Raw genomic sequence first — 227,773 nt, 5'->3', positions numbered from 1 at the left:
ATACATGTATTCCAGAAAGACAAATGTCATGAATTTTACATGGCATTATCTATTTCCATTTAAATTATAAAATATTTGTGATAACATATCCAGATCTTTGTATGAACATGCTTCAGGAACAATAGTGACTGCTTTTTAATTCTTTTTCTAGGAGAAGGAAGAATGAATCACATGGCCAGTTCTCACAAGTTCTCCTATCACTACCACCACAGTTAGGTTTAAGCAGGTTTGTCCAGTACTTGTCCAGACACTAGAGCATTGAGTTCCTTGGGCACAGAAGAGAAGTGTCTGAGGCTAGAGAAACAGGAAGTGGTGAGGCCTTGAAAAACAGTGGCTCTAATTTGATAACATTAAAAATAAATAAATAAATAAGGCAGGATACTCAACGTGCAATGTATTTCACTGGAGACAAACAAAGCAAACCAATTTGGGTTTTGACATTTAAGTTCAGAACACTCTTGCTTATGGGAAAGCCACTTAGCCAAGTATGACTTCCCTCATCTAAAGTAGGATAATGTGTTTCTCAGTGGGTTACTATGACATCAAATTAAGCCATTATTCAGGTACTGTCTCCAAAGCCTTTTAAAAAAACTCTTTCAGCCATCCCTCTCTCACTATAAGTTTATGACTGAGGCAGGACAGTTAGGTTACAAGTCTCAGAAATTAAAGTCTAACTGGCTCAAAAAGAGGAATTAACTTGTACAACCAAAGGGCTAACATGACCTTGGCCTCAAAACTAACTGGAACCAGGGGCTCACACAGCATCAGAATTCTCTCTACCTCTTATCTCTGCTTCTCTCTGCATATCTACTTCATTCTCTCACGTCAGTTTATACCTGTGGATGAAGTGAGCAGGCAGTGGTGGAGGCTGTAGGGATCTCACCAAGCAAGATGCCTCAGGGCCAATGAGGTTGAGCTAATATGAGGAGGGACTGAAACTAGGTTTCCACCCTGGTCCACTGGTGTATGAGTTTCCTATTGCTGCCTCAACAAATGACCACAAACTGAGTGGCTTAAAACAACAAAAATGTATTATCTTATAGCCCTGTAGGTCAGAAGTCCAACACCAGGTCTCACTGGGCTAAAACCAAGGTATCATCAAGGCTGTAGCTCCTTTCTGGAGCGTCTATGAAAGAGTCCATCTCCTTGCCTTTTCTAGATTTGAGACTGCTCACATTCCTAGCACTTGACTCCCTTCCAACATCTTCAAAGCTAGCAATGTTACATCTTTTTGACCCTTCATGTGTCATCACATCTTTCTCTGATTGCAGCCAGGGAAGGTTCTCTGCTTTTAAGAACCCATGATTAGAGTAGCTCACCTAGATAAACAAGGACAATCTCCCCATCACATTCTGTGCCTTTCATTATATCTGCAAAGTCCCTTTGCCATGTCAAGTTCACAGGTTCCAGGAATTAGGCCTTGGACATATTGGAGGGGCCATTATGCTGCCTACCACACCAGGTTAAGGTGATTGGTCTGGGGATGGACTTGACCCAAGCAAGGCCATTTAGAGGCCTTCCCGGAGAATTCTTTAACTTGAATTAACCAGAGAATTTTCTTTCTCGTTATAAGGATGTGACCTATAAGGATGTGAGTCACTGTCACCAGAGAGCATGTTTCCTACCACATATAATAAACTGGTTTTGGAAAATAAAGTAGATTCCTTATTCACCATAAAAAAATTTTCCAAATCCAACAATTGTCCCATACTTCTAAATGTACAAATATAAGACATAATCTAGGAATTCTAATCCCCACAGTTAATCACTCCCTTTTTCCTTGTTGCCCTTTTCACACATTATTAAACTATTATTTTTGTGAGTACTTACTGTATGTGAGCCACTGTGCTCAGCATTTTACAGTTTTTCTTGTGGCATAGGTTTACAGATATGGAAACCAAGGGTCCAGGGGTTTAAGTAAAGTGACACATTTACATAGCTGGTATGTGGCAAAGCTGGGGTCAAAACAGGCTATTTGGCAAACTCTTAATCTCTATACATATTGCCGCATTTCTTCATTCATTTCCTCATTTATTCAATACATATTTATCAAGTACCCGTTAGGCATATGGATCTTAGGCACTGTATTTGCTAAAGAAAGGAGGGACTATGAACATGATAGTAACATGTCCTTCCCCCTTAGCCAACAGAGCTAGTCACTGAGAGGAGAATTAGTGTCAGGTTTAGCCAGTTATCTCCACTATCCAGTATAATGCTTGTTGCATAATACTACTCTAGTAAACTTGGGGTTCCCTTTTCTTTTACATGGAAAGTCTGGAATAGCAAGGATTTAACCTTCTCTAAATTGGTACAATTGCAACTAGGATTTGCAATCAAACCCAGCCAAAACATATAAGACTGGCCTGGCATAGGACTCCTCATTACAATAGCTGTCAAATTACTTTTCTTGCTAGGGGGTAGACTGGCTTTGTTCTTAAAACTTCTAAAGAGAGAAAGTTTATCTTAAATTAAATTTATAACAGGAAAAAACTTAATAGTTTTTGCAAAAGATCACTGAGACTATTTTTATAGCATAAGTATTCAAATCATTTTATGCCAACATATTGATCTTTAATCATAGTCAAGCTGCCGTTATCCATGCCTTCAAGTCACAGGGGAAAGTTGTCAAGCGGGGTGTCATGCGGGGACTCTGGTCCTGCTCCCCGCATAAGAACGCAGGATATGGTGAGGCCAGAAAGGAACACCCACGGAGCCATAGATAGGGGAGTCATACCACTATATTCTCGCTGGCAGCTGGGTTGGAGACACGGGGCAAGAGTCACACAATCCGCAATCTGCCGTCCGCTTCTCTGCCGACTCCACTTGGTAACTGCAGTCCGCGCTTGCTAGCTTAGCCACGGCAGTTATATCAGTGGCTAATAGCTAACCGTAACAGCTGATGGCCAACTAGCCACAGCTGATGGCCATCTACTACCCGAGGCAGCACCTTTCCATATGAGGCTGAGAGCCTGGAAACTGCTCTCCTGGCTCTGTCCCCACAAAAGTGCAGATCTAATATTATTATAAAATATACAACTCTGAGGGGGAAGCCTCTTTGTCATATTTTGGAAACTGCCCTATTTTGCAAAAATGATAAAATAAACCGCTTTAATCAATTTGCACTACTCCATAGGTGTCAAGCTTCACACAGACATTGTCAGCAAGTGCAGGAAATGGTCTGCAGATGGTGGTCAGATGGTGGAAATGGTCGGTCAGATGGTTCAGAAGCTAGCAATTGAACCTGGCGAGATACTGACAGCCCATTAGAGGGCAGTGTGACAACACAATTAAGACTATTAGAGTCCTCTCATCTCCCAAGACTGTTTTCTTCCCTTGGCTCCACACCCATACACCAATGGAATTTAGCCCTTCTTTTAATCCTCCCACCCTCAAAACAAGTGGCGTATTTTACTGTTTGAGATGATAGAGTGATTTTACATCACAGTAATGCCAACAACTGAAAGTTCCATGTTAGACATCCTTGTTCTTAAATTACTCTATTTACCCTGTCTCTGGGAATTTCTCAGTAGCCTCTTTTCTTTACAACTGCACTCAAGGATCCCAAAATGTTGTGTGGCGTTCTTAGAAACTCTTCAAATTTCCTTTCTCCTCTGTTTTTTAGGCTTCCTGTTTCTCTTCCCTACACTAACTCAATTAACCTACACTTTCCATCTTTCCATTGGAGGGACACTTATGTTTTCAGCCCTTGGATTGCTACCTTTGTGTATGAAAGGCTCACTAGTGTGACATCCACCCTGTATTTCTTCCTTCAGCAGCCAGGTCTAGTAGAGACTTTGAGTATCTTTCCTTTCTGATTCCCCAACCAGTTCATCTAAACAGTAGTGGGCAGTGTAAGTCAATTTGAGTTTTAAGAACCAATTGTGTAGAAATTCCATGTAATCGTGATGGATAAAACTTACACATTAGTGACACAATTAGTAAAATCAGTGAATAAGACAGTATATCATAAAGTACTAAGCACAGCGTATGTAATATGTCTAAAAGTTTATCCAACAGTGAGTTTTTGTTTCTTACTGATGGCTTTTACTTATTCAAATTCCTTTTCAGTTACTGAATGTTTGACTAAATGGAGGAATGGAAGGATGGGTGAATGAATGAATAATGCTTTGCATATTAAATATACTTTATCCGGGCTAGTCAGGGACTAATATGTTGTTATTTTAGAACCAGTACAGTATAAGGGGAAAAGTTCTGAATTAGTTATCCTCTTTGAGAAGCCATGATCTTTACTCACAACCCCTGATCTATGAAATAGGACTACTAATATAACTACTAAGGTTGAAACCTACAACCAAATAGAAGTAAATTTTTAAAAAGCATTTGCAGGGGCTGGGCCGGTGGCTCAGGCAGTTAGAGCTCCATGCTCCTAACTCCGGAGGCTGCCAGTTCGATTCCCACATGGGCCAGTGGGCTCTCAACCACAAGGTTGCTGGTTCAACTCCTCGAGTCCCACAAGGGATGGTGGGCTCCGCCCCCTGCAACTAAGATTGAACAGGGCACCATGAGCTGAGCTGCCTCCCAGATGGCTCAGTTGGTTGGAGCACAGGCTTTCAACCACAAGGTTGCCAGTTCGATTCCTCGACTCCCGCAAGGGATGGTGGGCAGCGCCCCGTGCAACTAAAACTGAACACGGCACCTTGAGCTGAGCTGCCGCTGAGCTCCCGGATGGCTCAGTTGATTGGAATGTGTCCTCTCAACCACAAGATTGCCGGTTCGACTTACACAAGGGGTGGTGGGCTGTGCCCCCTGCAACTAGAAAACGGCAACTGGACCTGGAGCTGAGCTGCGCCCTCCACAACTAAGATTGAAAGGACAACAGCTTGACTTGGAAAAAAGGCCTGGAAGTACACACTGTTCCCCAATAAAGTCCTGTTCCCCTTCCCCAATAAAATCTTAAAAAAAAAAAAAAGCATTTGCAGAACTAATAAGTAATGAAAATACAGAAAATGATGTAAATATAGAAAATGATGTAGCCCAAATCCAGACAGCAGTCTTATATGTGTGCCACTATTCACACCAGTAGCAAAAACAAAAGCAAACAAAATAAAAATGAAAACAGTAACAGGCATTAAATACTATATTAAGTACTAAAAATACAAAGGCAAATAAAACATTCATTGGCATTCCTCCAAAAAAAAAAAAAATATCCTTTCTTCTCATTCCTTCCTCTCAAGAAGAAAACGAACAAGTAACCAGAATTAATATACCAGAAGTCAGCACATAGGAAAGAGACCTAGACTGGGCTTCCTGGATTAAAGGATGAATAGGAGTTGACCAGAGAAAGAGGATGAGAAAGAACCAGGCAGAGAACAGCTTGTGCAAAAGTGAAGAGGAAGGAAAGAACATGATACACTGTGGATACTTTAAATAGTTTATTTAGTGCAGCTCAGTGTAGAGCAGGAGGATCTGTGAGGGAATGGTGAGTGGCAAGGCTATTATCTGGTCAGTCAGAGGTGAACTCATGACAGTGAGGAGTTAGAGATGTAACCTCTAGGTAATGGAGAAGGAAATGGAGAAAAATCAGAAGCAGCAGCAAAGAGACACATGATCTTATGAATTTTATAAAGATCACCCCCATCCCACAGGATTGAGATGAGGTAAGAGAGAATGGGAAACCAGATAGGGAATGGTGCAGTAATTCAAAGCAGAAATGATGGTAATGTATACTAAGGTAGTAATATCGGAGATGGAGACACCCGGACGAATTTAGAATAGATGTACTTGTCCAGACGCCGGGGTGGGGAATAGCCAAGAGCAGAATGGGCAATAGGAATATTTAAGAGATGGAAGAAAGATGTTAAAGAAACCATAAAATAGTGACCAAAAACAATAAAAGGAAAAATAAAAGAGAATGGCTTGTTCAAAATGTATTTCAACCTCCTTGTGGGCTTTTCTTTGCTTCAGAGGCTAGCAAGGTTGGTTTCTGGTTAAGATATTTCTTTCTAGCTTGCAGTTGTCTGCCTTCTCCTTCCATAGCCTTTCCTCTATGCACCTGTGGAGAGAGAGCGCGCCCTCTGGTATCCCTTCCTCTTCTTAAAAGGACCCAGTCCTATCGGATTAGGGCCCCACCCTTATGACCATTTAACCTTAATTACCCCTTTACACGCCCTATCTCCAAATACAGTTATATTGGGGATTAGGGTTTCAACATGCATATTTAGGGGGACACAATTTGGTCCAAAACAACATCATTAAATAAACAATATAAAATATGAAAATCTCACTTCTGATCATACTTTCTAGATGGGAACCGCTGTTAGTAACTTCTTTCTGTTTATAATTTTCACTGTTCTGGCATAACATATAAATTAGATCACACTACACATATAGCTCTATTTTTTCACTCATAGTGAAAAAATCTTTTATATATAGATTTTCTTCACTCATTACTATAGTGTAGATATGTTCCATATCAATACATAAAAATCCAAAAATGTTTTTTCCAACAGCCACATAGTATTTTCTTGTAAGGATTATAATTTATTTAACAGTTTACTTATAATTTATTTAGCAGTTTTTTTCTTGGTAGATAATAGATCACTTTGAATTTACTATAGACGATGTTGCAAAAAATATCCTTATACATGTATATATTCATACTTTTATTAGTATTTCAGTAGGATAGATTCCTAGAAGTGGAATTGCTAAGTCGAAGGGTGTGCATCTTTAAAATCTAAATAAATATTGCTGTGGCAATTTATACTTCTAGTAGAAGTATGAAGGAGTACCCATTTCCCATTCCCACCATAGGGTAGTATCAATATTTTTAGTATTGCTAATGTAATAGGTTAAAAAAGCAATCATTTTTTAAAATTTGCTTTCCATTATTCGTGAATTTTTTGCATGTGTTAGTCCTTTATATTTCTTTTTCTGTGAATTACTTATTCATATTATTTGCCCATTTTCCCCATTGCATTGGTATTTTAAAATACTCATTTGTATGAGTTTTCTATATTTATTATGGAAAATAAGCTCTTAAATATGTTGAAAATATTTTCTCTCAATGTGTATTTTGTCTTTTAATTTCATTAACGGTATTCTTAAGTGTATGGAAGTGAAATTACAGGGTCAAATCTGGCCCTTTTACAGGTAGATGGTACCAGGTAAGTGTGTTGGGGGTTAGGAATCAGATTCCAGGCGTGGGAGCGGGGTCAGGGCAGAAATTGCCCCTTCAAGTGCCTTCTCAGTGTCTAAATGCTGCACTTGAATGCCTTACCTGGCAATCAGCCCAGCCTATTTGCCTGAGTAAAAACTTTGACTCTGGAAGAGGAGATTTTTCTATGTTTATTAGCACTAATGCTGAGCCCACCAGCTACTTATTTGCACTCACAGGATCCACTGATACCCAGGGGGCTTTGGCTGAGAGATTGGAACCTTGGCTGCACAGCAATGGAGGAAAGGTTCTCCATACTGCACTATATTAAGGAAGCACTTGAAGAAAATTTGGAAAAATAGAAGTGACAACATATGCTTATACATACAGCTAAATTATACTTGCATATGATACCAAATATAGGTTTTTTAAAAGGCATGAAGAATCAGGGGAACAATGAATAACAAAAATATAAATAAGAATCTTATCATACAAGAGCTTAAAGGAACATTAGCAATTTTCATCATTTTAAATCTTAGTCCAACCATAGTTTTTTACAAATAAGGAAACCAGGGCTCAGAGACGTAAAATGATGTGCCCATGTTCACAGTTCCAGTTACTAGAAGAGAAAGGATTAGAAATTCAGTTCTCTTGACCTTCCATTTGACAAAACCTCCTTGATTTAGGAGTTCCTTGTATCTCCAAATTAAAAACAAACAAACAAAACAAACAAACAAAAAAAACACGTATATTTTAAAAAGTGTCCTTTAGAAGAATTAAGATTTGATAAGTTACTAATCAGGCTTTTACAGTTATTTTATGTTCCTGCCTGAGACACAGCTGCACTCTTTGATAGAAGGCGAACCCAAGCCTTTAAGCCAACTCAAATCCCCAAGAAGTAGCATCCTAGAGTTTTGCCCACAGACTGGGACTTCACCTAGACAATCAGCTCCCGGTATCAGTGACTCAGGACTCTGTTCAGTGTATTTGGTAACGCTGTATTTAAGGGATCAACTAAAAATATTGTTTCTTGTGAAAATACCATAATGAACTGTGAGGTGCCATCTTACGGTATAAAAGAGCATTTGCTTTACTGAGACAAAACATGGCTTTGTTTTCACTTAAATGCAGGACCCACACAATGAATGAATCATTTCCTCTATAAGAGAGTGACTGCAGACTAAGTGCTCAGCATTCAGACTCTGGGCCAGGTCCACTCTGCCGGCCCCACTTCCTCAGGACATAAGTCTTTCAGCACCTCTGGCTCTTCCAGCCACAGTGACTAGCTGCTTCTAATTTCCTCACAGTCCAAGTGCTGTAGTGATGGTGGTGATAATGGGTTGCAACTGGTTTTTTTTTTAAAAGCAATAATCCATCATGCAAAGGTTGGCTAAGATTTTCACCATTATATTTTGAAGTCCTTGACTATGTTTTAAACCCTTAATCAGAAACCTGGCTTTGGTATGAAAACAATTTAGCTGCCGTGTGTCCCCGAAAATAAGACCTAGCCGGACAATCAGCTCTAATGCGTCTTTTGGAGCAAAAACCAATGTTAGACCTGGTCTTATACAATATAACCTAAGACCAGGTCTTATATTAATTTTTGCTCCAAAAGACACATTAGAGCTGATTGTCCAGCTAGGTCTTATTTTCTGGGAAACAGGGTATGTAAAATGTTGATTTCTTTTCCTGTCAGCCGCTATTCCAAATGTGTGTCTGTACCCATAACAATTTGATGCTTTAGAAGATCCTGTTCATTTTTTTTTCTTTTATATAACAAGCTTTTATATTCAGTATTTACTGAGTGCCTATGATGTACCAGGCACTCTACTGGGGATTGGGGACATCAGTAATCAAAACAGATAAAAATCTTTACCTTTATAGAGCTTAGGTATATTATAGAAGGTGTACACAGACAATAAAAACAAACATAAAAATCACTAATTATTTAGTTTGTTACAAAATTATAAGTGCTATGGGAAAACAGATCAGATTAAGGAGGAATGGGAGTGTCGGGTACATAGCGGAGGCAGTTGTAATCTGAGCTATCATGGTCAAGTGAGATTGTGATGGTGAGATTTGAGCAAAGACTTTAAATTGGCAAAGGTGTTAATCATGCAGACATGTAGGGGAAGGAGCATTGCAGGAAGAGGGAACAGCTAGTTGTGCGTGTTATAGGTCTGGCCTGTATTTGGCTTGTTTAAAGAAAAGCAAGGAAACATATGGTACTGAGTGGTAGTGGGTGGAGACATATAGGACCTTGTGAAGCCACTCAAAGAGTCACCAAACAGGGTCTACCACCAACCACCTATAGCCCTGGCCTATCTATGTTTTGACAATTCTCAGTTTGAAGGACAATGCACCTTAAGGGTTTTTAGGTCCCTGAAGCATATCAGTAACTATTCATAACATCATTCACCGCCAACCCAAACAAGCCATAGGACTTATTCTAGCCAGTGTTGGGGCTCCCATAGGTCTAGCAGCCCCTTCGGGACGATTTGCCTATTATAAGCCTACCTTACCCAACCTAACAAGGTCCATAGCTGCCATAGTTCAAGACACCGGCGGCGCCCTCCAGCATCTCCAGCAGTCCTTTGATTTGCTTACACATGTCCCTGACAACCAACTAGCTCTTAATTATTTATTAGCTGAACAAGGGAGAGTATGTGCAGTAATTAATAAGACTGGCTGCACTTATATAAATGCCACCAGTCAAGAAAAGGAAGCTATTACAAAAATATAGAATCAGGCTGAATAATTTTGCAAAGGAAAAAGTCCAACAACTGAATCCATCTGGCAGGCAACAAGAGATACTCTACCTTCCATAACTTGGTTTCTAACCTTATTAGGGCCTTTAGTTTGTATATTACTTCTACTACTGCTTGGCCCATGTCTTTTTAATCTACTTGTCAAGTTTGTCTCCTCCAGGTTATAGCAGTTGCACTTAAAAATGATGGTTCTCCAGGGATTCCAACCTGTTCCTCTGGAAATAGAAGCTCCAAATTTATAACTGTCTCCTCTGGACACTATCACTCACAACTTTCGCCTTCCACCTGCCAAAAATACGGGGACAACACCTTCTTCATCCTGACAGAGAACAAGAGAACGAGACCCTGACGATGACATGGCCCCTCAGCAGGAAGTAGATACAGAAGAGACACACCATCTGTCTCCTACAAGATTTCAGGGTCTCAAACTCTTGAGTGGGGGATGATAGGGTAGGTAGGTAGATAGAAATGTGCAGGAGGGAACCAGCTCCACTTAGGAGGCCCCTTGCAGCAGTTCCTATACAGGTCGCAGATATCCTGCTCTGCAGGATATCGTAAACAAAGTTGGGCACAAAACAACTAGCTCAGCAAGATAGCAGGCTCACACATGCCCCTAAAGCAAGAAGAAGGGAAAATGCCGGAGAGGGATGGGAATACATCCTGCTTATTAGAATGTACATCCTGCTTCTCAGAGCCATTGTAATGAGCTCAGACAACCTTAGGAGCAAGAAGGGAGTAGTATGGAGGCATGCCAGGTGAGAGAATGAGAGATACTAGAGAGAGAGAGAGAGAGAGAGAGAGAGAGAGAGAGAGAGAGAGAGAGAGAGAGAGAGAATTCTACCCACAGAAATAAAAATTCTCACGTAATGTAAGGAGAGGCTGCTTTCCTCTCCTGGGTCAGTCCGCTCCATATCTCGGAGTGTACTTGCTTTTACTAATAAATTTCTTGGTGTCCCATGCTGCACAAACTCTGTCTCTTGACTGAATTCTTTCCTTCAAGAAGACAAAGAGCTGAGGTACAACGTCATTGATGGTAAGAAAGGGACTTTGGCTTTTGTTTCGAGCAAAGTGGGGAGCCCCTGGAGGAACTGGAGTGGAGAAGCAACATGATCTGACTTGTATTTTAACAGACTCCCCTGTCTCCATAATTGACATTGGGGAGAAGGGGACGAACCATCCAAAATTTTTGACAATCAAAATCATAACATCTAAGTCATTAGTGTTCATTTAATGATGTATTTATTTACAAGATACAAATATTTAATATTTAATAGGAATTAAAGTGCTTAATTTTACAATGTTTCCAATTCTCTGCTTTTATGACCAAATATACATATATTACACAATATATACACTATCTGCAAGTAGTTTACATTTATATAGCTAGGAAAGAAAAATTACATTTGTGTACACTTTTCACATTTGAGTAAACTCTAAAATTCTGATAACATACTTTTTCAAACTGCTCAGTCAACAATTCAAAACGCAGGTAACACTTATTCAAACATATCAGTCAATTGTCACTCACAAAATGAAATGCTAGTGTGGTAATACAAAAACAAAAAACAGTTTTATATACAGACATGATTGCTAATGAAGGGAGAACCCCACCAAGTGATATATTTCACTATCCATATAATGTGTAATATCTAATGCAATTCTGTTATCATAATGGTCCCCACAGACTATTATGTTTCTTCCTAAACCTACATATATATCACTCTATGTATTTGGTATTCACTTATTAAAATATGCTACAATGAGATTTCTTGATTTAATTTCTCACTAAATCTACATCTCACTAATTCAACCTATAATGAATTTTAGGAATGGATGACCATCATGTAACTGGCCCCAAACAAGTTAAAAACAATCTTGTAGAAGCCATGTGCTATCATCTCAAAACACGGAAAAAACACTGCATTCTGCCAAACGTTCAATCCAGGAAGTAGAAGACCATGATGGACTTCAGATGGATTATTTACCTCAGTAAACAGTGCAGAAAATGACCCCATAGAACGAAATTATTTAAAAAAAAAAAAAACCCAAAGGGAAAAGAAAGTAATGACAAGATACTAACTGTATAATTTAGAGGCAAAATGAATGGCCTGGGTGCAACAAATCCCATCAGTATGCAGTTACACAGATTTACTTCTTATAGTTTATATTCTTTCTGCAGTTTAAGTATTTTTCTCTTATTTTAACACACATTGCTCTGATCTGAAGACCAGCAGTCTCTTTCTGTGCACCTCTCTGTTCTTTCTTGCTCATTTCAGTTCCTAATTTTATTCCCCTCTAGCATATCAGTAAAGAAAGCAAAGTTATCATCCTCTCATGACATGATTACAGGGCACACATAAGAATGAATGATACTAAAAATCCATGTAAATAATTTATGTTGAAATGTTTACATTAAAAAGAACAGTTTCTATAAAAACTTCATTCCTATGAAAACAAAAGAATTGGAAATCAACAGTATTTTTACATATCTACATATACTCATAAATTCACAGAAAGGGTTTTTAAAGTAGATGTAGCCATCTTTATATATCTTACTCATATTTACTAAGTCTGGAGAATCTACAGTAGATAGTAAGATGGAAATAAAAATCAATTTGATTCAATTAAAATTGGATGAGAATAAAGAAATAACATGATCCACTACAAATGTCAATACAGTCCTAAGACTAAGAACTGGTTAGCCACAGTTTTTATATTAATACATTCTTGAAGAATACAAACTTTAAGAACAAAAACATTAAGACATTCTTATCTTTTGAACTAATTTTAGCTTATAAATAACATGTGCTTAATCTCAGACCCGCTAACACGAACATCATGTGATGTAGGAAATTTTTATCACTCTTCTATTCTGCATTATAGCAAGGATACCTGCAAACAAATAAGACCTTTGTTCCCTAGAAGTTTATTTGTTCCTGTTGGTGCCTTTTCCTCAGGATAGATCCAGCCCCAAAAGATCATAATTAGAGTTATCACAGACAATAGGCTCAGAATAAGAACTTAAGGCTTTGAATGTAACCAGAAATGAGATCTAAAATGTGAAGGGGGAAAAAAATACCCTGTTTCCACAAAGTAGACAAGAAAAAGTAAAACATAATTGCAACCTTGCACAAGTATTTTTGATATAAAGTTTCCAGAAGGCAGCAATGAATCATTAATGACCCTGCAGTACTATAAAGTTTGTAGTTTCCTTTATATACTTATGACTACAAGTATTCTTTAAAAAAATCCAAATGTATATCTATATATGGGGACAGGGCACATTTAAAAGGCTAGTTCTTAAAAAGCATTTGGCAATTTTAAAAAATTGGGGTGTTTAAAAAATTGGGGTAGGTCACCCAGTGAAGGTAAGTACACCAAACTGTATGTAGCATTGAACTTCGTGAAAGATGAAATGAAGCTTCATAAAGTAGTGCAGATGTGCTTTGTTTCACCATCCATACGCTTTGCAAAATGCTTTTGATAGTTATTTAAATCCAAGAAACAATGCCCACTTCCCCCACACACATACTTTCTCTTCCGTATACTGAGCAATGAGTTACATTATCACTTCTAGAAGTTAATTCCTATGTCCTTGTGGCTAGGGGAATTCATATTAAAATTTCAGTATAAAAACATACCCTGAAGAGTTTTATTGCTTGCATACACGACAGCATTGCAGATACCCTTATTACAAAAGTGGCTGGTGGCATTTTACCTTATTGAGTCCCACTTAAAACCTGGAGATAAGTCTGCACTACATTTCATACTTAATATACCAAATGGTAGACTTCCAATAAAGCAAAATTTAAGTTTAAAAAACTGGAATGCTTTATAGTGAACAGCAGTTTTTATCAAAGAAGTATTTTTTTAAGTGTGGAGGAAGGGCACTTTAAAGAAAAGATAACCTGGGAAGCACCAAATTAAAGAAAATAAAGCATAACACCCATATGGAATGTGGGTTTTAATAGGAAAGCAAGCAATTATTTCTTTTAGGTTCAATTTGTCATGACTGTTTAGGTGTCTCAGAAAGCAAAAGGCATAGATTGTTCTTGTAACCAATCACACTTTGAGGTCTTTTGGTTTAGTTGAGTGTTTACTAAACGGCTGACTAAGAGTATTCCTTTGCTTTACTCTGAGTAAAAGCATTAGTGATTCTTTAATAATAAACAGGTAAGGCTGCTTCATTGCTTTTTTTTGTGCTTAACTAACGAACATGGGGTGACTATGAAGATGGTGACTGGATAAACAAATTCTCTTCTTACAATACCATTTCTAATTTTTAAAACAAATTAAAGATAACATTAAGAGCATGATAATAAATATTCTGTTCACATGAGTATCCTTTCAATATTCTAAATTAAATGACATTGACATTTATTGAGCCAAAACTTGAGTGTGTCCATGTTACTTCCATTCCAGGAGAAGCACTTACTGGGAGGGAAAGTATAGTTGACTTGCTGTTCAGAACAGTTTCAAAAAAAATTTGGCCCATAAATCTTCTACTTGGCCCTTACATTTCAATTGTTCTATACAGATTTACAAGTCAACTTCCCCTGATAATCATTCTCCATTTTTATTGCTTCTCTTTTCTTGAGATTAAGAAAAGCAAAGCATCATCTATAACTATAGTTCAACTTTCTCAAAACCACCCATGAACACACACACACACACACACACACACACACACACACACACACACAGTTGGCGACGAGAAAAGAGAAGCAATATAAAATATTTCTTAGTCTGTCCCTGATTTAATAGGAAAAGGTTACCTTTATCTCTTTTTGGCTCCAAGTATTTGGTTTAAGGTAAATGATCATGGCTGGTATTCCTTTCATGGAGGAAGGCAACCTAATCATGTCAGCCATAATTAAGTTTTTCTGTTTTTCTGCTCCTTTGGGGTGAAGAAAAATAGGAGATATTTCAAATATTTCTTAAAAGGGCCAGAATAAATGAGTGGAAATTTGAAATTCTGAATGAATCCATTCTATACTTAAGGTGTAATCCCCAAAGGCAGAAGATAGTGGGGTCATTCTTGTGGATTTCTGGATTGATGTATTAAATGTGATAATTGGGGCATAACAGGATAAATGAAAAAACAAACAACAAAAACCTAGCTCTAATTTGAGAAAAGGATTAAGCTAAATAGCCATGTGAGATTTTAATGTAAGATTTTAATTATAACTATAATATAATGAAGAGCAGCCTTCGTCACAGGAATTATATTTTGTCTATCAAGATTCCCCAGAAGGATAAAAGGGAAAAAAATGCTCAGACTCTCTTCAGTCATCTTGTACCTCCCAAAAACCTATCATTAAAATATTGGTTTTCAGTATTGCGTCTCCCACCCCCCTCTTCTTTAGTGAACGGGTTTAAAGAGTTGAGCATAAACTTCCTTTAATATCTATCCACCCCCCTCAAACAGAGGTTATCACATGTGAATTTTGTTTCATATCTGACCAAGGAATAGGCCCACACAGTTATCTTAAGTGTTAATTACATATAGTCCTCTTTTAGCCACGTTAACTGTCTTATGGAAAAGAAAAACTTTACAGTAAATGTAGTTTCCTTATGTCCCGTTTTCTGTGTGAGGTCAGGTATCTTGTATACAGTTCAGGTTTTGGTGAAATTTTTTGTGCATGCTGATATTAACTGCTGCAACAATTAGAGGATTATAAAAGACAAAATAACCTGTATGACTTGGACCATCCCAGTGGCCAAAATGCATTTTATCTCAGAATAATCAAGACTGAAGCATTAATTAAATCCTCATCTTATACTTAAATACTAGGAATTATTAGCACCTTCAAAGAGAGGCACTCTTTTAATAGGCACAGAACAAAAAAATAGTATTTTAAAAATACTGTTGGAATTCACTAATATATCCCATGCCACATAAATTACTGCTTTTTCTTATTATAAAAATATTAATACTTTTAGATGTCAATCCATTAAACATAAATCACCAAAAACATTTCTTAAGTTTAGAACATTGTTCAATTCCAAGATAAAACATGCTTTATATTTAAAAAATAAATTAGAGACAAATATGAACCTAAAGCTGAAGAGAAAAGCATATATATATATGTGTGTATATATATATATATATATATATATACACATACATACGTATATATAATATTTAATGCTATATATACACAATTGCTATTTACTTAAGATATTTTATTCTTAGGACTATTTCTACAAAAACAATTATCTTTTCTTAGTACGTCGAAAGTTTGAACACCAACAATTTGTCCTTCTTCTTTTGTTATTAAAGGACATATATTATTTATGCTGCTTGAGCTTTATAAACTAAATTAAATAAGTTAATATAACAGCCTAAACTGTCCCTGTATTCTTTTAAACCATGGATCTATTTTGGCAACATGGAGGTATATCTTTCAAACTGTTACAAGTCCTACATGTGATAGAGAAGACATTAAAAGGTTTCTTAAATGAAAGTGGCCTATTCTAACCTGATAGTGAGACAATCAATTGATACCATTTTCTTCAAGACAAAAGTACATTTTCAAGGAATAGCTCATTCAAAACTGCTCCATTTTTCACATTATTTCCAACTTTTATCGGTAGAATGGCTCTGCACATTAATTTCACTGGAGTACATAAACGTAGGAAAATAGTGCCCTAACAGATGCAGTCATGAGCCTATATTTTTCAACATAAAGTGCTAAGAGATGAATAAGGAGAACTGGGAATGTCTTGAAGCTGTAAGTCTTCGGACCCCCACACTATGGTTGGTCCTGGAATTCAGCAATCTGACTTTTTAGGGTCAGGATGATCGTGCAAGGTGACTGAATGCTCGTTAGGTCCTTCTGGTGTCTCACCTGTGACAGCTAAAAGGATGATTTTCAGCCACTTCTGCTTCAGTTCTTCACTGTCTGCAGCAAAGCTGTGCACAGACTTGGACTGGGTAAGTTTGAAACTGTGTGGCAGGTCTGCACTCCTTGGCATATCGTCCACAATGTAGCCCAGGAGTGGAATGGTGGCCTGGGCTCTAACATCCTAAAGAAAGAACATGGTACAGAAGAATGTGAGATGTGATAGCTTGCTATGCATGTCCTCTTGTGAGCTGGCTCCCTTAAAGCTCTTTTCCTACCACCAGGCCACACAGACTCACACGGTGAGGTCTCTATGCACAGGAATCGTGATCCAGCGCTTAGCATAGCCCCTGCACCTGAGGCCACTAACAATGTTGGCTGGATGAATTAATGGATGAGAGCTGACACTCGAACCAGCTAGGATTCATTGGCCCTACACCTCCTCCCTGTGAGGGAGCCTACTCAGCTCTTCATTCAGTGAAAAAGGAAAGAAAGGGATAGTCATCTTACTGCATAACAGCAGCAAATGTTAATGATTCTTTCATTACCAGTTTTATTTGGTGTCTCATTCATTCCTCCATCAATTTATTTATGGACAGGAAAAGGTTATGGGAAAAACAATGAAACACAATAAAATATATACCTTGGCTTTTTAAGTTTATTTCTAACATAAAATAGTTTTACTAGCCCTTAATATCGATACAGGCTAAAAGACAACAGGTACATTTAAAATTTTATATATTTCCAGGTGAATGTATAATTGATTTAAATGCTGTTTGTTATTTAAGCACCACACAATCCGCAGCGCCAGGCACCGCTCTGGTTAGATGCTAAACCTGCATGTCTGTTGTTCCCACAGATTTATCTCAGATCCATGCACACATGGGTCTCAAAAATTTATTACTAGATAATGTTATTCTAAGGTTGCTTTAAATTCCTCTGCCTCTCAGTTTCTCTTTCAGGTATTCCTCTATCTGGGCGGTAGCAGAAGGGAGGTGGGGGTGAAAGGCTTACTATTTATTTCCTGTCATTAAAAAGGCTTCTCCTCCTTCTTGCTTCTCCCTCTGCTTCACCCCCTTCTCCCTAAGTCCTTTTCTAATTCAACTCACCTTTTTCTCCACCCCACAATGAATGGGAATGAGAAGGGGAGAATGATCCAGAGGGTGAAGAAATTATTGGCTATGAAAGGAATCAAGCAGCTTAAATAAACTTGAATTTTAGTTACTTCTTATTTTTTCAATTGCAATGAAAACAGTGAAACCATCTGAGCTCTCTTGTTCCACTGAGGCGCGATGGAAGCATTTTGAGTTCAGTGTCTGCTCGCGTCCCCCCTGTCCCTGACAACCTCTGTCCCTTTAGACAGGTGCAGTTTAGATACCTGGGGGGCACCGTACATGTACAGCACAAGAGGGTCTTGTTTGGGGATCACACACCAAGCTTTCTGCCAAGGTTTTGACTTCTCCATATACTGAAGAAAGCTGCATACCACGCTGTTTCCAGATACTTCTGCTGATTCAATCTAGAAAAATACAATGGAAAGAAAGAGTGAGAGTGAGAAAGAGAAAACAAACACAAAATGAACCAGAGAAGTGATTCAATGTAAAAAAAAAAAATTCATAAAGTACAATGTGTTTATATAAAATGTCTACTGGGATAGTCCAAAAAAAGTTCATCTACAATTATTACTTAAATACTCATCTAGATTTATTACTAGCATGAGAAAATATTTAAGCCAATTTTAAGTCTCTGTATTACCAGACCTTGAATTTAAATAAAGTTAAAATACAGTCATTTACTGACTGCTTACTATGCAGTCATTTTTCTTAGCTCTCTACATACAGTATTTAATTTCATCCTCACACCAACACCAAGAAGTTACAAATTTCATTATGTATGAGATTCAGATATGAAATAGCTTCCCCAACATCCATAATGAAATTTAGGAACTGGCGTGCTAGGATTTGAGTCTGGATCCAGAGCCTAAACTTTTAACCACAATGCATACCAACTTCGACTATGTAAAAATGCAATAACAAAAAGGCAAATACTGACCAGCAAACTTTGTCCTGGAACCTGAGATAATTTAAACGTTTTAAAAATTACATTAACTCTTTGTAGAGCCATTTACAGTTTTCTGCTTTGCCCCCTAATAGATTATATTTATATATCTCACTGGCTAAAATGAGAACAAAACAATTTGATGAAATGATGGTTTTTATTACACACATTATGGAAAGCAACTGGTTTGCTTCTATTTTCTATTGTTCAAATTCTCAGGGTAGTGTTATTCAGCGTCGTCCACTGAATAGTGCTGGTTTGCAAACTGTTTAGTTACTGGTTTAAGATAAAAGCACGGAGAGTAAGAGGAAGCACTGAGAAACTGTCATAGCAATGACTTTGTGATGACACCCAAGCACATGATTGTGTATTTTACAAAAATTCTGAGCTGTGATGGTTTGTAAATTAAATGGCTGGTCATCACAGAGAGTTTAAGAAGCACTGGCTGGCAAACTGCAGTCACCAGCCCACCATCTATCTTTACTTGTACTGCCTGTGAGCTAAGAACAGCTTTTACAGATGAACATTTAAAATCGATTTGATAATTGGAAACACTAACTCTGGACTCTAATTAATGAAATGCTATCTGCCCTCCCCTCCAAAGAATTCCATTCTTCCTCTTACCATAATAAAAAATTATACTAAATTGTATTTTACATTTGGTCAATAAAAATTTGTGAAAATTTGTTTTTTCTCTTGTTATAGAAGTAATATTCTCAGTTTTGCCTCTTGGCTTGCAAAAACTAAAATGGGTCTGTCTGGCCCCTTACAGAAAAAGTTTGTTGACCCTTGGTCTAGCGCAAATAACAAAATAATTGACACAAAGCAAGTTTCAAATATGCATGTATGAGTGTGTGCTTATGCACATATACATACTTATCTTCTATTTATGGATTTCACATTGTACATTTATTTGATTAAATGTGTTAACCTAGTAAGTAATTGATTTTTCCCCAAGTATAGGTTTTCCTGGAAATCTACCTAGAGATTTTCATTTCATAGATACAGCCTGAAACTCAGCCCTTATAACAAGTTAAATTATGTCTGTAACATCTGTTGCTGCTGTTAAGTAGTGAGGCTGTGGTCGTGGGAGCCAATGAAGCGTTTCTTTCCACCCCCTCTGCCTGAGAAAGTCCCATTTTGGTCTGCCATTCAAGTAACATCTACATACCCTAGAATTCAGAGTTATGTTTTTAGTTTGTGGGCCTATACTTTAACCTTAAATGGATCTTGAAGTTTATGATCCTTTCTCAGTTACCCGAAATGAGCTTTGTATGGCTGTAGAATGCACATGCTCAATATACGCTCATTGATTCTTAATAAACCAGTATGCCTAGGACTTTAGATACATAGAATTTTGACCATGATCTTATTCTTCACAGACTTGCCAGGCTATCTTGAACTTAGGCCTTATCATTTATTCCTTATGTTGTTAATATCTCTGGGTGTAAAATTCATTTTAGATATAAGTTGCTTTCTAGTTCTGAAGCTTATAGGTCTGAATTTATTCCAAAACATGTGTCAAATTCACTTGTGAGACATTTCAATATTTCAATGCAGTTATAAGATCACTGTCATTGGCTATTAAATGATTTTCAGGACAATAAGTTGGAAGTTTTCCATGTAATAAAATAATACTTTAATCTAAATTTTAATAATTTCATGCAGTGGTTTACAAAGCCAGTATGATGAAATTGAGAAGAAAGCTTTCCTATGGAAAAAAAATATACTATAATAATTTGGGCATTAGAAGAGACGACAACTAATACTCTAATATTTGACTATAGCTACTGTCAAAAACACAATATATTTCACTCTCAAATGCATGTTGGTTTAACATAGTACTGCCCCTCTTTCTAGACAACCACGTATGGCCCCCAGATTCAGCAATATAGAACAAAAGTATGAACCCTGCTTGCCATTCTCCAAATTGTTAAATACTAAGAAATAACCAGATATGTTATTTGTATTCTTCAGGGTCAAAAAACAATTCTATGTTCCTTGTATAAAAACCCAAATGATATCCAACATTTAATGTTTCATACCTCTAAAATTCCTTTCCTTTTCTTTTCTTCACTGTCTGTGAATCCACTTATTATTTGGTAACAGTCTTTACAAACTTTGTTCAATTTACCACCATCATACTCAAGTTGAGCTTTGTAATCAGAACACTTCCAACAAACCACCTTCAATTAGAAAAGATAATGAAGAGTGAATAATCCTATTTAAAGAATAAGATTTAAACAATAATCAGTTACAATGATAATAAATGAGAAAGAATTAAATATAAAAGGCAAATTTTTATTAGACTAAGAATATCTTCATGAACACTAGGAGTATTTATCATGGTAGTATACTGCTGTTTGTGATGGGCTCTGCTTGCTCACCTTTCTCTCTTTGGCCTGTAAAGGTGGGAGATTGTCAAAGGTTTGGTCCAGACCTTTACTCTTCATACCTCCGGATATTTCATCAATATTCTCCCCAAATGAACTCACGATCTTCCTTGCCCTCAGTTCTCCCCTTACACCGCACCCCACCTGTTCCCCTCTCCTAGGGCTTCCTATCACAGGAGATGGGACGCCCATCTAACCAGCCATGCCCAGTCAGAAACCTAGGATCATTCCCGACGCCTCTCTACAGCTCACCCCCCGAGACTCATATTACAAAGTCCTGCTGATTTCACCTCTTAAACAGTCTTTCAATCTGTCCATTTTTCTACATCTTCCTTGTAATTACCTGAGTCCAAGCTATCAGTATCCTATCTTGGATGATTATAGCCTTGTGACTGTTCCCTGTAGTAGCATTCTTACTGGCCTCCAGGCTTCTATTCTTACATCCCTCCAAGCTATTTTCCAAGCAGCATCAGATGTTCTCTTAAAAATACTAATCTGATATGTTTCTCCTCTATTTAAAATCCTTCAGTCTTCCCTTTGCTCTTGGATAATTAACTTTTTTTTTTAAATTGGGGAATATTAGGAAACTGTGTCAAGTCATTGCTTTTCAATCTAGTTGTGGGGAGCACAGCTCAGCTCCAAGTCAAGCACTGTTTTCAATCTAGTTGTGGAGGGCGCAGCTCACTGGCCCATGTGGGAATCGAACCAGCAATCTTGTTGTTAAGAGCTCACCCTCTAACCAACTGAGCCATCGGGCTGCCCCACAAATTTTTAACTATAGTCCACAAAGTCCTGCATAATCTGTCCCTGTTACTTCCTGTATCTTTAGTGGCACTGGCTTCTACAGTCCCGAAAGTACTGTGCTCCCGCCCTCTCTCATCTCTGCTTCAGTGAGTTAACTCTTGTTCATCCTTCAGATGTTGACTCAAAATTTTACTTCTTCAAGGAAGACGACTCTAACTTCCAGAATAGAGCACATCTCTTGTCACCATGCTACTCTAAAGTTCCCTGTACTCTTTTTCATGCACTGATTACAGGTTATAATCATACACTTTTGTGATTATTTGAATAATGTTTGTTACCTGAACTAGGCTGTAAGCTCTATGAGATTGTCCTTGTATATTTTGCTCATCAGTACACAATAAACATTTACAGAATGCCAAGGAGTGAATGACTATAATGAATAGATGCTATTTCTTAATGAATGGTATTTTCCCTAATTATTATAGGATAATTTTTTTAAATCTTCTAGTTTAAAAAAGGTATCCTCTTGCTTCTAGAAGCATATTTCCCCCCAATTTATAGTGGATAAACTCTATTTAAGAAATAAAAATATTAGTAAAACTGCTGGTTTAGGTTCACAGCGTGTAAAATTCATGATAAAAAACTATTTACTGTTTTCTCATAATTACAATGAAATTACTCTAGGATTTTGAATTAGATATGTCTGTATCTGTAAATTCCTATCAACAAATATCTTATATTCAAATCATACCATAGTATTTTGATGATCTACATTCAAATATATTTTTGTTTGTTTACAGAAGGCAAGTATGTCAGTACCTGAAATCATTTCAAGCAAACTCAATGATAGATTTTTTAAAAGTCTTATCCTGAGGGAATAAAAGATGTTTGCTATCAATTTAATTTTGAATATAAAACTGTCTCACTGAGTTGAAACTTAGGAAAAAAGAATAAATCTGTAGTGTAAGACAAATCTAAAAGAACTATTAATAAAAAATTACTGCACTTAATCATACTAATACTATATTAGACCATAACACTGCAATACTCTCCACTATGGTTACTCGTTGCTTTTTAGAGAAAATGTAATCTTCAACTTGGTTTACAAGGCTCTCCAAAGCCTGCTGCTACCTCTCTCCAGCTTCATTTTGTGCTTTTTTCCTTATCATTCTTTCCATATGAAACAACTTAAGTGCTGAAAACCTGTTACGTGCCTTCTCTAGCTTGAGTTGTGAGAGAAACATTATTGCCATTAAATGAACGAATGTGCCCTTTTAAATTTGTAATGGACACCCGCAGTCCACCTGTTTCCCTGATAGGCTTGCTTTCCCTGCTCAGAGACAACTATTTCATACTTAGCCCTCCTTCTGCAAGCCGCACCCCCCAACCTCCTGCCCCTTTCACTGTCAGCTGATGACTCTTCCTCATACTTCAGTGAAAATATACATGTCATCAGACCTAAATTCCCTCATTTTCCCCCACTAAATTAAAAACACACCGACATTTGTGCCCATCTTTACCTTTTTCCTTTCTGTTACAATGGAGGGAAGTTTCCATCAAAATCCTGAACTTCCATTCACGCTAATAGGCTCCATTATGATGAAATTGAGAAAAAAGGTTCCATCTCTTCTTTTCTCAAAGCCATCAGCTCCTTTGGTTATTATTTCTCTAACTATTTACTATGTCACACTTCAACTTATTCCTTATGCTCTTGCCACGTAACCTTCTGGCAGTCTCAGGACTAGCCCACCCTCTTTCTTACTTCAGGGCTTTTGACATACAGAGTCTCATCACCTGAACTTCTTCCCACTTCCCTTGTTGTGGTTTTTAGCTCTTTCTCACCTTTTAGGCAACAGCTGAAATACCAACCCCTCAGATAAGTCTTCATGTTTCTAGCTAAAATTGGTTCCAAAAACTCCTTCCTTACCATTACTCTCCATTTTTAACTTCTTGATTGCTTCCTTATTGCATTTACAGTAATTTGAAATGCATACTAATCCATTTACTGGACATTGGTCTACTTTCGCTATTAGACTGTAAGCTGTGTGAAGCTGGGTATCATTTTGCTTACCAGTTTTCAGGACCCAGCACAGTGCTTTGTACACAGTTGTCACTAAAATACGTTTATCAATGAAGTGATTTACTGAATGATTTTTTGGGGTCTTTTCCAAGTACATGATTTTATAACACTTAACCTGAATGAGCAAGAAATCTCACTCACATGCCCACATGCTCGACAGTGATGCCTTCTCCTTGTCAGTGCATTGAAAGACTCTTTACATTTCATACACATTGTCACTTCATTATCTCGGATCCATCTTGGGGCTCTTTTTCCTAGCTCAGCAGTCTAAAAAGGAAAGAGAGATTCAATTTTAATAGAAAAAAAAAACTGTCACATTCATTCATTCATTCATTCATTCATTCAAAGCACTTTAGTAACATTGCTCATACCATGTTCTGAAATTCTAGACCCAGGAAGAAAAGTAAAAGATTCAAAGAAGATTAAGCAGTATGCAAAGGCCCTCGGTTCTAGCATTGCAAAGAGAAAAGGCTGGAGAACAAAACGACCAGATAGATCTTTTGTAACTGCAAAGAGAAAACAGATAAAAGTTGAAAACTTAATTCAACTTACAGAAACCTCTGAATGAATGTCATTATCCTTTGCAATTGCATTTCTGAAGGTTTCGTGCCTCTGCTGGAAAGCATCGATGGTCTCCTGAAGGGCCTAAAATATAAGTAAAATTCAAAGCTCACATTAGAACATCACATACAAATTAATGAAACTACTTTATTAAATAAATATTTATGGTGGAAATCACCTTAACACTTAAATGACCTTGATCCGATGACTACAACTTGTGCACAATGCAACAATACCCTGTTTCCCTGAAAATAAGACCTAGCCTGACAATCAGCTCTAATGCGTCATTTGGAGCAAAAATTAATGTAAGATCTGGTATTATATTATATTATATTATATTATATTAATTATATTATATTATATTATATTATTATATTATATTATACCGGGTCTTATAGTAAAATAAGACTGGGTCTTACGTTCATTTTTTTCTCCAAAAGATGCATTAGAGCTGATTATCCAGCTAAGTCTTATTTTCGGGGAAACACGGTATGTGCATGTTTGTGTACACATACAGAGGTTACCAAAAAATGAAAATAGAAATCAGGATTACCTTGATCCATTCTTCTTTGTCTTGTTCAGAACTAAAACAAAACAAAATTAAACTGAATGCAGAGACCATTAATGAGTTACACCTGGTGAATAAAAGTATGCTTTAATGTTGTTTCAACTTTCTGGAAAGTTCAGGGATGTCCAAGAAGGAGTTACAATCAAAATTAAACAGAATCTCTGGCAATTGAAAACTAAATTCTTAAACAGAATTTTAGACTATCCATTGACTTTGGTACACATAATTTTCGATGACGAGAGATACATTTAACTTCTGTTAATAAACTGCCCTGACATAAAGTTAAACAACCACCATCAAGTTGTATATAACAGGTAACTGTAGAGCTAGCATTATACTGTATATACCACTAGTCTTCCAATACACCTTTATAAAAACAGACAAAAATGTTAAAGGCTACTAGTCACAGCCCATCTTTAAAAAGATTATAATCATCCTCGAGAATCTAAAATACATTTGTATGACCTTAGGGAGCTATTGAACATTTCCTTTGATAAACAATTTAATTTTATTTTGTTAGGAGGCTTCAGGCAATACCATACCTAACCGATTATATAATAGATAAAAGCAAAACAAAAAAAATTTAATACCTGTAGGAAGGAAGTTTCACAGATTAATAATCCCCATTTAGGGAACCCAAGAAACCTTGATAATCTCTCTTCTGTTGTTCAGACACAACTCTTGGGTTTGCATATTTGGAAGTATGCTGATTTGGAAGTATTTAACAATTTTCTGTTGGGAAAAAATTTCTCTGACTATAGTCAAATCCCCTGTTTTCCTGTTAAGACAAGTTTTATTTCACCTCCCTTGCAGGTAGCTTATGTAGCTGACTGTTGTTATATACTATGCTAAAAAAATACCTCTTAGTATACTCTGGACTAAAATGTCCAATTGAGGGATTATTAAGAGAGTCAAAGAGTGGGTGGGCTCTGTTTGCATGTGTTTGGTAGGTTAGGGCTAAGTTTGAGTTCCAGCCTGAATGTCACATGACTTGATCCCACAGGTATCACATATGCATGAGTCTGGCAGGAGGTGTGCTCCTGTGACACCATCTTTCCAGCAAATTTATTATTAAGTGCCATGGTGTGCTGGAATCTGTGCCTGTCAAATGGAAGAGTCTGCTTATTGTTCATCTGGGGAATCTTGGACCAAGAACTCTGGTGGTGGTGGTGGTGGTGGTGGTGGTGGTGGTGGTGGTGGTGGTGGTGGTGGTGGTGGTGGTGGTGGTAGGCCTTCAATATTGTCCCTCAAAAAAAGATTTCTCCATACTGCTGTGCTCTGTCCCCACAAAATCAGTTCTGTTGCCCTGATAGCAGTTATTTGCTAGTTGATTTCAGCCTGTTAAATGCAAAGAAACTTGACAAATCTTTAGTGTTTTTTGTTTTACTTTCTCAGTCATGGAAGATTTTTTTAAAACTTTTTTGTTTAATTTACTTATCACTATATTTTTATATTCATTTAACAATGGAAAACCACTGAATAAAAACTTTATATAAAACAGGAATACTTTATAAGCCTTTGAATATGGAAGAGTGCACAGAGTATAAGAAGTAGTCAGTCCTGAGGCTAGCTCATGTAGCAAGAAAAGCAGAACACTTTTTTTCCCAGGTGGTCAGAAGTGAATTCTCTTTATATGTATCTAATTTGGGGTTCCATGTAATCCCTATAACATTCTACCTTTCTGGAACCACTGTTGTTTGTCCATTCTTGAGAGAGTCATTATAGACTAGATGAAAAGTAATCGCTTAATTTAGATCTTTAATTCACCATATAATCATAAATATAACTAGAGCAATGATATTATTTAGGGGCATAAGAAATTTAAGGCAAAAGGACCACGTTTTCAATACTAATTGGAATATATCCAATATTGCATATTGGAACTCTACAAAGTGGTAACTACCTATATTTAAGAAAATTCCTCATGAATTAGCCCTTTCCTAAAAAGAAAACAGCCCAACCTGTTAATGGAGGACCAGAGTCCCCATTTAGGCAACCCAAGAAACCTTGATAATCTTTCTTCTGCTATTTAGACACACCTCTTGGATTTGCAGATTTGGAAGTATGCTGATATTTTAGAGCCAGCAGCACCTTTGTTCTTCTGCCATGAAGACTTCTATGGTGATCAGAACTATTGGTGAGGCCTTGTGGCCAGGTCCAATCACTCAGTCAACATCATACATTCTTCTCTGGGGTTTGATGACTGGGGCCCAAACCCCATCATGATAAGGTAGAAAAACCATGGTATTCAAAGCCAAGCCCTCCACCATTTTAACTCATGCTTGAAATGCCACTTTTTAACTTTTAGAGTAATCCCCTGGTTGCTCCCTCAGTAATGCCAGGCTCAGTACATATTTTCAGTGGGAAATCAAATAACTGGGTGGCTATTTCTTCAAACCTTCCCAGCCTACCCCATCTTCCACAACTGTAATTTCACCAATTCCCTGACTCCAGGGCATAGATTCCTGCTAAACTGATTTATTCTTTTGAAAGTCTGAAGTTTAAGCTTTTAGGTAGTTACTAAGCGTAAATATCCAGGATGAATTCACCTGAGCAGCCAGAACCACATGCTATTGGTGCAAAGGAAGACACGAGCTCTCTGACTTTCCATGGATTCTAGGGTATTGGAACTGTCGAGCTGGGATTGGTACTTTACCCTCTGATCTGTGACTTTTTGGAGTATCCCCATTTTCGCCATGCTAGGTCTTTATGAGGATAAATGAGTGATAGTCTTCAAAAGCAATTATTTTAAAACCTGACAGCACTCTGTCTCCCAGTGGTTCATGCATGAGGTAGCTGTACTCTACCACAATGGTTCTCATGTTTTTTTCCCAAACATGGTTATGCTAGCAGACAGGATGTTAGGATTCCAATTCTTTCTCTCCCACTCAATAAAGCATATAAGAGGGGACACCCTTTCCAGAAGTCCTGGTTGCTAAAGGCCACTAGAGCCCCAAATGGCCTCCTCCATGTATCCTCCAACTGTGGCAGAAGAATCATTACCTTTTCCACCCTGCTTCCTCCAAATATTCTCTCCATCAAAGTGCCATTAAGTCCCATGAATGCAGAGCCTCTGAAGAACTGATAGTTAAAGCTTCAACTTTTAGCATGGAATAATAAGCATCAATAAACATTTGTGGAAAAAAGGAATGATGGAGGGAAAAAGGTGTAGGGGAGAACCTTTTCCTACAAGATTCAAAACTCTGGCTTGAATCTAACAACTTCATTCTCTGAGCACCTTGTAAATCTGAAGAGCAAATATAATTTACTGAATGCTTACTTGAAAACCACTATCCTAGGCACTATGGAGGAATCACAAGGGAAAACACAATTCCTGCTTTTCAAGAGCTTACATCTTTCCACTTATGTCCAACCAGATTCCCAGAGGTCTGTAGCATTCACTTGGGAAAGATCCTCAGAATTATTCTATCCTATGATTCATTCTGATGCTTTTGGAAAACTGTGTGATAGAAATGGTTCTCTTACCTGGCTTGAAGTTCTAGTGTTCTCTCTTTCCCAGATACCTGGAAAGTGTGTGGATATTCCTCATTGTGAGTCTCTATAATTTGCATTCCATCAATGCCAACCCTGGTTCGAACTGTGAATTTAGAGCCCACCAAGCTGAATCTTGGCACACAGTATAGCAACATGTTGTTGAACTGCAGGGAAGCAAAACACATATGAATAAACAAGAAAACAAAGGAGAGAGAGAAAAGTGAAGAACATTGAAAGTAGCCTTAGACAATATTCCAAGGAATTTCCAAGGACTACATTACTGTCTATGTGAGCAAAATTATTTAAATACTATATTGAGATTTTACACTTATATCAAAATTATCATATTTTAGAATTTATCGCGTATACTTCCCTTCGTTGATCCATAAATGTTTTATTGAATTTAAGTAAACCAATCATTTTGTACTATTAAAAAAATTAGGCCGGCCCGGCGGCTCAGGCAATTGCAGTGCCGTGCTCCCTAATGCCGAAGGCCGTCGGTTCGATTCCCACATGGGCCAGTGAGCTGTGCTCTCTACAGCTAAGATTGTGAACAATGGCTCCCCCTGGAGCTGAGCTGCTGTGAGCAGCTGGAGGTCGGTGTGAGCTGCTATGTGCGCTGCTGGGTACTGCCATGGGCTGCTGTGTGCTGACGTGTGCTACTGTGAGCAGCCAGTGGCCACGCTGGCTGGCAATAGTGAGTGGCCAGCAGCCATGAGTGGCTGGCAGCAAGAGCTGCCCTGAGCTGCTGACCAATGACCAGCGACCAGTGACCGACTGCCTGGCGGGGGGAAAGGGGGTGAAACGCAAGGCTCATAATACCAGCCAAGGAGCTCTGTCCTACAACTAGACTGAGAAACAATGGCTTAAAAAAAACCGGGGGGGAGGAGGGACGGGGTCAAAAAAAAAAAGTTAGTTCACTTGAATTCAGCAAGTTTATTAAGAATCAACTGAAGTTCTCAAGCTATTCTCAACCATATAAGTTGAAGTCCTCAGACAGCAAAATTTCTAATTGTTGTGTCTTCGAGAATAATTCTATAATAGCTGCTAGAGCAATATTTAGCTATTATTTTTATCAGTGTGTTTAATGTTACGTTAAAAACAGCTAAAATTATTAATTTCAATTTCATTAGAACATGTCGGGTTAGGACATTAACTTTATGTAAATAACTAAGTCACTGTTTTATATTGGCCCATATCTTGCTTAATAATTCATCATGTATGAATTAACAGAAAAGTCACCTATTTTAGCAAAGAGTCTTTAAAGATCTTTATACGATCTACTTTTAAAAATGAAAAGCTTTATTTTCCAACTGAATCCAATTATGTATTGTGCCTCATTTCTAGTCAACAATGAACAGGACCTGCTAGTCAGGCTCAAGCAATGATTTCGGGAGGGCATGGAATTCACACTGAATCTATCAAAACATGGAAAGGGATGAAAGTCTAAATACCGGGGGTGCCAAAAAAATGTATACACATGACTTGTATTCATCTTTTGTTATCGGTATATATTATTACAATTTTATTACAGCTTTTCCCTTTCTTAAAATGTGTATACATTTTTTTGGCACCCTCTGTATCTAGGTTAATTTGTAGGCAGACTCCTAAAGAAGGGCCATACCTATCTTCCTACTTCATATTTGTTTCTTGCGCTATTTCTAGAGTTACATATATTTTTCTAAGACAAGAGCAACCAGGGCCTTAAACCCTTGTGTGCGATGTGACCTCTAATGTCTCAGGATTATTATCTGTAAAAGTCACAGGTTGTTGACAGGATTAAATAAGGAAAGATGTTCTGTTCTGCCAGGCCCTCTGTCTGGCTCCACACAGCCATAAAGATAAGAAATGTTGATGGATATTTAACACATGTCAACATGTCTATGTGACACCATCTCTCGTACTCATTCAGAAAGCCAATTTCTCACCAGTTGTTCCTCATATATTTTGCAACTTCCTGTAACCAGTGTCATTAAATTTCATTTCCACAACTGGATAATTAAGGGACACAAAATACATTTTTATCAGATATATCTCAGTACCACATTTTGCATCTACACTTCTGGAAGAGAACACTAATGACCTATGCCTTATTCCTAACTGTCCTCTGTAGTCTAACTATGGCGATCAGAGCCTCATTGAAAATAATCTGAGAGGTTCTCATCACCGTCCCAGCCTGATTAAGGCAACAGCTAATCTGTTACTTGCTCATGTTACCATTTCTTTCTTCTATCAAGGCCTTCTCAGGAGGCCATTTGGTGAAGGCCGTGACGGGTACAGCAGGACCTGCAGAGCCACCATCAAAATGGACAGGACTCACACTTTCAAGATAGCAACAACCACCACATTTTCTGCAAACTGAGTGACAAATGTAATGTTATGGCATAAAATTTCCAAGTTGTCCGATACTTGTACTCAAGTTCACTTTATAAAGTTCAGCAAAGTTTTGTTATTTTATAGAAACACAAGTCCACGAAAGTGGAAGTTCTTATGCATTTGCTTTGTGGAGTTATGGAGGTCAGATAAGATGCCAGACCATCTTATAAGGAATGGTATGTTTCTCTTTCCCTTTCATGCTTTCAGTATTACATTCCCCCTACTATTGTCGTCCTAAGTGGGACTTCACATTCCAAATTGTCACTAACTATATGTTAGCCTTTTATAACTCAGATCACAATTCAATGCTAATCAGTAAGTACCCTTTTTCTTCTTCCAAGAGGTGCAGGTGAGACCTCTTAAAGAATATAAAATATTGCTTACAAAGTAGAAGAGACCATATGTGTAAAGGAATTAGGTAGCTAGCTAGGCCTGTTCCCTCTGTGACCTTGCTCGAAGGTGAGACCTCTTAAAGAATATAAAATATTGCTTACAAAGTAGAAGAGACCATATGTGTAAAGGAATTAGGTAGCTAGCTAGGCCTGTTCCCTCTGTGACCTTGCTCCTGAGGTAAAGCCACCGCCACCTTCTCTCTGGATTTCCACTGGCACTGAAAAAGGAAGTTACAGCAACTATAGCACCAAGTAGATCAACTTTTCCTTTCAGTGCAGGACGTTCCTTTTTATCACATGCCCACTGTGCAGAAGTAGTTATTGACAGGCAATCTCTGGCTGGAAAGGCAAGTCTAGAAATGCTAAGCTGTGTCAAAAGCTAGAAGCCAGTCTCAACTGTATTAAAAAGTACTGGAAGGGTCCCCCTCCTTGATCTCCAGTGTTATTTAACTATTTCTTTCAAGTCTCTTAAAATATATTTATTTGATGGCAATAATTCAATTTCATGTCTCACCAGTGACTGTTTCATTCAAGTTTGTTTTAGAAAAAGCCAAAATCAGATTCTAAATATAATTAGATTTTCCAGACAAATGTAACATCCCAGAGTAGGAAATAGAAAAGTAGCCCTCTTTTTCTTTCTAGAGAGAAAAGAGAATAAAAATGGGACCTCTGAAGTTTCTATATATAAAAAAAACACCCCAAGAGGCTCTATGGGAATAATGTGCTGGTGAGAGAAGAGACTCTGTGACAAGTATAGTACTAGAGGGGGAGGATTAAAGCATGAACACTGCAGGGAATGCTTCTAAGATGGTCTTCAAATGATGAATGTGGCTTTCCTACAATTCTTGCTGTATGACTCCATTCTCCCAGGAGGCAATGGCACGATATGTTTGATAGCTTATAATAACGGGAACAAGATGGGTCCTTGCCTCAAAGTTACTATTACTGTATTTCCCCCAAGGCTCTTTGCCATCTGTCCTCCAAAAAGCTGCTTAATTTGGCTCTACGTCAAGGTATTCAACCTAAAACTATTTCCAGAATTCTCAAATGTGAAAATTAAACTAAGGCAACTGGTTAGAGAGAGTTAAAACTATAGAAACTGTAACACTAATGTGGAAGAGGGGAAAAGACTAAGCACCTAAAGGCAGGGTAAAGACAAAGGGAAGACACTGATTCCCAGGCATTTTGCCCAGAATAGTGTATTAAGCACGTCTGTTTAATCTGCATTTTTGATGCTTCATGGCCTTGCTGACACTGGAGGAACTGTCCCTCTCGATTCCTAGAGACAGCAAATGAAACCTGCAAACACACCTTTCATATGGAAACCAACCAATCCAGAGCCCACACCCCCCAGGCTCCTCTTTCATCAGGCTCTCACTCTGAGTCAGCATTCCTCTGCCCTAATCACCCTAGGGCCAGGTCCCAGACAATAGACCCTAATTCCCAGAGTCTGATAGTTATTTACATGAGGTAATCCTAAACCTATTTCTCCTGCCCTGCCTTTTCCTTTTTCAGAAACTACAATACTACAATAAGGCTCTACTCAAGCTTTCCCTCTGCCTCGTGACTCTGGTGCTTTATCATGTAGTGCTCCCCCCCCCCACCCCCACCCCATGGTTTGGCATGTCCCCTCTTTTGGGAATCTGTGAGTATAACTATCTTTGCAATGGCAATTGTCTCCTATATGGTAGCTTCACCACACCTGAAAAACAAAACCTACATTTCAAAATAAGTAGACCTCTGAACTATGACAGGACATTGAGTGTCCCTGATTTATATTTCGTTCACTTCATAACCTCGGAAAGGTGAAGTACTTCTGTTGAGCTCAAATGCAGATTTTTATAGTTAATTTGGATAATATCTATACATTTTTAAATGTTACTGAGATATAATTGATATACCATAAAATTTACCCTTTAAAAATGTTTGATTCATGGTTTTTCATATAGTTGTAAATTGTGCAATGATCACTACCATCTAGTTCTAGAACATTCCATCACTCCAAATGGAAACCCTGCGCCCATTTCCTCCTCTCCACCAGCCCTAGGCAATCACTCCTTACATCCATCTTTATACATTTGCCTATTCTGGCCATTTCATATAAATGGAATCATATGTGTGTGGCCTTTTGCGAACAGCTTGACACAGTGTTTTCAGTTCATCCATGTATCATGTATCAGTATTTTAGTCCTTTTTATTGCCATATAATAGTACATTGCACGAATATACCACATTTTCCTTACCCATTGATCAGTTGATGAACATTTAAGTTGTTTCCACTTTCTGGTTATTATGAATAATTTTCTTATGAACATTCATGTACAAGTTTTGTGTAGCCACATGTTTTCACTTTTCTCGAGTTATACAAACTTGGAGTAGAACTGCTGGGTCAAATGGTGACCATATGTTCTTTTTTTAAAAATGAGAATAACCCTCTGCGTGACAATTTGATCTTATAAATTTTCCTTCCAGACAACAGACACCTCGAATTCCCCCAATGACAACTCATATTACGGTGGTGAGATGATTGCTTTGCAGCAGAAATGTCAGATGTGAGTAACATCCTGAGACTGAAATGTGTGCCAGTCACTGGGCAACCTCCTTACCAATGTCTCTGTTTCTTTGCCTATAACAATCATAATAATAGCTTACATTTACTGAGCTATTACTCAATGTTAGCTTATTGTTACTCAATGTTAGCTATTACTATAATCATCATCATATCATTAGATATAAAAAGGAGATGGAATTACCAGTGACTAAAAATAAATAGCCTGGCTACCCGAAGAAGAGCTCTTACATTTGAGATAAGCCCCAGACTAATTGTCATTTCCAGGAAGTGAAGGAAGGGACAGGGCAGGCACTGACTGCAGTGAAAAGGACTATGTAGCAAACTCATGCATTTTGTTTTGTTTTTTTAACTTTTAAGTTTATTTTTGAGTGTGTTTTTCCAGGACCCATCAGCTTCAAGTCAAGTAGTTGTTTCAATCTAGTTGTGGAGGGTGCAGCTCACACTGGCCCATGCGGGGATCAAACCGGCAACCTTGGTGTTACGAGCATCATGCTCTAACCAAATGAGCTAACCGGCCACCCTAAATTCATGTACTTTTCATAAGATATTTCAGGCACAAGTTTTCCAAACTTGCTTATATATTTCTTTACACTAGAAAGATTAAAAGCAGTGCTTAGAGAGGATTAGGAAGAGAACTGTTGTCAGGAAATAGTATGCCAACAAAATATCCAGGAAATGGTACGCTTTAGCCTACAACAATGAAAGGAAAGAGAAAATCTGAAACAAGAAAAAGAGAATTCCAGAAAGCATATCATACCCCACAAACACACTGATAGCTATGATCATTATGGAAAGGTTAAACTGTCTTCAGTATGTGTTACTGAAGTAAATTACATAGGATAATTACCGAGGAAAATTAAAGAAAATACTTCCAAACAAGATTTGTGTCCTTGAAAGAACAAGTTTCAGGTACTGAGGACATTTCCTTATGTGGAATCCTGACAGTGGTGACTGTGCCAGCTTAGCTATAATTGCTTTGGTGAGCAAGCAAGCACCCTACTTGCCCAAGATGTATGTAACAATGTTTAAGAATTATTCTTACGTGATTTACCCACACTACAATACTCACTAAGAAAAGGTAGCGTTCTTGTGCTGATGTGTTCCGAGCAGCTAGTTTGAGGATCTGTCCTTCTTTTATTAGTTCATTTGAAGGATTTACAATGTCTTCTTCTTCTCCTAACATTTCATAAATCTCTAAGAGTTTCTTTAGGTTATCCTAAGAAAAGAAAAACAAAAAACAGCAAGGTCAAATATAAGGAGGTTTCACCTTAGTAGCTTTAATAATATAACAACCTCAGGGAGAACACAAATAGTTCAGAAGTAACTGGAACTAAACATAAATTTAGGTATAAAATGTATCAGTTATGAGGAAATTAAAACCTGGAAGAAAATATTATTATAGGTAACACTAACTATTTTGTAAACAATCTTTTTTGTTCATCTGTACCAATTCATTTTGATTGAAATCTGTAAATAATATTAGTCTACATTGTTGACAATTATCTAACTATAGAAGACTCCTGTCTCCTCTGAAAAACCACTTACCATTTTTCTTATTGCACTATTAGAATGGCTTGCTGCTGTAGATATAATTTCAAGTGATTCTAAATGGGGACAAAAGAAAAGAAAATAAATATATGTTGTCCATACTATGCTACTAGATAACTGACACACACTATACCTGATAATAAGAAGAAATCTGGAAAAAAGAAGAAGGAAAAGAAGAAACCTGAGACCAAAGATACAAAATAAAAGCAGGGGCAATTTCCATTTACAAACTGGGTCCTTTCAAAAGTTCATTTATAAGCAGATCACTTGGAACTTAAAGGATATTTTCTCATAAATCATATACAATGATTAGGCTCATAGGTACATGTAATCCATACATGTAATCCCAAATCAACAGACACCATGTACACCAGCTTCATACCAGGCACTTTGCCAGGTGCTTTCATATATATTATGTCAATGAACTCTTATACAACATTGAATGGAAATTCTATTAGTCCCATTTGGCAGATGAAAGAAATGGAGTGATGTGACTTGGCTAAGGTCACACAACTATGATATTAAAGAGCCACATTTGAACCTAAGTCCTCCAACTCAAATTTCTATAACATTTCAACAGTATTATTTTATTCATTTTATGAGCAAATTAACTACCAAGCATAACCCACTTTCTTTGGGAAAACACACTCGCAGTCCTAGCCTAGGTCAGGTGAAAGAGAATCTTCTGACACCAATGTGGATAGAGGGTTTTGTGGTGGGGACAGGTGGTAGCAAGAGATGGGAAATGGGAACTCTTTGGAACATGCAAGGTAGGAACTCTGGGACTGCTGGTGAAAAGCTGGGGAAGCTGAGGCCTCCTGCGCGTTCAACCCCAGGGATTGCTCTCAATCCTAAATCACGTGCTGCTCTCTTCCTTTCTTTACTATCTTGTAATTACTTGTCTGGTTAATTCTGTTATCACAACCACCTTATCGCCTCTGGACAAAATTTTCTGTCTTCTTTGTTCCACTGCTGAACGAAATGAACTTTTGTGGTTTTCTCCTTTACTTTCAGGTCTCTTAAAGAGCTTCTTTTATTTCTTTAGAAGTTTAGTGTAAGTAGCAATGGGAAACTGAAAAGAGCAATAAAATACGCTACCATATTGTTACCATTTCATTTTTGACATTGGCAACTTAGAGGAAGGCAAAGATGAGTGTGGGACAAACTGAATTTGTATTGATATTTTGGAGAACTATCCTGATATGGGCAATTCTGTGCATTCCATATAGGATCCACGGTAAAGGGAGACAAAACAAGAGGCTGGGGCCACTGCTCAGGAGACCTGTTTGAGTAGCAGTGGTGATTTCCACCTCCAATCCCACCACGAGCTCTGCCACTAAGACCAAGCACTCAGGACAAAAGAGTAGAAAGTGGAAGAAGGTGAGCAAGGAAAGTTTTCAACTGGAGAAGGAGAAAGGGGAGAAGTTCCTGTGGTCACTGATTCACTTGAATGGTGGGAGACTCAAATCAGAGCCTGTGTTCAGAAAAAGACCCAAGCTCCAAGATCCAAGATTGTGTTTTGTGCTCCTTGTCTCTTATCAAGGTTCACTTACAATAGAAGACAAGACATTATCAGGGAAAGCAGCAATGCCTTAAGATTGTACACCAGTATTGTTGGTACTTGTTGAAATCTATCCCATTTCTACTTCTTAACTTTCATTCTTCCCTTAACGGCTAATTGATTTTTTTAAAAGTACCCAAGAAAATGAAATTATTATTGAAACTCTTGAGCCTTAGAAAAGCCTTTCATTCTAATCTAATGAAAAAATAAAATAAAAGACAACCAGCAGAATAGGAGTCAAGTTTTCTAAGGAAAGATGTTAACCGACACTAAATAGCACCATTTTCTCTTCTGAGCAGGTAGAGCTAACCTTTGCTTAGGTTATTTTTACACAGTAACTGCCATCTTAACTTTCTTGGTATGCATCCACCTATCTAATTACCCAGCAGCACTGGTAATTCTGAATGGTTGTATTCTTTCTGTGACAAGGTAATTGTGTATTACTATTCCAGATGTCTCTAAGACCATAGTTTTATATTTTAGAGTTAATGATTAACATGAAACCAGCATGAGAAATGTGATTTGCATTGCTCTAAACCTGTGATTTGGGCTCAAAAATGGTTGCCTGGTTGAGGGCCTGATAACAATTTCCAGTGAGGTTATTTTCTGACACCAATATTTTACTAAAGTGGCTATGAGACCTATCTTGCGTTGGAACCACAAGACTGCGTGGCCGCTGAATTATCCCACAATGGAAAAGAGGCAGGGGAAAGCATTTACTTTTAGCATCGTTCCAGTCTGGAGAATCAGGGGGCAGTTTCCTTAGGTAGTCCTTAAGAAGCAACTCATATCGGGGAATCCGCTGGACAGGTTCTAGCATGTGATGCTGCAAAGTCAAGCTCCCACAGACCTTTTGTTTCTGTAATGAGAAAGGTTTGTAAAGAAAGATTTAAAAATTAGGTTAGCCAGTCTAAAAACACACTGAAATACGGAACTTTCATCAAGGGCAATATTTCCCTACAAAGTGTGTTCTGTGCATCACCTACATTAGGTATATGTGGGATGCTATTAAAAGTGGAAATTTTGAGCCCCATCCCAATCTATGAAACCACAATCTCTGAGCCTAGGGCCCAGGAATATGCATTTAACAATATCCCAGATTCTTTCACTAAAGGTTGACGACCACCAATCTAGTGTAAGAACAGAAAGGAAAATCAAGCAGAATATTAAGCAAGAAAATTCCAGATTGCTGTCAGCCACTTAAATTAGACACTGCAAGGGTTTGTGAGGCACATTATTAAATCACACTCCAGAGATTAAAAAAATAAAAACACATTTTTTCAATGAGCTTCACTAAGCACAACTGTATTAAATTACTTTGGATTCAGCAGAAACTATTTCACAATAAGGCTATCATAAACGTCATTTCCTTTTAACTTAAAAAAGACTACAAAGAAGAATGACAAGATCTGAGCATTTTATTATCTGACAGAAAATTTTAATTGTTCCTTAGGTCATGGAATTCTTTTCCGTTAGAAACCAAACTCTGTAAATAGAGCTACTTTTCTTAAGGCAAAATTGAGACAACAGCACTCACTTTCAATACTGTTAACATAAGAGAGGGAAACAATTACTTAAAAATAAGATGTGTTCTTTTCATATGAAACAAAGCGTGAATCTCATTAAAATATTTATTGAACTCATACCATGATCAAGGCACTGCAGGATATAAATGTTGTATTAAGACATGATACTTCCATTTAAAGCAAACAAGAAACGAAAGGCGTCACAGAGAAGGGAGCATTTAACGTGAATTTGGACGAGGGCAGGCTGTGGGGGGAAGAGAAGTGAGGAAGACCAGGGGGCAAGTGCAGAAAGAGGGACCTTGGAGAACAGGTCCAAGACAGTGGGGGCATGAAACATGTTCAGCAAAAGGGAACAACTGAGTTTTGTTTGCAAATAATGAATATATAGGGAAAAAGGAGATGACAAAGAAATGGTCATGTGGGGTAATAATGTCAAACTGGGTTTACACTTGCTTCATCTAATGGAGGTTTTCCTGCAGGGGATTGATATTAGAGCTGAGATCTAGTAAACTCAACCTGCCACAATATGGCTTTAGGAAGATGTGGGGAAACTAAGTTTGGAAATTATTATTGTGGATCAGGAAAAGTAAAAAGGACCCAAAATTAGCATGGAAGCCAAGGGCTAATGGCTTTCCTTAATAAACTGTAAAATACTATAAATGTTGTAAGTTTAGCTATCTCGTTTGACTTCTCTAACAAACCTATTATGTGTGTAGGCATGTATGTATGTATATACCGATATGATATACTGTATGTGTGTATCACTGATCTCAAAATTTGTACATGAAGAAACTGTGGCTTGGAGAAGTTAGGAGAGTTTTCCAAGGTCAAGTAACTATAAGCAGAAGACTAGGATTCTAACCTAGGTTAGTTGATTCTCAATCCACCACTCCTTTCACAACCCACTCATTTCCTCATAATGTGAAGAAGACAGACATTGCAGAGACAGAATTTTAAGATTTGATAAAACAGTAATGACCACTGTCACCAGAATCATGTAGTGAAATATCCAAAAACTCCATGCTAAGCACCCTGTATATATTATCCGCAGGCAAATATAGAGAATGAGGAAACACAAAAGGCAGCAGCAGTCAAGGAGCAATAGTATCCCACCCCAAGAATCTTATGTGATCTAAAGAATTCCTTTTCAATCTCTAAACTTTAACAAGGGGTAGTTATTAACAATTCTGACTAGAGAATGAAACAGCAATTCCTATGATATTATTAAAATGTATTACCCAGGTGTGGCGAAGTTAAAAAAAATTAGGACATACATAAAGTGACAAAAAGCCCCTGAATAATTACATTTTCAAAATGTCAGGGTTTATAGACAATCATTCTTTATATTCATTTATATTCATTCCAACATCTCAACCTCTGAAAGAAAGCAAGAGGCATAGAACTGAATGGGAATTCAGTTTGTAAATTTATGTCGACCCTGATAAAGATCTGATAAAACCAGATTCTCCTGGTCTCAAAAGCAAATGGAGAATTTACTGCTCAGTACATGGCATGTGCTCAATAGTATTTTAACTTTGAAGACATGATTTTTGCATAATTCAGAGTAGAATGGAATTTGGTTAGGTGTCTCAGATTTCTCAATCTAAATTTTAGATCTCCTAGACTATATGGTTTGTACAGAAAATTTAATTTATAGCCCCAAACAAAAGAGTCCTATTACCTGAATTTCTTCAACTACTGATTTGAACTGGGGAATACGTTCTGTCATGTTTTTAACCAATTCCATTGCGTTATCAAATCCCTTCACATATTCTCCGTACATCTTAAGAAATGGCGCCAACTTCTGAAGGATGTCACCAATTCTAGGGGTAGTTTCCCTGTATAAAATACAGAAACAAGTCATTAAGATCTCTTATAGCATGAGTGGATTCACAGGACTTCAAATGAAGTAATCATTTCTCTACACACAGCCTGTGCTTTACCACATCCATTTTGCTGTGGGATTTGTAGAGAATGAAGGAAGGTAGAGAATGAAAGGAAGTTCAGGAATGACATAGGAAAGAGAAATGCTATGGAATTCTCAAAGCTCCACGTTACCCCTAGTATCTTATCTCCACTAGTCAAAGGATAGTTTGGAGAGCAGAGATGAAATCCTTTACAGCTAAAGCTGAAAATGTATCACAACTTTAATTAGTGGTCTTTAACATAAAAATTTAGCACAAATGATTGGCTATAGCTCTGTGCAGCATTAGTATTTCAATTTAAAAGTTGAATATCAGCATTGAGTATGACTGCCGTAAGACATTATCATTTGCTATCTGCTCCTCTTACCATTCTTGCATCCGTTTCTCCAGTTCTGGCAATAGGAATTTACTATGGAAGACATTTATTGATGAAATATTAGAAAAGATTTTATTCACCATCTCTGCTGGAAATGAGCCTCGATTTGCTTCTTCCAATAGTTTGCAATAAAATACCTGAGTAAGACAATAAAACAAACATTACTTCGAATTTATTGGTTAACCACTCAGAACTGTGTTAGGCACATATTGGGTTCTTAATAACTGTTGAATGAATAGAAAAGGTCCTGGTTCAAGAAATCAGTCATTTTTGAAATGTGGGAATGAGTATATGCTTTGATTGAGAAAAACCATGAATTAGAATTAGGAAACTGAATTGAACCTAGGCTATGCCTCTTTCTGTGGATGTTAACCTTTTCTATACCATAGAATTTCCAGTTGAGGTTAACAGGATTTACCCTTTCTATCCATTGGTAAAGAGATATAAAAAACTTTACACATAATAATTGTGGTATTGTCTGCTACTGCTTTTGTTTTGAATGACTTCTTTGGCACTTGTTACATACTGCCTTCATTATCATTTTTTTGGCATAAATCTCATTTTCCCTATTAAAACTGTACACTCCTTAGGGAGGAAGGACATCATGATTTAGTCCCCACAGCAGAATGGGTAGGTGCCTAATATATATCTGGTCAGTGGATAAAAAAAAATAATATTTTGTTCTCAAGATGTTTTCTTGCCTTTTAGTAAAAAATTATAATGCATAACTTAAAACACTGATAGGAGGATAAAAAGCTATTCTCCTGCACATAATAACAGGTGTCTTAAAGATAATTTTTAAAATGTGCAGTCTTAGCTATGCTCCACTCGGGCTACTATACCTCTTGCCATTCTGTTAAATGTAGGCAGAAGGAGGTCTGTTCCTTCATAACGTCCAGATGGTTGTTAATTTTCTAAATTCACCTCTACTGCATTTTCTTGGGAGGCAAGAAGAACACAAAATTATGTCCTTAGAGACTCCAATAGATAAGATATTGTAGTAATTAAGACTCTAAAATTCTAAAAGGTGGCTGAAAAAAGAAAACAATTCGATAAAAGGAAAAGATACATCTCCACTATGGGAATACCTAAAAGTCTGAGTTTTGTGATCACCATGAGGAGAAAAGTTGTTTCAAATGTGCAAACTCAAAATAAGTTGATGGGCAGCTTCCTCTTCTAAGAAGAGTAGTCTGTATTAGCAGACAACTTACCAACGAGTTTGGTTTTTTGTCACTAAGACAGGATTAAGAGGCCTTTGTTTTCAACACTGATTCTTACGACAGATTTCAAAACTTGCTTTGCAAATGTACATTTGAAATGATACGCAAGGCTCCACTATGATGAAAGTACAAAATAATAAAGTAGATTCACATATTCGACAAACACTTTTTGTGCAAGTTTACACCAGGCACTGTATTAAATGTTTCATATAAGGCTGAAAAAGTTAACTCTCAAAATCCCTTCTGGCCCTTTGACTGGAGCAACTCGGATCACTCACATAGGACTGACCAGCAAAGGAGCTGAACAGAATCAGTGATATTCATGTCAGCATTAGAATCACCAATCTCTTATTCAGATTTAATAGGAACATGGTACCCAGAATCACAATAAGTGGTTAAGGAACAGACTAGTGGTTAGGGTTGAAAGACACAGATAAAGGCACTTGTGACTTGTACAGAGAATACTTCAGTCTTTCTTTACAATGTATAAAAACCTTTATACCCTAGTAAATTCACTGACAAAGCTGAAAATGTTAAAAATTTCCTTTCACTGGCCAAAGTCAGGACCTTCTTGTAGTTTCTAAAACACTTTAATTACTAAGTTAATATACAGGGCCAAAAAAATAAAATAATTATAAAAAACAAAATATTACCTGATCTAAGAGGTCAAGTCGATTGACATAAGCTCTTTCTGTAAGCAAAAGTTCATTGGCTATTTTGTGAAGTTTTTGCTCATCTGTCTCCTAAAAAATGGAATAGATATTCACATATTAGGAAATAAAGCTTGGGCAGTATTTCTTAAGTAATAAACACCTTATCAAATGGTTTAATAAAAACAGTTTTCTCAAGCTTCTCAGTTACACAATTCTTTTCAGCCATTAAGGAACATCCAAATAGAAATGATCATTAGAAATGATTTGCTAGATATGACCTGTGACAACTTCTTTAAATTATCACTTCTTCTTTGATCTCTGTGGCAGTTATCACTATTATCCATCTTTCCTTGAAACATTTTTTTATCTTTTTCAGTTCTCAGACACTATACTTTCTTCATTTTTCCCTACCTCGCTCGGGCTATTCTTCAGATACGATTCCTTCACTTTCTCAGACATCTTCTCTAATTATTAGCTCTACGCACAGAACTTTATGCTGTTGCAAAAAAATTTTCATCGTGGAAAATTTCAATCATACAGAGTGTGTCAAAAAAATGTATACACATTTTAAGAAAGGAGAAAAATACTAAAATTGTAATACTCAGTATATACCAACAAAAAAAGATGAATACAAGTCACGTTTGACGTCTACAATTATGAGAGGCTCAAAGTGGTTACCATCAGCATTGAGACACTTCTGATTTGGACGAGCTACTGCTTGAGCAATGTTGACCAAAGTGTCCACTTGTATACATTTTTTGGCACCCCCGGTATATAAAACTAGGGAAAAGAGTAAAATGAACCCCCATGTGTCCATCACTGAGATCCAACAATTATCAATTCATTGTTAATCTTGCTTCACCTATGCTTCCACCTACCTCCTACTACCCATATTATTTTTAATTAAATCCACACTTTATTATTCAGTTTATATTTACTTAACCCTTAAATATATTTGCAGAACCTTGCTAGTTCCATGAGGATGGGAACATTTTTCCTTGTGACTGCTCCATCTTCTGTGTCTACTACAATGCTTCAATAAAACATTGGCACTCAATAAAATATTGCTGAATGAATGAATAACAATCTCGCATATGTAACAATTGTTGGACATTTATTACCACTTTGACATGGTGTCCGTGTAAGACCAAACTCATATTTTGTGGGAAACCTCTATCCTACCACCATCCCCGAACTTTACCAACCTGGAAATGGTTTTATCTCTTTCTAGCTGTCTTTGGCATCTTGAATTACTTTCAATTTAGTTCTCTACCACAAAATCCAGTCAGCTACCAACTCCTACTCATGATATTATATCTTTAGCGTCGGTCCTTTAAGTTCTCATAACAGCCACCCTGTTTTGCTTCTACCATCAACAGTTCCTTAATGCTCTCATTCTATACGTGGGATATTTCTAAAGCTCTGCTTTCCCAGATAATCCTATTTTTCATAGAAAGGAAAGCCATCAATCATCCTCCTCTCACTGACAGGATAAAATCTAGATTGCATACACCATTCATTTCAGGGCTGTTCAAACCTCATCACTTCCTCTGACTTTCTCAGTCTATCTTTACAGGCACCCTTCACTCCAAACACACTAAACTATCCACCTTTATCCAAACACGTCCCTGGCCATCCTCAAACCTTTCTTCTATTCTCTGCCTGGCATATGCTTTTGCTGTATCTCTCTACGTGTTTAAGACTTATTTTCCTTTTGATGACCCGCTGGATTTCCATTCCTTATCCATGAAGCCTTCTTTATGCAACACTGTTGGGCTTGGTCCTATTAGAATGCATTTTATATTTTATACCTAAACATCTTTTTTATTTAGAAATTCTTACCTAGGTACTTTGCTGAAATACCATTTTCACTCTAGGAGAGTATGAAGTGTAACAAGAGTTTAGTAAAAACTCCAGTACCAAAGCAGACCAAACCTACTTTAAACCAGTATTTAATTTGTGTAAATGCTACATTTTAAACTGTGTATAAAATGCTAGAAGCTGTACGACTGCTTCACTGTGTTCAGCATATACGTATGAGTATGATATCTACTTTATGCTTTATATGTAATATCCATTCTAATGTGGAAAATTACCAAGTTGCTTCTTACATCCTCACTTATATGAAGTCTTTAGGTAGAGTTACATAGTACTGTTTCAGTAGTATTCAAATACTGAGCTATGCAGTCAGCAAATTCCTATAATCAGAGATAAAGCCAATAAAACCCCTTATTGTGTACGCCAGGTTGAGTATTACCGATGCCACGTATTCGTAGCCTCCTGATTAATATAGAAAACAAATACTATGAAACAGATGCAGTGTATTCCATGAAATTGAAACACTTTCAAGCAATTTTTAAACAATTACTACTTACAGAGGAGAAAGTAAATTATTTAATGAACTTAAAGTAACTTTCAACCTGTAATAAGTGAACACAAATACACAGTAAATACATGAGAAATCTTTCAACATTTCAGAGGAAGATAAAATACTATTTTATTCTACATCCTCACAGGAAATACTGACCTGCATCAACTACAAGCCATTGGTGGTTGTTTTGGTTTTCAATGCCAGATTTATTACCAACAATAGTAAAATTCACCTTTTTGGTGTATGGTTTTAGGAATTTTGATAAATGCTCATAATCATGTCCCCACCATGACCACTTCCACCACAATCAAGATATAGACCATTTCCATCAAAACTTTTCTTAGGTCTCTTTGGAGTCCACCACACTCCTTTCCCAGCACCCGGTCCTGTTCTGTCCTGTTCCCGAATGTCGTGTAAATAGAATCCGACTGTTTGTGCTTTTTTGAGTCTTGCTTCTTTCACTTATCAAAATGCATCTGAGATACTTGCCTGTTGTTATTACTACCAAGCAGTGTGTTCTATTCAAGCTCCCAGTTTTATTCTAATAGTAGTGATGTATCTTTTTGGCTTTATTCTTTTACATACGATGTTCTGATTCTAGTTCTGACAAAAGGCTTTAAAGAAAACAATCCAGCAGCATGTGTGCCATGATAATACATCTTGTATGAGTCAGAGAATTCTTTAACTACCAGGTCACACGGTCTATTATTGCTACACAATGAAGTCACCCCTGAGGCCTTCCACAACCTACAGGATCTTAGACAGGGAGCTTATGAGAAACGATATTTTGCTGACTGCAGATAATACTTTAGCTGAACGAGGCAAATTGTGGGTATCCTGGTCATATTTGTAAAATCCAAGGGGATGCCAGCCGTTATGAGCAAAAGCAATGTTCCTTTCACACAGATGGTCTTCTACTGTTAGGTCTCTGACCTTGCCAAAGCCAACATAAAGATAAGCAAAAGTAAGCTTGCTGACACAGTTTAATCACTCACATACAGGTTTGTGAAAAGTTACTAGGGATTTTGTGGTTGAGGTCAGGAAATCACTGACACATGGAGCCCTGATTTAGGTTAATCACAACATCATCATAAGAACAACTAACACTTTACTTACTGACTGCTTGTTATGTGCCAAACACTGGTGTAAGTATTTTACATAAATGACTTATCCTAACAACACCTCTATAAAATAAGTACCATTATTCTTATTCTACAGGCAGCACATATACACAACAAAACAAAAATCCCAAGGCTCAAAGAGACAAGGAAACTTGTCTGAGGTCACACAGTTAGAAGGTAACTGAATCAGATTCTAACCGGTGGTATGTGATTTTAAGTAACTATTTAGTAAATAGTTGGCTCTCACTGGAATCCTTCTTAGCAACAAAAAACCAAGACTATTAAATGCCTGCGAGTGAACAGATTAACAAAATACCAACTAGCCATTGAAAAAACAGAATGTGTTTCTTACTATGCATTTTAATTTATATATTATTTTTTCAACAAAAATTTTACTTAAAGCAGACTTTTCTGCCTTTTTAGCAATAATTCTCAGATATAGAAAAATTCAGTTATATTTGATGCAATAATATGATGGTTTCCAACTTTAAAAAAAATTAGTTTAGTTACTAAAGACTTACTTTACTGAAACTCATCTATGAGTACATTAAGGGAGAAATACATGATCCTTCTGCATGCACAGGGCTCTTATTACTCTATCAGACATTTTAAAATAACAAAGTAGTTTTAAAATTGTGGATGCATTGGGGCTTCAGCCTGATATTTTTTAAATAGAAAGCTAAATAGGTAAAGTTATATGATTTCTTACTATTTGCCACTTCGAAAACACATAACCCCTACTTTGTGCTTAGCACTTTACTAAGAAATCATTTATTCTTGTGATTCTTTGGAAAACTGTAACGGTTACACAATATTGATTTAATAAGAAAAACCTATTGGCTTCTCTTGGAAGTTAATACACAGGCTTGACTTTTCAAAATAATGATAAATATACTATTAAAAAAGCATCTTTTGATATCCCTCTATAAGATAAAGGTATTTTTTTTTACTTGCAAATACATACTGTATATGGAAAGCTGATTCTCAGAGTATTATTGCCTTAAACAATAATACATTAGAGTACACCTAAAGTACCAGAACTGAAAAAGTTAAGAAACACTCTTCTTATGATAATAGATGATATTCTCTGCTTCTGTAACTTCTCTTTGCTTAATGAATGCACTTCCTAGGCTATCACCGTGTACCTTCATACCTCCAACAACTTTTTGCAGAGATCTGTTCTGTTCTCACCGGGGTTAGTTAGGTTCAGCCTAGTTAATCGTCACTGTACCTGCTGGCTCACGAATGTGCTCAGTGTCAGTTCTGCCTCCTTATTTGCAGATGTCACCATCTTGTACAGCTCTTTTCAGACCTTTTGACATGACTCTTCCATATGGCCCGAACTGGGACAAAGAACCTCCACTGCAGTTCGCAGAGTTCATTAATAACATTGGCAGAAAGGGCTTCTGTGGAGCCAGTGAGTCATTCTTTAAAATCTTAGTGCCATACGCCCTGCCACATGCCTCAAAACCACCAAGTGGGGGAGCAGATATTTTGGAAAGAATTTCACAAATCCTAATGAACATTTACTGTTTCCTGAAGGATGCTTTAAGGGCAAAATCTTCAATTATTTTAAAAGGAATCAGACATCGGTATTACGCTCTATAGCTTCAATTACGCTTTATAACTCTTCAAAACATGTTCTCATGTGATTTTGTTTTAAGCAGGAATAGTTTTGTTCTTTTTTTTATAAAAGCACTGAATCAAAATTACTAAAACTTCTTATAGCCTTTTCCATGTATTTGAGAAATTACATTAAAAACAATATGTATATAAATTATCGGGGGTTTATAGGACCAGAAAGAATGTTCCTTGTTCCTGGGGAGTTTCTACCCTTTAAATCTGCTGTCAGTTAATTATATTCTCCCATGGAGAAAGACGATGTGGCTTTGTGTGGGCACACACGTCTCTATGCTCCCTGAAATCCATTCTTTCTTAACACGGTAAGTCAACTTAGGGAATAAACACTCGATTTTGTATCACAAGTCACGAGATGCATCAAAATTTTGATATGTCATTTTAAATGTATTTCTAGACATCAAAGTCTCCAATATGGCTCCAAGTGATAATTTAAAATTAGATTACGGTGATATGTGAATGTCACATACATAATTGGCCTACCATCTCAAAAGCTCCTTAAAATTTCTAACCTGTGTCAGACACCTGCATTTTGGTACTATTCCTCACTATACTAAGGAGCAGAGAACTCAAGTGAAACTATCACAGGTAAAAGACAGTGACAAACCCCACTATTTACTGAGTCCTTACTGTGTGCTAGGCACTATTTTACATGCTTCACATGAATTATCTAACATAATCCTTATATTACCCCCACAAAGCAGGTAGCATTATCTTTTCATTTCATAGGTGAGGAAGCTGTGTCCTAGTGAGGCTGGGTAACCTGCCCAAAGTCATACAACTAGTAAGTGACCAAGCCAGAATCAAAATCCAGGTCTGGAAAACAAAGTTCTTGCTCTGTTATAGCCTTGTAACTAAGTGAACTTCCTCTGGATTTGGGGAACAAGAAAATGAGAAAGTAAAGGAATAAAACACAGATTCTGTGTTTGATCAAGATCATGTAAAAATGCCATAAATAAGGTCATGTGGTCTCAGGGTAGATTTGCAATCAGCAAGAAATTTAATACCAGGTTCACATTACAAGAAAACGAAAATATACAACCCAGAGACATTATTCCTTTTGCAGTACTTCATAACGGAGTTTACGCCTCAGAAGCATAGACAGTTTATTGTAGCATGATCTTTCAAGAAGCTTTGGGTGCAAAGTCTAAGCCTATTTTTTAACCCAGCACCAATATTTTTACTATCTTATGTCCTCTACACTATTTTCTCAGTTCAAAACAGGAAAATAGGTGAGTGAGAGCTCTTAACCTGAAGGTTTTAATTACATCCTTTTGAGACAAGTTGGGGAGGAAGAAACAGAGCTTGCACTGAGAAGGACAATTTGGTTACTTGCACAAGATCAGACAGGAAGTAAGTGGTAGAAAAGAGAGAACTTTGCTCTTATACTCAATTTACTATCCATTGGACTAAACGGTCCTTTGGGTTTTGCAGAAATTAAAGAGCAGACACCAAGAAGAACTTAATAAATGCAATAATAACTGAATTAACCTGTCCCAAGTCTAGGTAGAACATCAAAGAAATTAGGTCATTTATAAATATTTCCAACGATAATTGCCTGGAGTTAAAACCTTGTACATATATATGAGTGCCTTATGTGGTAATAGCCTATTTTTTTCACGCAAGAGAAATAAACAAAAATATAGGAAACCTAAGTTAAAAAAGAAGAGGCATGCAAACTTACCTCTGTGTGTCCCACAAAGGAGTACACCTCAGTTTAAAACAGAAATGATAGAAGGTACTGACTGAGATATTCAAGAGGTAGGATGTGTTAAATTTTGGATCCAATAAGGGACATATCTCAGGTCATAGGTCTATTCATCTTGACTTACAAATGAAACATCATTTTATTTTATGTTTATTTAACAAACATACAGCTAATACTATGTTTCAAGATACCGTTCTAAGATCTTTACAACTATTAAATGATCTGTGCCTTGTAACAATGCTATGAGGTGGGTATTATCTCTATTTTGCAGATGCGGAAACTGGGTACAGAGAGATTTAAGTGGCCTGCTCACAGTCACACAGCTGATAAGTGCCTGAGCGGGGATTCAAACCTAGAGAATCTGGCTCTTGAGCCTGTCTTCCTGACTGCTAGGTTACGATGTATTGTTTTCTTTTTGTTTTGTTTTTGTTTTTGTAAGCCACATACAACAACTGCTATGTTTTCACGATCTGACCTTTCCATTTCTCTCACACCCACACTAAACCAATGTGAACTCCATGCACCTGACTTTCCCAAATCTTCTGGTTCATAGCAACATTCTGTTAAACCCCATCCCTGATTCCGTTATCCTCCTGTCCTCTTGGCACTGCTGACTTATTGGTCCTAGTAGCTCACTTCCATTCCAGGTTTGGTTCTTTTCTTTTGTGAGTTCCAGGCCACTCAGCAATGCTGGAGAGACTTCTGATTGGTCTCATTACCTTTGATCTGGGCCCTCAAAGTCACAGTCACAAGTTATCAAAAGAGCTAACCTTCTCCACTGTCCTCAAGCTCCCTGCCCTCTACAGACACTTCCCAAATCAACACATCCAGCAACAAGCCTCCTACTCACATCTGTGTTACACTGTGGTCTCTTTGTACCTCACTCACTGAGTTCCCGACTCTCCACCTGACTTCTCCATTTGTGCTCACAATATGTTCCTTTCAGTCATGTTCCAGAATCTTAGCTTTATCTTTGAGTTCTCCTTTCCCCCCTACCCTGTGAAGCAATAATCATTTATTTATCTTACTCCTCCTTCTCAACTGTCTCCAGTTTGTACTCACTGCAGTGCCTTGAAATAGTATATGTGCAATATAAATTCACATCATTTAATTCAATTACCCAGGTTCGCTGAGCTAGTTAGCCATAACGTCCCAGTAAAGGCCTAGGTCTCCAGGTTTACTTCTAGTTCCTTATTCTAAATGATGACCATCTTCATAAGGTCACTTATACTCCCATGTCCTCCACCCTCTCAAGCCTACTGCTTCTCACAACACTGCTCTCTCTTCTTCTTTTTTCTCGCAGACAATTCATTATGTTCCCCTTTTGATTATGTTTGTGTTTTAGGGCTCAGTCCTTAACCTTCTTTCGGTTCCTACACATTTTATTTCGGCATTATTACTCATGCCCTTATGTACATCCTCTTACATTCTTATCTCCTTTCCTGAGCTCCAGATCCATATTTCCACTTGCTTAATTAATATCTCCAAATGGGTAACTTGCGGGTGCCTCAAACATAGTACAAAACTAACCTAATCCACAACTCGACTCCCTCCCCTCATTCCAAGCACAATTACTTTTCTTCCCATCTTCCACCTCAACTATTTCATTAACATGTTAGGAAAACAAGGCCTGGAGAATGACTTTAAGATACCATATCCAAAGTCACCTACCAGGTAAGTGACGGAGCTGGACTTTGAACTCCTCTCTTCAATCTAAAAGCTTCATCCTTAACCAATAAACCATAATGTCTCCAGAATATTCCGTTTTTGGTTTAGACACCTTCACCTGGATTTCCTAGAAGTCCCACAAATTCAGTATGTCTAAATCCAATTCAATTTTTTTGCCCCTCAAATATGTTGCTCCTTCTATTTCCTTGTAGTTCAATAAACGGTACACCATCTGCCACTTCATCCAAACTAGGAATTGAACAGGATTCATCCCGTACATCTAGTCACAAGTCCTCAGCAATCTCTCTTTCTCATCCTAAAATCCTCTGCGGCAGCCAGGACCGCATCCTCTCACACCTGGACTCTGTAGTTGCTGATTATATACCTTGCTCCATCTGTTTTTCCTATTATCTGATTCATTTTTCTAAAACCCACAGATGTATAATCTAAAGTACTTCTACACTTTAATTAAGTGCCCCTGAGACCAACTAGTATTAGGCTTCTGGAAAGTTTGAAATAACATGGAAAAATACGTATGTTTAATCCAACAAAACAGGATGCAGAATGACCATACATTGTGGAATCGAGTATGTTTTTTTTTTAAAAAAAAAAAAGAAAGAAAGAAAAATCAGCACGGAAAAACAAGCTGGACTGTTAAACACCAAAGCAGTTCTCTCTGGGTGGTTGAACTATGGGTGATTTTTGTATTTTCTATGCTTTGCTGCATTTTCCTGATTTTCTGTGAGAATTATTAATTTTAATTCAAACTTTCAAAAATATTTTTTAAAAGTCTCCATTGCTTTTAGGGGGTAAAAATGCAATGTCGGCAATACAAACCCATGGCAATTTGTCCTGAGTCTACATTTTCTTTTTAAGCCTAGCCCTCTCCTCACATTCATTTCTCTAGTCCTCTGACCTCTTATTATGAGGCCAAAAAAGACCCCCAAATATGGCATCTATCTTCTTGCCTCTGCTCATTTCTCACACTTTCTCCCTTCCTAGACTCACTCTTCTTCCCTACCTCACCCCATTTCCAACTGCTCAGACCACCCAGCAATCTCCCATTTTTTCTTCATGCCCAATTTAACCGCTTCTCAGCAGCCTGCCCCTCAGCCAGCCCTCCTCCAGGCACAGTGGTTTCCTCATCTGTGTTTTCAAAGCACTTACTGTACCATGTTATGGTGATTTATTTATGTTTGTCTCCCCTCAGTAGACTGAGGCTGTGTAGGAGGGCCTTGTCTTATTCATGCATTTCTAGCACCTCGGAGAGTGAATCTGGCACATTGAATTTTCAAACTGAATAGTTGGTTTTTTCAGGTATAGGTTTTCGGAAGTACGTTTTTTCTCACTTTTCCTTCTTATACCTTCCCAATATACTACGTAGAGTCAACACAAAATAAAGAAGTTTCTGAGTTTACCATTCAGTTTTAAGTGAATAATAAACAAAGCTATCCTCAAGACTTTTATGAATTATCCGTATGGTTAGTGGGGCAACTTTTCCATGATCCTACACATGGTTTTAAAACGCCTACAACTTTAGTTGGAGCTTTCATTATAATAATCGCAACGACAAAAGGCTGATCAGTCAAGCTGTGATGGCTTAGGGACTGGCCCTGATGCCTGATGGCCAGGAGTCAACGCGGGATGAGCTGACCCCCACCCCATCAGCCTCTACACAAAAGTGCAGAAGTGGCTGATTATTATCTCACTTCTAACCGGTTACGTCTACACAAGGAACCAGTATTCCGCATATCCATTTATCAAGATTTGACCTCTATGAGACCGTCCTGGGGTGGCGATAATGAGCGGTCCTCCATTTGCTCAGGTAGCGCAGGTGCGAACGCAGTTACCAGGCTCCACGGCGGTAAAGGAAGCAGCCACTTTCAAAAAGCCCGTCTTTTCTTTCGTCCCCAGCTTATAAAAGCAGCTCAGCAGAGCCGGCCCCCGTCAGCTCCTTCCTTTCCTCTCTGCTGCCTCCCTTGTGCTTGAGCATAAGCTTGATAAAATTTGTCTGGAAAATCTTTCTGCGGTTTCCTCTCGATTTCTATCTTGGGGGAGCCAAGAACCCTAACATTGGTAACAAAGCTGGATAATTTCTTTGCTGTTCTGACTTTTCACTTTCTTGGAATTAAAGCTGGGTTGGCAAGAGAAGACACGCTAAGCAGTAACTTACTATTTGTTGTCAAACCTGAGAAGACCTCAACAGTTGTCCTTAGTTTTCAAAAAGTGAACAGCAAGAAATTTAAAGCTTTACAAAAAATAAAGAAGAACTTGTTGCCCATCATAAGACACGGATAACCAAGGTAAGCATTGTTTTAACTCCCAGAAAAAATTGATACCTCCCATTATAGCCTTTCAAATGAATCAATCATTTTAAGAATTATAATTAAACTTAGTGAGGGGAATGTGACAGAAAAAGAGGAAAAGTAAGTGAACTTGGATTATAGCACTGGTTTTCTAGTCACGATTTGTATCTGAATTTGATTCTCTGTCATATTTTTCCCTAGGAGATGATTATCTTTTTAATTTTTATTTGACTATGTTCAAAAGTTATAAACCCTCAAGCCTTATATAATAAATAAAATGGTAATTTAAAAACCAGAAATAACCAGCAAATAAACATTTTAGTTAAAAAGAAAATGCTTCTATAAATCTCTACTTTGTAGACACCTCCTTCTTCATCTATCCCCCACTTTATTATATAATTTCATTTTAGGTAAAATGAGAAACTTTTAAAAAAATCTGTTTCGAGGGAGTGATGTAATCAGTATGGTGACATAGGTCGTTCCTGACCTCACTCCCCACCTACAAGGAAGAACAGCGAACAACGATTCAAAAACAAGACACCCCCAAGAGAACCCTAGAATGCCGGGCTGAGGCAGAAAGCAACCCCTGGACCAGAGAGACCAAGACAGGCTGCATTAGAGCGGTGGCATGGCAGTACTGAAAACAGCTCGCCACATGCCTTTGATTTCACTGAGAGACAGTCCATCTGCCACTGCATTCAATAATGATTCCCCCAAAAAATGTGGAAGAAAAAGGAGAAAGAAGACAAATAGCAGAAGATTGGGATGAAATGCAAGAGTGTTGCCCAGCACGTGTCGTCCAGAATCTGGCCTGGTACTAGGTTACTTCTAGTCATGAAGTCAAAGCCTGACAATACAACTAAATCCCTTTTCCTGTAGGCAATGAACTGAGTACAATGTAGTTCACTCAGCATAATTACGGATATAGGTTTAGGAAAAAGTCTCTGACATGAAAGTAAAAGCCAAAGATCCTAGGGCAATTTATATTTTAAAAAAGTTTTGGACGGGGGACTTGAATTAAAAAAAAGGGGGGTGGGGAAATCTTGCTTATACACAGTTAATTTATTTGTAAAAATTCAATACCTTCCTGGGGGGTGTGAAGAAAGAAAAAATGGCAAGAAATCAGAGACTTTGGGGAGATTTCTTACACTGAGGAAAATATCTAAATCTATTTTGGTATTATATTTTATCAGGTATGAAATCATCCCAGTGGGTATTTTAACTCTACATAATAAAATTACTCTGATACAAAAATCTGTTTCTGTTATTGCCTTAATAAAACTGCTATTATTAGAGTTTTAATACATTGCTACTCTGAGCTTATATTGCCAATAACAGATATTTGTTATTTACATAAACTTTAGTCTTAAAAAGCTCACATCTACACACATTTATATTTGGATTGTTGTATGAAATATAGAGGAAAATACGAAATCTCAGAAAAACCTACCAATACAACCCACTAAAATATATACTAGACATTAAAAGGCTCATGAAAACTGGCACAATCTATGAATGCAGCATTCCATATTAGTGCATTTCTACTAAAGTTTACCACCTATAAAGCCTACAAATCTGAGAAAGGGAGACCACGGTTAATGAAATTCATTCTAAAATGTACTGACCCATTTACCCAAGTCTCCTAATATAGTTTAAACTATTTATGATAATCCAATTTATCATGCCAAGCAGGAGTTCTATGCTATTACAACACCCTTCCCCACATCCCCAAGTATGGATGCGGGCCAGGCACATGTGTGCACCCTCAGAAGACAGTCCTTTGCCTCCACCCTCCCTGGAACTTACAGGTTTTAACATGTTTCCTTACAGCAACATGTCTCCTTTAGTAGATTTCAATCCTTTAATCTGCTCTAATACGTGATTAACTTTAATTTAAAGATGCTGTTCACACCTTGGGTGGTGAGGGATAAAGGCATCACAAAGTGTTCATTTTCCTTTGGTTCTGAGGTGTTGTTTTTTTTTGTTGTTGTTTTTTTAATTTGCTTATTTTGAGGTTTCTGGGTAGATTCTAGGTGCTGTAAAATGTTTAAACATTAGAAAAGTGTAGCATCACTAAAGTATAGTAGAGACAATAATAGTTTCAACGAGCTAGGTATTCTTTACCTTTTACGTGGTAAAAATAACAGTACTCATCGTTGAAAGAGATTCTTGATCAAACTACATCGGATAATCAGTGAAACAGTTACACAAGCTGAGACTATTCTTAAGTTTGTTCTCAATTACTAAAAATAATTGTTCAAGATATATTTTAATATGTATCTACTTCCTGAACCATCTTTGCCACTCTGTTCTACTCCTACCTTACATCCCCCAACCCATCATTCTCCCACTCCTGGTGGGCATTTAGGAAACATCCATTTAAATTTAATTCTGGTTAAAATGAAACTTATTTAAAACTATTCTGATGTAAATTTCTTTATTGAGTTATATAATGATTGAAGTAATTTTTTTTCAATTGTCTGCATAGTGAAACTCAAATATTCCATTATGTCTTAGAAGTTGAATACATTAGTTTAAAAAGCATCCGACAATCTGAAGGGCTAAGCTAGCAAAGGAATCTACCTACATATAACAGCATAGAATCATTATATTATCACTGAAAAGGGCCTTAAGATTATACTCAGTTTATATCCTTTAACTAAAGGCACAAAGAATTTAATTGACCTGTTCAAGGTCATACTGCTATTTAGTGGACAAGTCAAAAGCAGCATTGAGATTTCCTGGTTCCAATTGTTTACTTCAGTATATTACGTAGCATTAATTTTTTTTAATGTTTTTATTCTTAAATTATGGTAAAATGTACATAACATAAAATTTACCCCCTTAACTCTAACATCTTTGTTTGCATTTTGGAACAAGGAAAGGCAAAGAACAAACATCAAAGCAACAAAGGGGAACAACATATTGTCACCACGTAGAAATTAAATCCTGACACTCCTTTTTAGATGGGACATGTAGTACGTGGATTAACAGCTCTGCAGAGAAAAACATTTTTTCTTCCCACATATAACATGTACTTCAATTCTCATTTAGGAGAAAGGCCAGCTATACTAGAATATGTTTCAGTAGTTTAATGAGAAAGCCCTATTAAGTGTCTCCCAAACCAAATAAGATTCAGCTCTAAAAATGTATACATAATACTATATGACTGAGGGGAAAAAATAGCACCCAGCAACCACAGGCATCTTCCCCAACTAAAATATTTCCCTTGATAAAAACAGCTCTTACTGTTTTATAAATACTTGCTGGTGGCATCCTCCCAAAGGTAAAAGGACAGATATTAAGTAAGCGTCTTGAGTTTCTTGGTTCTAATCTTCTCTTCAGTTCTCCATGGTTCAAGCAGAGGGACACTAAAACTTAACACTCTATCAAGCTGTTTTGAGATTCACTTTGCAATGTCCTGTTTTTTGTTTTTTTTTGTTATTTCAGATGTTAACAAGTTTGACATACTTTCTCTCACCCACTTCCTTACAACTATCTATTCCAGGGAACTCCCTGCTTGAACGTCAGCATTTAAAATTAATTTACTAACCTCAAGAAAATGAACCATTGGCTCTTTGTCTATGTGGAATTTTTTTTTTTCAGTGTCAGTAAAAAATGTATCATAAAGTGGATATTACTTTCAAGTTCAATCACTTTTTACTCTAATATTTTAGTAACAGTTCTTTTGATTTTCTGCCATGTCAGTTAAAACAGAGCACCATAAAAAAAAAAAAAACCACACACAAATTTAGGACTTGGATTTGTCACTTGCAAAATTTTCTATAATAATCAAATTTTCAATTCTAAACTCTCCTACATAGATTATTATTTATAATTGATAAGAGAGATTAAGTAATGGAAACTTTTTTCTTGTCTTCAGAGACAAACAACTATCTATTCCAGGGAACTCTACAATGATGCTTACACCACACCTTTGATCCAAGAAATTCCAAGTACTTTGTAAAAGTCATATTTATTAATATTTCCAAAGCACTACACTGACATGAATAAAGAACACAGATGCAATGGTCTTGTCACTGGAATGGTATCAAAGTTTCTGCAGTAACACAGATAAAGTATAACCACATTTCACTGGGAAATCAGAACTTTGTTAGCATGTGAGCAGAAATGCCACTCAGGTGGTTCATGGAATTACCGCCCTTTTCAGAAAGGATTTGAACTTTTAGTTTGCCCCAGTCTCACCTCTCTCTACTGTAGTACTCATGGCTGCTGTATTCATTGACATTTCCCACATTTAGGCATTCATGTTTGTGACTTCCTGCATTAGGGACACAATACTGGCATGGGAGTCAGGCTCTGATTGTGATCACACCAGTTTTTCTGGGACTGTTTTTGCTTCTATAGATTAATTGATAAACTAAGGTGATTTTCAAAGAGTCTTTTAATTATAAAATTGTGTATTCATTGGAATTTTTTTTTTAATTTAGAAGCCAAGAAGTGTAATAGATATCTGCTGAATAATTTCTAAGTACTTCCATATTCATGTCCTTTCAAGAAACATTCGCTAGCACAAATTAATCTTCCAGGTCTATTTCTTTTACTAGATTAGAAATCTCAGAAAAACAAAGATTATACAATTTCCTCTTGCTTAGCCCATAAATATTAGGGATGCAGCCCTAATACCTAGAGCAACAACGAACATTTTCTTCCTATGTAAATAAAATGTTTGTGGTTTTCCTATATCAAAGTCTTCACACTGTTCCGACACTTGAAATCATAATAGGTCAACAGAAATGACTATGCAGAGAAAAAGTGAAATATCTCCTCACGGAGTAGGGGAAACACCCATTAGCAGCTGAAGCTTAAAAATTGTTCAACTGGTGGTAGGGGTGATCTGACTCATTCATTTCACCGTGCTATGAAATAGAGTTTTAAAACTGTAGTGGGATTCCGGAGGAAACAAGACAAGTGGTGTGAACACCAGGAAGCAAAAGAAAACAAGTATATGACCATGAAGCGAATGCTTAGTCTCAGAGATCAGAGGCTTAAAGAAAAGGACAGGTTAAAACCTAAAAAGAAAAGAAAAGAAAGATCCCAGTGTACTCCAGGGAGGAGAAGTCCCCCAACATCTTTCCTGCTTATTCTTCCAGTATAACACACAGCGCGACCCACCTTGGCACATCCTGGTTGATACCAGCTTTATCAAGGTTTCCATTAAATTCAAACTAGACTTGGTGCAGTCAATGATGGACTGTCTGTATGCCACGTGTATCCCTTTATAACTGACTGTGTAATGGCTGAAATTGAGAAATTGGGACAAACGTATTGAGTGGCTCTAAGGATTGCCAAGAATCCAAGATTTAATGATTACCATGGAGGCGACTGCTTAGGACAGACAGTAACTCAGCGCAAGTGTTACATTGTGGCCACAGTTGACCAGGACCTTAAACGAAGCATCAGGACGATCCCTGCAGTTCCCACCATGTACGTTTCTAACCATAGGTACAACATGGAGCCGATGCCAGATGACTATGGAGACCCGCGATTCTAATTCTTAAAAGACAAAATTTCTCTGCTTTCCTTCACCCAACTTTCTCTGTTGCCAGTTTATGAAACATGCTATAGGGTGAATTATTATTCCACTCACCCATTTGCTCTGTGATGAGCTGAGTATGGTTAAAGACACTCACTTTTGGATGTTGTTTTGGAACTAGTATTTTTGTATCACTTTAAAATTTGTTGCATCTTTTTATAAATCTGATGACTGCTCACAAAAACAAATACAAAAATAAACAAAAACAAACAAACAAAAAACTGTAGTGGAATGGTCAGTGCTTCCTCCTACTTATGAGCTAGTCTCATGCTTTACCTTCATCTCTTGGTGCTGGTCCAGCTGTTCCAATTCCAGAGGGCTCTCTCCATTTTCCCTTTCTTGTACCTTGGCTTCTGTGTCTGCGCTTTCTTCTTCCAGGAGGAGGACTGGGCCTACACTTGGAGTCCTGCAGCGACTGTCAGAAGCATTCCCAACACAGTCATTTTTTGTGGGTGACACAGGGCCCATGGTATTTTCATCTCTTTCTCCATTCACTAAGTTCAAATCGAGCAAGGGTTCTGAAGTTTGAATAGGAGTATCTGGGCTAAGAGGGGCTGCTTTATCCTCCTCACATTCCATCTGGTTTTGTGCTGCCACTACACCGTTAGCCACACAAGTCTGTACACCCTGAGTTGGCTCTGGATCATTTTCCTGCTTCTGTGGTGGGTTCTGGGAGAGGAGTCTTTGCTGAGGTGTGGTTGTCAGTCCATGCCTTCCTGGGGTTCTAGGAGCATTTAGGTTCATAGCAGAATCTTTCTTCAAATCACCATAATTTGATAATGTACTAAAAGATAAAACACAAAGGAGGTGTGAAAACATTGGCATGGACAAATTCTAGAATAAAAACAAGTTTATTTCAGCACAAAAGGGATATTTACTGAAGCCCTTTTTTCACCTCTGATGCTTTTAGCAACATAGATAAGAATATTCCAGCGCAGTTCTGTCTCACAGGATGCTAACCACACTTAAACAAACATTTCAATAAAGATGATAAGCCTGAGCTTTACCTGTATGATGAAACATTTCCTTGGGCTATTTATTAATTGTTAGTATCGACTTAGATATGAGAAATCTTTGTATTTAATAAAACCATCTTTACCCAGGATTTTCATTTTCTTAACATTTTAAAACTAAATATAGTCAGCCCTCAATTCATAAACAGGTTAGAAACCAAAAGTCATTTTTGTTTGGAAAGAGGAACACATATTCTCAAAAACTTTCTTACACATGCTGCCACAGCCTCCTCACCAACCTCTCTGCTTCCACTCCGGATCCCCTCCAATCTAGTCTACGCCAGCCACAGGGATCAAGCCCTGTGAGGGCTTTCCCGCACACATCCAGGTAAACCTGGCATCCTGACCATGGCCTCCGAGCTTCTATATACTCTACCAGCCCGGCCTCATTAAATTCCATTCCTCCTCAGTCACGTGCTCTTGCCGTCACTGTCTCCTCGCTGACCCCCACTCCCAATAAGCAAATGCATGCACCTCTGAGCAGCTGTTCCCTCTGCCTACGACACCCTTTTCCAAGACATTAGTGTGGCTTGCTCCTTTCCTAGCATTCAGCTTTCTGCTCAGAGGTCACCTCAAAGAAGCTTTCCTGGATTAGTCTGTTACAGCACACTCCCCCACTGACTACACATTTTATTTTTGTTTTCTTAAAAGCCCTTATTATTACTTGACATTAGATAGAACCAGAGTAGTACGATGGAACCTAACTGCCAATATATTATAATGTTCCTGTGGAAATATTTGTACAGCATTTTAATCTAGGATTCCAGGGAGGAAAAACATCAAACTCTGGGCTGCAGTCTTGGAGAGATTCCTATGACCTAATGAGGAGAAAAGATAAATATAGACTAATACTCTGTGCGGGAGCAGAATGTGCCTGTCTTGTTCTCTGCGTTGTCCCCACTTCTTGGCATAGCACTCGCCATATGGAAAGTGCTCAATAAATATTCAATGAGTAATAAATAACTGTGATTTGGATGATGATCATGGCACTAATTCAATATTAGCAGCTAACATATATTAAGTGCCAGAACCTATACTAAGTCCTTCATACTAATTATCTTGTTTCATCCTCATAATAATTCCAAAATTGGGATCCCATAAATCGAGGCTTAGAAACTTACATAACGTGGCCAATGTCACATGGCTCACAAATGACAAAGCCCAAGTTCTGAAACCATGAAATCTGATGCTAAATCCCCTGGTCTTAACTGCACATTATAATATACTGGACCATGAAGGATGGAGTGAGGAGCAGGTGAGTCGGCTGCATACAAACATGAGAAGAAAGTGCAGGGCTCACATCGTCCCCATTGCAAGTGGAGGTCACAGGGCAGAGGGAGGTGGGGGCAGGGCGCAGCAGCAAAGGCCATGGATAACGCTGGGATGTGGGTTACATTCTTCCTTCACCCACCCTCCCAGACACTGCTGAGCTGGACTGGAGAATGGAACAGAGAATAGCAACAGATGGCAAGAAAGAAGGGACATGGTGTAGTTTAGTGCCATAGGAAGGGAAGGAAAAAACCAGTAGGGGAAAATGTCATCTACATAAAAGTTTAAGGTTGTCAAAAGAAATGAATGTGACACACTCCACCATTGACATGTGCCGTCTAGGAGAGTACACCCTTGGCCTAATAATATCCCGAGCAGTCCTTTGAGGTCTGAGTCACACCGTCCTCCTTTTCCTGGCCATCAATGTCCAGCCACCCAGTGCAATGACCCCCAGGAAACTCTCTGTACCAAACTTTGGGCTTGCTTAGGATTTTTGGAAAGGACTGTTTTGGATGAGAGGTGGGAATTTTCTGTAATAAGTGAAATCCAGGGCATATGTGTGGGGGATGAGGTAGGGAAGGAAGGTTAGTAAAAGTAATGGTTGAACCAGTAGGTATGAGATTCCTGCTGCAATGGAGCAAAACAGTTGGCCTGGCAGTGTCTTTGGGAAAATCCAACGTTCAGTTTTGTGGGAAAATGTTATTTCTTCCTAAATTCTTGAAGTCTTTCATAGGTTAAAAAGACTAGTTTCTCTTACTCTCAAAAAAAAGAAAGAAAGAAAGAAGGAAAGAAAGAAAGAAAGAAAGAAAGAAAGAAAGAAAGAAAGAAAGAAAGAAAGACCATGATAAAAAAATATATATTAAATTAATTTGCTCCAAATCCATCCTCTAAGTCAATCATCTTAATAAAGCAGAGTTATTTAGATTATTGCAAAGAGCAATAGCATAATATGTGGATAAGGTTGTAGTACTGAGGCGTGGTCTTCTGTGACCCCACTGTAACAGACATTAGTTCTTCTTGTCAGTTTACTGTAGTAACTCAGAACCTGCCAAATCTCCCTCTGTTCTACAAAGTGCTGGTTTAAGCTGCAATAACTGGGATAAAACTCAAGAGCTACACTGCATGGACATCACGGCACAGGAAATACAAACTTCCCATTCAAGTCCTATAGACCTCATGCAACACTAACCCCTTCAGACACTTTTAGTGCAGTTCCTCCTGATAACACCTCACTAAGAACATGTAACTATCTTTTGTATTGGCAGTGGAGTCTGCCACAAGTAACGGCCTTTCTCTAGATTTGCCGAAATGCTCACTTGATATACCCTAGCTTCACTTAAAGCAAGTTTGCTTTAAAGGTCCTAAGTTATAGCACACTGATCCTTAGAACCCAGCCTTCAAGCTTTGCATCAAAATATGACTTTGAATCTGTGAAGTCTGAAAGAGTACAAGAAAACTGGTATTAATAAGTGGGAAAACTGTGTGCCTTTCATGTAGGGAGGGGAATGCAAAGAGTGGGTTACCAAATTTGTGAGGTTCAGAGGACTGAGCCTTTGGAATACTGCCCCATCCAGGGGATTCAGGCTCTGGCATGCACTATAAATAGGGGTCAGGGATCCAGTGACTCCTCAAATTAATGCAGTCACTGGACATGGCCCTGGAACCCTGCAAATGTGAGTGGTCACTCTGTGCAATTAAATCAACTTGCCCGGAGAAACAAAACATTTTTAAGTGGAGTTAAATATGCTAGAAAAGATGACTATACTTTATAGAGCAAAGGTATTAAAAATCCTTCTCAGAGGGGGAGATGCTGAAGTTTAAATAGTCACGATTCAAGTTCCCGCAGTTGACTGGGAATGAAGACAGGCTTCTGAACTAATTTTCTCCAGAACTTGCTCCTAAATGTAGTCTCATTTTAAATGAGGGACACGAGTTTTCTCATTGGGCACAATTTCCAGAAGATTTTGAAAGCATCTTGAAGCTATGATTCATTACATAAATAACAATAAATCCTGCAAATAAATAATAAAATCACCCAACGGAGACCACTCCCAAATATTACCAGAATGGAAACATGTGTCTTCAAGGATGAAAGCAAAGTTATATATACAGTTCTGTTTAATTATATACAGACTTTTGGTGACATATAAAAATTAAATGCTTCTGATAAATTTTTTTTTCAAATTCTGTTTGTCAGTGATGGGAATTCTAAGAAAAAACAATTGAGGGTCACGTAAGTAGGAAAGCAACTTATGCGAGTTTATTTTTATCTTTAAGTGAGAAATATACAGTATTTCACTCATCTAGAATATATAACTGTATCTAATAAATGTAAGACTGAATTTTAGCATGATTTTTACTATTGTCAACATCTCTTCACAACACCTAGTACAGGGGTGTGGGGAGAGGGGAAATAGGGATTGAATGGATATAGAAGACCTACATTAAATAAAGTGGGTCAGAATTCTGGGATGGGACAGGCTCACTGGACAGGCTCCATTGTAAGTGAGAAACAGACAACCCAGATACCCAGCAACCAACAGTGACCCACAAAGAGTAACACAGAGTGACATACACAGATACAGGGGAAGTAAGAGAGAGCATATCTACAGCTCTATATAGCATACAATGAAGAAGCTACACATAGGTAATGTACAGTAAGTGACAGTTCATATTAGGGTAAGATTAAATATTTTTTAAAAATCACTTTTCTAAAGGCCTACCAAACCTAATAGCAGAAGATCTATTTTTGATTTAGAAAACGTATTAACTCCATCATCTTTTTCAAAAACCAGCTTTCATCTCCCCCTTGCCTTCTCCCATTGTAAATTAGCTCTTACCTGCCTCCTTCAAAGCGACTGATGAGATCTGATACTTTACTGGATTTTTCTTTTGAGACAGGTTTAACTTCCTCCATCCTTGGTGCTGCACTAGATAAAGCTTTATGCCTGGGGGTTTGGTGTATACTGGACAAAGGTGAATTTTGCAGATGTAATGGCTTTGGAGGCACTGTAGAAAAAGAATTAACAGAGTTCAGTATTTCCTTCACACACACACACACACACACACACACACACACACACACACACGAAATTTGGTACCCTGGGTATAAAAATCTTCAGCATTATCAAATTTTTATAAAGAGGTCTGTCAAATTTGTAGTGAACCTTAACCAAAGGACTTTTCTCTATCTGGACATTTACTCTGTGTCCTATAGAAATTCCATCTCCAAGATTCAGGCAGATCCTTTAATTTTAGGTCATTATAAATATGGTATTGTTAAACACCTAGGGATCTACATAGAGCTACAGAATTACAGTCTATTAGAGATAACATAGCAGTTGTTTAAAGAGAGAAAAGAAAGTGCTAACATTGAAATTAATTCCTAGGGAGACACTGTTTGCTACAAAGCACATTTTCGAATAACAGAGTGAATAACAGACATACCACAATCCAGAGCTAGTAAGTTAAACAAAAAAGCCAACAAAGCAATAACAACACTCATGTTGCATCACTATAGGATCTTCCCATTTAACCAAAGCACCTTATCTCATTTGATTTTAGATAAAATTTTTTACTTTACAGTCCTCTGAGGTAGGTCCTATCATTCACCTCTTATGTCTAAGAAGGCTTAGCGAGGTTAAGTGATTGGCCTGGGGTAAAAAGACTAATCTGATTTTACGACTAGTATCCAGACTCTGGCTCCTTTAATCATCAGCATTGCTCCTCATCATAAATCCAGCAAAAGGCAGACATAGAAGTTCCATTATTATTATCTGCTACATTAATAGCTAGCTTGCATCCATGTGCCACAAATCGTTTGCTTATTGATAAGCCCTTCATTCAATTAACAGAATAGGAACAGATTGTTTCCCAAAACACTAAAATCTACAGAACTTCCCATAATAAATGAGAAACTTTGTAGATAAGAAAATATGCCGTTAAGAGCTTAATTTACATTCTGGACAAAAGATTATAACATGTATGTGTTTTTTCTATAACCGGTTTTAACAAATCAAATAAATCATCTTTTTTTTTTTTTTAAAACCTTTCAACTCAGTTGACGGCTGCCTGATCCTCAATGGCCTAGAGCTCGTCATTTCTGTGCCAGTTATCAATTCTTACAGAGAAGAAAAAATACATATATATCACAATGAGCTACAGGTGTAACAATTAATTCGCCTCATTACTTTCAACACAAATGAGAAGAAAATCCCAATGAAAAAACAACATGCTTCTTTTTAAGAAAATATTATTTTCCAAGATATGCTTGGGGGGGGGGGGAGCGGCTAATATAGTATCTATTGGGAAGGATGGGGCTTATATAAGTGTGATATTTCTTCATTTTAAGGAACTATTTCCTGTGTAGAATAAATACATACAAAGATAGTAAACCAGGACAATATTCCACCAAAAAAAAAAAATAGTTTTAAAATTAGGAGTAATTTCAACCTTCCTAACTAGAATATTCAAAGAAGGAAGTGAGTGTGTTCTTTATAATTCTGTGTGTAAAGATTGTTATAAAATAACTCACCCTAATCTACAGTTCACACAGTAAACATTTATTTATCATGTGCCAGATACTGTTAGATGTTTGAAAGACACAAAATGATACAAATCAGCCAGTCAGTTTTTCAGAGATGACTCCACCAACCTTTCCCATCTCAGTAATGCCTACCTTTTAAAATCTTTCATAACACTGTGTACTTTTTTCGAAAGTGCTATAATAATTATATGCTTATTAATTAGTAGTAAGTAGTATTAAATAATACATCAGCAATAAAATATTAAATACATAATAGATGTAAAACTTTCTCTTCTACAACGCTGGAATTCTGTGAGGGTAAAGAATATGTGTGTTTTGATCATAACTATGTTCCCAGTAACTACCTGCACAGTGCTTGGCAAATTTGTGAAATACATGAAGGAACTAATTAATTCCATCATCAAGGAGCTGATAGTCTAGAGCGCAGTTTAATGATGTTGATAAAGGTGGGCAAAGAGGAGCAAAGAGGAGGCATCTATTTTGGCAAGACAGACAATCCAAATGTATAGTAAAATCAGTAATACACACATTTTAAATAAGAGAGCACAAATGTTACACGAGTATGACAAAAGTCTCAAGATGGTACCTGAATGGCTCATCACAGTCTTAGAGGAAAAAAATGCATACTTTGCTCAAATATAACTGACAAGTGAAAATGATTTCTCTCTCTCTCTCTCTCTCTCTCTCTCTCTCTCTCTCTCTCTCTCTCACCATTTCTGATCTTTCTTTTAGGCTATGGAGGTTCAACATTTGGAAATGCTCTCAGAACATCTCCTAGGTGTCTTATCAGCACCTCCAGTTCATTATGACTAGAACAGAACTAACTACTTCTTCCCACAGCCAAAAGGATGTAAACAGGAAAATCAGTGTTCTACCTCATTAATAATTAGGGAAATGCAAATTAAATCCACAATATGATACTACTTCATCTCCATCAGATTAACCAAAAATTTTAAATCTGATAATAATGTCAGTGAGGATATAAAGCAATGTGAAATCTCATACATTTTGAGAGGAAATATAAATTAATACAACCATTAAGAACTTGACATTGCCAAAATATATATCCTACAGAAATCTTACATATCTATATTGTACAGGGTTTTTAAAAATATGTTTACTTTTTCATTAATTCAACAAATATTTATTAACTATCAAGTGCATAGGTCAATTAAGTTCTATGCACTTGATCATATCAATGAACAAAAGGAAAGACAAGAAACCAAAAACATAGTAAATCATATATCAAAAGCTGTAAGTGCTAAGAAAAAATGGGGAGGGGTTAAAAGAACAAGATGGAGGGCATCTAGAGTGTACGCAGTAGGGAGAAAGGGCAGATTGCAGTATTAAGTAGGGTGCTCAAAATGGGCCTCTTTGAGAAATTCTGATTTGACCAAGACTTGATGGAGCTGAGGGAGTTATTTGGGGAAGAGCATTCCATCACGTAGACTAAGGAAGGCCAGTGAGACTGGAGCCAAAGGAGCAAAGGTACACAAGAGTACGTATTGAGGTCAGAGGGAGCGCCTCGTAATGTACAACCTTGTGGAGAACTGGAAAGATTTTGACTGAAAGAAGTCACGGCAGAGTTCTGAGCAGAGGAGGGACATGACATGACTTAAAGTCCAACAGCCTCATTCGGGCTACTGTGTTAAGAACGTGGGGGAGCAGGGTAGTAGAAGAGTTAGGAGGTTATTGTAAAAATTCAGGCAAGAGACAATGGTGTTTAGAAGGAGACGGTGAGAAACCTTTGGATTCCAGGTATATTTTACAAGTAGATTTCCTGATAGATTAAATGTGAGGTCTGAGAGAAAAAGAGAGGAGTCAAAGATGACTCTGAGACCTCTGGCCTGAACAGGAAGGATGGGATTTGTCATCCACTGACACAGTAGGTAGAGCAATTTTTGGAGGGAAGATCAGTAGTGCCATTTTGGACATGCTAAGTTTGAGATATCTAGATAGCTATAAATAAAATAGGCTCTATTACAGCCAATTATACAGACAGTACATAGAACTACACAATCTAATTATTTAAAAATTTCCAACTACTCACACTAATTAAGAATGAAAAGAGACACTAATTGCAGTTTAAGTTTGGACTAATTGCAGTTTAAGTTTCGGGATGACCACTGCATTTCGATCACTCTTATTTTACTATGAAAAACCATAGCTAGCTATATATTAATGCATTATCAGTTTATAACAAATAATACCTTAGGAATGGAACAGTACACATAGAATGCTTTACTTTAGAAGCAAATGAAAAAGGTTTGAGTACATTTACTTAAATTATACAAACAACAATGTGGCTTTCCAAGTTCATGAAACTTTTTCAAACGTTTAGGTTTAATGATTGAGAATTGACAATACATGGGTACACGGGTTTTATCAAAATAATTAACTATGGGGAATGTTGTGGATCAAAGCCTTTAGGAGAAAAAAAGAAACATTAGTTTTAATTGCTAAGAAAGTTATTTTGAGTTATGTCTAGCATGGAAGGAAATAGGACAATTAAAAGTGGCCAACGAGAAGAAAGACTTACATTTGAAGTTGCTCAGTAATTTATTTGTTTTTTTGACTGGGAGGATTGGTATGAAGTGAATAAACCATTGTTTTCTCAGGCTCTAGGGTGTTTTCCAAGGCTGAGCGGAAAATAAGCCCTAACTATTAAAGGAACCCATTTCTAAATGTACTGGACTCCAATTTAGATGGAAATGCAAGCTTACCTAATCTCTAATCTAAAATTTAGCACTTTTACCCTTTTATATACTATAATTATTTGAAAAAATTTACTTATTCGTAATTAAAAACACAAACATACACCTGATATTGTTCCAGACACATTACTACCTAATCAACACTAATAAAGTTATTCGGTATTGTCTCTCCTTTTTTAAAACTCACCAAAATAAATTGAAGCTGTGCTCTTATTAGCACTCCACATGAGAAACAATCCAACTAGATTTCATTATTAACTATTTTTAGGATCTAGACCAGAGTTTCACAAATCGCTGACATTTCAGATTGGATAATTCTTTGTTTGGGACGGGGGTGTGGGGAGGCTGACGTGTGATCTGTAGGATGTCAAGCAGATCCCCAGCCTCCAGTAGATGCCAGTAGCAACTCCCACAAGTTGTATCAAGCAAAAAGGTCTCCAGACAATACCAAAGGGCAGATTGTCTCTAGTTGAGAACCACTGGTCTAGAATACGAGTCTTCAATTAAATTAAAATTGTATAATGGCTGTTGAAGCCTCAGCAGCGTCACCATTCATAACTCGAAAGGGATTTGCACAGCAGTGGGAATAGAGATGTCATGTGAGAATCCCTCCACGGGCACAGGAGTCCCTATTGACATCCTCTTCCCTTCTCGGCCTTGGTCAGCCAGATATTCTTAAGGGTTTGGAGAAATGAAAAGTAGCTTCTCTCCACCAGAGGGTGGGGAACATTTATTACTGGTCAATAAGTCAATAAGTAGTACCCAACCTATTTGGCAGTAGACCTCACAATACCAAGATGTAGCCCCACTTCAGGGACACTGGTGTTTTTATGACACTCATTCTAAGTTGTAAACAAAGAACAGCAGAAACAAAGCAAGTGGTGCAAACGTGGTGATGGAGAAGGGATTCATTCCACAAGCATCACTGAAAGTGTGCTGCACTGTGTGCTAGGAATGGGGGGAAGCCTTAGTGCAACAGGCAGAAAAAACCCAACAGAGATGCGTCAAATATATAGTAGGTCAGATTGTAATGAATGAGAAAAAATAAAGTAGGGATGGGGAAATATGAAATGTCCGAGTTGGGGGTGGGGTTAAAATTTTAACTACGGGGGCCAGAGAAGGGCCAAAAATAAGTGAGAATATTTTGAAAAAGGAGTATAAAACACTCTATGTAATTTATTTAACACAGTCACGCCCCATAAAGCAACATTTTGGTCAATGAAGGACCGAATGTATGACTGCAGTCCCTTAAGATTAAAGTGGAGCTGAACATTTCCTATTGGCTATTGATGTTTTAGCCGCCAGGGCATCAGAGCTTATCGCATTATTCAAGTGTCTGTGGGGATGTTAGTGTACACCAAGCCACTGCACTGACAGTCCTACAGAGTATAGCACATACAATTACATACAGTACATCATACTTGATAATGGTAATAAGCAATTGTTACTGGTTTATGTATTTACTATACTATACTTTGTATCATTATTTTAGAGGGTACTCCTTCTACTTATAAAAAAAGTTTGCTGTAAAGCAGTATGCCTTGTTATGCTGCAGGCATCACCCTCATACTTCTTGTGTTTACTGCGTTTCTTGATTGTATCATTCTCTCTTGTGCTTGATTTAATCTCATGTTGCTTTGTACAGCAAATGCCAAACAGTCTTGGAGTGTAGGAGTAATAGACTGTACCACAGAGCCTAGAGGTGTAATAGGCTAGACCATCTTGGTTTGCAAATTCACTCTATGATGTTTGCACAACAACGAAATCACCTAATAATGCATTTCTCAGAACGTATCCCCATCGTTAAGTGGCACATGGCTATAACGAGAAATAGTCCCTGTAGTTATGTAAAATTGTAGTTATGTATATATGAACCCATATTCAAATCAAGACAGGAAATAAATATGTAATTTAAGGAACAATATATTGACTTTAATATAACTACAAACAGCAAAAGCAAGGTCAAATGCTGTCTCCCCAGAGAATATGCTATTTCAGCACATAGTAGCTCAGGGAAGACACTACTATACTTTATCTCTATGAACTCTGAAAAATAATAGAGTAATGCCATGATGCTCCCCAAAAAAGGCTTTATAAATAATAAAATTCTTCCTTTTGATCTGGGCAATTACATAAAATTAAATGGCATTCATTTTTTACATTCTTACACCATTTGATTTTTGTCAGCTTGGATCTAAGGAGCAAAATGGAATTTTGTGGTTTGCAAATAAGCAGCTTAATTAAATCAAGAGCAAAACATTTCTATGTTCATATTCACACCAATGTTATAAAGAGGTGTATGGTCGAAAGAAAAGTTATAATGGACTATTCATTTGAATCACCAATTATTTCACCTTGCTTGATACCGTAGCCGTACTTCATACCACCAATATAGCTAGTAGTGAGAAAAAAAGAAAAATATCCCAAGATGTGGAAGATTCCATCTTAAATCCTTTTTAAGGGTCTCTTTCAGAAATCTTTAAAACATAAGAACTTTAACACCAGCTCTTTTATAATGCATTTTCTATAATACTTTCTTCCTTGCAAGAACAGAAAAAAAGACCAAAGCAAATACAAAATAAACCAAATAGAAATTGATTTTTCCAAAGTACAGTCATTCTACAAATTCTCAGTATTGTTTCTTGGTTGACTGTTCAGCATTACCAATGTAAATAAAACTCTATTAGGAAGAAACTACATGTTAAACAACACTGGAGCTTAGCTCTATACTGCATTTCAGAAGGCCTTGTTGTCATCAAAATTATAATTTTGTGCTCCTCAAAGTTAATACCCACTTTACTAGAAATTTATTTGTAAAAGGAAATGGTCACTGAACAAAACAATTATTCAAAGAGTTCTACCATTGTAATTGTTTTACCATTTGTTGGCTACTCCATTCCTGAATGGAGGGACACATTAATTTGTGTGATTACTTTACTAAGAAGGCTTTTCAAGTCTGGGTTCCTTAATAGTGTTGTCACCTTTTTGCTAAATCTGTTAAGCAATGTTTTGGAATGATCTGTTTCACAGATCCTCTGACAGCTAGCAAGTTATAATGCCTTCTGACAGTACTTGCAAACACATTTATTTGTTATGCATTTATCACACAAAAAGTTAAGTTAGGCCTGCTACTAAGTCAAAGATAATGCATGAAGAGACCACAGTGCTCTTCAGGGGACATGGAGCCAATTTCTGCAATATTAAAAGAACCATGAGAGAGTAATGATAAGATGTTTTGGGAGCAGAGCAAATAACTCTGTCTGAGCAGGTTCACAGACTGACTTTTCTTCTGAAAAAATAAACGCACCCAATTCCTCCCAGTTATAGCTTAAACCTTTTTCTTAGTGGCCATTATTCTTTCTGGGTAGACCTCATTGATGAACAAAGTACCCAACCTGTTAAAAGAAAATTCCTGAACAGCTGTACCTTGTGGCTTTGGACTTGCAGCCGTGTGTTTCGCTGGCGTTTTTCCATTTATTCCCTGAGCCTCTTCATCAGATACATTCTTATCATCCAATCTGGTTGTGCTCCTTTTCAAAAAAGGTGAAACTATCGTCTTTGGACAGATACTGCTGCCTGGGAGAGAGTTCAAAAAAAAAAAAAGGGCAGGTAAATGCAGAGGCGGGGCAATACGATGTCTCGTGACTTAAATTTCTTCTGACTCCATAAAACAAAACCAATCACAGTTATAAGACCAAGCCTAGAAATACTTTCTCCATGTGTGCTGGCCTTGAGAAAGTTTTCCTGGAGAAGATCTCATTCCTTGTGCTTGAGAAACCTTACAATGCATACTGACAGAGAATGCTACACGCGCATGCGCACGCACACACCCACCTCCTTTCCTTGCAGAGCCGTGGAAAGGGCAGAGTGCAGCTGCCACGCTGCAGACAAGCAGGCTAAGGAGAGGATGGGAGGGCCCTAGCGCTAATCTGTTAAAAGCTTTCCTTTCCAGCATCCAGTCAGTGAGCTACTCAAAAGAACAAAGCAGGAAAGCACCAACATGACAGCTGATATGAAGGCTCTGAGAATGGCTCAATAAGAAATGAACAAAATGAAAGAGAAATGAACAAATACACACACATACTCCTCTCACTCAGTAGCTTACTCCGACTCCAAATCAACATATATAAGCTAATACCCATGTAAAAAAAAATAAAAAAGAAGAAAAAAGAGTGGTGAGATTATATGGATAACACTCATATATTTACAACTCAGAACCCCCAAATATGCTTTAAAACACTAAAATACTCGTGCATCATGAGATAGACGGAGACGAGATTGATTTTTTTGTTTGATTTCTGACATAAGAAGTTAAATGTTGAATTTCAGAGACTTTTAAAGAAACCATATGCCAATGTGTTCTTTTTATACTCATATTAAATTTCCCTTTCATCTAGTTGACATGGTGATATTAATAACAGATTGGACCTTACTTAGGAGAAAATAAAATTTCTACCAGAGAATTCACTGTCACTAAATAAAAGTATGTCATTTAAGAAACTACAATTTGGTTAAGAAACAAAGTTTCATTTTTACAGAATCCAAATAGCTATAAAAGAGAACTATTAGAGATAAAATACGTTTATTATTCAAAACAAGAAAAGCTAATGAAACCCAATTTCTATTGAGTAAAAAATTTCCCTTTTATTTCAATTGATTATTAAATAATATTGATTTAAAAACCACACTATTACTTTATTATTTTCTGTGCTCCCCTTACAATTTATCTTGGTAAAACAAATTTTAGAAGCTATTAATTACAAGTATTGTAATTCCAAGCATTGTCTGAGAAGTTGTTAGAAACCCAGTGGTAAAGCAAAATAAAGCATACCATTCTGCTAAAATGAGCTGCCAGCTGGAATAAGCATTATTTAGCCAAATATGACAAAGGCCTTGAACGCAAGATTAATGGAAGATTATTTGACAGCATATTACTCAAATTGTAAACAGAAGAAGTAAAAGCTCAAATCTTTAAATGTGCTGTTTTATCTATCCTCTTAGAAAAACCATGTGAAGTAGGAAAAATATATCCCTAAAATCTAAGGCATATCATCTAACCACTTAGGCTTTTAGGGGCAGGAGAATGTTTGTTCCACAGTGACTCCCAAGAATGGTTTGGTAATCCTACAGGCCACCTGCTGGCCTAGTGAAGGATGGGCAAACAGTGAAAAACCACAGCTCAGCTGCAATGTGACTGACTGTAAAAAATGAGACACTGTAAAAGCAAGAATGCAGCTTTAGTGACAATTTATAGAAACAAAACTATAAAAAGTGGGCAGCTAATGGGATAAAAGAGAAAGCAAATGAAATAGAATCTTTAAAAAAAACCAGATCTCTGCTACTATTAAGAGAAGAAACTGCTTTAATAATTAGCCTATTTAGAAACAAAGCATGTCTTAAATAATCATTTGAAATTGGAAACTCCATACTTAATTTCTGGATAGCAAACTTACAGGTAACAATAGGTTTTACAAGTGTCATTTATTACAGACTATCTCACATGAATGTGCTGAAAAGCCTTCAGTAAGAGATCAACTTCAAATTCACTTTCTTATAAACCCATTAAAGTCATGATTACAAATCTTTTGCTCATGACAGTAAATCCATGGCCAAAAATTTCATTTCAGATCATTGTTTAAAATCAGTCTCCAAACTTCTGCCATTATTGCATAGCATGAAAATATGGTAAAAGACAGAAAACACATTCTTAAAAAGGTTTTTTTTTAAAAAAAGTAATTACAGATATATGCAACAGAGACCATATGTGGCTGCAAAACTAAAAATATTTACTATCTTTACAGGAAAAGTTAGCTGACCACTGATCTAGATCAAACACATCTAGGTAAAGAATGTTTGCCTAAAGGAAGCATCATTTCATTAAATACTTCATCTTCTAACTTCTTGGATGCTAGCAACAAAAAGTTAAACTTCTTGCTTGTTTATGACTGACTCCGTCTACTCACTTTTGGAGATAGTTCTTATTTGGGTGCCAGTTGCATAACGGAATTGAAAGCGAAATTGTAACCAGATGGCCCACCCATTCAAAAAAATTTGTATCAGTTATAGAGGCTTTTAGATTCTAATTTATGGAGGAGAAGAACCCCAAGGAGTAATTAAACAGTTACCTTGGACATAAATACAACTAGTCACATTATATTTGCACAGGGGGAGGAATCCTGTTTTTTTCTTCAGTATTGGTAATCTTTTTAGCCTCTGGTCCTAACTAACTATTTTGAATTCCTCTGTTTGGGGTTTCTCACTTTCACTTGCTCAGTCTTATCTCCTAAAAAGAATGTCCCAGACATAGGCAAACTGCAAGGGCTCCTCAGATATTCTCAATTAATCCAGCCCCATCTTTGACTGCATTAGGCTCCCTGTTCCAACTGGAGAGGTTGCCCCTATGGCTTAACTTTCATTTATTTATCTTCTTTTGCAGGACACTTGTGAGTGGCAGATAATACCTCTGACTTTGTCTGCTATTTGCAAAACGTTTTGTTGTTCATTTTGCCAAATCATTCTTTTTTTTAGTTTCGGGTATACAAAACAATGTAATACTTAGACATTTATACCCCTCACAAAGGGATGACGCCCCTCCCCCAATCTACTGCCCCTCTGACATAGTATATAGCTATTACAATTCCATTGATTCTATCCCCTATGCTGTTCTCTACAGCCTGTGACTATATATTAAATTACAGTGGACATTCAGTATTATTCAGCTTCAGCTTCAGGTGTACGGTGCAGTGGTTAGGCGCCTACCTACACTGTCCATGAAATGGTCTCCCTAATAAGACAAGTGTCCATCAAATACCCTACAAAATCTTTACAACATTATTGATTGTATTCCCCAAACTGACTTTCATATCACCGTTTGCCAAATCATTCTTGAATGGCTCATTCACATTTTAAGGTTGGACTTATTCATTGGCTGTCTATTCGAAAGCAAGGTTCAATCAGTTCTCTGATTCTTCAGGTCTGATCTCATTCCATGGTATCCAGGACCTCAAATCGCATCTTTATGGCCTTGCTCTGGCTGTGTCTACACTGCCTCACCCATCCATAACACCTCTCCCAACTGCACCAAGTGTCTAGCCCAGAATATCTCAATGGACTCCACTCCTCAGAACAAAAGGATCTCTTAAATTTAAGAGGACAGAAGTAGTTTTCTAGGGCAGACAATCTTTTCAGTAGTACATTGTCCAGAAGTGAAGAGCTACCTTAAAAACACAAAATAACTTCATTTTGAAATAATTTTAGATTTACAGAAGAGTTGCACTCAGGTTCCTAAATTTAGCATCTTACAAAACCATGGCATAATTATCAAAACTAAGAACTTAATATTGATGCAATACTAAATCACAGATTTCATTCAGATTTTACCAATTTTTCCACAAACATCCTTTTTCTGTCACAGGATCCAATCCAAGATACCATGTTGCATTTAGTTTTCATTGTCTCCCTTAGTGTACTCCAATCTGTGAGTTAATCAGTCGTTGCTTGTCATGTGTGACCCTGGTGTTTTTAAAGATCAGGCATTTTGTAGAATGTCCCTCAAATTGGGCATACACATGCAATGGAATATTAGTCAACCTTACAAAGGAATGGAATTCTAAAGCATGCTTCAACATGAGTGACCTCCAGGCGATCGTGCTCAACAACACAAGCCAATTGAAACAAAAATACTGTACAATTCCATTTACATGAGGTACACAGAGTAGTCAAAATCAGAGACAGAACATAGAATGGTGGTTGCCAGGAACTGGAGGTGTTTGAGAATGCAAAGTTATTGTGTAATGGATACAGAGTTTCAGCTTTGCAAGATGAAAAATGTTCTGTGGATGGATGGTGGTCATGGCAGCACAACAGTGTGAATGTACTTAATGCCAATGAATTGTGCACTTAAAATGGTTAAGATGGTTAATTTTGCTGTGCACTTTTAACATAATTTTTAAATTTTTATATTAAAACTAGCATATCTCTTGCTTAATGAAATCAAGAAATATTAATACATACATTCAATCGCCTACTTAGCATCTCCACTAGTATGTCAGAGCTCTCTCACACTCTACATACCTAAATATGACTCCCTCATCTCCCAACTCTCACCCAAAACCAACTGCCTTTACCGTCTTCTCCATCTCAGTGAATGGAAACTTCATGTACGAGGAAGCATCCTCAAGTGCTCTCATTTTCTCTCACACTCCACATCCTCTTCATCAAGAAATTCTGGTGCCTGCCATCTACCACCACCACCTCCACTGCTACTATTCTGGCCTCAAGTACCATAATCTTTAACTGGATTGCAGCAAGACCCTCTACCCAGTCTCCCTGCTCTAACCCTTGTCCTTAGTACAGTTCATATTTTCAACCAGGACCAGACCGATCCCTTTTATAGCCCAAGTCTGATCATGTCACCCCTGGGCTTAAAATTCTCTAATGGCGCCATATTTCACTCAGAGTAAAAATTCAGCCCTTTACAATGGCTGACAGGCTGTGTGTGATCTGGCCTTCATCCCCTTTCCACTGACCTCAGTGCTAGGATCGCCCCCTTGCTCACTCCACTCAATCATTCTGGTTTCCTTGCCGTTCCTGCAATAGGCAAAGCACACCTCAGGGCCTCTGGGATAGCTGTTGTCAATAGGAGCTACCCTGACAACTTTACCTACCATAAGTGCTCCTCTTATATTTTACAGGTTATTTTTTCCAAAGCACTTATCACCTTCTAAGAAACTACATTATTTATTTTGTTTGTTGTTTATTGTGTGTCTTGTCTGGGAACATAGGCTCTGGGAAGGCAATGATCTTTGTTTTCTGGTGTACCCCAGGGGTATCACCTGTCACATAGTACATGCTTAATAAATATTTGTTGAACACATGAATTCTACAGACCTTAGGCAAGTTCCTCTTCCATGTGTTTACATCTTTAGTTGTTATTTCATGAGATACATTTTCTCGATTCCAACAGTAACTAAATATGTAGCTGTTTTAAAGCCCATTCCAACCAAAATTTCCAACCTTTCCATCCTTATCTAAATTTCAAAACATTCAAGGTTATTTCTACACAAATTCTAAACATCCAGAAAAACACTTGTACCCAAGTGATCTCCCTTACAACTCAGATTTCTAAACATCTGGAATTGTGGACTCCAGATGTTTGTCTTAATAAAAACAGCAGCAGCCAAAAGTCCCAGCAACTGACTGAAATGTTTCCACTTAGTATGATCTGTGATTTTGTTTACATTTACTAGAGTCACTCACTAAAATGCACTATGGGCTGCCAATGTTTCTGACTCATCCTCTGCTGCTACCCTAAAATTACAAAATGTTATACTGTCAGGAAACGCATATTGCTGGAGGCCTTTAAAGTTCAAAAGCAATGTGAATTCAAAATAAGCCTTGAAGGTAGGTAACTATAGATTATTCAATATTTCTAAAGGTCCCACAGCTGAATGGCAACGATAAAATGTGTAAAAAGGCAACTGTTATCATAGCATTTTAAGCAAATGCAACAATGTATGCATGCAATTAGATAAATGTGCAGCCTCTAAAAACACAAAAATAATTTGCTTTCAAACTAGAAATATTTATTTTATTTTGCTAAAATATTCTCCATAATTATTTACTGAATGATTATTTTTTTTTTGCTACCCAGAAGAGATGAAGAAGATAACAATAAAGTTTCCAAAGAATGCTATTGTTTGTGGTCCGGTAACAGAATCCTGTTAGATGAACTGAAACACCTTTCACTAAGCTTGTCAAAATTCCAGCTTTGAGTAGTCACTCACAGATGAGGCCCACGGTAGGAGACTACATATATTAGAATCATTATAATTTAAACGTGGACTCTAGGGGTCCGAATCCCTGCTCCTTATTTTCAGGGTGACCATTTGTTAGGCACCATGAATCCCTGCACAGAAAGTACTGGAAGTGCACACGCCATGATGACGTCTGGATTGGTGCCAAGACAGGCTTGTCAGTGTCTTCTGCTGTGCCTTGGCTCAGCATTTGTTAGAGACCGACCTCCCTCCTGAATCCCCATGTTAGGAAGGGAGATGGAGGTAGCTCTCCCACCCTAAACCATACTGGCTGAAAGTTCCCCTTTTGGCTACATTCAACTAAGAATGTCAGTTCAAGATTACAGAAAGCTCTTACTATTTAAAGCACAAAAATTACTCTGTATCTGCAGCCGACTAGAACAGGAAGGTGGGAGTAGAGAAAAACCACAATTGATTACATGTGTTTTTCTTTGCTTACTTGCAAAAGGTGGTTCTAGTTGCCAACATCTTGAGTTGGAGGAGGTTCATAGGCAGCCTGCTGTGCTTTATCTGATACATTGTTTCTAATTTATAACAACACCCATTTCTTGGTTCCTTCTACTGCTAAGCATAACTAAGAGGAAGAAACTGTACCCTAGATTTATTTTTTTATTTTTTCTTTCCCCTTCTTCCGCCTCTTCCTCCCATTCCCATTCCGGTTCCAGCCTCTGTTCTCAGTCTAGTTGTGTAGGACACAGCTCCCTGGACCGTGTTGGTATTATGAGCCTTGCGCTTCCCCCAGCTGACACAGTCGGTCATCGGTGGGCAGCTCACAGCAGCTCACAGCAGTTCTCGCCAGCTGCCGGCCGCTCACAATGGCTGCCGGCTGCTCACGCTGGCTGCCGGCCGCTCTTGGCAGCACACAGCAGCCCGCAGCATCCCAGCTCCAGGGAGAGCTGTTGTTCACAATCTTAGCCGTAGAAGGCACAGCTTACCGGCCCCTGTGGGAATCGAACCTGCCACCTTGGCGTTAGGAGCACAGCACTCCTACCACATAAGCCACCTGGCCAGGCCCTGTACCTTAGATTTATTGAAACACCCTGTACTACTGCCATGCTGGTGATGAGAAATATCCCTTAGAAGCTGCCCATCGATGCAATAAAATAACTGCTGGGTTTTGAAGCCATCATACTTTTTGTCAGAGCCTAAGATTCATTAGTGTTAAGCTTTGATATTAATGAATATACCACAATGATCTCTAAGTATATTATTGTCCAGATGGATCTGATAACTAATGTTAGATTTCCCTGATATGATCATCTGTGTCGAAGGGCAGCTCAGATGCTATGCAATGCACACCTGTGCAGCTTTCCTGGGTCCCCAGAAGCGTGCCATCTGTCTTTTTCTATGCCAGTTGTACTAGTTATTGTATATTATTAAACACTAAATATATCCTTATGGCAATTCAAATATTCTTCAGTGTACTTCAGTCATATAACTACTATTAATATCATTTGCCTAGGTTCAAATCCTGGCTTCTCCATTTACTAGCTGGGTGATTGACTTACTTTCTCTGTACTTCCATTTCCCCATCTGTAAATAAGAATCATAAGATTCATCGTAGCACCCCCTTATAAGGCCGTGAGGATTATCATTTGATTAATGCCAGTGAGGGTACTTGAACAGTAGCTGGCACATGGCAAGTGCTGTATAACTATTTGCTATTATTATTACTTATAGGACACTCAATATTTCACAATAGCAGGGCAGTGTCTCTCCTTCCAGCCTCCAGGCCTTTACTTCCTTCCTTCCTGTCTGCTTATATTTACTCTGACCACGGCCTACATTTTGGTTCACCTCCACCTCATACTTGTTTCTGCTGGTTTATTTCTCAGCACCTGCCATGTGCTTCAGTGCTCCATTCCTCCACTTTCAGGGATTCCCAACAGACTATTCTGGATAAATTTTGGCCAAATAATGACTCCTTTGCAAATTAATTCAATAATGAATTATTTACAAGTTTATGGTCTGGTATATCAACCATGATTCTTTTATTCACTAACAATGATAACAGTATTAGTAATGATAGAATGGCTGACATTTGGAGAATTTACTGATGATAATTTTAATCCCAAATGATTTATTCATATTATTCACTCTTTACCATGATTGTAAATGTGTGTCCTGGATTCCACAAACTTATTTCATTTTTTTCCTCCATTTGACATTTCTTCATTTGACATTCATCAAAATTGCTGGTTTTGACAATGAATCACTTTCAGAAAAGCACATTTAAATATGCTTATGACCACTTAAGGAAACTCAAGTATTTAATTTTAACAGCTCTCACAGTTATGCCCCCAAAGTACAAACTGTTCTGTAAGCACCGAGGATATCTAATGATGAACTACAAAGACAGTAATAAAACCTATCAGGCGTCTACTTTTTTCCACTCTTTATTTTTCCTTTTTGGTCCTACTTCAACGTATTCAGTGATAACTCCCTAATGAAAAGTGCCAGGTACTCTGTTAATTACTGGGCACAAGAGGACAAAATAAGACATCATCCTTATCTTTGTGTAATCCATGGTTTAAAGGGGGAAAGAGATGTACAGTTCCATAGTTATCTGGAAGAGCTGCCTCCCCACCCCCCCCCACCCCCTTGCTAACTGCGGTTAGGAAGCCATGGCACCTGTCCATGCACAGGCTAAGACCCTGCACTGTGGCAATGGCTGAGGGTGAAGAGGGGGCATGGCTGTGGGACACACTGAAGAGACAATCGATGGGGGGGCTGGCTGAAGAAGGAGGGACAGAGAGGAGTAAAGGACTCTTATTTAGCCTCCTGGCTGACGTGACATGGAAACTGCATTTCGATTAAATAAGAATGCGAGAAGAACAGTTTTGTGTGTGATAAGTTTTAGAAGCCTGTGAAACTGTTCAGAAGGAACAGTCTGCCCTGATGGTCATTAGATAGTCATTAGGTTCAGTCATCCTTAACTCTTTTGCTGCATTAATTGGTTTCAAGCTTTTCCCCCAAAAAAATGTGTCAGAAATCCCCAAAAAACAAAAAGTTGATATTTTGACCATTTTATGCACTTAATAACAATTTGAGCTGCTTTGTGTATAAATGACATTATTTTTATGTATAAAAATTTTGGATATATTCATTTGGACATATCAGACCATCGAGGCAAAAGGGTTAACACTACCTCATTTTTCAATGTTATTGTTGAAGTTTTCAGATATATTCCCTTTGATACTTTCTTTAAAATATCATTTCATTGCCTTTTAATGGAGGGTGGGGGAAAGCCTATTTGCCCAAGGCAAGGCCATTTGTACAGAGGATCTGGTCCATTTTGTTTGTTTGTTTCTGGTCTCAGTAATTATGGGTTAAAACATTTTTCCTTCTTCCTATAAAGACTGACATCCTTAATTTTATTAATAGCAGTAACAAATATCAGTTAAGTGATTAGGCTGGAGAGAGAAAAAAAGCACTTACTAAGAGAACAATTTCTGGGTGTTTGCCAGTTCCTTTAGGAGGACACAAGAGCCTAGGTGAAAAGTCACATACTGTCACCATCTTCACGGCACACCCCACATGACCTGGGGCAACTCTTGCCAACGTGTGTTCTGTGAAACACTACGCTAGCAATAGGATTCCTTCTCTCTGCCATCCACTCCTCCCACTCCCAACACACCCCCCACAGACGACCATGATTCTATATGAAATATTTGTGACCTACCAAATTTACAGTTTTATCTTATACGAGTACACTCAAGATGCCCGTGGGTGTATTCGAGGCTGTGAATAGCCCTATCGTAGGAAAACATTAATTTTGAACCCAGTGTGTGCCTAGGAAACCTTTCCATTATATATTATGTCAACATCCCATGGAGCTAGTGTGTCTTGGAACACATTTTGGGAACAGCCACCCCCCAGGGACTCCTTCCCCACGTCCTGTCAGCTCTTGCCTTGGCTCTTTCCCACACTGTCCCATCTCTATTACTGGTACCTGCTCCTGACTTCCCGATAATAATCTTGGCTGCCCTCATGACCCCAGCTCTCAAGTTATGAACCGAAACTCTAACCTGCCCTTGGATTTTTGGATGTGACCCTGCTGTCCCCCGCTTCGAGGCGTCACAATCCCACAATGTTCTGACCACAAAAGCAGCACCAGGACCCGGCCCGGGATGCCTGAGTTCTGCTCTGGGAAGTCTAAACATGGAGTAGCCCCTTGGCTTAAAAAATCAGGTGAAATCACTTTCTGTAATTCTCCCAGTCCACTGTCTCTCCATTCTTTGTACGGTACCTCCTGCTTCCTCTCAGCTGCAAATCTGCAGCCTAGTAGACTTGGAGGCATACAATCTAGTAACACAGAAAAATCTCCTAAGGGATTTTCGCTTAAAGTGGTTATAAAACAGGACATACGGTGTTACAGATAATTGGCAATGCAGCGAGCAGTCATATGTAGAACAATGAGGGCAGTTTTATTTCATTGAGACAAGTGCTATAAGAATGTGTGTATTTGCTCCATTTTGCCAAAGACTCCACTCACCACATATAAGCATAGTGATCTTAAATCTAAATGAATTGAAATATCGTTTTATGAAACTAAACATACTCTGAATGTGAAAGTACAACACTGGACTTTCATTCTGTGGAGTCACAAACAGACACAACTGTTCCTTTGCTCTGTGCCCTCCCTGTGGGTTCAAACCCCAAGAAAAGGTAAAATACTTCAATTGCAAGCTAGACTTCTTTCTGAAGACTTATAAACCATATACCAACAGGGCATTATATAGGCTATGATCCCTGGGAAAAAGCAGTTTGCAAAATGGCCTTTTCTCAACTGATTTGTTCTCTATAGACACCAAGAAGAGTCTGTAGAAATGCATAGCAATGCATAGCTTCAGGCAGGCATACACTGATGGTAAGGGACATGTCCTTTGGTTACATACACCCCAAAATATTCATCCTGAATGTCACAAAAATATTAACAATCATGATTTGGGATTTCACAGTGTTGTAAAACTTACACCATTTACAACAAATTTGCTTGCAAATACGACTACTGTTTTTACTACTTTAGTACTAATGGTAGTAATGAAAGCTAACAATATTGTTTAATCTGTGGCAAGTGTGTAAGTATTCGCTCCTCTCAAAATTCCTATGAGATAGAGGCCGGCCGGCATTTTTATGTTTATAAGAAATATGAGTAAACGAGATGAGTTAACTGACGTGGCTGATATGTGATGTCACATCTACGTATAGTTTGTAAGTACGTCTGGACAGGGACTCAGCTCATAACCCTTTGGCTTTCGCTCAGCAGGTAACCCAAGTGATTTTATCTCTGTTATAGTACAGCTCTTTGGCTCTGACCTCCTATGCTTCTATTTCAGCCAATACTGCGTAGCCAGGAGCTTCAAAATACCCCCCCCCACACACACACACACGCAGTCCAATTTATGAAACATGAGATAAGAACGTGAATCTGGATTTTACAGATCAAGGCACGGTTCCAGGCTTCTTTGCCTCTTCACAGCTATGACCCTCCTTTTCATTTGCTCCTCAGCTCCTCAGATTTCTCATCTCTTTGCTCTACTGAGGCTGATGAAGTCTCTCCATTACCCACTCTGAGATGTTCTCTCTGGAAACCAATGGGCATACTCCCTTCGGTTCACTCCATGTTATTTAGTCGAGTCCTAGTCTAGTCTAGTCCACGTAGTCCTCTGGGCTACATGGCTGTCGATTCTGCTCAGCTGGACCCACACCTCTTCAAGGAGAGGTCAGAAAAGACCTCATGAGGCACTTTCACATAGCTCATACCACATTTCATCTTCAGCATCCATGAAAGATATATAGGACAGATATCCGCATATTATAGTTGAAGAAAATAAGGTTGGTAAATGGGGTAAATCCAAGAGTCACACCAGGGCTTTGATTCTAAGGTCGATGCTCTTTCTCCTAAACTGCTGTTGGCCCCGTTGTCAGGCCGACTGGCGATTTGCACTGGAAATGGGTTCATGATCTGGAGCTGTATTTTCAGTATTTGTAGGGCTGTGAGGACTCATCAGTATTTGCTCCATTTTTGTCAAAGAACCACTCACCCCATACAAGTGTGATAGCAATCTTAAATCCAAATTAATTGAAATATTGTTTTGAGAAACTACACATGCTCTCTATATCATTAATAACACCCTAGTCACAAAAACAAGTTTAAAAAATACTTTGAGTTTTTAAGTAAAGTCTTAGAATCTGCTCTAGGAAATTAGGACAATAATAAGTACCCTCAGAGCAAATTAAATCTCTATTCACTTCAAGAATTCTACCAAACCCAGCAATTATAACCTGCCACAGACCTTTAAAAATTGAAGGGCATTTCTTCTCCATAGCCAGAATACATGCCAACTTTTTTCCCTAATCAAAGACTAGTTATAAGGGCATTCCCAGTTTATACGAAAAGGTACCAACTGGTAACCTTGAAAATTCAAAAGAGGGAGATTCTTTCTGATTGATGGAGAGTATGGAAAGCACTGCTATGAAAGGAGAGGTTTCTGAAACAATAAAATTAAAAAATTTTATCGACTTCATAAACTCTGAAAGAAATAAAAACAGATGTAAGAAAAGAACTTGAAGGGCAAAAGATCGCTTTTTGGTGTGTTTTTTTTCCTAAGAGCTATAGCCAACTCATTTGCTCAAGATGTCTGGTTTATAAATGAACAGAATCTTGGCTTTTTCTCTTCCTTCTACCCACTGCCAAACTATTTTCCATTTTATTCACAATAAAATTTATCTGCAGATCCAGAGAGAAGAAAATCAAACTGGCCAGTGTTTCATAAGGTTGGACAAGGATGTTGCTAAAACCAACCATAATTGTTTTTAATTATCTTAGTCGCAAGCTACCAAGAACAGGCTACTGTTTCCCTTCACAAAAAGGAACACATGCTTTCCCTAAGTAAGTCCCCTGCCCTTGCTGATTTTCATTAATTTTGTAACTGCTTTTCTGTTTTATTTTTCTGAACTTGATTTATCTAAACCTGATTCCCAGCAGCTAAAACATTCCAGCCTCACACTCTCTGTAAACTGATTTCTGTGTGTCTAGTAGGTACCTACTTCATAGTGCCTACTTAAAATTACTGGCCGACGTCCACTTCTCAGCCCACTGTCCTCTAACACTTTGTTTTGCAGTTATTGACACTGTTCATGCAGGTTTCAAACTTAAATTTAGCTTCATGGCAAAGATGGAGAAAATTAACTCTACCAAGTAGGAAAAGCTCCTTAGGGCCAGCCACTCCGGCATCCTGAAAGCTAATTATTTTAGCTTTTAGTGACATGGATGCCACTGTCATCCATGGCTAGGATCAGCCAGACCTGCTGGGAGAAGCAAGGCTATGCTTATCTGGGAAGTGCATTTTTCCCCCTAGGAGAAAACAGGGTGGATTAGTAAAACTAAAGGTTGAAAGGTCAAAATTATGACATGACTTGCTTTGTGACCATGAGAAAGTTATTGAACTTCCTTATAGAGAAATTTTGACTGCTATTGTGTCATTGCTTAGGGACAGGTCACAGGTAGGTAGATATAGACCTCCGAATGCGTCTATTTGACTGGGGGCAATTTCTAAAGACACATCTGACAAAATAAAGGACTTGGTGACAGCCTCTACTCTGTCCCAACACTCTTTTTTATTTTGATAAAAATAAACTTTGTCCTTTAAGATAAACATTAATATAAACCCCATTTTCCTAAAAAATTTGATATTTAACAGCTTACAAAGTTAGACATTTGCTTTCCTTACTCCCTGCTGTGTAATCAGACCAGCAGGCCTCATATTTTTTCCCTGGCTAGATTCTAAACCAGAGGCACAATAGCATTGTGTGTTCAGCTTCTAACAGTGTAGGGGATTGTTTCAGTCATACAAAACTTAAAAAACAAATACTGCATCTAACTTATCTATTATTTCCTATATTTTTTTCTGGCTGACAGGGGAAGGAAGTTAGGAAGAAAAATAAGCCAATTCATCAACATAACCATGTTTCGAATTCTGAATTTTAAAACTAGATTACATAAGACATGTCTGGTTAGGTCTAATATGATTGCTCCTACAAAGAAAAAGTTTAACTATTTTATTCATTCAATGATGATGCCAACCTTGTTACTCCCTTGTTTAAAATCCTTTAAAGGGACTGCAAGATCATAGGGGAAACCTCTAATTTGAATAAAGGATACTTCACCCTCAGACATCAACCTATCTTCATATATATCTATTCCCAGCCATGCACCCCTCATGCTCCAGCCAAATTCCAGTTTTCTCCAGTTTTCTGTATGTTTTTGCCTGTGTTGGTTCCCTTAGCTTGATAGTCTTTAGACACATTAATAGAGTTCCAATATCACCTTTTTTTGAGGTCATTTCCTTGAATCAAATAAACAGTCAGTTGCTGCTCCTCCCTTTCCACTCTCCAAACACATACTTTATACTTCTACTATGACATTTGTCACGCGCAATCACTGCTTTTATATGTCTATGCTGGAAACAGACAAACTTTCTTGAAGTGAGGAGTATTGAAGGTTTTAGGATTGTGTCTAGTAAATACAGTTATATTTCCTGTCATTCAGCAAGTCTTGTTACCATTGCCCTGCGTCTAATAAATTAATCTATTTTGGACTAGAGAGGTATACGAAATATCTTCTTTGCTCAGTAGTCTTATTCACTATTTTGCTAATATACTCTCTAAATTAGCAACACTGATGGAAGTCAATCAAGGAAAAACTTTTATTGGGCAATGTTAAAAGAAAGGAACTGATGATATCCCATATAAATTGGCAATTCTAACAGTTCAGGTCATTAAGGGGCATATATTTACAAAAATTACAAAAATAATCATTTTCAAGCTTTGTATATTTCTTTTTACTATATACTCAAAGTAGATTTCATATTTCTAAGAAGTTGTGTGACCTAATAATGTGTCATCATCAATATTCAGATTGAGTACATTATCAGATAGCAAAAAATAGTTGACAAAATTTGACTCTTAGTTATAGAATTGTAAATGCAGGTCAATTTCCAATTATCCAGATGAATTTAGAAAGAAATTGCATGAAGTATAAATTCCATGTTTCCCCGAAAATAAGACCTAGCGCGACAAACAGCTCTAATACGTCTTTTGGAGCAAAAATTAATATAAGACCGGGTCTTATTTTACTATAATATAAGACCGGGTCTTATATTACATAATATAATATAATATCCGGTCTTATATAAGATAATATAAGATCGGGTGTAATATAATATAATATAATATAATACCTGGTCTTATATTAATTTTTGCTCCAAAAGATGCATTAGAGCTGATTGCCCAGCTAGGTCTTATTTTTGGGGAAACACGGTATATAAATAATTCTCACACATTAATTCATATACTGGTTTTCTACCCCTTCAAATTAAGAACTACTAAAAGGAAACATTTATTTTCTTTCTTTTTCTGTCTCTATGGAAGAGTTTCAGAGTCAAATGCCTTAACTGCAGGAGGAAAAAAAACAAAAAAGAAAAACTGGTGGCGGGAGTACACTCTTAGTACAGCAAAACATCTTAAATAATTTTTCTTCATCTTGCCACAATTTTCTTCATGCAAACAAACTGTATTCCAAATTGCTTGGGCTTACACTCCACAACTTCTCCAATCTGTTTTCTTCTCTCCCAATAGAGCCCGTAATTTGTAATCCAAAACCATTTATTGAGACCATCCATACACTTAGGTCTAATTACCCATCCTCCTTAGTCTCAGTACTTTATAATTGTGATCAACTTGGCTTCTTAGACCAACGAGAAGAAACTCATTACTGAGACTCTGCTCAGCAAGGGAGGTCAGAAACTAGTAAGCATATTTATTTTTTAAAAGATAATTGAGGGGAAGAAATGGAGAACACTACAAATATTTATAATTTATTAACAGCTCTTATAGTCCTGCTCATTTAGCCTTAAATTTGCAAACAGAAAATGAGAAGTATATTCATTCATTCAATAAATATTAATGAGGTATCCAATATATGTATCAGTTACTTTTCTAGACCCTAGAGATACAGCAATGAAGCATGCAACAACATAAGAAAAGCATTTACATAACATGCTAGATGTTATAAAGTGTTATGAGGAAAATAAAGCTGAGTAAAGGAGATGGAGCGAGTGCTATTGGGTGAGGGGCTGCTATTATTTATAAGGAGTTCAAGGGAGGTGTCCCTAAACAGGTAACAGTTGAGTAGAGACATGAAGGGAGTGAGGCACAGACATATTTGGAGGATTAGCATCCGAACAAAGGATAAAACTACAAAATCCTAACAGGAGCCCAGTTGATGTGTTCAAAGGGAAATAAGATAACAACACGGATAGATGAGAATGAGCCTGGAGCATACTTGGCATTGAGGTCAGAGAGTTAAGGCAGGCAGAACAGGTAGGGCCTTGCACCTCATTGAGAGAGAGGCAGAGGCTTTGCCTCTGAGAGAGATGGAATCCACTGAAGGATTGTGAGCAGGGGAGTGACAGTGATCTGTTTTCCATTTTTAAAGGAGCATTCACGCTGCTGGGTAGAGAACAGACTTTAGGAGATCAAGGGTAGATAGGAAGCTACTAAAATAATCTAAGGAAAAGTTCAGCGCAACTTGAACCAGAATAGTCGTAGTGGAGACATTAAGGTATGGTGAGGTTGATGTCTCTTACAGCAGGCATTGTTGACAGATTGGCTATGTGTAAGGAAAAAGCTCTGTGGCGGACAGATGGCTCAGTTGGTTAGAGGGTGAGCTCTGAACAACAGGGTTGCCAGTTGGATTGCCACAGGGGCCAGTGAGCAGCGCCCTCCACAACTAGATTGAAGACAATAAGCTGCCGCTGAGATGTTGGAGGGGCGGCCGGATGGCTCAGTTGGTTAGAGTGCAAGCTCTCAGCAACAAGGTTGCTGGTTCAATTCCTGCATGGGATGGTGGGCTGCACCCCCTGCAACTAAAGATTGAAAACGGCGACTGGATTTGGAGCTGAGCTGCACCCTCTACAACTAGATTGAAGGACAATGACTTGGAGCTGATGGGTCCTGGAGAAACACACTGTTCCCCAATATTCCCCAATAAAATTAAAAAAAGAAAAAGAAAAAAAAGATTCAAGGAAGACTAAGGGGTTTGGCCTGAGCATAAGAAATAACAATTGTTATATAATGACATGGAGAACACTGAGCCCACAATAACTTACTGTTATTTTTTTGTTGAAAATTAAAAAACAACTCTTGTCTGTATTCATTCTCTAAGAGGGGTAAAGAGTGGTTTTCCCCAGGCCATGTTTTAATAATCACCCTGTAAGATGACCAACTTCCACGACTAACACTATTTTTCTTCTCAAAGGTGTTTTGCTTCTGCCTTCTTCAATGTATGGCCAACCGACTACAGATCCTGGGTCAATTAGCAAAGGAAAAATACCTTAGAAGAATCTGATCCAAGCAGGGCTTCACAAGTACTGTGGTAGGGGATCAGTCAGAGAACAATGATATCGGGTGAAGACCTCTAAAAATATTATTTCAGACCTATACAAATAGCTCCCCATTTTATAAAGAGAGAGCACAGAGAGTTAAGGTGCTCTTAACTCATCAGAGGGTAGATCAGACAGGGGGCAGGGATGGAAAGGTCCTCAAGCCCCTAAGAAAAGGCCATTTTATTTTTGGAATGAATGTTTTTCATTGTCTAGGGAGAGGTGGTCAAATTTAAATCTTAATCTTGGATTGCAATTTAAGTTACATGTGGTTTGGATGAATATCATAAACCATCTTATCATCCTTGCAAAGACTGAACAATACTGTCATTCGTCACACTCTTTTTCACTGTTGAGTTTTCCTGTGCGTTTCCCTACAAGCACAGGTTTTTAAAAAAGGAAAGTTTCTTCAAGTTTTTAAAAAAGGTAAAAACTTTGCAAATAACATGTACACTAAATGTGCACATTTAAAAATTTTTCTGAAGCAACTTGGGCAATAAAATAACCCAGTTGTGTGGACAGGAAGTGCTATCATTATTAAGGTCTTTTTAGTTTGAAAACCTTAAAAGGAACTTTGAAATTCCACATCGTCGTGGACACTCACTGCAGGGCGTTTGTCCATTATCACAGAAAATTCGAGGAGCAGTTCTCCCTCCACTTGAGAGCTGCCTTCTTGGAGGGAATACTAATTCTCTTCAATCACTCCAACCTGTTTGAAGATGGAATGAGAAGGGGCAGAAGCTGTTTCTGGGAGAACTTTACTAGTGGAGGAAGAAAATACTTCTTTTTTGCCACTTTAAAAATTGTCATTATTTAGAATGCAATGGCAAACCATGCAGAGATCATACAACCCTTGAACTTTATGCAACAATAGCGGAACCCCTGCAAAGAAATTGAGGCTTCTGCCTGGATGATGGAGGAAGCCGGGGCCAGCTACTCAATCTCTAGCTACTGCTAGAGCCTGGGAATAGAGCCAGCCGAGGCTATGCAGCTGCAAAGGGAGCCTCAGCTTCGTGCTGCAGTACTGGAACCGATGCCCCCTTGAGATTCCACAAAGTGCAAGCCCCTCTAAGACCAAAAGAAGGAAGGAGTGACACCACAAGGAAGAGATGGGTAACTCGGAAGACTGACTGTTCTAAGGTACAGTTCATCTTGTTTAGCAGTGCAGACATTCTTCAGGAAGGTTTATTATTCGTGCAGTAACAAAGGGAAAATTGCTGCTCCACAAAATGAACCCATTTCAGCTTTTAAAAATATTTTTAGCAGAAATTTCCTGTCACATGATTATATTTATACCACAGTGTAACATCTCATTCCTCCTTCACACAATCAATTTCTCCTTGATAGACTGTAGAATATTGGAGGAAAAAGCAGTGGCTTAATACCACTAACAACTTTAAATAACAAATCCATGCTTGTCTCTCCCATGTTATCTTATAAGGAAAAAGGAGTCACAAGCCCCTGAACTTTGCTAAAACAAGAAAATTGGGATGGTGGAGACTTTTTTTTGTCTGTTTGAACAGAACAGCTTTCCATGCAGTAGCACTAGAAAACGATTACTCGTAAACATTTCTTAGCTTTGTTCAACACCAGTAACAGAAGAGGGGGGGAAAGGAAACTTCTGCTTTTTTCTCTACATTCCTCCCTTTGGTGACTGAATTTTCAAACTTGTCTAAATGTTACCAAGAATGAGTCAGAGAAAACAGAACTATTAAACAAATTTGTATTTCGCAAGCCCAGAAGAAGCCTCCTGGAAGAGCCAACCCCCATGAATACAGTACATAGTTTTAATGTTCAAGTTGAAAAAATAATGTGAACCTTATTAACTTTAAAACAAAACCATACTCTTCTACTTCAGTTTCCCTCAGCATGCTGTTATAAACTGACCCACACACATTGGAAATAAAAACACCAAAACCACGAGAAAGATACACTAGAAAATGAAACCACTTACCTTGATCAGTGGACATGATTTCACATATACTGATGATGAGCCTACTCGGGTTTGGTAAGAAAATATTTGGCTTTGCTCTTTTAAAGTTCATGTGATAAAAATCTCACTCCTGGCCTTCAAGCCTCTGATAGATTGGAGATCACACTCATCAGCCAGCAGCCCAGATCGGAGCACTTTCTACTTCGGGGCATTCTTAGACCTCCTTGCTCATAGACAACCTCATGCATAATATGCCACACCTCCCCAGAGGAAGGGCCGGGGCAATGTTTTTCAGGAGACCAAGTATGTGAGGATGGAGAGACTTCTATTACAGTAAAATAAACAACAATGGAGGCACATGGAAGCTTCAAATGCACTAGAAACACATTTGGGAATAGGATGGTTTATAAATTGACTAATTCCTTAACCATTAGTAATGCTCTAAAAAAGCCAACATGAAAACAGTTTGTTTCTACTTTAACTGAATCCATGCGCTGGACCAAAGAGGTTACAGATTCAGGATTCACAGGCTTAAGATGTTAAAATGTCACTTTGAATGATCTCAAGATGCTATTTTGCCAACTATGACTTTCCATTTTAATACAGTTCATTGATCTTGGTGAATTAATAGTGCGAAGTGAATAAATATCATTCATACGTTTCCTAAGGAAAGCAAGTTCTACATGTTATTTCAGAACACTGTTTCACTGGTAAAGTATTTATTCCTCATTGTTATATCTTTATAAGTTTGTATCAGTTAATCAGTACTTTAAATTTTTCTCATGGCCCTGAAAAAATGAGAAAAGGTCAATTGCAATATTTATACCATCACAATGAAGTAACTCAGATCACCCTCATGGCGGAAAATAACCTCTCCAACGCCCCCAGCCCCCTTGGTGTGTGCAGGTGCAGTGGTTCTCACATTGTAGGGTGCACCAGGTCACACATTTTAACACACATTGCCTGGTCCCATCTCCAGAGCTGAATTCAACCAGTCTGTGGTAGAGTCCCGGAATTTGCTTTTCTCACAAACTCCCACGGGATGCTAACACTGCTGCTCTGGGACTCCACCTCCAGGACCACACTAGGGGAACCACTGGGGCAGAGACTTGCTTGTTTGGAGTCTTGACTCACTGATGGCCTAAAGCTCTGGCTCAATTGCACCTGCTTAGGAATGGCTTCAAGTCCAGGCAGGAGAACAACACTCAGGATGAGGTATGAGGGGGTCTTACGTACACATTCAAATGGGACTCGGAGGAACTGCTCATCAGGATGTGGACTTATCAACTTCGGAATTTTAATAAATTTATTGGCATATTAGGCATGAACAGGTTTTACAACTAATCTAAAAAGAATAGACATTAGAGAAAAGGAGTCAAAGAAAGAGAAGAAACCTGAATTGTCTTTTATTTCCTCCACAAACCCTACCCATGTGTTTAAATTTCAGTGTGGCAGGAAAACTGTTTATATTTGATTCCAAGACCACTTAGCCTTGGCAAGTTTCAGTAATGTAGAAAGCAGAATGTTTTCCTGTCATAAAAATGCCCCAACTTCTGTGCTTCCTGAGCTTTGATAGCACTGTTTAAATTATAATCTCGGGTTTGGTTTTCAAACAAAAACGTTTTCTTTTTTTATAGTGAACGTTTACTTTATGCACCTACATTAAGCACCTTCCATTTCATTAAATCCTCACTGTAAGGTAATAATAATTTATCACTATTTTACAGAAGAGAACCACTCTTCTGTGAAAGGAATAATACAGATAAGTTAAGGAATAACAATTATTTACCATTTTGCAGAAAACTAGTGTTAAGACGTTAAAAATCTTGGTCAGTAACACTAGTGAAATAACAATCTTGAAGAAATTTAATTCACCTTTAAACAATAAATTAAGATATAATGGAATCCACTTTTGAATCTTTATAAATGAAAATCAGAAAGCCAAGACATGATTTGCAGCTAGAAAGTGATAATTAAAATAAAATGTAACTATTTTCATTGACTCTCACTGTCTACAAATGGATAATCTGCAATTATATTCAGCATCTACCACAAAATTCTAACTAAATTCCAAGCTTCCCAATAGTAGCCATGGCTCTTTCTTATAAAGTTAAACACGCACTTTCATGTGACCCAGCCATCACATTCCTAGGTACTTACTCAAGTGAAATGAATACTAACATTCACATAAAAACTGTACATGAATGTTTACAGAGGCTTTATTCATAATCACCAAAAGCTGGAAACACCCAATTGTCCCTCAATTAGCAAATGGATCAGCAAACTAAGGACATTTGCATGTGCATTAGAAAGAAGCCAACCTAAAAGGCTACATAGATATTATTCCATATGACATTCTGGAAAAGGCAAGCCTGGAGGAATGGAAAATAGATCTGAGACTGCAGGGGATACAGGGAGAGACGGACTGATTACAAAAGCGCATGACAGAATTTTCAAAGGTGATTGGACTGTTCTTTATCTTCATTGTGGTAGTGGTTACATGACTGTATGCATTTGTCAAAACACAGAATAGTACTCTAAAGAGGATGAATTTCATTGTATATAAATTATCCCTTAAATTAAAAAAAATGAGCAGCAAATAAAAACAATTTATTCTTTAAAAAGCAAGAGACAATGAAATAAATGTTGGCTTAGATAGTATAAACTCAAAAATAAATGATTTCTGGTATATCTACTGCCTTTCTCATCATAAAAAGTAGAGATAATCACTGGTTCATTGTGTCTGTTTCCTGTGACAGATTTCTAGTCAAGATGATGGAGTTGATACACTATTCTAGCCTCCTCCCGTGACCGCATCAAAATTACAACTAAATTATAGAACAGTCGCCCTGGGGAATCACCTGAAGACTAGCTAAACAGTACTCCTATAACTAAGGATATAAAGAAGTCACGTCAAGACTGAATGTCAACTGTAACTGAAAAATAAAAAACAATTTTAAAATCTTGAAGAATCCAAAAGTGACCTAATTAGCTCCCCACACAAATTCCATTTATGAACATTGAAGTTTATAACAGAATAATTAAAAGGAACTTTCAAGTACATGTTTAGGTAATGAGTAAAAGATTATTTGTCATAGATATCAGTCCTGGAAACTATTTAAAATTCATGCTGACCAACTTAAAGCTTTTCACAAAATACCCTGCGCATGCAGACTCAACGGGCTGACACACTGCTCTTACGCTTCTCCTAGTAGCATAGGTTATTTCTTCCAAACATTCACATGGTACTGCATAAACACTTGTTTTCTCATTATATTGAACTTAGTTTACTTTTTATTAAAGCCTACCTGTATTATTCTCAAGAGACTATCATTTCTAATAGAAATAATTTAAAACAAAAATTTTACCATGCAACCGGTGCTTCCTGAATTAAAATTAATCTACAATGTTTAAAAAAAAAGGTAGGGGGGCGGGGAACAAAGTTGTCTGCAATACCATTTCTAAGTAAAGCTGCCTGGCACATCATCTGTCATGTACTTTAAAACTTCATGTACCAATAGCAAAGTTGCTTTAACAATTATTTACTACTATACATATTTTGGCAATAAAATAACAAGACAATTATACCAAGTGCATATTAGTATTTCACTTTGTCCAGATAGAACAAGGAATAGGAAAAAAATAATTTAAGTACTTCTGACGTTCAGTTACTCACTAGGGAGTAAAATTCTCAGACTGATTCTCCAATTTTGTTTAACTCGAAGGCAGTCTTCATTTTCATACTATGGAATTAATCTGAATCTGAATCCATTTTGCACTCTTTAGTCTTCTAATAACAATCTAATACAATCAAATAACAATTTGCTATTAAAATGATTCCCTCACTGGCTTAAAAAAACACATTTTAATTTCAAAAACCAACCAATTGATGCATAATTTCCATTTTGCATGTCTGCGAGCCTTTATGAAGTGAGGCCTGGAAATTCTTGAATACATGCCAGGTAAATCCTGTTGCTTGAATATTTTTGTACCAAACTATTTTTATACAGATCTTCAAAGCAAGCCTATTATCCCCGAATCTCTATTCTTTTTTTTTTTAATTTTTAATGTTTTATATTAATTCTTTAACTAGATGGTCAGTAGAAGTCCCAATCACGCAGTACTGTTAAAGTAGACAGTACCCCTCAAACCAGGGTTTCTGGATGGATGATAACATAACCTTAGATTAAACTGCTGCCCATTGTGGGTTCTAATTCAATTCCATTAGTCTCTACTTTGGAAGGCCATGGAAAGCTACACAGCTTTCTAATGTCATGTGACTAGGGACTGTTTGTATATTTTAGGTATTTGATTTAGGAGAAGAAACCTTGTATCTGAAATGTCATCTAACTTTAATAATTCTCTTCCAATTAAAAATATATAATCCTAGAAAATAAAATCACTCTTTCCTTACATAAATTATGGAATTGATCCCTATGCCCCAATTTATAGCCTGTCTGATCATATCTGTATGGATTTCCTGGATCATACCACTCATTTCATATGTTCAAATAAACAGCTCGGTGGTAAACACACTTTAAGTTGATATTTCTTCTCTTTCGGCATTTCCCCCCCATCATGGTCCACTCTTTTCTCTAAGTCTGGCATGACTTTTATCTAACTATTTTTTCACTAATCTCTGGTACTTGATAATATCTAAATTCAAAGCAGAACCAAAGTTCATGGGTAAATATACTTCTTGCTTCTTCTTTAATTAAGACTGTTACTATTTTCATAGAACTTCTTTGGATTCCACTTGATCAATGTCAAGTAACCACCCTACAATGGAAGAACTATGTACATCCTATAAATAAATCACATTTGGTAGGAAATAACACCAAGGATAAATATGAGATTTCAAATTCTATAATTCTAGTCTTGCCACCACCTAGATTTCTACCTTTCCTACTCAAAACCCTTGATGAACCCATTCTTAGCTCTCATGATAGCTCCAGTAAAGGACATATACAAAGCACTTAATATCATGCTGGGGAAACAGTAGATTTTGATTTCTCTTCTCTGCTCAGTCCTTCCCGATCACAGTCCTTCTGCCTCACCCACCTCACAACAGAGTCACTCTTTAAAAATGCTTTTTCTAGCCATTTAGTGTCCTTCACCTGCATCTCTTTCATCTATACCTATCAGGACAATGTCTACCTATAAGGTTCTAGTGCTGAGGTTGCCATGTATTGTGAGCAAAATATTACTGCAATTATTGAATGGATATAGAATTTCAGTGGGGGAAAATGGAAGAATTCCAAGATGGATGGATGGTGGTGATGGTGGTAAAACAATGTCACAACCATGCACTTAAAAATGCCTAAAATGGTAAATTTTATGTTATGTGTATTTTGCCACAATAAGAAAATTCTTGCAACTAGACCATTTTCCACCCTCAGTGTATGCCACCCAACCTATCCCTGCTGTGCCCCCAATCTATTTGTTCATGCTTATGAGTTCACTACATAGACTCTCTACTGCCTGTACCGTTCCTTTGCATTCTTCTCTTTCTTTGTCATGTACTCTAGATAACTGACTCCCTTGATGGCTGCAACTCCTCCACTATGCAGGAGAGTTTTAACCATCTATTTCCAGTACCAACCTGTCTTTTCAGCCTCATGCTCTCACTTCCACATGTCTAGAAACTACATCCTTCACTGGAGAGGGGAAGTTTGAACTTGAAGGATAAGTGTGATTTCATTATGCAGCAAAAGGAGGGTAAGGATTGCATTTCAGGTCTGCAGTGAGGAAATCTGGGGCAGATCTGTAAACTTCATTATAGCTTGCAGAACTGTTCGTCACTTAGCAGCTGATATATCCTCAATGGCTGCTTGCTGCACTTAGAATGAAATCTAAACGCCATGGAAGGCCTGAAGTCTCTGTGTCCTGCTTCCCTTTCTAGCCTCATGCCTTGCCACTATTCTTTCAAATACGTTCCCAAATTATATTCCTCCTATCAATCACCAGTTTTGAGAAGGAAGTCAAGAAAAATGTTTTCTTTTCATAAATTTCCACAGGAACCTAAGTATTACTTTTTCCAACTTTGAAATAACCATGCAGCTTCCAGAAAAGGCTCCTCTGAGACCTTAAGAAAACAAAACTTAGGCTTTGCTCTTGCCAGGTCAGATAAAGGGTAAAGCACATCTAGTTACTTGCTACTAACTTGGGAGAAAAAGAGGGAGGACTTTCATTTCTATCTATTTTTGATTCACTGTCTCGTCCAGATTTCTTTTAATGACTGTCTTCCTTTCCCCAAGACCCTAATGTACAACTTGTTGGCATAACAGCAGACACTTAGGCCTTTTGTGTTGGCCCAAATATTCTTAAAGGAGAAACTCAGAATGTGGAAAGAAAAGATACCCTAACTATAACCAGTACCATCCTATCTTTGCAAATCACCCGTTTTACTTATTTCCTTCCTTTTGTCTCACAGATATTGACATACTTAAACATGCACTTTCTCTTTTTTTGAGGTAATCTCAGAAGTATATTACAGGAATAAAAAGAAAATTCTAAAGAAAGAAAGAAAATTAGTAGATCCAGATTTCAGTAAACTTTCAGAGAAAGCTTTACCTAAGTTGCTGTCTTCGTGGTAGGAAATAACATCAAGGATAAAAAGGGAATTAATTTTTTTTTAAAAAGCCCATTTCCATCATATGGGCCTTAATTGATAAATGGGTACTTGATAAATTATAAATTTACTTGCTTGAAATTTTCAAATTATTAGCCTAGCAATCTATATATTGTGAACTTTACCAATGATGAAACAGAAACAGGTTTCCAACATTACACCAAAGATTATAAAATGTCCATATAGTCTTTAACATTCACCACTAGAACTCAAGATAAATAATTGTATATTAGCAAACATCTCACTGTCTAAGGAGTATGGAGTATCTTTATCCTTATCCTCTACACACGGTAGCAAAGGCAAATGTATTTAGCATCTAGGCAGATAACACCAATGGGTAAGGATACAGGTTCAAAACAATATGAATTAAGACCTATAGCAAACTGGAGAATGATTTTTTTTATTTAAATTTTAAAACCCAAAAACATTGGGTGTGTCAAAGAAAATGATGAGCCATCAATTTAAGATCCCTTCTAAAATTGTTTTTTCTGTTTATTGAAAAAGAATTACTGAGCCCTTTTATGGGACGCAATACAGTGCACATGGCACACTGCTAGGCATTTAGAACGTTTTCATAGAAAGTCCTGCCCATCACTTTCCTGGAGTCCCATTTTCCTTCAGCCACACTATCCTGTCCAGTTCCCATGTCCTTAAGGTCTTCACATATAACTAATCTCACTATCCCCTATGAATTTTCTTTGAATACTTATTTACAACTGTAATTAAATGAATGCTCATGAGACGTCCTTGTTTAGCATTTGTTTTCCTTACTAATGGCAAAGCTTCTGGAAAGCAAGGACCATGACTGGCCCGGTCATTATTACAGTCTCCATGCACACTGTGTCAGACACTTACTACAATCTCATTAAATGGACCCTTTCCAAGGGGTCAAAGGGAGAGCAGACAAGTAAAGTGGTGACTGACATGTGTGGCTGGGCCCTGTTACTATTACAGGTACAAGGAGGAGAGTCAGGAAAGGCTTTCTAGAACAATTATCTCTGAGCTTTTGAGGACACATCCATCTCAGTATGGAATTTGGGCATCGCAGTCCCAAGTATGTATGTATGTACGCATGTATACATACGTTAAATACAACTATTATTGCACTAAATTGTATAATCTAAAACACAAAAATAGAACTTAAAATAGGATAAGGTAAAGATAAAATATGTTTGAGACAACAATGTGTTTCAATCTTCTTTGCTTTTTAAAATCTTGGTTGAATATTTCATGATACAGCCATTTCAAAGAACAGATCTCAGTTAGTTTACTTCCATATGTGATTTTCATGATTGCCCTTGCTGAGGAAGAGTCATATTGAGAAGTACATCATTGCCTCCACTTACTAAAATAATGATATACATTTCAATATCCCATCCACCAACTATGCAAAGGTTGTCCATGAAATTCTTCTAGTACATTTCCATCTGCCTTGACGTCTTGGAAGGCGTTACTTTTTTTTTTGGAAAATGTGGTCTGAAACCTATTAAAACTATTTCAAAGTTTTTTAAGCAAGGCTGAAAAGATCTCTATTTAAGTTTGAATGTATGCACAGAAATGAGGCTTTTAAAAATAAGTTTTTTTAAAAAGATATACATATCAATTTTGGTGATAAAATTACACAATAACTGAAACATTTCCAAACAACCATTTCAAAACTGCTCTGTCCAGACTGCACTTTTCCTCCACTGGTTGCAGTTACTTTCTCACTCATTCAAATTTCAGCTTTGCCTCAGAAGGGCAGATTGTGTTTATTTTTTCAACTATATCTGCTAGGTAAGAACCTGCCAAACATGTACTGATAAGATGCTGGTCTTCAAATGAAAGGTTAGTGAATGGGGAACTTTCGTGTGTTTTTTTCTAAAAGAAAAAGACAAATTCTTTGGTGTGACAACTCATTTAAGTACTTTACCATCATATAACCTACACACGTCTGGGTGGTACAAAAGATGTTTATGCACTATGTCCAAGTAGTCCCAGCATCGCATTACCTAAGATCAGGTAATCTCCCTCAGTATAGCCAGCCAAGCCTAAACTGCCCTGGGCAGAAGGACACAGGTGAGCTTGCCATGGCCAGCTCCCATCCTACCCTCAGAATTCCTCACATGTAACTGGATATGCCAAGTGAATAAGTCCATACATAATAGGAATGCTAAGGTGCTTTTTTAAAAGCTCCTTAAGGAAAAGGTTCCAAGTTCTAGGACCTGCTTCCTGTACTCCAATGGTTCATTGTTTGCACTTCCTCGGGCACATAACCCTTCATGGACTATTGCTCTGAAGAAGACATCTTCCACAAGCAAGGTAAGTAGTGTTTATGATCCTACGTAGTTTTTCACAGGGATCTTGTCCATTTCATCTGATAACCCTTTGATCTTCAAGTTATTCCTAAAATTAGGTAAGTCAAAAAATTGACATAAATGCTATTGTACCAACGTTAAAATTGTGATGACTGGAAAAAGTAGGCAGCATAAACAGTACATGCCACATGAAAAAAACTATAATCATCTGAAAAAAATTCTCCAGAATGATTTTAAGTTGAATTCTTCCAAAACTGTAATCATAGTATCAAGGTAAGTCCAGGCAATATGAAGACTACCTAATCCTATGGTTTGATTCTAAGATATAAATTATGATAAAGAATAATTAAGAAAATTTCATGAAATTAAGGATGCCATTACATTTTTAGCTAAAAGTAACTGTGAATAATATTGGTAAAGAAGTATTTGAAAAAGAATGTCATCCCCATAATAAAGGATAACAGTTAAAATATCACTTTTTAGCCTTGGATTAGAAAAAATGCTTTTAAATTATAAAATCAAATCCTGAAGAAACTGTCATCTCAAGCACTCCCCGTGGCAAGTACGTTGAAAAAGCCATTGAGGAAGCAAAACGGCAATGAGTATCAAGTACCAGAAAACTTCAGATCACCTAGCTCTATCTCTTTGGGCAAGCTACCTTCAAAAAAAGCTATCCACATAGAGATAAATGTAAAGTCATTTAGAACAAGGAAAAATTAGAATCAACTTAACAGCTTAACAAAACTATTTTTATAACTATATTCCCTTCCCTAAAACAAGGTCAGTCTGAAATACACAGAAACCATGAAATATGTGGTAATTTGGGAGGCCGATTGGCTCAGTTGTTTAGAGCATATGCTCTTAACAACAGGTTGCCGGTTTGATTCCCACATTGGCCACTGTGAGCTGCACCCTCCACAACTAGATTGGAGACAACGACTTGAGCTGAGCTGCCACTGACCTGTCAGAGGGGCAGCTGGATGGCTCAGTTGGTTGGAGCATGTGCTCTTAGTAACAAGGTTGCCGGTTCGATTCCTGCATGGGAAGGTGGGCTGCACCCTCCACAACTAGATTGAGGGACAAAGACTTGACTTTTGAGCTGATGGGTCCTGGAAAAGACACACTATTACTCAATCAAATTAAAAAAAGAGAGAGAAATATGTGGTAATTTGAATGAGTTAAAGTGTTTACTACTAAATATTTAGGCAGTTTTTTGAAGTACTCAACCAAAAACACACTAGACGTAAAATTGCCCAATTTAAATTATGGTCATTTCCAGACCTATTACAGTATTGTACACTAATATTTCCAACATGTCATAGATAATGTATTCCTTAGATAAAATTATCATCTCAAACCAATGCACTAAGTTTTCCATTCCTCTCTTCATTTAAGTAATGAATTAAAGTTCTGGTATATCCATAGGTCAGAGACATTTTACTAGAGAAGAAGTTTTACTCTTAGTTATTTATAAACCATCTAATAACCACCCTGGAATTTGACATGAGAGATTTTTATTCTACTAAAATAAACTTCATTCTATTTTAAATATTAAAAGTTTGTGCTAAAAGACCACTTTATAGTTTATACATTTTGTAGTCTATAGTATGCATCAATGTAAGCATAAATGTTTAGAATAGATAACTTTTGTCAGTTTCACTATAATTACTATTGACCATTGTAGTGTTTAAAAGCCTATGCATACTCAGTGCAAATAGAAAATGCTGATGAGACTAACTTTAAAAAGGAAAATTAGTTCCACTTCCTATAACTTCTCAAAGGGCTTTTCCCACTTAACACTGCTATTTTCCTCCTTGTTTCTGAGAATAATTTAAGTTTTACTTTTGACAATTTAGTTATTACATCATATACTAATTTTGGATTAATAGCCTGTTGATTATTAAAATCAAGCTACTGGTTATAGACTGGGTTTGACTTTTTCAGTTGATTACCCTTACATTTTTTTAAATATTTTTATTTTTATTATTATTTTTTTTATTGGGGAACAGTGTGCTTCTCCAGGGCCTATCAGCTCCAAGTTGTTGTCCTTCCATCTAATTGTGGAGGGCACAGCTCACTGGCCCATGTGGGAATCAAACTGGCAACCCTATTGTTCAGAACTCGCACTCCAACCAACTGAGCCATCCGGCTGCCTCGATTACCCTTACTTTTGAAAATTTATTTGACTGCCCCTTTAAGAGTGGTACAGTAGTCCACCCTCCCCCTTATCCATGGTTTTGCTTCCCATGGTTTTGGTTATCTGGAGTCAACCATGGTCCAAAAATACTACATGGAAATTCCAGAAATAAATAATCCTTAAGTTAAATTATGTGCTATTTTGAGTATTGTGATGAAATCTCACACTGTCCTGCTTCATCCTGCCCAGGAAGTGAATCATATACTGCTAACTAAATATGAATACAAGTCATGTTTGATTTCTGCAATTACAAGAGGTGCTCAAAGTGGCTACCATCCTTTTGTGCAGCATTTCCACATTGTAGACACTACCCATTCCTTAGTCACTTAGTAACCTTCTTCTCTATCAGGTCCACTGTTGCAGTATCACAGTGCTTATGTTCAAGTAACCCGTATTTTACTTTATACTGGCTCCAAAGCCATTCACATAACTTACATTACATTATATTGTTAAAACTGTTTTATTTCATTATACTTATTGTTAATCTCTTACCGTGTCTAATTTATATATTAAATTTTATCATACATATATACAAGGTCTGACAATTAGATTTGCGAACTTGTTGCAACGATATTGCTAATCTTTTTTGATATCAGAGGAATTATTCATTATGAATTTGCATCAACTGGACAAACAATTCACCAAGTTTACCATTTGGAAGTGCTGGAAAAGCTACATGAAAAAGTTAGACGACCTGAACTTTTTGCCAATAATTCATGGCTCTTGCATCACAATACACCAGCTCATATGGCCCTGTCTGTGAGGGAGTTTTTATCTGGTAAACGAATAACTATATTGGAACACCATCACTTCTCACCTGATCTGGCCCCAATGACTTCTTTCATTACCCGAAGATAAAGGAAATGTTGAAAGGAAGACATTTTGATGACATTCAGGACATCAAGGGGAATACGACGACAGCTCTGATGGCCATCCCAGAAAAAGATTTCCAAAATTGCTTTGAAGGATGGACTAGGCACCGGTGTCAGTACATAGCTTCCCAAGGGGAGTACTTCGAAGGTGACCATAGTGATAGTCAGCAATGAGGCATGTAGCACTTTTTCTAGGATGAGTTTGCGAACTTAATTGTCTGACCTCGTATGTATAGGAAAAACATACAAGTAGTATATAAAGAGGGTGCCAAAAATATATATACACATTTTAAGAAAGGAAAAAGCTATTAAAATTTTAATATTCAACATATACTGCTAACTAAATATGAATACAAGTCATGTTTGACTTCTGCAATTACAAGAGGTGCTCAAAGTGGTTACCATCAGCATCCAGACACTTCTGATTAGGGCAAACTACTGTTTGAGCAACGCTGACCAAAGTACCCACTTATATACATTTTTTTGGCAGCCCTGGTATAGGGTTCGATACTATCTGTGGTTTCAGGCATCACCTTCCCCATGATAAGGGAGGGGCTACTATATTATACATGCTATGGTCCTCTATGGGATTTTGGTCTTCACCCATCCATGGTCATTTTCATATTTGAAAGACACAAGCACGCATATATACCTACAAAAATAATTTCTGTCTACCTTTCCTTTATCCCTTCTGTTAAAATGGAGGTAGGAAGTTAATAATTATTTAATTCAGGAATAAATGCAGCTGTTGATGTTGTACCATGTATGGAAAGCAGAATATCAGTATAGTCTGGCAAAAACAGTAGGGAAAGGCAGGAAAGCAGACTTTTTACACCAGAACAAATATGTATAAAAATGGGACTTTGGTTTCTTTCAAAAATATTACCGTTGCCTTTAATTTGGTATCTCTATTGTTGGTGACACCCTTCATATTCCTCGGTGATTCTTAAACACTTTGAAGACGTCAAGAGGTGCCAGAGACATTCAGGGAATGTCTGAGTTGTGTGGATTCACAGTGAGGGCTAGAGGGACAGCCACCATTATCTGTGTGTTGAGCCTGCCTCATGTGTAACCTGTAGGAGGGGGCCTTCTTTTCTGTGTTAAACCCGCCCCAAAGGGCCAAATCTGAGACCCCATTGGTCTGGTAAAATCTGTGTGTGGGCACACCACCTTGGAGACTCCCTGGGGCCCTGCAGCTCCCAGCTAGCTGGGCATTGATGGGGGCACTCTTGGCACCTGGGAGTCTGGCCCCCCCAACAAGCTGCTGGAAGCTGTACAGCAGTGGACGGCCCACAGAGGCCTGGGAAACTTGGTGGTGGATGGTCAGACCCAGCTCGTGCTTCAGCCTTTCTTGGGCAGCTCTTGGAAATCTGCAGACCCAAGCAGAGTGGTGGCTGGCCGTGGTTTTCTCAGGGTGTTTTGTGGAATGGACACAGGTTTAGCACTGGTACAAGGATTAAATCTACATTAACTTTGTGAAAACCACTGGCCACATCCTGTGACTCCCTGGGAACCCACCACACCCAACTCTGGTGGCATTGCTGGGGGCACTGTCAAAACCGGGTCAAATAGCCTGGTCAGAGAACCTAAGAAGGCTCTTTCAGCAGCTGAGTCTCATGGGCAGCTGACAGGTGGCAATAGGCCTAGGGCAACACTGGGCATTTTGCTAAGCTGCCCCAGGCCCACTGCTAGTGGTAGTTGGCCTTGGTTCACAGTGAGGCCACCTCCACAAGTCTCCAGGTCCAATACAGGCAACAACCAATTGCACATAGCTTTGTAGCTACTACCAGGTAGCCCCAGGCCAGTCACAGGCAAGCCTGAAACTGGCCAGCCTGGGAGCTTCTATGAGGAGGCGGCACCAGAAAAAACATACCGAGAGCCTAGCCTTAGACCACACCAGAGCACTACTCGATTAGCCCCACAAGAGGCACACCCAAAGGGGGGGGTCTCAAGAGGCACAAGAACCCACTTGGGCAAATCCCCCTCTGAAGGAGCAGCCCCCACACAGCAGTGCATACAGTGTGGGCATAGGCAGTACTTATAGTCAATCAGCCTGGGAGTCAGTCACACCTACTGATCAACCAAAAGCAATTAAGACTCAACTACAACAGGAGAATACACACAACACTCACAAGGGACATTCCAGGAACACATGCACAGGTGACCAGGGAGACTGCACCATTGGACCAAACATGGGACACCTACTACATAAGGCCATCCATCAAAAACTGAGAGACATAAAAAATCTACTTAATACATAGAAAAAATCTACTTAATACATAGAAAAAAAAAATCTACTTAATACATAGAAAAGAGAGGTAACCAGAAGGAGGAAACAAATAAATATGTCTCAAATTGAAAAAACAGGAGAAAACTCCAGAAAAAGAACTAAATGAAACAGAGGTAACCAACCTACCACAGACGGTTTAAAACACTGGTTATAAGAATGCTTAAGGAACTTAGTGAGAACTTCAATCAAGAGACAGTAAACATAAAGAAGGACATAGAAACCATTAAAAACAACCAGTCAGGAATAAAAAATACAATAGTGAAAAAATACACACTAGAAGGAATCAACAGCAGATTAGATGAAACAGAAGATCAAATCAGTGATTTAGAAGACAAGGTAGCATAAAACACCCAATCAGAATAAAAAAAGAAAAAAGAATCCAAAAAACGAGGATAGTTTAAGACATTTCTGGGACAACATGACGTGTACCAGCATTTGCATCATAGTGGTACCAGAAGGAGGAGAGAGAGAGCAAGGAACCGAAAACCTATTTCAAAAAATAATGACTGAAAATTTCCCTAACCTGAGGAAGGAAATAGATATAGAATCCAAGAAGCACACTGATTTATAAACAAGATGAACCCAAACAGGCCCACACCAAGATACATCATAATTAAAATGCCAAAGGTTAAAGATAAAGAGAGAATCTTAAACGCAGCAAGAAAAAAACCAGTCAGTTACCTACAAGGGAGCTCCTGAAGATTGTCAGCTGATTTCTCAAAAGAAACTTTGCAGGCCAGAAGGGACTGACATGAAATATTCAAAGAGATGAAAAGCAAAGACCTACAACCAAGACAACTATACCCAGCATGGCTATCATTTAAAATTGAAGGAGAGATAAAGCACTTCCCAAAACAAAACCAAAAAAAGCTAAAGAAATTCATTACCACCAAGAGAGTATTACAAAAAATGTTAAAGTGACTTCTTTAAGAAGAAGAAAGGGGAAAACAAAAAAATAGATAAAAAATATGAATAAAATGGCAATAACTATGTACCTATCAATAATCACTTTAGGGGCAGATGGGTGGCTCAGATGGTTAGAGCGTGAGCTCTGGGCAACAGGGCTGCAGGTTCAATTCCCATATGGGTCAGCAAGCTGCGCCCTACACAACTAGAATGAAGTCAACGAGCTGCCACTGAGCTCCTGGGTGGCCAGATGGCTCAGTTGGTTGGAATGCGTGCTCTCAACCACAAGGTTGCCGAATCTACTCCCACAAGGGAAGGTGAGCTGCACCCCCTGCAACTAACAATGGTGACTGGACCTGGAGCTGAGCTGTGCCCACCACAACTAAGATTGAAAGGACAACAACTTGACTTGGGTGGAGCTGATGAGTCCTGGGAAAAACACACTACTGTTCCCCAATAAAAATAAGCCCTGGAAATACATACTGTTCCCCAATAAAGTCCTGTTCCCCTTTCCCAATAAAACAAAATCTTTAAAAAAAAATTCATGAAAGAAAAAAATCACTTTAAACATAAATGGATTAAGTGCTCCAATCAAAAGATATAGGGGGTAGTGGAATAAGAAAACAAGACCCATACATATGTTGTCTACAAGAAACCTACTTCAGATTGAAAGACACACATAGACTGAAAGTACAGGGATGGAAAAAGATATTTCATGCAAATGGAAATGAGAAAAAAGCTGCAATAGCAATACTTATATCAGGCAAAATAGACTTTAAAACAAAAACTATAATGAGACAAAAAAGGACATTACATAATTATAAAAAGATCAATCCGACAGAGGACATAACCCTAGTAAACATCTATGCACCCAACATAGGAGCACCTAAATAAATATATAAAACATATTGACTGACATAAAAGCAGAGATCACCAGTAACACAATCATAGTAGGGGACTTTAACACCTCACTGACACCAATGGACAGATCTTCCAGACAGAAAATCAACAAGAAAACAGTGCCTTAAATGACTCACTAGACCAAATGGATTTAATTGATATTTTTAGAGCATTTCACCCCAAAGCAGCAGAATGAACATTCTTTTCAAGTGCACATGGAACATTTTCCAAGGTAGACCACATGTTAGACCACAAAACAAGTCTCAATAAATTTAAGAAGATTGAAATCATATGAAGCATCCTCTCTGATCACAATGGAATGAAACTAGGAATCAATTACAAGAAGAAAACTGAAAAACATATAAACATATGTAGGCTAAATAACATACTACTAAACAATGAATGAGTTAATGATAAGATCAAGGAAGAGGTCAAAATATACCTTGAGACAAATGAAAATGAAAATGCTATGGCCCCAAATATATGGAACACAATGAAAACATTCCTAAGAGAGAAATTCAGAGCAATGCAGGCCTACATCAAGAAACAAGAAACATCTCAAATAAACAATCTAACTTGACACCTAAGGGAGCTAGAAAAAGAACAGCAAACAAAGCCTACAGTGCAAAGGAAAAAGGAAATAATAAAGATCAGAGTGGAAATAAATGAAACAGAAGCTAAAAAAAAAAAAAGAAAAGAAAAAAATACAACATCAAGGGCACATAGAACTGGTTTTTGAAAAGATAAATAAAATTGATAAACCTTTAACCTGACTCATAAAGAAACAAAGAGAGGACCCAAATAAATAAAATTAGAAATAAAAGAGGAGTCACAACTGACACACAGAAATATAAAAAAATTTAAGAAAATACTATGATCAATTATACGCTAACAATTTGGGCACTCTGAAAGAAATGGATAAATTCCTAGAAGCATATAATCTTCCAGGGCTGAATCAAGAAGTAACAGAAAATCTGAGCTGACCAATTACAACTAATGAAATCGAATCAATAATCAATAAGCCCCCAACAACAAAAGTCCTGGACTAGATAGCTTCACAGGTGAATTTTACCAAACATTCAAAAAAGAATTAACACTTATTCTTCTCAAACTATTCCAAAAAATTCAAGAGGAAGGAAGGCTCCCAAGCTCATTCTATGAGGCCACCATTACCCTAATTCCAAAACCAGATACTGACATTATAGAAAGAAAGAAAGAAAAAAGCAAGAAAGAAAGGAAGGGAGGGAGGGAGGGAGGGAGGGAGGGAGGGAGGGAGGGAGGGATAGAGAGAGAGAGAGAAAGAAGAAAGAAAAAGAAAGAAAGAAAGAAAGAAAGAAAGAAAGAAAGAAAGAAAGAAAGAAAGAAAGAAAGAAAGAAAGAAAGAAAGAAAGAAAAAATTATAGACCGGTATTCCTGATGAACATACTCATAGATGCAAAAAAACCTCAACAAAATATTATCAAACAGAATTCAGCAATACATTAAAAAGATCATACACCACGATCAAGTGGGATTTGTTCCTGGTACGCAAGGTTAGCTCAATATCTGCAAATTAATCAATGTGATACACCACATAAACAAATTGAAAAAATAAAAATCATATGATTATATCAATAGATATAAAAAAGCACTTGACAAAATCTAGCATACATTTAGGATAAAAGTACTCAGCAAAGTAGAGATAGAGGGAACATATCTCAACATAATAAAGGCCATATATGGTAGACCCACAGCTAATATCATGGTCAAGGGGAAAAGCTAAAAGCATTCCCCTTAAGATCAAGAACAAGACAAGGATGTCCACTTTCACCACTTTTATTCAACAGAGTAATGGGAGCCCAAGCCACAGCAATCACACAAGAAAAAGAAATGAAAGGCATCCAAATTGGAAAGGAAGAAGTAAAAGTGTCATTATTTGCAGATGACACGATACTATATAATACAGAGAATCCCAGAGAGTCCACCAAAAATCTATTAGAATTGATAAATTTAGTGATCAGGAATCAAAATTAATATTCAGAAATCGGTTACATTTTTAAATATACACCAATAATGAACTCAGAGAAATTAAGAAATCAATCCCATATACAATTTCATCAAAAAAACAAAACAAAACAAAACAAAACAAAATAAAAAAACACCTAGGAATAAATTTAACGAAGGAAGTAAAAGACCCGCACTCAGAAAATTATAAGACATTGAAGAGATAATTTAATGGCAGCATATACCATGCTCGTGGATAGGAAGAATTAATATAACTAAAATGTCCATACTACCCAAAGCAATCCATAGATTCAATGCAATCCTTATCAAAATACCAATGGCATTTTTCACAGAACTAGAATAATCCTAAAATTTATCTGGAACCATAAAAGATGCCGAATAGCCAACACAATTCTGAGAAAGAACAAAGCTGGAGGTATCCTGCTACCTGATATCAAACTATACTACAAAGCTATAGTAATCAAAACAGCATGGCATGTGCATAAAAACAAGACACATAGATCAATGGAACAGAACAGAGAGCCCAGAAATAAATCCATGCTTATATGATCATTTAATCTATGACAAAGAAAGCAACTAGTATATGCACTGGAGTAAAGACAGTCTAGTCAATAAATTGTTCAGGGAAAACTGGACAGACACATGCAAAAAATGAAACTGGACCCCCTTCTTACTCCATATACAAGAATAAATTCAAAATGGATGAAAGATTTAAGTGTAAAACCTGAAACCATAAAACTCCTAGAAGAAAACAGGCAGTAAACTCTCACACATTACCCTTAGTAATATATTTACTGATATATATCTCTTTGGGCAAGGGAAACAAAAGAAAAAATAAACAAATGGGACTGCAGTGAACTAAAAAGTTTTTGCACAGCAATGGAAACCATCAACAAAACCAATCCTACTGAATATTGAAGATATTTGCCAATGATACATCTGATAAAGGGTTAATATACAAAATCTATTAAAAAATTCATACAATGCAACACCATAAAAATAATAATAATAAACAATCCAAGTAAAAAATGGGCAGAAGACCTAGGTAGGCATTTCTCCAAAGAGGACATACAAATGGCCAATAGACGTATGAAAAAATGTTCAAAATCACTAATCATCAGAGAAATGCAGATAAAAACTACACTGAGATATCATCTCACAATTGTCAGAATGGCCATCATCAAAAAAAATCAACAAACAAGTGTTGGCAAGAATGTGGAGAAAAAGGAACTGGAACTCTTGAGCACTGTTCGTGGGATTGCAAATTGGTGCAACCACTATAGAAAATAGTATGGAGTTTCCTCAAAAAATTAAAAATAGACCTACCCTTATGACCCAGCAATTTTACTCCTGGGTATTTATCCAGAGAAATCCAAAACACTAATTTGATTTCTATGTTTAGTGTGGCCCTATTTACAATAGCCAAGATACAGAAACAACCAAAATCTCCATCAATAGATGACTGGATAAAGATGTGATATATATATATATATATATATATATATATATATATATATATATATATATGTATATATATGTATATATACACACAAATGGAATATTACTCCACCATAAAACAGAATGAAATCTTACCATTTGCGACAACATAGATGGACCTATAGTGTATTATGTTAAGTGAAATAAGTCAGACTGAGAAAGACAAATACCGTAAGATCTCACTTATATGTGGAATTAAATAACAAAATAAATGAACAAACAAAACAGACTCACACATACAGAGAACAAACTGATGGTTACAAGAGGAGATGGGAATTTGGTAGATGGGTGAAAAGGTGAAGGGATTAAGAAATACAAATTGGTAGTTACAAAATAATCACAGGGATGTGAAATACAGTATGGGGAATGTAGTCAATAATATTGTAAAACCTACGTATAGTGAGTGTTGGGTACCAGACTTATTGGGGGGATCACTTCATATATTATATAAATGTCTAACCACTACACTGTAAACCGGAAACTAACATAAAATAATACTGAATGTCAACTATCATTTAAAAAAAATAGTCACAGAGATATATAGTACAGCACAGGGAATATAGTCAATAATATTCTAATAACTGAGTATAGTGTCAGATGGATAATAGACTTACTGTGGTTATTACTTTGCGAGGTATATAATTCTCTAATTACTATGTTGTTTTGTACACCTGAAACTAATAAAACAAATGGGTAAAATAGTTCCTAGCCCCAATAACTCAATCTAGTTGGGGAGAGAGACAAGATAACAGCCTATTGCAAAATATGTTGATGACAGATAAAATCACAGCATGCTAAAGTAATGCTGTTGGGATAAAAGCTTTACTGGAAAGATTGGTAGCTGAGCAGTATCTTGAAGGAGTCCAATTAACACTGAAATTTTTCTCTGTCATAAAAATAAACAACCCAACATCATATAGGCACTTCTTGCCTCAACATTCACAAATGCTTCTCATGAATAGATCATAATTCACCCAGCTATTTCCCTATTGTTGAACATGTTAGTGGTTTTCATTTCTTCCCATTCCCTCTGGAGCACCTAATGTGATATGATGTGAGAAATCATTCACTGGATCACTCAGTAACTTACTACTGGTAGATTTCTAAAATTGGGACTGTGGGATCAAGGATATGGACATTTTTAGTGCCATTGATACATATCTCAGGTATGTTCTTCTGTTTGCTTGTGTTGAGCTGTTTTCCTTTCAAAGAGTTCTTGCTTCACAGGGCATTCTGAGTAGGTAGTTAAGTCAAGTGACTTCTGTATTCTGTGGCAACATCTGATGGGACTAAGGGTAAATGCTGACCAAATCTTAGCTCACCAGAGTCTCTCTCCAGGGCATCAGTAGTTGGAACGTGTGTGTTTTTCTACTCAGCATTGGGACTAGGAAGTGGTGTAATTGAGATTTGGGGTGGCAATGTGCCATCCACACAGAGATGCAGAACACGCCAGTCTGAGGGAAAGGGAACATAACTGTCTTGGTTCCAAGCTCCTGTGAGGTTAGATGAACTTACTGTCCGTGGCTCTAGGAGATAAGTTTTTATTGTTTCTATACATCCCTCTTTTCTCTATGTTATAGTGGGATTCTTTGATTCCCTGCAACAAAATGTTCTCTAAGATAACACATATCATCAAATTGTTTCCTCAAAAGTTGTATTAATTTACACTGTCATCAAGTTACATTGTCATTTGAAGTATATAAGGGTGCCAATCCAAAATATAACAAGTCAGGAAATTTTTGCCAACGTAATAATATTTACTTCAATATTTCTCTGATTGCCAGTTATATGAAACTTTTTTCTCATGTATTAGTCATTTGTGTTTCTCCCTTTTTAAAATATCTGTTCATATTTTTTGATAATTACTAACTACCTAAATAAAGGCTTCTTAAAGACAGTAAGTCAGTTTTCTCTCGTCTCTTTGGAATTTTATCATTTCTATATGCCCCTGCTACAGCAATATTTAAGTTATATATATACAAATATATATATATATATATGTACATATATGTATGTATATGTGTATATATATATATATATATATATATTTTTTTTTTTTTTTTTCTTTTTTGCAATGGTTTCTAATTAAAGAAAACTGAGCATACTCATAAAAACTAAGAATATAAGATTCAAGCCAGAATGGATCAGAGTTTTAATTCCAGTTCATCATTTAATTATGAGTAAACTTGAAAATAGTATGTATCCCATAGCAAGAGCTTCATTTACTCAGTGAGGATAAATTCCACTTACCTGAAATATTTGTTAAAAATTAAATGAGATGATGAATGTACTTTGCATTGTCTAACATAAAAAAATACTAAAAGTTCATATTGCAATTACAGTAGTTGTAGTATAAGTGCATTTAAACTTGCTCGAGTTGAACTATGTTTTGCAGATATAGAAAACAGCTGTCCAAGAGCGCTCACAAACACAGGTGCAATAGTTTAAGTTGTTCAGGCAACATGACCCCAACGCTCATGTGCCCTGTAGGAGTTAAGACAGAGCTCATGAACCTTCTGTTCCCTCATATTTCGTACAGCATGGCCCCTAAACGCAAGCAAAGGGATTACTGCATCTCATGCCCAAGCAAAGAATCAGCAATCTCTTCTAACCCTGGAAAAAAAACGCACACTGGGTTGGACTTAACGAGAGAGTTGATCTCCAAAGCTATGCCTTCCTAAGGATTTCTCAAGGACTTTTTTGACTCTATGCAAGTTTTATTTTAAGTGCTGAGTTTAGAATCTAAATAACAAGAAGAAGCTATGACTTAACTATATTGTGGTGGTGATGATAGACGATGAAGATGAAAAAGAATTCACCCTGCCTTGAACATTGTTCCCTCCAAAGTTTCTACCAGTTAAACTGTCAGTTATCGTTTAGACTACGAAACAGAAGATCTACTCCTTCAATGTTTACAGTTGTTCGAAGATTTCTTATTCATTACAGGACACAGTAAAAGTATCTTTGCAAGCCAAGCTCTCCATTCTCAAATCCCGCCCCACCTTAGTTAGCTCAAGTTCTGTACCCAGCTACTGGCACTTCCCAGGCCCACCATGCCTTCCTGCTTTAGCTGCAGAAAGCAAAAATTAGACCGGAATTCCCAGCCCACCTCACCTGGACAGTCCATTCCCTGCTCCTCTGGCCCCTGCACCTCTCCTCCACAGTGACACCAATCACACGGACGCAACTGACTGGTTAACAGGTCGTTACCTGAGCACCATGAGCACAGACCACGTTCTTCATTTAGAATCTAGCAAGGGCGGGCAGACATGTGTAAACATTTGTTCTTTTGGAGATGATGAATATGTTTAAGGCGCAGATTGTGGTGATGGTTTTGTGAGTGTATATTTATCTCCAAAATTCATCAAGTTGTATGCAATACATTAAATATGTGCAGCTTTCTGTATGTCACTCATACCTCAATAAATTTTTTAAAAGTTTGTTGAATAAATGAGTGTGAGGGGTGAATGAACGAGTGTAAGGGATGAGAGAGTGAATGGGAGAGATCTAAGCAACATTTATCCTATAGAGAAAAGGCTAACAGTACTCCAGACTTTCACTGCTACAGAAGCAAACACTTTAACATTCATAGGATTATTACTGATGCACCATAGAGAACATCACGATTATCACGTTTAGCACTAAATGGGTTTTTGAATATATTACTTCCTTTAATACCAATGATAAGTTCTCATAAGCAGGGAAATGGGGTTAGAGAGGTAAAGTAACTGTCCTAGACACCTCCAGGGAGCCAGTGAGATGGGGCGCCATCTAGGTCTGCTTGTGCTCCGACTCACTGTACAGAAATGCCTCCCCATGCTACCCACCAAACTCTGATTTTGACAAAGAATATGTATTCAGTATTAAGTCCTGAAAGAAAAGCAAAGGCAACGTGTAATGTGGTTTTGCAGCACTAATTGAACGAGGAATGATCCTGATGACAGGCTTTCCTCAACTTCCACTAAATAAAGTAGGGACAACACACTCCAACTGGATCACCTGGATTCTTATCATTTGTGTCTCAGCTTATATGAGGCCTCCATAGAAAAGCATTTCCTGATGACCCAATCTAAAGTTGGCTGCCCTAAAATCCCTCTTTAACACATCATATTTTGTCTTCACATACTTGTCACCGTTTGAAATGACACTGTTCACGTATTTGTGCACTGTGTCTCCGCCCTTCAGTATGTAAGTTTCACGAAGGTCCTTGCCTACTGTGTTCTGGGCCCCAGCCTCCTCACCAACAACACTGCCCAGCAGAGTAAATGTTCAATAAATATTCGATGAATGAATGCAGGATTAACACTGATAATAGTAACAAAGTCGCAGGTGCTCCCAAGTTGGAACAGGTGGGTGGGGTGAGGGGAGCAGAGGAAAGCAGGGCCGGGTAAGCAAACACAGATTGTATGTCTCCAGTAATGTCCACAGAAGAGGGTGCATTATTAACCCACAACAGGAATGTACTGTCCAGGTGACAAGTGTGCCCTAGAGTAGAATTACATTTGCCCTTCAGGCTGTCCTTCCTACTGCTCTGCCCCACCTGCTCTGGGCTCCATAGTCACCAATCAACATTATGATCACCATTTTACTTCCATAGACATGGATATAAAGGAGGGAACATGCAAACTAAAAGGCACAAATATCTAGTTGGTTTGGCCCTTATACTTTTTTAAAACTGTAGGCATTTATAATGAGAAATAGGTCTGTTTCTTAGAACCTTGGTTATTGAGGAAATATCCTTCAAACCTGTTCTTGCTCTGGGCATACTGCAAAGCACATCTGTGAGATTTTAGGGTGACACCCAATGTTCTATTCCTCAGAAGGGTAACAGCGCAGGAAGTCCGAAAACCTTAACCCCATATCTGTGCATTTAACATGCAATACTCAGCATTAGCTGTTTCTGCAACTCAAGTTTTGTGACCCTGAACAAGTTGCTTAATTCTTATGGGCTTCAGATTCTTCTCTGTAAAATCAGAAAATTAAAATGAGAGGATCCTGACAGAGCTTTAATATATGTGAAAATAAACATCTAGCAATGTACATATAATAGGGATCTAAAAAGTCTAATAGATGCCATCTGTTTTCCTTATGGAGATACATCTTGTCTGGTGATTTCATTAATCTGAATTATGGGCCAGGAAACTGGTAAAAAAATTTTAAAAACACAGGATTTAAGCAGACAAGGAAGAAAAGAAGGAAACAACTGACTACAGGGGAAGTCAGTAACTCCACACATTTGTTACCAAAGAACAATCAGCCCCACCGAGTGGGAGCTATTGGTAAAACAGGGAACTTTTCCAAGAATGAGATATTGCTGGACACCCTTCTGCAACTCCATCAAGCCATGCCTGGGCTTTAGGTGGTGGCAACTGAGAAAGGAATGAGGGCACTGCACGAAACGGTGCCAAGGATGTGCTGCTGCCTACACAGATCCATTCATTGGCACTTTATAGAACGTTTGCCTTTTTATTTTACAGGGAAACATAGGAGCAGTTGTAAAAACAGAAAAAGAGAAAGTATCTCAGAAGAAACAGCTGCTGATAGTCAAATATATGGAACACTCATATAGAGAGAAATCCTGCCAAATGCAGTGACCACCTCTGAGCCACAGCTTTTGGGTGAGTGCATCGTTCACATGCATGCTTTATAGCCGTCACATCCTGTAGTTCTGTATTTTAACTAATACACAAAATGAACTCATTCTAAGCATTTCTTGAAACCATGGCAATATGGAATTGTGGGAGAGGGCAAAAGGGGGCAATTTTCAGGACATCTATTTTTAAAAGTCATGTACACTGTAAACAGCTTGAACACCGGAGACATGTGAACACAGCATCAGCAATGACGGCAGCCGCAGGTTCTCCTTCACTTCAGATCCCCGAAAATCCCATCTGTGAGACTTCAAGGTGACACTTAATGTTCTGCTCCTCAGAAGAGTAACAATGCAGGACGTCAGCAGAACTTACCCCATGTCTTTGCATTTAACACACAACACTCAACATTAGCTGTTTCTGCAACTCAAGTTTTGTGACCCTGGGCAAGTTGCTTAATCTTTATGGGCTACAGATTCTTCTCTGTAAAATGAGTTAAAACAAGATGATCCTGACAGCTCAGACAGGTCATGGGCCAAATGGATCACAATGACCAAAAGTAGCTAACTTCAAAAAATGGATTATAAATCTGTACCCCAAAAGCAAATAGACAGAAAGACTCAATTTAGAGGTTAGACAGAATGCAATAAAATATAGGAAGAAAAATGTTAAGAATTTAATAGCTATTTATTAGCCCTGTAGCCTACTTGTCCAATTATCAGTCAAGTCAGGCAGCATTCCAGCATGTGTCAAAGGGAAGAAGCAGAAAAGACTTGACTACTTGTGCTGAACTAGTGGTGGGTGGATTTGCTATCTACTCAGACTGTTAGGGATTTGAATCACTCCCAGCACTTTCTTCAGAGCTTCTGTTTTGTTCATCCATATAACACTTCGTAAGAAATAACTCTCAATAAGGGGAGCTTTACATATTTACAAACATAAATATAAACTTGCCATTTAGTAAAATCTTCAAGTTGTATTGAAGGATTGAAAAGCATCATGCCATCCAAAAGTCTGAAAAGTGACAAGAACTCACTGACATAGAGTCTCTTTGCCCCGCCTCACAGACAAGACCACTGAGAACCAGAAGGCAATGCTTCATAGCAGCCTGAGAATTCAGGATGTTCTAAACTCGTTACCACAAGACGCTGGACATGGTGGTGGGTCTGACCACGGACAGTGTTTGTGAATAGAAGCGAACACCTCACCATGGGCAGTAAGAAACCCCAGGCCCCCAAACCACAGCTCTTCAAGTGAACGACACATCCCCTGACCATGCACCCCTCACCCTCAGGTACACTGCTTGGCACTGCAGGTGCTCCAGGGACCGTCTCTGCTGCCCACTCCTCTTCAGCAATTTCAGAAAGGGTAACCCTAAGCTTCTTGTCAGTGGCTGGTGGAATAAAGTGTTTTCAACGTACTTTGAAAATCTTCTGGCTTTATTATGTAATTACTTGGAAAACTTAGTCCAGGAACAAACTAAGAAATATGCTTAAAAGTGAAAATGAATGACTATGTGCTGCCAATACCCATAAAACGCTGGGATAAATTCCGACATCAACACCCACTTAAAAGCACACAGTCATAACTTTGACTCAGTAACAATAAAAAAAAAAAAGGTAAAGAAATTCACAAACACTAGAGAAATGTATAGATGTATCCTGCCCAGTGCAACTGCTAAGGTGACAGAATGCCAGGCACACAGATGCTCATACACTTCACACCCATTCACTCTCAGGCTTTTTCAGGTTTGCTTTCACACACTCTCATTTGCTTCCAAAACTTACATTGCTTATGAACGATTGACTTTTATGGATAAAAATGTTATCCCGATACTACAAGATTAGCCTACAAATGTTTGCAAATGCTGCTAAGGAAAATTTCAGGCAGACACACACCTATTATTATTGAAAAATATGCTTTCTAAAGATAGTATATACCTAATGTCATGTTGCATATAAAAAATTTTTAAATACTAATATTAAGGTATAAAGACCAGTAAGTGCAAAAGGTAAGAATTTTAAAGTCAACTACAATTAATATCAAGAACCCACAACTGGTAAGTCCGTCCTAAAAACCTGTTCTCGATGTAAGAACATGAGTCCTTGACCAACACAAGGTTAATCTAATTTTATATTATCATGAAAAAAAGAAAATTAAACAGTCTATTAGCAATGACCTTTTCTGGCTCTCCGAGCAGACACTGGCAGGAATGTCCAAGATGACAGCTGAACAGCATAATTAGAAAGACTAAAGCTGCATAAGCAAAGCCTGTCCTTGCAATCCTTCCTATAGCAAATAAAAATGGCAGACCCAGCTAGACTCACAGAGCCCTGGCGGTTTAAATTGTAGAAAAACTTACACAAAAGAAGTATCCAGAGTATAGACAGCACTCTTTTTGTTTTTCACTTTTATATTTTAGGGCACAGTTTTGGGGAAGGGGATACAATGCTGCTTTACAAAGGACATAGAAGTCCCTTGTTTGAGCTACCAACCTCTTAACCACACAGAAAAATGTCAGTCATCCATTTGTTAGCACCAAAATCTCCTTCTACTGCTTACAATATGTACCACACATTTTAAGGGGCTGTTGAAACAGGAAAACAAAGGAAGCCCTTGAAATAGAAGCAGATCTTCCTAGCTTTGCCCCTTCCTTTATCAGCGTGCCTGCATGTCCGCCCTTAAAGCACTGTCACATTGTTTCCACATGCTCAGGCCCTTGAAACTTGTGTAAAAGCATTGCAAAATAAAACTGCATAAACGTATTTCAAAACCTGAGCTAGTGAAGGCAAGTCAGTCATGTGGGCCAGAAAAATCATTAATTAAATCATAACCTACAAATGTCCCTGACCTGAGACATTTTCTTATTTGAAGAACAGACACTGAACACGTGGCCAAAGGCGTATTTCAAAAAGAATATCGGTATAATACACTCTGAGAAACCATTACAAATGATTGTCTTTTTGCCACTTTCAGGGGTCATAAAACAATTTCACAGGCACAAAATCTTTCTTTAAAGAGTAAAGAATAATTCTTTCATTTTTGCAACATTAACATGTAATTGAACGGGCATCACAGAGCAGCTTAAAATCAATACGACAGGAGTGTGTAATGCTGGAGATTTCTTCTAGAAGAGCTTATAGTTCCCTTTCCTTCAACCACATGGAGATAATGCCCCACAGCAAACATAGTACAAACTGGATACATAGTACCAGGGTTACTTACCTTATAAAAACTGAATTTATTTCTCTTGGTTAGAAGTCACAAAAGGTAGCAGTCAAACTCCCTTCATTTGTTCTTCCAGTGAGCCAAATCTAGCCTCCCATTAACCCAGTCCATTGCAGATCTTTTCACACAGCACATGCTCCCCGGCTTCCCCCAGTTCCCAGCCCAGCAAGGATAATCACATTCCGGCGGGGAGTGAACAGATGGTGGATTCCATGGTAACCAGCCCTCCTAAGGCGATTGGTAGAAGTGTGTGACTACTGCTTATTGGGTAACAATCGCTGTCTTTGTGCTCCAGCCTTGCAAATCCTAAAGGAAGGAACATATAGCCACTCACATGTGCAGGGCTTGCCTAGCAGGTGTTTGGCTATTTAAACAAGGCAGTGCAGGCCAATTAAAAGCTTTCCAGCCAATCCGTCCTTCATGGTACCAAGTCCTAACATTTCAGATAGTGTCCACTGCTCACTCAAAAAGAAAGGTCACAGGAGGCTTAAACTTGACCAACAGGAAACAAAACTGGAAAGTTAACTTGAAAATTTATGATAAAGCATTCTACAAATATATCTAAGGGGCATCAGCCAAGTTGTTCTCTGATTTGCAGTTTACATCAAAAGTGATACAGGTTTTGTATTTAGATTTTTTAAACAAAAATAATTTTCAACCTTGCAAAACTACAGTATTTTAGTGTGAAAACAACAGCTTTCAAAACAATTGTTTTTTAAGTGATGTTGATGGGATGGGGGAAAGCTATTGAATTTAAATTTTTCATTAGCACTTTATCCAATTATAGGCTTGAAGGCGTTTGGTTATGTACTCTCTGCTGGGTTCCTCCCCCCCCCCCCCCCATCCATGAAAGTTAAATGCTGACTCAGTAGGAAAAGAGCTTTTTCCCCCAATCCGTGGTGATCAACCAAAATAAGTCCTCGGAAGAGTGAAATGGCTGAAAACCAAATACACCGCACCAAAATCAACCATTCAAGATAAGGCACAAATGCAAAACAGAGAAGCTGTAGGCACACAAAAAGGCCATCAAAATTGAATTTATAAAAGGACTAGGAAATGAAATAATTAGGACAAGCCTAAAGTGAAAACAAAACAAAACAAACATAGTAAGCTGTGACTAGATTTTTTTAGGTATTAATTGCCTCCTTATTTTGTAGTTTCCCCCTATATCTTAAATTTAGGATTTCTTTTTCTTGGCAAGAACAGAAGGGAGACACAAATATTGAAAAGAAAAAGACAAAATTATTACTTGCAGGTGATATGATTCTACTCCTAGGTGAAAAGAAAAATCAAAGAAACCAGGTGGAATATTTATTGGAATATTGGAATATTGGAATAATTCCAATAAATATTGGAATTATTTACAGTGCCAGAAGTTTCATAAAGTAGCCAAATATATCAATATACAGTAATTCCTTTATACGAGCAAAACCTACCAGAATACCAATGAAAAAAGATTTACTAACAATGGCAACAAAAAGTGTATGACACTTGGGAATAATATTATCAAGAAATGTATGTGATATATGTGGGGGGGGAAATGAACTCTTATTGGGAGAAATAAAAGGAAAACTAAGTGGAAAGACAATGTGATACTGGATACAAAGATCCATTTTAAATATGCCAAGCCTACCCAAAAGACTTCTAGTCTTCTAGTAAATTTATACATCTAATCTTCTAGTAAAATTTCCAATATACTTTAAAACATAAATTTAACAAAGTGACTCTGATGTTTACTTGGATTTTTAAAAAAGATGAAAATACCAAAGGAAATTCTATACGAGAGGAGTGATGGCTAAAAGCACTAACGGTACCAAATTTTAAAACGTGTTATGCCATAAATATACTGATTCATCCTGCATTTGTAACTCCAAACTCCTACATCTACCTATCGAACATCTCTCCCTAGCTGTTTAATAAACAGCTCAAACATAATATCCTCAAACAACTCCTGATTTTCTCTCCAAACCCGCTCCTCCCGAATCCTTCCTTGTTTTTGGAAATGGCAACTCCACCCTTCCAATCAACTCAGGCTAAACGCCTAGAAGTCCATCGTTGACTCTTCTCTTTCTTGGACACCTCACATCGAACCTTCATGTTGTGGACTATTCCAATCTGGCCACTTCATACCCCCTCTACCACTCCCACCTAGGCCACACCATCTCTCACCTGGATTCTCTAATAATGTCCTAATTGAACTCTCTGCTTCCCTTTTGTCCCCTAACAGGCTGTAAAACCTAAGTGGATAAAGCCAATTCTCTTCTCAACACCGACTTTCCGATTCCACTGAGAATAAAAACCCAAATCTGTATGATGGCTTAAAAAGCCCTCGCTTAACTCATCTCTTACAACCCTCTCCTGCCTTCCCTGAGCTCTCCAGGCAGAGTCTGACATTTTCTCCCCTCCTCTTCATTTTCTCAGTAACCTGGGAGGTGATGGTGTTTACCACAGGCCAGAGTCATCTGTACACATCTCCCCCTGCAGACTGTGATCCCTTCAAGGCCAGGACTGTGCCACTCTGCAGTCTGTGTTCCCAATGCCAAGCAAAGGTCCTGGCTCTCAGGAGGCACTTATCAAATCTGCTGAATGAATAACAGTGTGCTGCAGAATTTTTTATTCTAGTGCAAAGTTAGAGGCAACCTAAGAATCTAATAATAGATGAATAGTTACACATATAAGAATGCATACAACTTGATAGAATATCATGCAGTTATTAAAAACATGGTCATAAAGACTATGTGGCAAAAGGGAAATATTGATGGTATATGAATGACAATGTACTATCACTGAGTCCCTAGTATGTGCTAGGCACTCTAATAAGCACTTTACAAATATTTTATTTAAATCTCACAGGAACTAGGAAGAACACATTAATATCCTTATTTTTTAGATGTGGAAACTGAGACTCAGAAATTAAGCTCTTTGCCTTATAGCTCATCGCTGAGACTAGACCCTCATGAGACCAAAGCTTAGGTCTAAGTCATTATGCTACTTAGAAAACACATCTGAACATTTACTATGAGTAAATGTTCATAAAAAGGGAAGGATTCTTGGGGGGAAAAAGCCTAGGTTACCTACCTCAAAAGTGTAAAAGCAGTTGTGAGAAATAAATATTGGTGATACGTTGCTCTCCTGTTTTCCACAATTTTTAATGTCAAATGATAATTTTCTAAAAATATTATTCATTCCTCCTACAGATATTTTTCAAGGTTCCCTCCACTGTGTTCTTGGGTAGATTTACTAACTAGCAAGACCCCATATAAAAACTAAAAAGAAGCTGGCTCACAGTTTCTAGCAGATTGATCCTATGAAAATTACTCAAAAAGGAAAACAACGGCAGAGCTAAGACAGGCAAGAAAGCAGTGGTGACCTCTTCAGCTCCACACCTCTGAGTGCTCTGACATTGTTTCCACATGTCACACTGTAAGCCACACTGCCCACAACCTAATACCAGGGCCCCCAAAAGTAAGCAGCAGGGCATGTGACAAAGAGCCAGTAATCCCTATAAAAAGGTGTTGGAAGCAGAGTAGCCTGATAGTTTATCTTCTTCAAATATTGAGCAGGAGGCAACCTTGCCTAGAATCTGCTGTACCAACAACCAATGTGCGGCTAAGCAGTGATCCAACAACCCTGGAGTTTTGTTCTGCCTCCCCTCACCACTGAATACACCCCATTTCATTCACCCTTACTCAGCCTGTCTCTTTTCCTTGGTAAGAAGCTTCATACAAGAAGATACTTTAAGTGAGAGGTTCCCAAACGTTTTTGAATCACGGAGTCCTTAGCATCCCAGTAACTTTTTCATGATGCCCCAAGCCAATAGCAATCCCTCAAGAGCTCCACTTATTAAGTAAACAACTTAATAACTATTCTTGACCGAGCGCCTTGGCACCATTGGAAAACATAGTATAAAACAATTTCAAGAAAAATGGAAAAATTTATTCCATTCTTAACTCCCTACCACTACTTACTAATGGGATATGGGGGCCTGTTGGGCCCTGCACAGCCTCTCATGCCTTAGGTTCATATTAGATGCCTCCATCCTCATTTCCTGTTACACACTGATTTTACTAGGTACTTGCCTGTTATCACAGTAACTCACCAAAACCCCAGCTCTGCAAAACTCCGATGTTTTTGAAAGAAATACAGTATAATCTAACACTAAAACTGTGAGCCCCCTGGAGCTAATAGTTTCCATAGTGTTCAATAGATGTCTGTGTTTCCCTTGGAATTTCAAAATACCCTGCAGGTACACCCCTGTGAGTTGGCAGTGGTACCCCAGAGCAGCTAGGCACATATTTTGGGAACGATGTCTTTAAGCACTTTAGCTTTTGTGAAGCTAACGATAGAAAGACTCCCTAATTAGAAATTCAGAATCCTGGACTTTTGTCCCTGCTTAGCCAGTGGTATGACCTGGACAAACCATTTACTCTCTCTGGTCCTGTGCCGGTCAGTCCCAAAAGGAGGGAGCTCGGTTCGATCATCTCCAAAGACCTTTTCTGTTCTACAATAATAAGAATGAATGTTAGAAGACAGAGCGTTCTTTCTCATTCTTACTGGTTTCAGAGGAAAAGGAGAAAGGGCAAGAGCAACAAGGACAAGAACAAATATGTATTTCCCAGAAGGACACGGCATACTACAATTTTCTGGGTACAACCCTTAGATGTGGTGTGACAATGGTCTGAGCAGGTGTTACTGAAGCACCAGGTGAGACGGCAACTGTACCTGCACAAAGGCACCCCGTGTAGGGTGCACTTTCAGTAACAGGGCCGCCCGTTCTGCGCTTTCCACGTTCTCTTCCTACTCTTGCTGAAACTCCTTTTCAACGAATGGTTTATATGATGAAGTGACTGGAAATTGTTAGGGTTGGAGTCTGTGACAATGAAAAAGACTCAAGTTACCTATCCTAATTGGAGAGCAGATTTACCACGTAAGCCTACACAGCACCAGATTAAACAACAGAGCGAACCAGCCACAGACACTGAAACACAAAATACATCTGTAAAGAGGTGGCATTTCCTTAGATATTTTCAGTCTGTGACCATGAACTTTGTATTTTTACTTAATATGCAAGTTTTGTTTGTTTGTTGCTGTCTTTTTTTTACTGTGACTGTTTTTTTCTTTTGCAATTCGTTTTCCTTTTGCGATGATTTACAACAAAAATGTATTTGCAGGGTACAGAGTACCTTACATGTAAAAGAAAACACATTGAGATAAATGGAACTTTGCCCAGTTTGCAGGGGGTTAAAATGATGGAGTAGAGTCTAGCCTGATTTTATGGAAGCATTTTTTTAAAAATTGCCTGTCATTCCTCTATTGTGGTTAGCATTTCAGAGAAGTGCGTTCCCTTCTGGGACCTGCCCAGGTACCACACTGCAAAGAAAACAAGTGTTTGAGGAGGATAAGTCTGTGTTAGGGGCTCTCATATTAGCAGCACTTTTTCAATAAAGTCCAACTTTCAGGACTCTAAACCAGGTCTACCAATGCCCCAGGGATACTTTTTAATTAAAACTGGAAGTCAAATGAAAAAAATGGGATCCAATTCTTCACATCATTAGACTATTTGTTACTGCCTTCATTAGGGTAATATTCCCTCTCCTTCCAAATCCTTAATATTGACTCTAAAACAGAGGTGGAAGGAAATTATACAAGCATCTGGGTCCTGGTGTGCTGCCTTCCACACTCCTCATTCTTCTCCATTCTTTCAAGAAATGACTCATCCAAATTGGAATCTAGATGTTTAAATTCTTCTGTTTTGTTAAGAAAATTTATAAAATATATGAAAGTGAAGACTCTCTACAGGGAGTACACATGTACAATACAGTATATATTTATGCTAATATATTAATTACATTAATAAATATACGTATGTTACATATTTTGAGAGGATGTGACAAGGCAAAGAAGGATTAAGAACAAAGAATGTTCTATAAACAAGACTTAGGAGATTCCACAATTTGCAAACTTCCGATCTAAAATCTATAAACAAAAAAAGGAAACATTGGCTCCTTTCTCTTGATAGTTTGTAATACGTTTGAGAAACAAAGACTTTTACTTCTTGTGGGTGCGGGGAAATGGCATTAACAAGCTAAAACAGTGATACAGGTATATAGCACTAGGTAAGCAGCAAAGATACACCAATATGCCATCTTGTAAAAATTATCAAAATATCAACGTTATGAACCTCCTTTTTCATATTTTAGGGGCTGAGATCTGAATGAAAATTGTAACAGGTTTTGTACTCATAAAATCCAATGCTAAACAGCTAATCCTTGTAAATCAAAAAGTATCCAAAAGGACCAAAGCATGTAAACAACTGTTGCTTTAGACCAAATGTACACAAAGCTGTTTAGCTTAAGTTCTACAGGGTTTCCTCTGTGAGGAGAAAAAGCAATATAATGATCAACTGAACCCTTATTGTTGAAACCTAGGGATTTATTTATGGCTTCTAGTCTAGTTTTATAAAATCAATTCTCTCTAACCTAACTTTTACCTTTCTACCCCAAGTCCAAATCCCAGAAAGAGGAAAGTATTGAAAAGACAGGAGCCACGCTTTGTGGGCAAGGGTCCTTTGAGACTAGGACTGTGGCGTATCCATCGTAAACATTTGAAGGTGCCCGACTTTAAGATGTGTGTTTGACGGGATATGTATGTAGGCTGGATGGTGTGTGTATATATGAGAGTGCACAGGTGGGTGAGATGGGTGTGTGTGCGGGGGGAACATACAGAGGTGTTCTGAAAACCTTGTTATTCAGCCTGTAAATTCTATCTAAATGCTCTGGATTCTTTTTTGGGGTAACCAGAGGAAAACTGGTTGAACATGGGGCAAATCATGGTTAATTAATGCTATAAATACAGAGTCCCAAGCTCTGGGCTGGAATATTGATAAAAATTCTTGCCCCACAACTTATTAGTGGGATGAGTTCTCTGCAACAACCACTAAGCTTTGGGGCTTTCATCTAAGAAACAGGTATAGCATATTTGGCACCTTTCTCTCAAGAAAAGGTGAGATCCCATTAAGTGAATTCTCTTTGCATACCCGGCAAACTATACAGCTGTACGAAATTTTAAACATGTTTAAAAGGGGGCAGGGGTAAGCAACTGTTTACTCTTGAGCCAAGAATAACAAGGAAATGATTTCCTATCACGGAAAAAAGCTCCATTCATATTCTTGTCAAGTTGTCTAACCTTGTTCCTTTCTGTCTCGTTCACACTTCTCAAAAGATGGGAACTCTACAGGCACTGCCGCTACTTCCTCACCTCATAGCTCCTCAGCCCACCTCAGTCACACCAACACACAGCTGACCAGTGGGGACATTCTAACTGTCGAATCCTCAGCTCCCCATTTAGTCCCTGTATCCCCGGGCTTCTCGGAGCACATCTCACTTTCTTTCTTGACATACTTTCCTCCAGGGTGCCTCATGACCAACTCTCCTGGTTCTTTCTATAGGACTCTCTTCAGCGACCCCTTTCTTCATCTCTTTCTCCACCTTCTACCGCCTCCATCACATCCAATCTATCAGGTGAGATCAATTAACATTCACTGAAGAAACGTTCATGAAACGAACCACAAGTATATGTGTTTAGATGGTACATAGTAATTCACTGGCAAAATATGAAGTCATCAATTCAAACACAGGACCCCGCTGATTGAATGGAAGCTTTTAATCTTTATAAGAAAACAAGCTAAAGAATATCTTACTGAGTATATGGTTGGAAGGGGGTGAAAGTAAAGACCTTATTATCTGCTATGAGCTAGTCCCGGTAACAGTGTTGTAGGAATTTAAATACAGTGGTACCTCGAGATTTTCTAACATAATCCGTTTCGGAAGACTGTTCGAGTTCTGAAACGTTGGAAAACCGAGGTGCAGTTTCCCCATGGAAAGTCATGCAAAATGGATTAATCCATTCCAGAGCTTTAAAATCAACCCCTAAAACTGAAAATTTAGTATGAATTTTACTACCTATTGATACAATAGGTCCATAAAATTTACGGAGTTTGTAAACCGAAATGTTCGTCAACGGAGACATCCGAAAACTGAGGTACCACTGTACTTCCCTGCCAAGGCTCATTCCTGCTTCAGGTCCCTTACACTTGCAGTTCCCTCTGCCTGAACATTTTCACCCAGATTTTCCTCTTGCTTCCATAACACACTTCATGTAAGTCTGCACTTAGATGCCACCTCCTCAGGTAGGTCTTTCCTTCCTCACAACCCTGTCTCTGTTTCTTTCTACTCATCCCAGTACCTTGCTCTGTTTATTGTTGTTTAATAGCACTTATCACCGCCCAACATTATATTAAACGTTTCTTTTGGACTCATTTTACATTTCTGGCTCCCACCCTTGAAGGTAAACTCCAGGAGGACGGGAGCTTTGTTTTGTTTACCGAGGAATCCCCAGTGTCCGGTAGGTGCTTGTCACAGAGGTTGAAAGAACAAAAGAATAAAAAGTGGCTATACCACTCCAACTCACCCAGGCAGTGACCGTGGAACCAGGTCATAGGCACATCTGAGCTACTGGGAGTAGGAGTGGGTGACAAGTTCTGAAATAAGTCAAGCAGCAAGTGTGCTCTCTAGTCTCAAGGAACCTATAGGCAGGAAGCTTATGTCCCAGGACTAATGAACTTTACTTATCAAGATACCACAGTTTCTCCAGGACAACAGAGTAGAGTTCAAAGAGGAGATGCTTGGCAGCCCAAGAGATAACGAAGAACCCTATAGAGCTCACTGATACACTACACTCGTATGTTTTCTGAGGGAAAACTGAAAAAGAAAGGTCCACACAGCGAGCCTGCAAATCAAGTGAAAACCATTTTTTAAATATTTTTGCAGTTCCCTATTTCCTTGCTCTCCAGGGTGGCTGGACAATGACCACCTGTCAGCTTTGATGCTAGAGCTCCATTTACCCTAGCTATGACCGAGACTTTACCCTCATGACCTAAACCTGGCAGTCATCTAAATCTCAACACTATTCCAATGAGCTCACACCATGGAGTTTTCCTCTTAAAAGCACAACGTACAGTCAGCTGACCCAGAAGTCTATTACAGCCGGTCAGTCCATAAGCATTCAACTACATTCTCTTCATGCGTCTCCACTTTCATTGTCTGTCACTGGAGAGCAGGGCTGCTGTGCTTAGGGCAGCACCAGCTTTACATCTTTGTCAAAGCTGGAAGCAATGCTCACTCCCATACGTGCTTTAAAAAAAAAAAAAAAAACTTTATAAACTAGTAATGCATATTCATTGCAAAACAATTTTTAAGAGAATAAGCAAAAAGATAATTAATGTACCTTACTCTCATCACTCAGAGATAACCCCTATTAATATCTTGGGGTACTTGTTCCAGATTATTTTCTGAACATTCATTTACCTATATATATGGGTATGTTACAAATAGTTTATTTTTTCGAAAGCAATTATACATCCTGTTTTATCCTTTTATTAAAAACTATAGCAATTTCAGATATACACTCTGTTGAATATATTTCTAAGTATATTTAAAATGTGAGCTATAACTAATTTTAACTGCTAAGCTTACTCTGAGAAAAATCTCTGCTTTATTCTCGTTAACTCTTCCAAATATTTCCATTAAACAATAAAAATAACTAAATGACAAAAAAGTAACATGTTTTTGCAAATTACTGAAATAGTAGAAAATTAAAATCACCTATAAAACCACCATGTAGACATAATCGTGATTAGCATTTTCATTCATTTCCTTAAAAGCTTTTGTATAACACATATCAGGATTGGGGATTTTTCTGAATATTATACACTGTAAGAAATTTTATTAAATCATTTCAAAAGAAGAGTTTGCTTCATTTTTTTCTCAATCATGCCAGGGTAATTGGGGTTTGAGAGAAGACTTTGATATGCAGTTAAGCTACTTAACTGATTTAATAGCGGTTGGCTATGCTCAGGAACGTAACTTCTATAATGGCCCAATAAATATCTGTATATTTATTTCAAGTGTCTTCAAATAAACAAAACTCTCTGCCCCAAAAGACTTGTAATCTGACTCAAAAGAGACTTTATTTTCAGCTGATGTACAGTTTTCTCCTGCAGATTGAGCTCTTCACTGTTCAGAGTCACTGTCTGACTTTCTAATAAGGCTTGCCAATAGCCTCCTAAATGCTGTTCACTTTAGAGGATTTTCAACTTAAAATCCTGAATGCTGGATCAAATCCTTGAATTTAAGAAATATTTGGGATGCTGCAATTTAGGTCTTTCTTTAAAATCAGACAACAGAATGTTCAATAAACTATAATGCCAGGAAACAAACACACACATTGCCCTGCGTTCAAAAAAACACACCACAAAAACCAAATTGCCGTTGCTAGAAAGAAGGTCGATGTTATTTTTGGTTGAACTCATATAAGAAACTAGGATCAATGATTTTAAATTACAGTAGCATGCCTTGAAACATTACAGCCCACACTTCAACGCAATGTGCTTTAGATGTTCACCAAGGAAATCCTGAGGCAGTCCTAATCACATGTAGTTTCATAAACACAAGGAATTACAGCACTCTCATTTCAGTAGAGTATACACATTTTCTGAAAGGAAGCAGAGAGAAAACCAAAGGTTCCTTAGCAAAGAAAGAAGGCAAAAAAATCGTTAGATTTCTGAAGGGGAGTGAAACTCTCTACTTAGTTCTACGTCCTTCAATTCGATTCTATTTAACATTTACCAAGAATGTCCCCCGCAGATCATAAAAAGAGCTTTGAAAGTTATTCCTTGTCCTCATGGACCTCACAGCCTAACACAGCGGTTCTTAGAAAGTGTGGTTCCTGGGCCAGCCGCATCTTGGCATTCTGTGTTAGAAGACTTTAAATTGAAAATTCAATTCCTTTACGTAGTAGGGCTATTCAAATTTCTGTTGTTTCAGGGTTTGTTTTATTTAGTTTGTCTTTGAAAGGAATTTGTCTACGTTATCTAAGTTGTAGAATTTATCAGCATAAAGTTGTTCATAATAATCACTTATGATCTTTTTAATATCTGTAAGAATCCTGATGTTGGAACTGCCTTCTCACATTCCAGATCAGTCTTGATAGGGATATATCAATTTCTTAAACTTTTCAAGGAAACAAACTTTTGTTTCTTTTATTCTGCCTGTTCTCCATTGTGTATTTTTAACTTTTATGTTTATTACTTTTTTCCTACTTACCTTTGGTTTAATTTGCTTTTTTTCTAAATTCTTCAGGCAGAAGCTCACATCATTGATTCTAAACCTTATTGTCTTTCTAATGTAAGTATGTAAGGCTTACATGCCTGCAAAAAAGGTGCTGAGTATATTTTTACTGTTTTACAGGGCTTTTTTCAATGGCAGGAGGATATTCCAATATACATTACTTCATTATGGCCAAAACCAAAATTTTTTCATGGAATCCTTTACTTAAAAATCAAATTGGCTATCAAGAAGAACCAATGAAACAAAACAAATGAGGGGGAAAAACGGTCTCCACTCTGGTAAACTATATGTAGATTACCCATACAGAACACATCAGTTAGTGCAGCTAGAGAACTCTGATTTGAATGAATGATTCCTCTGATAGTTGTTTACAATCAAATGAGAGGGACTATCATCCAAATCTTCATAATTTTCAGTGGAAAGGAATTTATGGGAAAAGTGCAGCTAGGAAGACCTGGAAACAACACATAAACTGTTTCCATCCAGCAATGTTTCGCCATTTCCCCTTCCTTCCACTTCAGTGATACTATGTATGTCTGACAATTAAGTTTGCGAACTTGTTGCACTGCTGTTGCTAACCATTTTTTAATATTAGAGGGATTATACCTTATGAATGTGTACCAACTGGACAAACAGTTAACCAAGTTTACTATCTGGAAGCGCTGAAAAGGCTGGGTGAAAAGTTAGACGATCTGAACTTTTCACCAACAATTCGCGGCTCTTGCATCACGACAATGCACCAGGTCACACTGTCTGGGAGGGAATTTTTAGCCACTAAACAAAGAACTGTATTGGAACACCCTCCCTACTCACCTGATCTGGCCCCCAATGATTTCTTTCTTTACCTGAAAATAAAGGAACTATTGAAAGGAAGACATTTGATGACATTCAGGACATCAAGGTAATACGATGACAGCTCTGATGGCCATTCCAGAAAAAGAGTTCCAAAATTGCTTTGAAGGGTGGACTACACACTGGTGTCAGTGCATATCTTCCCAAGAAGAGTACTTCGAAGGTGACCGTAGTGATATTCAGCAGTGAGGTATGTAGCACTTTTTCTAGGATGAGTTTGTGAACTTAATTGTCTGACTTTGTATACCCCAACTGCAGTCTCCCCATTAATAAGAACATTTCCACGACTGGTAAATTCTCTATTCTTTCCTACAGTGTACACAAAGCACTATACGAGGTGATATGAGATGAAATAGGAAACATGGTCCATGCTTGAGACAATTTAAGTAAAACTACAAAAAGAATTTGAGATGATTCAGATCAAGGGTGTCCAAACTTTTTTCAACGTTTTTCACCAAGGGCCATATGCGGTAAAATACACAAATAGCCAGGCCACTCCCTTGAGGTGAAGTACGTATTGCCTCACCTGGTTTATTTAAGTAAACTAAATATATTTTTGGAATTTGCTGCAGGCCAATTAACAATGGATCATGGGCCGCAGTTGGCCTGTGGGCCGCACTTTGGACACCCCTGGTTTAGATTTTGGAAATGTCAAATGTCAGAATTCACAGCCAAAACCATAAAACAAAGTTGTCACTGGGAAAAGTGGGCCAAGGACAGTCTTTTCAATAAATGACGCTAAGTAAACTAGATATTCAGATGAGACAAAAAAAGTGAATCTTGACCCCTACCATACATCTTTCTTGAAAACCAATTTCAGATGGATCATAGACCTAAATGTGAAAGGTAAAACAATAAAGCTTCTAGAAATACTATAGGAAAGCAACTTTATGACCTTTGGATAGGCAAAGGTTTTTTTAAGAAGAGCACAGAGAGCTAACTATAAAGGAAAGACTGAAATTGGACATCAGTATTCAAAAGACATCACTAAGTATAAGAAAGGAAGACGTACAGGAGATAAAAAAATAAAAGTTGTAATTCAAAATTTGGACAAAGGACTAGACCTGGAATATATAAAGAACTCAAACAAAAATACAACCCATTTTTTTTTTTTTTTATGATGGGCAAATGTTTTGATTGGGCACTTCACAAAAGAAGATTTCCAATAAGCATATAAAAGCCATTAATCATCAGAGATGTGCAAATTAAAATCACAAAACGATACCACTAGACATCTAATACATGGCTAAAAGTGTTTAAAACCAACAGAAAGTACTAGCAAGGAAATAGAACAACTAGAATATGGAAAACTTAAGCAACATCTCCTAAATCTGAACATATGCATACCCCATACCCAATAATTCTACAAAGACATGTATAATAATGTTTATTGTACCTTTCATCATGAAAGTCAATGTCCACCAACAGCAAAATGGAAATAAAATACTATTCACAACAAAAAATATTATTGTTACAGTGTGTAATGGATAGGCCACAAACTTTGGGAACAGATGATCTTGGACTTGAATTCCAATTCTGCTATTTACCATGTAAGACTAAATATGTAGATATGAGTATATAACCTCATGGAGTCTGCTTTCTCCATCCGAAAAATAGGGTCATATCACCTCTCTTACAAAATTATTCTAAGGATTAGATACTATGTACATGTAACACAAAGCACTGTGTCTAATAGATGCTCAATAAACAGTAAGACTAAGATGTAGGAAATGTAACTTACATCACTTAGGATCAGTTACCAATCCCTTTTATATATAAACTCTTTTCCTGTAAAATAAAGGTAATGTTCAACCTGACCTGCCAAATAAATATATAGCATTTCTGAGTTGCCAACTCAGTCATCAGTGAAACTATCCAAGAACTAGTTCATGGCATTTTATTATTCAACTACTTCATGAACCCCCATATGCAATTGCAGCTGTCAGTTCTAAAGCTAGGAGATCAAGTGAATTGGAAAGATTAAACAAATGTGCAGGAGAAATGCCAAGAAGTGTGCAAGTGCTGGACGAAATGTCAGTTTCGTCAGGTTCAGTTACAAAGCTGATCCTCAGAGCGCTATGTGCACTGTATCGCGCTCTGAAGAGCAGCATATGAAAGTGGGGAGGCCTGAAATACAAAAGAAAGAAAACGGGGGCAAAAAACACCCTCCTAGTATTACTGCAGTTTTCAGCCTAATTCTGAGTCTCCTTCAGTCTGATAAATAAATCTATTCATACTTGTCATTAGAGAATAAAATATATAGGTCCTGTAATATATTCCTTTGACTTATTTTTAATGTAAAATATATAGGTATATGTGTTTGTGTGTGTATCTGACATGTAGTAGGAACCAAGTCCTCAATTTTAAGGTTACAATAAAAATGAGAAATGATTATTTAAGTAGAACACATAACCAATAAAATTTTACTCATTTACAAAGAAAAGTCAAGATGTTAACTTGTATGACCAATCTAAACTAGCAAGGGGAAGGCAGAGGCAGGGCAAAGAAAAACATAAATCTCCTGACATCTTGCAATCAAATTTTCTGATCCAAAATAATTACTTGAAGAATAATATTCCAAACTTCCATATTTAGATTGTATATTACCCTAGCTATTTCTCCCCCATTAAAATTTATCTTCATGCCTTTATAGTTTTAAATAGAAGACTCGAAGAACTCTAAACTCAGTTCCTTTCATTCCACAAGAAAGGTCAGTATTAGATCTTGGTGCAAGTCTGTGACAAAGGGGCTCTAAACAATGGGAATTTCGAACAATAAACTTTTTCTTTTTTCTCTGACTGAATTATTGGGAGAATCTCAGGCCATATCTAATCTAGTGAAACAAACAAAAACTCTGGCCAAAGCCTTGTGAATTTGTGTTATTCAGGCACCGGTATCTTCATAGCCCACTCTGCATTTATCTTGTATGAATGGATCTAGTTTTCCATTCACACAAGGCTTTTGACATAGAAGAACCTGCCTTAGTTGGGGAAGTCCTCTTGCAGTTTCCCTCAATGTTCCACCTATTTGGAAAAGTTCTATAGATCCCACTCCAGTTTGTCTCGATGAAGAAAGCAATCCACATTTGAAAAACCTAGTACATAGGTTGTCTGCCATATAGAAGTGAAAGTTTTTTTTAAAAATGTGAGATCCACAAATGTAAACAAACATGGCACCCAACAGGTTTGTTTAAAATCCTAATTCCATATTTGTCCTTAAAATTCTTAGGTCAGGCTATTATTAGTATCTTGAATAAAGAATAAGGTAGGATTTTTTTCCCAAGGCACCTTGCAAAACAGTCTTTAAAAATGGTGGTGTTCTCAGTTATTTATAATCCAAAATCTTGAAAAATTTTAAATATCTAACAATAGAGGACATGTTAACCAAAATAAAGTACTACTTTGTGACAGAATATTACACAGCTATTAAATTTTTAGTAACATGAAATAATTTAATGTTACGTGGGAGAAAGGAAAAGCATGATTTTTAAAACTACATCTATAATATCCATGTACAATATGCAAAACAAGAGATACAAAGAGAAAAAAAACACATCAAAATGTTACCGGTAGTTATACCTGGCTGTTTAATTTCTTTCTCTACTACCCAACAAAAATTTATACTTAAAAATGTTTTTCTGATCAAAGACATTCACCTAAAACGGTTTTTTAGTTAAATATGAAAGACCACAAGAACATAAAGGCACAATGCTAGTCAGGTCAATGAGACTTCAAATTCTAATAAATCATATGTAATTTCAAGAAATCCTAAACTTGTGCATTACCAATGTACCTTGCTACTGTTTTAGAAGTAGAGAAAATTTTATCCCTGAAGAATCGGTGATCAAGAAAATATTAAGTGCAAAAATAAGTGCTAAGAAACTGGCTAAAGTATAGATCTTACATATTAGTAACAGAAAAAAAGGAAGAAAAATGAGATTAGAAACAAAGAGGAGAGAGATTGTAATAAAAAGTCTCCCACAAGAAAGGTAAACAGAGATTTCACTTAAAGCACAGCTCACTTTCTCTACTGCTGTGCTATGAATCCACAGGGAGAAACACCATTACGTCAAGTAAATCGTACGTGAGCCACGAAAATTAAAAAAAAGTACACCTTTGTGCTAAAATCATAAAACCATTCTAAACAAGAGCCATGGTAATTTTTCAATAATGATACAAATTACTTATCATTTAGTGGTAAACAAAAAGAAATTTACCAGTTACTTTATCTGTTCATATGCTTCGTATACTCAAAATTTTCAAATGTTTTTACCCTGAGATATTTCACAAATGGAAACTGTAAAAATAACAATACTTACAGCCCCCCATAAAGGATTCCTTTCAAACATCCAGCGGTGCCTTTTACTCTTCTGATTAATCATCATTTCCTGCTCATGGAGGAATTATGTGGATCTATGATTTGTGGGTAAAATCTATAGGCATTCTGTACTTAGATATCACACACACGACTTTTGTTCGACGTGGTAAGAAGTAACTAATGGGGAAGTGCAGAGCGAGGTTTCATAACTATTTCTAGCAGTGATGGAGCCTCAAAGAACTACGCAAGTAATGCATTTCAAAATTCCATGTAGATATTTCAAAATGTAGTGAGCGCTAGAATACTATGGTGGAATGGGACGGATGGGGCCAACTACATGTGCTTTTATTGTAGTTACAGCCTTTAGGTTTATAACAAACTATCCTTCAAATTTAGGTGTTAAAGGATCTTGGAAGTTTGTTTTTTTCATGGTCATTAGAAAGTCATAAGAAATACTACATAATAAAACCATGTTTAAGCTCTCCATCTCCCCCAAAGCAAATGGGCCTCTATTTCCTTCCTAGGTCATCTAGCAATCCCAAATAACTTCTTCATAAAAACACATCAAGATTTTAAAGGGCGAAAGGCACCAATGGGCAAATTTCTCATCCTTGCTATGATTATAAGAGAAAATTACTGATTAAAGTCCATGTTTTAGTTAATGTATCATATAACGTAGACTTCTCAAAACACCTAAAGGTTTATCATCACATGGATTGAATGATTATAAAATTCAAATTCTTATTTCCCTTTTACGTGCTGTACAGATACTCTAGTCAAAATAAAACTATAATGCCTGGACTCAGTTCAACTTTGCAATATCACTTCTTCTAATTACTAAGTTTCTGAAAGAAAAACAAACTGAAAATAGTATACCACCTTAAAGTACTTGAGGAAATTTTGATGTGTAAAACTAAATAAACATTTATTGTAGCTTATGATTATGAACCAACAAGTGGCATCATGGAGGAAACTACTTAGCGAAACATACTCTAAAATCACTAAGTCTTATAAACCCTCCCATTGTATGGATAAGAAAACTGAGGCCAAGAGTGTTAAGGTAGGATAGAGATAGCCATATTGACATTAGGAAGACAAGTTATATATGTTTCAAATCTTCTGAAAGATTTTTTTCAGTGCAATTTCCATGGCATTATGTTTCTAATTCAGCTCTGTCTTAAACATGCTGTCATCCAGCTTAATACTTTCACAGGGTAGTGATTTTGAGAGCTAGTAACTTGCCTGCAACAATCACTTGCTGTCAACAAATGTTACTATTACAAGCTTTAAAGCTGGTCTCTACAGAATAAGAGTATGGTAAAAAAAAAAAAAAAAAAAAAAAAACCACACACGGCATGTTCATATAATGTGGTGGCATCTAACTGGGGGCTAATACTTTCCATACTTCACCAATCCAAGCCACCATCCTCCCCAGGTCAGCCAAAGGCTGGGGGTGTCCTCAGCAGAGTCAGGGTAGGTTTTGCACAGGAAGTGTTGGCGTATGTGCTCAGGCATGAGTGATGGAGTCAAATGAGGATTGTCAGCACTTTTGGTTCCTCTCTAGTTCAGAGGAGTAGCAGGAAACTTCAAACTGACCACTGCCAGCGAACTCTTAACTAAAACTGAAAACTACTCCACCACGCTGCCACAGTGTACAGGCAGGTCTGGAAACATACTAATGAGTATGTTGGCTCTTGTTCTAGTTTGAGCAATTTGGTAGGCAAAGATAAAGAAAAGTCATATGGAATATTTTCTGATAATTTGACATTGTACATTGTAGATTTTTATATATCTTTATAAGTAACTAACCTTTTCACAGTTTATTTAGGTATTGTGTGATGCTGCAGGGATTACACTAAAATAAAACTTCTCTCATATGTGTGCTTTTACTTTTTTAGTTTGCGATATATTTTGGTCTGCTAGATTTTATAAAAACAGATTTATTCTTCTTGGCTCTAAATGAAGTGATTTTGATCAATTTAGTCATACACATGATTAGTTAAATTTGAGAATCGCTTTAGGAACGATTATATTAATGAATTTGTTACAATGCTAAAATTAGTACCTCCTGAAAAATATCATAATGTGGTTAAACATAAATCTTCCTAAAAGGAGAGCAAACAAAACTATTTAGCTGCTCTTAATACCACCATCATTTTATTCCAAGTCTCAATAAAATTAATATTATTATCAGTTAATTATAGCTTTATGCTTAACTTATTATGTTCCCTTCTCATAACAACCCGAACAAAAAGGTGTTATTAGCTCCATTTCATATATGGTGAAACTGAAAACTAAAGTTAAATTACTTCTCCAGAGAGTAAATGGTAGAGTCGCAATTCAAACCCTGGACCGTTTAACTTCAAAACCAGATCTCTAAAATGTAAAATGTCTGCTCATTCTCCGAAAGTTGTCTCAAAATTATTAACCTGGATGGAGTCAGAAACACTTTTACCCTATGTCTGAGTTTTCTTGTTTTTAACCCCCAAACTCAAAACCTAAAACTGTTCATGCCTGTTAAAGTAAACTTCCTCTTTCACCATCATATGACTGTTTTCATAACTAAATTCCTCAAAACTTTGAATTGAATCTACTTGTAAGCAAACAGTTTTATACATAAACTAAAATCATAGGATCATTTTGGAATATCTTATAGTCCACCCAGCAACACCTTGTTTTAACTTACTTATTGGTTATGAGAATGAGAAGAGTAAATTTGTCACTTCCTCAAGGTCACTTTGAGCCAGAAATAGATTCTGGTTTAAGGTCTGGTTACTAAACCACACTTCCTCTGCAATGGTAAGCTACCATTGGTAAGCCGGTCACTAATAAACAGAAAATAACAAGAAAAAGTATGCAATATTTAAAATACTTTTCCTGCTGATATCTCTTTCCCTTCCCTGTCCATCCCATCTATTTTGCCCATTTCCTGTACCATATATCCTATATTGCCATCATGGAAAGAAACTGCAATGGCCTTGGCAGATGAGGAAAAAAACTTTTATTCCTATATCAAATATCAACCAAATATTTCACTTCCCCTTCTTCTTAAAATATGGGATATAGCCTCAAAAATTATGATACTTTAAAAAATTGTCTTGTTTAATCCATTCCCTCTAAATTTTACTGGCACAGACTATTATCTTTTGATTTATAAATTTAAAGCAGTTCACTAAGAAATGTGTGGGTACCCGCACGTATAGCATTTGGCATCATAGAGGGTTCTGTCTAAGCAGTACTGCCAACTGACCTTTCTGTGGTGATGGAAATGTGCTGTATTTCTTCCATCTAATAAGGCAGCCACATGAGCACTGCACATGGCTTGTGTGACCAAGGAACTAAAATGGTACTTTAATTAAAATTCTAAAAGCAACCTGTGGGTAGTAGATAACACAGGACTACAGGCTGGGTATATCTTTTTAAAAAAACAAAAAACAAAAACTTCTAATTTTGAAACAGACTCACAGGAAGTTGCAAAAATAATACAGAGAGGTCCAGTTTCCCCTAATTATGTCATATTATATAACTATAGTACAATATAAAAACCAGGAAATTGACAGATACAATGTGTGTTCAGGTTTATGCCATCTTATCATTTGTATAAATTGGTGTAACCACTACCACAATCAGATAACTCAACGATTCCATCACCACAAAGAACTCTCTCATGCTACCCTTATCTAGTCAGCTCCAGCACCTTTCTTCCCACCAGGTTACCCCTGGCAACCACTAATGTGCTCTCTATTTCTATCATGTTGTCATCTGCAGAATGCTATATAAGTGGAATCACATAGTATGTGACATTTGAGATTGGCTTTTTTTCTCTCAGCAGAATGCCCCAGAGATTCAAGTTCTTGCGTGTATCAATAGTGTGGTGCTTTTTTATGGCTGCGTAGAATTCCATACTGTGGATGGACTTCAGTTAGGTTAGTCATTCACGTTAATGAATATTGGGTTGTTTATAGCTTTCGGTTTTTACAAATAAAACTGCCACGACCATCTTACCCAGGTTTTTTTTATTTTATTTATTTTTTAAATTTATTGGGGTGACAATTGTTAGTAAAATTACATAGATTTCAGGTGTACAATTCTGTATTACATCATCTATAAATCCCATTGTGTGTTCACCACCCAGAGTCAGTTCTTCCATCACCATATATTTGATCCCCTTTACCCTCATCTCCCACCTCCCTCCCCTCTTACCCTCTGGTAACCACTAAACTATTGTCTGTGTCTATGAGTTTTTGTTTCTCATTTGTTTGTCTTGTTCTTTTGTTGTTTTTGGTTTATATACCACATATCAGTGAAATCACATGGTTCTCTGCTTTTTCTGTCTGACTTATTTCGCTCAGCATTACACTCTCAAGATCCATCCATGTTGTCACAAATGTTCCTATATCAACTTTTCTTACCACCGAATAGTATTCCATTGTGTATATATACCACAACTTCTTTATCCATTCATCTATCGAAGGACATTTTGGTTGTTTCCATGTCTTGGCCACCGTAAACAAAGCTGCAATGAACATTGGAGCACACATGTCTTTATGTATAAATGTTTTCAGATTTTTTTGGTAGATACCCAGGAGAGGGATTGCTGGGTCATATGGCAATTTGTAATTTTTTGAGGAACCTCCACACTGCCTTCCATAATGGCTGCACCAGTCTGCATTCCCACCAACAGAGTATGAGGGTTCCTTTTTCTCCATAGCTTCTCCAACAGTTGTTACTACTTGTCTTGTTGATGATAGCCATTCTGACTGTTGCCCAGGTTTTAGTGTGGATTTCATTTCTCTGGGATACATGCTCAGAAGTGCAACTGACTGAGCATATGATGAGTGTCCACATGTGCTTACTCTCATTTGTCATCTCTATATCCTTTTTGGTGAAATGTGTCTTCATGTTGTTTGCCCATTTTCTAATTAAACTGAGGGTTTTTATTTTTTACTGTTGAGTTTTGAGAGTTCTTTATATATGCTCGATAGATAGAGTTCTTTGTCACATATAGGGTTTCCAAATATTTGTTCCAGTTTATAACCTGTCTTTTCACCTTTTTAACAGAATCTTTGATAGAACAAAAGTTTTAAATTTTGCTGAAATCTTATTTCTCAATTTTTTGTTTTCTGGTTCATGTTTTTAGTGACATGGCAAAGAACTTTTTGCCAAGCCCCAATTCCTCAAGATTTTTGCCTATGGTTTTTTTTAAAGTTTTACACTTAAATTGATGACCTACTTTGAGTTAACTTTTATATATATATATATATATATATATATATATATATATATATATACACACACACACACACACACATATGTATATATATATAGTCTAAGGTTTAGGTTGATGTTCATTTTTTTTTCTTTGTCCATATATATCCAATTGCTTAGCACTATTTGTTGAAAAGACAAACTGTATTACTTTTGCATCTTCATCAAAAATCCGTTGGCTATGTTTGTGTGGGGTTATCTCTGGATTCTCTATTCTGCTGCATTTATCTATTTGTCTATCCTTCTGACAATATCATAGCCTTGATTACTGTAGCTACATAATGTCTTAAAATTGGGTGGAGTGATTCTCCCCACAGTATTCTTCTTCTTCAAAACTGTTTTAGCTGTTCCAGTTACTTTGCCTTTCCACGTAAATTTTAAAATAATCTTTCCTATAACTAGTAAAATCTTGCTAGAATTTTGATAGGAATTGTGTTAAACCTATATATCAACTTGGGATAACTGTATCTTTACTACACTGAGAGTTTTCCAATCCATGAACACAGTATGTCTCTCCATTTATTCAGATCTTTGATTTCTTTCATCAGTAATTCATAGTTTTCATGCGTCTATCTTTTAAGAGTAATCCAAATGATAAGCTAGAAATAGCTTGTGAATGCTACCAAAATAAAAAGTCATAGTCTGAACAAGCTTTTGAAGTCAAAATTATCTTGGACAACTAAAGTTAAAAATCAAGAATAATAAAAACGAATACATCCATTTGGGGCAAATAAGCAGATTTTACTGAAAGAGAGGCTTTACATGGTTTACAAAGAAACAAAAGAGCACCACAGGGAATTTTGCAATTAAAAGAGTAAATAGAAGAGATCGGAGGTATAAAGAAGGATAGAGTAAGTACCCTCTGATTACATACAGCACTGTTTTCCTCCCTTTTTTGGATTATTATATTTATTCTATGTATCAAACCTTGCATTACATGTGCAATAATAGTGCAAGAAGAGGCCTTTAAATTATACAACTTTAAAGGTTTCTTCCATGTCCTACATTATATAATTTTATGAATTATATTTTTGAAGAGTAAGTGTAGAAATTTTGAATTTTGCTACTTTATGCATTTTACTGCTTAAATATCTATACTGGAAAAAAACAATTCTGTTGAATAGTAACTGTATATGATTATTTGGACAATTTACTAAAGCTATGGGGAAAAGTGGGCTATGAGAAAAATCAAGAGGATTGAAATTATTTAACCTAGAAATGAGAATTTTAAGTGAAAATGCCTAGAAGGTAATCAGAGAGTCATACTTACCAAAGCGAAGTGCAAGAAAATTTAAAAATATATACAAGAATACATTCTTAACAGTTGGAGTTCAAAATACTGAGGCTATAGTAGGTTGTACAAACCATGAAATAAGGGAGGTCCTACTAATGATGAGTGAAATATAGCTGTGAAGGCCTGGAAGTACCAAAATAAGTCACAGACCACACCCTGCCCCCAAATATTCTACGAATGTATAATCCAAGCTTCCAGAAAAGCATGCCCAGATTTCAAATCTGACTGAGAATGAAGAATTTGAAGACTGGAGACTGGGAAGCAAATAACATTGATCATTTTCTGTTTGCCTCTATGTCTCCCAGAATGCGTTATTTGTTCACACACAATAATTGCTTGTGGATTGATGAGTGCATACTAGGGTATCCCAATGCAAATGGAATTATAATTTGCGGAGAAACACAAGGTAATTTCTGAAAACCAAGAGTGTGGGCATCATTTTCTAAACTGTTGGCAAAGATATGACAGGGAAGTTGAACAGTGGGTAGAGAGAATCAAGAAAAAGCTAGAAGGATTCCTCATATAGACTCAAACAACCTGTATCATAATCAACTCATATATACTAGCCTAAATACGTCACTCCACCAGAGTTGGCAGGGTATGAGGAGAATAAAAAAGAAAAACATTAATAGAAGAGCCAAGGAGAGAGAGACAAGGAGGCAGTGTATTATGAGTCACACTTGACAACTACTCAGACGTGGAAGAGTAAAACTGAAAGCAAGTAAGGGAAATAGCAGTGGCCCAAACATTTTTACAATCAAATGAAAGAAAAAATATTCACATTATTTCAATATTGAACAAAGTATTGGTACAATCAAGATAATATACAAACAAATCCGAAAGCATGAAACCAAGGCTAAAAATAGGAACTAAAATTAAAGGTCAAAGATTTAATGTCAGTCAGATTCTATGAGTCTTAAAACTACAAGATGTATTTAAACTCCATTGAATCACTATTGTAATAGAGCAGTAACTTGATTTTTTTTTCAATAGAACTCCAAATTGGATAGGGAAAATTTACTAATATAAGTGCTTAACAAATTCAGGAAGTCATTTACTAGCCTGTGTGAGCTAACCTAAAAGATGATTCGGGTGAATAAGCAAAAGCAGAGGCAACTTCTGCGGCCATCTGTTTCATCCTCTCTTGCTAATCTGGAAACAGCTGCACACAAAAGCTCCAAATGACAGAAAACCTTGGGATTCTTTCATCCCATTATCACCCTCTGCCTTCACCACAATCATTTCTACATATATCCACAATCTGCCTTTCATTGTTCACAACTCTTGAACAGCATTTAGTCCCTATTTTAAGAATGACAGTCTACGGAAGGGGACTATTTGTCTGCATTTGATAATATACAGTAAAAAGCAATATTTACTAAACACAAACAGTTCAGTGTTAAGACCAAATAAGATATATAAATGTATTCAGATGTCCCCGTCACATACAAATCTTGGCACAAGCAAAGGTACTGAAAAGTATTATTCTGTTGATGAGAATTTTTTTTTTAATTAAATTTATTGGGGTGACAATTGTTAGTAAAATTACATAGATTTCAGGTGTACAATTCTGTATTACATCATCTATAAATCCCATTGTGTGTTCATCACCCAGAGTCAGTTCTCCTTCCATCACCATATATTTGATCCCCCGAGAAATTTTTAAGTTTAATTCTACCAAAAAAAACAAAAACAAAAGACTTCTGTCCACCAGTGAAATGAAACATTTAAAATGTCCACAAACAGATATCGATAGGCTGTTTATATGTAAATGTTTTCTTTTAAATCTCCTTTCAGAGCTTGAACCTTTCTTCAAGTGATGAACAAATTACTTTGACCAACTCATAATTTAAGCCAAGAATGCCTTTTCAGTACTACTAAAAACAAACAAACAAAAAAACAAAAAAACGAACAAACCTACCTGATTAGAGAGGGTTAATAATAGCCACAAATTCTTTGTGACTATTTCCACAAAGAGGTGGGGTCTATAACTCTACCTCCTTGAATCTGGACTGGGCCTACGACTATCCAACAGCAAAGGGCAGAAATGACATTGCACCAGTTCTAGGTTAAATCTTGAAGAAGCCTGGCAACTTCTGCTTCTTTCATTTTGGAATCCAGGTGCCATACTGTGAGAAGGTATCAGAAGTGAAGCCCTACTGTCATAAAAACCTAAAATATGTACTGGTGTTGGATCCAGGTGATGGTCAGAAGCTGGAAGAAGCTTGAGGAGAATGTTAATAAAGATTTGAAAAAGTGAGGAAACGTTATTGGTGGCTGAAGAAAGGGGGACGTAAGTTAAGTACTGGCAGAATAATTAACAACAACCCACTGCCTGCAGTAATGTGGAAGATAGAAAGATTACTTAATGAACTCATGGATCTGACTAAGGAGAATTTCAGGAAGAATGTTGAAAGTACCAACTGGCTTGCTCAGAGGAAACATAAAGGAGTTGGACTTGATGGGTTCCAAAACAAAACTTCCTTATTTCAGCATCTTAGCAAAAGACACACAAAAGTAAAAAATAGTTCAGGGCAAAGATCAAATCCCGGGCTGCCAGTAAAATGTGGCCTCAAGGATGTGACTGTACAACCCTTAGTTGAGCCCACAAAGATTTTAGGTGGTTCCTCATAACTCTTTCCATTAGACCAGTGGTTCTAAAACTGTATGTGTCAGATGCAGCTAGGGGTTTGTACAACACAGATCGCCAGGCTGGATCCTCACAGTTTGATTCAGATCTAGAACAAGGTCTGACCTCTGTAGTCAGTTCCCAGGTGCTGCTTATGCTGCTGGTATGGACATCACACTTTGCAAATCATAGAGCTAGACCAAAAGGCTTTGAAGAATTTTAAGGGTACATCTTAAGGACCATCTCTACTAGACACTACAGCTTCTAAGAATCTTCAAGGTATTTTCACACAATATTCTGACATAAAGGCAGTCCAAGCTAGAGTGAGCCCTGTCTCAAAGAGATTTGGAAATGGTTTTTATCTAATCCTGTGACCCCAAAAAGATCTCATACAAGACTTTGAGAAATGTATCACTGGAAACATTATCAGCCTGGACTGAAAAGACAGAAACAGCTCAAAATGAAAACTATCAGGGCTCTTAGTCAGACAGGAAGGGGCTGTAAACATGAACCATTCATTTCTTGTGGAAAAGTAAGATTCAGAAAGCACAGCCAAGAGAGCCTAGAGGGTGGAGACAAGAGCCACAGAGAACCACCCAGGTTATAAGCTGGTCCCTAAACAAGGGACCACCAACATATAACCAGCTGGATTCTAGAACTGCCATAGATGGGGGACTGCTACATGCCTCCTGTTACCCCCTTCTTCCCCTCCCTTTAAAAAAAATAACATCTTTACTGAAATATAATTCATATACCATACAATTTAACCAAAGTTTATAATGCAATGGTTCTTACTATAGTCACAGATACATACAACCAGTTAATTTTAGAACATTTTTTATCACCTCAAAAAGAAACCTGTACCTTTTAGTTATCATCCCCCAATACATCCATCCCCACTAGCCCTAGGAAATCACTAATCTACTTTCTGTCTGTATAAATTTGCTTATTCTGGACATTTCCTGAATATGGAATCATACAACATGCAGACTTTTGTGACTGGTTCTTTCACTTTGCACATTTTGAAGATTCGTCCATGTTGTAGTATGTATCAGTACTTCATTCCATGGTATGGATATCCTACATTTTATTTATCCACTCCTCAGTTGATGGATATTTGGGTTGTTTCCAACTTTTGGCTATTATCATGCCGCTATGCACATTCATGTACAAGTTCTGTGTGGACGTATGTTTTCCTTTTTCTCAGGTATATGCTTAGGTATGGAATTTCTGGGTCATATGGCAACTCTGTATCAGACTGTGAGACTGCTTCTAAAGTGGCTGCTGCCTCTTTCTCCCTTCCCATGAGCAGTGCATATGATTTCTCCACAGCCTCTAACATCTTTTTGAAGGGGGGTGTCTGTTGCCAGTCTCCTGTCCCTCCTTATTATTCTATGTTGCATTGGGGAGGAGAGTAAGTCATTTGTTTCTTTAGTTCACAGGTATTAGTTTGAGATTAGTTGTATCGAAAGAGCTTCATCTGCACCTTGACCCGAATGAGATAAGATCCTGGACTCAAGCTAATGTAGTAATGGAGTGAGACTCAAAGGTCTTTTGTGTGGGTTAAAATGTTTTGCATGTGTGAGGCACGAGAGAGAGCACACTGTGGTAAACTGTTATTTTGGTGATGACCACCAAAGAACTACATTTCCGGGTATTCATGTCCTTGTACAGTCCCTTCCCACATTGATTCTGAGATGGGCCTGTTACTGCTTAGCCCATTAAAATAAGGCAGAAATGATGGAGGGCCAATTCTAGGCCTATCCCTTAATGGGGTGGGCAGCATTCACTTCTTCCCTTTTGGAATGCAGATACCACAAGATGACCCAAGCAGCCCCTGGATCCCAGCTGAGCTCCTCTCCAAGCCTCAGAGGACCACAGCCATTCCAGCATCCAGCCAACACCCCATGAAACAGAACTGCCTGGTCAACTCACAGACTCATGAGGTTATAAGTTGCTGTTTAAAGCTATTACATTTCGGGATGGTTTATTACACTGCAATAAATAACAAAAACACAGGTCTCTTTTGGTGTATTTTAAACTTCGGTTCTCTCTAGTCATGACAGGCTAGTTAGTTATGAAAAAATATAACATGCAGTAACCTTTTACCCCTGAAAATTTAATGTATCTTAGCTAGGATGAACTAAACTAACACTGAAGCAAATGAAATATGACTTTTTTTTTTATTGGGGAAGGGGAACAGGACTTTATTGGGGAACAGTGTGTACTTCCAGGCCTTTTTTTCCAAGTCCAGTTGTTGTCCTTTCAGTCTTAGTTGTGGAGGGCGCAGCTCAGCTCCAGGTCCACTTGCCGTTACTAGTTGCAGGGGGCGCAGCCCACCATCCCTTGTGGGAGTCAAACCGGCAACCTTGTGGTTGAGAGGACACGCTCCAACCAACTGAGCCATCCGGGAGGCAGCTCAGCTCGAGGTGCTGTTGAAGTTCAATCTTAGTTGCAGGGGGCGGAGCCCACCATCCCTTGTGGGACTCGAGGAATTGAACTGGCAACCTTGTGGTTGAGAGCCCACTGGCCCATGTGGGAATTGAATGGGCAGCCTTCGGAGTTAGGAGCACAGCGCTCTAACTGCCTGAGCCACCGGGCCGGCCCCTGAAATATGACTTTTCTTAGACTTTACCTTAGAGACAGATCTTAGAGCCTAAGTCACTGCTAATGACTAAACGAGAATTTTCATGTACAGCAGAAAGCAATTAGCAGCTACCCAGGCCATCATGGAGGGCTGGTCAAGGATGGAGAGCTCAGCATTAACTGAGATCTCTTGATGCTCAGCAAGGCACACCAGGGGTACAGATAAATCTGAGGAAATGCCCAGTGCATCAAGTAAATTCACAACAGGAATTGGGAAGTCAGCTAGGGCTACACAGACATCAAGTAACCGGGGTAATAGCTAGTGAATCCTCAAGGCACAGTCATAAGGGTTAAGATAGCAGGTCTTCCAAAGCCTCTTGTTATAGCAACCAGGGAAGATTTTTAACATCAGTAACTCCAATAAGAATTTGTAAGCTCTGCTTTCTTATGCTGACATCATTGCCATCTTTCTGCTTAGCTCCTTTAGCTTTAAAAGGCCCTCACATGTCTGATTAGTCACTGTGTCTTTCAGTCCATCCTATTGGTGGCCACTGTGGCATAAAGAGAGCCTGGACCAGGCTTCCTGCATCTGAAGAACAGGGCAATAATAGTAAATCACTGATAAGATGGTCAAACGATTCTTCTAATTTTCACAGGATAGTGCTTAGAATAGTTCTAGACACACAGTAAACTCTTACTATATTATACTATCAACATATTACATTTGATAAATTTGTTCAATTAGCAGTGTATGTGCCCTAAGAACAATGACTTTCAAGAAAAGTATTTAAATAAAAGAGTATCAAATCACAAGTATATTAATACGGAACTGGTTTAAACAAATAATAGTACAGTTATACAGTGAAATATTATGCCACCTTAAAAGAGATAATAAATAAAATAAAGGATGAGCATTTGCAAGATTTGACGTGGAAAATTCCTAATATATATAAATGAATAAACATACTCCCATTTAGAAAATAAGTATATACTGTTTGTATATGTGCAGATATAAATCTTGTAGAAACCACCAGACTAAATAGACATCTCAATTTGGGTGGGAATTTCACTTTCTACATAATATATTGCTATAGTATTTGTTGTTTTTTTAAATAGTAAGTACATATGACTTTTATAATCAGAAAAACATTACTGTAAATGCATGTTTAGAGCCTTCTTAAAACATAGCATGTTTTTACTTGAATTTGTTCATAGTCTTCAGTGCTCATTCTTCTTTAGCACATGAGCAGCTCAAGTCTGTTTTTAGAACAATGTCAGAAGCTGCTATATGAGCTGTTTCCTGTAACGGGCAGCTATTTTTAATTAATGAACATTTTGTTGTAAGAGTTCACTGGAAAATAAAACACCACCATTTCTGCAAGTTAAACTCAAGAAAGGCTTACTCTCTGAAACACAATGAAAGAGTTAAATTATTTAAAAAGTACTTTAAAAGGTATTAAATGGTAGGTAGTATTAAATGGTAATATAGTATTTAGTATTCAGCACTTTATTTCCACTGTGATTTTGAGATAAATGAATCTCATTTACAATTCCTCAAGGAGCAGTCTAAATTCTATGTACTTAATTTCACCTGAAAAATAATACAACATTCTTTATATAATAGTAGGCGCTCAGACGTGAGCTGCGGGAAAATCAGAGGTAAGCGAGACAAACGCGAAGAATACAGAAATAAAGTAAGATTTCTTTTAAACCAGATATCTATGAAGGAACCATGTGCAAAATACTGTCCTTACACTGACTAGAAGAATTAAAATTGTGGTTGCTCTATCTGAAAGTATAAATAGCAACATAATAGCCCCCTCTACTTTATTAGATTCTCCCAAAATCTGTATGAGATAATATGACTCAAAAGATAGCTGCTATATAAACAAATTATATTTTTCATCCGTCCATTTCTTCAACCCATGGATTGCACAGCCCCACAAGGAGTCCTCTGAAGAGCTGGCAGCTTAGTCAGAAAGGTGAGAATTCAACAGCTCCATGGCAGAACCAAAGCTCCAAAAGTCTCACACCAAGCCACTCTCCCATGGATGGAGAAGGGATTTTCCTGTAGATCTAAGAGAAGTTTCTGAGAAGGCGCCCACTGAACTGCGCATGGTAAAAGAAGGGTTTATTGTTCTCTCGCCAAACTATAATCCTCATGACAGGTGCCCATCCATCCAATTATACTAAACTGTACACACATCCTCTTCACTTACCACTTCCCTAAATGCCTTGCATTTGTAAACTGTTTCACAATTTTAAAAGTGCTTTCTTATTCATTAATTTGAGTCAAACAGGTTATAGGATTTCTACCTAATGCATTTAGCTAAAAAATGCTGGCATTTGAGAGAAATTCTGAGGTTGGGGTGTGTTCAACATATGGTCCCCATGGAGTGGTGAGGGCTGGTGTTCTCTTAAGTGGGCCTTACCTGTAGTGCACCCCATAGGGGGCTGTGATGGCTAATTCTATGTGTTAACTGCACAGTGTTTCTGGATGAGATTAATATTTAAATCAGTGAATTGTGAGCAAGCAGATTGCTCTCCATAATGTGGGTGGGCTTCATCCAGTCAGTTGACAGCCTGAATAAAACAAAAAGACCAGCCTCCCTGAGCACAGGAAAATTCTCTAGCAGACTGCCTTTGGACTTCAATCTGCGTCACCTTGTTCTCCTAGGTTTGAACCTACTGGCCCACGCTGCAGATTTGGACTTGTCAGCTTCCATAAATACATGAACCAATTCCTTATAACATACTTCGGTGCACGTGCACACACACTCACACTCACACACACACACACACACACACACACACACACCCTATTCGTTCTGCTTCTCTGGAGAATCCTGACGAATACAGGGAGTCCCCTTGGGAAGTCACAGCCTGGCTAGCAGCAGTTTAATACCCACACAGGAAGAGTCACTCAGTGAGGGACAAATGGCCTCTCCTGACTGGGCACTCGCCTAATCTTTCTTCCTACCAGGGTGCTCAGAAACCATGCTGTGTGGAGAAACATGAATATGCCTGAGTGAATAGACCATGTTTCCCTGAAAATAAGACCTAGCCGGACAATCACTTCTAATGCATCTTTTGGAGCAAAAATTAATATAAGACCCGGTCTTATTTTACTGTAATATAAGACCCGGTACAATATAATATGATATGATATAATAAATATAATAAAATATAATTAATACAATATAACCGGGTCTTACACTAATTTTTGCTCCAAAAGATGCATTAGAGCTGATTGTCCATCTAGGTCTTATTTTCGAGGAAACACAGTAGCCAGGCACACCTGATTATCCCTTACTTATTAGATTCCTAAGAAGAGAAATGATTCTTGAAAACAATTCATACTCTGCTCCAAGCTTTAAAACAAATTTAAAAATCAGATAATTAGATAAGTCTCAGCAATGTCTTGTTGAGGTCATTGTGGAAATGAGAGGGACAAAGGGGAGGGGAAAAAAAAACCAGACAGTGGTAAAAAGTACACTGAACACTGATTCGACACATCACACACATTATTCCCCATTACAAATGACTGAATTAGTCATGCCTGCCTCAAAATAACTCATTATTATCCAACATCAATCTAAACAGTTATGGAATTTCTCCATCCAGCTCTCACCCCCTTCACTAACATTTGCCTGGTGAAGCAAATGACCTGCTGTAAATGTGCTGCCTTGTGGTTAGGTTTCATCCTAACTTCCCGCATCATGTCAGCCTGTCTCATCTTGCTGCTGTCCGATCCAGCCCGGTCCCCAGTAGGCAGCACACACAGGGTATCCCTTTACCTCCTTCTCCAGGACCTACTTTTGGCCCCTCCCACTCATCTTCCCATGAAGATGGTGCCCGTAGCCTACCCTGACCAGTTACATACACAGGGTGCCAAAACAATGTATACACATTTTAAGAAAGGAAAACTGCATAAAATTGTAATACAGAATATATACCGATAACAAAGATGAATACAAGTCACGCTTGACTTCTGCAATTACAAGAGGTGCTCAGAGTGGTTACCATCAGCGTCCAGACACTTGTGATTACATAAAACTACTGGTCAGGAACGTTGACCAAAGTGTCCACTTGTATACATTTTTTTGGCACCCTCCGGTATTGCAGTTACTTTTCTCTCACTGCCAAATCAACATTTTGCATGTAAATATTTTTAAAAAATAAGCATTTCAATCATCTTTACTTCCTCCCCTTTGCTCCTCATTTCCACAATGCATCCTGCCCTACAGCCACTATACATGTCTAGCTTTAATCCCTATCACAAACTGAAGTTGTAGGTAGAATAGCTATTATACATAATTTAGAGATGAAGAACAGAGGCAAAAAGAATAAAGTGACTTGTACAAGTTAAGACTGTAATTAAGGATAAAACTACAATTCGGACCAATTTTCTAGTAACTCTTAGTTTAATGTCTATTACACAAGGAGGCAATATAACAGTTACACTTGCTCCACCACTTATCGACCTATGACCCTCAATATTCAGCTAAACTATTGGTGGCTTGGTTTTCTCAGCTGTAAAAAATGGAATAATAATAGTATCTACCTTCACTGAGATATTGAGAAGATTTCATGAGATAAAATGTGTAAAACACTGTTGTGAACACTGCCTGGAACACAGGACGCTCTCAACAAAACTTATCCATTCTTCTTCTTATTATTTAATCAGCCTTTCAATGGTTATGTAATATAAATGCTCTACTCACACTTGTCCTTTTTCTTTAATCTTTTGTAGAATCAAGAACTTCAGCTGGATGAGGCCAAATGCACTTAAGAAACTATGACTAACCCAGTGTTTATTGACATAGCATGCTTCATTGGGTCACATGTAAATAAGTGCTTAGAGAAACTTGGGACAGAAAGAAAAATCACAACTTAAAGAACATTTCTACCTGTTACGATGACTTCTTATTGGCTACGTGACATAGCCAGAAAGTGCAGAACTTTACTTAATTTTGCCTCATGGGATCACTTTATAGAACACGCACAAAGCAGTCTCGATGTGGCTACATTCTAAATCCAAGAAGCAATTCAGCGTGTGGTCCTCTTCCTTTGCCATTTTTGACCTTGGGCCTTTATTCATAACATTCAATTGCTCTGCCCACATGGATTAATCCTTCTGCAAAGAAGCAGGCAGGGGGTCAGAAGACCCGAGTTCTCATTTAAATTCTTACACAATCTTTTCAGACCTCAATGTTGCCAACAGTGATACCTCCTGTCCCCTTACTTCACAATTTCTTCAGAGCAAAAGCAGTAAAGACAACAAAGCATAACACACAGGCATTTACCACAGGCTTCCAGGTTTGCTGCACAGAGGAGAAAAAAAATATTTTGGGAATGGTATCAATGTTCCTCCAAGGAACGCTTCTTAAATATCTGAAGCACAAAGTCAACAATGGGCTATGTGCCTTTAAACAGTGATGTATTTCTTGTGCTATACTCTTTACATTGTCTCCCAAAGAGTTCCTATTTTAATTAATATTCATCCACCACAAAGGTACTCTTGACATTGACATTTTAAATTACAAATTATAAAGGATTTTGGAAATCAAGACTTTTAGTAATAAGGGAGAGCTGGGTTGAAGCTTTACTCCTATTACGTAGCTATGTGGCTTTGAGCAAGCTAACCTTTTGAATCCTTGGGTTTTGTTTACTTGTTTGTTTTTCAGTGGTGGTGGGTGTTTTGAATAAAGAAGACACCTTTTCTCTCACAGGGTTATGAGGAGCAAATAAGATGACACATACCACGTTATGAAGAAGAACCACCAGTCAACACTGCCCCTATTCCGTCAGCAGCTGAGGCAGCGGTCTATTTCATTCAACAGTTCACACCTGAACTGCTGGAGTTGTCTCAAGTAGATTCGCTAGGTGATGTGAGTTCACACAAGCCCACTGATCCAAGAACTGAACGAAATAAGGTTAAAACCCACCCTCAAAAGAAATACAGGGTGAGTGAGAGTTTTAGCAAAAACGTCAGCTGTGATTCACAGTACTTACATCGCATTTTTATTCTCACTGCCTTTAATCATCGCTATAACACAACTAAGTGTGGGTGAGCTCATGAAAATGTCAGTGCCCCCCACATACTCTTTGAAGATCAAGGTCTAGGATCCAACCTTACATCTTTCAAGAGGTATAACTTTCTCCTTTTGAGTACGGCCCTGGAGGTTGCCAACCTAGAAAGTGTTTAGTTAAGATAGAAAAACAAGTTTAAAAAGAATGTTTTCTTATTATCTTTTTCTCTAAGGTAGGTGATTTTTCAAACTGTGGTCCCATCCCATGAGTGGGTCCGATAGAAAATAGCCCAGTGTATAAGCACACAGAAAGTATAAGTTTATTTCAGACACACACACACACACACGCAAGCACATGTACACACAGACTGTTGTACTGAGTTGTAGTTAAAAAGTTTGAAAGCCACTTTTCAAAAGCATAGTTACTGACTGCTCTCCTTCTGAAAATAAGTAGAAAAGCATTGATATATTCAGTTTCCATGGTAACACTACTTCGTAAAAGTCCATTTGCTGTAACAAAGGAAAAGAAGACAGTTTAAAATGCTGGACTCTTAAGAAAGGGTTCCCTCCCACTTCAGTGCTTTGGTTCCAACTGATCATTAATATGCCCAGAAATCTAGTATTAATACATTTTCAAGACAAGAGACAATCTTATGAAAATTTCACTAGGGGCCGGCCGGGTGGCTCAGGCGGTTAGAGCTCCATGCTCCTAACTAACTCCAAAGGCTGCCGGTTCGATTCCCACATGGGACAGTGGGCTCTCAACCACAAGGTTGCTGGTTCAACTCCTCGAGTCCTGCAAGGGATGGTGGGCTCTCCCCTGCAACTAAGATTGAACACAGCACCTTGAGCTGAGCTGCCTCCCGAATGGCTCAGTTGGTTGGAGCGCGGGCTCTCAACCACAAGGTTGCCAGTTCGATTCCTCGACTCCCACAAAGGATGGTGGGCTGCGTCCCCTGCAACTAGCAATGGCAACTGGACCTGGAGCTGAGCTGCGCCCCCACAACTAAGATTGAAAGGGCAACAACTTGACTTGGAAAAAAGGCCTGGAAGTACACACTGTTCCCCAATAAAGTCCTGTTCCCCTTTCCCAATAAAATTAAAAAAAAAAAAAGAAAAGTTCACTAGAAAGGGGGCAGGTACAGAGGGAAAAACATTTTATTAATGCCAGGTGTTGTACTAGACTATATGCCAGGCACACATCTAGGCTTCCTTTTTTTCATGCTCACAATTCTGTAAGTATCACAATGTGGTAGCTGCTGACTTTACAGTATTGCATGTTAAGTGATGACCTAATGAAGGTCATTTTCTTGTCGTCACAGGACTGGCAAATGTGGTCATTACCACCATTGATCAGCAGGTGCTTGGTTGTGGCTGAGTAGGGCCTACATTCAGAGTTATGGATAACCAGAAGGTATAATTTAGAATATCTTCCAGTCTCCATTTTTTTCCATAAACAGACTGCACTCAAAACAATAGCTTAATTGCCACAAAACTGGAAATCAAGAGCAAGACCTGCCAGTGACTTGCTGTGAGATCTTGCAAAAACCTACTTCTATGGAACTCTGTGCATATATACAGCAAGGATGACTGTTCCTTACCTCCCTGATGACAGACATTTGCAAAGTTTCCAATGGCTAAGATTTTATGATTCATGCCTTTAAGATGACACATGCTAAGTTTTAAATTCCATCACCAGAAACTTCATCACCAGAGGTAGAACTTAAATAAATAGCAGAGAAATAAAATCTAGGACGCCAATTCTCTCCTTGTGGCACCCTGACGGCCTCTCCCTACCTCCCACCCTGCAAGTATGGCTCACTAGGCTCCCTAGTCTTACAGGTCCACCTACAATTCTTGCCTGTGTCTTGCCACCTAGTGGCAACAAGATTCATGTGACTAGAGCAATGCTGACTCCTGGTGTTCAAGAGACAGAAAGGTTTGGGCCATTCCCGGAGTCAACCAAGTTCTTAGCCACCAGGCAAGAACAATAGGACTCCAATATAAAATGGGGATAAGACATTCTGTAATGTTGACTAAATAGCTAAGCCCTGTGCTTGGCGTATGGTGGTTGCCTTCTTTCCCTTCTATCATCCTAGTTCTAGTTTCTTGAAACAATGGTGGAGAGAGGGGACCCCTGGGGAAGCTAAGTAGAGTTCCAAGCATTTTTACACTTATAAACTGCCTCCAACCTTTTGTCTATTTTTATAAATATTTGGAAACCTATTTGGATAAAAATTAGTTTTGTTTTAAATAAAAGTATATAGTGGCTTCCTCATAGATGAAAAAATTAGGCAGAAAGCAAATGCTAGTGCATGGTGGGATTTCAATGACATTGATTTAAAAGGTGAACAAACCCTGGAGAGAATGTGTAAATGAAAGTTAATAGCCTTGAACCAGAAAAGGGAGAGTCAAATACAGGAGAAAATAATGTAATAATAGCAATTATTACGTCCTCAAAGGTTTTGCATGCACCCTTGTATTTGACACTCATCAGGAAAGGCAAACCATGGAATAAGCATCTACAGCTGCCACATCAAAAGTGGAAAAGTAATTTTTCTACCAACTTTCCTAAGACAGATATGTAGTTTTACTTTTTATTAACCACCTGATATTCTTCAGAAAAACAAATCAAAGCCCAAGCTAAAAAGGTCAGAGTGAAGACCTTTAAAAAGCCAAAAGGAAGGATAATAGGCAGGCAGAGAGCATAAACCAGGAACAAGAGACGAAGTTACTTCATTTTCAAAATGCACAACATTCTTGAAATTCACCCAGAAAGGTTTCTGTTTGCTTTATGGCATCTCTCAGTGCTTTGTGCAAATATGTGGATTCAAATTCCACTCTGCTAGCCATATAAATTCACAGCAGACAAACGACCTGGCAAAAGACCTCAAAGTAATCAGAGAAACACATGAAGAAAATGTAAGTAATACTACTGACTTCACCAGGTAAAAACCTCTTAAGCATTGTGGCATTTTTCTTCATCTTGTTAGCTTCAAAGACTGAAGAAATCACTTGAAAGCTTTTATGACAAGCCTGGGAATATGTGAATCGTAAGGAGCCATGAAAAACTTTATCTGAATAGGGCAACAACAAAATCAGTAAACTTTGTATTTAAACCAGTTTTAGTTGCTGGAATAGTTGTTTCCCACCCCCCAACACACACAGTCTTCTGATTCAAAATACGATCATTTCCCAAGAGAAAAATAATTTTTCCTACTGAATATTCTATTATCAAACACAAACTTGAAGAGTCAATATTAACTCTGAACATGATGAATAAGTTATGGACTCTCAGGTAGAAACAAATAAGACACATCACATATGGATTAGATGTTCAGGTAGGGTTACTATAAGTACAACTTTATAAAAAATTCACTAGTAATCTACTGGAGAAAGTGAGTTTCTTGTATTCTTTATCTTGGATAACAGCATTTTCAAATGCTCAGTTACTCAATAAAAACAATATGTACAAAAACCATGGGTTTTTAAGAGAACTTGGCTGAAATATTGAGTCCTTTTAGCCTCAGTTTTGCAGTCTATAAAATGGCAACATCTATGTCACAGAATTACTGTTAACATTATGTCACATAACATATACTACAAAGGAAACCACGGTCTATAGTACCTAACAGAATCTAAACAAATCCTCAAACAACCCACCCCCTTTTTGCCTTAGTTTTTCAACATCTTTCTCTAAACCAATCATGTCAAATTTTTTTTTCATCATATAACCCATTAAAACTTGTTGACGCTGCACCCTAGGATATAAACATTTATAATTACTAGACACGTACCACTGTACTATTACAAAATACACAAAAACAACTTTTAATAAGATGATATAAAGATAAGATAAAACTCAGTTTTACATATTGGCATCACAGTATTTTTAGTATCTCAAGGCACGACAAAACTGAAGCCAAAGTTCATACTGAACAACACTGGATGTCAATGCGTGATCATTCTGATTTTATGTTTTTGTCACCTTCTTATCCCACCTAGTTAGACAGTCATTGTTTTTGATTCATAATGTGACTCAGAATTACCAGAGGTGTTAGCTCTACTATTTACTTACTGCTCACCTGTATTGTTAGGCTTATCTCTTCAAACTGTGGTTTCTTTAAGAGAATATTTTTACACTCATGTACCACTTTGTGAGAGTTTACTTAAAGCTAGACAATATATTCTATAAATTCACTAAGCCATGCACATAGGAATTGCAATTTTATTAAAATACTAACCACAAAGGGCAAAAAAGCCCTGCCATGCCCTCTGAGTTGTGGAACTGCCACTCTCAGGAAGCTTTGCCTACAGGGGCTAGAACATGTGATAATGTGACATTCAGACTAGGAAGTCAACATCAACATATAGAATAAGTAAGATGAATTTTCAACATACATATTAAACGTTAGTAAGACTTTAAAAAAATAAACAGAAGTTCTAATATTTTCTCCCAACACCTGGAACGTCTTGCATACGCCTAGTGTATCCACACCCTACATCACACTTGGCCTTAAACTCTTAAAACAGCCTCATAACCAATGTCATCTTCTTCTCTCCTCCAGGCTATATCTTCTGCATTGCTTACAACTGTTACTTTTCTAAATTATAAATCTGATTATGCTACCCAATCCCTCTCGGACATCCTCAATGGCTCTACAACTCCTCACAGGGTAAATCCAAACTGTGTAGCATGGCAGAAAAAGCCTATAGCATAAAAAGTCTAGCTCCAAAACTCATAAAATCCAGCTTCATCTCTTAGCAATGCCCACGCTATGCCTTATTCTGGAGCTACAGCAAACTGTTAGGTGTTTCCTGCACATGGTTTTGCACACCTTCATTCATTCCGCAAGCATTTATTGGCTACCTGTTACATAGCAGGCATTGGGAAAGATAAACAACACCCTTGAAGGCCCAGTCTCCCAGCATTATAATCAAGTAAATAAAATTACAGCATAACGTGAAAAGAACTCTAACAGAAATTTATACAAAGTGTTACGAAAGTCGAGTCAGAAGATTTCTTAGCTCCATGTAGGTACCATTTCCTTCACCCAGAATATACTTACCTCTTTTAGTTTTTGTTTGATAACCTTAGTAATCCTTCAAAAATCCAGTTCAAATGTCAATTTCTACTTTAGAAACTGCCCTGGAAAGACTTGGTCACTTCTTCCCAGCAAGTCAGGTATCACTTTGTCATATTGTTATGTCCCTACTGCTATTTCATAATGACATTTTCAATTCAAATTTTGTACAAAGGTGAATCTTCAAATGTTGAAAAGTGTTGGGCAAAGCTGCAAAATAATTATTTCACCTAATGATGATTATAAAATTTTAAAAGATAAGATTAACCATCCAAGAAATATACTTGCTCTATAGGTGATACATTTTTGCAACTTTTAATGGAAGTATAGTACACATGCGGAAAATGGACATACCACGCTCAGTGAATTTTCACACACTGAGCACACTCCAGTAACCTGCACCACCCTTAGGTCTTTATAAGTCCCAGTAACTATCTGACTATTTGTATTCAGACACTAGGAAGTGATAACCTAGTATTTAACCACCAGGGCTTCTTTAAACAACAATAACAACAACAACAACAACAACAACTCTTTCAAATATCAAACTGAGAATGCAAAGGACAGATAAATTATAGCAGGAAAATATTTTGTGAATAAATAAGATGATTTAAATTAAGTGAGCTGCATAACCAACTTTTTAGTTCCTCATATTGATCTGAGATATTGGTTTTGAAATAAATTACACTATTTTCCTGGTAATTACTTTTATATTTTTAAATGCATATGATTCCTTTTTAAAATATTTTTGTTGAGGGCGATAAATCCAAATATAGAAGCATCTTTAAGTGGCTTAAATTTATTTCTTGTGACCCTTGTGATAGCGATAGTCAAACATCCCCCAAACAACCACAATTTACCAACCAAACTGATACCCTCTTTCAAATAACTATCTGCTGGCCCAGCTCTTCCTGTTGGCTAAATCCTTGAAAATTTTTAATTCTAAAGAGTCGATGACTCAAGAAATTTCAAAAGTATCATCACTCTTGTTCATAATTTCCTTCCTATCAATAGCCAGTTATACGAAGAAAGGACCAGCAATTCCAGTACAAGGCCTGGCTTGTTCTCTAAGTAGCAAAGAAACTTTAGCAAACTTTAGGCAAATCCCTTAAACTCTATGGTCTGTTTTCCTCACCTGAAGAAATAGGGAAAACATTACTAAAGAATAGGTGAATGGTTTCCCAACAAATAAGCTCCCTTCAAATTCAGTTACACCTGTGGAGTATTGCTGCTAAATCTAGAACAATGAACATAAAGTTAGAAGCCATATAATAGAGCCCTAACCCTACCATTGATTTGTTGGGTGACCTTAACTAAGTCCTGAAATCTCTGGGGCCTCACTGGTAAGAACCCTGGACGAGATCACTAATAACTGGGTGATGGAGCACTTGAAATTCATGATGCTCTTTGCAGAACATGTTCCTGTGGGATGAAATAAAATATTGATCTACCAACTGAGTTCATTGCTATCACACACAGGGGACTCTTGTGAGCAGAAAATATGACTATATTATACCTATTACAAATTAAAAAAAAAATCACAGCTGTGAGCAAACAAGGCCACAAAAAATTGGACCTTTTGAGCTTTAATCTTAATTTGCATTCATTTGTACCTGGATAGATTTTATCTTGAATTCAGCTAGAACTTCCAAGCACACAAATGGCAGGAAGTGATGAAAGTTAAAAAAGACAAAAATTGAGCCGAAAAATTTTAAATGAGGAAATTCCATTCATTATCTAATTAACAGGAAAGCAATCCTGTCATTATTGAATTTAATAATTGATCATTTAATTGCAATTGCGGAACTCTTCACTCCAGCCCCTGAGAGCAGAGTTAGAGGACCAAAGCTGTACACGTTCTCTAAGGTCCCTTTCAGCCCTAGGACTCTGGTTTCCACTGAAATTTGCATGTGCTTCATGCTGTTCTGGACACAAATAACAATGTAATATTTTTAAGAGTGCCAGTGTAACTTTATGATTCAGAGGGCAAATATTTTCATGCGGGTAAGTTCTTAAAATGACAAAGGACCAAGTTCCCTTAGACAGAATCCAGAAATTTTAACTACATCATGCTGCCTCCTGGAGGCCAAAGGTGCATAAAACATCTCTCTATTCATCACAATGTCTAGTGTTAACAAACATCACATATGCTCAAATACGTCTTGATAACGACCAAACAGAACATGCCCTGCTTATTTTATTATTTTAAGTGATTCTTTTTCTAATTTCTCGATAAAGATCTGCTTGCATTTAAAAGCTGAAATGGTGAGGGGAAAAGTCTACTGAAGAGATAGAGCAAATGACATAGATATTCTACTATCAGTCACAAAAATGAAATATAAATAAATGCAAATATTTAATATATATACTGTAAGTTTAAATGCAATTATCTGATAGTTTATCTTTAAATCTAAAAGGACTACACTGCTATAATAGAACCATATGTCTAAAAATAGCTCTAAGTACAGAGTAAAATTTTATCTGTAAGTATAATGTCTTATTAAACAAAATGGATAAAGGTGTTTCTCAACCCAGCAAACATTGAGAATGAACACACATGGCAAGCAACTATTGCTGGGAAATCCTTGTTCATAATATTATTGTTAAAGAATCGGTAGAAAACACTGAGCTGAATAAAATTTAATTCAAGGAAGTCAAATACAATGCAACCTTCCTTACTTCTTTTTGGCTGCATGCTGCTTCATTGTGTTGGTGTAATGAAAGCTCTGGCAAGTGGGAAGTTTCAATGCATTCACACAGGGCAATTCTGCAGCAGTTACCCTGGGGATAAACATGCTCTCTAGCACAAAGAACTATTCTAAGTAGGTCAGAGCTCCCCAAACAGTATTTAGATCACCAAAACCTTCAAAAAAGACTTTAATGCTCTGTCACTTCACCCAGAAAGGAAGAAAAATACAAAGAATCACAAGATACATTGTTAGAAACAAGAACACTGAGGATTTAAAGGGCAACTATTAAAAGAGAATTGTCTGAGATTCTAAATTGGAATCTAGTCAATTCAAGATATTTACCAACAAAATACTCAGTCAAAAGCATACTTATGCTCCTGTTAAATTAAAGAAAGTAAAACTAAACTACTAGATTAGAGATACAAATAGAAATAAAAACTTGTTTAACACAATCATTTGTTATGGCCTCAGAAGCTGGAATCTATCAAATTCATATATTCTTAACACATTAGTGATAAAAAAAAACGACTTTTAAAAGTCTTATAAAAGGACTAGTGGTTAATGAAAGGGCAAAAATCAAAGATTCTGACAAGAGAAAAATTCTGAAATGTTCTAAATTAAATTACAGTGGGCTGGAGAAAAGGAGGCAGAGCAGTTAGGCTGTTAGCAGCCAGGGGCCCCCTAACAAGACAGCTCACATTCCTGAGTATATGTTGGAACCTTGAATTAACTTCCACAATTATCTGAAAGAGAGAACAGCAGGTACCATGAATCGCAGGAACCTCCACTGGTAGTTTACACATGTACTTTCCAAACAGTTGCCCACAACCAATCCGAAGGAGCAAACACTGATACCTTACCGACTCTGATGAGCCTGTCCCAGAACTAGCTCTGCTTCACCTTCCCACCCCTTTTATCTATAGCCAGTGCAAATTCTTTCAAAATGTTTTGAGTCTTTCTCCCTCCTACCTGATGTATAAAAATGGTCACCAGCTCCAGGATGTCGGACATTTTGCCCTTTCCACCTGGCACTGCTGCTGGTGGTTTAGATTTCATGCCCCAGGGCCTGGTTTTTTCCTTGCTAGCAATAGCCCAATAAGCCCTTTCTTTTAAAAGACTTTCAGGCATGGAAGTTAAAAATTTTGTTTAACATATCTGATAACAACCAGAACATATGAGTGTCTTGTGGAGAATGCTTGAAAAGCAAATAGTACATATGTAAAACCTTAATTTTTCCTAGACTCCAAAACCAACATTGAGAGGCACAAGTGACTGTTTTTCTCATTCTTCAACAATTTCTGGCTGCCTGGGCATGCTAGATGGTGAGAAAGGGAACTAACTTTTATAGCTATCGCATCTTTTTTCCTCCATGACTCAACAGCAACCCAAGGCTTTAAAGTTTACCAAGAAAACACAATGGGCCTAGAAATGTTAAATCTTCACAACTGACTATTATTTCTGTTCTTATGTCTAGATGTCACAACCTCAGCATAATCATTTACTCTAAAATAAACAAGGAAGAAAATCTGCAACTTTTTGTGTGTGTATGTGACAAGTATCCAAGAACATGTTAGCTTAAAAAGAGATAAGTTTATTCTAAAGATGGAATGGTTTCTTACAGAATCCAAATGCAAGGCTGCACCTCAATATCAGGAAATAAGAAAGCGGGGAATTGGAAGACCACAGAAACCTAGGGAGTGTCTGCTTCCGACCTCTACATCTCATTTCATGGACTATTCTTTCTCCCACAACCCACCCTGTTATTCAGTCTCCCTGGCCTACCTCACTGCTGGGAAAATTTCTGGGAGCTGAGAGACCAGAGGAAGAGGCTCACAACTCTATCATTACGTTAACAGTATATTAAAGAAACTTACATAGGAGGCAGTCCCAGGTGGCAGAAGACACCATGCATATCCTCCACACTGTGCTCAGGTGCTAAGGGGTTACACAGGACAGGGCAGGATGGACAGGAGTACTGGGGAGTGACCTGCCTGATAAGGGAAAAATGCCTATCGTGCTTGCCTGAGGCAGGGCAACAGCCTATTCCACCAATCAGCACAAACCAGCTTGCTGTGGGGCATAGGGAAGGAGTCTCTGAGGGGATTTAGGGGAAGTAACCTCTGTTCTGCCTTGGATCTGGCTGGCAGGTCCAGCAACGCTTAGGCAGTGGCCACATCATGGAATAGTCTTTCCTTTACATACACATAGGCCCCGATTTCATATATTAATATGATTTTCTCAGTCCAAGACCCACATTCCTAGAAAGATAGTCTGACTGACCCAGCTAAGGTCTGCCCATTAAATCATCCATGCCCAATCAGACAGGGTACCTGAAACCCCATCCATTTGGCAATGAATTATTTTGTTTTTGTAGGTCAGAAAACGTCTAAAATGTCTTCATTTCATCTGTAAAAATTTTTTATTAATATTTTTAATTATAGTTGACATGCAATATATTAGTTTCAGGAGTACAACATAGTGTTTCAACACTTATATACCTTATGAAGTTGTCACTATAACAAGTCTAGTAACCACCTGTCACCATAGATAATTATTATGATATTATTGACTCTGTTCCCTATGCCTACGTTACACCTCCATGACTAATTTTATAACTGGAAGTCTGTACTTCTTAATCCTCTTCCCCTTTTCCACCTATCCCCGGGCCCCTTCCCTATTTCTTTTATTTTTGAAAGATATTTTTAGTGAGTATAAAATTCTAGGTTTATAGTTTCTTCCTTTGAGTACTTTAAAGATGCTGGTCCTTTGTTTTCTTGCTTCCATTGTTTCAGAGGAGAAATTGGCTGCCAAACAGCCTTATCTTTATCTCTCTATATGTAATGAAACCTTTTTCCTCTGGCTGTTTGAAGATTTTCTCTTTATCACTGGTTTTGAGCAATCTAATTATGATGTGGCTCTGTGTAACTTTCTTAGTATTTCTTGTGTTCAGGTTTACTTAGCTTCTTGGATCTATGGATTTATTGTTTTTATCAAATGTGGAAATTTTTTGGCTAGTTCTTCATTTCTTTCCTGTCCCCCACCCTTTTCTTCTAATCTTCAGGGATTACAAGTATACTGTTAGGCTGCTTAAAGTTGTTCACAGCTCACTTACCTTCTTTTCACTTTTTTCCTCATTTTCTCCCTTCCCCAGGGACTCATTTTAGATAATTTCCATTATACCTAAAAGTTCGGTAATCTTTTTTCCCTGCAATGTCTAATCTGCCATTGATCCCATCTGGTATATTTTTCATCTCAGATATTGTAGTTTCTACATTTAGTTCTATTAATATTTGGGGTTTTTTTTCCTACATCTCCCATATCTATATTTAACTCTTTTTAAACATGTAATACAGTTATAATAACCTGTTTTAATTACCTTCCCTGATAATTCTAAAATCTGTATTAGTTCTGAGTTGATATCAAGTGATAATTCTTCTCATTAAGGGTTCTGTTTTCCTGTTTCTTTGTATGCCTGGTAATCTTTGATTGGATGCCAGACATTGTAAATTTCACTTTGCTGAATGTTGGATGTTTTTGTATTCCTATATTCTTGAGTTTTGATCCAAGATGCAGTTAGAAATTACTTGGAACACTTTGTGCCTTTTAAGTCTTGCTTTTATGATTTGTTAGGCAGGTGTAGGGCATTGTTTGGTTTGGGGCTAATTACCACCCATTATTAGTGCACAACCATCCTAAGTATTACACTCAAGACAGCTTTTAGAAAATATTATTTGTTATAAAATGAAATAATGAGCTCAACTCAGGCTCTTTCCAAGCAAGTTGGGCAAGTTTATTAATAAGTCTGAATACCATTTTGCTTCTCTGTAGGACGAGCATATAATTTATTAGCCAAACTAGGACACTTATCCAGGACCAATGCTAAGCACAGCGGACTCCCAGGGAGACTAGCATTATACAGAAAATGAGGATAAGTATATCTGCCTCTTTAGGTTATTGTTGAATTGTAAACAATACTTTAAAATATCTAACAGGGTTTGTCACAGAAAAAGACATCTATTTTATTAATAACTGGATACAGTTCTGTACTTTCCAGAAATCTGGAATATATCCTTCCCAAGTCTCATCCCACCTTTCCCATTTTAAATTTTACCAATCCTTCAACATCAAATTCAATATCATTTGGGGGTATTCATTTCATGAACTCTTCTGTGATCATCCAAATCTAACAGTCAACTAGCAAAAAAGTAATATGATCTAAAAGACCAGATTCTAGAATGAGCTGATCAGAGAGGGAAGAAAAAAAGCAAATTTTAAACAAAGTCAAATAAAATTGAGTACTTGTAACACAGTACCCAATTTGTACAGTGGGGGGGGGGGGTGTTGTGCTCTTCAAAAAGTTCTCTGTGGAGAGGATTCTGGAAAGATAGCAGAGTAGGAAGCAACAGGAATCTGAATCTGTCTCCTCACCTAGATAACAACTGCACTGGCAGAATCTGTCTGATGTAACTATTTTGGAACTCTGGAGTCTGCTGACAGCTTGCAATTTCCAGAGGAAGACCAGGATGGTAAACTGTGGTTAATATAGGTCAATTTCAGCTCTTAGCACAGTAGAAGTGGCCCATTTCCCACCCCACAAACACTTGGCAGGCAGCATGTACACATGTTCCTGGAGCAGCTGCACACAGCTTATGGGAACCAGGGTGGCAAAAAGGACCATGTTCTCCAAACAATGGAAAACTGTGCTTTCATTGCTGATTGCTGCTTCTGATCACAGAGTAGGACACAAAAACGGTGGCAGCCATTGTCATTATCCTTTCCATATTGCCCTCCCCTGCCAGTTGAAGTGATTTCCAGGTGATTTAAATAGTCAGAGTCCTCTTTTCTCACTTCATTTTTCAATTTTTCACCTTTCAGGAGTCAGACATTAAAGATTAGAACATTCCAAAACTACTATACATACAGAAAAATTAGAAACTGACCAGACACGTGGCCACGGTAAGGCTCAGAAAAGACCTGAGATCTTCAGTTTACACCTCAGGCTGATCCTCAGCACAGAGATAGTCTCTGACAATCCAAAAAACAAAACAAAACAAAAAAACCAAACAATAAACAAAAACACTAATAAACCACAGAAAATTTGGAGAAAAGGAGAATATCATTTGCTAAGTTACCAATTATTAGATTCACATGTCCAGTGTTCAAGAATGACAACAACAAATGAACAGAAAAGTATAGCTCATTCAAATGAAAAACATAAATCTATTACAAGTGTCCCTGAAAAAGACCTATGACAGATATACTAGACAAAGACTTTAAAATAAATCTAATAAAGATGCTCAAAGAACTAAAGGAAGATGTAGAGAAAGTCAAGGAAATGATGTGTGAAATATCAATGAAGAGACAGAGAACCTAAAACGATACCAAACAGAAATTCTGGAGCTGAAAAGTACAATAACTAAAATGAAAAATTCATTAGAGAGATTTAAAGGCAGATTTGAGCAGGCAGGTGAAACAATCACCAAACTTGAAGAAAGGACAATGGAAAATTTCAAGTCTGCGTATCAAAAACGAACAAACTAAAGAAAAGCAAACAAAGCCCAGTGACATGTGGGACATCATCAAGTGTACCAAAATATGCATCATGGGATTCCGGAAGTTTGAGCTGACCAGTTTTGTTGTTCTTTCTCAATACTATTGTGCTATTTGATATCCCTTGAGATTCTGTATGAATTTTAGAATGGGTTTTTCTATTTGTGCAAAAAATGTCATTGGGTTTTTGATAGAGACTGCATTGACTCTGTAGATTACTTTGGGAAGTACTGATATTTTAACATTTAAGTCTTCCAATCCAAGAACATAGGATGTATTTCCATTTATTTATGTCTTTTTAAATTTCTTTCAGCAATATTTTGTAGTTTTCATTGCACAAGTGTTTCACCTTCTTGGTTAATTCCTAAATACTTCATTCTTTTTTATTCTTTTGTAAATGGAATTGTTTTCCTAATTTCCTCTTCAGTTTGTTCCCTGTTTGCATATAGAAACACAACTGAGTTTTGTATGTAGACTTTATGTCCAACTTTGCTGAATTCATTTATCAGTTCTAACAACTTTTTTTGTATGTGGAATCTTTAGGGTTTTCTACAGAGAAGATCGTGTCATCTGCAAAGAGAGATAATTTACTTCTTCCTTTCCAATTTGGATGCCTTTTATTTTGAAAAAGAATAAAACTGGATAACTCACACTGACTGATTTCAAAACTTACTACAAAGCTACAGTAATCAAAGCAATGTGGTATTGGCATAAAGAGAGACATATAGACCAATGGAACAGAATAGAGAGCTCCAGAAATTAATGCTTATATACAGCGGGTGCCAAAAAAATATATACACCTTTTAAGAATGGAAAAAAACTGTATTAAAATTACGCTGATGGTAACCACTTTGAGCATGTCTTGTAATTGCAAAGGTCAAACATGACTTGTATTCATGTTTTGTTATCGGTATATATTGAGTATTACAATTTTAATACAATTTTTTTCTTTTGTAAAATGTGTATACATTTTTTTGGCACCCTTTGTATATGATCAAATGACAACTCTCCATTCAAAGGAAAAAGGATAGTTTTTTCAACAAATGGTGCTGGGAAAATTCGGTATTTACATGTAACTGAGTGAAGGTGGACCTATACCTTACAGCATATGCAAAAATTAACCTAAACGGATCAAGAACTTAAATGAAAGACCTGAAACAATAAAACTCGTACAAGAAAACATAGAACAAAAGATTCATGACATTGGATTTGGCAATGATTTCTTGACTAAGACACAGGCAACAAAAGAAAAATAGATAAATTGAACTTCATGGAAATTAAAAAATGTTTGTGCTTCAAAAGACACTATCAAAAGAGTAAAAAGGCAATCCACATAATGGGAGAAAATATTTCCAAATCTGATAAGGAATTAATATCCAGAATATATAGAGAACGCCTAAAATAATAACAATATAACCTAATTCAAAAAATGGCAAAGGACTTGAACAGACATTTCTTCAAAAACAAAACAAAACATAAGAATGGCCAATGAGCACACGAAAAGATGCTGAACATCACTAATCATCAAGAAAATGTAAATCAAACTACAATGAGATTCTACCTCATACCCATTAAGATGGCTACTATCAAAAAGACAGAAAAAAGTTTTAGTAAGGATCTGGAGAAACTGGGATCCTTGTGCACTTTTAATAGAAACAGTACGGCCATTGTAGAAAACAGTATGGTGGTTCCTCAAAAAATTAAAAATAGAACTACTGTATGATCCAGCAATTCCATTCCTGGGTATTTACCCAAAAGAACTGAAAGCGGGGTCTTGAAGATATTTTGTACACCCATGTTCATAGCAGCATTATTCACAAATAGCTAAAACATGGAAGTAACTCAAGTGTCCATTGACAGTTGAATGAATAAGCAAAATGTAATATATACATAGAATAGAATATTTTTTCAGCCTTAAAAAGGAAATTCTGCAATATGTCATAACATGGATGAAACCTGAAGACATTATGTTAAGTGAAATTAGCCAGTCACCAAAAGACAAATACTGTATGATTCTACTTACATGAGGTACTTAAGAGTAGTCAAAATTATAAAGATAAAAAGTATACTGGTGGTTGCCAGGGGCTGGGGGAAGGGGAGAATGGGGAGTTATTGTTTAATGGGTATGGAGTTTCAGTTTTGCAAGATGAAAAGAGTTATGGGGGTGGATAGTTCTGATGATTGTACAACAATGTGATGGTATTTAATACCACTGAACCGTACACTTAAAAATGATTAAGACGGTAAAATTTATGTTATGTGTATGTTATTGTGTACCACGATAAAAAAAAAAAAAAAAAAAAGGAGAGGGGGTAAGTTCTCGGATGTGCTGAACTGACAGGGAAGTAATAGAAAAGAATATCACAAAATCAGGAGGGAAGAAATCTTGCTATGCATATCTCCTTGAATACTTTTAATTCATTCAGGTAACTAACTGTTGTCAGTGCAATAAGGTTTCTGTTTACTTTACTTACTGTTGGTCAGGACTATGGGAAAGCTATTTTCCAGAAAGTAGTCCTAATGATTTCACAAAATAAAAGGAGGAAGAGAATAAAGAGTACCTAAGACAATGATGAACTGGAATCCAAGTGAAATTTCTCATTTGCCATGTTATAGGCAGACATAGTTCATGCATGAATAATTGTTTTAAATACAAATTATTTTAGTTCTGAGAATATAACAAGCTAAAAGTTATAAATAAGTCCCATTTCATTAAAAGTATTCAAAGCATTTAAAAAAATCTTTATGACTTAGTTATTTGTCTATACGTCGATACTTGTCAAAACTGGGTGATGGAGCTGGAGGTCATATTCTTCTCTACTTTTGCATTAATTTTGAAATTTTCCATAATAAAAAGTTAAAAAAATTATTTACTTAGTGCATTTTTTACCATAGGGTGTTAAATCACTCTGGGCGTTAAGTGTCACATGGTTCCATAGGACAACAATGAACTAGAACGAATGCAAAGCAAGGAGAACGCTCAAATGAAATAATTCACCTACCATGCGATCATTGAAGCTCTTTTTGCTTCAGGATCCCAACCTTCAAAGAACAGTAAATCTAACCAACCCAGCCAGTTGTATTTACAGTCTGACTGTACCTCACAAACTGATGTACCTACATTTGTATTGATGGCTTCTTCAGCAGCTTCCCACTTGTTTCCCCAAAATCCCATTCTTAAGACAACTGCATACATTTACTTTTGGATAAACAGTGATCTGCCCACCCATGGGTGCAACAGTGATCTCTAGATTCATTACAAAAGAGAGATCTGAATAGTGTCTGGTACATATTGACACTCAGAATTCCATAAGAAGGACCATGTACCACAGGAACAGATATAAACACTTTTTTCTATAAAATGCTCCACAAATCACTGGGGGAAAAAATAGTGGAGTAGGAACTTCCCAGAAGTGTTATTTCAGGAAAGACTTAACAATGGAAAATGTAAAGAAGAAAAAAATTAAAAGAACTTTAAAGTCAACATGGTTTTTAATCAATCAGAACCTTAGGGATCAGTCAACAATTGTTCAGAGTGCCCACATTTACACAGCTTCCTCCAAAATACATTAAGTGCACATAAGAAAAGAATGTCCAGGAAACTATATTTTCCAACAAACTGGCTTGTTTGTAAATAGTATCTCCAAAGGAATGTAGTTCAGGAAGGTAAGAAACCCTGTTATTGTTATCTGTACAACATCAGCATGACCTTAATCAGTAACTTTCTCCTAATGCATATGTGGAAAAAAAAAAAGGACATCTTTCTAAGGGATAACACAAATACCAAAAGAAACTAAAACACCAATGGTAATATCTTTATATAATTTTAAAATCAGAGCATCACAAGTTTGTGCAATATTCTAATTTACATTGCAATCCATGGTAATGAGAATTAAAAGTAGATATGTGAGATTTTTTAAGCCAGTTCTAATATCTTTGCATTTTATGCTGCTACACATACGGCTTTACTACTTATGCCTAAAATATATCATCATATATAACATTTATGTAACATACCACAAGCTGTCCAATAATGATATATTTAAGTATTGAAACAAGAATCAAAACATCCACATATAAATATATTCATTGCTATTGTAGATGAGGACAAAACAAACAAAAAGATACCTAATTAAATGAAAAAACTCTAACAAAAAAAGTGCAATTTAAGACTAAGAGAGTACAGTTACCCTATTCACAAAGCTTTACCCAAAGTAAAAGAGAAGTAAATTAGTCCTTTCATACTTGGCACACTTAAAAATAGAACCAAGCACAAGCTGAGTTAGGAGGGTGTCCACATGTGGGTCACCCTGACACAAAGTATCAGAGCCCAAGGTGGTGTGAGGACATCCGCACAGAGGGAGAGGTGGGCAACAGCGATGGGAAATTAGTTATGTACAGCGGGATCGACCAAATATATTAAGCACAACAGGAGCCAGATTTCACACTTTCAGGAAAGGAAGTTGCAATTTGGCAAGGGAAAAAACTTGAATGAATGCTGTGATGTCAGATTAGGATTGGACATATCTGTATGAACAACTCATGATTTTTAGATAGATAGATAGATAATAAGTAAATGAACATATGTATGTATATAAGTGTATATACATGTATATGTATATATGTATATATGTATATACGTGTATATGTATATAAGTGTATATGTAGCTGAGAAGATGTGGGAACACCCCAATAGCCATGATCATATCTAGCACCCAGATCATGGTTTCCAAATACCATTCTCCACTAAAAAGAACCTGAGCTCCTTGGAGAAATGGCTGATTCCAGGACTAGGGCAGGAAAGAACATGATGACCCTAGAACATCTTGTGCCAGCCAGAAGTGCTCAAACAATTATGGGAACTTGTCAAAAGGTAACAGAAGCCAACTTGAAAGGAAAGTATCAGATTATAACTTATTAGGAAATGATGAGTACACACTGCAATAAATGAATAAATGTAAAGTTTCATGATAAAAGAGATTTTTTAAGTCTTCAAGTACTTCCCCACAAAATGCTTTGTAAATACAAAGGAAGAAATTTTACAGTAGACAAGCCTGGCAGATACCACCTTAGCCAAGTGATCAAAGTGAACAGCATCAGTAATGGGACAAAGAAAAATCACGAGTCATCTCATGATTAATAAGATGCAATTAGAAGAACCGAGAATCAGATTTGTGACATTCCTATCAAAGATGCCTAACCTGAATCTAATCATGAAGAAACCGCAGACAAACACAAATTGAAGGCCATTCTACAAAAGAGCTGGCCTTCAATCTTCAGAAGTGTCAAGGTCATGAAAGTCAAGGAAAGACTAAGGGTCTGTTCCATACTACGGGAGACTAAATAAATAGGACAACTAAAAGCAATGGGTAATTCTGAATGGATCTGCTTACCAGAAAGAACATTATTAGGGCAGTTGGTAAAACTTGAATAGGGCCCAGGGAGTATATGTTGTAATCAATGTTACTTCCTGATTTTGCTGGCTGTATTATGAGTATGTAGATCGATGTCCTTGTTCGTTTAAAAAATAAATGCACTAAATATTCAGGCAACTTACTATCAAATCAATAAGGAAAAAATTCTACGTACTGTATTTGCAAGTTTTTTGTACATTTGATTTTTTTTTTTTAATTAAAAAGATAGAGGGGCCGGCCTGGTGGCTCAGGTGGTTGGAGCACCGTGCTCCTAATGCTGAGGTCGCTGGTTCGACTCCCACATGGGCCAATGAGCTGCGCCCTCTACAGCTAAGATTGAGAACAACAGCTCTCCCTAGAGCTGGGCTGCGATGAGGAGGTTGGCATAAGCTGCGGTGGCTGCTGTGGGCTACCGTGTGCTGCCTGGAGCGGTCAGTGGCCAGTGTGAGTGGCCGGCAGCCAGCGTGAGCTGCCATGGGCTGTTGTGTGCTGCCGTGGGCTACCATGAGCAGCCCGTGGCCAGCATGAGTGGCTGGCAGCCAGAGAGAGCTGTCGGGAGCTGCTGTGAGCAGCCCACCGATGACTGACCACCGACTGCCTCCGCACAAGGCTCATACCAGCACGGGCCAGGGAGCTGTGTCCTACACACCAAGACTGAGAAACACTGGCTTGAACCAGAAGAGGGGGGCAGGGGGAGGCGGAAGAAGGGGGGTAAAAAAGACAGGGAACTCACATCCAGTGTAATTACCCTAAACAAATTACCTGATTTTGATTTCTCTACCTCAGTCTACAAATGGAAGCAATACTGCCTATCCCCCAGGAGTATTATGAAGATTACATTACATAAAAATATGTTTAGCATACTTATTGGAAGAAAGGTTTTATTTAATAAAAAATATATTAATTTATAATCCTACTTTAGAAGTATTGTGCCTCAAGAGATGTAATCAGGCTGCTCCCATATCCCCAGCGCCCTACTCTTCCTTCCTGTTCCCTTTACTTCCTTTCCCTTTCCCTTACTCAATGTACATTCATAAGCGTATTTCAAGACGAAGCTCAAGTACTGCTGTTCCTTTGAGCCCATATGACTCTGCTCCATCTGCTCAGACATGATGGCGCTCTTATTTGTATTCCCACTATTCCTTCTACACACATTCATCATGATTCTTCTAACATATAGCACTGTGATCTCCTTCTACCATTTCTCTACTAAGAGGATGGCCTACTTGATGGCATGAACATGAATTCATCTTAGCCACCATCATGCCTATACCAGGGCTTGGCACCTAGTAGGTGCTCAATAAATGAGTTCTGAATGAATGACTCTACCAAAGTGAATGAGCAAGTGACGGCACAAAAGGGGCATGGTTACAATTTGAGGCACCTGAATATTTGGGGACAGATCAGGCAGGCATTCACGTCTAATTTTTGCTGAACAGCTTGTTGTCTTGTAGCTGTGCTCTTTCCCTCTTAATGAGTGTTTGCCTGGTGGTTGGTTTTTTCACACGCACCCTCATAAAAACACACTCTGAAAATATATACCTACTGCCTCTCCTTACACCACAAAAGAAATAGATTTTTCCAACAAATATTTGAGGGCCTGCTATACACGTGGCACCATCCTAGTATTCCAAGGTGAACAAATCAGACCCTGTGCACTGGTGGGGAGGGGCGGCATTTTTGTGAGTTGCAAACCTTACTCTGTCAAATATTTAACCAGGTTATACTTCTCTGTTTAACAGGTGAAAAACAAAGCACATCATTTAAGATAAGTGATTTGCTCTGTGTCACTGAGCAAGTTAATGGATGAGCCAGGACCAGAATGCTAAGCCTTTCAGTTATACATTTAATTCTTAGTTGTGTCAGATTATCTCCCGTATTTCAAATGGAAAGTCTCATTCAATACAACACAATAATGTAAATATCATAATGGTGTCACCTTGAATCACAAATCTAATGCTTAAAGGAAGGGCAATAAACTTTACCTCGGGGAAAGTTAAAGAATAACTTTACTAGCCTTTGTTTGAGTCATCCAACCACACCCTAGAAACTACTCATTGAGAAATATAAAGGTGATACCAAAATACGAAAGTCTGGTGGAGGAAAACAAAATTTAAAGACTTAAATTCTTCCAGTCCTGAGCCAATATCCTCTTCACTTAAAAGTAAGATGTGTGAGGGTTTTATTTTCAGCCTAGTGACTCCCCCAAATGAAAACTGGGTGACTGTTTACACAAAAATAGGAACTGCACTATACAGAAGAGTTGTTAAGGATCAACAATCTAGGTGGGCAAGGGCACTGATCTGAAAGCTGATTCTTCTTATTTTCAAATTTTCATATTCTCTTCTGATCTCCACTACATAATTCATGTGGGCAGGTTTGGGGGTTTGGGGCTCACACAGATTACGCAAAGGTCTTTGCTTTATTCTTTACTTAGACTATCTCCATAGCCCAAGGCAGATAGCACACTGAACTAATAACTGCTGCTCACAACAGCCAACCTGAGCTTCCCGCTCTGAGCAGGAAGCGTGGCCCTCACTGAGCCACCTCTAAGTCCCACCTTCAGGGCCCAGATCAATGCCTCTTCCTCTGTGGGCTTCCTCTTCCTCATTGTCCCCACTGCAGGTCTCTGGGGACAGAGAGGATTCCTATGTACTCTCCGCATGGTCACTTTCTAGGTGGTGCAATAGGTATTGACGTCTCTCCACTGAGGGCAGAATCACACCTCCCACACCTCGGCCCGCAAGGGCACATGGACAAACAGCCTATAGGCGTGGCTTGTGTGGTCCACGAAGCAAACTTATATTTTTTAAATTAACTGCAACCATTAAGACATTTTATGTAAAATTCCAGTTTTTAGGCTTCTCTGCAAAAATTAGAAGTTCCACAGGCAGGAGGTCCTTACCGGAGCTATTTTGAATCTGTGTTTAACAAAGAAATTTTAGATTCTTGGAAATAACATGTATCTTATTCATGACTCAACAGTATAGCCTAACTCCTAGGGTCAACTGATGCCTCATTTTCAACATGGTTGCTGACATGAGATGTATAAGTTCAGTCCCTTGAAATCCAACACATAAAGAACTATTGATGAAATGCAACAAAAATATTTTCTGACTGTCATTTTTCAGCACCCACAGAAACAACAGATTTTATTCAATAATCCTATCATGACTGTTTCCTTCAGTCCTCACCCATATAAAAAGCCATTGTACTAGAGGCAACCCCAATTTGCAAACTAATCATTCCTAAGCAATGGTCAAAGGGTAAGAATTATGTAAGGCAAAGTCAAATTTGTAAATTCCTATTTTATACTACAAAAATAGCTAAGTAAAAAGAAGAAAATCTTGATACAGGCTTTTACAAATATTAAGCATGTAGAAACTTAATTTTAAAGAATCACATTATGAATATTCTGTATCCTTTTCAATTTGTTTTCCTTGTGAGGGCTAGCCAGACTGAGCTTTCACTAAAGACTACACTGGATACCAACTTCTTTTTCTAACAAATCTCATTATGCAAGTGCAGACTGCTATCTCTCGAAGGACCTTTGACCTATCTTCACACTTCATTGGTCTCACATTTTTTTCAAGGCCAATTCACGAACACACCCAAAAGTCTTCAATGTGTACCTTAGAGGAAGGTACATATTTGCATGGGAGCGTACTCATCAATGACCCTTGTCTTCTATCTCAGTTTCCTAATAAGATATTCCAGTAAGACAACCATGTCTATTTTTCAATCACCATTTCAAATATGTTACACAATTTGGTAGAAAGCATTTAAACGATTACACATTTAGGACAGAGAGTCTTCTTAAAAGTTGCCAAAAAACCTTCTGCTAAATTCTGAAGAAATGCCACTCATTCTTTGATCCTCACCTCAGGTCCTACCTTGCTACAACAAGTACTTTGTTTTTGTTTTTTAAGATTTTATTGGGGAAGGGGAACAGGACTTTATTGGGGAACAGTGTGTACTTCAGGACTTTTTTTTTTTTTTTCAAGTCAAGTTGTTGTCCTTTCAATCTTAGTTGTGGAGGGTTCTGTTCAGCTTCAAGTTGTTGTCCTTTCAGTCTTAGTTGTGGAGGGCGCAGCTCAGCTCCAGGTCCAGTTGCCTGTTGTTAGTTGCAGGGGGTGCAGCCCACCATACCTTGTGGAGTGGAACCAGCAGCCTTGTGGTTGAGAAGACGCACTCCAACCAACTGAGCCATCTGGCCACCGCGGAGCTGAGTGGCAGCTCATTGATTTATTCTAGCTGCGGAGGGTGCAGCTCGCTGGCCCATGTGGGAATCGAACCGGCAGCCTCATTGCCCAGAGCTCACGCTCTAACCACCTGAGCCATCTGTCTGCTCAATTAAACACCTTTGACGAGAGAAAATTCCTCTGTCAAAAATCTTTGCCTAATTCAGAGTTCTATGGAGATGTATAGAAACAATCCAAAATTTTTCCATCTCAGAAATCAGCCTGTCTGTGTCACATGGGTAAATTGTATGATTTCTGAATTATATCTCAATAAAGCTGTTTTGTTTTTTTAAATCAGCCTGTCAAATTTTTTTGAAACCACAATTTATTACTTTAGTTTGGTGTTAAGACTTCTCAAATTCCGTTCCTTTTTCAAAACAGTCATCACAATCAAATGCAAAAAAAACGAACTTGAAGGCTATCCTGTTCATTTTCATTCTGGCTTTCTGATGACTACTGGTACTATGCTCTCCCAGAATAACAGATTTTCTTGACCTGATGTTCTGTTTTTCACAAACCTTTTCTCAGTGATAACAACAGGCAAACACTTTGTGGAGTGTGACAATTTACAAACAAGGATGGGGTTCTAAAGAGAAAACTTTTGCTTGAGGAAGAGCTGGGGATAGAAGGATCTGTGACCAGATCCCAGAGCTGATGGTTCAATGGACTTTGCTTAAGCAGGAGTCACAGAGGAATTTATTTATCATAAAACATACCATAAAACCAGAGAGGGCTACCAGCCAACTGCTCATAAATTTGGATCACCTAAAGTAATTATCTCAGAAAACAACTGATGCAGAGATTTTACTTATGCAGATGGCAGTGGGCAGGAACAACAGTTTGAGATACGTGTGGGTGTTTATACATGTATCTTACCATAAAGCAACAGTTCCGGAGTATGTAATCTCCTCCCTACCCTTAGAAATATTTACCTAAAAAAAAATCTACCTAAACATCCACCTAGACTAACAAGCTGCTAACCAACACCAGGAAACCATGTGCTCACACCCAAGGAAAAAAGGAGCTAGAAGACGTGAGCGCTCACACAGGGCAGGGAACACTTTATTTCTCCTCTCCTCAACGGTCCAAAGCAGTTTAGTTCCTTTTCATTTAATTAGGACAAAAAATAAGTTTCTACTATTGTGTACCTCTAAATCCCACAAACTAGAAATGTAACTTTTAGCAACATATTAACTGAATAATGAATACTGTGGTTAAGACTGTGGGCTTTACCTGAGAATGCTAAATAAGAAAGTGAGGCCTTCAGCTCCCGCTCTGGCCAGGGGAGCAAAAGCCTGGCAGATGCTCTGGCACTGTGCCCCACTGTGTCCACAAAGCTCAGCATATCCAGAGACTGGTTTCAAGAGCACCAAGTACCAATTAGGCAAGTTGCAAGTATTCTCACCCACCAGAACTTGGCATTCTACTAAGAATTATATGGCCAACCAAAGAATCTAGAAGCTTCTGTGATGTGAAGCTAAAACAATGATGTATACTTCCCTGTGTGAATCATAAAAATATTTTTCAGTACTGTAAAAGTCACAATATGGGCAACGTGAAACACGTAGAAAACAAATCCAAACACAGGCAGTTCTTGCTTCCATTCAAAAATACAAAAGTAAGACTAGAAAGTACCCAAGATGACCAAGCGGAGAGGATGGTAATTGGACATGCATCTGGTTTTAAGTTCACACCGAGTTTAAGTTCACACGTACACTACATCAGTGGTTCTCAGCCTGGGTCATTTTGACTCTCCAGGAATATTTGGCAATGTCTGGGTCTAGTGGTCACCAGGGAGGAAAGGTTAGAGTGCTGCCAAACAGGACAGTTCCCACAACAAAAAATTTCCCAGCCCAAAATGTCAATAGGGCAAACTTGACAAATCCTACACTAATCAAATACGTTGGTGATGGTCACCAGTGTCAACAGTTAAAGAAAATCCTTTGCTTACCAACGACTTTCATTTGTAGAGAACTTTAAGACCTTTTGTCTATACTGTTTCTGTTGATCTCACACAGACATAAGAGTGGGCTAACGGAAACCATAGGAGGAAAAAGAAGCCTTGTTGTCATTTAATGGCCAGAATGCATTTCTATTATGTTACACTATATACCTAGTCTGGTACATGAAGTTATAATTGAAAAACATTTTGGTTGAAATTATTAGGAAATTACACACTATTTTGCTGTCTACAGTGCTGAGCATTAAACATTTTTTAATGACAAGATTATTATTGTAAATATGCATTACTGAAATGGGTGGTATTGCAAATTTTTTCTATTTGTCATGTCAGATTGTCAGACAATTTCTGTTGTAATATCTAAAAGCACACTCTTAGAGCTATTTCCCTTCAGAGCCACTCTTGTTCCTCTCCTAATTTGACTTTTCATCTGCTGTGAACAATGAAAAAACTAAAAGCAAGCTTATTAAAGAATTTGCTGAATAAAGGCTAACGTGAATAAAGTACAGAGTTTTTCAACATTATTTTATGAGCGGATATTTTTCAACTTGAGCTAATGTCCTAGTGGTTACCACTGGTACCCCCAGTCTGACCTATGTAAGTGTAGTGCTATTAGATGTTATATATTTCCAAACCATTTCCATAAAGCAAATGAGAATTTCATGTTTTCTAAGATAACAACAAGTGGTTCAAGGACCACTCCTACATATTCCTACCTGTATCACTGGAGAGCAATAACATTCTAAAAAAAATCATTTTCACGATGAAAAAGCATGTATCAGTAGTATATAGAATGTACATGTGATACGTGGGATAATACAGTGAAATAATGTGCAATGGTAGGATTATATGTCTACAAAAGATATTTCACTTTTGTTGAAGATGAAAAGACACTGGTGAAAGGCAAAACATCCAAAAGGAAAACAAGGAATTCATATGACGTGTTAATATAAGTTCACTTTGTAAGATTTTTAGGAGCAAATACAAACATCTGCAAATGTGAAATCTGCTGCTTCTACTCATATAAATATTATGGGTATCGATCTATAAGTTTTGCCACATTAATTTTATCACATATCTTCAAAAGGGCCCAGGTCAACTCTAATTACCAAAAAAATACACACAAATACCATAAAATATATATATTTGTGTGTGTGTGTTTGTGTGTGTATATACATATATACACACACATATATATATATCCAAAAAATGTATACAAATTTTAAGAAAGGAAAAAACTGTATTAAAATTGTAATACTCAATATACACCAATAACAAAAGACAAACACAAGTCACATTTGATTTCTGTAATTACAAGAGGTGCTCAAAGTGGTTACCATCAGCATCCAGACACTTCTAATTACAGCAAACTACTGCTTGAGCAATGCTGACCAAAGTGTCCACTTGTATCGCTGCACATGCCATTTCAATTTCTTCCCAAAGCACTGCCAGTGTAGCCGGTTTTCTGTGGTACACCACATCCTTTAAGGTCTCCCATAGATAGAAGTCAAAGGGTGTCAAGTCAGGAGAACATTCTTGAATTTCAAATACCACTTCAAAATAGTCTTGCACTCCTCAAACAACAACCATGCTTCCGCCATTTTCTTTGACTGTCCTGCCTGTCGCGTGGTGACGCCAGCATTCATTTGATTAACGCCATCTTTTGAGCGAACATCACACTACACATTGCTCCCGTAATTCAATTCAACTTCAAAAAGTAATACATAGATAACGTCTCTTAAATTGTGCGTGCATTTTTGGCACCCCTGGTATGTGTATGTATGTATGTATATGTACATATACATATATGTACATATACATATATACATATACATGTTTATATATGGATAAAATTTGTAGTTAGCATTTTTTGAGTACCGAATATGTAAATGTACCAAGCTTTACATGCATTACTTAATTTAATCATTCACAATCTTACAAAATAAATACTTTCATTATCCCAATTTTGTCAATAAACAGCCTTAAGGAGGTAACACAACTTGCCCAAAGCTGTAAACTAGCGGAGGCAGGATTTGAACCTAGGCCTAGCTGATTACGGAGCCAGATTTCTCAACTGGTTTAACCACACTTTTAAATGAATCTACTCCTCTCAGAACAGAAAGATTTCTGTCATTCACCATGTTGACTGGCAAAAAATAACTCTCCAGGTAAATCCACAAGAAAAACACTTAATTCAGGAAAAAAGGAAAAAGAAACAATAACCACCACCACAGTACGGGAAACACACACCTCGAACCCAGGGCTCCAACTGGCTCCCACATGAAGGAAAATAATGGCCTCATTCCAAGATGGCTATTCTATTTATTAGCATCCCTTCCGCTGAAGTTACCATCAAGTTCAACAGGAAGTCAGGACTAGAGAGTCAACAGGGGGCCCAGCTCCACCCATCGTCCTCCCAGCTCCATGGTTACGCATCCCAAGATGTCAGTTCACTTTTATCAACCATTATAATTTTTAAAAATCTTATTCACTACTTCTTGACTTACAGGCAGTACACAGACAAAATTCAGTCAAAATACCCTGTGGCTTCTTATCACATTATGTAGTTTTTTGAATTAGAATAAATTTGAACCTTGTGCACAAGTTAATCATATTCTAAATGTCAGTACCTTCAAAAGTTTCAAGGAATTCCCATTTTCCTAGCATAAAGCACTGAGAAGACAATTAAGTTAATTATACTCATATAAAAAAACCAGAGTGGGCCCAGATGCACAAAAATACTAATTTACATGAAGGAAATGACCTTCTAGAAGACAGTGTGATTAAAGCTTTCTTCTTTGAAAAGACCCGACTATTTCAAAGTAGCTAAGAAATTAACTTAGCCTAAAAAATTCTAATTACTTAAAATTTAAAGCATAACTATGTATGAGAGTTACCAGGAAGGGAGAAACTATTTTAAATAACTCTGTAAAGAGCTATTTGTATTCAAATTATTACTGCTTACCTGAGCCTCCCACTTTTTCCACCCCACCCCACCCCCGTCCCGCCCCCTAATTCCTGTTCAAGCCATTTCTCGGTGTTAGGAGCATGGTGCTCCAACCACCTGAGCCACCAGGCCGGCACCCTGAGCCTCATTTTTCAGTTACAGAATAACCAACTTTTCTGTGAGTAAGGAATATCTAATGCAAGATAACAGTCAGAACAAATTACCATGGTTTAAGGTTCTCCTCCATTTAAAAAATGTAGACAGAAAGTTTTAGAATGTAGTATTAAATGAAAAGAGCTGGAAAGAGATGGCGTGTGTGACGAGCCGTAAAAACTCAAGGGTAAGTCTCAGCTTGTTATGTAGTTCAGGTTAAATATATCACAGGATAGCAAATCCCTTTACTTTGCCAATGGATTTTTTTTCCTTTTACCCCACTCCTCACCCGTAATAGAGATTTTCAAAGAAGTAACTTTGTCTCAAAGAAACAATTAACAGTAATGTAACTTCAATAGCTATAATCAAAGGATACTTTGTTACATAAAACAGATACACTTTTTAAAAAACTTTTATTTATTTAAGTGTGTTTTTCCAGGACCCATCAGCTCTAAGTCAAGTAGTTGTTTCAATCTAGTTGTGAAGGGCCCAGCTCACAGTGGCCCATGTGGGGATCGAACCAGCAACCTTGTCATTAGGAATGACTCTAACCAACTGAGCTAACCAGCTGCCCCAAACAGCTATACTTTTGAAAGCCACAGTTAAAAGCACTTTTAAATTGAATCATCTCTCAAAGTACCAAGGAAACTTATTTAAAGGAATCCTATTTTGGAAAAAGAAAGAAAGAAAGAAGGAAGGAGGGAGGGAGGGAGGGAGGGTGGGAGGGAGGGAGGGAGAGAGAGACAGAGAAAGGAAGGAAGGAAAAGAAAAGATACTGAATAAAGAAAAAATTAAGGAGGTAAGATGGTGATAAAACTTGTGTATTAGCTGTAGAACGTTTAGCAATATCCTAACCTCTCCTCCCTGGATAGCAGTAGCTCCAGACATTGCCAAACACTCCCTGAGAGTCAAAATCACCCAGGCAGAGAAACACTTGTTTAGTACAAGTGTATTTAAATTACGTATTGGACTGGCATAAAATGTGCACTTTGAAAATATAGCATTCAACACAGGAATTCATTCACTTATTCACTCAATTAGAATTTCACAAACACCCAATATGAGCCAGAAACTCTTTTAGGTGTTGGAGAAATAGTGGGGAACAAGACAGGGACAGTCCCTACTCTCATGACGCTCACGTAAAGGTTCACCTTTATGTTCAAGTGACTCAACCAATTACTGTGATGATGAAAGCTGCTCTGTACACACAGCTCTCAACCTGATGAACTGAAGGCCGCATGACAACTCTTTTCTCTCTCTTATTTATTTTTTTTGGGGGGGGCAGGGGTCTCTGTTCTGTATCTTTTATCAAGTTAAGGTTTACAAGGTCTTTACTGTCCTCACATAGGAGGAAAATGACAAATTTTATTAAATTTTCCTAGTAAAGAGTGAAAAGAAATTTTAGTGGAACTCATGCTTGAAAAATGACAACTAACGTAATTAGGAAAATAAATTTATTCTTTTCTTACATTTCACAACATTTAAGGTATAATCATTGTGTCTCCTCTCTCGTGGGTCGTGAAGGAATTCATGAGTCAGGTAGAAATATAAAAGGAAGACTTATTAAAGTAAGAGGGTCCACTGGGCAGAGTCCGCTGGAAACGACTGCAAACTACTGCCTCTCTACCTTATTCTTAAATCAGTTTGATCCCACACTCAGCCTCCACCTGTTCCTGCCAAGATAGCAGCCCATGGTGTTCCAGGTGCTGTGGCCATCAGTGTTCTGGCGCAAACGGCCCAGGCCTGGCACCCTCCCTGTAAGGTTTGTGCAATGCTCACCTGCACCACCTACTCCAAACACTCACCCCCACCACCTCCTTCCTTGTCTTAGACCAGCTGCTCAGGCCTAAGTTCACAGTCTCCACACTGGGAATCCTGACTGTATCCTGCCTTTGAAAAAGAGACTGCAACAAATAAAACCCCCGCTCTCATAGGGTTTATGTGTTTCTGTGTGTACTGCAGTGGGGTTGGGAAGAAGGGGGCACAGAAAATAAGAAAAAATACAGAGTTGGATAGTGGTCAAACGAAGTAAGGAGTATGGGAGTGGAGCTTCCCATTTTAAATAAGGTGGCCAGGGAAAAGTCGCAGTGAAAAGATGTATTTAAGTAAAGATGTGGAGTGGATGAACTCAGTACTTTTTAAACACTGAAAGTAAGGCTTCAAGTGACTGAAATTTCATATTAGTCAAGGCTTCCAAGTCAACAATAAAAAGTGGTGTCATTTAGCACATGAGGAAAGAGAAAATATTAGAAGAAAAAAATTATAAAGGGAAATTATTTTCTTAACCTGTTCTTAATCTATTTTCTTAATCTATTAATCTTTTCCAAAAGTCCATAACAAAGCCTATTTTCTGAATGAGACACTCTAACATTTGCAGGAAATAACTGTAAGGAACTGGCTTAGAGACCCAAAACAAAAAATAAAAATAAAAAATCCTTTTCCACATGAAAAAGCATAAATTATAGTGGGACCCAGGTATCTCAGCCAGAAATAAACAATTAACAAAAGATCTGTGGGAATGAATATTCTGAGAGAAGGGCTTTCTAGAGCATCAGTGATACATGCAATTGCCAGTATAATTTTCCTTGTTTACAGAAATGAGCTGCCATCAAGACCCTAAAGGAGAGAAGCACCTAACTCACGCCTGCTGGCTCATCAGAGAGCTTTTGTGGCATCACATGATGTCAGCTGCCCATTGAAAATGGAGGTTATGTGAGTATCTTTAGTGTTCTAGTTTTTTCTACCTTCCCAGTGCCCACAATGTGGTTAAAGCAAATCTCCCAGGTTAACAAAAACATACAAGTTGGTCACTCAGTTCCAAAACTTGGAAACTGGCATTAGTTCTCAATGAAAATGAGCTTAAACTGGGCACCACACTGACTTCAGAACAATGATTTTCATCATTGGCAATTTCCTCCTTGTTTCCTCCTGAATCCTTCTCTTCCCCTCTTTTCACTGTTTTCATAACCAGTGGCCTGAGTTTACCACTTTCTATAAAAGGACTACAGAGGAGCTCTAATTAGCATCCTAGTCAGTTCCCTACTGCTTGCACAGTGGATAGCATCTCTGAGTATGATACCCAATTTTTTATTACACTAAGATGTTAAAAGAATGGGGGGAAAGCTATGTATAATTCTCTTAGAAAAATTAAAGTAGTTTGTCAACATATACCAGTAAAATGATGATATTGACATATTAGTATTACATATATACACATATACATGTACATGTATATGTGTATATATAGACACATTCTACTTTATGGTCATTCTTTTATAGTTCTTTGGTTTTAATGGGGTAAAAAAGGAAAGAAAGAAAGAAAGAAAGAAAGAAAGAAAGAAAGAAAGAAAGAAAGAAAGAAAGAAAGAAAGAAAGAAAGAAATGCAGTTTTGCCTGTTTTTGTAGAACATCTAAAATTAACAGGATTCTTGAAAATTAACACTATTCACATAATTTCAAAGTTTATTAGGCAACTATCACCCTGCTGATGAGATATGAGTATAATATAATGTAGCCAAACAAGTTCCTAGAAAGAGAGTAGTAGAGAGCTTGAATTAGGTATTCCCAAGAAATGTGGTTGCAGAGCAAAGATAAAAAAAAGCTATTTCTTGTTTCCATTTCCAGAATCTTTTCTATGAATATGTATTTCTTGCTCCTTGGAAAAAATTTATTTTCTTCCTCACTAGTTACAGTAGCTTAGAGAGTTGCTTTTGTATTGAATACTCTGGATACATTGGATAAAAATAGAGAAAAGTGTTTTCTCCATTACTAAAGATTAGCCATTAGGATCTTCATGTTCAGAGATGTTAAAAACTAACAATAAACATTAGAAAGTTATGGTAGATAGAAAGTACAGAAGAGCATGTGTTTGAATCTTGGTTCTGCCGGCCATGTGAACTTGGACAAAATATTTAATCTGGCTGGGCGTCTGGTTCCTGTTCTGTAAAATGGGATCATGGGTCCTATTTGTGATGAGTGAGTTTATGCACATAGAGCACTTAGGACAGTGTCTGACCAACAAAGTCAATGGTCAATAAATGATAGCTGCTATTACTATGACTTATGGTTATAATTATAATTAAGAGGGCTAAAGAAGTAAGCAAAGATATGGGAGAGATAGCCACAGATAGTATGTTTTGGGTTTAGAGGAGGGAGGTGGGGAAGTGGTTAGTCAATGTCTTCAGTTATGTAATCCGGGAATATATTTCATTATCTTTAAAATTCTTCAGAGGCAGTAAATATTGTGCAATTGTATTTTAAAATTTAGGCCAGTCTACATTTTAGTTTCACAGTTTTAAAAACATCATTAATTGAAAGAAGCATCACAATTTCAGAGATGTTTAAGTGTGAAAGTGTACATTTTAGATTTGATGAAATATATTAAAAGCTGGAAAATACAGTGTATTTCAGGTGTTAAATGTCCCAGTCTCATATTTTTCGATAAGAGCTGAAAACTAAAATCTAGCTTCTGAGCATTCCTAGTTACTGCTTCTCAGATTATTTTTAAGGCAAGCCAATTAGAAATGGGCAGAAGAAGGACTTTTATTAGTTTTGACCTTAAAAGCCAAGCCCTAGTAAAGAGAAACAAAGGCAAAGAAAAAAGCTATGACAGGAGAAAAGGAGACAGTAGGAATGGGAAATTATAAAGCTATAAAATAAACTCTTGACATGAAAGGATGCCAGAATAATCAAAACTATTAAACTAAAGTGAATATCTTAATTCTCAAAGAGAACTAGTATACTATTCCCATGCCTTCCTTTTGTACACCACTGTACAAAATTGCTACATATTCCTGATAGGAGCATGCAAATGGTGTAGACACAGCAGGAAGGCTGAGAATCACTGATATTAGAAGATTTAGTTTGCAAGCTGGGAATTACTGATCAGAAAGGGTAACATCTGACATTCTGTCTCTCTATAGCACCGCCTCTTTTTGAAAAGAACACAATTTCATTTTCTGACAGTGTTGTTGCATTGAATTATTGCATTGAAGCAAGATGTGTCAGGCTAGTGTCTTCTGTTTACTCAATACTTATTGAGCCCTTGAATGGACCTTGAGGAGCAATGGCAATGGATGACTTGAGTTGGAGACTGGTGGGCAGGTGCAATAGAAAAACAAGGGGAACTTTAGTGAAGAAATTGAGGTGGCTGGCAAAAGTGAATGCAGGAGGGAAGAAGACAAATAGTCAGGGAAAGCTAAGAGAGGGCTGACCTCAGGTCCTGACCAGGAGCTATGTGGAACATGGAAATGAGTAATTGCCACTTGAGTCACCAGGGTATCAGTGTTAAAAAGAGAAAGCAAGGGTTCCAGTCAAGATGGCAGAATAGGTCAATGCTGTGCTTACCTCTTTCACAACCACATCAAAATTACAACAAAACTACAAAACAACTATCACTGAGAATTACCTGAAGTCCAGCTGAACAAAAGTCCTATAACTAAGGACATACAGAAGAAGCCACCTCAAGACTAGTAGGAGAGGCAGAGATGCACAATGGGTTGGTCTCACACCCAAGAGCAGCAGTTAAAAATTGGGAGAGATATCTTGGCTACAGAGGTACCCCCTGAGCAGCAGGGGTTCCCAACCCCACACCAGGCTCCCTAGTCCAGGGTTTTAGTGCCAGGGAGCGATGTCTCCACAATCAGCTATGAAAACCAGCAAGGATTGTGACTGAGTGAGATGGAAGGCAGCTGGACTCCCGGGTGTTCCTTTTATAGGGCCCATGCACAGACTTACTTGCTGAGGGACTCACTCACTCTGAGCTCCAGCACTGGGGAAGCAGCTCCAAAGGTGTTAGGGACATGTGAGGAAGAACTGAATTGTCTGGCTTCAGGGTAAGGGCAGGAGGGGCAGCTTTGTCCTGAACAGAAGTGCTGGCAGACACCATTGTTCCTTTGCTGAGCCCGCACTCCACCCAGGATGAGGACACAGGACAACCTGGCTAACACCAATTATCCCACCCTTGTGATTCCCTGAGATGCTGCCTCTCCAAATTGCAGGTGCACCAAGCCACTTAAAGCGGCTTTTCCATACAAATGGCCTGTGTTAGCTCGTGCTGCGGATTTTACTAAAATCTCTCAAACCTTCACAAACCCCAAATAAGCAGCAACAAGCAGCCTCAGCATGCCCCATACCCCTTGCTAAGCAGCCTCAAGCCAGGCACTAGTGGCAGTGGGCCTTGGTTTGCAGCTTAGCGTCTCCCAGGCACAAGTGGCAACCATCTGCAGATGACTTTGTAGCTCATATTAATGGCACTGGGCATGGCACAGGCAGTAGCTGATCCTGGCCTGCACCAAGGACCCTCCCAAAAGTCCCCAGAACCAACATATCCAGAGCACCATCCCAACCACCTCTACAAATGACACACCCAAAAAGCATATTCGGCAGGCACGAGAGCCCCGCTAGAGCAAATCCTGCTCCATAGGGTCATCCCTACACAACAGTTCCTCTATGTAGTCATGGCCAGTCCTTACAACCAAGCAGCCTGAGGGTCAATCCTTTTCCCTATGGTGCAAACAGCAACCAGGGCCCAACTACAACAGGAGGGCACATATAACCGACACAAGGGACACACCTGGAGCACCTGGCTCAAGTGACAAGGGAGACTGTGCCACTGAGCCCCACAGCACACCTACTACATAAGGCCACTCTGCCAAGACCAGGAGATATAGCAGCTCTACTTACTACATAGAAACAAACACAGGGAGGCAGCCAAAATGGGGAGACAGAGAAACATGTTCCAATTTAAAAAGCAGAACAAAACTCCAGAAGAAGAACCGAACAAAATGGAGACAAGGAATCTATCAGATGCACAGTTCCACACCTTGGTTATAAGGATGCCCAATGATCTCAATGAGAATTTCAATAAAGTGACAGTAAACATAAAAATGAAAACATAAAAAGGACCAGTCAGAAATGAAGAATACAATAACTGAAATGTAGAATACACTATTGGAAACCAACAGTAGAACAGATGAAGCATAGGTTCAAATCAGCAATTTGGAAGTTAAGGTAGCAGAAAACAACCAATCAGAACAGCAAAAAAGAAAAAAGGAATCCAAAAAAATGAGGACAGTTTAAGGGGTCTGCAACAACATCAAGTGTAACAACATTTACATCATAGAGGTATTAGAAGGAGGAAAGAGCAAGGGATTGAAAACCAATTTGAATAAATAATTATAGAAACTTTCCCTAATGTAGCAAAGGAAATATACATACAAGGCCAAGAAGCAGAGAGTCCGAAACAAGATGAACCCAAAGAGGCCCACACCAAGACACATTATAGTTAAAATGGCAAAGGTTAAAGACAAAGAGGGAATCTTAAAAGCAGCAAGAGAAAAGCAGTTAGTTACCGTTACCTACAAGGGAGCTCCCAAAAGACTGTCAGCGGATTTCTCAACAAAAACTTTGCAGGTCAGAAGGGATTGGCACGAAATATTCAAAGTGATGAAAAGCATGGACCTACAACCAAGATTACCCAGCAAAGCTATCACTCAGAATCCAAGGATGGATAAAGAGCTTCCCAGACAGGAAAAAGCAAAAAGAGTTCATCACCACCAAACCAGTATTACAAGAAATGTGAAGAAGAAGAAGAAGAAGAAGAAGAAGAAGAAGAAGAAGAAGAAGAAGAAGAAGAAGAAGAAGAAGAAGAAGACATGAATAATAAAACGGCAATAATTACATGTCTATCAACAATTGCTTTCAATGTAAATGAATTAAGTGTTCTAATCAAAAGATAGGTGGCTGAATGGATAAGAAAACAAGACTCTTATATATGCTGCCTTCAAGAGACTCACTTAAGATCAAAATACACAAACAGACTGAAAGTAAAGGGATGGAAAAAAGATATTTCATGAAAATAGAAACAAACAAACAAAAAGCTGGGGTAGCAATACTTATATCAGATAAAATAGACTTTAAAACAAAGGCTATAACAAGAGACAAAGAAGAATCCAGTAACCCCAGATAAATACACTTCTGGGTATTTATCTGAAGAAACCCAAAACAGTACTTTGCATGGACATGTGCATCTATATGTTCACTGCAGCATTATTTACAATGTCCAAGATATGGAGGCAACCTGGGTCTCCATCAATAGGTGACTGGATAAAGAAGACATGGTATATACTGTGTTTCCTTGAAAATAAGACCTAGGCAGACCATCAGCTCTAATGCATCTTTTGGAGCAAAAATTAATATAAGACCCTATATTATATTATATTATATTATATTATATTATATTATATTACATTACTTTATATTATACTATATTATATTATATTACATTATATTATATTATAAGACCCAGTCTTATATTATATTAAAATAAGACCAGGTCTTATATTAATTTTTGTTCCAAAAGATGCATTCGAGCTGATGGTCTGGCTAGGTCTTATTTTCAGGGAAACACGGTATATACAATGGAATATTGCTCAGCTATAAAAAAGAATGAAATCTTGCCATCTGCAACAACATGGATGAAACTAGAGGGTACTGTGCTGAGTGCAATAAGTCAGAGAAAGACAGCTGCCGTATGATTTCACTTCTATGTGAAATCTAAAGAGTAAAATAAAAGAACAAACAAAATGGAAACATACTCATACACACAGACAATATTTTGATGGTTGCCAGATGGGAGGGTGTTTGGGAGGTAGGTGGAAAAAGAGGAAGGGATTCAAAACAGTAGAAACTGGTAGTTACAAATAGTTGTGAGGATTTAAAGCACAGCATAAGGAACATAGTCAATAATACTGTAATGACTATGTATGGTGTCAGATGGGTACTGGATTTATCGGGGTGATTACTTTGTAAGTTATGTAAATGTCTACTCACTATGTTGTACACCTGCAACTAACATAATATTGTATGTCAACTATTATTGAAAAATTAAAAAATTATAAAAAAATAAATAAAGTGTTGAAAGAGGAAAAAAATCAGAAGAGGAGAAAGTCAGGCTTGATTCAGGAAACTGAGGAAGAGGGTGGTGGTACTTGTGATGCAATCAGGCTTTAGGTTGACATAAAGTGGGTGGGGCTCAAGTCAGCACGGGAGGAAAGACTGAGGAGAGAAGCCAGCAATGAAAAGCAGTTTGGTCAGGGACTAAGGGGAGGAGAAGGCTAAGCACAAAGCATTATGAATGGGGATGGGAAGACAAGTGCCTTGAACAGCTTGCACTTTGTGCAGTAAGTAACATTCTGCAGGTATAACTGTAAACAACCAATCACAATCCAATGAGATAGCAAGAGATTAGAGATACACATAAAATGCCCAACGAAACCCAGACTGTGAGGATAGTGCGTGTGTTAATCCTAACCGAAGCACTGAAAAATTGTTATTTGAATACTTCCCAAGCACTGTTCTAAGCTCTTTAAGACTATTAACTTTGTATTCTTCTAACAACTCCATGATGTAGGTAATATTTATATTTCCATTTTACAGATGAGGGAATCGAGTCAAAGAGAGCCCCGAATCACCCAGTTATGTCTAGAGACGGTTTCAAACCCAGCCAGCGGAACTCCAGAGCCCACACTCTAAGCCATCGTAGTGTGTTCTTTTCACCTTGATTTCTAGGCCCTAACACAATGTCCAACCCACAGTAACCATTCAATACTGTTGAAGGACTGAAGGATCCGTCGCTTTAGTGGGATCATAGGAGGCAAACTTTGAAGGATACAGGGATTTGAAAAGAGAACACAGATACTGGTGGAATTAATTGGCTTAGGGCTCTGAATGGAACTTAGGGGAGAAATTGTTTTTCCAACCTAGTATAGATTTCCACCTTGTGTCACCAGGATGCCGCTCCAACCAGCCGACATAGGCTTATGGGTGACCTGGAAGGTCCGAGTCAGCTATGCAGTCTTTCCCTACAGTTGGAAGCAGCACAGCCCAAAGTGTGCCCTCCTCTAACCTACAACCACTCTGAGTATTTCTCTTATACCAACACTGCCTTATATCCGATTGCTTATTATATATCACATCCCCCCTTCTAGGCTGAAAGTGACTTAAGGTCAAGGCAGTTGTCTTATTCATCTTTGGGTTCCCAGTACCAGTTTTCATATCGTAAGTCAGCGATATAACAGCATTAAGGTAGCACGTTTTAGGAAAAAACATGTTACATGTTTGTTCACTTTCTGCAGAGGAAATACAGATCACTGTTTAAAAGCTTCATTTTTCTATGGAAAGCTTTTAGTAATTATTTTTAACTAAATTTGTGTATAGTTTGATAACTTCACATACATTATACTGCACTGCACTTGAAATTATAAGCAATGACCCTTAGTATTCTTCTGCTGCGATATCTTATAATTTATTTGATTCTACACACTGATTTTTCACCTCCTAACTGTACTCATTAGCATATATTTAAAAAATACAAATAACCTTATGGGGAAGGCATTGCACTTTTTAAGGCTACAATTAAGATGTGGCCTAACACAAAATCCTGCCTGCTAGAGGCCCCAGGGGACAAGCCAGCCTTGCGCAGCTGGCTGGACATGTGGCTCAGTGAAGTCCCCAGCACAGTGGTGCAGATGGTGAAGCTGACAGTTTAATTCTGGTGAATGGGTACGTGTGTGAAAGCGGCCCAACAGCTGGGTTTGTCTTCAGTCTAGCCCTGTGTAAGTAAGGCAATAATATAAAACTGACTGTGGGCTCCCAGGATACTTGCTGGGGCTAATGTCCACTCTTGTCAACTACACTGCGAAGACAGGTGACTAATTCTATACAATGCTCTACGAACAATGCCAAATTTATTCCTAAAAACACACACAACTCCTACCGTGTGACCAATGCGTAATTAGTCCACCTGTAGTGGTTCAAATAAGACTAAATATTTGTATGAATTCAAAAGGTCCATCTCTGTACTGAGGGGTTACTGGTAAAGGTTTAACCAACAGTCACCAAATGATCATTTTTGGACAGAGTATCCCATCACCGACATCAATAACATGTAGTTGGGGAGCCATAGAAGGTTTCTGGCCATGGGAAGGGTGTGACCAATACCCAGATTTCAGAAAATTAATTGGCGGCGGGGGAGGTGTAGTAGAGTGGACAGCAACACTGCTGGTGAGAGAATGGGCCTGGAATATGACAAAGGTGCCATTATGAAAAAAGGGAACCAATCAGAACTGGTGGCTGACTGGGTGGCAAGTACAGAGGTGCCAAAAAAAAGTATACACACCTTAGGAAAGGAAAAAGCTGTATTAAAATTGTAATAATATATACCGATAACAAAAGATGAATTCAAGCCACGTTTGACTTCTGCAATTACAAGAGGTGCTCAAAGTGGTTACCATCAGCGTCCAGACGCTTCTGATTACGGCTAACTACTGCTTGAGCAACGTTGACCAAAGTGTCCACTTATATATATATATTTTTTGGCACCCCCAGTAGATAACAGAGAAGAACAGATTTAAATTAACTTGGAAGCCTAACGAAAGCAAGGTTGGTACTAACTCCAAGGAATGTCAGGAGGAAGGGCTGGATTGCATCAGAAAAAGAAGTTGCAGTGTGGTGGCCTCAGGACATTCACATTTCTCAAGCAGGTCCTTGAAAATGCAGAGCAGTATACAAGATGGCCTAGAGAAGCCCAGAGTGGAGAGACCACTAAAGAATAGAGGTGGCAGGAAATAATAGAGGTTGTTGAGAAGAAAGGAGAAAAATGGGCTAGCCAGAGGAAGACACTTGGAGATCCAATGAAGAAGGAAAATCAGACCTCGGGTAATCCAGACCAAAAAAAAAAAAAAAAGATCTTAAAAAAGATGCAAATGCCACCGAGAAATTAAGAATAAGGGCTGGAAACAGGCCTCAGGTCATTATGCAATACTTGGGAATTGACTGTTGACTTAGAATACTGATCGGGCTTAGCAACAGAATGAGCATAAAAGGAAGTGGAGAAAAGAATAAAGAAATGGAGGCTTTATCTAGAAGTGAAGGGAAGTACATACAGTAGTTTAAGGGAGAAGTTAGGCAGTAGCTCCAGAGAATATCAACGTTTAAACTCTAGGAAGACCTCATTTGGAGGGAAGAGAGGAGAAGGGAGCGAAAGGAGGTCAGCTGAGCGCACATCAGGTACACCTGTTGGATATAAATTGTGTATTAGCATAAATTAAAGTCTACTTTCAAAGGGACAGGGTGGGGTTGAGAAACAAGAGCAAAGTAGAAAAGGCAGAGGTAGAAACTACAGTTAGGAATCAACCAGAAATGGGCAAAGTTTGCCAAAATGTACAGACGACCCAGATGGTGTGTAAACTGAGGGATGATCTATAGCATTCTTCGCCTTGTACCTGCAAATCCTGGTTGCCTGTGTTCAGGACCAAAGGTGGAGTTGCACAGTGGTTCATAAACCTGGCTGCATTCAGAATCATCTGGGACACTTGTTAAAAAAAACAGCTTCTTTAACCCTACCCCTGGAGATTCTGACTCATATCTAAGGTGCGGCTGGGAATTTTTAATTAGCACTCCAAGTAATTCTGATGCAGCCAGTAGGATGGCACTTGGAAACTAAGCAAATCATCAGAATTATCTGATACACTTTTCAAGCTCCAGTGCCACAATCGGTTAGTGCCACAGTACCTATATGATATACTTTTAAAAAATACAGATTCATGAGCTCCTATCCAAATCTAGTGAATCTCACTACACTCACAGCTGTAAAATTAAATGCATCATGTTTGAATCCTTTTTCAATCAACTTTCCAGCAAATGCATGTAGTAAAGAATTTCAATATAACCCTGACTACGCCAGGATTGAATCCCAGTACCTGGAAGAGGTAGTGACTTGGGCAGACCCCTAATGAATGGCTATCCATTAAAAGATGACTGACTACTCATTAAACTGCTCTTGGAAGGAAACCCAAATTTAAAAAAAATAAAAACTTTTCCTGGTTCTTGTTCCTCTGAAGGACTTTCCAGTTTCAAAGTCCACCTTAAAGCAGCTGCTAAGAAACATTGACAATATTGATGTATATTATCATTTTATTATAAATCTTTAGATACTTATGTAGATCATCATCTTAAATATAATGCACATTCATTCCCATCACGAGTAATATCAGCCCTAACACGTATAGACATATAGGGCATATTGTTATTGCACTGCACTTTGCCTTTCAAAGCCCTGGGGCATCTTTGAAACTAGTGTTATAAGTGTGTGAGAACTGAAGCCAGAAAGACCTGGTTCCAATCCTGCCTTTGAAAGGTAAGCTGGTTGTACAGCACTACAGGTAAGACTTTCTGAAACTTGGTCTTTTTCTTCTCTAAAATGGTACCATCTATTTTGCCGGGTTGTCATAAGAACAAGAAATGTCAGTAAAATGCATAACCTCCTGATTCAGAGCCAGCATTCAATAAGTAATTACTCTTATTGCTCGTACCCAAATCTCCACCCCCTGCCCCCCCATCAAAGATGAAATTAATCTTCTAAAAGTGCTAAGATATTGAAGTAGTGTCGAAAGCCTGAGTGTTCCAGCCATGGTGGGAACTGTAAAAAGGAACTCTACTACAGAAAGCTTGCACACCATAAAATATGAAGAGTCCTTACCACAAAGCAGCCAGATGCTCAATAAATAACGAAAAATATACTTTCAAGTGTACAGCTGAGATTATAAGAAGATAAAGAAGGTTCTTAAGGACAAGAGAAAAAAGAAAAATAACTTGAAACCTAAACCTAGTGGCAAAGTAATTTGTAAACGCATGCTTCCCTGGGGGCAATACCATTCCCTCCCGGAACCTAGAGAGAGGCCAGGACCTGAGCGTGTTGATGGAGGAGAGACTTGAGCTTGAGCTTGGGAAATGGGAAAGGACAGAATCTGAGACCCAACACCAATGTTCTACACTGAAGGAGCTACACCTTGGATAAAAAGGTTGCCTAGGAAAAATCTGCCTCCCATCAAAGCAAACTGATGAGGAAATCTGCAGACCTACATTAAGTCCAAATTAATTAATGAAGATAATGACGCTGATCTCCTCCGAGCAAGCCTAAACTCAAATTTACACTATCTCCAAGTATGGAAATGCCTGGCTAATGAAAGCGGTCTTGGGTTGAAAGTAAAAACAAACATTTTCTACAGAAAGTCATCGTCAATACAGACCTTTCCGGATTCCCATAAAACTAAGAAATAATTAAGGAAACACGCTACCTTGAATAATAGCAGAAAAAGACATTTAATAGACTTACCCCCACCCCCGAAAACTTCAGATATTCAGACCATGGAAAAGGGGAAGGCATAGAAAAAGTTGAACCAAAAAATAAAAAAAGAGCACAAGATAATTTTAACCCTACTTTTTTTGTATGTATATCAGCGGTGCACAAAAATGTATAGATGTTATCTTAAAATGTGTATATATTTTTTGGGCACCCTCTGTGTGTGTGTGTGTGCGTGTGTGTGTGTGTGTGTGTGTGTATGAATTTATGTCTTTTTCCATAATGGAATGATGATGATGTGCTTTATGTGATATGTGGTAAAAGCATTGCCTGGCTAACCAAATACCAATTTATAATTCCAAGCAAGTTAGTAAAACTTTCTCTGCCTCAATTTCTTCAGCTGCAAAATGGGTATGATACTGTACTACCTACCTATTAAGATTTTTGTGACATAAATTCACACACATACATATTCATGTGTGTATTACACAGCAGAGTTCTCAGTATAGAAAATGCACTCCATAAATAGTAGCTGCTATAAACATTCCCAGTGTCTCCTATGTGACTCCTTGGGATACAGAGGTGGATAATGACCCCTGGTTAGGATACTATCTGGCATGCTTGTTTTGTGCCAAACACTTACCTATTTAATTGTACTTAATCCTCCCAACAATCTTATAAAGTAGTGTTATCTCCATTATCCAGATGAAGAAACTAAGAACTTCGTTAAGAGACTTGGTCCAATTCACACAGCCTGTAATGGAAGAGGAACTAGAACTTGGGTGCTACATGACCCCAAAGCCTGTCTTAATTACCTCACCTCTCTGCTTCCCCTAGATGAGAAGATTCATATTCAGGTATATATGGAGGATGCAGTTGGTAGATTTTCTTTTTTTTCTTTCTTTTTTTTTTTGGCCAAAAAGCAGAGAACTCTAAAAATAGTGGGTTTCACAATCATACAATATAACACAACACCACTAAACTGAATTCTCTGTTAAGTTCTTGACCTCTCAGTTTTTGTTCCCCTCTTCAAAAGGGAAAGTAACAATTTGATTATGAGTAATATCCACTCTGTATGTAATGGGTCTAACTGTTGTGTATTTTCATATGTAAATACTTTTTTAGGTATTATAGATTGGCACTTCTTGGGAGTTTAAACCTTGTTTACTTTTTTGATGAGGAGAGGATTCTACTTATATAATGATAGGTAGGTGGATGGGACTTAATAGACAGATTTGATTCAAAGAAGGAAGCAATTTGTAAAATGTTCCTACCCCACCAAATTGAATATGTGTGGTCATTCAGTAGTTTAAGACTACCTGTCAAAACACCAGATCATTCTCCAACAGATACTACAGGTTATGGCAAAGAGAAACAGCTGTACCTAAGAAGCTACAGTAATTACTTTTCAACTCTGAAAATAGCAGCAAAAACTTTGAGTTCTTGTAAACAATACTGAGACAATGTAACAGATCTAGAAAAGTTGTTTCTAGATTCTCCATCTCATTAAAAAAAACAAAACGGTGTTAATGGATTTTCTCTGAATAAAAAACAGAAAAGGAAAAAAAGGACTCTTTCTTCTATAAGCGTAGCTGCTTCATAGAAATGATTTACAGGCTGGCACAACTCTACTAACTCCTACTTTCAGAAGGGCTCTTTTATCTTTTGCTCACCTGCTCAGTTTGAAACTAAGCAAGTGATTTTGAGTAAAATGATGTAAAAAAAAACTTAGATCCCATTACTCTCAAACTGAAAACAGCTCCCACAATTGAAAAATTAATTCAGAAATAACTTTAACACAAAGTAATGCATCTTCACTTTAAAAGGAAGCATTTTTCCATTCATTTTAGAATGAATCGTTTTAGAGATTATTTCACCAGTGTCTTCATTTTGCAGGTGAAGAAACTGAGACCTAAAGCACTGTAATTCAGTTACTTGTTACATTTTTTTCCTCACTATTTCTGCTTGATCTAATGTAGTTATAAAGTCATCATAACAGTAAGTCATCATCATATTTTTCTGCCCCATGACTACTATAGCTTCAGGACAAGGACTAGACAGAAAAATTTTACACAACCTCCAATACTCATCACATTTAAACTGTCATAACAGCTTTGCTAAACAAGAAAAGGAGTGAAAGCGAATAAAAGTATTTGTATTTCTGTTGCTTAAATAAGAGTTTTGTCTCATAACTGGTCTACATATTAGGTTGGTGCAAAAGTAATTGCGATTTAAAAAAGGTTAAAAATAATTGCAAAAACTTTTGCACCAACCTAATACAAGACATCTCTGATTATGGCATAATAAGAGTACAAAAACGGGGTGAGGGGATTTTACATAATAGAAACACAAAAAAGGGATGAGGATTTTAAAGAACAATTTTTACAAATCAAGAAAAACATGTCTTGTATGTTCTACATAGTTTCAAGTTCGTCTTGGGAGAAAGGAATGCCTTTGAAGAGCAAGGAGATGCGGGCATGAATACATCATCTTGAGGATTTTTTCCAACACTAAAATTCCATGAGAATCCAGAAGTCAAAAGGCTGCATTACGGATATCTGAATTTGTCAATATGGAAACAACAATAAGAATTACATTTCTTGATATTAAGAACATGTTTCCTTGTGAGAGTCTTGCAGCTATTCACACTCAGGGTGGGAGATGAGGGTCTATTTCAAAAGGGAAAACCGGGGCACTGCTGAGAGCTGGTCAAAGGTACTTCAACAGCCGGGCTGCCGGACCAGGTTGAACATCAGCCTCCCCCATTCACTACTCCTTCACACGGACTTGCCGATAGTAGGAAATTAGCGAAAAAAACCTTAAATTTCAGTTTTCAGAAAATGAGCATTATAATCAAACTTTTAAGAGTTATACCTTTACTTCCGGAATTCTCTGATAACTCACCTCCAGGGCAAGCTCAACCCTAGGCGGGTTCCTGCCCAAGAAAGGTCCTTTAGGGGAAGGGACAAAATACGTAAGCAGGTAGGTGGCCAGGAGCAGCCCTCTGGAAGAATCTACCCGGCTGACTCCCTCAGCAGACCCGGCCCACCTGCAGGGCACTCGGCGTGTCCCTCACCTGCGCCAACGCCCCCATCCGCCCTTTTTCTCCCGAGGCACTTACCTAGGGCGTCCGCGGGTGCTTGGGCCCTGAAGGTGGCCGTCTCGGCCCATCGCAGTTGCGGTGGGGGCCTACTCCAGGGTCTGGGGGTGCCAGGCGGCAGGTAGGCATTGGACTTCCACCGGATCGCCACCCGCCTGAAGTTGTAGCTGCCCTCGTTCCTCGGGCTGCCGGATTCGCTCCGGGTTCCGCGCTCTCTCCCGCCCTGGTCTGGACGCAGATGCGCGCTCGGCGGGCTCCGTAAGGGCAACCCGACCCAGGGAGGTGTCGCCTGCATGGCCACGCTCGGCGCGACTCGAGACGGGCGACTCCGGGACTGCTCCGCGCCGACGCCCCTCTGCTCCAGGGTCTCCTCGGCAAGTGCCGCTTCGTCCCTTCCTTCCAGGGCCGCGCGGAGAGTTTGGCACTCGGTCTCTGCGGCGCCGGCACTCACCTAACGCCGCTTATGCAGCGGCCCGCCGGGGACTGCCTGCACCCCTTCCTCAGCAGCCAATTGCTGGAGGCCCCTGGGGCCGGGACGAGGAGTGTTTGCTGCGCCACCGCCACCGCCACCGCCTCCTCCTCCGACCGAGGAAGCAGCCAAGGACGCGCTGGGCAGAGTGGAGCGCCCTGGGGCGCGGCCCCTGAGTGGGTTCGCCACTGGCGGCTCCGCCCCGCCCCGCCCCACCGCTCCGAGCTCGCCCATTGGCCGAGAGGAACCGTGCGGCACTCACCTGCGGCCGTACACCTAGGTGCTCCGAAGGTCAGCAGCGCTCACCTGTGGGACACGTACTGGCTTTAGGGGGAAAAAAAACACACAAGATAATTACAGCTTCTCTGGACTCTGCCCAAAGGCTTGCCATTCTCGCAGATCCATGATCTCGCAGATCACGCCAAGGGTCATACGTGTGTCTCAAGCCGCTGTACGGAGCCACTGATAATAATCTTACTTATGTTATAGAGCTAGCCAGTGACTTAAGTATTTCAGATAAAGAAACCAAGATGCGAAACCGACGGTGGGTCCATAGCAGTACAGAGCTAGAATCCTTACCCGGATCTCTGCACCAAGGTCTGTCCTTACCTCACTGAATTGAATCATCTTGCCCAGAGCATCAGGCCAGAGAATGCAGAAGGTGTTTGTGTGTGTGTGTGTGTGTGTGTGTGTGTGTGTGTGTGTGTGTGTTTGTGTGGAAGAGAAGAAATGGAGCTGAAAATCCACAGATTCCAGAAGAGTATCAAACCCTCCATCACCATGAACTTTCAGGACTTCATTAGTAATGCACTTTAGAGTCCTCTTAATTTGTCAAGTAATTTTTTTAAACATCAGCTAAATACCAAATTGAAGAAAATACATTTTTAAATTGGTTTGCTTACCTGCATTTTAAAATTTACTGCTCTCTCTAGTAATGAAGAGGCTGTGTTCCAAAAACCACAGAGATAGGGAGAGAAAGGACAGCTTTCTAAGTACACTAGGTCAAGCAGAAAGACTTCCCCAACCATTACTTGCACCTTGGAAACCACTCCACATTTACTTAAATAGTCCTTCACCGGAAACGTCTCTCCAGCTTCCTGAAGTATAACCCAGTCTTCCTCAAGAAATCCTTTAGGAGGTCAGTTCAACTGTCTCAGTCTCTTGTTTGTTACTCCAATAAATATGCCCCTGAGGGAAAGGAACTGCCCCCCTAATTTTTAATACATCTGCTCAGACCTTGTAAAAAGGAGCTTTTGCTCTCTTCAGATTTATTATCCCTGTATCACCTCATTGCACCTAATTATTGTTTCTCTTTCTGTGTAATTACCGTGTTACCTACTATGCCATATAGTATCGAAAATTATTTAAACAATTAGTTTCAAATATAAATTAATACTGAAAGGGGTTTTATCTCCATATACATAAGCTATAATTTAAATGCAAATGTCTAACGTAATTTATTTGCTTCAATAAAAGGGTGGTGTTGCAATCAATAATACTGAATTAGCAACCTAGCACACAGTAACCTATGTTTAAGAGAGAAGATGCTGGCAATCTTCTCTTTTAGAGAACTGGTTACTGATGAAGCTTAAAAGACCCCCTCCCCCAAAAAAATACTTTCTCAGTAGATCCTCACTCTTTCTGTAGAGAATTGCTATAAACACACCTGTATGGGGCCAAATGTATTTTACCACAAGTATTTAAGGGCAACAGTTTAATGCTTCCTCATTTGAATATTTTCTGTTGTTTATAGTATACATATTTCTATTTCTTTCTTGGTTCAAGTTGCTTTCATTTGCCTAATAATATATTAGTTCACATCGGTGGGTGTATTTTCAGATGGAATTTTTATAACATATATATCATCTGACATTACCTCTATTGATGTTACTGCTGCTTATTACTTTCTGATAGAAGGGACTTTGCATTTGATGACTATGTTTTGCAACACTAAATGAATGGGTCAACCGAACTTTATTTGACCTCAAGTTGACTTAGAGTACAACAAAGTATTGAATATCATCGTACATATCATCTTCCCATATACTATTTTATTGTTTATATAGCTAGTTGGAAGTTTGTCACTAATTCATTAATACGTATTGAATGGAAACTGTGCTGGGTCCTGAAATACAGAGATACATACAATACACAGGTGCTTATACTTCGTATCTGTGGCAGAGACGATGTTGAACACTGACTGAATCCTGTATCATTGTCCTTGGGCACACAAGGAGACTGATTTAAACCTTCCCTTACAGTTAGGTGAGTAGCAGGGACATGTATCACCTCCAGACCTGGCTTCTGCGCCCTCGCCGTGAAATTCTCTACTCCTGTTCAACTGCCAGCTGGAGTGCAAAGGGGCCAGTGGAGCAACCTGGAGCCCTAGACCACGGGACAGCCATGAGATACAGAGGAGCTGGCAGCCCAGAATCACCCCTTTTCTGGGAATTAACATAACAGGAAGACTATGGGCTGATTCATGTTTCTTAAATTGTATTTTTATATTTTCCAGTGTATCAAAATTACATGCATATTGATGTCTTTTAACTCTAATTAAAATGTTTTAAATAAACGTTCCATTTAATTTTATCAACATAACCAGTCTCAGATTGATCTAGTCCCTAATAAACAAAGTAAAACCAAAAAAGAATACTCAGAAGAAAAATAGCGAATGAATAAGCTGTTTCAATTACTGATAGAACATTACTTCCGAAACTAGAATTTAATAGAAATCAACACTTTACAGCAGATTCATTCTTATTTTAATCTCACTAGAGAAAGATAAAAATTTGTTTACTTTAATAATAAATTGTGTTATTTCCTCAGTAAATGAATGATAAATGTATTAGTTATTTACTTTGATGCTATCACTTCATAGGAATTTACACAGATATCATTAAAGTAAGAAAAGTCACTAAAAGGCATGAATCATGCTGACTTTGTGTAGTAGCATTAGGGGGCTAACATACAGAAGATAATTTCATAAAGACCTAATTCAAGAAGGTGATATATTCAAGATGGTCATGGGGGTTTGAAAATTAATTTGGGGAACATACAGAGGGATAGTGGATGGGGGGAGGGGGGTTCACACAGTGTGAGGGATATAAATGATAAATGTCTAAGTTTTGCTTTGTCTTGTGCACCTAAAACTAATTAAAAAAATAAATAAAATAAATAAAATAAATAAAATAAATAAAAAAGGTGATATATTTATTTTAATAGGAATGTACTAAACAGTATGATATTTTGAGTCGGTGCAAGTTGAAATTTCAGTCGTTTCATATACATGTGAAATCATATATATGTAGATTGTATTATTTCTAACATGTTAATTTCTCTATCTACCTTTTGATCCAGTATTGCATACATAATGACCTTTGTAAGGATATATAGATACATACATACCTCTTAGAAGTTGCACAAATTTGAGGTGTCACCTGAAACTGTCACGGTATAAGTTTGGCCTTGTACTTAAACTGACCACTATTGCTCTTTCAAAGGAAGTGGTCAGTCAGCGGAGTTTTAAAATCATTTGGAACTGGAAAAAAAGCAGTTACTTTTCTAAAGCACACAGTCCCTGGCACCACAGAGCCCATAATTCCATGAGATGAGGAGCGGAACACCGAACTTGAACCTGGCCTATCAGGAGAAGATTCCTACAGGAAGATGAATAGCTAGCCTTGTGAAGGGGATAAAGAGTTACCCTAGTGGAAGAAACAGGACACACAACCGAGGTGGAGAGAGAGCGAAGGAAAGAAACAGAGAGGCAGAGAGACAAAGTTGTGCTTCCAGGGCCATGGGAATTGAGAAATGAAGCTGGAGAAAAAGTAAGCTCAGATCATTAATGATCATGTACATCATAGTAGAGTTAGGACTTTATTCTGATGACAAGGGAATGATTTTTAAGAGTTTTGTGTAAAGAGTGATGTCATCAGGTTTGCATTTTAGCCATCACCTTAGCTGTCCACATCCCTTATTTTTTTAGGCCATTAGATTTTTTAAAAACCTAATCAATCCTAAAATGTTTCATCTCAAAGAACATACTACCTCCATGACTGACTGACTGACTGACTAAATGAATGAACAAAATATTTGGGAAATTTACTTAAATCAGGCACATGTAGGAGGTTTTAGAAAACTTTCTCTATTGCTGTGGAATAGGCCTTCACATCTTTCTGCTACCTATAGCATGATTTTCTGGTTTAGTTCTGGTTGTAGTGGTTTTGTTATGATTTGTTACACATCTCATACATAAATGCTGCTCATCCCTCTCAGGGCAATTGCCAGGACAATTTTTTATCCTCATTTTTAAAATGAGACAATTGAGGCTTGGAGAGGTTAAATACCTTTCCAAAGTCTCAGAGCTGATAAATGCCATGGCTATAATTTGCACAAAATTCTATGCTTTGAAAAATACTTCTGCTGACATAGCCCACTTTAGAACAATTAGTTCTCCAGAATTCATGCTAATTTTTATTTCTGACTTCACTGTGAAATTTTTGAGGGCCCATATTTCTTTTTATTTTCATTTTTAAATAGATACTGTATTTCCATGTTTGAAATAGGAAAACAATATAAAGAGACATTTACTTATAGAGGAATCTGACCGCCTAACTCCCCTTTCATCCCCCCATTCCCTCCCACCAATCCTTTGCTCTTTTATAACCATTTCCATAGGTTTCCACTGTTATTTTATTGAAAACAAGAAAAATATATATATGTTCTTATTTTCTCCCCTTTTTACATGTAAGACAGCTTACTATGTAACACGGGAGCCTATATTTACAACGTCAATGGACTTCAATGAAGTGAATAATTTCTCCTTTGATTTATTTGGAAGAAAAGTTGATTTGAATCACTTATTAATCTTGGGCTAATAGCTCTTTTAAATGATGTAAATCTTCCTGTGACATTTGACTGACATTAGTAATCATTTAAAATTTCTAAGGAAGTCAAGATATAAAGGTATCAGTAGGGTTCTTAAATTATTTTTACTTTAATATGCAGTAATTAAGATGTTTACTGCTGATGTTTTGAAGATTTAATGATTTTTATAATCTCTGTAAAACTTGGTATGTACGTGAGAGTTTGGAAATTTTGAATTGAAACATATGGCTGCATTGGAATATGAGAATATTGCAAGACTGGGGTTCATAACATTTTGAATAATAGCATTAATTTGTTTTCCCCAAACATAAACACATTATTTTTTCATCTAAGCACAGAACCTGGGAAATCCACTCTTAAAAATAAAGCCCAGATTTTGAATAGCTACATTCAGCGTTGAGGTCTTAAATTATTATTTCTGCATTTTTCTAGGGCAACACTGGCTTCATGGGCAGCCTGCGGAGCTCTACTGTCACACAGAGTCCCGTGCTTAAGACTCCCTGCTTGGTTTAATGCTCTACTGTCACTGTCTTGAAATTCTTAATGTTTTGAACAAAGAGATATACATGTTCATTTTACACTGGGTCTCACAAATTATGTAGACAGCTGCAACATTTCTTTACTATTTAACAGATGTCATTTATAGTTATGATTTATCTTTGTATTGTTTTCTACATTTAAATTATATTATAAACTGGGTTTACTTTTGACACTGGCAATATTTTTTCCAGTAAGATTGATCTTCCATGACAGTTATGTCGTCGGCGAATTATTTTGAGTTTTCTTCTTAAAGTGTTTAAGTGATAGTCGATTCATAAAATGTTTAAGGAACTCTGTCAGATGATTTCATTGTACACATTAAGTCTCTTTCAAATACAATGTTAGAGATCTACGTTTTAGATTGACCAAGAGACAAGGATAGGAATAACCATTCACTTAAAGACCATTTTGCCCAATTAGTTGGTATTTAGTGCCAGCTGATATTGTAGTAGGTGACATTAGGTTCTATAAACTCAATTCTAGATATGTTATTTTAAAAAAGCTAAATGGCAAGGAACACACTTTAGTGAGTTCCTACAATATACTAGTCAATGAGTGTACAATAAAAACACTAAGAAAATCCCTTGCACAAATTCCCATCAATTTTGGCCTCTTTCCTACACCCAGTGAGTGGGGTTGCAGGAACCCTCCACGTTGCCCTCACAACAATGTAGTGCTATTCAAATCACTTGCAAAATATAAGAATGAGAAGAGACTTTCTTGACACTCCTGGAGGCTGAGCCTGTTGGTCTAGCTTTTGAATATAACAAACTAGCAGCTTTATCGCATAAGAGAAGATCAAGAACCAAATAGACTTGTAGATCCAACTTCAAAGAAAAACAATAGTTTTCAGAAGAGAAAAATCAGAGTTTTTTAGTGAAGTTTGTGCTATTATTTCTAGTGTTGTATTTATACAACAGGTAAGCAGGCAACATTAGCTGGGTTTGTGGCAATGCCCATGGTGGGTTAATCTGATTCATTATAATGAGGATTGTATTAGAGGTTTTACCTCATTAGAATCTCACATAAGTCCATATTCTATCTGACGCCCCCCCTTTCCTGCCTCCTGAAATAAAATCGAGTCAAAGCAGATAAGTCCCAAAGTAGCTGATTTGCTACAACACATACGTGAAGAAGGAGCTAGGAACTTAACCTTTCTCAAAGTTGTGGGACTCTGTAATTCCTCCATACGAAGAGAACAAAGAATTCTCTCCCTAAAATAAAGCATTCTTCTTTCATTAAAATCATGTTTCTTTCAGTAAAATAACATTTCCCTTTTTTAGAACAGGTATTTCTTTCATGTTGGTACGTTGCTAATCTAATTAAGCTAAGGGTATCCTCCTGCCAAAATAACCTTTTCGTAAAAATTACAAGGAGAGATGATAAATGGAGAGAATGGGCAAAGGTGATACACATTTCTTCATAAGGAATGTGTAGAAATGTCAAAGCCAAGTATTCAGTTTTTAGTTCAAATAAGCACTCACTTTGAATAAATATATAAATCATGTAGAAAGTCATAAACTATTTTCTTTTGTAGGTAAAAACCAAAGTGACATACAGAAAAATTATTCAAGCTAATAAAAAGTTATTATAGATGAAATGAACAAAAGATAACCAGTTTATTTACTGGAAAGAGTTATGCATTACACCATATTCAGTTGGTAACATAAACCAAGATATGAGAATTAATATATTGGCTTCAATTATTTTCTTAGCACTGGAGTACCTTTTCCAACCATTGAGTGTATGATCAGATTACACAGATGCAAGCACATATATAGATACTCCCATGAGACATTCACTTGGGATTGTCTACAATAAAAAATTTAAAAGGACAAGAAATAATAAATTCATAAGAATTTTCTTGAATTTAAAATAAATGCATATGTCTTTGAGAACAAGTTTTCTTTGAAATGTGGATTGTTAAAAATAATTAGCAACAAAAGAGTTTCTTAGGTCAGTCTTTTAGTCATGTTTTATATGGTATCATTAGGTGGAAACACTTCACATCATTTAACCAACCCCAAAAGGCATAATAACAAAATTGCAAATAAATGTAGGAATAGCACAATCATTATAACAATAATCATACAGTGTAGAAATTGGGGTTGACCACTCATTACATAACTGTTATTACTGGAAAGAAATACAGTATCGGAATCATGTATGGTTCATCACATATGCATAATCATGCAAATAAAAACACTGAGTAGATTACAAAAATGTCATAAAAGATTTTCAAAGAATTGTTTAATTGACTCTAACAGTCAAACCATTGAGCTTAAAAATTTTGTGGCGATGATGTTAAAATTATTTACTTCCTCTACAGTTTGGTACACAATCATACTATGAACCCAAACAACAAAATGATTCACTCTGCATCTCCATTATCATCGAATAATGACTCATCAACAAATTGACATTTCTCTTTATAGCTATCTGATCTTTGTTTTAAAAATAGTTTTTAAAGAGAAAAACACAGCCACACTAAAACACATCAGATTTTCTTCTCAGTGTTTTCATTAGAGAACCATAATGATCAAAGAATAACTCTGAAAGAAAAAAGTTAAAATAAAAATGTGTTCTCAACCAATGTTATACAGCAATTAAACACCAATCACAGAAATAATCTGGCTCAGCAATTTATCTAGACTTCAGTTTAAATAGGACAAATTTTAAATAACTCCAGAGGAAAGGGATAAAAATACAATGAAGTTTAGAGCCATGCATTTCAATATGGAAAGGAGACCAGATAGGTAAGAATCTCCTTACATTCCTAATGGAGAAATCACAAGAGAAATAAGATTTCTATAGTGTTCACTTTATGAATATGGGAAAGCTTACATGATGCAAAATATTTCATGCAAACATTTCACACTGCATACTTTTATGCATTCATACCTTTACTCTAAAGGCAGTTAATTTCTGCTCTTCTTTGTAAGTTGAATATTTTTTCTAGAAAATCCTTCATTGGAGAACATATTTTAATACTAATTATCTTTTTCAGTGATACTTTGAGTAAGGATGGAAGAGATGTCTAGACAAAATCTTTCAGATGTTAGAATGGAATCAGGTTACAAATGCAATACATCAGGGACAACGGCAGTTAATTTGGCATTTAAATAAAGATGAATTTAATTACAGACACAGCTCATCTGGGGGTATTATTATAGACAATGGAAAAGGTCACTCGGGAGCTAGATTGGTCTTGTATGTCCATAGCAATTGATTTTAAGGAAAAATTACGTCAGTATCAGCACTGATCATATTACATATCACAACTCCAGTTCAACAGCTTTTTGAAGAATTATGTTCCCTTTATTTGAAAACATATTCTTGTGAATTTTGCAATCATAAATATAAGGACTATTTTAAATCATTCTGGTTAGTAAACAAACAAACTGAAGTGTAAATTCTTAAAATTGTGAACTTTATCCTAAGAGTTCCTTTTGAATCTAGTCCTACTTTATATCTACAATATTAATGCATTTGTGGCATCCTTGGATTGAACCAGCAGAGTTGCTTACCGGAAATTGACCAGTTTCCCCTGATACGTCTTTCTGAGAAACAGATTATGTCTTTTTGCTGACTCATCCCAGTAGAAAATATATTTCTTCCTTTTCATATTTTGTAATTAACACTTGAGAATTGCAGAGGGTTTTATTTAATGCAAAATATCAGGAAATGTTCATATTCATGGTTTATTTGATCAATGCTTCATGCTTTGAAACTGAACAACATCTGGTTCAAGAATATTTTCCAAAGCATGGAAAAAGTAAATATTGTACGTTGAAGATTCTTTTAAGTAAAGATAAAGTTTGAGAGGCATTTACCCCTCTAAGGAATCATACACCTTCTATTTCTGAAGTATTCCTGAGGACATTTGTTTTTTTAGACTCTGACAATTGAAGCTTTTTATAGTAAATTACTACATTCAGGACAACTTTAAAGATATTATGAAACACAGTTACAAGAAAAAAATAGTAATCCTGTTTTATTTATTTTCTTTACCAAATATCTTGGAAAAATTAAGATTGCTATCCTATTTTCAAGGAATAAAATACTTTATGACTAACCAGAATAACTTTATTTTTAAATGTAAAAGAATTATAGGATTACGAAATCCTAGAATTATAATACATTATCATAAGATATCTAGCCACTTAATCCCTACTATGACAACCAATATCTAATTTTAAAAATAAATCCTTATAATTATCAATTTCAATGATTAATTTTTCCACTGCTAAGAATCTTTTTCCTAGAGTTAATATAAATCTTTCACACTGAAGACTATTTTCTCAAAGTTATCCAAATTCCTCTTATTGAAACAGAATTGGATACATGAAAGGGTTCCAGTGAATCATGAGTTGGTTGGAAAGATTAACCCAAGGGTCCTGTATGCCCCTGTGCACTTAGGCCAAAGACAATTTATTGCTCCTTTTTATTTTATTTTTTAACTAAGAAAAGTCCTCAGTAGGAAAGCATTTCTGCATTCTATACTTTCCAGAATGGTAATTGTGCTTACTTTTTAAAAACTACCTGGTTACTTTGCTAAACACCCTTGCTACCATAGTTACCTTTAATTAGCCAGTATTTTTATTGTGTTTATGTAGTCTTCCCCCTCCCGCCCCCCCCCCCCCCCCCCACATTTCTCTTCAACTGGTCTTACTGAGGTTTGGTTTTTTCTATTTTCACTAGTTCTTCAATTTTTCAGTTTCCTTTTGAATCATCATGTTTCTTTACAGGTACTAATTTTATCAATGCTACACATATTTATTCATTTTAAATACCTATAAATAAATGCCTACAGATACGGCTCAATTTAAATTATACTAAATGATGCCACAGTGTAAATACATGGAATTCTCTCTTACTGCTTGCGGACTTTTACCTAACTTTGTGTTGAAAATTAGAAATGTATTTCCAAGTTTCTATACCTTGGCAAAGTTTTGCTAAAATTTTTATACAATTGGTATTTCAAAACAGACATTTCCTCCTCTGTTGACATAAAGGAACTGAAATAAAATTCACATATAATAGACTTGATAAACTTTATATTGGAAGAAATAAATGCATTGTCTGTGACTCGGTCTTTTACCAGGTCATAAATACAGAGTAAGGGAGAAAAAATGCAATACTGCACTGTCAGTAGGCATTACTGCCTTATAGTTTCAGAGACAACACTTACTGCTGAATTCATGTACCACCAACAAGATTGATGAGATAATATAGGAAGATGTTCTGAGGGACTTTTTAAAGAAGCATATTTTCCCTCAGGCACAAACACTTTTTGTTAAAAGTCAGCTTTGCATCCATGCCACTTCTCAGGTCTAAACATATGATGCTCGAAAAAAAGGAAAAGAAAAGAAAGAGCAAGGGTAGGGGGGTGGTAGCTTCCTTTAATTGAACTCTAATATAATCCACACTGTCTCACTAACACTGGTTCCAGGCAGATACAACACCAATACAATGAAGAAAATGTTTAGGAACAGCAAGGCAACACAGGTAGGAAAGAACAGAAGGTCAGGCTACCATGACCAAGAATTCATGAAGACTTGTTTCTTATTCTGTACTTTAACCTGACTCCTTATTTATGGTGAAGAGTTCCAACTACTCCAAGTTGCATAATAAAGGACACTGTTGAAAATAGCACTCATATAAGAACCTTAAAACCTCTTGGTTGCTTTGGTAATAGTGACCACTACTTAAAAGGTGTATGACTAATGAAAGCTCCTGTACTGTGCTTTAATGACTACCAATTGGCCGCCATCTTTGATGGACTGTTCCATTAATGTCCCACCCACTTCCACTCAATAAGGTGAGTGGCTCTTACTCGATCTCCATTGTTAGAGCCCTGCATTGTTAACTATCATTTGTGAGGATTGTTTTTGTTTTAAAGAGAAGTTACAGATATCGTTACATGAAAAGGTCAAACCATTATGGTTTTAAATAAGTTAAGGCTACCTGACCAGACAAGGAATCAGGGCTAGGAGCAATTGTGTGGGCAGCACATGATAGTTAAGGAGCCCAAGAGTGTTAGACCTTTCAGCTCAATTAGCTGTTTTCCTTGTTTGTCAGATTATGTGCAAAATAAATTTTGCTATGAAAATCCACTGCCTTAAGTCAAGTCATAAAGGTTACCCAGCAGAATCTGTAAATTAACTAGGAACATGTATTATCTCAATACAGATAATATAATGATTGTAGGCACCTGAGTGTTTGTCAAAAGTAGACAATGAGCTAAGGTTTATTATCTACTGTTTTTTTGTTTGTTTGTTTTTTTGGCAAGGAAGATTCATTATGAAAAAAACTAACAACAACAAAACATACAATTTTAATCAAAATTTGAACACTTTCTGGGTAAATTCATTAACCAAAGGCTAACTTACATCTATCTATGTATATATTTTCCCATTTGATACCTGTTAGCAGGAAAGACTCATAGTAGGACCCTGAATTTGGGAGAAGTAAAAAAAAATTCTGGCCATTAAATAAACACACCATTTTTTCCCCTTCATGTTATTTAGCTTTCTTTAACATTATCACACACACAAACACACACACAAAGGAGCAGCACCAGTGCATCTACTTGCCTGCAATTTAAAAAATTAAAGATGCCGTCAAAAGTTGAATAAGTCAATGAATCATAACATAGTCTTTCTTAGATTTACTTAATGTCCAGTGAAGTATTCTAGTTTAAAAAAAAAAAAATCCAGCAGTTAATGAGCTAATGATTAGAAAATAAGTGCATAAACAATATCAGTGTAGCAGCAAAATAGTTATTGTTAACATTCCGATGCACCTCATTTAACATTCTGTGCAAGAAAAATGACCAGAGTCTGGCCAATTCCAGATCTCCAACTAAATTAAAACACAATTAATTGAGCAAATTATGCTTATTTAAAAATAAATGAATTAAGTTCACCTCTCACAGAAATGATTTTTATAGACATAAATCATGTGGCAAATAAAGTACAAAATAAATATCAATGATGAAAAAATATTGGAATCAACTTCTATAGCCAAATTTGAAGTATGAGGAAAGATGATTTTACAATATATGTATTTTACATTGTCGTAAGTCTCTCTTATTCTATGGAGGTAACACCATCCATCTGAGACACATGTGTCCTGGTCCTTTTTATTATTATTATTATTTAACTGAACTGTAGCCATTTGATTGCAGAAGTTTATCTGTACTTAGAGAAACCGTAAAACATTGGAGTCTGTGCGTTGTGTTATTCTTCTCAACTTCTTTTTGTCTTCCAAAGTGATAGGCGTTAATCCCATCATACAAGGAACAACCAAGAAGAAAACACTCGCTGGATCTTGGGCAGTATCTTGTGTGTGGCTACAGAACCGTTCATCCCAGATGTTTGTCCGCAGAAGATGAAGGCTAGGGGTAAGGAGGCTTGGAGAGACAGTGGAGAGGGGTGCACTGCGAGCTGGAATGTGGCTGCTCGTCAGGGAGAGTTATGCCAGGACTGAAAATGAAAAACATGTGTGTCAGCCAAAAACTCATTGACAAGGGTCCAGCCATACTTGAAAGGTTAGACAGACACATCATTTTCACAGAAATAAAACAAACAAACAAACAAACAAACAAAAACCCCGAACAGAAATTTTTTTTACGGAAAATGATTTAAATCCAAAGCATGCCAAGACAACTGTGGCTTTTTAAGACTCTGGGTGGTGAATACACAATGCAATAGATAAATGATTTATTACAGAATTGTACACTAGAAACCTATATAGTTTTACTAACCAATGTCACCCCAATAAACTTAATTTAAAAAAAAAACACGCACAAGAAAGAAAAAGAAAATGTGTCAGGGAAATGATACGTGAATTCCTCCTTGCGATCACTTTTTTCAATTTTTCAGTCTCGTTCCCTAGGTCTCTGGATTAATTGCAAGGTTTCTTTAGATTGGTTCTTCTCAAACTTTAATGTGTGTACGAACCACCTGGGGACCTTGGGAAAATGCAGACTCCGGTTCCAAGGTATGGGGTGGGACCTGAGAATCTGCATTTCTAAGGATCGCGCAAGGATGCGGGCGGTGCTGGACCAAGGCTTTAGAAGATTCTATCAGTTCTCTGGTAGATCCGGATGCAATAGGATAATTTTCCAGTGTAGACCTACTTTGCTCCAAGGATCCCCCCTATCTTCTTTAGCTTGGTAGTTTAAATAAGACTGTAAAGTTTTAAAGCATTTCCTATTTGTTAAGCACATTACGTAGACTTCCAAACAACCTCTGAGAGCCTCTGGTTTAAATAAATTGAGAAATGCTCAGGCTCATCGATGTGGTGAGAAATAATCCTGAAGAATAAGGAAGCAGAATTATTGAATTTCCTAAGGTAAAACTACAAATTCATATTTGGGTTCAGATCTTTTGAAATCTAACAGGAGCAAAATCCCACCATGGGGATTTTGGAAGACACTGGCATTTTTGTAACATTCTGCTTTTCCTCTTAATATTATGGAATTCATTTCTGCCAATAGTAGTGTTTGAGAAAAGCATTCAAGTTTCATTATTATTTATTTCTATAAATGTAGGGTGTTTTTTAAAGCTAATATTACCATTGAACTCATTAAAAGTTAACATTAAAATTTTAATCTTTGGTACTGAAATTATCCTTTATGTATATATCCTCTTGAATATTGACACAAAATCATAATTATGTAAAATACCGATCTGCTTGAGGTCACTCTTACCCCCAAAGTCTTTGAACTGCTATAAATTTAGTTGAAAAGAAGATATGTTTCTCTGTACTAGTTAGGACAACCAGTGACAAAAATTTTTCCTCTCTATTTTATTAGGTTGGTGCAAAAATAATCGCGGTTTTTGCAATTATTTTTAACCTTTTAAATCGCAATTGCTTTTGCACCAGCCTAATAAAAACATGGTAGGTAAACATGGCAGACTTGGTCAGATGGCCCAGGAAACACAATAGCAGACAGACTTTCCTACAGACCCAACAGTTTTTTTTCTGTTCAATCTGTATGATTTATCTTTTTAGGGGATTAAACACATTATTCAACATAAGTTATGGCAAGAAGCACAAGAGGAATAAGTTTTTGAAGACCCCTTATCTTCTTGGTAAAGGAAGACAAGTGTTTCTGCTTGACCAGCTGAAGTGTGTAACAGCTTAAACACAGGTTAGAACTCACTTAGCCCAACACCTTAACATTAAGTCATTCACAATAATTAAAAGTTTTTTTTCAAGGTGAAGGGATTAAGAAGTACAAATTAGCAGTTACAAAATAGTCACAGGGATGGCAGTAAAGCAGAGGGAATACAGTCCATAATATTGTAACAACTATTTATGGAGTCAGGTGGGTACTGGACTTATCGGGGATCACTTTGTAAGTTATATAAATGTCTAACCATTACGCTATACACCTGAAATGAATATAATATTGAATGTCAGCTATAATTTAAAAATACAAAAATTGAAAAAATTTTCCTCATTATTTCAGATTTCTTATATAAAGTGAGATTATAAATAATTTATATTATACTATTACTATTTTGAATTTTTATAAAATGCAAACACACTGCATGTTATGTGAGAGAAGCATATTTTTGGCTTACAGATTAAGAAATTATTTCTTTAATGCAAATATTTGATATGTTCTAATCATTTCAGGGATACGATGAATTTAGTTTCAGTTCTGATTGCTAAATATTTTTAGCAATAATGAATAATAAAGAATCATTCATTATTCAACCTACACCATTTTAGAGCTTACTTTGTGTAGGTAAAACCATGCTGTGAACAGTTGGCCTAGGAACTATTACAAAGATATAAAAATGGATATATATCCAGAAAGGGTTCTTTTTTTTTTTTTCCAAGTAAGCAAGTTGTTGGGGAGAAGTGCTAAATACCAAACCTCTCTACAAATATTATATCTAAGGCTGCAACACCTTAGGTATCCCTTTCATATTATGATTTCTATTGTCTATAAACAACTTTAATAATTTAGCTCTATAATGGAAATCAGTCTGTAAAAAGCACATATAAGAAAGTTCTATATTTTTAAAAATGAGAAAATGCTCTTTTATTCAAAACCATACAGCTATAGTTTCCTGGATATATGTACAAGCTATAGGAAGTATAAAAGATTTTTAAAGTGAGAAAGCAGACTGTAATCACTCAACATTCTTAGCACATTTCGTTTCTCATTTAAACAGATGTTCCTTTCCAATTCAGTGATAAAGAGTCAACATGGGTGATTTAAATACTCCCTGACTTTGTTCCTTATGTTCCTCACAGCATAACTGAAAGAGGGTGGGGGGAGGAAACGGGACATTTCCTTGTAGTGCCACTGTGTACAGTGGTGGTTAGGAAAATGGGTGCCTGAGTCATTTGGGCTCAGTTGCTTTCAGGATGGGGAACCGTGAGCAAGTCATTTTACCTCCCCAAACTTCAGTTTCCTCATTTTCAAATGGGTGTAATAATTGTGCTTACCTTACAGGGTTGCAATGACTAATAAGTATAAAGAATTTAACACTTGTATATGGTAGGAATTCAAAGGTTGGCTATCTGTTAACTTTTCTGCCAGAAAGAAGTAAAAGAGCAGTAAGGACATTAAATGCAATCCACTTGGCAGCGGGCCTGGGTGGAAAGAAGCCAGTCGTATCCCAGTGACTTTGAAAAGGACAGTCTTTTTAGGTCTATATGCATTTTATCATTTCTCTGTGGACCATAATGGGGGACAATGGAAGCCTGCTCTGGACCATGCTGCCTTTACGTGGGTAGAAACTAGAAACACTGTAATTCATTAAATTGTTTTTCTTTAAAGTAAATCATCTGGGGGGAGGTAGCAAGCAATCTAAATTCAGACATCTCAGAATATATGAAACTGAGGCAGGTAACCATTCGGTCAAACTGGTTCTCAAAAAAAAAAAAAAAAAAAAAAGTTAGGTGAAATAAAATTCAAGTTTAAAACATTCCCCTCTAGCCTTTTCCATACTTTACCCAAGCAACTTAGAGAACTTCTGAAAAAGATAGATCTTGGTCTTGAGGAAGTTAGGTACTACGAACAGTTAGTCACAACATAAATGAAGAGCATGCAATGGGCCAGGACTGGGCCTCACTGTCATCATGACTTGATAGTTGAAGAAACGCAGTCTCAGCCAGCCAAAGCAATTTTCCGAGGCTACACAACTGGTAGATGTCAGAGGTGGAATTCAAACCCAAGCAATCTGACTCCAGAGCTCATTCACTCATTCCTGGAAACAGTAGGTACTGAACATGTCATGTGCCTGGCACTGTCGCAGCCCTGGGTGGGGTGACGGGTGCTTGGTGGAGAACAGGCTGTAGGTTATGAGTCCACGTTCTTCACCACTACACACATAGAATCCCATGGAGATGGGTTTAACCGTTATATTTAGTTACTTATAGAATTGAAATTACTCTACAGCTGGCAACTGTTACAATAGGGCATTTGGATGTTGGCAAAGAACTTTCTTGGAGTAAAAACCTTGTTGCTGGACGTGGCGTGAAGGGCTGGCTGAGACACCTACCAGGAGACACTGGCTTGGGGCCTGTTTAATCATATACATTTTCCTGCTAACTCAGTATCCCACTTAGACAGCTGGCTGCACAACTGCCTCAGAGACCAACTCACACTGAGGCTGTGGCTGCTGTGGTGTATCTCAGCAGCAGTTGTGGCTCCCAGCTCTCCGGCTAACCCATGGCCACATGCAGCCTGCTGCTGACATCTACTTCTCAGACATACATGGAAATACGTTTGGGCCTGTCCCTACCCAAAAGAAGCCTTGCCCTGGTAGAAGAGTAACAGATACATTGAGATGAGGGAAGAACAACATGCAGATATAAAAGCCACACCAGACTATAAAACGTTGACACCATCAGAGGCCAAACAACTGGAGATGAAGTATCACGGGACGATGACGAGGTCCTGACAGGTGCTCTGAGGCTGTGGGGACGTTCACCCAAGATCGAGTGAATTCATGATGGATTTGCAAAGCTTTCATTGGGATAGAGATTGTCAGCAAACTCTCTAGTTTAGTGTCCAGAAAGTATATAAACCTGCCTTTAAAATTCCTCAGTTAATGTCACACGAAGGGCTCTATCACTATAAATATTCTTTTTCGAATGTCAATTACAAATTTTTCTCCACCTTTCAATTTCAGTTTTAATGAGGGCATTGAATGGACAGAACACAGAAACTTTCATAAAGTTGTCTTGGAACAGACATTAGACATCCTTTATATCTTTCCTGTTTGTGTGCCTGATAATTATATTCGAAGGACAAAAGACAAACAAAAGAAAAAGTAAGCCAAACATCCTAACGATTCCAGGTTTTCTGTTTTAGAAGGTAATGACACACTGGAGTAATCCAAATATTTCCTTACACAAGGGAGCTGAAGGCAGCCTTTGGTCTACCCACCAGTGGCCAGTAAAATAAACTCTAGCTCTCTTGGATTTCCACAGGGCACGTAAGGACCTCAGGTATCCAATGTGTGTTTGTGTTGCCCACATTTGAAATAAAATGTAGCAAATATAATTATGTGTAGGAGGTTATGGGGTTGGAAAGCAGAGCTTGGGGTCTGTGGATCTGACATGCAGCTGGTTGGGGCAAGAAAGGACATCTGAATTTACCTGACAGCTGGGCAGTCTTGCCTCTCGGCTAGTTGTGGGCACTGTGGCGGTACGGAGGCAGCAGGCTGCTGACAATCTACAAGAAACTGATAAATTAGACATGTATACAAAGAGACGACAGAGTATCATGTTAGTCACAGTCACTAAAGCAGCTGCCTAAGAGATTTAGTGAGGAATGTGCATTCACACAAAACATCTGGATTAAGCTTTGTTCCCCCTCTGAATCATGCCAATAGAAAGGATAGAAACTTTTTTTCTTAAATACAATATTAAAAAATTACTGACACAAAATTAGTAGTGAGATTTCTCAAGTACATTAGGACATATGTGACCATTCATATTTGGTATTTCGACACATCTAAAAATAAAGGGCCTATTAATACTATGAAATATCAAGTTCTGAACTTGAACATGATGGTAGTTACTTAGTTAGCATTTAGATCTGCTATTCCAAAGTGGAATATATTCAGATAACTGACTTTATCAGGACACATGGGCATATTCTCAATCCCATAGGTACATTGAGAAAAGCATGCAAAACAATCTTTTCCATGATTAACAGAAGGATATCGGAGAAGGAAATCATCTTTTCAGTTTTCTGAAAATAGATTTTATTTATCAAAAGCAAGAATTGTTAGCAGAAATCTTAGATTGTTTATTATATAGTAAATTGTTCATAACTTGGACTGATAGAGAAAGCTAACCTGAATGGGAAATCTACTTTTGTTCTATTTTTTCCATTTTAAAGTCGTATAAGATAACTCATACTAGGTTAACAAAGTGCTAGTTAATAAAAAAAAGTCCATGCTTTAGCTGATCAGTTACGCTAATCACCTACTCTAAGAAAGACCATGTGCTGGGTGTTCTAAAATAATCAAAGAACAGTCTGTTTACTGGTAGCAGGCTGACCATATTAGAATCACCCAAAAAGCTGGTTCTAAATGCATAGATTATATTTCCACAAAATAGGTTTTGCAAAAAAGTTAAAATTAGTGTTAGACTTAAAAATTCAATTATTGTTAAATAATTGCAGCATTTGCTCTTGCTAACTGCTTAGACTATATATTTGCTTATTAGCATACCTCTTTTCCCTTTATGTTATATAGATAATATTTAAGACAAATTATCACAAATTCTAGATTTGCAGCCTTGAGTTAGTGAGGCTGTACTGAAACCTACATTCTAAAGCTTGTACCTAAGTATCACATGTTCTAAAACCAGTAGGTTCTCTATTGTAACAAAACTTGCCTATAACTCCAGAATACCAAAAATTGTGAAAGTTGCTGATGCTTTTGTATAAGACACACTAAAGCTGCCCATGACGCGAAGTAGAACACAATATAAGGCAGGCTTGGTTTGAATTCTTTCAAGAGAACATCATTATTGAAGAGACCCCTTGCAAGGTGGTCTTTGTTGCAGGGTAACTTAATTATTACTTATGAATAGGAACAAGATCTGATTCTCATTTACTACTATCAGATCCACACTCAGTAAAAGTCCTCCAAATGTAACAAATATTTCCTTTTTCTCAGCTATGGGCAATTTTTTTCCTTTAATTCTTTGTTTTCCCATTTTGCAGCTTGATTAGCTCAATGATGCCCTTTTGTAGAAACTCAGAGTCTTAGAGAATGAATTCCTTTTGCTCCTTTTATCTTTCCCAACAGTTTTCCTATCTAAGTGGTAATTTAGGAATGCCTTGGACTAATTTGTTATGGCCACCAAACATGTAGTTCTGTTTCTGTTAACCAGGTGTGTGCCGTCCTCCTAGGGTGTATTTGGGTAAATGCAATGGATGCAAATGAACATGAACCCTTGGAAAACCGCCCTGGAGTCTGGCCTTATGTCTTACATTGCGTGTGTGTGTGTGTGTGTGAGTGTGTGTGTGTGTGTAAATGAAGCTCTTCTACAGCAGAACTTCAGCCTTTGTGTAATGGCAAGCCCTAGAATTAAACCAATTAGAGTATTTACACGGTTTAAACGTTTTTCTATATCTCACTTATATTAGAAATATTTTTTTGCCAATGCAGTCACAGATTATTATCATTCATTTGAAATATGTTTTGTGATAAAATTTAGAAAGCAGGTGAGCAGGATTATAAGCACTCCCTTAATTAACTGTTTAAATATGTGGTGGACATTTCTCACATTTGCGGTGGGTATCAGTTTTTTCTTCTTTAAAAGTATCATCACCTCTGGCTAATTATTCTTCTTGTTATTATTAATTGAATTTATTATTTATAAGTAATTAGCTGAGCATTATCCTTAAAACAAATTCCATAAATAAGACGGTGACAGATGAAAACAACGACATTTGAAAAATAGCTGTATTACTCCAACTTAATTGCCCTGTAAGTTCTTCTTGGGTCTGCAGCACTCCAGTCACATGCATGTCTGACCTAGCTGAATGGCCAGTGTGTGTTAGCATGTACTGTGTAAAATAGAAGGGGTGGGTTGGGAGACTGAGAAAATCTCTGAGCTCCGAGATGCTGTAAGCTTTACACAATCTCACTTCCTCTAAGAGCTGGTACCATAGACTCACTCCCGAAGGAACTAGGCCTCATCTCACTGCTTTTGAGGGCATAAAAGATTGAAAATTATGTGTCTCAAGGAGGAGGTCTGCACAACCCCAGGTGCCACTGCCGTCATACGAGTCACCAAAATTTGCCTCAACCATTTAACAGTCAAGTTATTAAACTGCTATGATGTTTCTCAAACTATGTTAGGAGGTGGGGATAAAAGGAAAATGGAGGAGATATGGTTCCTGGTCAATTGAGAAAGATAAGCATATTCAATAAGCACTTAAAATGACGATGACGATGGTGATGATGATGATGACAATGACACCTCACACTTACTAATTGCTTCCCATGTGCCCAGAACTGTGCAGGCACTTAATGTGCACACTCTTCTTTAACCCCGTTTTATGAATCCCAATTTAGGGATGAGAGAAGGGGGACTTAGGTTAAGAAACTTGTGAAAATTCACTAAGAGTTAGAGCTAAAATTTGAATCCAGGATACTATGGGCTGAATTCAACTTACAGACACATCACTGCATTGCTTCCTATGACAGGGAAGTGTAGGGATCTCAGAGCAGAAACAATCTAAGTGGTCAGGGAATGCTTCCTGGAGGTTGTAACATTTATGCTGTATACCTAAAAAAATGAGTTGGCTAAGAATTTCTTAGCAACTATTAACTGTTTATGTTCTCTACTAATAGTAATTAAATATTTTATAAAAACTCAAGTGTTTACTTGAAATGTTCAGAATTGAATTTAATACCACTGTACATTTATATTATAAGGTGATAAGCCTGAAAAATGTCACAGCATACTTCAGAGATCGTTAGTGCCTCAAGGGCAGAGATGAATACGAGATAGTATTGCTTAAAGCAGCTACAGGTCTGTCTTGATTACTAGGGAGAATACCCTTGTATGACATTCCTCCCTGAACAAAGGTCTCAAGTAGAAAGGAAGGCAGAAAAGAGAGGAATGAAGGAAGGGAATTATTTGCTGAATCACCATGATGTAATTTGTCCTAGGAACTTTATATTAGATAACTGAGCAGCACTTTGGGGTTCTTATTTTCACTATTCCTATCATGAGGAAAACAAGTATTTTTGATTTATGGGAGTACATCAAAATTTCATATATCCTGAGACCTTTTCCTTTAACATTTTTCATGATCTTTCCTTCCAGAAACAAATACAGAGTTTGGCATCACAGGAGGTGCTCCACAAACATTTATTGATTAAATTAATACATGATCACCATATATACAGAAGTGCCAAAATGTATACACATTTTAAGAGATGTTATCTACGTATTACTTTTTGAAGTTGAATTGAATTATGGTAGCAATGTGTAGTACGACGTTCGCTCAAAAGATGGCATTAATCAAATGAATGCTAACGTCACCATGCAACAGGCAGGACAAAGAAAATGGCGGAAGCATGGTTGTCATTCTTTGTGCACAAGACCATTTGAAGTGGTATTTGAAATTCGAGAACGTTGTGGAAGTACAATGATAATGAAGGCATGAATATGCAACAGAACCTCCAATACACCTAACAATTGCACGCATTCGTAATAAGTTTGAGACACATGGTACTGAGTGTGATATGCACATGGGAAGATCTAGGAGGCCTCACACCAACGTTGCCCAAGCAGTAGTTCGCTGTAATCAGAAGTGTCTGGACACTGATGGTAACCACTTTGAGCACCTCTTGTAATTGCAGAAGTCAAATGTGACTTGTATTCATCTTTTGTTATCAGTATATATTATTACAATTTTAGCACAATTTTTTCTTGTCTTAAAATGTGTATACATTTTTTTGGCACCCTTTGTATTTATTTGCCCAAGGTCACACAGCTAGGAAGTGGCAGAGCAAAGATTTAAATTTAGACTTTTCTGACGCTAAGGCTTATTTTCTACTCACTACTCTAATTGTTTCTCAAATTGACACCAGCTACCTCTAGAAAATATCAGGGTCATAAAATAAAATAAAAAAAAATCTAAGAACTTCACCAGATAGTTGACATAGTAATTTGAAGGCAACAAATTACCTCTAAAACACAAAGCAAGAGAAAGGGTGCTGGGATGGGGATAATATCCAGTTTCTATAAAGAGGTAGCTGAAATTAATGAATTTCATTGGCAGGGAGAGAAAGCCTTGTCATGCATTTCCTCAGGCTTCTGCTATTTTTAAACTTTTCAATGCAATTTAGAAAAGTCAATGCCTTAGGGAGTCCATGAGCCCACTGGTGGCTGTTCGAAATGGGAGGGTGAGAGCCTCTCGTGAAGCACACCTCTAGGTTTGTGCTTCACACCTGGCTCAGATGACAGTGGTGGGAGTTGGAGAGGACAGAGTGGGTCAAAACTGACCTATAGAGACCATACCTGGTCAGGATGATTAGTGGTGCTGCAGGGATGGCGTCCTTGGTCCCCAGATGCTCTGGGGAAGGCAGAGCAGTAGCAATTTGTGGTCAACAGTCTCCTACAGAATGGCTCGCTCTCCAACCCCTGGTTTTCCTGACTTGAGTATTAATGCATCCCTACCATTTCATGTGATCTTATTTTCCATATCACATTTCCTTCCCTCATGACCATAAACTCTGCCAGGTGCTATGCTATGCACTTTCCCATGAAACATATCTCTGTCCCCTGAGCTTTCCTTAGGCCAAGTTTTTGCTCATTAAGACACTATTTCAACTTCCCTCATTCTTCTCCTTGCTCCCCGACCATGTTCCAGTTTGCGTACAACCTTCTAAAAATGAGGGGTCCAGAAAGGAAATCAGGTATGATAACATGTGATTGGTGAAGTGGAGTGGCAGTCTTGCCTCATCTGAGACATCCTGATTCTATTAAAACACCAGAAGCTTGGCACTTTTTTGGCAGTCACATCACACTGCGATTTCCCATGAGCTTACTTTGTTTATAGATGGTGTTATCAAGTCATGCTTCCTCCATCCTGTACTTACTGTGTCTGGAATTCCAATGCAATATTTTATATACTTTTAGCTTTATTTATCTCTAATAAGTCTCACCCTTTCCTACCGCAAACATCTTTTAGATCCTATTCTGTCATCTAGCAGATTAACTTGTCTCTCCTCTTTCTCTTTTAAATCAGAAAATGTGATTGTTATGAGCTTGATATCTTCATCTTTATCTAAGATTAGCAACTAATAATAAGGCCAGGCTAAGTAGAGACAGTATTTCATAAATATCAATCTATGATTTTGGACCCTTTGAACATGTCCAACCAATTATGAATCCAAACAATTACATTGTCATCTAGAATTTCTCTATTTGTCTAAAAAATATTATAAAATATCTGGTTAGTTGTTTGCCAAAAGTCAGATGTATTATGTTACCACTTTCCCTGGTCTTATGAGATAGAGAATGAGGGTAAGCTCAGCGTAAGTCATTCTTGATGAACTAATGCTGGTTATTGGCAATCCAACTGAACTTTTAGCAAGTTCAGTACTTTACATTGAACATACAAAACCCATCAATTTCCAGAAATTTTCCTCAGATCAGCGTCAAGGTTGTTGGTCTACAGGTCAGAGAAACTACTTTCTTTTCCATTGTATAAAAACTATACTTCCACATTTCTTCTTCTGGCACACCTAGGAATTCACCTTCTCACTTCCATATTCTATTTCTCCCTGGGACCTCTTCCCCTGTCTTTCATAAGGCCACAATTTTTTAGCCTCTTTCCTTCAACAAGAAAAGTGAGAAGGAAAGGGATATGTGCTTTCCTTTTTTTTCCTTTCTCATTTTGAAAGCGGCAACTCATATACTTACATATTGGCTGGAAAAATGGCAATTCATGACACAAAGAGTACCTTTTGGCGAGACAGTTAATATATTTGTAAACATGGTGTACTGTTTCTAAGACTGTTAAAGGAACATAGGTTTGCTAATTAAATCTACCCACTTGAACAATTGCTTGAACAATAGAATATGACATCACTATTATTTTCAAATATATATCACTTCAGAACAAAACTCTTACCTACTTGGAGTAAACAGTCAATATTCATTAAGGACCTTTCAATAAGGACCGATGATTAACTGTTAGTAGAAAATCGAAAATGTTTAGTTATGGAAGCTATTAGATTAAGAATGGACAGACAGTTATGGATTGTTCTAAGAGAACTCCATAGTTAATCATCAAGGCATAGAGGCATCCTCTTTTATGTCCATAGGATAACCTTCTTTCTACTTTCTGCAAACCTAGCCAGGTTCTTCCAAAGTATTTGCCTAATTGGGATTTGGGCAATAACAGAAAAGGAAGAGCATGCAGAAGGAATGTAGAAGAGGAAAGGATGAAAAATAAGGTAACATGTAATATTTATTAAATGCTATATATACACAGACATTAAGCTAAACATTTTGCAAGCAACAGCTCTTTAAATCCTCATAAAAACTCAAAGAAATAGGTTTTGTTTTTATTTTAGAAATGAGAAACTGAGACCTAGGGAGGTGAAAAATTTATGCATGGTCACTTTCTGTATAGTTTTTATAGTGAACAAAAGCTTTTTAGTGTTCAGGGTACTCATTTGACTTTGGTTCTCATAATCCCCATGTCACAAATTAGAACACTGAGGATCAGAAGAGTTGAGTAATTTTCTGAGGGTCCTGGGAAAGAGGAACTTGAGCTCAGGGTCTGACTGACCCCATGCCCTTTCCGTAGAATGTCCCATTGAGCCTGTTAAAGACAAAACATGTCCCCTCAAAATTCAAGTGTTGAAACACTAACCCTGTACCTTAGAAGATGACTATATTTGGAGATCAGATCTTTAAAGACATAATTAAGTTAGGGTGGACCCTGATTTCCCTATAAACAGAGATTAGTAGATATAGGACACACAGAGAGACCCAGGAAGGTATTCACACAGATAAAAGGCTATGTGAGGGCACAGTGAGAAGACAACCATCGCAAGTCAAGGACAGTGGCCTTAGGAGAGACCAAACCTGCCCACCTTGACCTTGGACTTCTAGCCTGCAGAACTGGGAGAAGATGTTTGTTGTTTAAGCCCCTCAGAGACTTTTTACTTGCTCCAGTGGAAGCAGTTATTATTCCCTCTTCCTCTACCAACAGTACCTCTTCAGTCTTAATAAACCAAGAATTTTTCTTGAATTCTTCTAAAATCTAGGCAGTCCTAGGGTTGAAATACATACATACATACATACATACATACATACATACATACATACATACATACATTTTAATTCAAGGAAACTCAGAGGAAAAAATATATACAGAAGGACAGAAGCACAAATTCTAAATGAAAATCTGCACTTGAATTTCAGCAGACTTTCTTCTTAGCAAAAAATGTTTTAGAGAGACGTGAAAGTGGTCAAGCCATTAGTGTGGAAAACTAAATTGATGATAGTATGTGAAATTTGAGTAATTATGTTAGTATAAAAATATAAATTTCTCTGCACTGTGCACTGAAGTGATGACAGAAAAACTGCATAATTATTTTTTTTAAAAGCCTCCTAAATTCAGGAATTCTGGTATTTGTGAATATGACAATAGCTCAAAGGTGCTCCCCATAATTCCTGAAATAACTTCTGCATACACTCAGGTCTTAACACGTTGCGTACGGCGGGGTTTAAATCCCTCATACCCCTCTGTTCCGGCAGGTTTTTAAAAGAAACTACTTTAAAATGCACCCTTCTCTTTAAAGCGTAAATGCTTCTATGTCATTTATTATTTTTCTATGGAATTTTTTAGGATTTACTCACCTATGATGTTAGTAATCCCTCCTGGTGTGATACTGCAGAAAGCAGCTTCCTTTGTGCAGTGGCAATGGAGAACAATGCAGCTTTGAAAACAATCCATTCTAACGCGAATGGTAGCATTGTTGCATAGCAATGCGTGATATGTTGAACATAGCAATGCATAGTAGCATTGTTGCGTAACTATGGCCAATAATATGAAAATAATTCCTTTCAACTTCCTATAACTTTGCATTGATGAGTTTACAATATGTATTTCATGAGGTATCACCGAAGAGTTAAATAAAATAATTCGGTGTTTTTCCAAAAATAACATAATTCAAAATCGCCTAAGGGATACTAAGGTTCCAAATGTTATAAACAAATCACTACAGTTCTGGAAAACTCTGTTTATTCGTACATCCACTGTTGTGACTGTAACACGTGAAATGACTCATGGGTGAAAAAATGTATCCGATTCAAAGTCACTATATTTTTAGAAAAAAAAATAATATGAATTCTAAAAAGTGTACATATGATGCAGACTTTATTCATTAACGATATTTGCCCGTTAGATATTAATGAAACACAAATAATTCAATAAAATGTGCAAAGTAAAAAGAGTCAACAGTAAAAATGAGAATTCTTGTTATCCGTCCTTAACGCATGGCTCAGAAAAAACGAAGATTCTCGTGATCCATACGCAACGTGTTAAGTGTGGGTTTTACACAATAATCCATTTGAATGGATAATGGGTATATCACAATAATTTCCTTCCATTTGCCAATGATGTTTCTGTGGTATAATAGTATATGATCTCTTTGCCTTCCTTTTTATTCTCTCTCCTCTACGCTCCTTAACTTTTCCTCATTTCAGCCTGAGATTTAGAGACCATCAGAAAGAACTTTGTGTTTAGATCCCTGCTCCACCAACCAGTAGCTGAGGGACACTGAGGAAGTAACTTAACTGTCTGAGCCTCAATTTTTCTACCTGTTAAGTGAGGACATTAAATACCAATCTCGTAGATCAGGTGAAAGAATGTTTGTGAGAGCATGTAGCCCAGGATCCATGGATAGGAGCTAGTCAGATGACCTTGAGGTTTTCAGCTTCAAGAAACAAAAGTAGATGCCATTAACAACAGTGAAATTAAAAATGCCCAAAATAGACTAAGCAATGAAATAATTTTGACAAGCCTTTTGCTCCTATCATTACATTCATCTGAAATGCGCTCTCTTTTCTTGGTCTGTTCAGAACTAACAAGTTTCAGTCTTTATT

General features: G+C 37.5%; 2 protein-coding genes and 1 pseudogene across 11 annotated transcripts in view; 1 reads left to right on the top strand and 2 right to left on the bottom strand.

The window, feature by feature from the left end:
• Positions 1-16,507: 16,507 nt before the first annotated feature.
• Positions 16,508-200,041, bottom strand: FGD4 (FYVE, RhoGEF and PH domain containing 4). Of its 5 annotated transcripts, none has more exons than XM_019736660.3 (17): positions 199,762-200,041; positions 72,113-72,262; positions 64,267-64,435; positions 59,421-59,928; positions 42,776-42,865; positions 40,894-41,039; positions 40,283-40,439; positions 37,796-37,934; positions 35,512-35,570; positions 35,036-35,182; positions 28,618-28,790; positions 25,117-25,147; positions 24,555-24,647; positions 24,144-24,269; positions 20,831-20,971; positions 18,106-18,246; positions 16,508-16,911 (listed from the first exon to the last, which is right to left on the bottom strand). In XM_019736660.3, the coding sequence occupies exons 1-17, from the start codon at positions 200,033-200,035 to the stop codon at positions 16,657-16,659; spliced, it is 2,799 nt and encodes a 932-aa protein (XP_019592219.3). In that variant the 5' UTR covers positions 200,036-200,041; the 3' UTR covers positions 16,508-16,656. The 5 variants fall into 5 exon arrangements, with proteins under 5 accessions (XP_019592219.3, XP_074181943.2, XP_019592236.3 ...); XM_074325842.2 differs by lacking the exon at positions 199,762-200,041 and adding an exon at positions 164,107-164,128; XM_019736677.3 differs by lacking the exon at positions 199,762-200,041 and adding an exon at positions 136,651-136,788.
• On the top strand, positions 58,563-59,102 carry LOC109449948 (rRNA-processing protein FCF1 homolog pseudogene; annotated as a pseudogene).
• A 7,198-nt stretch (positions 200,042-207,239) lies between the features above and the next one.
• The window catches only part of BICD1 (BICD cargo adaptor 1), a 180,560-nt gene continuing 160,026 nt past the window's right edge, over positions 207,240-227,773 (bottom strand). For 3 of the 6 annotated variants that reach the window (XM_074325843.2, XM_019736733.3, XM_019736761.3), the window contains 2 exons: positions 218,273-218,348; positions 207,240-213,126 (listed from right to left, as the gene is read on the bottom strand). In XM_074325843.2, coding sequence (XP_074181944.2) covers positions 213,039-213,126; positions 218,273-218,348 — 164 coding nt within the window. In that variant the 3' untranslated portion in view covers positions 207,240-213,038. Of the gene's footprint in view, positions 213,127-218,272; positions 218,359-227,773 lie in introns of all 6 variants that reach the window. The other 3 variants (XM_088798762.1, XM_019736779.3, XM_019736747.3) reach the window with 2 other exon arrangements.

Source organism: Rhinolophus sinicus, chromosome 1, assembly GCF_057876585.1.
Source record: "Rhinolophus sinicus isolate RSI-liver-muscle chromosome 1, RSI-T2T, whole genome shotgun sequence".
NCBI classification, from domain to species: domain Eukaryota; kingdom Metazoa; phylum Chordata; class Mammalia; order Chiroptera; family Rhinolophidae; genus Rhinolophus; species Rhinolophus sinicus.
Note: the sequence above shows the minus strand (reverse complement) of the source record. Positions and strands in the feature narration are given on the sequence as shown.

Coding starts and splice junctions, on each gene's coding strand:
- FGD4 (XM_019736660.3), bottom strand. CDS start 200,035: ATGCAGGCGACACCTCCCTGGGTCGGGTTGCCCTTACGGAGCCCGCCG. Junction 64,436..72,112: donor TGCAAGTCCAAAGCCACAAG/GTACAGCTGTTC, acceptor CTTTTTCTACAG/TGCCTCCAAAGCCATTACAT. Junction 40,440..40,893: donor GAGAAACGGATGCAAGAATG/GTAAGAGGAGCA, acceptor TATTTTATACAG/GGAAACTACCCCTAGAATTG.